This window comes from Alligator mississippiensis, chromosome 1, assembly GCF_030867095.1.
Source record: "Alligator mississippiensis isolate rAllMis1 chromosome 1, rAllMis1, whole genome shotgun sequence".
In the NCBI taxonomy this organism is placed as follows: Eukaryota; Metazoa; Chordata; order Crocodylia; family Alligatoridae; genus Alligator; species Alligator mississippiensis.
In genome coordinates, this window is record NC_081824.1 from 22697136 (window position 1) to 22985493 (window position 288358).

At 43.8% G+C, this 288358-nt stretch overlaps 2 protein-coding genes across 3 annotated transcripts; one reads left to right on the top strand and one right to left on the bottom strand.

Annotated features, from left to right (window-relative positions):
- Positions 1-7436: 7436 nt before the first annotated feature.
- On the bottom strand, positions 7437-152656 carry VSNL1 (visinin like 1). Of its 2 annotated transcripts, none has more exons than XM_006268205.4 (4): positions 152401-152656; positions 90482-90644; positions 10597-10812; positions 7437-8133 (listed from the first exon to the last, which is right to left on the bottom strand). In XM_006268205.4, exons 2-4 carry the CDS (start codon positions 90641-90643, stop codon positions 7936-7938), a joined length of 576 nt encoding a protein of 191 aa, XP_006268267.1. In that variant the 5' UTR covers position 90644; positions 152401-152656; the 3' UTR covers positions 7437-7935. The 2 variants fall into 2 exon arrangements, with proteins under 2 accessions (XP_006268267.1, XP_006268266.1); XM_006268204.4 differs by having other exon boundaries at positions 90482-90648; positions 152401-152655.
- A 47135-nt stretch (positions 152657-199791) lies between these two features.
- Positions 199792-216220, top strand: RAD51AP2 (RAD51 associated protein 2). The gene is made up of 4 exons (XM_014601606.3): positions 199792-199954; positions 201517-205534; positions 211097-211180; positions 215782-216220. The coding sequence occupies exons 2-4, from the start codon at positions 201550-201552 to the stop codon at positions 215898-215900; spliced, it is 4188 nt and encodes a 1395-aa protein (XP_014457092.3). The 5' UTR covers positions 199792-199954; positions 201517-201549; the 3' UTR covers positions 215901-216220.
- The last annotated feature ends 72138 nt before the right edge of the window (positions 216221-288358 follow it).

Genomic DNA, 288358 nt, shown 5'->3' on the forward strand with positions numbered 1-288358 from the left:
AATGTGCTTCTCCAGAATGCACTCCAGAGTGCATCACACTGGATTTGAGCATTTCTGTATGTGTTATTGACCTTGGCTCAGTGGCTGCGTGTGAAGAGAGCTATAGATACTTTATTTCCCATTCCTCTGCATTCCCCATCCATGGTCATAGGAATCACCTGCCAGTCTGTATTCTCATTTGTGATGTGTTCCCACTTCTCTCTTTCAGAGTGGGAGGCTCTGAACAGCAGGGACCTACCGAATTTCGAATTGCACGAGACCAAGTGCTTAACTATATACAATTTATTATTATAATAAATATTTAAGATAAAACATAAAATATTTACAATAAAGCTTAACATATATCACTACACATAATATCCCACAATTCACATAAACCATATAAACTTCCTTTAAAGAATACCCATAGCTATATAGACCTTGACACAACAACAATCACCCAAAATAGGGAGTGCACTCAGTACCTCCCCGAGGGGTTTCCTGGAAGCCCCTCCCCTTTAGGGCCCTGGGTTGTGGGCATGCCCCTCCCGCAATGGAGGGTGGAGGCGGCAGACCCTCGTGTCCTGTGCCTGCCTCCCCTGTGGGGCCTACTTCCCCAGCAACTCATGCTTCCTCCCTGAAGCAGCCAAGGCTCATCCTTTAGAGGCTGACCCTGCAAGAGCCTCTCTCCAGCGGTGCCTTCAGCTCTCCTTGATGGCCTGGTGCTCCGCACTGGGCAGACTCGGGCGCTCTCTCTCTCACGGGAGCCGAACCGTTACAGGCTCTGGTTCCCCGGTCTCACACGGGGGGGGGGTCCTCCCCTTTCCCGGGCTCTGCTCTGGGCACCGGGGCTCTTTTAGTTAAAGGTGGAGCCACACTGTGGGGCTCCGGTCACTTGGCCTAGGGCCGGAGCTAACTTGAGCAGCCTCAAGCTGCTCCCAGGCAGGTCCTCCGTGCACTGACCCGCACACTGGGTGAGACCCTCCCAGGGCGGATTCTCTATGTGCCGATCCACATACCGTGTGGGGCCCAACCAACCTCGAGCTGCTCCCAGGGCCAGCTCTCCGTGTGCCAGTCTGCACACCGACTGCCCAGCCGCTTGCCAGGTTCGCAGGCTCAAGCCTCCTTGAGCGGCTCCTAGAGCCCGATCCCCCTGTGCCGATTCGCGCACCGCTAAAGCTCAAGTAGGGTCCCGAGAATGGCCGCCTCTGGAGCTCCTCGCTCCTCGCCCTCCCTCGATGTCTCTCCCCACCCTGCCCAGCACGCTCCCCTTTTATACTCTTCAGGGGCTCCACCCCCGAAGTTCTCCAGACCTGGCTGGCGCAGTTCTGATTTAGGTCCAGCTGCTTCTTACCCCCTTCGTTCGGAAAAGGGTGGGACATTGCTTCCCTTGTGCTGCCTCCGGATTGATGGGTGGGATCAACCAATCAAACAGCAGACCGTTCATCCTGGGATTCAACCCAAGCTCCGAAAAGGTAAGCCTACTACAAACATGTGCCTATCCCAACCCTATGATATTCCCATATTGTAAATCAGGGCTGTCCAACATCTCCAGGGCCAGGAGCCACAGGTTGATGCCATGTAGGCAGCCAGATTTTCCCATCACTTAGACAGCATGCGGTTGGTGCTATACCTAGACTCCTGGCGGCCTCAGGTGAACTTTTAGTATCAGGCCCCCACCTTCGCTGGAGATAATGATTTTTTTTTGTTGCAAAAGTCTTTATTGCATCTGTGGTATCAGTGTCTTTAAATAGTTTGTTCTCAATTGATAACATTGCCAGTCCCATATATGCGCAATATTAAAAATTTGTTTTGCAGTTGTAATCCCTGCCCCTCAATTTTTTGGCCCTTTTCCTGTCGGGGCCCCGGGCAGCCACCTGGTTCACCTATGTCTGTGTCTAGGTCTGCATGCAACTCAGCTCTTTGCTGTGTGTCCAGTGTGCATAGTCCAGCTCTTTCCCCTGCTGTATGCTTTGCAGCTACCCCAACTCCCCTGTGGTACGTGGCAGCGCAGGCAGCCCAGCTCCCTCCCCTGCTCTGTGTGCAACACAAGCACCCTCATCCCATCCCGTTACTCTGCCCTGCGCCCAGGAGTGGGGGCAGGAAATGCAAGCCAGGGAGGGCAGAGCCCTGCTGCTGTTGCATCAGAAACCATGTGGTTGGGCAGGAGTCTCTGGGTTACACTAACCCCTTGTGTGTCACCAGTCAAACAGTCCTGTTGTTGATTAAGTGCTTCTTGCTTGGTATGATTTTGGGATGGAAATAACCAAGGCCAGGGTCAAGGACTTGGTCATCAAGTCACCTTTGCAGACTGGGACAAGAAGTGTGTGTCCTTTTGCTTCAACGAGGGTGATGAAGGAATTGCATCTGCCCGCCTGTCAGATTCATTTCTGCCTTCTTGGTTGGAAAGTTTCCTGTGTGCTCCGTGCCCAGGCCTCCAGTCCCTGCCTCAAGGTGATGCAGAACTTAGCCAAGTGACTCAGGCTCCTGGTACCAGGGCTTCCTGTTGGTGCCTGTGAGGGACCCCAGGACTCTGCTTCTGGTCCTGAACCTGCCTCCCAAGACAAAGGAAGGATGCTTCAGCCAAGCCTGCACTCCTTTTACCTTTGCAGCATGGCAGCTTGATGACTCTCGTGGCTAGAGCAGACTGTCCTTCGTTAGAGACATGTCTGCCTGGCAGAGAGGACCAGATTTTCTAATTGACATTGGGTAAGGGACATTAGACCCAATCAGCCTTCTATCTCAGTCATCCTGCACCATCTCCTGGAGTTCAAGTGCATGGATTTGTTTATCAGTGCAGGTAAGGTGCACTTGGCAGCTATCTTTAATTACTTATTTGTGGATTGATGGGCTAAAAAGTATTTTCTTACCTAGCAGCCCTCAGATTCCTTAAGTGTTTGGCTGAAAGTATATTCCCACATGAGGGATCCTCTCCCCACCGTGGGACCTTGCCTCTCATGGGGCCACTGAACCTATGACAGCATACTCTTGCTCTACCTGTCTATGGAAACAGTATTTCTGGTGACAAGTACATTGGGGAGGGAGAGGAGAGACAGATCCACCCCTTGGTGGTGATCTTCTATATACGAACTTCTATCCAGATAGGGCCCAACCTAGGGTTTTTTCTAGTCACTGAAATCCACTTGAGTCAACACATTTACTTGCTCTAGTGCTCTTCCTAAGCCTGCTCTCTGTACAGTACAAAGCTGTTCAGACTTTTGGAGAGGCTATATTTTTTTTGTCTCCTGCTGGGAAATCTAAAGATACAGAGAGATCTGCTCAGCCTCAAGCTGGACATTAGGCTGCATTACACTGGTATGGGATGGCAGAGGGAGACTACAGCACTTATCTGAGCTCTGTTACAATGAGTCCGTATCACAGAGGTGGCCCTAATTTGGCACTGCTCTGTACGGTGTGCCTCCATGGGGGACTTGACAAATAGAAAGCAGGGTGGATCTGCAACTTGGACTAGCCAAAGTAGGGTGGGTTGGTGTGTGTGTGTTTGTACCACAAGCTTTTGTGAACTGTAGCTCACTCAGCATCTGGAAGCAAGCAACTGCTCACTAAAGCTTGTACTTTCTCTCTCTCATATATAAGCTTATAATAGGTATATGTATCATGTGTGTACACACACACACACACACACACACACACACACACACACACACACACTTTGGTTTGTCTATTAAGGTGCAAATCTACCCTTTCTTCTTCTATTTAAGACTAACATGGCTAACTATGTCTCTCTACTCCTGGACTTGACAAATGCATCTGTGATTTTCTAAGGCAGTTTCTGTGTCATGTCCATATGTACATTAGCATTCTGTCCTTTTTCTACTTTTCCTTTACATCAGATACAATATGTAACTAGTTGAGAGGAAACTGAGGAACAAAGTGTGGGTACTTCCTTTTACCACTGACAGGGTAGCAATAGGTGTGGTGTTGCTACATAGAAGTTGTTGGTACTCACGGTGTGTGCATATATACTGAGAATGCAAATATGGAAGGACATCTGTAATACTTCCAAGTACTAGTAAGTAACTTCTTTTTCAATTAAAAAAACCAAACAATAAAGGATTGTTTAACAGTCACATTTTCCTTAACTACTCCCTAGCTGACTGACTTTCCTGACCTTAAATTCTTCATGCTTCTGCAAACACAAACCTTAGATCCTCATAGTGGATAGTGGTTTAGCAATTCTCTAGCTAGCTTCAATGTTTCTAGTTTGCAGTAAGGTGAGAAGCTGGGGAAGATAACTGTATATTTAGGGTTTTAACAGGGACTGGTGACCAACCTGCAGCACATGCATCACACTCTTCTGTGGCTCAGCACAGAGAGCACAGCAGTAGACAGGGCAGAGAGCAGAGCACCAGATGAGGCAGGGGAAGGGGACCGAGTGGTACTTGGGATGGATGCAGAGTTTAACTTGTGGCACACCTGCCAGAAAGGTTGGCCCCCACGGGCTTAGGGAATTGCACTGAATGGCACTCTGAAGATTTTCAGATTGTGGCAGCTGATTAACTGGCATGGAGCCAGTCCACAGGCCAGATCCTGCCCATAGGCTGGCCCTGCATGCTGAATTCAGCATGTGTCCTGAAGCGGATGCCCAGTGCCATGCATGTCCTGGAATGGCCAGTGTAAGACCATGTTGCACAGGGTGTCTGCTCCAGCCACCCCAGGACCACGCTGCATGCGGCACCTCCCTCAGCACGGGTCTGCTCCATGCTGGATCCAGCGCACATCCCAGAATGGCCAGAGCGGGGACTGCACGCAACACTGCTCCAGGACTGTGCTGCCCGCTCCACGTGTGCACTCAGTCTGGCGTGGAGCAGACGTCACGTGTGGCAGGCGCTGCAGGCTGCCTGTGGGTCAGCTCCAAGACCCACAGGCAGCACCGGGAGCCAAATGAGGGGGTTCTGTGACCCAGGTCTGTGACACCCCTGCTTTAGCATTTAACTGTATGTGTAGATGCTTGCAAAGCAGGAAAGAAACCAAACGGGTTCTTGGTGGGGCTTTTTGCTGGAATGAGAAGGCCCAACTGCCTAATATGCCTCATGCTGATTTGTCTTTGTATGAGTTAGGGTTTTTTGTGACTCCCACATTAGAGCTGAGCTGCTTTTTTGGTGTGAGGATGTTGTGGATCCCTGGGCATACTGCAGAATTTGAACTATATGGTAAGTTTATTAAGACTGACGTCTGTTCCCATGAGGAAAAAATTCTCAGGCCTTTCCTGGCAGGATATAAACTGCAGTAATCAAGAGGGAGAGGAACATAAAATCAATAAGGCATCCAGTATGCAATCCAGAATTAAATCAGATTCATGCCCAAAAGAGATTCGGATGCCTAATTCCCACTGGTTGTAGCTTAAAAATAAAGTAGTTCAGCACAATAAAACATATGTGTGGGTGTGAAATGGAGTGAGTATTAACCCTGGTGTCTCTGTGGAAATTTTGGTGCAAAGCTGCACTTGTAATTTCCACTTCTGGCTATTTGTTCTAAAAGGAAGTGGAAACTCACTGTAAGTTCGTGTCTGTAGATGTGATGAGATGGTTCATCTTGGTTGAATTTTCTTCTTTCAGGAAGGATCTCTTTTCCTCATGTTCCAGACATATGAAACCCATACCTGTCACTTCAGTGTTGACTTTGGGGATGTTTTTGTGACACCAACATTTTAGCTTAGCTGCTTTTTTGAAATCTAAAAACAGTATTTTTAAGGCATGATTTACCCATTAATGTAACTGTCTAGTTTCTTTCAAATATAACCAGTTAGATAGCTCGAGTGTCACCCTCTTCCTCCTAATTGGTAAACACCTGGCTAAAATTTGTGTTTATTTTCCTATGTTTTGTCACCGTTTACATCACTTCAAAGGAAGCCCACGGCTTGGTAACTTAATGGTTGTAGTGATGGTATTTTTGACCTGTAATTCTTCATAACTCTATCAATGCAATGGTAGTGGTGATGTAGCATAGCCATAATGGTCTAGGGATTATATGAGAAGCAAGGATGTCTTACGGGGGTATGTTTTATTGGGCCAGCTGCATAGTTTAAGCTTTCGAATGCAAGGCATTCATCTCAGGTGACATAACTCCAGGCACCTATGCAGTTGGTCCAATAAAAGACATCACTCTAAGAAATCCTTGTTTCTCACATCAATATACTGGGAATATTTTATGACTGAGCTGCTAATCTACCATCTCATAGGTTTTTTACAACAGGTTTGTGTGTAAAAGTGATGTTGTGTCATGCAGTAAGAGAGAAGCTGAGCATGGGTACAGAAAACAAGATCAAGGGAGGGAAAGAGAGGCTGGGTTTAACCAGACAAATGAGTTGTTTGGGACTGACAGGCTGGCTTGGAGAGCATGGCTTTCTGACTGGCCTAAAATTCAGTTTGAGGCTTTCAACATTTCTCTCAATTGTGACCTAACTTAAGGAGCTTTGGAAAAGATGGCTGTATGCGCCTTAGGAGGAGTTAGTCCAGAACGAGAACCATCCCGCTCCATCAGCAGGTCACCTCTGTTTTCTTCTGCTCAATCAGGGCTTCGGAGAAAAATAGTTTTACATTACATAGGCAACAGCTTGATCTGAACATTTTGAGTATCCGATGTGGTGCAATGGGACTCTATTAGATGCTTAGATCTACTATTGCATTAGAGCTACTGGTGCTAACATGCTTGGGACCAAGGTCCCCTTTTGGCACACCTGATCTTTAGTGTGGAGTGGTTTTAAAAGCAGGCATAAGGAGAGAGCCGGTGAGGTTAGCATTGCGAGAGGGATTCTGCAGCATGCGTCTGTTCAGCATTAATGCTGTGCTGTCCTTAGGTCTCTTTCTCTGAAATAAAATGTAGACATTTTTTTGGAAGAAGTTTGCTGCCACTAAATCATTTTTAGAGACCAGATGTTAAAATGCCACTGGCTGCAGAAGAATTAAGGCAGCTCTTTTCTTTTGGCTGTTTCTCTGATGTACGGGCTCAAGACTTCAGAAGTATGCAGATCGTAGCACCGGCTTTCCTGCTACACAACATGTCAAAAACAGCCGCCACGTTCCACTTACTTTTTTGTAATGAATTATGTGTATTTTTCAAGTATTATAGCAGCCGATTCTAGGAGTTAACAGAGCCTTTCTTTTTATTCCCGTTAGTTACTCCCACTGCGCTAAAGATGTAAAGTAAGAATTAGTGGGGGGGAAAACATCAAATATTATAAATTTATTTTGGGACATATATTTCAACCTTTTTGGAAGCTTTTGAAAATTCAGGCAGAAATCAATACACTTCCAATAAAACTTTAACTTCCCATAAACAATATTTTAAACATATATATATATATATATTTATACTTTTTAATTAAGGGAGCATTTTAGCAGGATTTGCTTGTTTGTTTATACTGCATTCCTCTGACATAGCTCTTTCCAGATCGAAGGGATGCAAATGAGGTAAGAATTAAGGCAAACCTAAAAGGCATGCAAATGAAGTACATTTATATTCACTGACAATACAAGCACGTGTGGATCAGACTCAAGAACTGAGGAACTTTCTCCTCTGTCTGTCCAGTACTACTTTACAGCAGAATGGTGACATGGTTTATAATAAACAGTTACATTACCATGGGAATTCAGTGTCACTAACATTACTCAGTCTAGGAGACACAGAGCGAGCAGCAGTAAAACATGAACAATAAAGAATATAATTCACGGCAGCACAGTACTGCTGCACAGGCTTCAGAGGAATAGGGTTGTTATGAAATGACATTGCACACGTCACATTGTGGCAGTTTATTTTATAATATATACTTTTAAAATTCTTTAGCAAATGACATTCTCATGCACACAAGTGTTTCAAACACAAGAAGCAAGTCCATTTACAGGTAGTCCAAGCAATTTTTTGTGTGTGGAAATAGCTGCAAACTGAATGGAACATTTAAACTTCTGTGCAGTCTTTAATGCATTTTACACAAGCTCATTTTTGAATGTCACACTGCAGGAGTAATACAATGGAAGGATCACTCTTTGCAGCTTCTTTGAATTCATCCAGTGTGATCTGGTCATCTTTGTTCTTATCCATCTTGCTGAAAATCTTGTCTACTCGTTGCTCTGGCGTGAGACCATCTTCATTCATTTTCATCATTATCACAGTGCCCACCATTTTGTAAATGGCCTTTGGAAAGAAACCAAAAGGGAAATTAAAAAAAAAAAGTTTGGATTAAATCAAACAGTAGTTAATGCATGACTGGCTGATGTGATCATATGCAGAGATAATTTTCTAATTTGTGATGATGATTAATAATTTGCCCCTGATCTTTTTGAAAGAATCCTAAGCACTACAAATGTAACATTTAAATATTGAACTTAATTCTTTAATAAATGTATAGACTATGAATATTTTGCATTCTGCACAGCAGGACAGAGTCTTTCTTTAAAAAATAACTTGAAATCTTTGTTTTACTATAAAAAATATTGTCTTTATAAGTAAACTTTCAAATGCAAATGGATTAATAATTCTGCTTAATTCTGGTAAGTGTAGCTCTAGTGATTTCTATTCTGAATAAACTATGTGCATGCTTCTTAACTGAAGTTTCTAGCAGTTCAGATAATGAATCAGGTTTTGTGTAAAATATTTCATTAAGATTTTAAGGTCATGTTTCTCCATGCATAAGGTTTTTCTGATACAAGATCATCTTGGCCTGGGAAGAAGCAATATATTTAATAAATACACAGATGATCCAAAGGTGTTCCATTCTGGTAAATATGTAAGCTCATTTTAAATGTACTTACTTTTTTAAAGGAGCCAAATTAGTATGTTGGAGGTATTTATACTTGTAACTTTATGCAGTAGTTTGAAAGCCTATAGGCAGCTGAGTCAATTTAAACAACTAACCACTCAGTTTCCCGAGCGGTATGTGATGGGTTCTAAAAATGCTCAGCTGTATTGTTTTCATACTTGCATTACTTTTCAGAACAAAATAGTATATCTCTGTTAAAGTCCTGTTATAGTCACATGGATTGAGTTGTCCTCAGAGACCATGTATACAGTTTATAAACAGTTCTTTCAATCGGCTGGTCTCACTCTGAGACATGTGACACAAAATGATGGACTGTTACTACATCAATAGGGGTAACAGAAACTTCTCCTATTTAAATGACACTGGAATATGAGTCAGTTTTAGACAATGGGATGTTTTAGTATAACTTGTTTAGAGAATCCAAGCTAATTCTGGGAATATCTACACGTGCACTAACGTGCTATAGTTAATGTGCATTAAGTTTAGTACCTGTCGGCATTTTTACACATGCAAATGCCGTAGCGCCGGTCACTTTAACAAGCACCCAGCACTGCATCGTTTGCAGTTGTATAAGTGGCAAAATGTGCATCAGCATGTAGAAAATGGTGGCGGTCTACTTCGGAACTAAAACACATAGAAGGTGTTTTAGTTCAAAAGCACAACATCACCATTTTCTATGCACTGCCGTGCATTTCACTGCTTATACAACTTGAAGCAATGCAACGCCATGAGCGTCAGCTTGTGTGCATAGCAGACTTGATTAATTGAGTCTGCACCAGTGCACTGGATTTCCGGTGTGTCCAGGCACGAAAATGCATGTGTATAAATGCCCTGTAATATGAGGTACAGTAACCAGCACTAGTGCACAGCTGGTGCAGGCCTTTGAAGTGATGCTTATGTGCAGTATCTGTGCAGACTAGCTGTACTGAGTGCTACTGCAATAGCATGGCTTTTGCCATGATGCATGAATGTTCAGTAGAATTAGTCTACTGCGCATTTAGCATCTCACGTAGATGCACCCTCTGTGTACCAAAAATTATCAGCTTTTATCTTCCACCTCAGTAATCATTAATTTGACAGAATTTCCACAACTTATTTCTACTGCAAATTTCTGTAATGGAAGATCCTGATTCAGGACAGACAAGGTACATCTACATATGCGTTATATTGTGGAGTTGACTAATTAGCTCTGCAATAAAGCATCATAGTCTACACGTGTGCTGGTATTAAGGCACAGTAAACTAATTAACTCTGTCACAGGATAGTACTGTCTGGGACAAATACTATCCTACAGCACAGTAATTACGTATGCTCAAATGCATGTGTAGACAGTGATTGGGTCTGGCTGGGACATGAGGGTGCTACAATGCAGGTCCACCTAGTCCTGCACTGTAGCACCCTCATATCCTAGTCAGCTGCTCCACCGCCCAATGCTTCCACCTGGATCCTGGGACTGATTCTCTGGGCCCCCTGCCAGCCTGGGGCTGCTCCGCCTTGGCTCAAACTGCTGTGTTCCTGGCACCAACTGCACTGAAGTTGATTGCTACATGCTAATTGCAAATGTAGATGCACCCACAGATTCTAACTTTATCATGACATGTTGTAAGGTACTGACTCTTGGGTGTGATTAACGCTTATTCACCAACTAGAGACTTGGTTTGATTTCTAAATAGCTGCACTACTTGGAGAGAATGCTAGGCATTTGCATCTGTTGTACATTGTGTACACCTTTTTTTTTCAATGCCCACCTGGATGTCCCTCTTATTTGTTTCCATTATAAAGTACTAAGTGCCTTTCAAAGTCTTATTTTTTGTAACTGTGCATTACATTTATCTTACCTCTATGATCTCCAGCATCTCCACTCTTGTAATTTTACCATCCCCATCTAAATCATACATGTTGAAGGCCCAGTTTAGTTTCTGTTCAAAACTTCCTCTTGAGGTGATGGACAGGGCACAAATGAACTCTCTGAAGTCAATGGTTCCATCACCATTCTTATCAAAGGTTCTGAAAGCGTGTTGGGCAAACTTTGAAGCATCACCATATGGAAAAAACTGCAAAATAAAATATAAATACAGTCATGGGAGGTTCAAAGAAAAAAGCTACAGATCTGCATGCAGAAATGTCAAAGTAAAGACTTTGAGATGTGCTTAGTTACATGGTTCACAGTACAGTTTATCGGCAATAGTTAGATAATGCCGCCCCTCCTAAAGGTACGTTGGATACTGTATACATTAAACTTTTACAGAAATACTTCCATAAAGCTTTCAACAAGAAACCTTTACTGCTTTTAATTTATACCAAGCCATTTCACTCTGTTCAAAACCATTTTACTAGCATTTAACTACATCATCTTTAAAGTACAGCTCTACACTAAAAAGGCTACTATACACATGCTGGGGAGTGGAGGAAGGGGGTGTTTTAATTAATTACAGCTGCTCTAATTAAAACAGCTCACTGCAACATATATTAAACCCCTGCACATTTCAGAATGGCTGCCAGATGCTTTCTCTAAAGCTCATTCAATGAGGTTTAGATAAAGCCCCACCCCGGTGACATTTTGAAACATGTAGGGGGCTTATGATACATGATGGTAAGGCCATGCTGGCCTGTTCTAATTAGAATACGGAGCAGACTTGATTAATTGATGTGTTCTGCTCTGATGTGTTCTAATTAAAATGTGAACGAGCATGTCTATAGGCACCCTAAGAAACTAAACAAGAGATTTAGCATTCCATGGTTCTTTGTAGCGACTCCCAAAAATATTTGCTTATTTTGTATGCAGAGAGTTATTTTCTATCTTCCAGTCTCACAGATACAACCTGCCAGCTGAAAGGCAAGCTGTGATCTCTCCAGCTCGAGTATCATCCTCAATATTATTCTACAATTGAATATATGGCTTATGAGCTGTTTGGTATCCAGCTGCGCTGATGGTGTGAAGTCTTGATTGAAGCCTTTGAATGCCTACACAGTGCAAGTATTTGCTATTACTATAAGGAGAGTTGAATTAAAAAAAAAAAGAACTAATATTAAGAGTTGAATTCTTGGGAATAGTTCTGGGGAAGACACCCTTTCCAACATGCACCCCCTGGGCCCCTACAGGGCATGTCACCCTCCATCCAGGGGCAGGGGGCAAAAGAAACCAGGGAAAGGAGAAGAAGCCTGAAAACCCCAGCAGCCTCAAAAGGAGTGGTGGGGAGAAGCCAAGGCTAGGCTGGCTACAAGTGAAACCCTTGACATCCCTGATCCAGGGGGATCTGTGACTGCACATCCTTCAGCAATTTTCCCTTGTAGGACTTACTAAGATCCTAAGGCAGAGCTGGCCAAACTCCATTTCCCAGCAGCCCCTGCCTGCATTGCTGTGGCCAGTTTTCACGGAGACCCCAGCAGCGGCAGTGCCATGACAGCATGGGGCCAGGGGTTCCACGGAGACCGGCCCCAGCAGCACCGGCAGTGCGTGCGGCAGGGCGGGGAACTGCTTTGCGGCCAGGGCTGGGATCTGGAGGCGGTGACAGCGTGGTGCGGATCTGGGGCAGAGCCGTGATTCGTTGCCTGCATGCCCCTGCCTGGGGCTTGTGGGCAGGGGATTCCAGCTCTACACTGGCTCCGGACCACGCCATCACCGCTGGAAGAGCCCAGCCCTAGCTGCGGAGCAGCTCTCTGCCCAGTCTTGCACCTTGTCAGTGCTACTGGGGCCAGTCTCCATAGAAACCCTGGCCCCACTGCTGCTGAGGTCGCCATGGAAACTAGCCGTAGCAATGCAGGCAGGGGCTGCTGGGAAATGGAGTCTGCTGCAGGCCCGATCCGGCCCATAGGTCAGTTTGCCCACCCCTGTGCTAAGGCTTGTGCAGCAGGGAGCAGCGACAGATGTTGTGGCTAGAGCACTGAGGCAATGGTGGAGGCTAGTGGTGCATCTGCCCCTGGCACCCACTTCAAGGGGGCACCATAGTTTCATAGTTGGTTGGGTCGGAAGGGACCTGAGCAGATCATCAAGTCTGACCCCCTGCTATGGCAGGAAAGAGTACTGGGGTCAAATGACCCCAGCAAGGTGTTCATCTAGCCTCTTCTTAAAGACCCCAAGGGTAGGAGCCAGCACAACTTCTCTTGGAAGTTGGTTCCAGGTCCTAGCTGCCCTGACTGTAAAGTAGCGCCTCCTGATATCTAGCCTGAATCTACCCTCTGCCAGCTTGTGACCATTATTTCTAGTCACTCCTGGTAGTACTTGGGGGAACAGGGACTCCCCCAACACCTGCTGGTCCCCTCTGACTAGTTTGTAAATGGCCACTAGATCCCCCTCAGTCTTCTCTTGTGGAGGCTGAACAGGTTCAGGTCCCGTAGCCTCTCCTTGTAGGGCCTGCCCTGCTGGCCCCTGATCATGCGGGTGGCCCTCCTCTGGACCCTGTCTATGCTGTCCATGTCCCTCCTGAAGTGTGGCGCCCACAATGCATCTCCCCATGCCCTACACCAGGAGTCCTTCCTACAGCAGGGAAGCCGTACCCCTAGTTGTGTATGGGGGAGGGGTTGAGCAGAATGGTACACCCCCCACCTTGGATTTTTCCCATGGGAAGTGCAGCTCCTCAGCCAGTACTACACTGTGCGGGAGAAGGAGAGAATTGAGGAGCAAACAAGGCGCCGAGGCAAGCCATGGTCTCTAGCAACTGGTAGAGTGGTTGTATTTTACAGTCACCTGTGCATGACTACGCAGGGCACCAGCAGAGAACTGGGCAGGAAGACTGCAGACCTGAATGCACCTCAGCCTAATAATGCAAGCCTCTACATTTTTGATCCAGAATCTGCACAAATTCTCCATTCGGTCTGTTTTCATTATCTTCGATTACTTTCTCACCTGTTTTTGGCATTACTGAAGGAGGTAGTAAATTACATTGTTTTTCTCTTCTTGCCCAAGGGATATCTGTGTATCACAGTGACTATTTTTCACTTTGCTGAAGAGTCACAGTCTGTGACATTATGCTTCCCCACCAATAAGGAGAGCAGGAAAGTTATATAGGTAGAAAGTGAATTCACAAACCAAATTCTCCTTAACAGGGATTGTGATAGGATTCAGGGTTATGAATTGTGGAAGTTCCTGGGAAAACTGGTGAATTACAGCGTTACAAGATGTTTGTCTCATTAAAATTATATTGCACAGGTTTGTTTGTCTGTTTACATCCAAATTAGCATATTAATGCATCAGACAGAGATCCATGTTTCTTATTTGAAGTGGTTGTAACATAGAGCTCGGCTGTAGATGATGGATTTGGTGGTGTGCTTAGGAAGGGAGCTGCTGGCATGAAGGTAGCTATAATGTTCAGTTGTTTTCTGAGAAATGGTCATTCATGGGATACATCTACGCGCACGGAGTATCACTGATCTGTGAAACCCTCCACAAAAGCAGTTAAGAGCTAATGATGCGCACGTGGCCTCTTTTGGGACAACAAAGACTCATGGCACAGATTTTCGAGGTGTGGTCCTACAGCCACTCATTCCTTTCCTTATCATGGCTAACATGCCAGAGAGCTCTTACGCATCTGAGCAAGTTTTCTGCTAGCTACTCGCTTGCTAGAGTTCAGTCACTTCAGATATACAATCTCAGGTAGCATTTCCATAAACTACATTTTTGCTGAGTTTGGCCATCTCTGTTCCAACTGCAGGGAACAACGTCTGTTCCAGGATCCCCTCAGTCCCACAGGAGCAGAACAAGGTTTAAAACTGTTTTTGATCACCTGTTTTCTCCGTCAGATCCATGTACCCAATGCTTCAGAGCAAGACCACTCCTTATATACTATGGCATATTCAATTCACAGTGTTTATGCCCAGAATACACTATGTGACCATATAATGCAACCTCATATATTATAAGCCATTAAATTTCACTCAATTAACTACTTATTGAAGTCACTTATTTGCATGCATTTAAACATATCTTCCAGATTTATCAAGAGATGAAGAATCCACTGCTTTCCGCAGCAGACTGTTCAAACTGCCCTCGCTGTTCAAGCTGTGCTGATTTCTAAATTGAACACCTGTGGCTCCAGCTTCTAGCCATTGATTAGCGTTACACATTTCTCTGCTAGATTACAGTCCTTTAGTACCCAGTACCTTATCCATGTTGAAATGCTTATACTCTATTATAAAGTCACCTTCTATCTTCTTTCTGATAAGCTAAACAGATTGAGCTTAAAGTATATTGCTATAAGACATTTTCTCTAGCACTTGTATAATTTCTGTGGGTATTTTCTGCCCACTCTTCAAGTTTTCTAACTCAGTTCTAAGAATGTGGGTCCCAGACCTGGATGCAGTATTTCAGTACCGTTCTCACCAACACCATAGACCAGTGGTGTTCAACCTTTTTGGCCAGCAGGACTGATGGACAGTGCCCAGGCTGTCCTTGGACTGGATCTAGCTGGTAGTCCTGATCCAGTGCACGCACACATGTGTGCACACCCCCCCCCACCCAGCAAGAAAGTGTGTTGGGGGAGGGAGCATGGGGGAGGGGAGGGGTGGGCAGATCAAGGCCCCCACAGTGAGGGAGGGAGTGGGGCACAGGCAGGGAGAGGGGCAGGGGTGAATGGGGCCCTGGGGCTGGGGTGGGTTCTGGGATGGAGCTGCAGCTTATCCAGGGGCACGATGAGGGGGGCACTCCCACTGCTGCACCCCCCCCCCCGGAGGTCATGGGGGGCACGTGCCCCCCAGATTTGTGCACGGGGCGGAGGTGGGCTGCCGCTGTGGGCTCAGGGCTCTGCTCCCCACTGCCAGCAGATCAGGGCCTGGGCATGGGCTCCAAAACCACATGTGTAATCAATGAGTTAAAAAAATTAACACTAACAATGATTAACACATTAATCATGATTAATTGCCAGCCCTGGTATTTATTTATCACCTGCAAATTTAATTAGCAGTAATTTTATGTCTGAAGATGGATGGGGATTGAGGGACAGTTCAAGGCCAAGGACAATGCACTATGGAATAACACTAGAAACATCCCGAGTTGGTTATGAGTCCCTATTGACAAGTACGTAGTGAGACTGTCAATCAGCTCTTAAATCATATAACAAGTGCTTTTTGATACTGTGTAATGTTAAGGTGTAATCAGCAAAATGCGAGTGGCGATAACATTTATCAACTGCATCTGTTGTATTAAAAAACGAAATTGGATCCTGTCAAACAGACCTTTTCCAAAAGAGCATGTTAACTCGCATTCATTTTAACTGTATTTGGCAATTTGCTCCCATTGGTCTTAGGTCTAAAACAACACAATAGAGCAGAGGTGGGCAATTATTTTGGGCAGAGGGCTGTTTAAAGAGTTTTGGCAAGCCATCAAGGGCTGCATGACAGGCAGCCCAGGGCAGATTAATATTATTTTCCAAATTTTTTAGGGACCCCGTGGGCTGGACAGAATGGCCTGGTGGGCCGCATCTGGCCCCCTGCAATAGAGCCTCAATCCCAGGCAGACACAGTGTCAGCTTCAGAGCTGTAGTGAGTTTGAAGCCTTCTATGACAGTGAAACATGCCTTTGGGAGAAGGCTTATCCCCTTCATCGAGCTCAACGAAATAGAATTCTGGCTTCATTTCAAGACTCCTCCAGGGCTCCTATCTCAGTAACAGCCAGAAGGGTTCATCCTTCAAGAGTGGATATCCAAAAATTGTAAGATACCCTTTAGAAGGCAGGGTAGCTTTGCACTTTATAGGCCAATTAAATCAGATAAACTTTCATAAGCAGTAACCTGCTTCATCAGATGCTACATAGAGACTGCAAGAAGCAGAACTATTGAATAAAGAGCAGTGACTAGAATACAAAGGGTAGGGAAGAGGGAGGGAAAAAAACAGGGCCCTACTGGGAGAGGCAAGATGAGTAGCAGAGAGAAAACCTAAGCATTTAACCTAATGAGGGACATGAGGTTATAAGTGCTAAATTTGGTAATGGGATAAGAATCCACAGTTTTGGAGATGGGCTAGGTGCTGCACCACTTTCTTGGGTGAGGGGGGGAAGGAGGTAGCTGTGAATGTCAGAGCAAGAGGTAGGGGAGAGGGAGAGAGGACAAGAGTTTACCTCCATGAAGTAGGGCCTGTCTAGACAGGAGAGGAGGGACAGAAAAGGGGTGGAGGGAGTAAGTAACACCTGCAATAAGGGCAAGATGAGGGAGGGTGTGGAGGGGATCCATCGTATGGCACAGGGCAGAGGGACTACATGCAGACCAAGCTGCTTTTGTCTGAACCCTCAGGTGGTGCAGATCCAGTCACTTTGGGGACCAGATCCAGCCTGTGGGCCACAGGTTGAGCACTACTGATTTAGACCAGTGGTTCTCAACCTTTTTTGTATTGGGACCTGTTTGTAAACATCATGGCCAATCTTGAGCCAGTAAACAGTTTAAGCAGAAAACAGCCCACTGGCCCTGCCAGTGCCCCTCACTCCCAACCCACAACCCCTGACCCCTCTAGCCTTGCTGGTGCCCCTCACTCCCAACCTGCTGCCCCCAGGCCTCCATTGTGATGTGTTGGGGGGTGAGGCATGGGGGGACATGTGCCCCCCCAGATTTGTGTACCCACAGAGGGTACAGGGCTGCATCCTGGCAGGACCGGCACAGGCAGGAGCTACCTTTGTGGCCCAGCAGACAGGACTCGGTGCAGGAGGGCAGAGCCGGGCAGCGAGACTCATTGCTGCCATCACCACCAGAACCCCCATGCCAGCCGTGCCACCAGCAACACGAGGAGTAAAGATGTAATGAATGGGGATGGGAGCCACACTGCTCTTACCTTTTCTTGCTGCCTGCTGTTCATGAGCAGGGCCACAATAGCCCAGCCACTGTTGCCACTCCCCTCAGGCCACAGCTCTTCCCCAGAGAGGAGGTGGAGTAGTGGGCAGTGTCACCTGTGCCCTCCTGCCACCCAACACATTGTCTATGTCCCCTTCCCCCTCCCACCCCATAGACTTACCTGTGGGGAGCTGCGGGACCTGGTCTCCACACTGCCTGGCTGCCACACGCATGCGTGCACACACACATGCCCATGGCAACCCCTGCCTGATCCCCATTCTCCTGCTCCCCCCAGCCCCAAGCAGCCCCTTGCAGGCTGGAACATTATTTTCACATAATTCTGTCATTGCAGGAACTACTTCATTTAAAAAACAACCAAACATCTCTGATAACATGATCAAATTGTCAGGGTTGGCAATACCCTGCTAAAGATGGCAGTCTGGGATGAGAAAAATTCAGAACTAATTCTTGTAGCAGCTCCACACAGCTCTGTGAACACTATTAGTTTACACAGTCCACAGCTGAATATATTATCGGACTGCTCTGCTAGACAGTCTTGTTTCCACCAAGGACATGTTGGTAGTTCAAACCCAACAGCAAGCAGGATGAGCATTCACATTTTAAATGTGCAGAGATGCTTGTCCCAAAGTTATAGCTGACTGGTCAAAATGCAACAAACAATGTTCTTACTGAGACGGTATGAAAGGAAGAGGCAAAGTTAAGCTGTGGACGCATGCAAGGAGAGGGGAAGCATAAACGTCAGCCATGGACAAAGGAGCAGGCTCGGCATTGAAAGGCAGGCAGACAAAAGTGTTACCAAATCACTTTGATTCATCTGGGGGGAGGTGGGAAATATGATTTAACCATTCATGTGCCCATAGCCTTCGGCAAGCAGTGACTGCCTTGGAAAATCCCAAGCATCCTTCTATTGTAGCAAGATGACTGCATATTGCATGGCGGTTTGTGCAGCTTCTGTGGTCACTACAGAACATAGTTCTACCTTCTGTGTAATGTGGTACATGCGTATCAGAGACATGTTAGCAGTTACTGAAAAAAATATTTTAAAAACCCAGTATTGCCACTACCTATCATTTTGCTCTGGTAAGATTTACCTGTAAGAAATTAAGCCAAGAACTAATTTAAAAAAGGCTGAGAGCCACTGCTCTATACTCTAAAGGAGTTACGGTCTCAACTCCCAAAGACATTCTAGACTCCCTTAGGCTCCTTTGGAAACCCCAGTCTAAGCCTGCTTTGCAGCTGATCAAATTCATGGTGTGTTATATCAAATGAGAGGTATCCAGGTTGTAGCCGTATTGGTCTAGAGGCAAAAGGAATCAGACCTTGTGGTAGAGGTGATATCTTTTATTAGGCCAACTAGACTTTTTGCAAAAAAAAAATCTTTAATTGCAAACTTTGTGCCCAAAAGCTTGCAATTGAAGATTTTTTTTTGCAAAAATCTAGTTGCTCTAATAAAAAAAATATCACCTCTACCACGAGTTCTGATATCAAATGAAACACGTTTCCTCTTGCTGCAATCAGCTTACACCATGGAACATGGTACTGATGTACTTACCAATATTCTAATATGCCTATGCTACACATGCAACACTGCTCATAAAATCAAGGCAAAATACCTTGTGGGACCATCTGCGTCATTGAATTCCATGGATGACCAGACACTAGCTATCCAAAAGGCAAGTGAAAAGTTAAATTTAACATGTCTTTAAACTTCTGCCTGTCTAGTTTCATCTCCGTCTCTACCGAGGGATGACTCTTGACTGTTTGCAGTAAGCAACTGCTAAGCACCCAAATGTCTTTCCTGCCGTGTTAGGGACATGCTGATTAGGAATGAAATTGGGCACTTAAACACTGAAGGAAAAAAAATCCTTTCTGTGTGTATTGCTGGTGCCCAATCCAGTAAAAGGAGACATTTTAGAGGGTTCTTGGCTCCTCGAAAATGTCTGGCAGGTCTTTTTGTCTCTCTCTGAACAAAGCTTAAAGGTTTTAGCATAATAATAATTGGGAAATGGCTTCAACAAACCTATGGTATCTATGTAATGTATTAGGAAACCTGACAAATAACTAGAAGACTTCCAGCACAAGCACAACAGGATTACTATGGCCATTTACCTGCATTTTACTGCATGTCATCTGTGTAAAGCTGTGTGGTGTGTCACTGCTCTGCTTTTACTGCAGAAAACAGTCAATTTACTGTGCAAGAAATGTGCATCCACACCGTTCACTGCAATAGCATAGTGCAGGATATAGATCTCTGCCAGAAACACACATGCAAACAGGCACTGTCACCTGAGGCTCCCAAAAGGCAGATGCTACCACTCTGATCATCCTCATAGTTGTTATTAGCACAATTTTACTAGTGGGAAAAACTGAGGTGCACCATATTAACTATTTGCCTAATATCACACAGTGAGGTTAGTGGTGTAGTTGAGAAGAGTACCAACAACTTGAGTCCCAGATACCTCCTTCACTTGCCACCCATACTCAGCTTTTACCTATGAATGTAAGAATGTGTTAATTATAAATTGTTCATCGCCTTGTTATAGCAATCTTTTGAAAGGTGAACCTGACCCAGCCCACACAGGAAAAAGCAGTTTGCCCCCTTCTTCAGCTCTATCATATGTTGTTATGGATCAGCCATGTGTTAGAATTTTAATTAAATGAAATTCATTACTGCCCATTCATATTTATTTCACAAAAAAAAATGGCACTTTTTGTGTTTGGTCAAACTAGATTTTAGTGCAAAAACTGGTCTGAAACCACCCATCTATCACTCTTCTACAGGCGGAAAACCAGCTGTCGTGTCTCAGTCAACCAAATGCAGGGGCGGATTCAGCCAGTTGAAGAGATTATCTACATGAAAATGGGAAATTTACTGGCAGAATAATATACTACTATGGTTATATTGCTCAAACACCCTGTGTGAACACTTTTGTATAAAGTCCTCCTCTGGTTTAGGCGGCAGTTCCTTCAAGCAATATAATCGAAACTGAAAAACTATCCCCTTATGCAGTAACTCCACAGAGGGAGTTACACTTGTATAACTAGAGCAGTATAATTATACTGTAGCACCCAGCTTTTTCATATAAAAGTTTCTTGCAGTGGGTTGCCAAATTATGAATGAGCTGCTCAGCTGTTTGCTGTGGCTTTTATATCAAAGGGGGCCACTTCCTTATCCAGCTGGAGTACTGCTACAGTCCCCAACTAGTTCACAAACCGTCATCTTTGCTAACCTAATGCTGCAAGGAATCTGGGTTGTACTGCCCCGGTTCTGTGAGTGAATGTCCACACACAGGCAAGTTCACAGGCCTTGTCTAGACTCAGACTTAACAGTGAGAGGTTAGAATACATTAGACCTCTGAAAATTGTAGTGCAGGTCAGGTAGAGTATAAGTGGGACACAGAAATAGGTGCCAAAGTTAAAGTTTAGTTCTTCCTTCCCCACCCCAGCCCAAACTTTAACCTTATCAGCTTAACATGTGTCAAAAACAATCAGAAAAATGTTCAGAAGTGACTGAAGGCAAAAGAAAAAAAAAATTAGGTAGCTAGACTTGCATATGTGATCTTAAACATATCTAGACGCTGGATGCTAAAGCGCTAATGTACAGTAGAATTAACCTACTATGCATTAGCATCAACTAAAAACATGTGCCGGCACTATTACAGTGCTTTAAGTTAGTACCTGTTCTTACCGGGTGCCTATACACGAGCAGGGAGGCTGCTTCAAGGCGCTGTAATTACAGCATGTTGGAGCAGACTTGATTAATCGAGTCTGCTGGAGCATGGTAATTACTGTGCTCCAGCAGACTCCAGCGTCTTGTGTAACAGCATCCCCACACTTCAAAATAGCAGTGGGGGTGTTTTATGTAAAGCTTGTTCGACAAGCTTTAGATAAAGGGCCCCCACCACCATTTTCGAGCATCAGGACGTTAATGGCCCATGCAGCAGCCAGGAGACAGGCAAGACCCACAGCAATGGCACAGCGTGTATGTGTGTTGGGGGGTGGGAGCAGTGAGTGCAGCAGTGGCAGCATGAGCCAGGTTGAAAGTAGCCCACACTTAGAGCTAAGCTCCGATAAAGCAGGCCGCTCCTCCCTACTCCATAATGTTGCTGGTTCCTCACCTACTGGTTAGGACACATAGCCGGGTGGGTCTCAGGATCATTTCTCTTTATCTATTGACTGATATAAAATGTAAAAACAGCTCAGGAAGCAGGGACCGGGTTTCCCCATCCCTAGCTGAGGGTAGTAACCACTAAGCTACAGCCTTGAGTCTTTTTCGAGTGCTATTTTCAATGTGCTTAAGCACTTAGATGCCCAAGTGCTAGATTTGCCTATGTGCTAGGCACCTACAATTTTTAGATGCCTAAATCTTTTCTGAGAAGCATGCAAAGAGCTATCTAAACTCTTGGCAGAACTGAGCAACTGCACACCTACCTTACCTCTAAGCTCCATTCAGTGTCACCACCTAGACAGTCACTTAACCCAGGGAGAGCCCTGGGCTCTAGGGCTGTTATGACTGACACAATGAATATTGAGTTATTTCATGTGATGTGGATCTCACCATGGTTGCCTAACTTGTAGCTACAGATTCGGCTAGGTAGCAGGATGCCTAGAAACTGGATGCAGAAATTCTGAGCGCTTGCATGCCCAGTATTGCTAAAACTCTCGAAAGATAGGTATTTTTTATGTCCTTTGCCCAAAATAATTTGTGTCACAATAAGGACAATTTTATCCTTAATTTGCAGAAACTGACCCTCTCTTAATGGGTAAGTTTTGCTTATTTGTATTCACCCTGTAATAAATCCCATCCTGTAATAAATTCCTTTTTAAAATGCTGGAGGGAAACAGGTTTAACTGCCTGATTCCTCCCTAACAAAGTCAAGCTTAGTTGGACATGGCATCAAAAGCATAATACCGATTCCTGTTTATGAAGTGGCTAGACTTAGGGGAAACTATTGGCTCAGCAGTTTTGACCTTAAAATGCTCAGAGCCTTATAAAGTGGAGGCCTTTTGGACTGCTGTTGCTCAAATGCTATATGGCGGGTGTACAAAATACTGTCTAGGGAGGGACATCATTTCAGATTCTTTTCCCAGCTTCAGCTATTAAAACGATCAGACAGCACTGACTTAGATACAAACAGGGCATGTCTACACATGCACCCGACTTAGTATTTAGTAGGATATAGTATTTGCTTTAGCAGTCCTGGAGGTGCATGGGTCATTTCTGACCCTACTGCACAGTAGCATCGGTGTCACAGTTCATGCCCGCTGATGCCACATCATCATAGCAATGAGCTACAGCGTCATAGCATCTCGTGTAGATGCACCCGTCTCACTTCTAAACTACATACAGTAACTATTCAAATCTGCTTGAGCCTACCGTCCATTACTACTTAAGGATAGTTTTTATCATCACATAAAACTGAAACAGCAGCTCAATCAGTAAATTAAGTGCTCCTGGTGAGGCAGGTCCCATCTCTGTTCAGTCTTTCAGTTCTTGCTGAAATATAAATGTTTGCTTTTTCTTCTGTCAAGAAAATCATTGGAACAAGCAGGTCCGTACTCTTGCATTTTAGCTATTGATGCAAGAGAACTGGTAGTTGAGAAGGAAGCTAAATTAATTTAGACCCTGTGGGGAAGTCATAAGTGACATGACACAAGAGTGAACTAGTATGTCACAGCATCCAACTTTTAACTGCCAGCACCTTTATGAGTGAAACCAGAGACAACAGCACAACTGCAACAGTGCAGAGGGGCATAGGAAGACAATGCTGGCTCTTTTATGTCCTCTATAAATTAGTACACTCTATTTCTTCAGAAGCGGAGTTATAGGAAAACTGCATTCCTGGAGAAAACACAGCTCATGTGATGGCACCAGAACAGATCATATTTTCAAATAATAAGTAAAATTAGGAAAAATTTCACTAGGGAACATCAGCCACAATGTGCCTGCCTTTCTTTCTGAGCGTGTTGCATTGCTCTCCTTGAGCAGCATCAGTGAAATAATAAGGATTTCTTAAGAAGTAAGACTGGATCCCCAAAATAACTTAGATGCTTAAGAACAACATTGAGACCTTCAAATCCTCTCTTCACCTGGAGGCATCTAAGTGTTTTTTTCCCCAGTGGTGCTCCCTAAGCACCTGCAGATCTGATTCTGGGAATGCTCACACCTCCCCAAGCCTTCAAAGTCTTGAGCAACTGGCACTTATGCCATGTCAGGGTCCATAAACTAGGCAGGACCCCTCCTACCTTATCTGTAAGGTCAATTCAGTAGGCATTCCTAGAGGACACTGCCCTCATGAAACACAGTAGTACGATGAACATCTAGCACTTCAGAAGGGAGAGGGAGAGGATTCACCGCCTGGGCTCAGTTCCCTTCTCTGCCTGCAGGTAAGCTGAAATCTCTCACCTCCCACATTATTTTGGTATGGGACCATCTCAATCCTGATGTTTACCAGATTAGCATGGAATAAATAACTATGAATTGGGCCACAGAGGGAATGAGCAGGTCTTTATAATACAGTAATGTTAAGGCACTCATCCGAGAAAAGCGAGTGGGGGCCACATCCATAAAAAGGAGTTAAGCACCTCAATATGACAAAAGTGGACTTTGGGTCATAAATTTGCTCAGCAGCCACTTAAATTTACTAGGAGCCTCCCTTTCTGTCCTGGAAGCTCCCTGAACGTCTGTAGCTCTGCTTTGTGCACGTAACAACTGCCCAGGTCCAAGCAGCTCAATATCTAGCAGCTTTCTAAACCTCACTAGGGTCCACAGCTAAGTCCCTGAGGAGCCTAATCCAGCACGCATGTTCTGGGCATACCTCGTGTACTCTGACAGCACTGAGCACAGTGCAAAGCAACCGTTTTCCTTCAAAAATGATGATGGTAGTAGCATCTTCCTATCTTTTATATAATATAATAACAGGTAGAGCCCTTACCTAGGAAGTGAGAAACCTTGGGCACCTATACACGTGTAGCGAGGCTACTTTGACATGCTGTAATTACAGCGCATTGGAGCAGACTCGATGAACTGAATCTGCTGGAGCGTGGTAATTACCGTGTTCCAGCAGACTCCAGTGTGACATGTATCAGCATCCCTGCACTGGAAAAAATGGTGGTGGGGTGCTTTAACTAAAGCTTGTTAGACCATGGAGCTGGTGCTGGGAGAGAAGGATCCCCCAGCCTGCGATCATGGAGCGGGGCTGGGAGCTGCCTGCGGCCAGGGCAGGAGGACATTGTCTCCGCCCCAGCAGCAGACAGCTGCTAGGGGCAGGGAGCAAGTCCCAGCCCTCAACAGGAGACAGCTGTCTCCTGGCCCCTGGGCTAGCACCCAGGGGGAGCCTAGAGCACCCCCTGGCGGCTGCAGGGGCTCAGTGCAGGGCCACAGGGAACAGGAGCAGTCTGCTGCTAGGAGCAGCAAATCTTTTCCCTCATCCCTGCATGTGTAAACACATGCCTGGGAGAGTTTACTCTTGAGTAGTTTACTCAGGAGTAAACTGCTCCTGGATTATTTGCACATGTAGACATGCCCTGTATGTAATAAAGTATAGTTCCACATTAAGAGCCTTCAATATTACACTTCACAGTAATAAGGACCCTTTTGCCTTTTGAATGCTCTTCCACATAATTAGGTCCTTTCTTCTGCTGCACTTTTCTTGTTCTGCAGCTACTCCTGGTAACTTCTTTTTTGCTCCTACTTTACATCCCTCCCCCCCTCCCTTAAGTGACTGTTTTTCATTTACATGTGGAGCTATACACAAGCCATTGTTCTTTCTGTTACATCTGCTTCTTTCCCAGACCAGAGGAAGAGTACTCTGTGCCTGAAAGCCTGTCTAATGTTTCTCCCAACTACGCAGTTGATCCAATAAAAGATACCATGAGAAAAATCCTTGCCGCTAATATAATTCCTGGACCACTATGACTACAATAGCACTCCAACCCTGCTGCAGGAATTAGCATTCAATTGATAAACTGCAGTCACTATTATTTGACAGCATTCTCCCCGTTCACAAAACATAAAAAAACAGTACCATGACTTTACTCTTAGGCACTTGTATCTTGCTACAAGATCTGCACAGCTGTAAGCAGAGGATCAGAAATATCAGAGCAGCTGATGATATTTATTTTGGTTCATATGCAGACTGGAGTTGACTGAATGCTACAATGTTTCTGAGGGTATAATTTCCTTTTACATGAATACAGTTAATGCTATTACCAGTAAGATGCAATTCAGAATTAGGGACTTCCTCCTGTTCTCATTGCCTTTGGTGAAAGCAAAACCTGGACCTGGATCCTTCTTTTTATGACAATCATTCAATCTTTGCAAAAAATGGCTTTATAGTCCACCCATCTGCCAGGGCATTCTTCAATAGTGGGCGCAACAAGCCAGACCAGACTTTGTTTCATAACCAGGAGAAAGGCAGACAGATTGACAGATTCTGGCTCAAGTTGTTCTGGATGTGTGACAGCTGTCCTCAGAAGACACCTGCATCCAGATCACTGTAGTACTAACCTTTAGCCAACCCAAGAGTCACCTGCAAGCTAGAACAGCCCTGGAGGCCTGTAGCCACCTTCTCCCTTCCCCCTCCAGCGCTGTCTGCATCTTGCACCAAGCATGCATCACCAGGAACAGATCCAGAATTTCCCAAAGCAGGGTGCGAGAGCAGCAACCCACACTACAGGGCTGGCTGTACCCCCTGCCGACAGCCTTCTTCAGCCCCCACCACTGACAGCAGACTGAGCCTCTGAGAGCTTTTTTAACTACCTAAAGCAGGTAAAATTTCTCCCTCCCTTCCCCTTCCTGCTCAAAGGCAGGTCCCCTCCCCTCCCATTTCCATGCTCCTCCCTGCCACTCCTGTGCCTGTGCTGCTGCTTTCTCCACTGTTTGGGGGCGGGGAAGTTCCCAAGCCAGCCAGGAGAAGCAGTGGATGGGCTCAGCTGACAGCAGCAACGTGGTGGCTGACTGGAGAGTAGTTCCCCCCACCCTGCCCAGTCATAGCACAGGGAAGAGGACCCCCATCCATCCCTGCTGCTGCTCTCCTTATCCCAAGCTGAGCCCAAGCTGCACTCAGCCTGGCTGGTGCTTCCCCACCCTTGAGGAAAGGCAGGCTGGTGGAGGAAGGGGCAGAGAGGGGCCACGCTTTTGAGCAGAAAGGGGAAGAGAAGGAAGATTTTCACCTGCTTCAGGGACTTTAAAAAGTCCCTGGAGGCTCCCAGGGTGAGCTCTGGTCCACACTACTGCACTCACTCTGGATCTGCCCCTACGCATCACGCACACGCATCAAGTCAAGCCAGTCCTGAAGCTGCTGAGACTGTTGGGACACCTTATACGCAGTAACAACCCTCCTCCACTCCACGAGGTTAGATGAGTTGCTTTGTATCACTGGTGATTCTTTGGGAAAAGTGACCTGGTGGCGCTCATCTCCTTTCCAGGTATAAATGGCCGTTGGCTTGCAAGGGCTCATCCGCCCTTTGACAGGTCTTATTTTTAGTTCTGCTAGGTGTCCACACACCCTCCTCATGCAAGCTAGCCCAGGTGGGGGTACTGGTTTAGCTGATGACAACCAGACCATGGAGTAGACTATACTGGTTTACATGGTACCAGACAGCAGACCAAGAGAGGCCTGGCCTGACAATAAGGCCATATGTTTTAGTGGACAGTGCCATATGTTTCAGTGACTATCATGTGGGAGAGTCTGAAGACCTGAAATTGTTATTACTTTCAGCATTACCAAAGCCTATTGTTGCTGCTGTCCCACCGCAGGGCTCAAACTGGGAAAGTGTTTTCTGAAAGAAAGCAAATGTAAACAGATGTTAGGAATAAAGGCGTCTGTTGTAATATAGCAAAGATTGATACCGGTGAGAGGTGGACCTCAAACAGAAACCTCGAAAAGAGGTTAAACACCAAGAAAGGTGTTTAAGGAAGCCTGGAAAGAGTTCTTAGTATGCCTGTGTTTTGCACCTTTGAGCTGCAGAAGTGTAACTAAATGGTTTCCCAGAACTGCGAGTTATTTCAGTGTGTAGCTGTGTGCTTTGACTCATCTCTGTGCATGGACTTGTACCAAAATGACTGCCTTGGTTTGAATTCATCTCTTCCTTGCAAGACTGCTTGTGTTCTGAGAAAATCAGGAGGCATCCTAGCTTCACTGAAGTCAGCGAGAGTTTTTGTCATTGATTTCAGTGGAGGCATTTCATTCCTCCAATCTTGTTCTTTCTGTTTCTGCTAGAGGTCTCCTTGGAAGATGTGTGAATAGAAGAGCAATTTCCTTCGTGCTTGAGAGAAGGATTTTTGGATAGTTAAAGGTGTTTTTCTCTTCCAGCTTCTGTCATGTGTTTGACTCAGGGAGGTTGAGCTCTGCAACGTTCCCTATGTGGCGAGCCAGTAGGGGGCGCTCCTGCGTTGAGCCGCCCACCTCCCACGCGCCCGACCACCTTCCAGGCTCCGAGTGCCTCCCTTAGGGTGCCTCCCGTCCGGCCGACCCCTTCCCTGGAGCACACCCGCTAGCCTGGGGTCTCGCTGCCACCATCCAAGGCTCTGGACTCACTTCTGGCTCTGCGCGCCTTGGAGAACGCAGGCCTGATCGTCCAATGGGTACTAGATCCAATACAAGCACTTGGGGCACTTCCCCAAGTCAGGGGCTTATTAGGAAAGTCTCCCTTAGTCCACAGACCTAAGGGGCCTCCTTGGCATAATTTAGACCCACCCCTCAATAAGTCTCCCACACCGGTCACAAAGGAGAACTTTATTGATTACAGGGGGTAGGGTGAAAACAGGGTAAAAGGTAGAGCAGTATCATAGAAATCTTACAGGAATATCAAAGGAATCCCATTGAGCAAACCAGGGTGGCTGAGGTAGCCGTTTAAACGCATCTGAGTTACTGAAACTAAATATCTAATCGGATCTTTAGTAGCTTACTCACTCTCATCGTCCAGAGGTGGTTGTTGTATCCTCTGGAGGCAGGGCACTCTTGGAGCATGCGGTGATGAGGAGAGAGCCAGGTTCAGATTCACCTGGATGACCGCATGGCTAATGGCTGACTCCCCTTCTTCTTGGACCGAGCCCTTAAATAACCTCTCTGACCTCAGCAGCCCGGTCCAATCGAAGCTGCCAATACTGGCCACAAGCCGACCAATCTCCCCAGCATCCCTGGCTACCTGGGCCCGCGCAGGGCCGGGTCTTTCCCCCCTGCCCAGGTGACTAGAGCATCGCCTCCCAGGCGCCAGGCTTTTGTCATGTAGACCAGGTGGGAGATCCCCACCCTGAGGAGTGAAACAGCAGCCTCCCAGGCTGACTGAGACAGGTCTCTGGAGAGGGGCACCCACGGTGGCATTTCTGCCACACTCTAGATGTAGGGCAGTATCAGCACGTAGGCAGCTTTGTACACAGTCGTGCATCTACACGTGAGCTTTTATGCACAGTAGCCTGTTTTTCTGTGCACTAAAGCGTCATGTAAAAAACCATGCAATTATGCTAATGCGCTGTAAAATAGGCTACTGCACATTGTCACTTATAAAACATGCACTTTCGATACTGCACATTGGTGCAGCTTAATACTCATTTATTTAGTACCTCACATTAAAGGTACTAAATTTAATGCACATTAGGAAAAGCACATTCATGCACTTGTAAATGCATCCAGTTACCGGCAAAAAGCTATGGTGCCAATGGGACTTGGGAACCTATAGGACTAAGGAAGCAGCTGAGCAGCTCTTTGAAGAATCCGTCCTCCCTGCAGCTGTCCACCGTTGTATGTCTGAAGAGGCCACTTAACTATTTTGCAAGGATCTGGGCTTCAGCTCTCCATTTGTAAATTAGTGGCACTGGCACTTTTTTATCCCACAAGCTTGCCATGAGGAATAAATACATTAAGACTGTTATATGCTCAGGCAGTAAAGCAATGGGGTCCATTTAACCACCTGAGCTGGGCAGATGTGACTGATCTCTCTGATACTTACTGATAACAACTGTCTGTGACTGAACAGAGGCAGATACATCTGCATGCACAGATATGCATCCACTCAACTGCCTAATGTCTCTACATCTACAAAGCCTTTTAAAGAATATTTAAGACATTTCAAAGAACTGCTGGCAAAAGTCATTTTACTTTTCCCTTTGCACTGGTATAAGCTCTCTGACTTGCAGTGAGGATGTTCCCAACTTGCTGCAGCAGAAGGGATATTAGAAGAGAATCGCTGGCTTTCACAAACAAATTCACTAGTGGTACAGTGGGCTAAGCACAGGTCTTTTTAAAGATCTATTGGAACAACTGCAGGTATGGTTGCTGGGCTTGGTAAATCCCTATGTGGATCATCTAGAGAAGACATTTACACAGTGTAGCAGATAAACAGAGTATGCTCTGTTCTCAAATATGTACTTGACAGACATCCTGGGCAGGGTGTGCCTCTGAAAGAACTTCCAACCTGCAGAATTAATCTATTTATCTACTTTGGTGAAGAATTAGTTGTTAACTAGCAGGATATGAACTGATTTTCAATTACAGATTTTCTCTAATTAGATTTGAACAATGAGAAACTTAATCAAGCTATGGTAGTGTTACAGGTCAATACACTACGAGATCTGTTATTACCTACTGCTAACAAACAATCTCAGAACAAAATACTGCCAAAATTAGTATTACCAGTGCATTACACCAAGGCTGGGGGTGATTAAATGTTATTCCTCTTTGTTTTTCCCCAGCTGAGTGACAGCTTGGGAGCAGTGCATTGATTTATTCTGGTTCTGGAACAGCCGTGGCTACCCGAGGTCAGGCAAAGCACAGGGCTTCGACAGTGTGAATCCCGCCACGCTGCAGCTCTGCCCCAGCTTAATTACAACATCCCCTTGCTTGACATCATGTTATCTGTTTAGGAATCTGGGGACATACCAGATTAAGGGACAGTTGTTCTGGAGTGGTATATTCCTCAAGGAGTTTCTGCCTCTTTTCACTTCTGGCAAGGGCTTTATTTTTCCCAGTAAGCCTTAGCTCTGAAGGATAGGAGTGTTAGCTCAAAAATATCATGACAAATGTCATGAGACTTTTCTTATTGCTAATGTGTAGCTCCCTCTTTCCCCAAAAAGGGAACTGAAAGCATCATCTTGTGTCACTTCCCAAACAACAGAAGATTTTGAAATGGGCTATTGAAGGGATAACTGTGCTTCAAATCAACAGAGCTGCAAAAGCACGAGACACAGCTCTAGGCAACTGTTTATCTGGTTCTCATGCCCAGAGCATGCAAGTGCTTCATGGGCTTTCATAAATATAAGCTCACAACAAACCTGGAAGAAATGGAAGTACTATTGGTCTATGGAAGTGGGCCATCACCCCTGCTGGCTTCTGCAGGCAGATTTTGCACCCTGAGGTGCTCCTCAGCCAGTCTTCCCAAGGGAACACAACAGCCCCAAGCCCTTCTGCCCTGTCCTGGGCACTAGGAGGGGAGCCCTTGGGCTCTGGCCCCTGCACGACAGCCTGACCGCTCTGTGCAGCAACCTGCTTAGCTCACAGCCTGCTTCCTTTCAGCTCTCCTCTGGGGTTCGGACCTCCCGGTGGGACACTCCATCATTACCAGAAGGCCTACAGATGAATGTCCTTGACAGGGCTGGTTGGTCCTTCTCAAGAGGAAAGACCACCATGGTATCCTAGTTTTACAGAGGAGGAACTAGGACGCACATCAATAAAGTGCCAAGATCATACACCTCTCCCTGCCCCTCAGAGCCCAGGCTTCACCCCAGTGCCCCCTGCCAGCATGGGGCTAGCACCCAAGGGAGTCTGGAGCTACTCCTGGATGCCATGTGATAGCAGAACAGGGCAGAAGCATCCCTGCCCTGAACTGCCCCATGTCAGGGGTAAATTTGCTCCTGACGGGCACACGTGTAGATGTGCACTCAGGGAAAGCTTACTGCACAGTAAGCTTTCCAGGCATTTATGGCACACCCAATGACAATACAGCTGACCACCTGGAGGGTTGTGGGTTCAAATCCCAAATATACTCCAGTTCTATGGTCAGTCAGCAGAAGAGGGAAATCTGAGATACTCCCTCCAGGGGAAAGAAATCTGAGATAAGAGAGGACCAAAGAACTGAAGAGCACCAAAAACTGCCTAAAATGGCAGCGGGGGGGGGACATCACTGGAGGCAGCAGCAGGGGCTGGCTATGCTGTAAGCCCAGGCCGCTGGCAGTCTGGAGATAAGGTGGGGAGGCTGAGCACCAACTAGAGACCTACTTCGGTGCCAGCAATAGCCAGGATGAACTGTTTCAGGGCCAGGCCTGCAAGCACGCAGGCCTCAACAAAACCATGGGTGACAGACAAAATGACCAGACTCTGAGCAGGAGCTATGTAAAAGAGTGGATAGCAATAAGTCCCGCAGAGTGGCGGAGAAGACTAAGCATTCCTGTCACTTAGGCTAGAGATCCCCACTTTCATTTCCCTGTCCTAGCTAGGCTGTAGGGACTAAGCCACAAATAGGTGGCTTAATCTTTATGATGTAAACATGCAAAGCACACGGCCTTTCATTTTTAGCAGCTCTTAAGAGAAATCTTCAGCTGCTTCAAACATCTGGGAAGTTACAGACAGCTAGAGTCTGAAAGGCTTCATGCTTGATGAAAGTACGCCGTATGTCCTTGAGCCATGTTGCCCCCAACATCAGAAGGGACTGATGTACACAGAGGCCAATCCAGGGGCAGTGCAGGGGTGCAGTTGCGCCCTGTATTTGATCCCAGCTCCACCCAAACTTTAAAACCAACTTCTTGGGTGGGCCAGCAGCATTTCTGTCTGAATAGGCAGTGCTGAAAGAGTAAACTGAATCCATGGCTCATTGTCATCTCCCTGATTCCTGCTGTTCTCTACTCCATAGGTGCCAACAACCTTAGTTCCTTCTTAATGGCCTTGATGCTTCATTATTCAAACTATCCTTTGTTCTGCAATTTAGCTGTCTGTTAGCCATTCCTGGTAATGTCTGTCTTTTATTTTGCAGCCTTGAAGACTGTTTTTAGCTCTAGCTACAAGCCTTAACTCAGAGGTGGTAATGTTAACTCAGGTGTAGAAATGACTGACAGTGAAGTGCTGGAGGCACTGTCAGGATGCTCAAGAAGGCAGGATTTGTTTTGCAACTCTGAACAAGAGATATGCCTTTAACTTTAATGACTATGGGACTAATATCTTTTGGCTATTTTGACTTTTTTTCCCCAGGTTGTTGTATCTTGTTAATGTAATATATAATCTAGCATAGTGCATATTCTAATAGTCATATTTGTTCTTGCTTTGACCTTAAACTAAATAATATAATGCTAGTTCCCTGAGCATATTAGTAAAGCCTCTAGTTTCTCTTTAACTGGAGAAAAATGGGTTGTGTTATATGTGATGAGATGGATTGCAACACCTGCGCATCCCCCTTTTCAAATTCCTAGATCACCCATGGACAACCAGGGTATCAGAATGAGCCAAAGCTTGGTCCAGAATGCAGGGCAGCAGGGGATGTGGTCCCTTAGCTTGGGACTTTCCCTCCAGTGGCCTTTGCTTGCAGTATTTAATCCGAGCCAATCAAAATCAATAGGAAATTCTGCTAAAATAGGCTTTTTCAATAGTTTCACAGTGGAAATGGGCTCATGCTCACTGCCACTTTCCTGAACACTTGCAAAGCTGTTTGTCCTGTTACTAAAAGTGCAAACAGGCAAGTTTTCAGGTTTCTCTCTGAATATTTTGGACAGATTTCTTAAAGAAGCTCGTTCCCCTGTAATGCTCATATTGCCATTTTTAAAGTAAAACAGAAAGATTGAGATGGATTGCTGAAGTACTGAAAGTTCATTCACAACTAGACCATCTCTTAAACACCTCACAGTATTAAATGGATATTATTTGGAGTGACAGCTCAAAATTACATGGACCTTTGAAACTGTAGCTCTCTGGTGCAAAGGACTAACTCTTTATGTACTTTAAAGGAGCAAAATAGCGGAACAAATTGGCTCTTGCTCCAGAAAACAACTCGCACTGAACTCACAAATTTTAACCTTGCTGGAGCAGAAGCCATAGTTTAATCTGTTCTGTAAAGTACTCTGGACACTTAGGGATCTGTATGAAAAATAACAGTATCTGGGAATTTTGCCCAAGCAGAAGTTAAATAAAAACTGAACATAATCATCAAGCTTTGGCCTGTCTAGTCCTTTGTGGTGATTGAGGTGGTGGTGTTATTTCATATTTAGATTGCAGTTGTGCCTAAAAGGCCCCTACTACGTCAGGGCCTCAGGCACGGTACACTTTTATTTATCTTGCTTTCATGTCATTTACAACTGTATATGTATCAAACCCAGAAGCAACTTGACCTAGCAGTTGGGAGGTTTGGACTTAACTTTGATGTTTACTTGCTGTGTCACATTAGGGCTAGGGACAGATATCACTGCCCCTACGCTCCCCAGTGCATTTCTACCCCAAGGAGGGCAGGATAACAGTTCAGGGGTCATCTTTTTGAAAGGTGTTGTTTGCATCCCTCTCTGTGCTGCCAGCTGCAACTCTGATAGAAAAGCTGATTTTATGACCCAGGACCTACTGGTTAAAGTATTCTGTTCAAATACCTGGCATCTCTCTTGAAAGGGGAGGCATAAAAGTTGGGCCTCCTTCTCCCTAGGCAAGTGTCCTAACTACTGAAACCACTCCAACTTCTGCCCAGTCAGTTCCAGGACTTATGCCTAGATGTGCATGTAGAAAGCCATGCAAATGCCCAGTTGGAGTGTAGCCTACTGCCCATGCTCACCAGCACCCATGCTGCCCACAAAACAGAATTATAAAGTGTGCATAAATGACAGAAAGAGCAGTTACATTAGCTAAGCAACCAGCATTTGGGCACATGAAGTGAAACCAGATTCTGTACTTCACTTCCACTCTGGGGCTCATTTTCCCCATCTGTAAAATGCAGGTGTTTACCAACACTCATGAAAGCACTTGGAGTTTTGCAGCTGAACATGTGGCCTTTCTTATTAAGAGGCACAGCAGGACTACAGATAATTATGTGTAATGAAAGACCAAATTGCACTACATATGAGCTGAATTTCCAAAATAAACACACTGTGGATTAGAGAAGGGTTCCTTGAGACAATGAAGTAAAACTCCAGGCCAGAAACCTATCTCCAGGATGCAGGCACAGATCTCTGTTTTCATGGGTACATCTGCCTCTGGCTGCCGCTCCCTGGATACTGTCTCCTTGACCCCAGCCCTGCATGGAGTTTTGTGGATTCAGGGACCTGAGCTTGGTGGAGAGGCCAGGAGCAAAGGGAAATGAGAGTTGGGATGTGAAGTCACTCACTTCTACCAGCCACAAGGCACCTACTAACCCCACTTAAGTTAGCTTGGGTGCAGAGCCCCCCCCATGCCTGCATTAAAGGAAAGGCCATGTGCCTGGCAGCCCTTGGCAGCAGGGCTGAAGTCGGAGAGGAGATCCAAGGGCACGGCCCAGTGTGGAGACACAAAACCTTGGCATGGCCCTTTCTGTACATCTCAGAGCCCTGGGAGCTGAGGAAGGAAAACAGAGCCCTGAAGACTGGTTTGAAGGGAAGGTTACAGACTTGTTTCCTACCTGGATCCCAGGGAGTTCCCCAGAGAGGGGAATGGATCCTGGCCATTGTATCGGCTTCTTCTCAGGACAGCAACTAGGCTGGGGGTGAGAGAGCAAGAGACAACTGCGGCTCCTTAGGACAGCGAGGGCCCCTGAACTACGGCTCCATGATTCCTTTCTGATAAAGTCAGCTTTTCTATCAGAGCTGCAGCTGGCAGCACAGAGAGGGACACAAACAGCACTTTTCAAAAAGACGACCCGTGACTTATGTTATCCTGCCCTCCTTGGGGTAGAAATGCACTGGGGAGCACAGGCGCAGTGGAGAGCAATCCATATACAAGCTTTTATTGTGGACAGAGCAGGCAGCAGGGAAAACAGTGCAGACCCCATGACTTGGCCCTAATGCAAAGATGCCCCCTCCTGAGCCATCTTCGCTGCAGCATTGTCACTCAGCTACTCCAGTGCTCCCTGTACTCCAAAGGAGCTGCCCACAACAGATGTTCATGCTGCTCTGACTACTATTCATTTCCATATTTTTCCCCCTGAAAGTAAGCTGGTGCACTGCATAGCTCTTTCCCCAGATTGTGTGGGTCTGAGATCATCATGGACTAGAAGCATGGAAGGGAAAGACCCCATTCCCTCAGTGCTGCTTGTTCACCATGTTCCCAGGGGTTTCTATGATTGTGTCCCCCTGTCACATTTCAGAAGGAAAAAAGGGCCTGCATTAGAAGAGCCTTTAAACCCTATCAAAATAGACTGAATCCTGGTGTATCTTCGTTGATCAAGAGCAATGCAAGTGAAGTGCTGGGGCTGCCCTTTGCTACACCTATCTTTGGGGTGAATAAGTGCAGCTATGAGAACCAATAATGAAATGAAATTCATAAGCATCCCAAGGCCTTCAGTGCAAGTCATCCCTGAATTTCAGTTTATTTTTTCCCATCATATGTATATGAGCAAGCTCTGCACTGAGGCAGGAAGATACAAGGGGGAACAGCCAATCACGTTACAAAGGGACAGCTTGCTTCACAGAGATCAACCAGGTACAAGTCAGCATGTACCAACCTTCAGAGCAACCCTTCGCAGATTCACAGAAGTTCAGGGCTGGAAGGGACCTTGTGAATTCATCATTGCCCAAGTATTTAATCAGTGAAGAGCTTCTTATCTATGCCTGGAATTCAACACAATCTGATTTAATAAAACCAGCCACATAAGACGGATGGAATAAAAAGTGTTGGTAAAGAAGAAATGATTTTTGCCTAAAGGCTGAGCTAAATTATACCAATCCCTTGAAGATACGTTAATGTAGACATGTTGCGATTACAGCCTATATATACTTGTTCATCAGTGAATTACCTTAGTGCTGCTATTATTTTATGTTCTTAAAACAACGAATTAAAGATTCAACACATATATAAGCAGCAGTCAACAGAACAGGAAACAAAATAAAAGACAATGAGAAACCATGTCTCAGTTGGTCACTGCTATCTTCTTTATTGTACTGGCTTAACAAAGTGCAACTCCACATCCTCTCAGAATAAAATAAACCCCCTGTGTACAGGATCAGTGGTCTATGTACCACTGCCATACAACAATCCTTAGACAAGGTCTTAATCCCCTCCATGCATGGGCAAAGGCTGAAAATTTTAACATCCAAATCACAGCTGTTAATTTCTCCCCTTTCCCATAACAATTTAAATGCTTGAAGCTTGAACTGGGCATCTAAGGTCTATTTGTCAGGAGGCAGCTAAAATCTATTTATAGGCCTGATAAGGCATAAACAGAGAGAGGTTTCAAGATCATTGTTTTTCTTTAATAAGCACTACCTCAGAAGTGCACTGGAAAATCAGTCTGACGCAATTCAAGCTGCCCAACAGTATAATTAAGTAGCTTTCACTGGGGAAACTATTGATGCTTTTCCACGCTGAATAATGAATAGGAGCAATTGGTTTGACTTTGTTCCCCAAATATTCTGGCAAACATGTTAACTATATCAGCGTGCATCTAGACATGAATAAACTGCAGCAGCTACCCAGGATTGAATGTATGTAGACTGGAAAAAGGGTGAGCTCTGGATTTGTTGGTATGAACTTGAGACTTGGGTTTGGACAAGGTAACCCTGCACACAAAAATACCTCATGGAGCACTTCATATAAAATCCTCAGGAGATTGAAAGGAACACAGGAAATTAAGGAAGTAAGCAGTAATGTGTCGAAGCTGATTTTGGACTAGGATATACATAATTTTATCAGATTTTTCTTTCTTACACAGCTGGCAGTTTTCCAGCCATATAAGGGGCCTTTCTGGCACTGATACAAGTTTGTGATTCAATTACTCTTACAATGTGGATGCTAAGCATGCAGCCACATATTGAGCATACCCAGTAGGCACTGGTTGGGCAACTACCTGGCTATGCATGCATGGTACTTCACCATAAACCCTGGAAAAAACTAGAAGGGCCCACCCATGTTTTAGCTCAGTAGCTGAATGAATCATTGAATCATAAGGAAGGAGGGCTGGAAGGGATCTCCAGAGGTCCAGTTCAACCCCCTGTCTGAGGCAGGATCATCTCTATTCAAACCAGCCTCTACAAATCCATAATCTAAACTTGTTGTTAAACTGCCATCAACCCTGACACAACACCCTAACCTGTGTTAGGGTTAGGGACCTCGCCCAAGAAGTGGGAAATCTGGGTTCTAGGCTTTACTCACCCAAAGGGGTTTAAATCTGCATCACTCTATTTTTGCACCAAGATACTCTAATCACTATGCCATGACAGTACCCAGGCCTCCTGTTGAATCTGTACCCTGGGATAGCCAGAGAAGCCAATATAAGGGACCCAGGGAAAAGAAAGAAGCTAACAGATCTGTGGCTCAGTAAAATGGCTATTCCCTTTGAAAGGGAGGGGGCTCTTGGTTGCAGCCTAGACCCTGGGCATGTCTACATGTGTGCTTTACTGACGAGTTGCCTAATTAGCTCCACAGTAAAGCATCACCATCTGCATGTGTGGTGCTATTAGGCCACAGTAAATTAAATCTGCCATAATTAAATCTGACTAATTAAATCTGCCATAGGATAGTACTGCCCTACACAAGTACTATCCTACAGTGGAGTTATTTAGTGCATTGCCATGTGCATGTAGATGCTGACGGAGCAGGCTGGGGTACAAGGTGCCCTTCTTCAGGTCAACCAGGGAGCCAGTTTCTTAGGAGGGCAGCCTGCCAGCTGGCCCCACACTGTAGCACCTCAGCGGCACAGCCAACCCCTCTGCAACACACTGAGCGGGGCGGAGCAGCTCCAGGGTGGCAGGCTGAACTCCCAGGCCCCCTGACAGCTGGGGCTGCACCGCCTCAGCTCAACATGGCGAGGTTCTGGGCGCACATGTAAACACTGGGCCCTGGAGCAATACATTCCAGAACAAACTGCATTGGCGTTTATTGCTTTGCATTAACAGCATGTGTAGATGCATCCCCTTGCCCTCAACAGGCACACACATCCCCACTGTGCTGTTCTCAATTAATGTCTATCCAAGGACTATTACAGGAAAACCTCATTAGTTTGATATCAAACAGTTCAAAGCACTAGATCCCTCGAAGCTATTGTCACTCCCCAGCCAAAAGGGCAGGTTTTGGTATGTATTATGATATAGATAATTCAAAATATGTCTACTTTGAAATTTGAAACTGTTTTCTGGTCCCTTGGATAAGGAAAACCTCATTAATTCAAATTGCAGGGAACAGCTCTGCACTTCAGCTGATCTAAGCAGAAGAAAAAGGGATCCTAGATCATTGTTGTTGGTCTACATTAGGAACTCCTTGTGATACATGCCATGACATCTGCTTAATTAGTCACTGGAAGAACTCCTCACTTTGGCTAGGGACAGACATTCAAAAAGCTTGAGCCTGAATTGATTCAATCTTTGCAGGTTACTCTAACCTGCAAAGCTTGAACTGATTTGGAGGTGGATAGACATTCCTTTTTCATTCCAGAAATGCAGGCACATGCCTGCAGTGGCTCAGGCTAGAAGTTGGGGGGGTGCTAGAGCAGCCCTCCTTTTAATTCCTTGGGGTGAGCTGAGAGGGGCATGGGCAGGCAGGTTATCAGCATTTAGCACCTCATCAGAAAACAAAGCCTCGCTCGTGAGTTGAAGCTCTTCTTAAGCAGCTTTTTCCAAAGGAAGGAATGCAGGGACATTACCAACTGAGCTGTTGATTAGCTCCAAAAAGCCCTAAGCACACACTGTCCTGTCTGTCTTACACAGCATTAGCTAGCATACCACCTGCTGGCTGCGGCCTGTGCTGTGGGAGAGAGGAGGAAGGAATCTCTACTTAAGTAGCGAGTGGTGAGGGAGGGGAAGCGGGGGGGGGAGGGGCGGAGGGAAGCTTAAATCAGCAACAGGTCTGGGACAGACACTGCATAAACTGGTCTGAGCCATATCAGTTAAGTCTGATACTACATTCAACCAGGTTTATCTCAAACCAGTTTTGGCCATTTTGAAACTGGTTTATGTGCAGTGAATGTCTGTTCTGTTACAGGTTTAAACCAGTTTCTGATCACTTAAACTGGTTTATGTGTAATTTCTGTCCCTAGACCTTTGTTCTTATCGGTTAGGAAGGTCTGCATGTGGGTTAATTAAGCCTGTATGTATCCAGAGTAATTTGCATATACAAAAATTACTACCAGTATGTTTATTTCAAACCCATTTATTACGAAGTCTGTATTTAAAGGTCCCCTGCATTTTGAACTAATGAGGTTTTACTATAAATGCATGGTGCAGTGAGTCAACTTCAAAAAGAGCACTGGAGAAGTGCTTGGGTAATGCCTGATTTGTAGGCTGGTGGCTTCAGCACTCTTCTGGGAAGTTACAGAGATCCATGTTACAACCCGCATATTACAGAGATCCATGTTACAGCCCTCTCTGGGTGATGATGCTTAAACTCAGATCTACCAAGTGAGTGCCCTAACTCAGCTATTAGGTTAATACATAGGAAGGTGGTCCTCATCCCACAGCATCTAATACAAGCTAATCATAGGTTTTTCTTTGCCTAGAATTTTGTGACTTATATGTGTACACTGGGTGTGCAAATGTAGCTGTGTACCTGATTAGCCTAGTGATATGTTCAGATTATGGGTATATGCTCACTCATTGACCCTGCATAGATAAGAGTAGGAAATGGAATTGCAAATTGTACCTAAGTGCCAGAAAGGCCATTTATGCGTCTAGATAAATGCCACTGAGATGTCAAACAGTGACAGAATTTCATCCTGAATGACTGGAACAAATTCTCAACATAATATATAAAAGCCGGTTGTGTAACTACTCCAAAAAACCTTGATTTGCTTCTGAAGAGATGACATAGGGTTCAATGGTTTTATATGTCCCAACACAGAATGACAAAATGTAGTTCCAGATAGTCCCTATCACAGTGTATCGTCTTTAACGTTCCTGTCTTCCAAAGTCAAGAAAGACGAATAAAACACAATATGGGCAGTAATGCCGAGACTTTAAAATGCAGTAAGAAGGGCAGGCCTATTATACTCAAGCAGGCAAGTAGGCAAAGCAAAGATAAGCTTCCTATATCTTTACAGGTCTTATGAAGAAATAGATGTCTCTTCTTAATTAAGGTTCCTATGACATTGCTCTGTAAAGGATCAGGTACGTGTACTTTCTCGGCTGTAGCCATAATTCCAAAGGTAACACCACCTTGTCCTTGTTCTCCATTACCTGCTCCAAACCTCTTCCTCAGGCCAGCCAGGGAGCCAGTCTCTTAGCGGGCAGTTAACAGCCACTGTGGCCATGTCTACAGAAGATGCTGACTGCGCAGTAGCTTGTTACTACTGCGCAGTAGTATTGCACAGCACAAAGTGTGACGTGACGTTACTGCACAATAGTAATGAGCTACTGCACAGTCAGAATTATTTAAAAGCCCTTCAGAAATGCTACTGCACAGTAACTCCAGTTACTGTGCAGTCATTTAGTACTTGTGTATGCAAGTACTAAATGAATGTACTGCACAGTCAGTGTCTTGTGTAGACGCGGCCTGTGTGTATGATTCAGAAGAGAGAGAGAGAGAGAAATTTCCTGTTAAACAATAGGGCTAGGGATAGACATTACACATAAACTGGTTTAAGTGATCAGAAACTGATTTAAACCTGTAACAGAACAAACATTCAGTGCACATAAACCAGTTTCAAAATGGCCCAAACTGGTTTGAGATAAAACTGGTTGAATGTAGTATGAGACTTAAGTGATTTGACTCAAACCAGCTTATGCAATGTCTGTCCCAGACCAAGAAGAGAAATCTGCAATACTCTTCAGTGAGGATATAGATAAAGAAAGGAAACTCCTCGTTCACCAGCCAACTCCAGTTATCATTACAGCCTGACGAAACTGGTACAAAGCTTGACAAAATATAGCAAAACTTATACTCCATGGCATGTGATACGGGGGCAAAACACTACACTGGTATTTGCTGAGATATGGACCCCATTTCAGCCTATACATGAGTCAGGGCCCACATGGTCTGGAGACCCCTGTAGTGGCAGAAATGGCCCTGGGAGCAGTCCAAAATCATGGGGTAGTTGGTGAGAAAGCAGCTAGGTTTTCAAGATTAATTTTATAAACACTAATGTGAAGATTTGTTTATTATTACTGTTGTCATCATCAACAACACCACAACAAAAATAATAATAATAATAATTTGCCTGGCATGTACCAGCAAGAAAGTCGAAAGCAGCAAAAGCTGTAAGGAAATATAAGACACCACGTTCTCGCCCAGGAATGGCTATAACAGATTGTCTCTCTCTGCTGATTCTTAGCCTTTGTGCAGCTGTAATTTAAGTAGACTGCCAACAGACCTCAAGGAGCTGCTAGGGCACTTTCATAGAGGTGGCCTTGCCAGGTAGGGGTTCCCCCATGTCAGGGGATTCCTTAGCTACCTCAACCCCCTGGATAGATTTGTCTGAAGAGGTGATGCAGAGTGGCTGTGGCCCACAACATAAGAGTGAAGAGTAGATTTGGATATACTTAATGCAGCAATGTTATTTAGGAAGGAAAAAATAAATTTATATCCAATTCAGTTAAACCAGGGCTGAAAAAAAATGGTCTTAAAAGTTAATCAGTCCATCTCCTCTTACGTCTCAGAAAAAAGGACCCCTGCAAAGAATGGGTAGGCCCCACTTCTATTCGCTATGTAAATCTATTTAGTAGGCCTGTGCGAAGTGGCTAGTATTCGCTTCAGATTTGGATGCAGCTGATTCAGGGGACAGTGATTGGATTCGGTGATTTGAATCACTGTCCCGAATCTGATTTGGAGATTTGGCCGCTGCCAAACTCACAGGTTGCTGCCAGGCGGGCGGGGGTGGGGGGGGTCAGTGATCCCTGCTGCCCCGCACTGCCCTGCCCTGCGCTGCATGGGGGGGCTGTCACAAGCCCCCATCCCCTGCCCATCCTGGCCCCAGCTCCTGGCTCTTTAAAAAAAAAAAAAAGGCTGAACTCAGTGGCTGCTGCCAGGTGGTGGGGCGATCCCCACTGCCACCCACTGCCCCACCATGTGGGGGCTCTGCCATGAGCCTCCCAACCCTCACCTGCTCTCCCAGCACCCCCCACAATGGCTGCCCCACCTGGCCCCAGCTCTTAAAAAACAAAAAAGTCCCAGACTCACTAGCTTTCGCCAGGTGGTGGGGGGTCCCCACTGCCCCCCACTGCCCTGCGCTGCATCTGCATGGGAGGGCTCTGCCATGAGCCCCCAGAAGCCCCGAGGCTGCTGTAGCAGCCGGTGAGTGTGGGGCTTTTTTTCTATTATTTAAAGAACCAGAAGCTGGTGCTTCAGATTTGGGCAGGAGTCGGTGGGTCCTCAGGGGTACTGGGGAAGCAGGTGGGGATGGGGCCTGGCAGAGGTCCCCCATGGTCCCTTCCCCACCTTCCAGCTCCCCCTCCTCCGCCCTCTCTTTACTAGCATGGAGTCTGGATCCAGCTCCCTGCGGCAGTGAGCGGGGACTGCTTGAATTTCCAAAGCTATCCGAATCTTTTCCAAATTGATTTGGAGAGCTTCCAACTGATTCAGACCTTTTAATTGGTCTCCTGATTTGATTTGGATCCGGAGATTCAGCCGCCGAAACAGGTCGTATCTCCTTCAAATCGAATCAGCACTTGAAGCTTCGCACCGCCATACTATTTACACAGCAGAGCACAGTGAAAACCACTAGGATTTCTGTGGGATGTAGTTATTCAATAGCTAATCTAGTTTAGTCAGTGGTCGCTTCAGAACATCAATACAGACCACATCATCACGACCAAATAGCATGGTGTACAACATCCAAGGTTCATTCACCTGTAGCTCTACCAATGTCATATATATCCCATCACTTGTTTTGAATGCCTGTCTGCTGTCTGCATCAACCAGGATGATGTCTATGTGTAAGAATGAATGAACACCAATCTGGTATCAGCTACAAAAAGACACAAAAAAGCCTGTGTCAAAACACTTCAACATGCGTGGAAACTCCAGCGCTGACCTCAGGATTGCTGTTCTCGGGCAGAACACCTTAAAAAAGCAGATTAAACAGGAAACTGTGGAACAAGAAATCATACACAAACTGGATGTGTTAAATACGGTTTAAACAGGGACTATGGATTCTTATCCCATTACCTGAACTAAATTTTCTAACCTTTTTGCTGTTATGAGTTCTTTGCTTGTTTGCCTCTTACACACCCCCTCCCCATCTCCCACCTACTGTAGTCTAACCACTCCACTTGACAGGCTCTATGCTGTCCTGCCACAGCATTTGATGAACTGAAGTTGGGGTCACAAAACCTTATGTTCTTTATACAGCTAATTTTTAGTTAGTCAATAAAGATGCATATCTACCCTGCCTTCTGACTCACTTCGGTAAAACAAATGTCTTCTTTTTCCATACAAGAGTCTTTTGAATCACAGCCATTAATTATGTATAGGACAGAGGGATTTGTCCTAGGCTCAGCTTCACTGAGTGGGCTCTGTATCCTATCACAGCTGAATGAAATGGATTGCAGTTTTTAACAAGTTAGTCTACACGTATAAAGTGCCACATTGCCCTGCCTTCTGCCAATTCAGTATATTAGGATTCTTTTGCCTAAAACACAAAAGAATAATAGGTATTAAACCTCTAAACAAACTTGTATCCTTCAAAAGCAAGTTTGCTACTTACTACTAGAAGCAATGATGTTTGCAGGCTGAAGTACTTATAAAGGGACCAGAAACTCCTAGATAAAGCACATTTTCACTAGTGGATGTAACATCTATTTGAGGGCTTCAGTCATGCAAAGGTTTTGTATTTGTCTCTGGCATAGGCATGAATTTCAGTCACAGTAAATAACGTGTCAACATTTCTACCAAGAAGGAGAAAATAACTGAAAGTGTAATAGTTCACATTCAGCAAGTTATACGAAAGCATCAGTCACTGCTTTCATAGTCTGCGTGTGACATACTCTCTCCACTTAAATCACACATACTAAGCGATCCTTTTGATTATCACATTTATTATGGAGGACACAATAGCAAAATGCATAGATAAATGAACACACACTGTTCCTAGAAAAAGACTATGATACTACTCAGGCAAAATCTGAACTGCTGTTTTCCCTTCAAACCTTCTTTCATGCTATCTTTTACTGCTGACATTTCCATAATCTTTCCAGGAAGTGTATTAATGAAATGGAAAGCACTGCTAAATTTCCAGTAAAATCCATAAATATCCACAATGTTGGACACACAAGTCTAACCTCTAATGTTTGATGGCAATGGTAGGAGGCTGATGGTACATGACTGAGATTTGAATGTGATACAAGTCTGAGGTCACGGTATCATGTGTATGAGGCTTGTCAAGACCACCGTGATACCATGACAGTACCGTTTAAATATGCCAGCAAAGTGACTACGATCCAGAATGACTGCAGTGCTAGGGCAGAGAAGCTTAGCTTTTTCCTATCAAGACCGAGTAGGAAAGGGTCAGGTAGTGTTGTCCTATAACCACACGCTCGCTGAGATGTCAATCTACAGCAATAATAGACCCATGTTTCATTTGTACAGAGATGGATTTTGAGTGGCAGAACGTGTTGACTTTTGGACCGCAAAATATCCCCAGACATTTCCAAAGCCGCCCTGGAGTTGATTAAATTTTCATAGGAGGAGTGCTTGTTCCATAGTCGCAGTGCCGCCGTGTTGCTTTCCCTAGCCACACGGTAAAATTACATTGCCTCAGAACAAGCGACTGTGTTTAGCCAATCGACAGCCTGTATGTTTGGCTATCCTGTATATTTTAGGCACCCTAATTTATAGAAGGTATGGTTAACAGCAGGTTAGTGATAATCATTTTCCACATACACACAGATCCCGCAGTGATTTACCAGCAGTTATCCCAATCCCGTTCATGCAGCTGGACTCCAGCACCAATTCACAACCTCCAAGGCGTCAGTGGGGTATTCTGGTGGCAGCCCTCCTGAGGTCAGTGAGGCCCCGAGCAAGCCCAGGGAGGCGGGGAGGTGGACTAGCGTGCCAAACCAGGGCTGAGTACAAACATACACACCCACTAAAACCAGCTACTTTGGCAGTGGCACCCAAAAACCATCTAGAGCAGCGTGCTACAGCACAAGGGAAAAGGGGAAATTCAAGGCAAACAGCAATAGGAGAGATCCCTGCTCTTACCAAAACTGCCCAATGCTTCTAGGTCCCATTTGGAGCAGGTGGAGCCTCAGTTTTAAAGCGGCCAGGCAGGCTCTGAATCTAGAATCCCATCTTCCCGGAGATGTTGTGTGGTAAGAGTATCTCCCATTTCCAAGCATTAACAAAGAACCTCATCAACTCACTTACAAGGCTCACAGGAAGTTCACCGTCAACTCTGCTTCCATGTGACTTCCCACCGATTCTTTCCAGTGGCATTTACCATCTTTAATGCTGCAAATCCAGTGCCTGTGGACTAGTGTAGATTAAGCAATGCCGCTCTGCATAGCAGCATTTCAGCTGTGACCCCTTTGCACAGAGGTGAAGCTGGACTCCCTCTGCACTGTATTGCATGGCTCGCCATGCTCCCTGCGCCAGGACAGGCTGTGCTGAAGATGCCATCTCCAGAACATCCCTTCTGTCATCTGGGGTCAGACCAGATGACCCTCTATATAATGTAATGGGGTTTTTTTTTGTTAAAGAAATAAGAGCAGTGTAGGCCTTTTGCCCTTTTAGTTGCTTAAGTATTTTGGTCTAAATATATTTTAGCGGAGTAAATAAAGCTGAAGTTTCAATAGAACTGATAACTGGGCCACAAACTGAATTATGCATTTCCATTCCAGGAGAGGATTTTACTCTTAATAGCATCACTTTTCTTCAAACAGCATGCATGACAGAATCCAAAGCATTGCTCTGTCCTTTCATGGTACTTTATATCTAGCAATACACTGTCAGAGCGCCAAGCAAAGTAATCTTTACCTCTTACATATATCTGTTCAATACATGTTGACTAGAAGCGATGGGTATAACTCTTGGATTGCTGGACCAGTGTATTTGGGAAGTTTGTACGCTAATAAATTAGAATACAGAGTGAACACTGATAGTGCCCAAGGTTTGGCTTTCTGCCTAGAACCCGTATTTCTTCATGTACCGTCTTCTCCGAAATCACCTGCCAGCTCCAGGCCTTCTGTGGTACCCCACCTCCAACCACCATCCTCAGAAAGCAACATGATAATACCACGTGAAGCAACATGCCTACATTTGTCAGTATTTTATTTCTCCAATATTGTACCTTAACTTGCTTCTGCTACCAAAGAAAAGCTGGCAATGTCAGACTGAAAAATCACCAGTAGGGGGAATGATGAACTTATTACACAATGGTTAAATCCTGAGCCCTTTTTTACCTTGATTCTTACACAGGCTCTCACCGACGACAACAAATGTGTCAGTTGTGGCACTGTGCTTTATTTTGTTGGCAACTCACTGCAAGGGACTGGACTGAGACCACAGATTTATTTTACCTTAGCAACTACTCAAAGTTAACAACCGTTTTGCTCCAATGACCTAGACTGGATTATATGTGGTGACCTAGATGCAAAAGGCTTTGTATCTTATTACTCCTGGGTTATCCAGTTCCTGAATCCTTTAAAGTCAATCTCAGTGTCTGAATCTTGGAGGGCTGGGTGAGAACAGTGCAATAAGATTTATGACCTAAGGATTTTGACTCCTGTTTTTTTCATTGAATGATGAAAGCATGTAACAGCAAACATGAAATTAAGGAGAAAAGGCTGGAAATTGGCATTACATTTTCAAAGAGATCTAGAGACTGGAAAGCTCAGAAGTAATGAGATACAAAGCCTTTCACATCTAGGTCACTAGCTGCAATCAAGTTGTGGCCATGGTGAAGACCAATTAAATACTTGATAGCTGTGATGGTAGCTGACGCACAGTGAGCTGGCAGTCTCAGTCTAGTTCCTAGTTGGTAAGTACCCATAAAATAAGGATGTCTTTGTAGCTGGTACTTCTGATAAAAGCCTAAGCAGAAAGGTCAAGGATTGAATGGACCTTCAGAGAAGATCCCTACCCCCGCTAATGCAAGAAGCTTCATTTTCTATTAGTGTCACCCTGACGCACTTCAAAGGCAATAAATCTTCTTTAAAGGAGAGAGAAAAAAAGAACTGAAAAAAGTTCAAGGAGAGCTTCAGAAATCCCGCTGCCTTGACAGATGAGTTTGAGTCAGATCCTCTGCCAGCATAAACTGCTGTAGCTCTAGAGCCAATGGACATCCAACTAGGCTCTGTCCTTAAGATTTGTGACAGCAAAAACATAGAACAGGGCAGACAGCTCAGAATAGATGTAGATATGGCCGCAGAGCTGGAGAGAAAGGAGCCAGAGTATGTATCAAAGGAATGAAAGGGAGACTTGAGAGGGAATTTCTTGAGAGAGAAACAGAAGGCTTCCTAAGCTGAATAATGGCATGTAAGATGTTCAGATGACAGCGCCGGAGCAGGCTTTTAGTTGAGACCTTTCCCTACATGGGGCTCCATTTTTCATGCCCTAGACTAGACATGTAGTAGACTAGACACTTCCATTTAAATGAACCAGTGTAACCAGCTACTGAGTGAGCAGCTTTCCCTTCTAGAAGCGATTAGCAGCAGTGTTTGGTTCCCAAAATCTGACAGATTGCGCACCACCAATTTAAAATGATGCAACCTTAAGTACCGCCAAAAGTTTTTGTCATATAAAGTAAGTATAATAAATCTGTTAATGCGTACCACTGACAGGTTGTCCGCGTACCACTGGTGGTACCCATAGCACAGATTGGGAACCGCTACCATAGACTGTCCCACGTTACTGACTCAGCACGCAGCATTGGAGTCCTCTGCAGCATTTCAGACATTTGCCACTTGGGACAACCATGACAGCACATGAGCATGGATGTCCGATGGAGGGAAAGGAGGATTCTGAGCACCATGGAGAAGAAACAGCATCCCAAAATGCCATCCTTGGAGGTAGTTTTCTGTTCTTCAAAATAGCCACACTTCATGAGTTGATTTTTCTAACTGCCTGTGTGAAATAACATTTAATGTTGCAAAAGGAACTGAGATGATAAGGTAGCCCTACAACAGGCCTTCACCGATGCACAGGGCTCCACGGAGGTAAAGCAGAACAGAGCGCTGCAGGCTGCAGCTAAGAACTTGCTCTGGTTCTTGTGCGTGACTTGCTTATAAAGCAAAAGTTTTTGATTTGGTTTTGTGTTTTTTTTTTAATACATTGCAACCTCAGCCTAGGCTATTAAAAGCAGCTTGTTTTCTTTCTGTTTTGTATATCTTCTCCAGTAATTACAGTTTTGAAGTGGAAACTTAGGGTTGAGATGTGGGAGATCCTGAACAAGGCTCCATCCAACTTGCATTGAAGCACTGAGAATGTTTCCATTTCTTAGTTTGCAAATTCTTTGGAGGAACCACAGCTCCCTTTTGTGTTTGTACAGCACCCAGTATGACAGGGCAAGTTAAAAGGGTTATTTGGTTACTATCGTCTAATGAGAATTAGACTCCCTCCACGGTAGAAAATGAGGATGCTAAGCACTATGAAGGAGATACTCATCACCTTTGAAGATCAATCTCTTTTTGGTCACCCATGAGACGGAAGGAAATCTGGTGCAATACTCTGCTGATTTTAACAAGAGCAGCACTAATTTTGTACTTTGCTAGTGCAGCAAACACCTTAAGTCCAAAAGACACAGCGAGAGGTGACATGCTGCACAGGAAGGTACAATTTCTGTCTAATCACTTTGCAACAATATCTGCACTTCAGCTGCTGTGTAGAAATTCTGCGTGGAGTTCACTGCATGATGTCTGGGCCACATATTTTTTTTTAGGAGGACCTGAAATTGTTTTTGAATGTTTGTACCGAACAGCTGAATTAGTTGAAAAATAATTCCTCAACAATGAAACACAGTATGTCGGTCTGGGCAAAACAGTTTATTAGGGTTGAAATTAAAGCTTTTTGTTGAATTACCACTGTCATTCTTCTTCACAAGGCATTTCTGTTTATTTCATTTGCTCAAAAACAATGACATGCAAACATAACGAAAAACAAGCAAAAATAAGTCCTTTCCTTTCCAAAATATTTTCTTCCTAAAACTTCTTGGTTTATACAGGGCGCAGTTAATGCCCTAATTTGCGGTACAACCAGAGTGGTTGGAAACTTCCTCTTACACAACTCTTAATGCCCTGGAGTAGAGGAGCCCCATGGGGAGATTTTTTAAGCTTCCCAGCCATGATTTAAACAACAGCATTGGTCTTGACCTGTCCGTTTGAGGCTACAGTTTTACCTCTAGGTGGTGATATTGCTTATTAAAATGTTAATATGCTCCACATTTTGCCTGCCTTTGTCAGAAACAAGTTCTCCATCAAAATAGGAGAAAAAATTGGCCCAGTATACAGGCCTCTGGTGTGCTATAAATCAAACAACATTCTTGTCCTTTCCAGACACAGCAGCAGCCAAGAGCCTTAACCCACCGCACACCATTACATGGGTCACAAGAGCTTCATACCAGAAAGTCTTCATACACTGGAAAAATGATATGCGCACTATGATATTATTGGGCTCTGTGAGACACTTACAAAAATAAATACAAAAAATAAAAAAATCCCCGCTGAGCTCAAAGCTTTCGCTTGATTTCATTTAAAATAATCATACTGTGCTGAATCATACTGCAGTATCCCTCATTGAATTTAGTGCCATAATTGGCTATGGCAATTTCTGCTTTCTCCCTCATAGAAACTACATTTTATGCTGCTTTTCTTTCAGATATAGGATCTGAAAAATATGTTTAGCATAATTAATGTGTAAGTAGGCTGGGCAGAACACCCTGGGAGAGAACCTGTAGCCCAAAGATGCAAAACGTCTTCAAATACACTGTATCTTAATCTACTTAAATGCTAAGTCTTTCCCCTTGCCTTCTCTTTGGAATTTCTGTCATTAGAATTTTTAAATGAAAGATTTTGAGAGGCAGCATAATTATCACTGCAATTCTGGGCTCCTTTGTGGATACAGATATAGATTACATGGCACATCATGCTTGCTAAGTGCCAGTGGCACCAAGCATTCAGTAGGAGGGACAGCCATTTGTTCCAATCTCCACCGCATTTTACATAGGTAGGGACTTTTTTGTGGCCTCACTGACATTGCTCTGTGTGGCACCATCAGCATAACACTCAGTGGACCTTGCTTTTCCATGTGCTCTAAAATGAAAAAGTTTCGGTAATGCTGACTCATTTCATCCATACAAGGCACTGAGTGTGGAATCACCATTCTTAGACATTTTTAAGAGAAGGATGACAGACACTTGGGCTGGGATGGTTTAGCCAGGGATGGTCCTGTCTTGAGCAGAGAGCTGGACTAGATGATCTTGTAAGGCCCCTTCCAGCCCTACTTTCCTAGGATCCTATGCTCCTCAAACTAAGTACAACCAATTAGAAACAGCTTAAAGGCTGGTAAAAAACTAGGCCTTAAAGGGAAGTCCTGCATAGGCAGACAAGGAACAAGGAATCCTTTATGTCCTCTAAAACCTGTGCAAGGGGTACCATTGGCTTCAGTTCTTGTGTTCCTACCCAAAAATGACTGAGTTTGCCTCCCAATGAAAGTAACACCAAGAACTCAAAAGGGGCAAGACTTTGCACCCAGTCTCCTCAAATTTTTTGCAGCTCATCAGAGCAGAGATGATACAAGGGGATCACACGCTGGAGCCACTGCTCCTGGTCTGGCATCTGCTCCTCCACTTGGCATTAGTGCTGAGTCACACTTAACACCTCCAGGGACTGCGCGGATACTGAGCACCTTTGCAAAAAGTTGAGGAAATCTCTGCTTTGCCTCCACCTTTTCTGCTGTTTATTTTGCCAGCAACATAGATTTACAAAAAGACAAAAAATCTGAAGCAAAATTAACTTGTGAACAGGCTGGGAAAAATATCACTGGAAAGAGACCTAAAAACCCAGAGTCTCTTTGGACATCAAGCAAAACTTCCATTGTACCCACTTTACAGGCCTCCAAGATAGACTTGACTTGTAAAAGTCTGAACACAGCCCTAAATGTTCTCCGCATCCCCCTTAGACCTAGCCACTGACCCATTCCAGACCTGTGACACACCATCCTCTTTCGTACTAAGAGTGTGTTCCTTTAGATCCGTGACACAGAAGTTCAACATTTCTGCAGTTCCTTTGCATGGCAAATTCATTTGCAGAAAAGGATAAATCATTCACTTACGGTGCTAGCAGATTAATTTCTGAAATGTGTCACTTCAGTCCAGTTGCCAGTGGCTGACAACAAGTGAAATGCTATCCAGAAATGCTGCTTGTAGCTGATCGTCCAAGATTAGAAACAAAAGGGTTTTTATAATGATCTAACATGAAAAAAGAGCATTTGTGTATGTTTATCACACGACCCTGTTGGGTAACTGTTGCATAAAGAACCGCAGATTTTTCAACGGCAAATAACTCAGTCACCTTAACTGAAGTAGGGACTAACAGACTTGGTGTTCAGCAGTGAAATTGTTAGGATCTTTCTCTAATAAAAGCCTTGCTATATTCTACCTAGATGCACATTTCCCCCAGCCATGATTTTAACAGGGGCCATTTAACAATGTCATGGTTATAATGACTATAATATATTACCTGGCTTCATGGCAATTATAATCTAATACAAGCTGTACAGCTCACCAGGTACTGAACTGTGATGCTGTTCACAATGCTGCCAATGGGGAAGATTATAGGGTGAGGTCATTGGATTTCATCTGTTGATTCATGATTGGAAGAAATGAACATATTAAATGATGCCATCTGAGAAATTGCACCACTCATTCTTTCAGAATGAGGACTCAACTACAAGTGAAGATATATAACTGCCCTTTAAAAATGTTCCTAACGTTAGGGGACATTACAGAAAATCTTGACAGCTGAGATGGCCATTACTTTTATTTATGATGCCTTCCGCCTCCTTTTCCACGTTCCCAAGGCGCTTCACAAATAAAAGGGCTTGAAAAAATTCAGCAGCATCTCCTCACCAGGGGACAAAAAAACCTACCACCCAGGAAAGAGTCAGCAAGGCTTATCTGGGTCTGTGTCACTGCAGCTGGAAGTCTGGATTTTAATGCTAAACCCATTATGTGCTGCACAGCAATAACAACTAATACAACTCTAATTATAATCTTTCAGTGACAGGATGAGCCCAGGACTGGAAGCCAGGAACTTGTCACACTAGATGGCTTCTCTAGACTTTGCACAACAGTAATAAAAGTGTTATTAAATCTGTCAATAGAGAGGAAAAACACTGGACTAGAGAGAAAGAAAAAGTCCAAGAATATCTCCAGAGATCACCAGTCTTGGCACTTGATTACAATTCCAGTCCGGGGTCTAATAAACATATAACTGTATAAGTAAGGTGGAACAGCTTTACCTAGCAAGATGAAGAAAGTCCTATCCCCAATAACACAGTAATTAGGACACTGTTATGGGAGGTGGAAAAGTTGAACTGAAATACAATTGGGCAGAGGAAGGATCTGAACCTGGTGCTCCCAAATCTCAGGCACGTGCTTTAATCACTGCACTCTAAGGTATCACTGCAGTAGTACTGCCACTCGTGTGAAAGGACAGGTATAGTTTAGGTTCCTAACTCCGGAGGAGAGCTCATAGCTAGGAATCCTGGGGAGTGATTTCCTTAGTATCTCCTCTTAGTGGCTAAGAAGCTCTCCTCTCAGTGTGCTGGCTTTTGTGAATCTCACTGAGCCACCTAATTTTTCCCATGTACTGTATATAGAGCCTGAACACCTCACCTGACATATGAATTCTACCAGGCAGCGTGGTTCCTAGGCACTGAGCTTGAATTTCCTTTTTTGCATTTTCCCTAATTTTTTCAAAGCTGGATGCCTAGACCTGGACTTCCCAGTCCCCTTTTAAATCACGTAAATAAGAAGTCTAATTTTCAGCAGTGCTAACCACCCACAGATTGCACTGACATCAATGGCAGATGGACATGCTCACCACGTTAACGATAAGGTTAATGAAAATCCTCTCTTACTGAAGAGCCGTTGGTTGTAGCCGTGTTGGTCTAAGGTTTTGGGGGTAGATGCGATATCTCTTATTAGACCAACTAAAATAGTTGGAGAAAAGTTCTTTGCAAGCTGTCCAGGACAAACACCCTTCTTCAGGCACTAGGAGACTCTGCTGCTGTTATCAGTTCTTCAAGGGAGAAAAGACGCTAAAGTGTAAGAAGAAGTCTGTGAAAATGTAACAGAGTGGAAGTTTGGAAGACAATGGGTTGAGATAGGAAGGGGGGGGGGAAGGAAGGAGATGTGTGAAGGAATGTAAGTAGTTAGCTTCAGGCAGGTTACCTAGACAGACACAAATCAAAGACTTGTTCCTTATTCACTAAACATTTATGCACATGGGTCCCAGTGGCCTGTGTAAAGCCTTTGTGCAGAGGGACAGACCAGCTCCTGAACAGCTTGCTGTGTCTTGTAAACTGTTCATGTTGGTTTTTAACCCAGTCTGCTGGAGCTGAACTAACACAGCTACCAGATCACATGGATATGTTGCTAGGAAGGCAATTTATTTGTGTAGGTCACATAGGCTAGGGAAAAAATTACACATAAACCAGTTTAAGTAATCAGAAACTTGTTTGATCCCGTAACAGAACAGAAGTTCAGAGCACATAACCCAGTTTCAAAATGGCTTTAAGATAAACCTGGTTGAATGTAGTATCAGACTTAACTGTTTTGTGTCAAACCGGTTTATGAAACTTCTGTTCCAGGCCCCTTCCTGGTTCAAGTTAAATCACAGGCCCCCAGCATCCCAGCATGCTTTCCAGCCCTGGGCTGGGTTGTGCTGTCTGCTCCAGCAGAGAAGGGTTGGGGGTGGGGAAGAGACAGGGACTCTCCTCCAACCAAGCAAACCCTAGCTGGGGTCTGGGGGCAAGGGGTTAAACCCTACTTCCCCCAAGTACAGAGCTGCCCTGCCCTGCTAAACTTACTGATGGCTGCAACTCTGGTCTACAAATCCCAGAGGCACCTGGAAGCAGGAAAAGGAAGTGATAAGCAATCCTCAAGTGTCCTGCTACTGTGATTCTGGACTGTAAATCCCAGGTACCTTGGGGGCAACAGGAAGAGGAAAGGAAAACACAGCCCATGCTGGGTACATACCCCCTGGCTTCTGGCCTGAGTCACTGCAGGTAAATGGCTGTAAAAAGGAAATGTGTGTTCACTTGTTAGTCAGTTTAATCTCTGTAGCTTCTTAGACTAACCTGCAAAGACTGAATCGATTCAGCCTAAAGCTTTTTGACTGTCTGTACTTAACCATAAGCCCAGGGTTCATGTGTAAAATAGTCCAGACATATTTAAGACAAAAAACATTGTCTTGATTCATTCTTCCCATATCTTTCTTTTCACCAAAGCAGACAAAATGATTTTGTTTTTTTTCTCACAGTAACTTTACATTTGAAATGGGGAAAACAGAAGGATTAAAAAAAACAAGTGAACACTATAATAAGATGGATGCTAACTTGTGGAAACATGGCTTGCCTTGCAGAAGAGCCACATCCCACACAATCTATTGGTTACGCATAAGCATATAGTGGGCCTTCAGCTAGTGACAGGATGCAAAATAAAGCCACATGTTCTTGGATGTGCAGCATTGCAGAGGAACAGATATTGGATACTGAATGAACATACCAGTATATCTTTTTTACTGGAAAAAAATTTGTTTTTAATCTAAAGTGTGATGGCAAAAGGAAGTTCCCCCACAAAATCAAGACAAGCCAGTAATAAAAAAGGAAGATGATGTTCCTAGTGAATTGGAACACTGTGTAAACATCATTAAAATAATCCAGATCTGTATATAATTTATTCCTTCTTAATTAGCAATGGATGATTCTCAAGAAATTTGGAAGGTTTCTTTGAATTCACCCAAATCTCCAATCATTGCTTGATCCCTTCTACTTATGCTCCTTCAACACTCTCAGTTTCTCTTACAAACCCAGAGCCATCCATCTGCCTAAGAATTTCCTAACGTTGAGGTAGCCTGTTCCCACTGCATCCATAAGCATAAGGGAATTGGGTGGAGGGGGCACTGATGTGGCGCCATGACTGTTCTATCTCAATGTATCCTCTTTCTTCCAACAAGGAGAAGCAGCCTATGGTGTGGAAACCCTCAGGCTGCTTGCTTTTTTGGACCTCCTGCTAAAGTCAATAGAAGCCTTTCCCTAGAGTTGACTGGACCTTATATCATGATCTCCATGACCCTAAAAGAATTCCTAATCAGAGAAACCTCCATGGCTAGAGTCATGCTGCTGTCGAGGGCGGCGGGGACACAAGCATGGAGGCTGCATCCTTGGCCACTTGTGAAGGGCACAAGAACCAAGACCTCCAATTCATCCATTCCCTCACAAGGACTACTGTGGCAAAGAAACATGCTGACCTTACTGCCATCTTTCTTTTTTTTTCTTCATGTAAGAACCTTTTGGTTGTGGTATATAATGTTATTCAAATGCTTACTCTTATCTCGTATATAAAGTTCTCCCAGGATATGTTAGCCCACATTCATCTGTTAGATTGTAAACACTAGACCAAGTAAGGATTTTAATAGATGGGCTGGCATTATCTTAACAGTAGCAGTACAAATGATAAGATCCTTTGGAGGCTTAGTTTTTTTCCATGGCTTCTCTCCCTGGGTGTTAATGACAGAATCTCTTTATTCCAAGCATTTCCTATTGGCTTCTTCAACTACTGCGATTCAAGCAGCAATAATATCTTCTCTTCCAAATCAATACACATAGGTGAAAAGAAAAAAAGTCGCCAGCCTCCTTGAGATATCAATTACTTTTCAGAGAATGTCAGTGAAATATTCATATAAGTTACACTTCTTATCATATCTTGTCCATGAAATGAATTCCCCGTCATAAAACTTTTTTTAAAGAAAGAGCGGAGGCTGAGAATACACTGTTTTAGAAAGCAGCATAAGATATTATATTTAACAACATGAAAAAAGCGGCACAAACTGTAGAAATTCAGAAAGTCCACATATAAGGTTTGATGCTGACATTAAGGCACAGTCTCTGTTCCATCTAGTAGATGACTAAGGCTATAGCCTCCGCTCACCCCCAGAGTATGTCTGCTGTAGAAGAGTGATCCTATTCTATCCAGAGAGGTAAACATCTCTCATATCCTCTCAATGAGCAGCCTACTGCATCTCTAGGGGAAGATCTAACTTGTGTTTGAGAATCACAAAGCGCTCTCATTCTGCCCTGTAGGGAGAGGCCCCTGCTCCCCATTCCCAATGCTGTTTATGTATTTTTTTTTAAATAGCCATTGGATAAAAGTGCATAAACAGCACTAGAAGCAAGGGCCAAAAAACAGTTGTTCTGCAGGGACACACTCCTACTGTTGTGCTTCTTCTGGTCACAGGACTCTTTTACTGTTGGCTTCAATAGGACTGGTTGGAAGATGCACTCAGACCTGCTGAGACTATAGTCTAGTCAATGACTAAATTTATCAGAAGAGGATGACAGAAAAGGGAATTCTGGTTCTCCACTTATGGAGTATATGTGGAGTTGTTTGCTCTACCCAGGTTGCGAAGCAGAGTGGAGACTGTTACGTTCTCAGGCTTCTGGGCTTTGCTGGTTGCTATATGGGGTCAGATGAGATGTCTGCTCAAGATCCCAAAAATAAAGTGGGAAGACAAAATACCAAACACAGAGGTGCTGAAGTGCACTAGACTGACACACTGAGAAATGACACCAAGAAGAGGAGCGTGCATTGGATTGGCTATATCAAGAGAATGGGAAGAAACTGTATCCCCAAGGCTATTTTCTATAGCAAGATTCAAAATGGCTCTAGAAACCTGAGTCACCCTCTATGACACTATCAAGATGTGTGCAAAAATTATATGAAGTCATTCAACATCAACGCAGAAAGCAGGCAGGAGCGTGCAGAATCCTGTCCGATCTGGAGGGAACATCTGGCACTGGGTGCAACTCAACAAGAAGCAGTTTTGCTCCAGAGAATGAAAGCAAAGTGAGAAAGAAGAAAGCAGTGTGCTGTGAACTTGGACTCCACTTTGACAACAAACTGTAGTCAAACTTTTGTGCTGTGAAACTTGTAACAAGCTATGTCACTCGTGAATTGGGCGTGTCAGCCTCAAACAGATTCATCAGGCATCTTACTAGACCTCTTTAAATGTATACCATAATCTAGAGGATTGACAGTTGCCAATAGTAATATCTTCCTATTTCCTGATGTCTTTAAAATACTGGATGATGGTTAGGCTGCTGGTATACTCTATCAAGGCTGCCGCTTATTCCATGTTTAGAGATATCTCACTGTTTAGTTTTGTTCCCCCAGTCCATTTTCATACCATCTATTGTCTCTTGTCTTAAAATGAGATTGTAAACTCTTTGGCTAGGGACAGACATTCAAAAAGCCTGAGCCTGAATTGATTCAATCTTTCCAGGTTAGTCTAACCTGGCTAGGCTGAACCGGTTTGTAACTGCACAGACATTCTCTCTGGACTGAGAAAATTCTGGCACATGCCTGCAGTGGCTCAGGCTAGAAGCCTGAGGGCAGGGCAGGGGCGGGGGTGCCTAGAACAGCCCTCCCTTCCATCCATAGTGCTGAGCTGAAAGGGGTGTGGCCAGGCCCCTGCAGGACTCTCTGATTCGGGAGGTCTGCCTGCAGGGTCTTAGGCTTTTCCCCGCTGGCTGCTCAAGGGGCAGGAGTGTTGCCAGACCCCAGCCCCCTGCTAGCACTCTGAGGCAAGGGGGATGTGCAATACATGCATCTGTTGATTACACAGAGCTTTTCAATCTCCCTCTCCCTGTGTCTTTATATTGTCTGCAACAAACTGACAGGAGAGCAAGCCAGCAGGGGACTGATAACAGTGATTATCACCTCAGCAGCAAAACAAAAGGCTCTCTCCATTACTCCATACTCTTCTTAAGCAGCTTATGGCAGACCTGTTGATTAGCTCCAAATCACCCTAAGCAGTCACTGTGCTGTCTGCTTGTCCCAGTGAAATTGGAAAGAAACACAGAGAGAGACACCTCTCAGCATCAGCTGGCACACCACATGCCTAGGGCCCATGGGGCTGGGATCTATGCTGTGGGAGATGGGAGGAAGGGAGTGTGGGGATCCCTGCTTGAGTAGCGAGCAGTGGGGGAGAGGGGGAGGGCATGGGAAAGCCAGGCAGACCCTGATGTGTCTGCAGTCTCTACTGGAGCTCCAGCCAGTGAGCAGAGGGGAGAGGCCAGCTCTGCTGTGGAGTAGAGAGCTCCGCCCAGCCCAGAGAGCATGCTGGGATGCTGGGGGTGTCTGGTTTATCTTAAACCAGCAAGGGGTCTGTTGTTTTTATTTCCAACTAATTACCCAGTTTTGTACCACCAAAAACCAGTTTGAGCCAAATCAGTTAAGTCTAATACTACATTCATCCAGGTTTATGTCAAACTGGTTTCAGCTATTTTCAAACTGGTTTATGTGCACTGGACATCTGTTCTCTTACACATTTAAACCAGTTTCTGATCACTTACATTGGTTTATGTGTAATATCTGTCCCTAGCCCTTGGTGCAGGAATGGTCCTTTGTGTTATGAGTGTACAGGGCCTAGCACAATGCAGCTCTGGTCAGTAGGTGCTACTGTAGGACAAGCAGTTACTATATTATTGCGTGAGATACCATATAAACATATAAGAGGGTCCCTGGCAAAAACATACAATCTGATGATGATGATGCAAGATGCCCAGCGAATGCAACAGTAGTTAAAAGAATCCCAAAGCAAACATTAGTCCTGTCTTTGGAGAGAACAATTTTAGTGCTGTATAAAAAAGTCTTTGAACACGTTTGCTTATTTTCAGTCCATTTGCAAACAAGCTGAACAAGTTGGTACAATTTATAACAATTATTGAGCAACCCTCGCTCAAGATGGAGTGCAAATGGTGGGAAGATAAAGAACACAAGTCTTGTTAGACAAACCACTTAGAAATGATGCCCTGAATCTTTTTTCCATATCATTGATGAAAAGAGTCCAATCCACAGGTGAATTAACCTTGTGTGACCACTTCTAACAATAAAGAAACTATATTTTTAACAGTCTAGAATGCATTCCCAAATCATGTGTTACCTAAAGTCTCTCTGTTCTAAATCATGTTAGAGAAGAAACATCCAAAGATGAAAACTCAAAGTACCAAGCCCTTAAATAAAGGCAAAGAAAAGTTACTGTCCCTGATCTGATCCCATGAAATTTAATTACATCCTTGTAAGATACCTGGACACTGACAAACTCACTAATTTCTCACTAAAATGTGAACAATCCCTTGTCTGGAAAAATAAAACTCTCTGGAAAATCATCTGAATCACACACATTTGGAAATTCTTTTGTCATTCTTTAAAAATAATATCTAAGTACATCCCTCCCTGGTTCCTCTCTGGGAAGACTGTCACCTAACATTGGACATGAACATCCTTTCATAGCAAACTCTGCAGTAGGATTTGACAAATCCAATAACCATCCAAAAACAATTTTTATTTCCCTTTTCAGCTCAAGTAGCCTAAATATAATGAACTTCCTTGGTTATCTTCCCTTGGACTACATGTCTATAGATTACACTTGTAATCTCTCTCATTCCTCTGCAGTTCTATACACTGCTTCAGGAGCACATTCTTCATTGTTATTTTAAGCACATTACACATCTATCTATCCATCCCTCCTTTTTTTAAACAGAACTGGGATTTAAATCCCAGCTTTGGCAGGTACCTCAGTCTTGTTGCTAAGCAGCTAGCTGGGGCACATGTAAATGCAATAATGGAAATTCTCACAGTTGCAAAAGTGGAAAGCTCTTGTCTGTAAAAAGCGGATGTTTATAAATCAACTGGAAACAGAGTTAAGTGGCAACATTACACTAAAAAAATATTTCCAATAAAATACAATCTTGACTCCATGTTCATTTCAGCTTACACACTGTTACCTACTCATTATAGGTATCTTGGTGAAGGAGACCACGGTCAACATTTAATTATGATGATAATATTGTACCTATCTTGGTAGTGGCATGTCCTCCCCCTCATTTACCAGTGAAATTGTTCATCTTCTTTATTTCATGGATGAAATCCTGACTTCATGGAAGTCTACAATAAAATTTCCAAAGGCTTCAGCAGAGCTGGTACTTCACACAATGGCCGTTTTTATCTTTCATGATAGCCTACAATAAAGCATCAAGGCATGTATGTGTTGGAACCCAAAGCCAGTGGTTTTATCCCTATAATTCTCTTTTCAGCCTGAGATCTCCATTTTAATTTAGCCCATGATAGTTCTAGCTGCGCTGCAGAGAATGACACCAGAGCATCGTTTTAGAGGCAGGGCTGTCTAACTGGCAGCCCACAAGGGGTTAATGGGCAGCCCACAGGCTCCTGCCTGGCTACCAATCTGCCCACTGCTCTTGTAGCTGTGATGGCTGAGATATTTGGGCTCCCCCTGCCTCCTTCAGCTTCTGGGTCCTGTGAGCAGAGGGGTGCAGCAGGAAGGGGCCTGTGTACAAGCCAGGGGAGGAAGCCAGGGTGCAGACAGTGTAGACTTAGGAGCCAGGCTGCCCACACTGCAGATGGCAGCTCATGTGAAATGCATGGCGGGCAAGGGAGTGGAGAGGAGACCTGGGCTCCACACATGGTGGCTGGGGGGGGGGTGGCACCTGTAGCAGGGCAGCTCCTGCAGCATGTGGCCCTTAGGTCTGTGGCCCACTTTGCATGTAGCTACTAGGTGCCCAGAAGTTGAACAGCCCTGCTGTAAAGGAAACAGATAGGTTCAGGAACAGTCCAGGACACTGAGTAAAAATGTGACCTCAAGGGGACGACTCATACTTAGAAGTTAAGCATATGCTTCAGTGCCTAGCTCTTGGAGGAACATGCCCTAGCTGAGCATCACAGACCTTTGGCACAGTCCTGTTTTGACAGACTACATTTTTTACTGTGGTATTTCTGTGTTAACTGTGTTCATGGTACAATACAATATGACTCAGTTTACCTCATTATGAGAATGAAAAGTTAACTGTCCAGGCTGACTACATGAAGGAGGAGACCAGATGGACCTTTAGAATCAGCAGAGTCTTGAACAGCTTTGCTGACGTACCAACGAAGATGGGAAAGGTGGGATGCCAGCCACCCAAGAGCTGACAATGGGAGGGGCAGGATTAAAATAAGCAGCTCAGCAGCCCCTGGCCAGACGTGTTGGGTGAGTGAAACAAGTGGAGGATCTGTGGGGGTGCTTGGGGCTGTGCAGGCTGGATTGGGGATGGAGGGACTGTTCATCCCTTTGGAAGGGACAGGGAACCTCTGGCTGGGCAGTCTTTGCCCCAGTAAATGTCTTTACTGAAGAGACTGCTGTGCTGCTTGCAACGGTAGGTTGCAGTGGGTTGTTCCAAGAGGAAGCAAAGCCCCTCTCTCTGGGATGGAACTGAAAGCTCATCCTGGAGTCAGCAACATGGAGAATGAGGGAAGGTGAGACACCACAAGGCTGGGGACTCAGTGGGAAAGAGCTCAGACTCTTGCTATAGAAACCCTGGCTTGACTTCAAGGGACCAGACAAGGCCTCAGTGTCTCCAAGCAAGAACTCCCTAGAGAGCACTCCCTGGAGAGCACACCTGCATTCTCAGCACACCTACAAGTCACTGGAAGTTGAAGAGTTTAAAATTGCAAACCCAGGCGCTATGAGATTAAATCACTGTACAGCTGTTTAAAATGGCTTAAAACTGTGGTTCTCAACCTACGGCTCATAGGCCGCATGTAGCCCAATCAGCACACTACAGCAGCCCATGTGACATCCTGTTAAAACATACTTGGTATACATCTGACAGTGTAGAATTAGAGGCATTACAGAATATCGATTTGTATTGTATTATTGTCAGATAACAGATAAAAAACATTTTTTAAATGAAGACATGGGAAGTTGTGTGGGTGCAGCCCACATAACACACCGAGAGCTGCAAGTGAAGAGATTGATGTCATATATCTTGACTTCAAAAAAGCCTTCGATCTGGTGTCCCATGATCACCTCTTGGAGAAACTGGCCAATTGTCGCCTTGGGTCCTCCACGATGAACTGGCTGGAAAATTGGCTCCGTGGCCGGACCCAGAGGGTAGTAATTGATGGAAGTCACTCATCATGGTGTCCTGTGACCAGTGGGGTCCCCCAAGGCTCTGTCCTTGGACCCATACTGTTGAACATCTTCATTAATGATGTGGACACTGGAGTCAGAAGTGGACTGGCCAAGCTCGCCGATGACACCAAACTTTGGGGCAAAGCATCCACACCAGAGGACAGGCGGGTGATCCAGGCTGACCTGGACAGGCTCAGCAGTGGGCGGACGAGAATCTGATGGTGTTCAATGCTGATAAATGCAAGGTTCTCCACCTTGGGAAGAAAAACCCGCAGCATCCTTATAGGCTCGGCAGTGCTATGTTGGCTAGCACTATGGAAGAAAGAGTCTTGGGGGTCATCATTGACCACAAGATGAACATGAGCCTGCAGTGCGATGCTGCGGCTAGTAAAGCGACCAAAATGCTGGCTTGCATCCATAGATGCTTCTCAAGCAAATCCCGGGATGTCATTCTCCCCTTGTACTCGGCCTTAGTGAGTCTGCAGCTGGAGTACTGCATCCAGTTTTGGGCTCCACAATTCAAAAAAGATGTGGAGAAGCTTGAGAGAATCCAGAGAAGAGCCACGCGCATGATCAGAGGTCAGGGAAGCAGACCCTACGATGACAGGCTGAGAGCCCTGGGGATCTTTAGCCTGGAAAAGCGCAGGCTCAGAGGTGATCTGATGGCCACCTACAAGTTTATCAGGGGTGACCACCAGTATCTGGGGGAACGTTTGTTCACCAGAGCGCCCCTAGGGATGACGACTAGGTCGAATGGTCATAAACTACTACAAGACTGTTTCAGGCTGGACATAAGGAAGAATTTCTTTACTGTCCGAGCCCCCAAGGTCTGGAACAGCCTGCCACCAGAGGTGGTTCAAGCGCCTTCACTGAACACCTTCAAGAGGAAACTGGATGCTTATCTTGCTGGGATCCTATGACCCCAGCTGACTTCCTGCCCTGTGGGCAGGGGGCTGGACTCAATGATCTTCTGAGGTCCCTTCCAGCCCTAATGTCTATGAAATCTATGAAATCTATGAAAGTGTGGCCCTCTATGGCAAACACGTTAAGAACCACTGGTTTAAACATGCAAGTTGATCAGTTACAGGGAAGCATCTAACAACGAAAATATACAGTGCTAGCACTTACATGGTGTTTTAGTTTTTAAACTGCTGTACAAACATTAACTAAATAAGCCTCACAATACCCAAGTGAGGAAAGCAAGGAGGCATTATTATGGCTATGTATTGTAATTATATTGTCTTATGCAGAATTTCCTGGTTTGTGACTTGCAAAGTAATTATTGTAATTATCATAAAAGCTAATAAACTGTCACAAACAACTTTTTTTTGCACAAATCAACTTATGGAATTATACATGTTTCATAGTTTCATAGATGTTAGGGTCAGAAGGGACCTATTAGATCATCGAGTCCAACCTCCTGCCCTGGGCAGAAATGAGTGCTGGGGTCAGATGACCCCAGCCAGGTGTCTATCCAATCTCCTTTTAAATACCTCCAAGGAAGGGGACAGCACCACCTCCTTTGGAAGTGTATTCCATATTTTGGCAACCCTCACTGTAAAGAATTTTCTCCTGATGTCCAATCTGAATTGGCTCTCTTCCAGTTTGTGGCCATTATTTCTAGTTACCCCAATGGGCGCCCTGGTAAACATTGTATTTCCTATTTCTTGCTGCACCCCTCCTCCCCCCAGATGAGTTTGTAGGTGGCCACAAGATCAGCTCTCAGCCTCCTCTTGCGGAGGCTGAATAGGTTCAGGTCTCCCAATCGGTCCGCATAGGGTTTTTTCTGTAGGCCTTTAAAAAGATGAGTGGCCCTCCTCTGAACCCTCTCCAGGTCATCCACATCCCTCCTGAAGTGCGGTGCCCAAAACTGATCACAGTACTCCACATGTGGTCTGATCAATGCCACATAGAGGGGAAGTATTATTTTACAGTTTCCTTAGGGCATATGTTTTCTCCATGTATCTCAACTTCTATCTTTGTCTGTTGTTTACTTAAGTAACAGTCATTTCATCATCTGGGGTTTCATCTTACTTTCATTGAAGCCAAAGGGAATTTTGCCACCCACCTTACTGGCAACAATATCATGTCCTTTAATTTTAGCAAACAGATGAAGAATAAATGTTAAGGTGTATGTTACTTCCACAGTCCTATTCAGAACATTTGCAAAACCATAATGATATCCTGCTAAGAAATGCCATATATATGTTCAAAACAACACTGTAAGGTTGTTATTGCTAGTGTGTCTTTTCACAGAGTTAGTAAATCATTCTTTTCACAAATACTTCCAGTAACCAGAAGACCTGATGGTCAGACACTATGGCAAGTAGGCACAGACAGGTAAATGTAAAAGTGACACACAATGTCTGAATTTTCAGATGTCTAGATCATCACAAATGTAGCCAGAAAGGCTTAGTCACTGCAAATGCTTGAAGAAAACACAAGGGAAGTGGCATGACCCTTTGGGAGAAGCTTCCTTATAAGGCTTTGACCAACTGAAGAAGAACTGGATAGAATTTCATTTAGTTTTCCTTAGCAATAAGCATGGCAAGGTCAACATGAATCCAAAAAAACAACCCCCCCCAAAACAAAATGAATGTTGAAAGGAGTAGGACTATAAGGAGCCCTAGGACCCTAACGAACCCGCAGTCGACATCAGAGGAGGAAGGGGCAGGGGACAGATAGAAAAATCCTATTGGACTGTCTCTCCACTTGGGCAGGAGTAGCACTCAAGTCGCAACTACAACCTGAGAGATTCTTATAAGACCCTATATTTGGATATATCTGAATTACATGTACACTTTAAAAATGTACAGAAGTAATGTACATGTACAGAAGTAATCTGCCTGTCTGTCACCTAGAATGCACACAAGCAGATTTTTCCAGGCTCCAGAAATGATACTATATTTTCTCTTATTATTCTTGACCCATGCCATCAGCATAACCTTGCAGCAGCTAACTAGCAAGTATATACATGATTGTAGCATTATGACTGTCAACAACGGTTGAACAAGCAGCTTCATCTACTTCCATAAGGTCTAATGCTCTGCCTTTTTTCTTGAATGAGACCCATCATCAGTCTCCCTCTCTTCTGTGCAAATTTTTAGTACATTTTTAACCTCCTCCACAACAACAAACTGCAGGGTATTATGGGCTAGAATCAGTGAGGTAAACCCATTATTACTAGGGCTGTGCAAAATTTTGGCAGCTGTTTCATCTGAAACACCGAATCTGAAATGAAATGTAAGGCTCCAAAACATCTCTGAAACAAAATGAAATGAAATGAAACCACTGAAAACATTTTGGATGTTTCAGAGCCAGATTTGCAGGGAAAAAGAAACTAAGAAAAGGAAGGGGGAAGAGTGGGGGGGGAAGGACTGCTCATTTATTGATATCTGTAGCTGGCCAGTGTCTGTGATCTGTCCCTGAGGTCCCTTCCAATCCCAGTGCTCTGGTGGAGGGACAGCAGCCTGCTGTCATCCCACGTGCAGATCGGGGGGCCCGTGCCCCCTCAGGAGGAGTCTGGCACAGCTCTGTATCCCTCCCGGGGGGGTGTGGGCCCCCAGATCTATCTGTGCATGAGATGACAGCATGCTGCCGCCGTCAGCTGAGGCCAGTGCCAGCACCAGAGTCTGCGTGGCACAGCCTGCACTAAGCACAGCCGGGAGAGCTGTGAAAGAAGCCCCCATGGCTGCCCTGCCCGGCCCCATCCTCCACCCAGCCCAGATACTTAACATTTTTTTTTTTAAGTTAAAAAAAAAAAAGCCCTGCACTCACCAGCTGTAGCAGGAGCTCTGGGGCCATGTGGCAGAGCCCCCTTGCACAGTCTCTGTTCCCCCCACTGCCCAGCCCCACCACCCCAGCGCTTAAAAAAAATGAAAAAAGCCCCGCGCTCACCAGCTCTGGCAGTGGCGATCAGGGCCTCTGAGGGCTCATGGCAGAGCCCCCCCCACACCGCACAGGGCAGTGGGGGGCAACGGGGATCACCCCCCTGCCTAGCACCCATGTGAAAGCTGCCCCATGGTGCAGATTATGCCACATATTATAAAGCAGACTCCTAGTAAAAAAAAAAAAGAATTATATATAAGCCAAATGTTGGTCCCATTGAAATGAGCTGGAAGTGTCCCATGGACTGACTCCCAAGAGGAACACTGGATAGTCAACTCAGTGTTTTTAAAGCAGGGAGATTTTTATCAGAGGTTTGTCACACCTGAAGATAAAAGAGATTCACTAAGTTTTCCATCTCTCAGACAACGCAGCATTATTTTCTTTAGTATATTTTCCAAAGTTTGGTTTTGTCCAGTCTTACATCATTGTCAGCAATTCATCAATTCAAGGTTGATCTCTACTGTGGCTCACTCATGGGTCTTGAGGTGACTTAAGAGTCCAATCCTTGAGTCACAGACCTGTCCACAGAAATTGCAGATCTTTCTGCAGGGGATGGTAGGCTATAGGCCAGGATTGTTCTCTTTCCTTCCTCTACTCTCTTTGAGCACAAGAAGCTTTACCTTGAAATAGGCAGTCACTTGGTTGTGGTGTCACTGGAGTCAGCAGCCAGCTCCTCCCAAGTCTTGACATGAGCATCTGTTTTCTTGAGTATGCCTTTAATGTGTCTTTGTAGCGTATCTTCTGGCCACCGTAAGATCTCAGGCCATTACTAAGCTGGGAGTAGAGAGTTTGTTTTGGGAGTCAAGAGCCAGGCACTCACACAGTCTTACATGTAAGTCACTCTGTTAGTCTGCATTTATGTATTTGGCCTGAACTTTTCTTTATTTGCAACTAATTACCCAGTTTTGCACCACCATCGCCCCTTGTATCACACGTATCATTGCCAACTGGAAAAAACACCAAAAAGGGAGAAAAGAACCAACTGCCCCAAAATTCAAAACATCACAAATTCATTTTTAAAACCAGAGCAGAAATGTTCTATTTTGTTGGGGGTTGGGTTTTTTTCCTGTTAAAAATCCATTTCACTTTTGATCCTTTTCAAGCGGAAAAATTCTGGCCACCTCTTATTATTAATCACCTGCTTCTTAGCCAAATCAGCTCACAAAGAAGTCTTGAGTATTAGAACTCCTTCCCACTTTGCTGTGCTGCGGTAAACTTTGCAGGAGCCAAGATTTCTGTTTCAAGAACATTTTCAGCTGTAACTGAACGTTCCTCCTGCATGAGGCACGTGTTTGGCTTTTTGACCCTGAGCTACCCTTCCTCCAAGGGAATAATCTGCCTTCTTCTGAGAGGCAAAGAGAGCAGCAAATTAAATTAAAATGAAGTGGCAAGGGCTCCAGGACAGAGGGGAAGGCAACCAACAGCACACTCCTCATTACCTTCCAAACCACAGTAACTCCTCTGCCCACGCACAGCAGAGATGCAGGATGTCAGGAGCTTCAATGAGAGCAGGGAGAGGCTTCACCCATCCAGAAAGCCACATAAGACAGCTCCAAGCAAAATAATTTTTCCCTTCTTCACCAGCCAACACTTAACCAAAAGGGAGAACAGAAAATAGGTGTCAACATTTCCGCAGGGAGAGATGGAGAAGCTGTGCGGGTGGCTACTCAAATCAGGAGGAAAATTGCACTAAAGCTACAGGATGGGTTTCATTTTGGTGAAGATAAAGATTATCAATATTCTTCACCAGGTGCTATGAACCCTTCTAAATATTTGATTACCTGGAAACTAAATGGCGCCCCACAACTTATAAGGAACCTCTGCATATGATCACTGTGCATAACTTGCCATAGGACAAATATTTCCAAACAACTCAGACTCATACAATGAAGGCTGGATTAGGACTTCTCTAGAATGAAACCTAAAATGCTACAAAAGACAAAGATTTCAACCAAACCAATATAATCCACAATGAATAATCCGAATTCATTGTGGATAATCAAAAATTAATACTGAAAACTACGGGCTTGATTATCTGCTGAACACCACCTGCTTGAAAGTCCATTAGCTTTAAAGGAGGTTTTCCTGATTTCTGTCAATGCAAGATTATCAGAATCAGCTTCTAGTTTGCTTTCCATGCAAGTGCTCTCCTCTAGCAAATCTGTTCCAATGAAAGCTTTGTCTTCACCCCTTAAAGAGACACCCACAGGTAGGGCTCTAACTTGCTTTCAAAATCTCCCTCCAGCTGTACAGTCTGATGCTACCCAGACTGGTTGAAGAGCTTTAGAAATTCACAACTCCATTAAAGAGCGCCTGCAAAACAATTGGAATTTTTTCTTATGAATGTTTCTGCATTTTCAGTCATCTCAACTGGGCATGCTTCGCTTTTGAAGCTAGATGAAATCATAGCGAAAAGGAAAAACAGAGGTTGTGCTTTGGTTTCCAGTCAGGAACACAAGTGGAAGTGTCCAAGGAACAAAAAGGAGTTCCAGCTCCATTTTGCAACCTTGAGATGTACATTTAATCTGCATGTTTGGATGATTATTCTTACATTCAAACCCAAACTTTAAAATGTTTGCAGCTTAACTGTGACTACTAAAAAAATCTAAAATTGTAGCTCCTTATGTGTATAAAACAGCCCAGTTCTCTTCTCATTGACACCAAAGTACACAAGAAGTAACTCCTCAGGTACTCTTTTCCTATAAACAGGCAGGTGTGGATCCAGGATTTGGCAAAGGGTGGTACAGGGACAGCCACCCCTGCTGCAAGGGCAATTGCATGCCTGCTCCCAGACTTTTCCCCCCCAGCCTACTGGTGGGGGAAAACCATACTGCAGATGCCTTTCTTATGAATGTTTCTGCATTTTCAGTCATCTCGACTGAAGGAGAACTTTTTCGAGTTCCCAGAGCAGGTAAGCACCCCCCACTTCTCCTCCAGGCTCAGATAGACATCCTCTCCCCATCTCTCCTCTCCCTTCCTTAGATGGTTGCTGCTGCTTTCCCTGTTGTGCCAGGGGCAGGGGCAGGGAGAGGTTTAGAGCTGCTCCTGCGTGCTCCATCCTGGCTGCATGGGCTAAACTGGGAATAGCAGAAGCAGCAATGAGGTGCAAGTGGATTTCCCCACTGTTGCTGTGCCTGTCCTAGGTGAGCCCAGTTTCGACACAACTCAGACGGAGTGGGCAGGAACAGCTATGAAGATTCCCTCTCCCCTGGGACAGTGGGGAAAGCAGCCACAGCACCTGGGGGACAGATGAAGGGAGAGGCAGAGGACATGCCTCTGAGCATGCTTGCATGCTTTGAACTGGGAATTGTCTTCTACTCTGGAGACCTTTTTAAACTCCCCAGAGGATCCAGCAGCATGGTCCAGCCCAAAACGCGAGGGCAGCCCCACCAGAGCACCCCCACTGGATCTGCCCCTGCAAACAGATAACACCACCTGCAAGACATGCTTCAGCTCATTAAATGGAGCATGTGAAGGTATAAAATATACTGGTTTAATTTTTGAAGGACGTTTGCATTAAGTGCAGCCCTAAGAAAAAGTAAATTAAAACTGAAAAATGAAAGGAGGAGACTTATGTTTACTGTGACCGGCATTATCCGCATAATTTTACCGAGGAATACACATTTGGTTCAAATCGGGTCTATGTTTTTTGCAATCTATCACAACAAAGATGATAGTTTCTAATTTATCCTGAAGCTGACTAGCATTCTAGCCAGGCTGGACATCAGGCCCTGATTCTGCACTGATAACTCTCAGCATTTGAATAGTCCCACTGACTTCCAAGTTAAGCTCATGTAGGATCAGGATACAACTTGTAGGATCAGGATATAACTCCTTAAAGACTAGGGGTTAGATCAATAATTCTCAGCCAGTGTGCTGGAGCACCCTGAGGTCCCTTGAGATCCTCTCAAGGGTACTGTGAGATGCCTCCATGCCTCTCAGTGCAGAGGAGAAGGGAGGGATTATATTCTGCTTTGGGGACTTTTTTAAGTCCCCAGAGACTCCAGGAGCATTGTTGCACTGAGGTGTGCAAACATGATTCACAAATAAACCCAGAGTTTTCAAATAGGAACACACAGTGCTGAAAATATTTTGCCCTGCTGTGGTCTTCCTGAGTCCTTTGTAGCAGCAGAAATACTCTATTATTTTTCTGTAGTGAAAAAAAAGGAGTGAAAATTAAGCTCTATCATTTTCCGAGGAGTGCCTCGAGTCTAACAAGACTGAGAATCACTGGCTTCGATTCTTTGCTGTACCTCTAAGACATCAACCTCCCCACTCCCCAAGGCATTCGACAGGACTGAAAAAAACCAAGCAGCAGGAATTATTCCATTAAAGCACAGAACAATGGTTCACATCACTTGCCAAAGTGAAAGCCACCTGCAGGCAAACAACATCCCTGGCAGTAACGCCCAGGTAATATTTCCACAGGGATGAACTGTTCTTGAGTAATTTTTCCTTTGTATAAAGCACAAACACACTTTTATTCCAACAGTCCTATTTGGCAGCCTATTTACTTCTGGAATAAATATATCCATTGTGTATAGGCAAGAAAAATCCCACTCTCCATAAAAGCCAGAAAACAGCTCTTTTGTATCTCCCTTTTGTGTCCCCATTTGTAGCCTCATAGAGTTTAGTTTCCCATTTCCCACTGATGCCCTCTCTTCTAAGAGCCATGTAAGAAGGCTGTGCTAAGCTAATCATTCTCACAGGATTTTGACAATTTGGACAATTTCACTTTTATCAGCAATGACATTTTCTGGAAATGCACTGAATTTTTCCAGTAAAACTGGAAAACTTCACCCAAAAATATCTTAGGGGAAATTTCATCATCTTTACCTTAAAAACCCAGCAATTTTTACAGCAAAACCAGCTTCTTTCAAAGGGAACTTCATATTTTTCATTTGTGAAAATCATATTTTGTTCATATAAAAGTGGAGGGGGAAAAAAGGAACTGTGAAACATTTTACTCAGAAAATTATTAAATAAATGGACAGCCTTTCTTCTCCTCCTACTTCATTTTTTACTAAGAGTGCAAATTTCTTCCCCCATTTCTACTGTTCGGACGTGACTGGTAGTATTTAGAGATCTTGTGTATGGCTTAGTGTTTGAAGCATAAAAATAGACTTTTCTTATCTGAACATTCAAAGCCTGTGATGCTGTTTCATGGTCCAGGAGCACCAAGCTGAAAGATAACCTGGAAAGAGGACAATGGTCCTGATTTTCCTTTGAGTTATATCAATTTTACATTGGAACAACTCCAGATTTAAACTAATGATACAGTAAAACCAGGCCTATTAAATATACTAGTTGCTGACAGCCACTACCCTCCAATCTTCTGTTGACAGAAAACCCTCTAAAGAAGATTTAAATAAACACAAAACCAATGTAGACTACAGCGTTTACTGACATGAGCAGTCCTGTAGATAACTGTACTCTGCTGAACCTGAAGTCACCAATTTCTCAAGTTTTCTTTTTTTTTACATATTATATTTTAACTCTACTAGGAAATGATAAACAGGTTGATTGCTATAGCATACAGCTCTAGCAAAGCATCCATTTTTATAGTTAGAATCTGTACCATTTCCATTATAAATTCACATTTTAAGGTGTTTAAGCTTCAGCTGCAAACATTTGCTCCACACTCAAAAATGTAAGAGCCATTCTGGATGCTAGCCAGAGGACTCCTGCTGGCTTTTATATGAAAACCACCCACATCCTATAACTTTGAAAATTTGCCCATGTAAGGCTATGTATTCATTTTCACTTTTAAAACAGTTTCTTTAACTGGATGTTAGTGCTTCTTTTTTCAGGCAGGAATATGATTTTTTTAAACCTGTCACTTGAGGTGTCACAGACCCTCCTATACCCTGAGGGAGACAACAAGATTGTTCGGGGGCAGTGCTTCAGTTTGCCAACTTCACTGTGTCTTTTTGTGACATTGGCTCTGGAGGATGCAGTCTTATCTATGATCAGGACTTGGAGAAGTACTAGCATTGCTGAGGCTGACCCTGGATTTGGGAAGCAACAAAAAGACACGACAAGGATAATACCGCCCCCTTTAATTAAGAGGGGGTCTCCTTGTTTTTCTTAGCAGAGTTTTCATCCTGGTGATCCTATTGCATTTCTGTCAGCTGCTGGATGTCCAGACTGCTTCTATAGCAAGAGTGTGTTTTTTACTTCCACCTTTGCATGCTGCAAATTTTAATTGTGGATGCAAATCTCATAACAGTAATTCACTCCTTTCTCATTTCCATATTCAATATCACTGGTTCCTCATCGCATTTGCTGTAATCAGTTGTAGCATCTACTCTTCCACCTCAAAGACATAATAGGAGTTAGCATGATCGCACAAGGATCCATCACATCCCTATCCTATTTAAACACTTTTATGTAAAGACAATGGAGAAGACTGAAACATCACAAACTAAAATGGTACCAAGAATCAGATAGTACCCAGCATAGCATCGTGTGGACACCAGGTGTGAACAACACTATCTCCAACCTACGCAAAGGATTTACTGAGCTCAGCAATCAAATGAAAAGCAGCTGGCAGAGTTAATTCCAGAAAAGACAGGTAATGCTGGTGGATAGCAGGAAGTATTCTGAGGTCTTATGCAGGTGTACTCCTTATGCCTGATTTCAGGATGTTTTGCATGGTTTTGGCTACATAATTTCCTGTCCTAATTGTTGTGTATTTAGATATTTCCATCACTGTAGTTACGTGGCCTAATTACATAATTATTTGTGCCAACACATAAAATGAGACCATGCAATTACTGCATTACTCAATATCAACGTATTTAAGTAAAGGTGCACAAAAAAAACCCATTCTTGAACAGGGAAACTGTAAAAGAAAAGGAAAAAGAAGGCAGAATAAAGGACAATAAAAGAGAACCATAAAGAAAGGCAAAAGTAGCTGCTTGGGGTCCACTGGATGTGATAGCACTCAGGCAAACACAGGGGGCCAGCACAGGGCACACACTGCACATAGTGCCCCGCAGGACTGGCCCCGTGCACTGGCTCTGTCATGATCCAGTGCAGACCAGTCCCATAGCCAGCACTCGGGGTTGGTCTGGCAGGTTGCAGCTGTGCTGCCTGCCTCCACACACTTAGTACCTGCGTGCCGGTTCTAGCCCATGTGCCAAACTAGCTCTGCACACCACATGTGGGTGCCAGGCTTGGTGTGAAACCCATGGGCCAGACTGTATGGCTCCATGGGCCAGATCTGGCCCGCAGGCTTCATGTTTCATACCCCCGATCTAGAAAATGATGAAAAGGGACAACATGCTCTCCAGGTTAGGGACAGACATTCAGAAAACCTGAGCTTGAATTGATTCAGTCTTTGCAGGTTAGTCTAACCTGCAGAGAGTGAATCGGTTTGCAAGTGAATAAATGCTTGGCATATGCCTGCGGTGGCTCAAGTCAGAAGCCCGGGAGCACTAGAGGCTCCCCCACAGGGAGGGCTCAGGGAGCAGAGCCACAGGAATAAGGCAGGCTCTGCTCCCTCCCCCCACACAGCACTGGTCGGATCTGCGCCTGCTCCGAGCACCAGCACCCTGACCTCCCTGCCTGCTGCTGCTGCTGCCAGGTAGTGGGGGCTGCATACCATGGGGGGAGTCTGTAGGGGGGTCCTTACACCCCGTTCTCTCCCTCACACCTACCCAGGTGGGCTCCGTGCTCTTGCTGCCCCTCTGTGGGGAGGAAGAGGAGGAGGAACAGTTCCCCCCAGCAGGGAATAAAGCCTCTGCCTGCCCCCCCACCCCCAGGACTGGGCAGCATTGCATGGAGCCCACCCCCCCCCACCCCAACCCCACAGCGGCAGCTGGGGAAGGGGGGGAAGAGTCCCCTTCCTCACCCTGCAGGACAACCAACCCAGCTTGGCCCTGTTAAGGTGAAGGGAGCAGGGAGAAGAGTTATTTCCTCCCTCCATCCCTTCCCTGCAACCGGGGTCTGCCAGGTCCAGGGGCCACCGCTGCAGCCCCTCCCCTCTGTTCCCTGGAAGACAGGCAGACCCCAGCTGCTGTGGGGTAAGAGGGGAAGGAGGGAAGAATTAACCCCCTTCCTGCCCATTTTGCCTTAACAGGCCATGCCGGCTGGTGTCTCTGCTAGGGCTGGTCCCTGCTCCAGCTACAGAACAGAGGGGAGGGGTCAGCCCTGCAGCTGGAGCAGAGACCCGCCCAGCCCAGAGAGCATGCTGGGATGCTGGGGGAGTCTGATTTATCTTAAACTCGCAAGGGGTCTGGGTCAGACATTGCATAAACTGGTTTGAGCCAAATCAGTTAAGTCTGATACTACATTCAACCGGGTTTAGCTCAAATCGGTTTGGGCCATTTTGAAACTGGTTTACGTGCATTGAATGTCTGTTCTGCTACAGGTTTAAAACAGTTTCTGATCACTTAAACTGGTTTATGTGTAATGCCTGTCCCTAGCCCAGAAGGCACAGGGAGGGAGAGATCCCTGAGTTTGCCTGAGTGCTCTCATGTCCAGTTGCTTTAGGTACTCAGATAAAAGGATCTTGGGTGTGATACCGTCACACAGAGTTAGTGGCAGAACTCAAAATCCTACAAAATCCCTTTCCTTAATTATGACACACAACATTAGATCTTCAGCTAGTGTAAATAAGCATAGTGAATTTCTGGCTCACTCCCTCTTATTATAAAATGCTGCAGGGAAAATGTTAACACAACTATCAAAGCTGTTTTGTCCTAAACTGAGGAAACTTGACAGAGCCATCACCAGACCCTTCAATTTTACAAGTGCGGACACTGCAAAGGTATCTATTGAGTCTCCAAAGGTAGGATGCCAGCTATTTCCTTACAGCCAGTTTTCACTGTACTGTTTCTTATGAAAAAGAAACACAGGAGGCAGAACACTTTAATTGGACGGGTGGGGGACGGGGAGAGAGCAGAAAAGAAGGGAAAGGGGAGAGAGGATACAATATACCGCATGCTATATAGATTGGAAAATAAGAGGTGAACTGACATACTTGAAGGAAACAGGAACCAATCCTTTTATAACCTAGTTAGATTGACAGCAGTATTTTTAAGGGACGGATGTTTGAAAAAAGTGAAAAAGCGAGATGTGAGGGGACTTCAGTAGAAAGACAGGGAAGTATCTTCCTAATGATGAGCAACAGTGAGTCGGTGAGAGATTCTCCACCTCCACTAGCACCTCCGAAAAAACTCTGTACACACAGTGCATTTACACATGGTAGCAAAGAATCCAGGCTGAAAGGTTTAAGAGCTGCCAGACACACCTCATAAATGAATGGACTTTCTGCGGGAAACGGGCTGCAAGATCCACCCAGCATGTCGCAGAAACAAAGAAGTTAAAAATGCCTGACTCCGTTTCTCCAAGTAGCTTATTTAACAGTGTTGGCTTGAAAATAATCCCAACTAGACTTTGATGCTAACACCTCCTATGGTGAATAGAGAATATGAGTTTACACCTCTGCTTATGCTGCTGCTTCTCTGAACCAGGGAGAGGTTTTATTTAAGGCTGTATAACCACTATAGGAAGAAAGGCCACTGTGCCAACTAACAAGACCTGAGACTCCTTAGGTAGTGTGAAAGCATCTTCCACTGGTCCTAGAAATAAATACAGCACATTTTCCTTTAAACAGAATTTTCTTGCCTTCGCTACTTTTGTCTCCCAACCTGTGTGTTTTTTCAATGCTTTTGTAGTGTTTGAATATACAATTAAGAGAGCAAATTCTCACGCCAAATAACTCATCTCAACTAAACAATCAATAGGTTTGTTTGTGAAAATAGGCAATTCATATGAGCTTTAATTAAACATGAAAAGAGGGAAATTTACTCTCATTGAGAAAAAAAATAAGACTGATATCCCAAGGTGCTGGAAATGTGCAAGCTATGATTAGTAGAAACCTGTTCTGAATCTCAACTACAGACTACAGAGTAATAAAAGGCATCTGAACTGATGCCGAACCAAGCTTTCAAAGGCTGTTCTGTACTACAGAACTTCCTGAATGGACACAAATGAGCTATCCGCACCAGGTCCCATCGCAGTGACCGCTCCCATACCACACAAAACAAAACAAAGCCACTGTATACCTTCTTGCCCATTTCCCGGCTCCCCCCACATAAAGATACTCCCCTTCTCCTTCCCCCTGCCATATGCTTTTTTATTTGGGAAAAAAATTAACTATAAGAACTGAATTTTGCATTTCACACTTGTTGACATTTGTCCTATCTTCTTGGCAATCGTCAATCCTCTGGATCATGGTGTACGTGCAAAAGATCTATGTGGCCATCACACCAAGACCTTCAGTGTGTATGCCTAGGCAAGAGTATAGAGGAGTGGAGGCTGCCCTACACCTACCATCCCCATTTTAGACCAGAGACAGACGCCAAAGGCCAAACCGAGTCCAGACACTCAGTGCCTCACTGGTTGTAGCTTCTGCCAGAGAGCAACAGATTAGAGCTGCTGTTGACTGCCTAATGCCTCAGCAAGGGCATGTTTCTGGCAGGGTGATCTCTTAGCCTTTCTCCAACCTAGGAGTACCCACAAGGCAGTGGGGGCTAGGGTTTTGAGGTGCCCTATACACACCTTACTCTGGAGCTTGCAACATTGTGGTATTTTATAGGAGCTACCTCGCCACAAGTAGCCCCACCACATTGCCATCAAGCCCTCCAGATGGATGCAGTTGCTACATTTGTCCTATAGCATTTTTATGAATAAAAGGGAGTGGGCCAGAACCTCACTGTGCTGATTTACACTAGCTAAGGATCTAACCTAAGTGTGTTATGACTAAGACAAAGGATTTTGTCAGATTCTTAGCTCTGGAAGCTGTAAGATCAGTGGTCACCCTTACCTTCAAGTGAATCCCACAACCCAGGACTTGTTGAGAAAGCAATGCCTCGTCGTCGTAGCCAGAGCCTTTAGATTCTCCCTTCCTTCTCCAGCTTTTGTGCCCTGTCATGCCCCATGGAGCCGGTATCCCAGGGAACTGGGGAGGAGGCTGGTGGCATATGCATGCCTCTGTACAGGGGGGGATGCCTGCATATGGCACAGTGCAGTGGATCAGAGGGAGCCTCTGTGCATGGCCTATTATAGCAACAGTGAAGGGAGGAGAGAGTATCTGCATGCACGTGGCACCACGGAGCACAGCAGTGGGAGATGGGGAGAAGAATGAACACAGTGGAGAAGAGGCAACATGTCTGCGTGCATGGCCCAGGGGCCCACAGTGCAGTAGGAGGGTGCTCCTGGACAGTGTGCAGCCCAGGGGCACATGGTCTGCATGGATGCAGCCCCAGCTGCTTAGAAGTTGGATATGCTATGGAGCACTGAGTTCACGTGGACTTGGTGCCTGCCTGGTGCTGCTGAAGCAGGTAACTGCATTCTGGATAAACTGCATCTTTTTATCGTCAGTTTGCTCATACACAGTCCTAGTGGATTACAAGAGTCCATCCTGGAGGCTGTGAAGCTTGGAAACACTATACTGATTTGATTTTTTAAATACAGCTGAGTCCAGAATACTGTCTGGAGGCACTAGTATGGTACTGGCTTATGTAAGGGCTCAGTTTGGAACAGGGAGATCCCATTTACATCTTCTGAAACAGGAAGAGTGTTTGCTCGCCCTGAGCTCTGTGTACAAAACACTGGAAACAGACTCCTGACACCGCAGAAAACATTCCTGTATTTTGAAACAAAATACTTTGCATTTCACAATAGAAGTTTACTCTAATACTGAGATTAAATGTCTCCGCATTGCCTAATTTCAAAGGCTCCTGAAATAACTTTGTAGCACTGGACAGCTTGCTCATATTTTAAAATGCACGCAAATGCTGGCAGTAAAAAAAAGGAGTGTCACATTGAAGTCAGTCAAAGATGTCAGCTCATCTATTTCATGGTGTTTAAAGCTATGAATATAGCAAATGTGTTCTTTGCCTTATGAGTAAATCTAACAATTTTGAGGACAAAACACGTTTATACATGACCTAAAATATGGGCATCAAATAAAAGATGGTCACAACCTTCACTATTTAGTGGATGCCCACTCTATATTGATAGATCCATCTGATTACACTCTAGTCATCCCTACTATAAAGTTATATATATATAAATGGCCGTACACTAATGTACTTCTGCAATGTCAAGAAACTCTCATTGAATCACTCGGGGGGAGAAAACATTTATATTACAGTACATGAGGAAGGATGCTCCTGTATTGGACTGGACAGTTCTCATCTATACCGCAGACTTCCAGAGCAGACCTTGGGCAAATTATTCAATTTCTTTTTACCGCAGGTTCCCACATCTTAAATCAAGATGTTGACACCTGCTTTTTCCTCCACCCTTGCTCTGTCTTATTTATGTAAGCTGTAATCTCTACTGGACAGGATTTGCTTCTTACTAGGAATGTGTCCATCACCAGGGTTGATAAATCCCACTGCCGCACATGTTCTCATTATGGGGGGTGTTTCTCCTTAAGGAGTCATGAACATTTTTTTTTATGACAAGATGGACACAGCAAGGATTGGAGAGAAGACGACGGGTGGGGTGGGGGGCAGGATTGGGTACTATAAGTTAAAAAAAATGAGGTTCTGAAACTTTCTTCTGATGTAACGTGGATGGTTGGGAAAAGATTGTGACCATGGATCTACTACGATGATGGGGTGCCATCTCAGTTGAATCTCTGAACACTGGCATATCACAAATAATAATTTCCAAAAGAAACCCAAAGCCTGATAGTGGCAGCAGGGAAGGGCCTCTCCTTGGCCTGTGCTTTTCTGAATTCTCTGTATTGTATTTTAATAATGGCTTTCTCCCTTGCAGCTGCACTACTCCTTCCATCTTATCCTCTGGGGAAATCATAACCTATACTTATGAATTCACAGTGTTTTGCTATGGAAATAATTTCAATGCTCAGAATTCATCATGATGAATTCTCTGAGGGATCCAACAGGAAGCAAAGGAGTGCAGCCTTTTTACAATTAATACGCAACAGCTAGCCAACCTGGCTATGTTCAGATTTGTTTTTTAAAGAAATAAAATGTAAATTAATTCCCATTTTATTTTTGATGTGTTTGAAAAAGTTTCCTAGCATGGCTTTCCCCAGATTAAATTATTTTAGCCCTTCACAAAAGTGGAAGTTCAAATAAGTGCCCAGAAAACTGGGGGCAGGGGCTGATCCAAAGCCCAAATAACTATGAAAATTGAGCCAAGGCAGAAGGTTGGGTATGGCAGCATCTGACAAAGTAGGTTGTTGCCTGCAAAAGATCATGCTTTTGAACCAGTTAGTCTCTAAGAGATCACCCTGCCCTGCCATTTATTTGATTTTAGACTAACATAGATTACCACCCCCTTTTCTATTGACTCCAGTGATATTTGACCCAGGAATTTAAATGAATGATCCAAACTCCTTACACTGGAAAAAATGGACTGGAAACTTCATGAGACGTGCTCTTTTCATACAATTTCTGCCAATTCTGCTTCCAATCCTATCAAGTAATTTTTTCAGAACTATTTCTGTTCATGAAAAATCCCATAACTCAAACATATCCAAACATTAAAAATGGCTCAGGTTAATCTGAGTTCTAAAAATGGACAAAACTTTACAGAGGATCATTTATTATCCAGATCAGGCCACCCCTTTCCAGAAAGCTGTGGCTTTAAGATATCATTTCTATTTTATGATGTAAACCATTAAGATCTTCACCATTACTCTACAGATACAATCGCTATAAAAATAATAAGCAGCAAGAAAGAATTATCTAGGTACTCTTGCCAAAATCAGAACCCCACTGACTAAACACTGTATAAATACATCAAAAAAAGACAGCCCTTGATCCAAAGAACCAGCACTATAAACACACTGTGGACAAAGGGTGGGAAAAAGAGTCATTATCAGCCCCAACATACAGATAAGGAACTGAGACACCAAAATATTAAGGGCTGCATCTAGATTGGTTCTGTATTTAAATGTAGGTGCCCAAGCTCCAAAACGCAGTGTAGACTGACCCTATTCTAGCAGCCACAAAATGCATTACCATGGCTAAGTTCATTCAGCACCTCTATTTTAGATTGTAAATTCGCTGGGAACCAGCACTTGGGTTTCTGAGTATGTTCAAAAGCAACCCAGTTTGATCAGACCAGCTCCTAAACTCCAGTGAGAACCAGGTGGGTGCTGGTCAGGCACCTAACCTGTTTAATTTCCCAAAAGGACTCTATCGTGCAGCTCATTCAACCAACAGCACTGAGTTCAGCACAGAAAAAGATAAACACCTGCCTTTTAAAATACTAGCACGGAAGCTAGAGCCTGTGTATAGAAAACAAGCCTAGAACGAGAACAAGGCAGAGGGAGCTCAATTCTGTAGCCCAATGAAGACATACCCCTGGGAACTGGGAGTTATGGGTTATTGGCCCATATGCCCAGGACTACTTATGCAATTTACAGAGCCATTGGTTAAATAAAAATAACCCTGGGAGCAGAAACCAGGCCTCCTCACAAGCTAAGTGCTGTAGCTATGGGGCTAAAAAATCAGACTTGCTTGCTTGTGTGCATAGGCTCGCTTGTATGCGCACACTCTGTCTGGGCCCACAACTCCTCCATTCCTGATGCACAGTGGCTCAGCATCTTCAGTAGAAACAGTAGAGGGTGCCCTGGTCACCCCATACATACTTGTGTTAGGATGCTTTTCTACGAGGTGGGAAATGGGGGTTCAAAACCCCCCAGGCTGAGAAGGGCTAGTATATACGGCCTCCCATTTCCTGGGCTAGCGTTCTAACCATTAGGCTATTATGAAAAATCAGCCAGGCACCTGGATTCTCAGAAGCAGAAGCATCCTAAGTGAGCAGAGGTGCTTAATATGCAGGTTGGCTTGGCATTTCAGGAGGGGTAGGAGTCCACACATCTCTGTGCTTTGTCCTTCGTCGTTCCTTAGTTCTGGAACTGCTCCCCCCAGCTCTTGAGGACCACCAGAGCCTGAGCCTAGACATCTTTCAGAAGCGATGTAAGACCTTACTTGGACAGGCTTTTGGCAGACAGATTAAGTTCTGGACTATTCTGCTTGGAGAGTTTTCGTTATTTACTATTTCACCGTACTATTTTATTCTGTTTCTTTTCCTAATTATATTGTAAGCCACACTGAGCCTTTTCTGGGGAGAGGGTGGCATAGAAAACAAATAAATATATAATATGGAGCACTCTTCGGAAGCTCCTAAGCTTCCCTATTGCTTTTATAAGGAGGATCTGTGTGCTTCGCCCTGTCAGTTTGGATGGACTTCCTGGGGACAGGCACCTAATTTTCAGGTACTGCAATGCTTAAGTGGAAGCATCTAAAGGACCAATGTGAGTATGGCCCAAAGAGACCTACCAAAGATTATGTGAGAAGCCTCTGGCACAGTCAAAAATTGATCCCAGATGTTCCGAGTCCCAGACTTATGCTTTCAACCACAAAAAATACTCCTCACTACCAAATTATTCTGTTTCCAGAGCATGCAACTATCCTCAACTGTAGCAAAACAGAGTAGAAACCATTCCACCATATCTGTTATACAGATATATAGATATACTTACATATATATACATACTATATATACGTGTGTGTGTAAATATATATTTAACAATGTTATTCACTGAGATCCTACCACTATATCAATGAATGCACAAATATATTGACAGATCAGCTATGTGAAGCTATGTGCACATCAGGAGAGCTCTCTCAGTACAGGAATATTGGTAAAAAGCATTCATGTGGACACAACTGTTCTTTCTACAAATAAAATACAAATCAACAGCTCCCACATCACTAACTCCAAATGAAACATGTTATTCCAGTAAAAGTGCAATATTGCCAGCATTACAACATCCACAGAAGAGGCTTCAGCAGGCACAGCTATGTCCATCAGAGACTTCTTCACGTTCATCCTTAATCCTTAGTATAAACAGCTTAAAATTTGAGGAGCTTTGTACTTCCTACATAAGAATTTTCACAGGGACTGAAATTTCGGGTGTAGGCAGAGGATGGGAATGGAAATCACCCATTGAAATGTCAGCAATTATTTGAGCAGAGGTTCTTTGCTCCATACTGAGGGAGCAGAGCTCAGGTATACCTAAGGCAGAGAACATGAGGAATCAGACAAAAAACAAGACAAATTACTTGATGCTTATTAACCAAATGATGTTTCTTTATTTTTTGTTTTAGTTCAACTCAATTTAAACTTAACAATGTGGCTTAATAATAGATATATGCTACATTCATTCAAAAGTCTTCATTCATCATTTAATTGTAGCCTAAAGAGCAGTATACTATGGTGACTTCCAATATTGCCCATCATTTAAAAGACTGTTGGCATTTGTTTCCATTATTAACCTAGAGGGTTTCTCATATTCAGTGACCCAGTTCCAAGAAATATCACATTATAGGAGCCTATTATCCACTTAACACACACACATAATTCCTGTGAAGATTAATGACAATTATGCACACTTTTCCATTGTGGGGTACAATTCCTTGTGTAAGCCTACTGAAGTAAAAGAATATTAAGCAGAATGTATTTTACCTTCTCTATTAAAATGAGCCCTAATGAAGAACAGTGTGAATCCAGAACTACTGTGGTTGTGTTGATTTATTTTATCTTAATGTCATTTTGGTAAATTAACTTCTTAAACTCCCAGAGCTTCCTGTTGAAGCTGTTTCACTTTGCATAAAAGATTTTATCGGATCATCAGAAAGAGCAAGATTAAAAGACAGCAGGATTAGATCAGTAATTAGGACACTTACCTTGAAGAGGGGAGTCCTAAATTTAAATCCCTGCATAAATGGTCATTGAAGCAATGATTATTTGATATAATAGTAAAGGTTACCAACATCCCATCCTAGGATTTGGCCTAAGGGTTATGGCATTTGCCTGGAAGGTGAGAGATGTCAATTTGAAACCTCTCAAGCAAAGGCAAAACTGAAACCTCTCTCCTCCACAATGCAGATGAGTGCGCTACTACTGTATGAAAGAAGGGAAATTGTGCTCTCATCATATCATCAACAGGGATCCGAGTTTTCCATCTCCCATGGGAAAATGGAGAAAAACATGGATTTCCCTCTTTACCAGAAGAAAGTGTGGATTTCTCATTTTAGCAGAGAAACCTGCAGATTTTGCAGTTTTGCAAAGAGCTCTCTGCAGGCCGGCAGAGTTCCAGCCTGCAGGGGCCTGGCAGGAGGGCAGGGGGTGCCATGTGCATGTACAGGAAACCCTTGCTATTCGCGGGTTTGGCATTCACGGTTTCAAATATTCACGGTGTCAAGCCAACCCATGCTCTCTCCCTGCTAGCAGCGTGATGACACTGTTACAGTGCCGGTGGCATCTGTAGGAGCTCTGAGCTTGCCGCCGCCAGGCTCTCGCCACCGCACTCCCACCGCCACCAGCATAGCCGTGCCTCCTAGTCACTGAGGGCACATGCCGTTCATGATGCAGTACAGTACGTATTCGCGGATTTTGCCATGTGCGGGGATGTCTAGAATGTATCCCCGTGAACGGCGAGGGTCTCCTGTATATCCACATGGCCGCCAGGCAGCCTGGAGAACAGCTCCCACAGATAAGTGGAGCTGCAGTCTGCTTACAAACCACAACCCCTGTGTGGAGTAGGAGCTGGTAGGCGCTGACCCCTGTTCCCTAGGGCTGCCCGAGCCCGGGCCACACTGCCACAGCAGGAAACAGTGGTGACTCGGTCTCTGCTCCTCTGAAGGACCCGGCCCAGGCGCTGCAGTGCAGGCCCTGCCTGAAGGGATCTTCAGCGTGGGACGTAGCCAGTGCTGTGTCAGTGCTTGCGCTGCTGCTGCCTGCAATGGGGGGATTAAGCATCCCTCCCTTCCCCTCACGCTACTGACATGTGGCTGCTGCAGCCCTGAGTGCACGAGTGGAGTCTATTGGTGCTTGCGCTGTGCCTCTCCCTGCAATGGGGGGATTAAATGCCCCCTTCCCTTCAGGCTATTGGGGTCAGGCCAACCCCCACCCTGCTCCTGTGGCTGGAGCAGTGAGCGAGTGAGTGGGGATGGGGGGGGGAGCTGGAGACCCCTGTCAGTGGCTGCTTCCCTCTTCCCCCTCCAGTCACACTCCAGCTGGGGTCCCTGCAGGCTAGGGTGGAGGTTTAATCCCCACCCCCCATCACACTCAGGACTGCCTGGGCCTGGCCATGCTCCCCACACCAGCTCAGGACTCACTCTAGCGCCCCCCAGCTTCTGGCCTGCAGGCATGTGAGGCCACTGCAGGCATGTGCCTGCATTTCTGGAATCAAAAGTGAATGTCTGTTCACTTGCAAATTGGTTCAATCTATGCAGGTTAGACTAACCTGCAAAGATTGAATCAATTCAGGGCTTTCTGAATGTCTGTACCTAGCCAAAGCACTTTCAAAATGGCTGAAACTGGTTTAAGATAAACCTGGGTGGATATAGTATCAGACTTAAGTGATTTAGGTTAAATTGTTTATTGAACTTCTGTCTCAGATCCCCTCCAGATTCAAGTTAACTTATAGTCTCCCAGCATCCCAGGATACTTTGCACCTCACCTACAAACCCCCTGTCACAGGGTGGGTGGACTAGCCTGGGCCAAGCTGTCTGCTCCAGCCAAGCAGGGAGATGTGCCTCCTGGCTTCTGGCCTGGGCCACTGCAGGCATGTGGCTGCATTTCCAGAATCAAAAGTGAATGTTTGTTCACTTGCTTATCAGTTCAATCTATGCAGTTTAGACTGACCTGTGAAGATTGAACTGAATCAGCCTTAGGCTTTTTGACTGTTTGTACTTAGCCATAAACTGTGGAAGTGTATAGAAACAATTTAATCAGACCTATTCAATTATACCCAGTTCTTAATGTTCTTTATGACAGCAGATGGTGCTTTTTCTCCATACACAGACCACACACACATCTGATTATTACTACAGCTACTATCACCTTAGTTCACAGTCACTCAAGTCATGAATCAGGAACTCTGTAACAAGCACTTAAAACAAATACATTTTTCATATAGCTACGTGCATAAGAGCAGGTTCAGAGAAGGAACTTCAGTAGCACAGCTTCTGAGTTGAAGTTGGAGAGTTTCATCTACTGATCAATGTGCAAGAAAACCACCACTAACAAACTGGTACCCCCTCAAGCAAATCAGGAAATGCTACCTATCCCACTGCCCTCACAAAGAAATGAAAATGTAAGTCATTTGTGGTTCCTTTGCAACTAGAGAAACTTCCTAGAAAAGATAATTACTTTATCAAATATTTTTTTAAAAATGGAATGCAGTCATTTCACCAGACCTTAAAACTGCGCATAACTGGCAGTCAGTCTGTACTGACAGCACCAGAATTCATTTGTTGTACCATTTAAAAAGTTGTGAAAGTTTTCTTCTGGCTGTGAGTGAGAGGCTCTTTCCTCATACCAGTCTTTTACCACTATTTTTATACTAAACTGCCAGACCTGTCCAAGAGTAACATCATAATCTCATGAAAAGAGAAGTATTATCATCTAAGAGAAAATATAATCATGTTGTGAATGTATGTCTTGTAATCATTTTCCCAATAAAGTTATTTATGGAAACAGGCTTGGAAAAAAATCAAACAATGATAACTGGTGAATTACATCCCTCCTAGTTTTTGGCTCCCATTCAACATAGAGAAATCAATTAAAATAGTAGCATAGATTTTGTATATTCCTACCCTGAATATGTATTTAAGAGAACTGGATGGATTTAGTTCCAAAAACCATGACTTGTGACTTCTTTCGGTGACTTCTACTGCAAAGATCAAATTTCATATCTGAATTTTTTCAATAGTCTGCAGCTAACAGTAAATAAATATCCTAAGTATCAAGATTCAACATCTAGGAAGGCATGGAAAGCAATAATATCTCCAGGAGTCAGGGAATGTTACGTTACAAGCATCTATATAAGAAAAATATGAAGATGCATCTGAATGCAGGGTGAAATCCTAATTCTCTTGAAGTCAGTGGAAAATTCTCACCAACTTCAGTGGATGTAGGACTTCACCTTTAGACTTTTCCTCTCAGATGTACATTCATACACACAAAGAGCCTTAAAACAAACCTGGGGAAATACACGAGTAACATTAAAGACATATCTTAAAATGCAGGATTATACAAACATTGGGACATCTGTCTTAGTCTGCATTTCCAAAAATATACGAGGACTACAAAACTAGAGTCCAGTTTTTCTTTCTTTTTGAGTTATCAGCAAGGACACAGGTTTTCCATTTCCCAAGGAAAAAAAACCCTGTGGATTTTTGCTTTTACCTGAGAAAAATGTGGATTTTTCATTTTTACAGATGAACATGTGGATTTTCCACTTTTGCAAAGACCTCTCTGCAGGTTGGCAGAGTTTCAGCCTGCAGGGGGCTGGGGGGAGCAGGAGGAGGGGGGTCAGGAAGGGAAGGCCATGTGCACACATACACATGGCTGCCAGCCTGGAGAGCAGCTCCAGCTGGTAAGCCAGGGGGCATGGGGGGTGGATTTAGGTTCCCATAGGGAGGGAGGCAAAGATTTGGGCTGGGGCTGGTGCTCAGCTGGGTGGTGCATGGGGCTTGGGGCCCAGGACCATGTGCAGCCACAGGGCCCTGGCAGGGAGTGGGATGGGGCTGCAGGCAGCTCATCTGGAGGGTGGGGGGAGGGGAGCTGGCTCCCTACCACTGTGCTTACTCCTAGGAGGGCATGGGGGCATGTGCCCCACAGATTTGTGTGTGAGGTGCAGGCGGGTGTGAGCTGCCCATTGCAGGCTCAGGGCTCCCCACCCTGCTGCCCTCCGCTTGGGGCCTCTGCAGCCCAGCAAGCAGGATCTGGAGCAGCAGGGCAGAGTGGGGCAGGGCGGGAAAGCTCATTGCCACCGCTGCAAGCCCTGTGCTGCCATGGCGAGGCACCCCCTTCCTGCCTGGCAGCAGTAGGTGCAGCGGTGCAGAGTTGTGTCCCTCACTGCTGCCGGGTGGGCAGGGGGCTCCTCACCAGGGTGGCGCAGGGCTTGCAGCAGTAGCAATAAGCTTCCCCACCCAGGCCCTTCTCTACCCTGCTACCCGCCCCGTCCCCCGCAGGCCCCGGTGGAGTGCAGCAGGGCACGGATCCTGAGGTTTTAGCAGGCAGCCCGCACCTACCCCCACCAACAGGCTCCGCTCTGGCCAAGCTGTCTGTAGGGGAGGGGAGATGGCCTTTGTAGTCTGCTCCACTGCAGCAGCAGCCACCTCTCGCGTGGTTCAGGCACTGCTGCAGGGGGGCTGCGGACCCAGGTCCCTGGTCCCATAGCCCTGGCAGCTGGGGGTGCCCTTGCCAGGGCTGGGAGAGCAGGGGGCTGCAGGTGGGGAGTGAGGGGCACCAGCAGGGCTGGGGGGCTATGGGGGGGAGAGTGAGAGGCCTGGACTTGTGTTCTGGTGAGCAAAGCAGGCAGGGGGAGCATGATTTTCCATGATAAAAACCCCCAAACAAAATATCAACATTTATAGGTATTTAGAACTTATTTTATTATAGTGATTGAGGCACCAGTAGGCCTCCAAATTGCTTTAAAATTGTAAATATATCAATAAAACATTGTGTTTAATTTATACATATATATATATATATATATATATATATAGCAGCATTTCATTTTAATCACAGATTTCACACTTTTAGTCAGAGAATGTGTGTGTGTGGGGGGGGGGGGGTGTTTTAAAACAGAGAATGTGCAATTTTTAAACAGAGACAACCAGGATCCTGGGTTATCAGATAATTTTCAACTTTCCAAATGTTGGGAAACTGCCCTGCCTGCTCTTTGGTTTACATGTTGCACTATCATTACTTAACCATAAGACTTAATTTCATCTGGGTGTACCGAACCTTATCGAAGTCTACAACAATTCCTATGAACTGTTTAGATGCACTTTTGAACGGAAGAAATGTTTATGGCTCCAAGAAGATTTCAGAAGACATAACTTTTCCAAACATTGACTAAAATATTTTAAATAAGTATTTTATTCTCCCTTTTTAATTCCAGTTTATCAAACAGGAAACAATGATTCCCGAAGAGTCAAACACCCTGTATGTTTTGCTACACAACTATAATTTGAAAAAGCTTGCTCACTTTCTCTGTAAACAAACAAGAAAAATGATTAGATGCAAGTCAATACAAGGTATGTGCCAAGTATCATCTAAAATGGAGGCCATCAATAACTAGTCAGCAGAAAGCACAACACTACAGTAGTAAAAAGTCTTCCACAGAAGATTCATCACAGAAGAACAGTTATTGCCATTCAATCTTTGTGAAAATAGGACAATTTGAGGTAACAGGAAGTGCACAAATGGGAGCTTAATTCATATCCTCTGCAGATAGGAGTTATTGTACAATGTCATTTGCAAGCAGGAGGAAAGAGACTACTTAAGGTTTTTATGGGGTAATGTTCTGAGACAGGGGAAATTCAGGAAAGATGGGCTAAAGCATTCATTTCATATAAAAGACAGAGGGAATTTATTAAGCATTAACCCAACAAACCATTGTTAAAACTAACTGATGGTATTAAAAAAAAAATATTGCTACCCAGAATAACCGTGAACTAAATTTTGTGAACTTACCATCCATATCCAATCCTTTCCATAACTAAAATTATTTTGGAGCCTCTGACCTTTAGGCAGTAATTCCATTTTGAATTAAAAGAGAATTCTGAATTTAAATGCAACTGTTTTGTAATATGAATATGTTATGCACTTTATTGTGAACATGATGATTTTTGTAACACAAAAACTTCTTCTATTGTCTTCAGTGTTTCTCCCATTGGGTGCATCTACATGTACGATTAAACTCCAGAGCTCTTTGAGCCACAGTACATTGTGCCCTAGGGCAGCGTCTACACGTGCACCTGGGACAGCAGCACTTTCAGCTGAGGTGGAGTAGGCTGGGGCTGGTAGCAGGCATGTGGGTCAGCTCCAGACTCCAGGTGGGAACACTGGGCGCTGGAGGGTCTGGCTGGGGCACAAGAGTGCGGAATATGCAGTCGTGTGGCTAGGCAACAGGCAAGGGTCTAGCCCCCTGCTGCCTGGGCTGACCAGGAGCAATTTACGCCAGTGGTCAGTGTTTACACGCGTATTCTAGTGCACTAAATGACTCCACTGTAAGACAGTACTGTCCCCAGCACTGCTATCTTATGGCAGAGTTAATTAGCTTACTGCACCCTAATACCGGCACATGTGTAGACCGTGATGCGTTACTGTGGAGCTAATTAATCTACTCCACATTAAAGTGCATCTGTAGATGCACCCATTATGAATAAATGTGCACAAAACACAAGAGGTGGCAGATATGACCCATAAGAAAATAACAAAAGTAGGACTAAGGCAAGTCAGGACAAGGGGACATTGAAGAAAAAGGAAAGGCAACTTCAAATACATAGTTTGTACATGGTACATTACTAATCTGCAGAACCTAGTGTCCCAAGATACAGCCAGGGCCAAAATCTTAGAGGGAACCAAAAAGCATCCACTGAACACACTGAAACTAATGGCACTGCAAGACCAGGTGTAAGGACCTCCCAACATAGTTTACCATCCAGGACTGGGCCAATAACCCCTTCCCTTCAGAGCATAAAACCATCCTTAGTTAACAAGGTTTAGAAAATAAATGCCTGTTGGGCAAATTCCATCCTTGCTCTGAAACATTTGGTACTGGTCACTGTCCGAGAGATAATACTGAACTGTCTTGACCACTTGTCTGACTGGTATAGGAATTCCTACGTATCTGCTTACGTGACTGTGTATAATTACATGTCAATGTATAATTTAATCTAAATAGTACTCATTAAGAATATTTGGGCATTGCACATGTTAACTGAGGAATCCCCCAGTACCCTGGTAGTAGGAAATTAATAAGCAACATACCTTTACGTAGAGCTGCTGAAATTCCTCAAGGTTCAGTCTACCACTTGGACAGTCCTTTAGAAATCCTTTGTACCATTGTTTGAGTTCGTGTTCATTAAACTCCGTGCTCTTCACCAGATCCTCCATCACTTCAGGGGCCAGTTTGCTGTTCTGTTTCCCCATTCTGCCTTAAGAAAATAAATTAATACAATTAGTCAAGCTGCTGTAGTAATTTGAAACTTGATTAACAACCAAGCTGGAGTACGGTACTGGAAAACTGGCTTAGTGCTCAGTGTGGCTCTCAGTTAAGCCTGGCCTTGTGGCCTCCCTGGTGGTTTGGAAACTAAGCTAAATTTAAATACAAGTGTTAGGCAGCACTGGAGGAAAACTTAGAAATTCATCTTTCATTTAGAGTTCTTACATGCTGCTCATTTGCCTTCAAAATAAAATATGTTATTTTGCTTAATCCTTGTATCATTAGTAATCCTCTCACGCAAATGAAAGACAACCTTCTTTTTTTCCTTGTCCAAAAATAAAAAATTGACTAGCAGGCTCCTATTAACATATTTACCATCTGATTGCTGCCATATTAAAAAGTGACTTTTTTTTAATTTATTTATTTTTTTTACTTATCTTGGTGACTCCTAACCTTTCTCCATGTACTTAATTTTAAGAGAATATTACACTGACAGTTCATTGATACAATGGTAGGGGTTTATTAATTTGCCTTGCATTTTCTTTCCTAAATTACACACAATTATTTTGTTATTATTCATAAGTTTCTGCAGTTTCCTTTTATCCTTACTTTGAATACCTCAGTTTTTCTTTTTTTCCTTTAAAATGCATTCCCTCACCTTCCCCAACCATTTCTGACTTTTTCTCTCCCTCTCTATTCCTTATAGATAAGTATACGTGAGCTAAGACATAGGATAAGCTTCAGCATTTTATTTTGGTAGCAAGTTGAATTCGTTTTGTTTTTTCTCCTTTATATTGTATAATTATTATGTTTATATTGATTCTTAATGATCTAGATTACTGTTTTACTGGTACTATATGATTTAGGCCTACATATGTAAGTTAGCCTATATCATGTCAAGCTTCCATTTTGTTTGTCAAGTCTCCATCCTGTCCCCAGGCCCAGTTGCGTAGCCCATGACTCTCACCTACCCCTTCTATGTAACTTGGTTCCTGAATGAATACGGATGAATGAGGGTGCTTGAGAGACAATGGCAGTAGGTCTAAAAATAGCTCCCTCTGAATGACCGAACTATCAACACCAATACCTGGACCAACCGACCCAGCCCTTGGAATCACCATCAGCATTCAAGAAACAAAAGCTGAAGCAACCCACCATTATGCCAGGCTGCACATGCTCAATAAGAACACCTGGAGCCCTCTGGGACAGGACTGACCTTGCCTGGACAGGCCCTCCCCATAGGAGATCAGAGATAGTCTGCCCCATAAAAAGGGGTAGTGAAGACTGACTTTGGGATGCTCTCTTCATCTGGACCAGCACCATGCCACACCACCTATCCCCCCAGAGGCCTTGCCAGCGACCCCCCTCTGGACAACACCTACTGGACAAGGACCCCTTTCTAGCCTGGATAGGTAGCCATCACCCCACCCCCTCTTCAACCAAGGACTTGGACTCTGCTTCTCTTCCCTACCTGGACTCCAACCCTTCCACTGAGTCTCTTTCTCCTGCTGCCATTTTGTGTTTGTGTGTGTGTGTGTGTGTGTGTGTGTGTGTGTGTGAACCAATAACTTCATGGGGCTGTGTAGTGTTGTCTGTTTAATAAAACTGTTATTTGGACCCCTGAGTTGGGTTTGCTTTAACAGTTCTGGCCCTGCTCCAATCTCTCCTTCTCTAACTTCTGTTTTATCCCCACTGCCTTTTTCCCTGATCTCTGCCACTGTTTTTGTCTCATCCCCACTGCCTTTTGCCTCTGTCTCCTGGCTGTTTCCTCCTTGCCACCAGGCTTCTTTTTCCCTTGCTTCCACCCTGACACCAAGTGACCCCAAGTAACCCTGGGGCAACTTGATCTTCAGTAAACTCAAGGCTCAGTTCCTCAGCCAGCTCCTCTCTAGTCCATTGGTTCTAATTCTGGTTCTGGTAACTTTCACTCCCTACACTTTAACTCTCTCTCTCTCACCTTAACCTTTCCCCAAGTATCCCAGGTACCCCAAGCATACACATACATACTGTACCATCCAACTTAGGAACTTACTTGTGTGTACGTGTAGGTGGGTAGTATGTGTGTAAACTAGTGAGTGTGTGTGTGTATATATATATGTCATTGTGTGCATGATATACAAATCATTGATCTCTGGATGTGTACTGAGTGTGCGAGTATGGACAATTGATTTTTGTCTAACTTTTGGGGTGTATAGTGTATGTACTTGAATTGCTGATAGGTATGCATGTGCCTAGGCTGGTTTGGATGTGTATGTGCCTGAGTTGGTAGTGTGTGTGTGTTTGTATGCACCTAATTGATGTGTGTGTTTGTATATATGCAATTGTGTTACACCCTCCTGTCTAACAGCACAATATTGAGATCCTGAGAGTTGGCCTGACCCCATAGGGCAACAATAGCATTTATAACAATTTGTGCCCCAAATCTTTCACAGACTTCTTTTATGCCTGTAGGCACAACAATGATGTAAATGGAACTTTAACATGGCTGATACATGTCCCTGGGGAACGCCCATGCCACACACGCTTTGGCGCGTGGCAAGTTACCCCAGAGGGCAGTAGGGGAGGCTGGGGTCAGCACTGGGCTGGCCCCAGCAGTCTTACCTGGGGTCTTGGGAGCCTCCCAGGGCTAAACTGTTGGATGGAGCCTGGACAGCAGCCATAGTGTGGCTCTGGGCACCCTGGCTCCACTTTTCAGCAATGCATGCTGCCCAAGCATGCGCTGCTCCATTTTTTTTCCCCATGGTTTTTTTTTTTTTTTGGACCCCTGGATTTCCAAAAGTAAAAAAAAAAAAACCCATGGGAAAAAAAAAAACCAGAGCAGCACACACTCGGGCAGCATGCCCTTGCAGCGTGGAGAATGCTTGACTGTGTGGCATGTGATGCTGCATGTTTGTAGCACCACATACCGCACGACTGTGCTTATCTGGACATGTCCCTTGTGTCCCAGGCTGGATCCAGACCACAGGGCTGCTTGCAGGCCAGATCTAGTTTGGGGCATGAGGGAGTGGTGCCAGTAGCAGCTCCAGCTGTGAGCCAGCAGCCATAGCTCCATCCTCTGCCACATGCCCTATACTGGAGCTGCCATTGCCATGTGCCCTGTACTGCAGTAGAAGCTCCAGCTCTGCCTCCAGGCCATGGGACTGGCAGGGGCTGGTGGCTGAGGAGGTAGGGCCACAGCAGGGCAACTGGCACTATGTTATCCCTCACTCACCTTCCTACTGCTACCTGCCATGTCCCCTGGGGCCTGAGGGCCCCAAATTCTGTAGCAGGCTACTCTCCCCAGCCACACCCCTTAACAGATGGTGGTCCATTTGGGTTAGGGACAGACATTCAAAAGGCCTGAGCCTCAATTGATTCACCCTTTGCAGGTTAATCTAAACTGTGCAGCTTAAACTGATTAATAACTGGACAGACATTCTCTGGAAATGCAGGCACATGCCTGCAGTGGCTCAAGCCAGAAGCTAGGGGATGCTAGAGCATGCCTGTCAGTCAGTGCCAAAGGGATGGGAAGAGAGGCTCTCATCCCTCCCTGCTGGAGTGGAGCAGGCATGGCCAGGCACCAGCTGGGGCTGGCAGGAGACACAGGATGCCAGCCTGGGGGGTGGGGAAGCTGCTGCCAGACTGAAGAGTGGGGATGGGAAAAAAATTACTCTCTCTGAAGCAAGCATGTATTGAACACAGCAATTTGCAAAACATACAACAGGGAATTACCAAAAATCTTTGCCTAAGCTAAGATACAGCCAGGTAAAACACAGCATACACTACTTAGTCTAACTTAAAATGTAAATCAGGAAAACAAGAGAAAACCTTGCTTACTAATCCTGAGGGCAGAGTGTCTCCTTACAGCCAGGCATTCAGAAATATTTTGTTTAGGTTTTACAGGTTCTGTTTTATAACGTAAGTGTAGCTCTCTGCATACTTTGGTCTGCAACTTCCAGCCAGAAGCTGTCTGCAACTTCCCTTAACTCCATCTCCAGCATGTATGTGTGATGATTGTTAGGTCTCTGTCTCTCAGTCTGGTCCTGCAGGTCTTAGCTCTCTCCTGCTCCAGGACCTCTGTGGAATTAGTCCCCTTCTTGGCTGCAGGCAAGCTGGACAGAGGGAGGAATTAACTATCTCTGCCCGGTTGCAGGAAAGCTGTGGAGATGCAGCTGGGGCTGGCAAACTCCAGCTGTGATCTGCAGGGTTTGCCGCAGGGGGAAGAAGGGACAGAGGGAGGATTTTGCCTCAGGGGCCATGCCCCACGCTTGCTCCAGCTAGAGAGCAGAGGGGAGGGGCCAGCCCAGCTCTCTGGAGCAGAGACCAGCCCAGAGAGCATGCCGGGATGCTGGGGGTCTTTGATTTAACTTAAACCAGCAAGGGGGCTGGGACAGACATTGTATAAACTGGTTTGAGCCAAATCAGTTAAGTCTGATACTACATTCAACCAGGTTTATCTCAAATTGGTTTTGGCCATTTTGAAACTGGTTTATGTGCACTAACTTTCTGTTTGCTTACAGGTTTAAATCAGTTTCTGATCACTGAAAGTGGTTTATGTATAATGTTTGTCCCGAGCCTTGTAGTCTGGCAAACTGGACAGAGTTCTTCCATGGGCCATATGTTTGACAGCCCTAGTTTAGAAGTTAACATCTAAAAATTAACATAATATTGTCATAAAAACATACAACTCTACATTTAAGTAATTTGTAGTAGGTCTTTACGCTAACAATTTATCTCCTTTATTGTATGTTTGTGTAGAGTGTTTTCCTCTTCAATATGGGGAAAAAAGCCCCTCATCTTGGAGTTGAGCATAAGGCAGCAGAGGTTGGAGAAAGGCAGCTGCTGTAGCTCCAGTTCCAGCTCCGACCCAGGTTTGGAGACACCTTTAAGCCACTGCCACTTACCCTGAGTTGCAGCTCTGGCTCTGGTTCCAGGCACAGACCATATGCTGACTCTGGTCCCTGCCCAGCCATGTAACAGTGGTGGTGGTGCCAGGAGGAGCCCTGGCCCCAGCTCCACCTTCAGCCTTGGCCCTAGGGCCACAGTTGGGGCCAGAGCTACCACCATCAAAACTGCTCCCATGTAACCATATAGGGGTCAGACTCAGCATGTGCTCCATGTCCCAGCCCAGGGTGCAGCTGGAGCCTGAGCCATGACTCAGGGTAAGCAGCAGTGGGGAATGTGAAGGGGCAGGGATCTCAAGCAAGGTGGCAAGTAGGGAGGACAGATGACCCCCCACCATATGACTTGCCCCCTTCCACTGCTTTCTCCCCTGCCACAGCAGGGGAGGATAGCACACATTTAAGATGCCCCTCTAATAATTAGATTCTATACATGGAAAATAAGAACAAATGTATACATTTTCCATGTATAGAATCTAATTATTGGGGGTTGTCTTGGATTTGGGTAAATACGGTATATAGTGACCACCCTAGACAGTTTGTATTCAGCTATTGTCACTAGTGGAGATACCTGCTATATTTATAAACTAACATAATTTTTTCAGTATTTTTCATGCTTGCCACTGTTATCTTTGCCTAAGATATACAATAACCTTTCTCTTAACCAGATGCCCCAAGCTGAAGTGCTTGTTTTACCAGCCAAGATTTTCTCCAGTCTTTTTCACGGGTGCTCTCACAGCTCTTAGCTTTGTTCTGTACATCATTGCACAAAAAGGAGTAACTGCTCCCCTGCAGCTACACCTACCTAGCACTTCTGTTTCTACATGCCAGGCTAGCATCTGTGTGTGTTGGCAGCACTGCACCGTGTCCTCAACTTCAGCTTACAATCACCTGCTGCCAAGTTTCACTGCTTATTTTTTCCTATGCTTTAAAAAAAAAGTATCTTTTTCCTTTTTATACTTACTATCTACTCCTCAAATGATGCTCTCTTTATTCGAATTCATTCCCACTGTTATTGATCCATTTATTTAAATTCCCTAGAGTCTGCTTTCTGGATAGCCTCCTACAGGCTTAGTTACTCTTCTTAGTGTGATCAATGTACCGTTTTCCACAAGTGATACTGTACACAGGGCTGACCCTTCTAGAGCCCTGCTCAACAGCTCTTTCCAAATTGGTATGATCATCTTGTCTTCTGCCTTTCCTATTCCTTTGTATCCATCTCCCTATCCAAATCACCCTCTCCAAGAGAACAAATCATTGTTGGCAAGTCATTTTGCCAAGATAAGATCAGTGCAACCACACAAGCACTTTGTAGAGCCAGTAAAAGGGGTACAATGTCAAAATATTCACTGGCTGCATCTACATGAGATGGTGACTGCACAATAGCCCATGACTACTACAAAGTAGCACTGTGTGGCAGGAAGTGTGATGTGATGCTACTGCACAGTAGTCATGAGCTACTGTGTAGTCAATGTTACAAAAAGTAATTCCTCAGCGTGACATTTTTGGGTGGCTGCAGCCTCCTGTAGCCCCACTCCCAGCACCACCACCACACGGCCCCAGCCTCCACTGGAAACAGCTTGGTCCCAGCCAGCAATGGCAGCCCACACCACCCCCTCCCCGGATAAGCCTCTCATAGCTCTGTCCCACCCCACCCTGGCTGTGCAGGGCCTGCCCCTGCTCCAGCCCCGCTCCCTCCCTCATCACTGCTGCAGCTGCCCGCACTGCCCCACATTGGGGGTGGGGGGCACATGCTCCCCCGATCTGTGCATGGCGGAGGTGGCTCCCACTGCAGGCTGGGCTTTGTGCCCTGCTACAGCTGACCCAGGATTGGCTAGATGCTCATTGTGATGGGCTGTTCCCAGGTCAGCTGCAGCAGGGTTCAGGGCACAAAGCTCAGCCCACAGTGGGAGCCACCTCTGTTGGACACAGAAAAGGGGAGCATGTGCCTCCTGGGGCCTCCACAGGGTGCACACAGTGGCGGGAGCCCTCCTTCCCCTGCCCCTGGATGATCTGCCTGGGCTTGATCCTCCCACCACCTGCCTGGCTGGGGCCCCACTTACTGGGCTGCTCCTGCTGCATTCTGTCCCCCACCACAGGGGACTTGATCTGGCCCCTGTCCCTTCCCTTCCTCTACCAACTAACCTGCTGGACTGGGAGGGGGGGGGAGGGGGGGGTCATGCAAATGCATATGCATGCTCAGTCTCTCCAGGGAAGGGTCGACTGCAAGAGGCTCTGGGATCACTGGGTCGATCCTGGTCGACCGGTTGGCATTTTACTAACCGGAATACTCTATTAATTGAATTTTCCAATATCCCCCAATACAATTCCTCACTTTACCAACCAGAATCTTTGCTGAGTCTATCCAGCATGTGCATCAAGTATTTGCACTACAAGTATGGCACTGTCTTCCATATAACTCTCAGATAACCAGAATTTTTAGATAACTGGCACCCACTTACCCCACTCATGCCAAATAACAAGGCTTTTACTGCTTAAAACAGTTGCAATTTTAACTGCTGAGTCAATTATTACAGGTGTAAATCCATGTGACAGTGTCTAGAAATTAACCTTTGTAACCAATTGCTGGATTTGCCAGACCTTAAATGCGTATCCTACTGTTTATTCTTTCTGCTAATCATGCTTACTAATTAGAAGTAAAATACTAGTCAATGATTTAACTAGCCTATTGTTTCCCCAGATTTCATGTTTTCATTGTCTTCTTAAAAAGCAGTGCCAAGTTTTCCAAGTCCCAATGCACCTCGCTCTTTTTTTTCTCCAGATCTCTCATAGATGATTACCTATAGTTACTTTATGTGCTAGTCTCTTAGGGAGCCTAAAATGAATGTCACCTGGCTGTGTTAATTTATCTCAGTCTGCTTTTACTAGAGGTGCACTGATATATCAGTTGCCTATTGGATCAGCACTGATAAAAGGGAAATTTACATTATCAGCTATAAGCTTTTTTTGGCCGTTGTAGCCAATAATGCTTACCAATAATTACGCCTTCTGGCCAGGACCCTGGGTTCTCTCTCCCTCACAGGCCTGGGGCCCCCAGATGCTTGAGTTCCCTTGGAAAATTGCAGGTTTCCCCTTGCAGACACGCAGCATTGTAGCCTGCAAGGGTTCCTGCTTGGTGCTGCTGAGAGTGAGATGCAGGGGGCGCCGCGTGCATGTGCGTGGCTGCATTCATGCATGTGGCCAGAAATACAGCTGGGCAGCATGGAAAGCAGCTTTCTGCAGGTAAGTCTTTGGAGGGGATGGGGCATGAGGGAGAGAAGGGGCATGGGGGGAGCAGATCAAGGCCCCCATGTTGAGGGAGGGAGTGGGGCAGGGGCTGGGGGTGCTGCCCAGTCAGGGCAGGTCATGGGAACTGGGGCGCAGAGTGGGACAAAGCTACAGGCAGCTCATCCATTGGGGGGGGGGGTCCCTGCCACTGCATGCACACCCCAGGATAGGCACCTGTACCCCTCCAGATTTGTGCATGGGGTGGATGTGGGCTGCCCAGTGTGGACTCAGGGCTCTCCACTCTGCTACCTTTCCCTTGGGAGCCCTGTGCCAGCTGCGTGCCCCCTTACTGTCTGGCAGCAGTGGGGGCAGCAAGTTGTGCCCCCCATTGCTGGGCAGGCAGGGGGTGCGCAGCTGGCATGAGGCTCCTAGGGCAAAGGCAGCAGAACAGAAAGCCCCGAGCCCACAGCATCCAGACTGCATCTGCCCTCACCCTGCCCAGCTCTAGCTCTGCTCTGCTTAAAAGCATCCCTGCACTTAAACATGGTGGCAGTGGCACTTGAACTAAAGCTCATTAGATGTTTTCACTGCCATTTTTAAGCACCGGGGCACTGATGCATGTGATGCAGGAGGCTGCTGGAGCACACCAAAAAAAAAAAAAAATTATTTATGTTAGTACTTTAAAATGCCTGGCATTACTACTAAATATTGGTTACTGATTTTGCATCAGCCAATATCGTGGGTTAATAATCGGCTATAGGTATCGGCCAAGAAAATCTTTATTGGTGAACTCTTTGCTTTTTTCTTGACTCCTTTTCATTTCCTTCTTAATATTTATCTCACTGAAAACTGTCAGTAAGAAAAACAGTGAACTCCAGTGTGCAAATGGTCAGTTATTTCTTTCTTACTTTTTAAAATTATTAGTATAATTATAGTATTTCTATTACTACATGTATCCAGTTACTTATATAGACCCATGAACGCACATAGCACTTCACAGATATATGAGCAGACAACATCCCCTCCAGAAATTATTTTTTCTGTAAGCCTCAATTCCATTTAATAACTAAAGGTATATATATGTGTGTGTGTGTGTATATATATATATATATATATATATATATATATATTCAGTCATACCTTTTGGCCTCATGGGCCAGATGAGTAGTGCAAGGTGGGTCCATGGGCTGAATCTAATTTGTGTACTGGATTCCGCACACATGGGGCTGGGACCCAATACAGCATGAGCCAGATAGTGCCCCAGTCCTGTATATCATATTGTAGCTGCAACTCAGGCCCTGCTACCTTAGAGCCTGCCCCCACCCCCACCCTTGTCACACAGGCACTACTGCCTCCACCCCAATCCTGATCCCAGCCCTACCCCATACATTAACCCTGGTCCACCTGCTGCTTTGGCCGCCTGCATGCCAGATTGGGCCTGCTGCCCCAGCTCCAGTTCCCTGAGTCCTCGTGGGATCCTGTGCGCAGGGCAATGTCATCTGGATTGCAGGGCTCAGAAATTAGGCAGTGGGGGAGCAGTGGCAGCAATAATTGCCACTGTTCAATCCCACCAAATTTCTGAACCACAGAGACCCCCACAAGTTGAATCACACAGTTCCATGGACCAAGGGTCCGTGCACATGCTTACTATGCAGTAAACCTCCCTAATCCTGAGTAAATTAGCTACCTGCAAATGGAAGTAGCAAATTTACTTGAGATTAGTAATGGTGCAGTAGTGCTTTTGTAGACACCTGACTGGGAGCAAAATCTGCCACCAGAGGGTGGGAGATAGCTCCCTGCCCCCAGGTGCTGCCTGCTGCTTGGGGGCAGGCTCCACCATAGAAATCTGGGTGGGGGCTATGTCCCCCTGGCCCAGCAGCAGGGAGCTCCAAGCCCCCTGCTACGAAATTGTGATCGGAGAGTGGGGTGCTGGAGGACCCGTATTTCCCACTGCTGGCTCCATGACTGTGGGGCCAGTGCTGGGAGATCCTGCTCTGCAGTCACGGAGCTAGTCCTGGGAGTTCCCTGTTGGTAGGGGCAGGGGAGCCTTTCCCCCACCAAGCTCCACAAGTGCGGAGCTGGGGGGCGGGGACAGGACACACATGCCGGGGAGCTTGTTCCCCACGCAGCTCCACACTCATGGAGCTGGGAAGGGAAGAAATCCCCTAGCCTGTTCCCCTTCCAGCTTTCGGCTTGCAGAGCTGAGTGGGAAACAAGCTGCCCAGCCTCTGCCCAGCGTGGAGGGCGGGGGCTGCGGACTGTTCTGGTCAGGGACATCTCAGCTCCATGCCCTGACCAGGTGACCAAGGCATGGGGACTGAAAACAGATGTAGGGGTGGGATAGGTCCCAGCCTCCTGCCCTGATCTGCTGGTGGGGCAGCTAGCAGTGAGCATTGGCAGATTGGGGCAGGGGGCTGGGACCTGCCCCTCTCCTGCAGCTCTTTCCAAGTCCCCTGCCCCTGAGCCAGAGACCTCTGCTACCAGGGCAGGGGGACATTGTCCCCAACCTAACAGCTGTCTCCTGCCCCGGTGCTCCCTGCCAGCCTCTGAGCTAGCATCCTGGGGGAGCCTAGAGCTCCCCTGGGTGGCAGGAGGGACCCACTGCAGGGCTGCAGGAACCTTGGTGCAAAGAGCAGCAAATCTGCTCCCTAATAGCTGCATGTGTAGACATCTGCCCAAAAGCGCTTACTCCAGAGTAGTTTGCACCAGAGTACTTAGGCCAGATCAAATGCATGTGTAGACATGCAGCTCTGACATGTTATGTATCTCCCATTATATACTGCATCACTGCTAACTGCATTTAGCATAGACCTTTTGTAAAAGTTGCCCAATCTATTAGGAACGGATCATTTGAAAGTGAAGGTTTTTGTGGTCTTATTTACTTGTTTCAGCAAATCATGGTACATAATCTGCCTTGCTTTTCTTGATCTTGGGAACTGAACTAGTTGATCAACCCTGTCAGCTATAATCCCCTGCTGTAATTATATCCATTCATTCCCTCAACTCTTTTTAAAGCTCCCATTCTGTTATTGGGAGAAATAAATTTAGTTTTTAATCTGCAAAATGGCTCAAGAGTCTTATAGATTACCAAGTGTGAATTCAGCCTCTGGGTGCTGGAGATCCAATTAATTTGTGTAAGAAAACCATAATTCACAAGATTACGTAGTTAACCATGAGATTTATTCCAAAATCTTCTAGCATTTCTTTGCATCTTTTATTGTTATTGAAGCGGTATAATCCTTCATTAGCAGGGAACGCAGTAGCTGCCAACACGTACACATTTAATTTTCTAAAATTAAAACATTTTTTTAATTAAGTCATAATCATGGTTTACCAAACATGTTTTTTTTCCCTGTGAAAACAATTAATATGCATTAGGCAAAAAGAGGAGATCACAGCTGCACAATCACAAAGTTCCTCAAGTAGGAAGATTACCTACTAACTATGAGAATCTCTTTGTCAAGTTTTTTTTAGAATTAATTTGCTTCCAACTCATCTTAATGTAACGTGACCAACCAAGCGCCACTTTTCATACTGTGAATATACTGCATATTCTCAGCCTAAAAAAGGTATATTGTATTATGTCCCCAAGCAGCAGGTCTTGAATAAATGTTTTTTAAATATGTGAACCATCCACTAGGGCAATATCAAGACAATAACACAGATATTGGCTTTAAGTATCAGCTGCTATGGGGTAAAATCTAAAATATTTAGTTTTGCAAATAAGTGGCCAGACTGTGCAGTGCTTTTACATGAGGCAGAATTACCTAGTCCAATACCCTTGCACACTGAACCCTTAGAATAGCACCTAACTCCTTCAGTAGTTGCATTGAACAGACTGGGGTCTCCTCATTCACATCACCAGCAGTTATGATCACTCTCATTTTTTGCATTGGTAAGGGAACTTGGGCATGTACTACTTGCCAGTGCATGGCAGAGTCACAATATGGCACAAACAGACCAGTCAAGGAGTGAGATACTGCTGCTCACCATGAGTCAAGGCATCAGAATGTTGCCCAGCAGGATTACTCGTATAAGAAAGTGCTCCCTTCTGCGAGTGAGGGTTGCAAAGTCTTACTTGTGAAACCTTACTTCACATCTGTACTATAAAGAAAATGGAAAACCAAGAATATACAAGCCTCTAGTCAGACTGTTCAGAGCTCACACTCACAACTGGGGTGAGATTCTTGTCTTTGGCATGTTGTGCCCCAGGCATCACATTCCTAGGGACAGTTTAATAGGACTCCTATTAATAAACTAGGTTTCCCCAAAAACTTTGTACAAACAAGGGAATTTCAGGGTCCTATCTGTGTGCCTCTTGTTCCTTTGGGGACTGAAGATCTGCTCTGGAGATCCAACAGGACAGACCTCTAGGCCACATCCACATAAGCATGGATGTTTTGTTCCCTGGGGACAGCTAGCGGTGGCACGCCTTGTATCACTAGGTGTGCCACTGCTAGATGCCCCTGAGGAATGCCTGAGATACATGCCCTCTGGTACATGGCAGATTACCCTGAGTGGCATAGCAGAGGCAGGGGCCAGCACTGGGCTGACCCCAGCAGCCTTACCTGGGGCCCTGGGGGCCTCCTGGGACTGCAGCAGTGGCGATTCTGCTGTTCAGAGCTTGGCCAACATCCAAAGTGTGTCTCCAGCTAGCCAGGCTCTGGTTTTGAGCGGTGCACACTGTGTCTGTGTCTACCACTTCCCTTTTTTTTTTTTTTGCAAATTTTTTTTTAACCCCTGGATCCAAGGGTCAACCCCCCTGCCCCCACATTGCTCCCTTGCAGCATGGAGAACAGCTGAATATGCAATATGTGGCGCTACACATGAGTTTGCGGCACCACATATCACATGGCCGTGCTCATCTGGACACAGCCCTAGAGTTTGTTGTGCTTTAAAAACAGTACACATTGGGGTGAATTTGTGTTTGGGGTTTGGCTTTTGGAGACTTAGTTTAATACAAACTCTAGTTTCTAAAAGCACACTAGTCTTACACTATGCAAGTGACTTATTCTGTATTAGGATTTTCTGTATGGGTTTGAGGGAGGGGTGTACAGAAGAAAACCCTCCACAAATTGCACACTGCTGGTTATGACATATCACCTCTCCCTCAAACCTGTACGGAAAATCCTCAAACAATTGCAACCCATACTAGAAAGAGACCCTATTCTTAAAGAGATCTTCCCAGAGCCAACCATCCTAGCCTTCAGACAAGCACCGAACCTCGCTAACCTCATCACCAGAAGCAAACTTCCTCAGGCCCAGAACACGCTAGATGGATCCAGACCATGCCAGGACAAGAAATGCAAAATCTGCCAACACATCTCCACCACCCCCACTGTTACTACACCCCACAACAGAGCCATCAGCATCCCTGGATCTCACAGCTGCACCTCCAGAAATGTAATATATCTCATCCAATGCACCAAATGCCCTGATGAAAAATACGTAGGAGAGACCAGACAACAACTGCGCACCAGAATGAACGCACACCAGAAATCTATCAAAAACAGGAATACCCAATTACCGGTGGGGGCACATTTCTCACAAGAAAACCACTCTCTCTGCAATCTCTCAGTCCTGATCCTCAAAGGAGACTTACACAACAGTTCCCAGAGACGAGCCTATGAACTCCACTTCATCAACCTCTTGGATACTAAAAATCATGGACTAAATATAGACATTGGATTTATGACACATTATAACCTGCCTGACATCTGACTCCCCAGGTATCTCTCCAGTATTCATCCCCCTTCTCTCCCCCTCCCACCCCTGCCCACCCTGTCTCTCACCCATTGACTCCTCAATCTACATTTTCACTGACTACCTGTCTCACATGCACACCAGCCCAGCCCCTGGCTTCTTTACTTCTCATTCCATCCAGGAAGAGCACACACCAACTGCAGAAACTTCCTTAGCCTGATGAAGGGTTTTTGAACCCGAAAGCTTGCTTAATAATTGTTTTCCAACTATTTAAGTTGGTCTAATAAAAGATATCAGATTCACCCAAGGAACCTTGTCGGCCTATGTCCTTAGACCAACACGGCTACAACACACACCCTTGTTCTGTATTAGATTTTATTCCCTGCAATGTTAGTGCACCATGTCTCAGAAATGTCTGAGTCAGTCTTCCCTAGATGAGGACGAGGATGTACTCTCATCCTTTAGCTGGTACAAAAGTCCTCCGAACTGGAGATGAAGGTCCTCTAACTTTCTCCTAGTTAGAGTGCTTGCAAACAAGTCAATCTTCCCTGGCAGCTTTTCCTAGAACAGCCTACAGCAGCTTCCAGGCTGATTCATCTCCAGGAGAGGTCAGATCATTGAAATTCAGTCTCTCCTTCCTGGCTTGTGAAATGTTACACTCCAAGAGTAAAGGCAGATTAATAAGACTCCAGGGATAAAACAAAGTCTCCAAAAAGAAGAGAATGAAAAGCTCAGACAAGCCCCATTGCTGCCAAGTCATTTCAGCACACACCAACCTTGTGGTTATAACCACCTCCTTTCTCCCCAGCTCCATCCCCTTTGGCCTACTAGAGGATTTTCAGCTGTTATAGGGGCAGGGTGCAGGTAAATTTAACCTTGGCAGTCCCTTCTGAATGGCACACTGAATGCTTTTCAAGATCTGGCTCTTATTTTGGTACTTCAGTGGGAACTGAACTCTTCTGAAAATCTGACTCTTGAACATCTGCTCTTGCTGCACTTCTCCTCTCAGACACTGGCTTTGATCACATTCACTTCATTATAAATTCCTTCCTCTCCCCCTGTTCATGTTGTGTGCTCCGCATGGCATTTGAACCCACTCTTCACATCCATAGTCAAGCTGAATAATACCTTAATTTTCAAATAGTCCTGAACAGGGGGTGAAATGTAAGCTGCACCACCGTAGGAGCAGCTTTGTGTTTAAAGCAGCGAGTTTGAACCAGGGCATCACAGCACCCCGGAGTGCCTTGAGATCCTTTCAGGGGTGCTGCAGGGAGCCACTCAGTATTAGCATCATTAGGCATGCAAACATGATTCACAAGATAAACCTGGGGATTAAAAGCAGGAATTGATAGTGCCAAACACATTCTGAGCTATTGTGCTCTTCCTGAGCTCTTTGCAACAGAAGAATTGCGCTAGTACTTTTTTTCGTTTTTTTTCAAAAAAACGAAAGAAAATTAAGAGCTGGCATTATCCAGTCTTGAGTTTAATGAGGGGTGCCTCAAATCCAAAAAGGCTGAGAACCACTATTTCTGAGACATGCTGCTGTGAGCCTCAATTTCTTCCCTGTTTCTCCCTTGCTTGGAGGGATGGTGATTAGCTGCTGGGCTTCACCAGAAGCAAATTACAACACTCACTGTGCCAGTCCAGCTGTGCTGTGCACAGCTGGGGATGAAGTCAAGGCTCTGCCCACTGCCCCACCCTCCTGCCCACAAACCCTACCAGAGGGCACGAGCCAGCACTTTGTGCCTGTTTGCCCCTTTGTGCTGGAGGTGAAGTGCAGGGCTTCTGGGGGAAAATGGGTCTGTATTCTCCCTAACTCCAGCATAAGCAAAGGCACAGCCTAGCTTGGTAAGCACTACACAAAACCATTGAGCACTTGGTAGAGTTTACTCATCTGAAAAAAATGGAAAAATACAGAAAACAAAAATGCTGGGCAAGTACAAAATGATGTGTGTAATCTGCAATAACAAAGCAATTTTCTTGTTATTTTCTACTAGGATGTTTAACAAATTCCCTGCTGTGCCTTGGTAATAACTACAAGTCCTGATAACCCCTCCACATTGTTCCTTTCTCCTCAGGCAACTTCTGACACTGCCTTTCCTCTCACTGATGTCAGCATGAAGGATGGGTAGAAGCAGGCTGTCAAACCATCCAGATGCTTCATTTTTTCAAATGTTCTTCCTATGCAACAGAAAGAAATTTCAAGCTACCACCGCCTCCCCTTCACACACACAGGACAAAAACCTCCTCCCAAGACTCTAGCCAGAATGATGAATTAATAGACTGGCACGTGAGGCATCCGCCCATCTAAACAGTGAGGAGGATCGTACGACCGGAGGGGCTTGCTGGTCTCCCTCTTCAAACCTGTAACCACCCTTGCATGGTAGGGTGAGTCACAGCAAAAGAGGTTATACAAAAGGGGTACACACCTCAGCATCATCCCCCATGCTGCAATCCTGTCCTACATCTTGCACAGATGAACAGCACTGGTTGTTACCAAAGGGAAGAGCAGAGGATGGGCTCCAGAATGGTGCAGAAGGGAAAGGGGTCCAACTAACAAGAGAAGGCGGATGTCTAGACGCAAGAAACCCACTTATTTTCTTCCCTTACAGAGGTGGGCAGCAAAGTGAACCCCAAAGCTTTCCCTTCACACAGTGCCTTGGCCTCCATTGCCAAATTTTAACCATACTTTTGCTGCCTTTTCTGCCACAGTAAGGGTATGGCCCTTAATGAAAAATAAACCCACAGGGATTTTCAGTATAGGAAACCTTCCCACACTGAAAATTAGAGGGTATCTTTTACTGTGAAACGGCACCGCATACATAAAATGGCTGTAACGTGGCAGATTCTGATCTCTATCAAGGTACGATAAATTCAGTGCAACTTCACTGACTTCATATCATTTTTCTAGATCAATGCTTGTTTTACAAGAGACTGTATTAAGTACCAGTATCCCCAACTAGAATGTAAATGGTCTCTGCTTAGGGAAAAATGGAGAAATTCCATCCACAAATCCTCAACAATGTTAAATAATACAATTGCTGATTTACATACTGAACCTAAACAGATGGAGAGAAGTAGTAGTTTAGGCAAGAGGGAAAAAATGTGTTTTCAGAAGCTATTCGAAATTAGGACAATCGATTAGGAGCGTAGAAAAACAGTGGAGCATGCCAAATGGCAGAAGCTGCAGGGGACAGAGCTGAAACAGCAGCAAAGCTCTGCGTGGCTGTGTGAACTGACATCTCTTTGGTAGGGCTGGCTGGAAAACAGGAATTTTATTTCACAAAAAATGTTGAAGTTTTGAAATCTGTCCGTACTCCAAAATTAAATGAGATAAGCTTTCAAAATTTTACACAGAAGATTCATGAGAGGGAGATGACAGCCCAGATGTTAGGACATTCCCCTGGGCTGTGGGAAGCCCACGTTCATTTCTTTATTCTGAGTTAGAGCAGGGGCTTGGACCCATCCAGGGGTTTTACCACTTATTCCTGGATGACAGCCCTTGGTAAGTCTCCCTTCCCATTTGGCTGGGCTAGGCGATATCTCCCTAGGATTGATTTGCCAGTGACTGAGATTGCTAACTGTTTGGGATTTCAGTTAACATTTAATAGTTAAGGGTTATTTTTGAAGGTTGTGTGTTTGCTCCATTTCCCCCCTATAATAAACCCTGTTTTAGTTTAATATTGCTTCTGAGTGGGGAAATGTATACACTTTAAAGGTTTCTGGATGGAGGTTCAAGCCAGATTTGAAAAGGTGGATATAAAGCAGGACTGTTTTAAAGCAGGATTTATTCATACCTATATTAAATATAATTCAGTTGATCTTAGGCTGATGACAACTATTACACCGTTTCTCATTCATTTGATTAGTGTGACAAAGTTGTTACCTGCTTCATGGCAAAGATACCAGTACCTGGCTGATTTCTGAAGTTTTTTATTGCAAGAGCTGTAGCCTACCCACATTCCAATAAGTTACTAATTTTTGGACTATCATTTACATTGAGCTTGACCACTGAAACCTAGTACAGTGGTTATAGTGACAGTACAGAGAGGTATTACAGGTCTTGCTTTCCAAGGAAATGGCCTGCACTGTTTGCAAATGTTGCTAAAGAGATCTATCCCAATTTTTGGTTAAAAATGGTAACCCTGAATCCACATTTTTCTGTGATTAAAATGAAATACCACTAACATAGATGTATATCTATCTATAGATATCTAGATATATAGATCTCTACATATTTATATTAGTGGTATTTCATTTTAATGATGGAAAAATGTGGATTTGGGGTTACTTTTTTTAAACTGAAAATTGGGGATTTTTTAAATCAGAGAAAACCAGGATCCCTGATGATGTGGCACAACTTGCCCTGGGAACTTAGTCCTAATCAGTGTTTGGGCACATCATGTTCTTTCTCAGCCCAGAATTCCTATCGCCAGGTAGAGGTAATTGTTATGAAGATGCCTGTTTCTTCATGACCTACATACTAAGGTAGTCAGCCATGTTAGTCTGAAGCTAGGCAGAAGGCAGGACAGGATAGCACCTTGTAACAAGTCAGTCTATAATGTGCCACTCTGCCCTGCCTTCTACATACTCAGGAAGCATGCTTGGAGATGGGGAGGCAGATTTCAGATCCTGCTATTGCTTCTGACCACACCTTTCTGAGCAAATGTATGTGTCAGAAAGATTTTTTCCTAGTTGTGCAATTCACCCTGGGTGCTGCCTTAATCGCTCTGTGGCAGCTTCACAAAAACAACACACACCCTCATGGCCTGACTGCTGCAATTCCAGCTTAACTAGCAGTGCGTTTGAACTGTTGCAACTTGTTGAGTATGCTTCTTTGCTCACTAGCATTTACTCGCTGGTGTGAACAGCCACGGTCCTTCCTGTATCCCTCACATTCTATACATGCAAAGTGAATTTCTGTACATACAAGATGTTGATTTTTAAGATTGTTAACAGTACAGATCATAGGATGATAGGCATGTAGGGCTGGGAGGGACCTCACAAGGTTACCTACTCCAGCACCCTGCTCAAGACTGGATCATCCTTGATTAAACCATCCCAGCCAAGTGTTTGTCTAACCTGCTTTTGAAAGTTTCCAAGAACTCATTGCAGAACTCATCCTTTGAACTCATCCTGACAGACATCTCTGCTCATAAATCACATGATTTTTTAGGATTACACCTTTAAGTCTTAATTTTTTAACCTTACCCAGCAAATCTATGACTTGGGTTTCACTACTTTATATCCACCGCATGGCTTTTGAGCAATACCCATCCTCCTTTCCTTGTAAGTATTTTCAGTCATGACCTTTGCTGTCTTTCGTATTTATTACCTCCCTCTTCATTTTTTGTTCCATTTACGTCATAGAAAATTAATCATTTTAACAGGAAGGAGAAAAGTGCCACAGTAATAAAAGTCACTTCTACGATTACTGTTACGCACATAAATCTTTATACTTTTTCCTCCGATATCACTACCCTGCCTATATTTATGAAGCATGAATATCCTTCAAGGCAGTCATGGAGCCCAAGATGTTTATTGCTAATATGACTTTCCAGCCTGCCGTGTATTAGCATATAGAGATTTGGCACTGTGCTTCTGACACTGGCAGTTAATTTTGCAATCAAACTGTTTTTGTAAATGTTTCCTTGCCAGGTTATAATCTTGCCTGACCTGTTCATCACTTTTCCTCAGCACTAACATTTTCATTCAGATTGAACGAATGTTGCTGAAGTGGTACAAAATGCAGATTTACGCTGCACAGTCTCCCCACTTTGTGATAGTTAATTATTTCCACCAGGGCAGGAGATTCCTTATGAAGCAAATACCTCCCCTTTTTGGTGTACGTGAAGGCTAACCCTACAGAGGAGTCGATATCATCACACAGGTGTAGGTGCAGAGAGTAGAGGAGCTTGCACTCCCTATATGGTCTAAATCAGGGGTGTCAAACTTGCCTCATGCCCCAGACCAGATCCAGACTAGCAGGCTCCTTGAGGCAGAGCCCAGAGCATGTGGCAGCAGCAGCGGTGGCAGCCCCGACTCTGGTATTGGGCATGTGGCAGCCACAGCAGCTGCAGCTCCTGCTGCATGCCCCACACCAGAGCCAGGAGGTGCTGCCATCGTGTCAGAGCTGAAGCTGCCACCACCACTGTGTACTCTGTGCCACAGTGACAGCTCCAGCTCTGGCAAGGGGCAGCGACAGCTTTGTCTCCAGCAGGGGAGTGGTAGAGCCACACTAGCGATGAGCAGCTGGAGGGTGACTGAAGCTGCATCAGCCTTCCTCCTACAGATCTACCCATCTGCCACCCAGGTCTACAGGAGTCTGAATTCTGCAGCAGACCACTCCTCCCCAGCCCCACTTCCAATTTCCAGCTGCCCGTCAATAGCCCAGGGGGCCAGACAGAGCAGCTCCATGAGCCAGATGTGGCCTGTAAACCAGATGCTTGAAACCTCAGGTCTAAAGCTCTGCTCTAGTTGAGCTCCCGTGTGGTAGCACAGAGGAGGCAGAAGGAGCCAGGTCCTAGGACTGGGGAACAGCAGGGCAAGAAAGCTCACAGAGCAGTCGATCCTTCATTTCTCACCCTCTAGACGAGTGGGGCCCTTTGGAGGCTGCTCCAGCTTTGGAACTAGTGTTCCCTCAGTAGAGCAGAACTTGTAGTATGAAATCGAAAACGCCTCCTATTACCTAGGGGCTGAGCTCAGGAAACCTAAATTATGTAGGAACAAAATCTAGGGCATCATTTTAAAAACTGAACAAAGAAAGAAGACCCGTGCTAATATCTGTCATGAAATGTTTGTAGTAGGAATGGAATATTTTTGTGACTGTGATGGTCCAGAAAAGGTACAAGAGGCAAGGGTTTTTTTGTGATGTCTTTTATTGAACCAACTGTATGGTTGTTAGAGATGTTGGATGAGCTTCTAGGCATAAAACACTCTTCTTCAGTTTGCCAAGTTATAATTAGATAGTATATACTGATGCTTTGAAAAAGCACGTTACAATACAAACACTACCTCCATGTGGAATTTTTCTCCAAATACACTCTTGTGCTTAAGGGACTATCAAGGCATTGTGATGATGTGCCTGCATAATGACCCTACAGAATTATTTTTTTTACACGGGTACTCTTGCCAAGAGCACAGATGATTTGCACTTGGAAATCATTGCATCTCAAAGGGCTGCAACCAGGTCCATAAGCAGAATTTATTCATGCAGTGATACTTCAGCAGAAATTTGCCTAAATATGGATGTTGGTAAAACTCTGTAGAGACTTTTAAGATTTGTTTCAAAAACAAAGAAGTGGAAGAAACCTCTGGTTTCATCCCCTTTGGCATTTCTTCACTGGCTCCATCATTTTCACCTCTTTAGACTACCTGAATTAACCTTTAAAACCCTTCACATTCCTTTCTGACCTAGCATCCCCTACATGGGACACTGAGACATTGATTCTTGTGTTCTTTGCCCAAACAAGGCCAGCTTTGACTGTCCACTTTTACAATGTTCCTGCAAGCAATTTCCTTGCCCCTTCAGCTGCTTCCCTCTTGTGCATGAGAGGAGATCCCCAAAATCAGGCCACCTCATTGTCCACCTTAAAACTCTTTTCTGCCTTGATGCTCACAAAACCATTTGCCAAAGGCAAGCAGCTGGTTCGCTGAGACCATTGTTTCTAATGTTCACAAATACAGTCTCCTTGTTGCCTACGTTCTCCTTTTTTGTTCACCCATTGTCTATATTTTTACATTTATGCTGTAAACTCTTTGGGTCAAGAACTGTCTCCTTCTCAATTTTTGCACCCTTCTTACCACAATGGAGCTATGGCCACTTGAGACAACAGCAATATGTGATGGTGCTGTTTCAAAGAATCCACACTAAAAGCAGTGTTATTATGATAAAGAGACTTCACAGGTGCGTCCAGATGAGCGCACGTGTGCAGTTTATGGAGCCACAAGCTACACATGCCGCACATGCATGTGATCACCATGCTGCTAATTTGAGCACGGCAGGCAGTTTTTTGACACTGGGAGATCCCAGTATCAAAAAAACTCATGCCAGAAAAAAGCAGCATGGCACATATGGTGGTGGCGTGCACCACCTGAAACTAGAGCCTGGCCGGCCAGAGCCACACTCTGGCTGCTGGCCAGGCTCTGCATGCCCGGATCACCACTGCTGGAGCCCCAGGAGGCCTCCAGGACCCCAGGTAAGGCTGCTGGGGCCAGCTCAGGTGCTAGCCCCAGCCTCCTCTACCCCACCCAAGGCAACTTGCTGTGCACCAGAGTGCACATGCAGGGACATACCCTGGGGACAAGTAGTAGTGGCACACATAGCCAAAGGTCTTTTCTTCTTAATGCCATGCAAAGGGTCAGAGTCTCTTCATTTACTGTAGTTGCAGTCACTAGTAACTGCTGTGTTTATTGGTGCAGAATGGTCCCTGGTAGGTGTCACAACCCAAAGTTGTGATTTTTTGTTTGTGTGTGTGCTTTGGCACCGCTAAATTATTTCCCGCCAATTTGTTGCTTTCTTTGCACGGTAGAGCTCTCTGCTGCTAGAGAGAACTCTGGTGCAACGGGGGATTTCCCACTGAATTGTAGCTTCTTTGCAGTGTGCATCTCTTTCTTGCATCGTAGTGATACACGCTGTAAAGAAGTTCCCGCCATTTGTATTAGGATCCACGCCACGTTATTGGCCCATTCCTAATGTAGGCACACGTGGCAGCTAGCGATTGGCTTGCTAGCCGTACAAAAGGCTTGGGTAGTTTCCGCCCAAGTCGGAGGAGGGAGGACAAGAGAGATTCTGTGTGAAGATCTCCAAGCGCTGCGGACCCTCGCGGACCCGACGCGCCTCCCCTAAGCAGGCAATAGAGGCACTAGAACCGAGCCTACGGAGCTTTCGCTTCTCGCCTCTCCCCGTTGCCCAGCGCAATCCTAGACGTATCCCTTTCCTGTAATTTCGGACCCTGCGGAGCCTAGCAAACTCCGGGGAAAACTTATCAGACCCGCAGAGCCTAAATAGCTCCGGGGAAACTTTTTGAATATAACTTAACCGGACCCGCGGAGCCTAGCAAACTCCGTGGGCACAATCGATTTGTCAGAGTCCTCCAACAAGGGTTCAAGCAGGAACTGTGCCTGGAAACCTGTCCAGCCTACACCAATGCCATCTTCGGTGTAAGTAAACAATCTTTTCAATCAACCATTACGCCTCCGTAACTAATTCTAACTCGTGTGCGCTAAACCGCTCTGCGGTTCTCTCCCGCCCCACGTGCCCGGGCTGCTGGCCACAGCCCGTGTGCACCGAAGACGGGTCCGGTTCGACCCCGGTTCGCCCCCCGCTAGCTCATGGCGGCCAGAGTGGGATCAGAATCACCGCCGCCCACGGCAACGAGGGCAAGATTGGGGCCCGGCCCGCACAGTAGGCAATATCTGAACTCATGGGGAAGCGGGTATAGTAAGAACCCAGCTCCTCTCTACTCTCTGCTAGGAGTTCCTACAGCAAGATTAGCAGCAGGGATTCTTCTTGTCCTTAGCTGCTCCCAACCAGTGATGAGAGTTTTGCTCAATCAAATACTAAGTAAATACCTGAGTAAGCATTTCAGGATTTGGCACTACAGTATGTCATTCCAACCCAAACACCTGCAAGGTTCTGCTATATTTAATCTCTATTTACACCCAATTATTATAAGAAGGACAAAGAAAACTAACTTCACAGAGTGGGCAACTGGGGGGGACAAATGTATAACTGATAAAACAGCCAATTTCAACTGATGAATTTGACCTGTTGTGTTAAACAACTACATTAATGAAAAGCACATTACTGCATATGCAGGAAATATTAATAGAAGTGGCTGGTATGAAAGCAGATCAAGGCTTCTTTTCATTTTTTACTAAAATCCTTTTAAAAGCTAACATAGCTTCTGCTTTATTGTGGTACTTGCTTTGCTCCATCAGTATACAACTCATCCCACATTCATTATAAACTAGTCGTCAGAACTTTCCCCAATGACTGCTTTTAATGGTACACAATTAAATGCAGAGGAAATGCATTATTGAGAAGATTAATCATAATTCTGAAGACTGAAATGAGTGGCTGTACGCTTTTAAGTCAGACACAGAGGGGCAGTCAAAAATAGTACTCAGCTAAGCAAGCGAACAAGTGAATCATCTAAACAGTCAGTTAGAACCTGAACAGAAAGAAAATACTTAATCATATTTAATACAGAAGAAAAGCCATAAAAACTTGGCTTTTACAAGCTGGAAGAAGGTAAAAATAAATAAATAAATAAATAAAATGCTTCCAGCAGAGTGGATGGCTCGTGGACCTGGTGAAGGCTTTCAGCTCGATGTTGTTGCTTTACAGTCCATCCAAGCCAGTAGTGACTGAATATGATGATGTCACAGCTGTTTGTGGCCTATCAGAGATGAGTCGTTAGTGCTTCAGTCGATGAGGTCTTATTTCTAAGTGGGTAGGTAGGTACTCCTCCCATAACAGAGGGAAAGAATGAGTGTCGTGCTTTAGGAAATCTGTCAGACCAGAGGACTAAATTCAGAGACTTGCTGTGATTTTAGGCATATGTAAAACTGATATGGTGATAATAATGTCTCTACATCTTTTCTATTGACAACACAGTAGCATAACTAGGGGGCAGTGAGTGGGGCACTAGCTCCAGGCACCAAAATGGGGGGGCTAGAAGACACTAAAATGGCAGCTATGAGCTACCACCCATACAAAATCCTTTCCAATTCAGCCTCTGTTAAAGCACTAGGTGTGTGTACGGTGCCCAGCACAAGGGAGTCCCGCATCTCTCAAGGCCATGATCTCTCGGCTTTCCTGCCAAGTCAAAGAGCACAACCGAGAGCATACCCTATTCTCGGTTGTGCATGGCAAAGCCCAGAAATCACGCATTGTAACTCAAAGCAGTCCTGAGCACAAACCCTACTGGCGTTCCTGTGTTTTGTCTCAGGTGTACTTCTTGATACGAGTTCAGGGTCACTGTAAGTTGGGTCCTCTGCCTAACTTCCACCTTTTGACAAGAGCTGAGTTGGAGCAAGTGGACAAGACCTGCTTCTTGGCAGTGGTCCCAGGCTTAGCATGAACCTACCATGGCCTACTTGATAAATAATAACCTTCAATTTACAGACACTAACTGGTGTTCTTGCTGGACATCTAACCAAAGGTCAAATTCCCATGCAAAGTGAACAGGTTTCTCTAGTACAAAATGTAGGCACACATGGGGAGAAAGCTTTGAACTTCCTGGGTTTGTGCTACACCTCTATATGATTCCAAGAAGGAGCTACTTTCCAGGAGCTATCAATCCTAATTTTTTCTACAACAAAATTAAAGGAATTGAAATTTGGTTCTATACAGACAGAAAAAACAATGGGTTTTTTAAATGATCCTTTTAATTAATCTGTCGTTTACTGCTATAGTCTAGCAGGAAAAATAATAAAATACATCATAATTACCTTTCTCTTGTATTTTCACTTCCTTTTCTACAAGTTAACAATAGCTATATTTAAATTCTGATTGAAAGATAATAAGGATGATTTTCACAATCCTTTTTTCTTGGCTTAGTATAAAAAGTTTTAGAGATAAGAAAGCAAAGTAATAAAAAGGTGGGGGTGGGGGCAGTAGGTTTCCTATCGAGGATACTTATTAGATTAAGAGTAGAATGCAGTCAGAGATTAATATTGATAAAGACTGAAAAAATGGCAGAAAGGGCAAAGCAAAAGGAAAGCTATCTCTCTGTGAGGAGACACTGTGTTCCCAATAAAGGAACTTCATTATTATTTCATGCCCTCCATGGCAGGCCCTTAAGTCCTAGTCATATCCTTCATAGCCAAAGACTTGATGCCAATACCAAACTGAGATGCTGTGGTAGGCAAAAATAGAAAAAGAGTATTTATTTCCCCTTGTATAAATATCAAAATATATAATAGCTACTCTATATATTAAAGAGGATGAGGTATATAATGCAACTCTTCTTAGGTCCAAAATAAGAATTATTATAGACAGTCCTTTGGCCAAAACACATCTCAAACAGACCAAAGATCAAAGACAAGGTTGCCAACTGGCCATTCATTTATGAACAGTCCATAAAAAATGCTAAAAGTGCTTGTCTGTTAATTCTGTACAAGTATTTAGATGTCCAAAAAATTTAGAAATATTTGGCATCCTTGCTTCCCCTGCTCTGCCTGCTGGGATTTTTGGGTGCTTCTGGAAATGTTTTGGGTCTTGTGTGTGCAGGAGGGGGAGGTTCCTCCTCACTTGCTCTCGGTGCAGAGGGAGAGGGGCCAGGGAAGGGTGGCCTGAGTGGCTGGGAGTATATCCTGAGCACAGGGGACGGGCCTAGGAGCATCTGTGGCCTCTCTCCCACCTGCCCACTTTATGGATTGCATGCACGCTCTGCACATTTCACCACCTCCATCTAGCCTCCTGCTGGGGAGAGGTTCAGCAGCAGTGGATCAGGTGCTTTGCTGCTGCTTTAGGTCTGTATTTAATGATATTGGGATTTTTGTTTAAAGTCCCTGGGGCTTCTGGAGGCATAGAGGAAGCAATTAAAGTGTTCCTGTATCTGTGAACTACACCAATAACTTTTGTACTTTTCATTCCATCTATGTAAAAAAAAATGTCAGTGAAAAGTTAGGTTGTCAGTGAAAAATCTGCAGATTGGGAATAAAAAAATTTCTTGGGTTGACAATCCTGCTGAAAAAGTGCATTTTACTCATTCTAGTACATTCAATGAAATTAGCACAATTCTCCTTTGCCTTTACTGAGACTTGAACTAGTATTTCTTTTTCTCAAAGTTAGCTGCTGTAGGTCTGCTAATAAAACACCACTCTAGTTGTACAACTGCATCCATGCATGGGAGATGGAAAAAGAGAGAGGCAGAAAAGAGAGAATCTAAATTTTATTAGATTTCACTACTGCCAAGAAAGGTGCACCTTATGCTAAGAAAAAAGGGGGAAAAACACAAAGCTATTCCAGTACGTCAAAACATAGCAAACCCACAGTCACAACCACATCAGAGAGAACTATGTGCCTTAACCTGCAAGGATGAAAAGTAAGGAAACTCTTTTCTTACCTTTGTAAAAATCAGGTGACTTGCTTACTAAAGGCTGTGTTTCTAAAAGTAGAAGTGTAGCAGCCATCTTTGGGGGGGAGATACAGGAAATGTTCAGCAGCCCTGTTTATTTTAAGCATCAGTGCACTTAAAGATTCTGGCAATAAAAACCAGTAGAAGCAGATAAAGAGAAATGTCTCATAAAATGCAACAGCAAAGTGAGCAGGAAAACAGAAAGCAAGTATCAATAAGGTACATAAAAGAAAGAAAAGGCACAGCAACTATAAAAATTATAGGACTACAAAATTAGCTCAACACTGAATGTACCATGCCTGAATTTCCAGCATTTCATTATCCATGAAAATCAGACAGTTGATCAGGAATGTAGAAATCTGTTCAAAGTTCTCAAAATTCAATATCTAAAATATTAAGTTGCATCTCTGCTTCACTGAATGGGGTAGGGAGTGAAATACTTTCTGATTCACTACCTAATCCTTTCTTTGCAACAGCTATCTTGGAGGAGCCAGCAAGTAAGGCAGTAGTATAAGCTATGCATCATGGAAAGTCTGATTTACAGTAAGTAACTGTAACTCTCAAGGGGTGTAACGTTTCTTCCTAACTTAGAACAGATCACCGCTGAATTGTCCATAGAGACAGAAGAGGCATATATTCTCAGAGGCTTAGGCCTAGTGATCCTTAAAGGTCTTGAACACCTAGCCAGAAGCTCAACCCACAAAGGTATTTCTGTCTTATTAAAAAAGTATGGAGATATAAACAGATGGTCTTATTGAAGCAACTGTAAAGTTGTGAACCCTTCGACCCAAAGGTCTTTTCAAACTAAAAGTAAACCATTAGTGAGTAAAGATTATTCAGAGAACCATAGATAGCAGTCAGTATTAATAGTGCTTTTCAAAATATTTGCTGATCCTGGGTAACAATTTTTATTACCACATTGCTGTGGTTCTTGTGTCTTCAGTGACAGCACTGTAAGCCCCTATATACCTAAAGAATTAATGACTCCAGTAAATGCTGATTCCAATAATGGGTATTCTTTATTGGACAATATATGCAAGGAACTTCTTGAGTACAGAAGTTGTCAACTAGAGGTCATCCCAGGCTTGGCCCAAAAGGTGATTAGTGCTATCTTTTATGATTTCAAAGGATACAGAAGATGTGTGAGTTCCTATTGACCCAGTAAATCCAGGTTGTTTGCCCTCTTGCTGAGGAGGAGGTATGCAAAATATAACCGCAGCTAAGGGTACATCAGCTAAACCAAAGGAAGAGTTCTTTAACCCGCAGTCGATGCATCTAGACATGCAATTAAGGCAGAGCAATAAACTCTGGTGCAAGCAACTGCTCCTAGGTGCATCTACATATGTGCCTAGGACCGCAGAACTTTGAGCCGGGGAGAAGCAGCAACCCTTGTGCCCCAGCCAGTCTCTGCCACGGTCAACACATGCGTTTCACTGCACATAAGTACTCCACCTTGAGATAGTACTGTCCCCAGTCTTACGGAGGAGTTAATTTAATTTACTGTGCCCTAATAACGGTGCACATATAGAAGGTGATGCTTTACTGCCGAGCTAATTAATCTACTCTGCAGTAAAGCACGCACGTAGATGCACCCAGTGAACATCATCTTTAGGATCTGGAATCCATCTCTCCTTTCCAACAGCAAGCAGCTCCACAGAGTCACTAAAAGATCTCTGTAAATGAGGACTTGATCATGTTGCCTGGCTATTATTTTCACATTTGCTGCCAGTTGTTTAGTTGGGTAGGGAATCACAAATATTTTGCTCCCTCATCCATGCAGTGAAGCATGTTTAACATAGTATTTTTAGATGATGCATAATTAACTTGAAGAACTCACTGCACATAGTATAACTGGGTTCAACTTATGTAAGATGCACTATTAAACCCAACAGCCGGAGGTGTGAGTGTAGGCTTTCAACACCTCTAAATCTATGACATTGGGAACTGGAAAGTATAAACAATAAAAAAGTAAGAGTTACAACTCGATGGAGGATTGACAGATTATGAAGAAGGCTATTACTGTTGTTTTTGTTAGGAACTTCAGAGAAGGAATCATAGATTCACGCACATTAAAATGAGAACGCTGTTGTGATCATTTTGTCTGGCCTCTTGTCTAACACAAACCACAGAATATCACCCAGTTAAATTTAGTCCACAATTTGTCATTGAACTAGAGTATATATTTTTAGACAGACATCCAGTCTTAATTTAAAGATTTTAAGTAAATGGAGAATCCAACACTTCCTTAGTGTCCTCAGGGCTCTTTTCTTCTAGGTGTCTCACAGATAACACTGAGGACCCCACTGGCTATCACAGAATGGGAAGAAAGTTAGAGGAATTCAAGGAGACAACAAAGAGAAAAGGTAAATAGCAGAATATAAAAATGGCAACAGAACAGGGTAATCATAAGAGCTATTATGGGGTTGGCCAGGGGACTGGAACTGCTATCCAACTTGATGGAAGATAAATCAAGGGATTCAATACAAGAAACCTCAGGGTGCCAGCTGGCAACTGTCTGACCTGGTTCTATTTGTAGTACTGTTTTTGATAAAATTCCTGAAAAAAGGACTGGGCTGAAGAGAAATTTTACAGAATCCACCCCACCCCCCCATCTGAACAAGGAAAGTTAGCAAATGACGGGTCTTTTGAAAGTCTCTAAATGACTGCCATACTTTTCTGTCTCAGAGACAAACTCTCTTTTCTCCTACTCCCATGGCCACTTATTAGTAGGGTGACCATAATAATTTTAGGGAAATCTGGGACAGGGTAAGGAAATCTGGGTGGAAAGGTAGGGCATGTGAACACATGCACACCATGCCTCTGCACCTCCCCTTTTCTGCACAGATGAACATATGAGCACACAACTCCCAGGATCCCTGATGGCAGAGCGGGGTGGGGCAGGACGGTGCAGAGGCCTGTGGCCAAGCTCTCTCCCGTGCACAGAAGCTGGATCTGGATGGGCTTGGCACCCCCAGGTTCCACACTGCGCGGCCACATGGCGCCTCCCTCCTGCCACTGGCAGCTGCCCAGAGTTGCCACACTCAGCCTGGGACTCATCACCTTGCCGTAGCCACAGCGGCAGGGCACAAGGCTGCTGGTGGAAGAGCAAGGTGTCACATGGCTGCACAGCATGGGCTGGTGGACCCCAGGGGGGCTGCACTGGGACCACTCCCAGCTAGGTCTAACTTCTGCGTGCAGCAGATGAAGCCCAGCCGTAGGACTCCATGCTGTCCCACCCCATTCTGCCCTACCCTGCCATCCCAGCTTGCGCCACTCAGATGCCCAAGCCCTGGCCCCATCCCTGCCTCTGGTGGGAGGAACAGTGCTCAGTCCAGCACACTCCCTGCCTGCTCAGGAGAAGCCAGGCCAGGCATGTGCAGGTGGGATGGGCCCAATCTGGGACTTTGCTTCAGTTTTCACCAACTGGCTAGGACACCAGGACAGCCTAAAAACTCTGTGACTTTTTCAGGACAAGATGCCAATTTGCCTGTGCAGCTTGAGTCCATCTCTGACAAACTGCCTCATATCAACGTTTCAAATGTTCTCTTTTGAAGCGCAAGTTTTTTGAGGAAACTGAACTGAAAAAAAACCTCAAGAATATTTGGACACCTACGATTTCCTTGAGCCTTGTCATTATGATTCTACAAGACATCCAGTTGATGAGCCTCTTTTGGATGACTGAAGTGCACAGGGCTGATATAATTATACCCGTCTGTTGCCTTTGATGATTCTGACATGTTATTGATTTGCCTGTGGTCCCACGTGACAGTGGAAGAGGAGCTATGTTTGTTTGTTCCTGTGAAATTCTAAAGGGGAGTGGAGTGGAGTGGGCAGGGTTGGGAAAAGAAAAACCCAGCTTGCACCCTTCCCCTTATCAGCATGGAGGCGGCGGGTCCTCCCAACGGCTGCCAAGCCCAAGGGAGCAGCAAACACTGCAGCGCCAGGTTTACAGTTCCGGCTGACCAGACAGTCTGCTGGATCAAACAGCGGAGTACAAGGCCAGGAAAGACTGGCCTCCAGCTGGAAACTGGGTCCACAGGAATCTCTGGTCCCAGGTGGGAAAAACCCTTTTTATGATGACCAGCAGCATGTTGGTTCATCGGTAGGGATGCCATCCTGCAACTGGATGGTGAGCACCATCCCCGATTGGTTGGTGGACTCAGCAGGCACTCTCAAAAGGATCCCGGAACTGAGGGAATGGGCCAATGGACGGTGAGTAGGGAGACGAGCACCAGAGATGGGAGAGAAGCAGTAAAGCTGTCCATACTTCTTGATTTTTGTACAGGATGGACTGTCAGGGCTTCCTGGCATGAGACCCGGGGTCCTTGACTAGATACTGGGTGGGTGAGGTAACTCTTAGCGACCTGAAACCCAGCTGATGGTATGAACCCAATAGGATTTTGGACACAGATACAGCGGTTTAAGGCAGGAGCATATGGGGAAGAGGAGCTCCCAATACAGGAGTGCAGGAACAAACTATCCCAAACCGCAGGAAGACTAGCGAGTATGGCAGAAGACCAGGTTGGCTTATCAGGGAACTCTACAGTAAACGAAATCACAAAAAGGAAGCTTATAAGTGGAAACTTGGACAAACAACTAGGAAGGAGCATTGCTCAGGCATGCAGGGATGAAGTTAGCAAGGCCAAAGTGTAACTGGAATTGCATCTAGGAAGGGAGGTGAAGGGTAACAAGAAGGGTTTCTACAAGTACGTCACTAGCAAGAGGAGGATCAGGGTAAGTATGGATTCCTTACTCAATGGGGGAGGCAACGTGGTGACAGAGAATGCAGAAAAGGCTGAAGTGGTCAATCCCTTTTTTGCCTCCGTCTCCACAGGCAAGGTCAGCTCCCAGACTACTGCCACAGGCAGCACAGTTTGGGGAGGATATGAGCAGCCAACAGTGGTGAAAAAACAGGTTAGGGACTATTTATAAAAACTGGACATACACAGGTCCATGGGGCCAGATGGGATGCACCGGAGGGTGCTGAGGGAGTTGGCTGATGCGACTGCAGAGGCTCTGGCCATCACCTTTGAAAACTCATGGAGATTGGAAGAGGTCCCGGATTATCGGAAAAGGGCGAACACAGTGCCTATATTTAAGAAAAAGAAAAGGGAGGATTCAGGGAACTACAGACCAGTCAGCCTTACCTCAGTCCCTGGAAAAGTCATAGAAATGGATTCCTTGAGGATCTGCTCTAAGCACCTGGAGGAGAAGAAGTCGACTAGGAACAGTAAGCATGGATTCACCCGGGGCAAGTCATGCCTGACCAACCTGATCTCACTTTCTATGATGAGATGACTGGCTCTGTGGACATGGGAAGACCAATGGATGTTGTATACCTTGATTTTAGCACGGCTTATGATACAGTCTCCACCAACATTGTTGCAGGCAAGCTAAGGAAGTATAGGGTGGATGAATGGACTGTAAGGTAAATAGAAAACTGCTGGAGCATTGGGCTCAGAGGGTAGTAATCAATGGCTCACTGTCTAGTTGACAGCTGGTATCAAGTAGAGTGCCCCAGGGGTCGGTCCTAGGGCTGGTTTTGTTCAGTATCTTCATCAGTGACCTGGAAGATGGCATAGAGTACACCCTCAGCAAGTCTGCAGATGGCATCAAGCTGGAGGGAGTAGTAGATACGCTGGAGGGTAGGGCTAGGATTCAGAGTGACCTAGACAAATTGGAGGATTGGGTCAAAAGGAATCTCATGAGGTTCAACAAGGACAAGTCCAAAGTCCTGCACTTTGGATGGAACAATCCAATGCATCAGTACAAGCTGGGGGCTGACTGTCTGGGCAGCAGCTCTGCAAATAAGGACCTAGGGGTTATAGTAGACAATAAGCTGAATGTGTGCCCTTGTTGCAAAGATGGCTAACAGCATACTGGGCTGCATTGGTAGGTGTGTTGCCAACAGGGCAAGGGAAGTGATTCTTCCCCTTTATTCAGCACTGGTGAGGCCACATCTGGAGTACTGTGTTCAGTTTTGGGCCCTCCACTACAGGAAGTATGTGGACAAATTGGAGAGAGTCCAGCAGAGGACAACAAAAATGGTTTGGGGTCTGGGGCAGATGACTTATGAGAAGAGACTGAAGGAACTGAACTTACTTAGTCTGCAGAAGAGAAGACTGAGAAGGGATTTAGTAGCAGCCTTTAGCCAGCTGAAGGGGGGTTCAAAAGAGGATGGAGCTGGACTGTTCTCATTGGTGGCAGATGACAGAACAAGCAGCAATGGTCCCAGGTTGTAGAAAGGGAAGTTTAAGTTAGAAATTAGGAAGAATGTTCTCACTAGGAGGGTAGTAAAACACTGGAACAGGTTATCCAGAGGGGTGGTGGACGCTCCATCCTTGGAGACTTTTAAGACCTGGCTAGAAAAAACTTTGGCTAAGATGATCTAGTTGGGGCTGGTCCTGCTTTTAGCAGAGGGTTGGAGTAGATGACCTCCTGAGGTCCCTTTCAACCCCAATTTTCTATGATTCTGTGAATAAAGACCCCTAAGGGTCTGGCCAACAAGCCCTTTCTTTGGACAGCCAGCAAAAACTAGCTGAACTGCTGTCTTCTCTAAATTAAGGGCTGCCATCTAACTACACCAATCTGCCTATTTTACCTCAAAAATGTGGTGGGTGAGAAAGCAAGAGTAGGCCAGGACCTGACTTCCCTTGGAGAAAATCATAAAGCAGTGCCCACACCCTGTACGGGGCAGCGCTGAGACAAATCTACCAAAGTGCCTGCACCCTTCACAGGGCAATGCTGGGACAGGCAGCTTGAACCAGTTGATCCTTGCATTCTTAAAATTCTCTCCCAAATTCTCTGATATAAATCTCCATTTTTGGTTAGTGAGGAAACGACAGTTACTGTGACTTTATTATGGTATACCTCTATTTCACCTTACCATTACTGTATAGCTGAAAACCTTGCCCATCTACTCTTGACCACAAGTTTGTGGCTGTTCTTTCAGATGTACATTCACTCATTGCAACCAACAAGCCACATAGCCATGTTCTCTCTTGTTTGTGCTCCTTCTGACCCAAGGGCTCTTGGCTGTCCAGTGATAGGGCAATCTCCTGCCAACTGGAAGATGTTGGTTTGAATTCTTACACTGAGAAGGAGGGCCTAAATCCCAGGTCTCCAATTCCCAGTCACTACGCTGCTGAGCAGAACGCTCAAGAGTTAACACTGGGTGCTGTGCTTCTCACTTACGTCCACGCTATTGGACTCAGGCAGGCATTAATAGAGCTCTGCATACTCCTGACAGATCAGAGACTCTGGCAGATCTTGGCATCTTCCAGCACTGATTTGGATCACAATGGAGTTTAGACAGGTGTTAGGTACTTAGTTTTTTGCTCTAGATCACTTCTGCGCTGGCACCCTAGCCTAAAATGAGACACCAAGGAATGCTTTCAGGTCAAAATGCAAGTGCCATTTTGTGGCCATTAAATGCAGCTGAGTTGGATCTGGCTTTCACCCTTAGAGGTGTGTGCCTCTATTTCTCATCTATAAAATGAGGACATTTTCCAATAGCATAGGGGTAAATGTTTTAAAGACTGTGAGAAGGTCATATAGTATGGTAATTTATACTATAGCATGGCATTTACCATATGACTACCTGAAGACAGGCATGGGTTTCCTGAGGAGTATGGCTTATTCACCAGTTCTATTGACTTGTTTGCTATGAGGTCTGGGATAATGTTTAGATATTCTGCTATATTTATTTTGCATGCATGCGTGTTTTAAAATTTGCTTGAGCATAGACAAGGCATTCTTTTTGCATACACTGAAGTAACTAGGTATTAGCAGCAAAGGATGCTGCTACTGCATTGAGGGGACAGGGATTTAGGACTCCTGGGTCATGTTCTTTGCTTCATACTGTGACCAGGAGTAATTTGCCCTTCTGTGCCCCAATTTAACCACTTGTAAAATATAAATTAACTCAAAGAAAAGGCCACCAAATTGCTTTTTAATCCAATGCAAATTACTGAATTATAAAGAAATACAGAGAAAAAAATACAATACGACAAAGAAGTTTGAAGCAGTATCAGTCATTCAATTGTTTTTCACTCAGATATACTGGATGATTTGCTTCCTGCAGAGCCCTGCTGGTACCACTTAGGGAGGAAACTCAGCTTACAGTTTGAGCTGTTAATTGCCTTCTCAAATGATGGTGTACTTTAAGCTTTTCAGAGACTGCCTTGATGCCAACCCACCAAAAATGTAATGACCATTAACCATGGAAGATGGAAGTAACTTTACATAATGATCCTATAGAAACATGCAGTGTTTCAAATAAATAACAGTGCAACAAAACTAAAGGAAAGGGTGTTTGGAGGAACATAAGATCGATGCATTATAAAAAAGACTCACTCCTATAATACGTATTTTGGAAGACAAGGCAAAAAAAGCACAGATACTGACATAAATAGCAAGGTAAGAAGATTAATTCACCACATGTTTAATTCAATTTTATGTGAATATAAACCCAGCCTTATTCCATCAAAAAACTGAAGTAACAAAGTAAGGAATGAGTTCAATAATTTTTTTAAATTTTAGCAGTAACATTGTTGCTCTTCTATGATTTCTTAGTGTCAACACTTTTGTCAGCAGAAGTTCGGCAAATGAAATATTGAAATGCATAGCACATACAGAAAAGAACAGAATACTCAGTTATTTTGAATTTTTTAGCAAAGCATTTGTGACAATGCCTTGCAGTGTCAAAATATCCTGGCATAATTCTGTATATTTTCTCTTTCTCTGCTTTCTGCATTTAGTATTCATAAATCATGCACAAAAGGCAGATAAAAATGCCCTTAGAGAGTGTTACGTAAAGAATTAGTTATGCAACTCTCAACATGTTACTTAAGATTTGTGCGTGTAATTTCCTAAATACCAAACTATAAATTAATCCCAAACTGTGGGCACTGCTTTGAGCACAGTTACATCAAAGTTAAACCAGAAAAACGTGACTGATTTCAGTGGATTTTATCTGGATCTACACCACAGTAATCAAGATCTGACTCTGACTGAAGGTCCCCAGGTTCCGATATACTGAGTAAATTGTTTCTTTCATTTAATGTCTCAGGATACATTTCTTTAGAGTCTTGCTTTTCTTAGCCAATATTCGTATTGCAATAGAAGTGACATGCAAGTGCTTTTAACACCAGACTTGTTTAAACTCCTTTCTTTGATTTGCCTTCAACCATGACATGTTCATTTTCTGTCCTTGCTTTTGCTCTCTACAGCTGTTTATAATGCTTGAAAAAGGGAGTGCTTTTTTATTTTATGAAAGATAACTATGTTGGAAGAGACAATACCAAGACTGGAAGGTCTAAAAAAGAGAGACATGTGAGCTGTGCTTTCACTGGCAACATACATGTGTGTGCACGTGCATGTGCACACCTACCAGCCCTATGCTACGCCTCTGCTATTTTTGTGAAATAAACATTTTTTTTCCTTCAAAATTAGCAAATGTCTCTGACATGCTTTTGCTGGCCTTGGCAAAAATGTATTTATTTTTATCAAGCTATATTTTAATAGTGCACAAGACAGCTGGTCCAGTTTCATGAGCAACAGAAGTGCAGAAACTGCATGTGAAATATCCAGCTTGCGTTCATTACAGATCAAAGCTTGTTCTGTAGCAGTGCCTAAAGTCTTTCTTCCATTTCTTTTTCTGTCTTGAAAAAAAGCTAGTGAGAATAAATGCACCATGAAAAAGGATAAACATGGATGCAACTGGGAAGTAACAAGGATAATTTAGTGACAGTAGCCAATGTTCTGCTCTCATCTGTGTGACTCTTACTACGACCAAAGGATAGGGATTCACACTGGTATAACTGAGAGCTGAGGTGGTCTAGAAAGTCAAATATGCTTTTTTCCATGTAGAATGACACACATCAACACACTGAAGCAGAGTTTCCATTCAATCTCCTCCTCAGAGGCAGAAGCAACCTGCATAAGAAACAGAATAACGACAGCAAGCACTTCCAAACTAACATTTGTTGAGGACACCCCTGGACTCCAAGCCCCTCCAAAAATGTACATGACTTGCAAAGTGTGAACATAGGTTATGAGAACGCCCCAGCCAGGATGCAAAAATCTGTTCTCAATTTGGCAGCCTCTTCTGCACGTGCACACGAACGGAAGTGGTGCCTGAATTAGCCCACAACATGCGATTACTGCCGTGCAAACGATTATCTTTTTAAAAGGAGTGTGGAAGGGTTTTTTTAGCTACCTTGTCTGAACCAAAAAGCAAACAGCTCGAAGGCAAATACGAAACATGATTTTATGGCTGAAACCTTGCTTTTCTGTTAGCAAGAAGGCCTTGGTAATATACAGCATGGCTGCCTGAAATGAAAAGAAAAATTTAATATTTTTAAATAGTGTCTTCTCCTCTAGAACCTGATGGATGAGCCACCGCAGATGTTTTCCTCGGTCTTGTTATTTTAATTTTTCTTTTTTCTGCTGGAGCGATACTACCATGCTGTGTACAACCTATTGTTCAAAGGGCTTAAGTGACTAATACTAGCTACTGCCTTCACAATAACTTAAGCTGTTGCTTGGGGTGCTGTTCATTTCAAGTATTTCCTATTGGCATTTTAGGAGATGCCATAAGACTAGCTGCAGAGTAAGTAGTCAGAGCAATTCAATTTCAACAAATGTTCAAGCTGAACTCTTGGGAGTTACTTCACAGGTTTATGGATAGGTAAAGACTCTACCTATAGCTCAATTAATTAATTAATGTTTGTATAGCACGCTGATATAATGCTAAGTGCTGTAGCTGGTATCTAGATATCATGGTAATCAAGTACTCTTTAAATACCTAGCTAGATAAAATTAGATTAGCAATACATATTAAGTACAATTGTATTATACCTTGGCCAGGATACCAGATAAGTGATGCAGCAGTTATTTATCCATCCTAAAATGTCAGAGTCTATCTCCAGTACATTATTGGCACTGCAGCTACAACGGCCTTGGGCACCGAATCAGATAGTGGTTTTCTATCACAGCACTGTGGCAAAGTCTGATCCAACTGGTATTAGACTGAACAAAGAAGTGAGGAGCTGCTAGTGGCTACAATGAAGGCCTAGGATTGAAAGCTGAGAAAGCTGGTCCCATAATTCAATAAAGCGTTTAACACTTAAGAGCCTGTAGTCACTTCCCTTTGTTTTTAGTCCAACAACTAGAAGCAGTGTGAACACCAAAACTTTTCTGTTTTTTCTACTTTTCGCTCCCAAGGCTGACAATGGTAAAATGTACACATGCATAACCCAGAATTTCAATTTTCAAGCAGCAAGGTCTACAGTTTATAAGATGGTCTTCAGACTACTTGTAGTTTTGGAAAATATGAACTCAGGTCTGTTAGGCCAAGGGTCCGGGATCTACAGCCTGTGATTGTTGAGCCTGTGCTAGGCCATGTATTTATGTAATTAGGTACCCCAGAGAAATCCCAACTGCTTTGAGAAAAAACAGTTGTGACAACATAATGCAACCCATTGAACCATAGCAAATCTGTCCTAGCTCAGACAGCTTCACACAAGTACCAATACAGAATAACTCCCCCCTGGGGGCAAAGTAGCTATTTCCATAACACCTGTCCATTTGCATGCTGTTGTCCCAAAGGCAGCTACCTCTAGGCTTTTGCCTTGAGCTCCCTGTCTTAGGGCAACCCTACTGCCAGTGTTAGTTCTCCTTTTTAAACAATTACTGGCTACCATGAAATTCATGAAGAGGACATGAAGCAAGCAAGGGGGATGGTGTCTCTGTAGACCAAGAAAACAGCCACTACACTAAGTGGGGAGTTTTGGATCTGACCCCGCTCCCTATGTTAGTGGAACTAGTCACCTAGTTTATCCAGTGATTATTTCATGCAAAATGTATTGGCTCATTGACTTAGCAGCAGAAGCCAGAGACCTGGACTCATCTTTCCTTGCTTTGTGTGTTAACCATTAGTCTACAGAGTGACTCTCCCTCCTGCCTGGGCACATCCAGATAAGTGTGCATGTGCATTTTGCAGCACCTCAGAGCTGTCTGAGGCACCTCAAACTGCATGCACTGCACATGCACCTGTCCACTGCACTATTAATTTGCAGGGCGATGCCAAAATTTGACACCAGGAGATCCCGTTGAAAGAAAAAAAACAAACAAAAAAAAACCCACCGCTGAGAAAAAAAAAAAAGGTGGCACACGCAGCAAAAGCATGTGCAGCCAGAAGCAGAGCCTGGCCAGCCAGTCATGCTGACTGCAGGCCTGACCCCGTGCGGCTGGATCAGCGACAGCAGCCCCAGGAGCCCCCAGAACCCTAAGTAAGGCTGCCTGGGCCAGCACAGGTGTATGCAGGGGCATACCCTTGGGCAAGAAGCAGCAGCACAAATATGTGCCACTATTTGTGCCAAGGGAAACATGCACCCCTGCACGTGCATGCTCATCTGGATGCACCCCCTGGCCATGGCCCCATGAGTGGGAATGTGTGCTTTGCAGTGCCTCAAAGGCTTATGAGGCACTTCAAAACACACAGTGCATGTTCGTTTGTCTGCCACACTGCGTATTTGCAATGCAGCGGCAAAATTAGATATGAGAAATCCTAGTATCTAAAAAGAGCATGGAGAAAAAAGTGGGGTGGTGCACATGGCTGCAGCATGCTTTGCCTGAAATTGGAGCCTGGCTTGCCAGGCCATGCTCCAGCTGCTGGCCAGGCTCCACATGCCTGGATCACCACTGCTGCAGCCCCAAGAGGTCCTCAGGACCCCAAGTGATGCTGCGAGGGCCAGTGATCTGCTAGATCTTTGCCCTCTGTCAAGGCTTTCCACTGGGAGACGCAAAAGACCCCCTGTTTAGAGTCATGGGTCACTGACAGAGGTTGAGCTGCTTGGTAACAGTGGCTATTTTACTTGGACAGACTTTTTCATTGACTCAATGAAGGAAGATGCTGCTGGAGCTTCTGCCTTTCCAGTGTAGCTTGGCCCGACCACTTTCCCGAGGCAGTGCAGTACAGGGAGCTGTCTTGGCTACCAACAACCAGCAGAGCTCATTATCCATGTATGGTGACCAGGAGGAGATGCAGAAAGAGAAGGTTTCCCTTCAGGCTTTTCTGCTCATTTGTCAGCTCTGCTGGGATCAAACAGGGCATGCCAGGGCACGTGTGGCCGAAGTAAGTGCCTCCAGAAGAAAAGGAAGCCAAGAATCAAGTGATTTAGCTCTACCATTCCAGCTCCATAAATAAAGCCCAGCTACAGTCCAGCTTTCAATCCAGAACTGATATACAATCAAAGATCCTAAAACTATGCAACCCGGAAGCCTACAGCTGTAGAGGATGAACAAATCTGACAGACTCTATATTAGAAAGGCCTTAACTACAGTCGTGATTGACAGTTCTGAGTTCTGCTCCAGGAAAATGCAAGTAATTATCTCTGCACCTAACTGTGCTGAAGAAACTAAGTTACGAATTTTTTTGATTGCAAACTTGTTAGGACAGAGACTTTTCTGCCCTGCGTTTTCCACGGTGGCAAATTGCCAGCATTTAATAATAACAACTTCATGGAATATGGCAGAGCTGAGCTGAGCTTGCATCAGGTTTCAGCTGAACATCTCTCTTTATTTTTAAATATTAACGTAAAAAAGGAAATAATGACCAAAAATGAAATATTCCATTAAACAGGGTATGTGTCATGATGATTTTCATAAAAAGGTTCTTTTTTTTTAATCAGCTTTTAGTTTTAAAATATGACTTACCTAGTTCCATACTTCTTCCAGTATTCTTGCCCTTTGAGATGATCAAGAACAGATAATAGCTCCTATTGCCAACTCTTATTATGGGCGTGGCATGGTGTCTACATAAGATGCATTGATGCGCATTAGCCTAATGTAATGCGCATTACAGGTGCACATCTTCAAGTGTGCCCCCTTAATGGGCATTAAAAATGGAAAAATTAAGCTAATCATGCCTAAATTTGATAAATGAAAATGTAGGTATCAAATTTAGGCACAATTAGTTAAAAGACATTAACACATGTATAGATGTGACCAGGCACTAACTTTAGTGCTGGGTCTGCCCAGCCACTAGCGGCACATGGCAGGGTTGGGACTTGGCACAAATTTTAGCGCACTGACTTCAAGTGCCAGGTGCACTAACTTCAGTGCCAAGTCCCTGCACATGTAGACACCTGCCCAAAATCATTTAGTGTGCATTAAATTTAGTTGCACGTGTAGATGTACCCCATGATGACAAATCTCAGACACCCCTGGTAGATTAGCCAGAATGCGACTTGCAATGCCTTTTTATTTCAGTCTGCTCTGAAATCTATCTTTCTCAACTTACTCATGATCAAACAGATCTCTAAATAAATCCATTTTACTGCCCAACAGCAAAATTATTTGTGAAGAATATAGTCCCAAAAAGTCTAGCTGGGATGCACTCTAGGCATAAACTGCATGAGAGACGTGTAAGAAATATATTCTAATCACAAAGCATACAAATGAGAGTTTACTAGTTGCTGGCTTTACCATAGAAGTCCATTATGTTCAAAATCAAATGAGAAAATAACCAAGAACCTCATTATTCCTTTCCTGAACTCTAGAAATTATGTGTGTAGACAGTTTTCCTACAGGCATTTGTCAGTACTAGGGGTGCACCGATAGAGATTTTGGGGACTGATACCAATAGCCAATATTTAAGGAGGCATATCGGCCAAAACCAATCTAATATCCGATACAGCTGGGGGGCCACGGGACAGAGGTGCAGCTCATGGGTTGGGGGTGGCTCCCACTGCTGCTTGTACCTTGGAGGGTGGGGGGGGGGGGGGGGTCCGGATCTGTGCAGCACGGGGCAGGCTGCAGCTGTGGTGTGAAGCCAGAGCCAGTGCTGTGTGGCTCTTCTCATCAGGAGCTGGGCCCAAAGCAGGCTCCAGTGGCGCTGGAAGGAGGCCGCAGCTACCCCAAATTTTGCTGCAGCTCCACTCCCAGTCTCACACTGCCACCTGGCACAGCCCTGGCTTTTCCCGGCGCTTGGGTGGAGGTGAGGCGTTCAGCCAGGGCTGCACAGGGTGGCAGCACCGGGCTGGGAACAGAGCTAGATTTAGGGTGGCTGCAGCCTCCTCCCAGTACCGCCAGAGCCTGCTCCAAGCCCAGCCACCAGAGAGAAGAGCCGTGCCGCGCCAGCACCAACCCACAGCTGCAGCCGACCCCACGCTGCACAGATCTATGAGAATGCGCCCCTCCTTGCTCCCCTGCGGTGCAAGCAGAGGTGACAGCTGCCCCCCCCACAAGCTACGCCTCTGTCCCATGACCACTCCCCTCCCCCCCCGGCTGGGCAGCACCTGCTCCTGAGCCCTCCCTCACCACAGGGGTGTTGATCTGTCCCCACCATGCCCGTTCCCTCCCCGCTCCCCTTCCAACTGACTAGCTGGAGGCAGCTCTCCCAGTGCTGCATGGGCATTTATCAGCCAAATTATTGGCCCCATGGCCGATATAGACAATTTTCTTCGTATCGGTACCAATCCGATATCGGACCAAAGTATCTGTGTACCTCTATTGAGTACTGAACTCTGCATTCTTATTGTTATAAAGAATCTAACAAAAAAGAACGCACTCCAAAACCAGTAGCTATAAAGATAAAAAGGTCTGGGCTGACCAGTGTTTGAGCTGAAATGGAACAGATGGCATTAAAACTCAGTGATAATAAGGATGTATACCTCCTTACTACTGTTGTGACGAGCCCAATTTCACCCACGATCACATTTCAATGTGAATTTTATATGTGTAGACCACTATTATCAGCAAGGCCTATTGTGCGAAAAGACAGTCTTCTATCAGATGTGAAATTACTGCTGATTTTCATTTTTTAGAAGGCAATAATTTTTGCATTTGGGCACGATTCTATCATTCTAAATTTCTTTGTGAAGAACAAATTGTGGAATGATGATTTTAACTACAATTTTTTTAAATAGTTTTTTGGACATTAGGTATTGGTTGCATTTTGCTTTTAGAAGAAGTGTAAGGATAATATGACCCACAAAACCTTGATTTTAAAAAAATTCAGAGGTGAATTCAAAACTTCATCATCTACTTGGTTGCTAGAGGCTTCCCTAAGGACTGTGATTTAAAATAGCTTAGCTCAAAAAGCATACAATACTTGTACACTGGAGTACGTTGGACAAGTGCTTTTACAGATACAAGGGAAAAGCTTTCCTAAATGTACATAACAGGAAAGAGCAACAGAATGAACAGCAGACAAATTTGGTAGCTGCCTTTCAGAACTCTAGCTTTTATTTCTTAAACCAGTTCCATACACAATCTAAATAATAAGGATACTTCCAAAGTTATTACACGCAGTATCCAAAAAGGTTTCTTAAACATCTAAAATGGGATGCTGTTGGAATTTAAGCACCTAAGTATCAGGATTACAACATTTAATCTCTGGTTTGTTTATATATTTTACTTGAAATCACTGGGGGGAAAACTGGGAAGCCTGGAAGTATGAACCAGAACCCAGTTCTTCTTCCTTCCTGAACCACTTTACTACAGCTTCCTCTTGCTTGCTTTTCTCTGCCTACTGGCTTTGTATATTCCTTTCTGCGCAGCAGCCCAGTGGAAGGTGCCTCCACTGAGACTAACTCAATGGGGCATTATCTTGGGAGGCGGAAGATACGGTTTTGAATCCCCTTCACCTGATTAAGACCTCTCTCTTGCTGAGAGAATGTACTAGCCACTAGAATATAATGTGGACTCTGCTCTTCCTTTTTGATACATACCTCCATTTAAAAAGTCTAAGTGCTGCTCAGTTAGGCACATGTCATGTGCCATGTTTAGCCTTCTTGTAGTTAACAAATGAACATGTTGCAAAGTCCAAACACTTTTTACTTTGATTTTAAATTAAGAGGTGTGTAAAATTTGGCCCTCACTGATTCACATATGCAAACCACTTTGAGCTCCTCCCATGAAAGTAGCTAGACAAAGGTATCATGATCCACTGGAGGGACACAGAACTGGATAAAGAATAGGGAGGCTTGAATTCTATTCCTGGCTCCACCACTACCCTCCTGTAAAACCTTAGGCAAGCCACGTCTTTTTTGTGCAATTTCACCATCTCTAAAATGAGAGTATTATTTACTCTCCTCTGGAAAACACTTTGAGATCTATGGATGAAAGCTACATAATAGATCAAACACAAAAAAGCACGAAGCACTAACACTAAGCCCAACATAAAATCCATAATCAGATTTCCATATTAGTTCTAAAACAGGGCTAATTAGGGTTAAAGTAGTGTAGGAGTGATGTTGTAGCCATAATGGTCCAGAAATTATGTAAGAGATATAGATTTCTTAGGGTGATATATTTTATTAGTTTCACTGTGTAATCGGGATAGAAATATTCTTCATCAGGTTTTGCATTCGAAAGCTTATCTTAACTCTATCCTATCTACACAGTAGAACTAATAAAAAATATCACCCTAAGAAATCCTTACCTCTTGCACAATGAAGGCTAACACACTTAGTGTTTTGGGGGGTGGGGGGGGGGAAAAAAATCACTAAAATATTTAAATATGGCTTTTATGGTGTATGCATTTCTAAAAGGAACTTCTTTTCCTTGTCACCACGCCTCACTAGCTATTCTCTGTAGTTAAGTGTGCTACACACTTTTATAATGGAATATCATGATAGTCGCAGCCTCCAATCTGGCCAATCACAACGCAGTATGTTAACTGGCAAAATTATTTTCTGTTGGTATTTCATTCTTTATTGCGGCCAGTAAAAGACTGCTACTCATGGGAAATGGCTCCATGACCTCATATCCAGACACTAAAGCTTTACTCATAAAAGATGGAGAGAAGCTCAGAAAAGAAAGTTTATGAGCTTTATGGGTGAATCTCTTTCACCTTCTAATATGGAAGGAAGTTTCTTCACATTTGTGATGTATCAGTTATACATACCAGAGGTTTACCAGTCACCTTCACCTTCTGATTCTGCCTGAATTTTTGTTTCTAGCTAAGTTTCCAATATTCAGAAGTTAACTTTGAAACACAATGCCAAGCTAAGAAGTGAAGCTGAGTGTGATGTTATCTGCTTATTCACAACACTGTCATCTTGGAACTTACGTCAAATGGAGATGATGTGAATAAGATAATGTCAGGTTCCAGAGATTTGCCAACCATATTACAGGTATATTATCCCACTCACAACTGATGCCAGAAATGAAATGTAAACTACAAAGAAAGTACATACAAATGCCAGACGTTGCAATCAGAACTCTGTTTCATTTTGTGTGCCAAAATTGCAGGTTTCTACCTGCATAAATGGAGTTCTCAGCAGTGCAGATCTAGGGACATGAAGCAGCTCAGAGCAGCACGTGTCTGGGGGCATGCAACAGCGCAGAGCTGCACCTGGGCAGCAATATGCATCTGGGGGCTGTCGCCAATGGCCATGTCCATTTGGGCCCAGGGACCCCAAATTCTTTGGCAAGCCTTACCCCCCAATGTCTGGTATCTCATCAGTGTACCACTGGGCTGGATGGAATTGTTCTATGGGCCAGATTTGGCCCCTGGGGCATATGTTTGACATCCTTGTAATACAGTACTGTTTTCACAGCATATCCATCTATTCATTTCCAAGTCTAGTTTCACACAGCTTCCACAGCTGTGCTCATAAACCTGTGAGGAGCGCAGCAAGGCCCAAATCCACTGCACCCACACAGAGCACACTGCAGGACTAGAGCCACTGTTTGGAAATGTGACATATCATTCAGGGCAAATATTTCTCAGCTCAGTTTGATACCACATTTGTAGTCTATCTGTACTATCCTAATTCTTCTTCCTCCTCCAATGTCTACATCCTTCCTACTGTTACAGGTGCTCATCTTATTTATATACACACACATAAATAAAACACTATTTCAAAATGTAGCTAAGCAGGCATTTTCACATTTATATGTAAATACTTACCTTAGCCCGTAAGTCCATTCATTGTTCTTCTCTGATATAGCCTGATGAACCTAATATTTAAAAATCCTTAAAGAAGCTGCTCAGGTAGAAGCGGAAGAATCAGCCACATCTCTACACAAGTTTCATTTCCCAACATTTATCCTGAAGTTCCTTATATTTTCCTTTCCCTACAACCTAACAATTTTTTCTCAAAACATTTACAAAAATTCATCATTTTAGCTTTTTCACTCCAGGACAAAACTTATTTTTATATGCTAATAACATCTCTTCATAAAGTATTCTAACTTTTCTCCTTTTCAGTCTCCCAACTCCTTTCCTTCTCCTTTATTCTGGTCAAAATGCTGTCCTACAAAATAATTGTCAACCGTGACATTTTCTCCTTTCCTAAAACTAGCACCTTTTCTTCTTCTTCTTGCAGAATCACTGTAAACTTCTAATGTTAAAGATCTCACTAATCTGACCATACCTACATCTTTGACTTCTGTCTCATACCTTCTTTTGACTTCATGATTACTGATAATACCCTCTCCTACTCCCTAAGTATAGATGCACTGAAGCCCCACTTCCTCCCTCACCGTGGGGGCCCCAATCTGCCCCCCCCCACACCTTGCCTCCCCCATGCCCCTTGCTCCCCATAGACTTACCATTCAGGCACTGCTCTCCAAGCTGCCAGGATGCATATCTGCTATTAGACTGGGATCAGCTGATATGGCTGATTAATGATCGGCCATTGGTATCAGCCCAAAAAATTGTTCAGTGCACCCCTATCCCTAAGTTTCAGTTTCTCTAGGCTTAGACTGGACCTAACAGACTACTTAAATATAGGCTTTGTCTTAAACACATTAAATTAAATCAACAGACCCACTCATGTGCTTGAACTCAATCCCAATTAAATTATTTGGTTGCTTAAGTCCCCATGCTGAACACTTCAAATCAATGATCTTCCTCCAACTGTTTCATTGGCAAGTGGATTCACATCCAAACCAAACCCAAGAGACAGTACATATTTAGGTCTTGACTTCAGAACTGATCTAACTCAATAACTAGCCAGCCTAAAAGCTCAAATATCAACATCACCACATTTGAGAAAATCTCATATAAGAGTCTGAAATCTGCAAATTTAGCCCATGTCTACTAGGAATAATCAATTACCAAGTATCTCCATACTCTCCTTCCATCTGCTCCTAGAACTCAGTTCCCAATGCAATGTCACTGCCCTTTGTGGGTGTGTAATTTATACTATTTTACTATTTTTTTGCCTTTAATAAGTATTAAAGAAAGCGACATTGTATTTTGCTTTTAGTATCTGTATCCTTACTAATGTAATAAAACATGTTGCACGGATAAAGTACTATATAAATTATACATATTTTTGCTTGAATTGTTTCATATCCTGTCTTATTTTGGTAGATTTTGAAAACAGAGAAGGCAGCAAGATATTTTAAAATAGAGACCTAGTTTTCTAGATACCAAGGAGACAGCGTCACTCTTGTCCAAGAGGAAAGAAAACTTGCTTATTGCTTGAAGTGCCATATTAAAAGAAGATATTCTGAACGTTTTCATGAAAAAAATACCACCTAAAAAGTGTAAACTGACTGAAATTGTCACTTACTGCTCCTTTGGACTTAGTTGCAGTAAATAACCTTATAAAAATAAACTGAGTGGCTAACAGAAATGGATTATTGGAAAAGATGTAATAATACATTTGATAAGGTATGTTTTCTCATGAAGTGTTAGACATCAAGAAAACAAACTCAGGTGAAGCCCTGGTGAATCATTTCTATGCGTGCAATAACAGATTACTAGGATTTACTGGGTAAGACCCTGTGAGTATTTCAATCTCAAGCTGTTGCTATGACCTATCATTGTAAAATAAGTATTCTGAACTGTCTCTTATATCAGTAGAAGTGTTGACTTTAACACACTGTTACTGTTAATTATTTATATATTTTGACAGTCAGATGGAGCTGCATGACAGGTGAAATGTGTCACAAGATCTTCACTATGTTCTAAGCAACTCAGCGGTCTAATGGTGTGAAGTGCAATTTTCAGAAGCACATTTTTAACTTCAAGGCAAGTCTCACTGAAAGTTACCACGATGACCTTTGATTCCAGAATTGCAAAAGCACACGCTGCATTTATCCGAATCCACGACAATTCCAAATTTAAGAAGACCCCCCCAATAATTAGATTCTATACATGGAAAGTTATACATTTATCATTATAAATTAAATTATAAATCAAAATTATAACATATTTACAAATTTTCCATGTGTAGAATCTAATTTTTGGAGGGTCATCTTAAATTTGTCCTCCCCATCTACTGTGGCAGGAAAATAGAGGCAGGGGGACAAGCAATAGGGTGGGAAAAGCAAGGGAGGGGAAAGAAAGTGGCAGGCAAGCAGCAGAGGGGCAATGGGTGGAGAGGCAAGCGGTGTGGCGAACATGTGCCCTGCTGCTGACCAGTGGGGGAGATGGGATGTGGAGAGAAGAATCAGGCAAGGAAGGAGGAACAATAAGCTGTCACCGCTTCTTCCTGCTGCGAAGCGCAGGAGTGGGTCCGGAGTGGCTCTGGGGCTCGACCTGACCTGTGCCTGTGTCGGCTGGGAGTCGGACCACTCCTTCCGCCGGAGGGGAGGGGAAGCAGACGCTGGAAGAAGGAACCTGCGTGCCACTGCTGCTGCCCCAGAGCTGGGCTCCCTGTACCACCACTTCCCACAGCTCCCAGATGGACCAGTCTGATATCTGACTCTAAGATGAGGCTTTGATTTCCCCACACGATGAAGGAAAACCTTGTGGTGGAATAGAGTAAACATGGTATTTATGTGTTCACACAATTGGAGTCAATGAGGATACAACTGTTCCTATGGTGCATTTTAATTTTACTCCATATAGTTTTCCCCTTTACTCGCAAAACTAAAAGAACAACAATAAAATAAAACGTTTGAAAGTCAAATATTCACTAGTTTTTTTTATTTGTATTTACTATAAAATTTCTAGTACAGTGCAGTAATTCAGTGCTAAGTAAGAATACTTTCCATTTACTTGTAGTCACATAAAATACTGTAAATTTATGCAAAAAACATTTCAAGGAACTATTAATCTAAGTTAATGCATCTCATAAGTAATAGCAATTAACATAGAAACAGCACTATGGTTGATTTGTATCTAGAAAAAGCAGATCATGCTTTGTGACTGAACTACATGCATTAATACATTTTGTTAAGCAAATTAGTAATAAAACCAGTATGGCACTAAGAGGCATACAAAGCTGGTAGGGATATACCAATATACAGAAACCAGAAAGACAGAACGTATGTAATTCTATATCACCGTAACATTTTTAATTTCTTACTTCTCTCTTTATACCATGCCCCTGCCCCAACAATGGGCACTGCGGGAGTCAAGGGTATACAGGCTCTGGATCCTGCAATAAGATTGACACAGATGTATACTGAACTACCTACTACACATCACTGGATCAGCTCTACAGAAAACTGATTAAAAATGACCAGTGGTGCTTATCTCATGTGGCCCCACGGGCCATAATGGCATGGCTCACATCCATGGGCCCAATATAGCATGTAGGGCCAGTCTGTGGGTCTAATTTGGCACGTGGGGCCAGTCCATGAGTCCTATATGGTATGCTGAACAACATCATTTGACCCATGGTGCTCCCCATGGGTCTGGAAATTTGGTGGTAGGATGAGCACTAACAGCATTAATTGGACAGTTGGTCCAATAAAACGATATTACAAAAAGACCTCCCCATCAGATTTTTTCCTCCAATTTATTGCTACCATATATTTTTATAATTTTATCTAAAAATACTTATGTAGCACTCTGAGGCTGGATCCAGACATGCAGGCACATGAATTTCCCTGGGAATAAACAGCAGCGGCACAACATCTGCCACTGCCACTTGTCTCCAGGGAACGCTCATGCACACATACTCTGATGCACAGCAAGTTGCCCCGGGTGAGGTAGGGGAGGTTGCAGCCTTAGCTGGGGTCCTGGGGGCCTCCTGAGGCTCCAGCAGCAGTGATCCAGCAGCCAGCAATCCAGCAACAATCCAGCAGTTAGCCAGGCTCCAGGTTCAGGCGGTGCACACTGCTCCCTTGTGTACCACCCTGTTTTTTTTCCTTGAGGCTTTTTTTTTTTTGCCATCGGGATCTCCAACTGTCAAAAAAAACCCTGCACTACAAGTTAGTAGCACAGGGAATACCTGCATGTGCAGTGCCACGGACAGGTCCGTGATGCCACATACTGCACGTGCGTGCCTATCTGGACACACCCTAAATGTCCACACAATAGCACTTTATAGAATATATATATACAGGCATGATCCCTGCTCTGTAAATCTTATCGTAGAAAAGCAAAATACACTGAAAGTGCTAAGAAGAGCTAAAGTATGGTAGAGGCATCACCAGTAGAGAAACAAGCACAGCTACAGTTTAAGGAATAATTTTAAGAAACGAGAAGAAATGTAGGAAATGGGAAGCTATTGAAGCAGCGTTACAGAAAGCATGCAGCTGGGACAGCAAGGAAAGAAAACGAATGGTTAGGAAAGAAAATACAAAAGACTGCATGGATCAAGAGGGGCTGAAGGATGTGACACAAGAAAAGGCAGAGCTAGTCCTTGCTGACACTTCAGGTTTAGAGCTTAATATAACAGTATGGGAAACCTGGATAAGTAATGCTAACATATTAATCATGTACAAAGTAATATTAATTATTTATCTTAAACCCTGACAGCAAACACAAAAAGAAGATATTTGTCTTTGCTCCCAAATGCCAGATTACGAAGCTGATGATTCCTAAACTAATTACTCATTCCTTGCCTCATGTACACACAAGACATCCTCATACACTGGTATATAGATAGTCCTCTTCTAAGCCTTTAAAAAATGAATATAGGTTACTGGTGACCCACTTACAATATTTGAGAGAAATGCAACCATAGCACATAATTCTACTGGAGACTTTGACATCACAATGATGTGTGGCACAAGAAATACCATACATAAAAAAAGACCATGATTTTTAACTTTTGGCATACCAGGGTCATCTTCCCACTTAGCTGGGACCCAGTGAGGTTGCTCTCTCCATTTAGAACTAAGGGAAAGACAGAGTTGTTGTGACCCTTTGACACCTAATTCTCCTTTCGAGAATCAATTAGATATAAAAAGGATCAAAGATGCTGAGCCAAAAGTGTTCATTAAATTGCATACACACTTTTGCACCTCTCAAGCTGCGTGTATGCTAGAGGCCCAAGCCCACTCAAACCAGGGGCAGACTAACTTTGACTACAAGAAAACTGGATTAGGCCCAGGGTCACTAACACGTGCAAGATGAATTGGAAGGACATATCAACAGGGTTTCCTAAGGGTCTATCCCAGGGGTGGGCAAAATATGATCCACAGGCTGAATATGGTCTGCTAAACACTTTCATCCACTGTGGTGCCTCCCAACAAATTGCACCCCATCCAGTCTTTCCACCCATGAGGGTGGGAGCGAGGTGCCCATGTGTACACACAGCCTCAAACATACCCTATTGCGCCTTGTTCCTACACCTGTGGGCAGAAGAGCGCAGCCCAGCCAGCATGGGCGACAGCTGCTGCAGCCCGTGGGGACCTGCTCCAATCCACCGATCTTCTGCTGGCTCCAGGCAGCAAGTAGAGAAGTGGCGAGGGCAGGGCTGCAGCTGGGTGGAAGCATGGAGTTTGGAGCTGGGGGCAGCACGGAGCCCGCACCCAGGGGGGCAATGGCAGCTCAGAGCTTGGGTGGGCAGTGTGTGGGTGTGAGGGAGGATGGAGGTGTGGGGACCCCCCTTACACTACCCCCATGGCATGCAGCCCCAGCAGGCACTGGCAGCAGCAGGCAGGGCAATCAGGGTGCAGATGCCGGGTGGGGCACGGCTCCAGCCATCGCTGCACATTGCAGTGTTAAGCACAGCCTCCACTGGGCCATCTGTGTCACCAGTGCTCCGTGCCACCACAAGCAGCCCCTGCACTGCTGGGGCTGAGCAGCGGGGAGGGAAGCCCCAGGTGCCTTCCCTGGTGGGTGAGGAAGGCAGCTGGCTCCAGCACACGGGGCTTCCCTCCTGTGCCAGGCAATGCGAGAGCTGTGTGCGAGTGGCAGGGACTGCCGGCGATAGAGATGGCCCAGCAGAGGCCGTGCCCTTTGTTGTGATGTGCAGCACTAGCCAGAGCCTTGTCCAACCGGGCACCTGCGCCTTAAGTGCCCCACCTGCTGCTGCACAATGGGAGGAGAGCAGGGGTCCCCACACCCTCCCTCACACCCTGCCCCCACAACCCCCCACCATATCTTATGCCCCCCCACACTGCCACACCCCCTCACAAACTACACACCCCCACACCCTACCATACAAACACACTCGCTGCCCGCCACACCCCCCACACCCTACCATACACACACCTGTACCCACACCCCACTACACACACACCCTACAATATACAAGAATTTATTTTTGAGTTATTGTGCAATCACCTCTATAGACGCAAAGCAAACACAAAACATGACAAAAAGATTTTCCGTAATAAAACTAAAATACATTATAGTAGGTGTTTGACTTTTAGCGTATGATTTTTTTTTCTCGTTCTAAGATGGTAGCCCCCCCCGAGTATTTCTGGGAGGTATGGGGAGGGACTGCTGGTGGCAAAGGTCAGGGGGTAGGAGTGGGACTTCCGGTCCCAAAATGACAACAAGGGGGCAGGGCAACTGTTAAGGAGGGGGGGAGGGATGGGGGGAGGTCCTACCTGTGCAGCCCTCAACAGCTCACCAGTATTTGTTAAGCAGCCCTCTACCTGAAATAGTTGCCCACCCCTGGTCTATCCTATGTCTGGTGCTATTCACGATCTTCATTAATGATTTGGAGGATAGGACTGAGTACAGAGTTACCAAATTTGGAGCTGAAACCTAGCTCAGTGGAGTCACAGGCACTTTGGAAAATAGGACTGAGATTCAAAATGACCTTGACAAACTGAAAAAATTGTCCAAAATTAAATCAAATGAAATTCAATAAGGATAAATGCAAAGCCCTGCACTTCAGAGAGAACAAATACAGACTGGCTAGGCTGCAGTACTACAGAAAAGGACCTAATGTATCATATGAATATGAATACAATGAATATGGGTCAACAGTGTGCTCCTGTTCCAGAAAAAAAGTCAATAGTCAACCGAGTTATATATACAAGACTGTTGCTTCCAAGTCAAGGGTTGTGATCTCCTACATTGCCCAACAATGGTATTCTGTCTATTCACCTGGAGCACTGTGTCTAGTTTTGGGTATTGACTTCAAGAAAAATGTGGACAAAATAGAAAGAATCTACCAAAGAGCAACAAAAATGGAGTATAAGAAAGTTGGCTCCATGAAAAAAAGCTTGGAAGAATGAGGTTTATTCAAATTTGAGAAGGGAAGACTGAGAGGGGATTTGGTAACATAACAGTCTTCAAATATAGGATGTTTATAAAAAAAAAACAAAACATTTCTATCTGCATAAGGGACAGGACAAGAAATCACAGTCTTTTATTAAAAAATAATAAATTCAGGTTGGATATAAAGCAGAATTTTCTCATTATGAGAGTGTTTAAGCATTGGACCAGATTATTTAGGTTGTATAATCTCCATTCTTGGAAGCTTTTAAGAACAGGTTAGATACTTTCCCAGGATGGCTTAGACAGGAACGATCCCTCCTTGAGCAGAGGACTGTCCTACAGCAGGGCTGTCCAACTGGCAGCCTGCAAGATGCACCCAGCCGATGAGGAATTAATGTGAAGCCCATGGGCTGCTCAGCCACCACTTCCCCCTGTATCTCCTACAGCAACTGCCAGGATTTTTCGGCTCGCCCAGTAAACCCCATTACATTTTAGAATCCATGTCCAGGCTGCCGTGATTTTGTATGTGTCCTAGTTTTGTTGAGAACATTTCACACAGATGTAAAAAGGCTTTTCCTAAGAAAACTCTCCTTTGCCAGACAGTTCCTAAATGTCTCTGCTCATTTACTGAAGATTGTACATTTAAAATTAATTTTAGATACTACTTACCAAAAATACAACATATGTTCTGCTGTAAAGAAAAAAACATTAATCACAGTGATACAAATGAAATATGTGCTGGATCCCTAGTAGTCCACATAAAAATTAATTTTATCCAGTGTGTTTCACAACAGAAATAACTACTAATTCTAGTAACTAGTCATGGAGATTTGAGGCACTCTAACTTTTATTTTTATTAATTTCACCAACTACATTATGGACAAATTACTATCCTTTTGCCTGCTTGTCACTTTATATTAAAAACCACTTGGAATCATCCCTTAAAAGTTTTTTTCATTCAAAATGTTGAACAATATCTCCTATTTCACATTTTATGAACTATTCTTTAACTTATATTTCAGATGAAAAAGTAAAAAGACAGTACTTAAATTTTGAACTGAGATTTTCTGAACAAGATTCTAATTTTAATCATTTGTTCTAGATTAAATCTTCCTTTAAAAAACCCACAAATCTTCTCAACGTGAACAAAAGAGATATTTTTTTGGCTGTATTCAGTACTATTTAATATAGAATGACTTATTTTTTCTTTTGGAGTAAAAACTGTTTTCTACTAAGTGGAACACTATTAAAAGATTTATTTTTAGAACACACTGTATCATACAGGAATTACTGTTTAAGATGTTGAAATCAAGTTATGGATGCTTAATAGAAGCTGTTTTTACTAAGTGGCTTGTTTAAGATTAATTTTAAAAAATTACTTTGGGGACTGGCTGGCTTAGGAATTGGTAATGTAATACAGAACCTGGAAACAAGAAGTCAAATTTTAACAGTGAATGTAATTAATCATTGAAACAGATTGCCAAGGGATGTGTAAATCCTCCACCACTTGTAGTCTATTTCAAGCTTGGATATTTTTTTCTAAAATATGTGCTGTAATCGAACCATAAGTTACTAGATACAGGAACAGATGCAGGAGTCACCAAGTGAAATTCTATGGCCTGTAGTAAGTACAAGGTGAAAACAATTCATCATGCAGATCCCTTAAAAATGTGCGAATCCAAAACATTTTCTCTCTAGGTCATTATTTAAAATCCAGGCATGCATCAGAAGTGACTAAAGAACATTTTCATCAAAAGGATTAAGGCTCTATATAAATTAGCCAAAAATTAACAAATATTATCATTACAGCTGATCTCCTTTCTGCATAACAACTTATACCAAAGTGGCATTTACAGCATAGGTATACTTCCTCAGAGTTGGAGTAATCAAGTTAATTCTCACAACTGGCATCATACTAATTGATTTATTTAATCCGGGTCTATTTTGTATGCCCAGCAGTGGTCCCTGTAGGTCCCTGCTGGTGGTGGTTAGTGCAAGATTTGCAATGCCATTCAAAATGACTTTCCCCATTACTTCAGTTTCAGGGTCTGTCGATAAAGTATACTGGAACTCTACAAGTTAATGGAAAAGAAACATAGAACTGCAATTCTTGTTAATTTGTTTTCGAGTGTGGGAGAGGAGGAAAACCATTTCTAATTACAACTGCCTAATAAATAAGGTGTCAGTTGTAATTAGGTAATTCAAGGTGTCAAATGAGATTTTGGTTCTCCTAAAACAATATTAGGCAGTCTGCGGTGGTCCATTCTTCTCTTCATAAGAAAATGTGCATGATGCACAACTCTATTCTGTTAAAACAAATGGGAAAATTCCCACTTACTTGGGGGGGGGGGAGAGGAGTATGAAGAGGAGATTATGAAGAGGAGATTACCAGTGAACCTTTCATGTGATCCCAAGATATTTATTGAACAATGTAATGGCTCTCTATGAAAAACACCTAATACTCTTTTGTATTCATCACCCATTTAAAGTTACATTAATATTAATCACAAAAAAGCTTTCGTGACAGCTACAGTGTCTTAAATGCATTTTTTTTTCTTGGCAGAAAATTATTCAGTTATCATTACTGCCATAGTTCATATCAGATAAAAAGGCTTGCTCTTGCAATGCACTGAAGTTGGCAAAGTTAGCAAAAAATCTTCTTCTATAAAAGCTGCACTCAGTAGGTTCCAAAAAGTGATCTAGGTAGAGGCTATTTATTGGTACTCAAATATATTCCAGCCCCAAGATATGACTGCCTGCTGTGTTTCTGCTACAGGAGTTTGAAATGACTTATTTCTAGTCAGCATATCAAATGTGTTTAAAAAAATTCACAATCAGCCTTAAGTATTTTAGGTAGACTCCTCAGACAACTAACTGCTAGAAAAATAGCCAGAACCCTATATACATTTATTCATATACAAACATCACTAATAAATCATACATGTTCATTTAAAAGCTTTTACAAAAAACAAATTATCTCTACAGATTTTCAATTCTCAGTGAGAAAAGCACCTTTTCTCTCCTCCTTCAACCCTCCAATCCCCCTTACTGGCATTAAGTTTGCTAAGGCTTGCAACTCAAAGGCCACCACTGACAATTTGCTTCCGTCCTGCATTTATGCTATTACTACACAGCTAATACTGATATGTAAAACAGTGGAAGTTTCTTGGGGAAAAGACCGTTCTTATGCAGTCTTTGTACAGTCCTAAAATACAAAATAAAATAATATTCATATGCATCAATTAAAAAAAAAACAAAAAACAAACCAGAGCACAGCACTATTAACCATGTGGATTTGGAGCACTGCCTGGAGAATTTGGATCGTTTAAACAACAACTGTGTCGGCTGCTCGTAAAATTTTTGCTCTCGCTTTTCATTTTTTTTTAGAAGGTGTTATGCCCATGGCTCTCAGACCAGGTCTGTCACCTTTCGTAATATCAGAAGTACCTGTCCACATGAATAAACTACGCTTTTTGAACTAACATTGGGAATAGGATTGTTTTTCCCAGGCCTTGTTTATGAAGAAGTCCATCTGGAGCCTCGTATCTTGCTGCTACTTCTGTACACAGCGCTCCATAAGAACTGCCATTTACTGGGTCAGACTGTAAACCCAGCCTGCCCAGTATCCTGTGTCACACAATGGCAGAGTGTGAATGCTAACAGGGAGTGAACTGGGTCTGAGCAGGGGTTTTTTCCACTGTTCCTCTCTCACTTGCAGCCTCCAGCATTTAAGGTGTCAGAACTACTGATTCGGAGGCTATATTCCTAACTCCCAAGCTCAAGAATTACTGATACCCCTTTCCTCCAGGAATTTATCCAAACCCTTTTGGAAACTAGTTAAATGCTCAGCTTCTACATCTGGTGGTAGAGCTTCACAATTTAATTGCACGCTAGTTGCACCTACATGTGTGCTTTACTGCAGAGCTAACTAATTAACTCCGTAGTACAGCGTCACTGTCTACATGTGTGCTGGTATTATGGTACAGTAAATTAATTAACTCTGCTGTCAGATAGTACTGGCCTAGACAGTACTACCTTACAGTGAAGTAATTAAGTGTGACAAAACACGTGTAGACAGTGACGGGGCTGGCTAGGGCACTAGGATGCCAAAGTGCAGGGCCTGCCTGCTGCACGGCTTCACACTTTAGCACTCTCATGCCCCAGCCAGCCCCACCTCTGCTCAATGCTGCCACCCAGAGCCTGGGGCTGAAACCCTGCACCTACTGGCAACCCAGGGCTGCTCTGCACCAGCACAAAAGGCTGCTGTCCCAGGTACACATGTAGATGATGTGCCTGGGAGCAGCCAACTCCAGCTCCAACTGTCCGGAGTTTATTGCATCACATTAATTTCACGCATTAATTAAATGTGCCCAGCGTAAAAAAATAACTTCTTTTGTTAGTTTTAAACTTACTACCTACTGGTTTCATTTTGTGACCACTAGTTCTTGTGATCATTTAAAACTATGCAGAAGCTCCAGCCAGTACTCCTAGGTTAAAGTTATGTTCAGAAGTCACAACATAAAGTAAAGTCCTAGCTTTTCAGAAGAATGAGGGAAATAAATAGTTATGAAGATAGGAAACAAGTAGAAAAGAAATGGAAGCAAACAAAACTGGAAGAACAGATACAAATGAGGCAAGGAAAATTTGGCGGAGAAAGAAAAAAAAAATACACTGGAAATGGAAAAAGGCACAGCAACTGAAACAGTGAGCCACACCTCTGAAACATTAAGAACATGTGTAAGCCTGTGTCGTTACGGGTAGGGAGCACTGCACAGAGGTCACACTGCTTGTTCTCTTATCAGTCTTGAATAGCACTGAAAGAACAGTGCGACTCACCATCAACCAGGCCTCTGGATTAGGCATCTTTAAAACTGCCTAAGAAGGAAGAGACCTTAGACCCAGTTCACACTGACAAAACCACCAAAGATAATAAAGTAAGTTTAGTACTCAGACTCTTTTATAGCAAGTAAAGTGTGAGGCACAACTTTTCATTGTGTGTGACTGGTACTTACAGTTCTAATCATGCCTGCAAGGGCCATCCCAGGTCATCAAATCCAATCACCCACTCATGTCAGCACATAATATGATCCTTCGCAGAATCTTATCAATATCCATCTTACGAAAGCAAATTTACCTATTAAATCTAATTTCAAATGACCTACCTCCATTAATTATATCAAGTGTAGGGTATGTTGCTATTTAAATCATTACTGTGCATGATCCAAGAAAAAATCTGTTAAAATAATCTGAAATTTATTGCTGAAGTTTACCATCTCAAAATATTGCTGAAGCTTTGCAGAATTGGGTCCATTATTATGGTGTCTGTAAGAAACGGATACAATATGCCGTAGAGAAATAAACAATTGATACTCTGATAAATGGATTTAGAGAATTGGAAATAATTTCAATACAAAAGTGAGTAAGGAGAAAATTCCAAGACAATGTTTACTTTAAAAAATGTAAATAAATGGACAGGGATTTTCCCCAGGAAAGTTCTCTATTTTAATGCAATTAGGTTTATTGACTAAAAAGGATGAGAAAGTAAAAATTTTACACCTAAGAGACTCTTGTCAGCTTCCACAACATCTGGAAGCCGGAACTGGCTTTAGAACTGGATCCTGACATTTTTTGCTGGGAAGAAAAATGTAGACAACAAGCAGGAGGGCAGTATCACCCCAAACCATTAATGAGATGGGAGGTCGTGTTAGCTACTGTAGCAGCCTGCACACCATGCCCTCCAGAGAGCGTGGTCTGCTAGCTAAAAGGCATTTTTAGCCCCCAGCCGACAAGCACATTACTAGAGTCAGCACAACGTTGCATCTAAGGATCTGTGCAGCGCTTCCCAAGCAATAGCAAAATGAGTCCCATGGAACAATCTCCAACCCTGGCCAGAACTGTTGCCACAAAAGTTACCTGCTACCCTTTATTTTATTCAGATGGTATCTAAACCCCCAAGTATAGGCTCTGGCCAAGGCAGAACTTGTTTTCTTGTCTTTACTATGCAAATAGAAAAATGTTAAATTAAGAGAGTTTTGCTAGCTTTACATCAGCAGATTAGAGAGGAAATAAAAGCATATCTGACATGTGCTTTCTTGTTACCGATGTTATTTCATGCTCCAGCAAACTAAGCATCAGCTAAATAAGGATCACAACAAATACTAAATGCTCTGATTTGAGTCTGTTTATCAGACTAGAGGACTACTTAGTAGATTCAAAGGTGCAGGTAAAGTGTCCCTTTGATGCGTCTTCTATGATTTGCTATTCCATTCCCCAGAACATGTTTTTTGAAGTGTGTAGGAATCACGTATGTTGACGTACTTCTGCCAAAATGAAATCCAAGCAAGATGGCCCTATTTGATTGACATCAGAGGCACATATAAATTACTCGTATTTCTAATAAGAGGGAAAAATAAGTGGGGAAGTCCTATCTCCTGGGATATAGCTATTTGTGTTTAGAGGCTATGACAAAAAAGAACTGTATTTTAGGCTTTGGTACCATTGAAGTAATCAGCAAAATTCTCATCAAGGTCAATGGGAGAAGAATCTGCAACATTCCCATTGAAATCAATGAGAAAAGAATCAGACCTTTAATTAAACAGCACCATAAACGCTAAGGGTATTTTTTTTTCTTGCCAGTGACATTAATTCAAGTCCACTTGAGTGTGTCTAGTTGGTGGAAGGCTTAGGAACAGCAGGGAGAGATGTAATCACGTTTTAATTAAAACTGATCCTGATCCACAACCCAAAAAATGGCCAGAAGGTCTAACGCAGCAGTGGAAGGCGTTTTAACTGAATCGTCCTAAATATACTGCTTTCTTTAGAAACGCAGGCCACTGAATAAACCGCAGCATGAAACACCAGCACATCTGAGAGCCTGCCACAGGCACGATGAGCTGCTTGGAAAACAATGCGGGGACAGCGAGAATGAATGTTCTGAAGATGACAGTGGCTTTCCTCGTCCGCAGCGGGTCCGGTCTGGGAACAAATGCTTGATACACCACGTTCTGCCTCATGCCTGGATGGCTGTTAGGACTTAGTCTCCTTCACAACATCCTGGGAGACCAGCCTTTTATCAGCCACCAGAGATCCAATCTCTGCAAAAATCTTGGCTGCAAAAGGCTCCAGCTAAGGCCATCCTGAGGCCAAGCGGCTCTCTCTTCCTTACTGGAACATCTCCCTGGCAAGGACATGGCATCCCTGTCCCTTTCTCCTGCCCTGAAAGGGCTGACTCCCATGCTTGCAAATCCCCCAGGCTCAGCCTGGATGAAAAAGGGGGGGTTGGGGGGATTGTTGTTTTTCAATCCAGTCTCCAACACCAAGGTGACCTGCAAGGCTCCCTGTGCAGCCTCAAAGCCTCTGACTCCCTGCACCAGGGCTGCTACAGTCTGTAGCCTCCGATGGATCCTGGAGGGGGGAGCGGGCTCTGTCAGGGGAGAAGGCGACGCAACCCCCTGCAGCAGCCACGCTGAGGGGAGCTCCGGGCACAGGAGCTGCCAGGAGTCCCTCGGACAGGGGCAATCGGGGAGGGGGTTTGGCTCCTGGTTGGGGAGGGGAGGGAGGAAGACCTGCTGCGTGTGCCGAACCCCCCAGGGCACTGCAGCGTGTGCAGCCACAGGGCTGCGAGAGCTGGGCATTGAAAGCAGCTGCAGGGGCTGGTGCCTGCAACGGGGTGCAGGGGCTTACAGAGGGATAGAGGGGGGCTGGTGCCTGGAGACAACTTGGGGGGGGGCTGATGAGTGCGGGGGGGGGGCTGGTGCTTGCAATGAAGGTGCACGGGGGCTTGGTGGGTGCAGGGGAGCTTGGTACTTGCAGTAGGATGCGGGGGGGGGGTGTGCACAGGGGGATAAGTGCCTGCAGATGGGTGCAGGGGGGTTGGTGCTTGCAGTGAAGGGGGAGGGGGGGGTTGATGCTTGCAGTGAAGGGACGGGGCGGGGGGGGGGGGGGGGGTTGGTGCCTGCGGATGGGTGCAGCTGGTGGGTGCAGGGGGCCGGTGCAGTGCGGGGCTTGCAGGGAGGCGCTGGGCGCTGCGAGCGGCTGCAGGGCGGGACGCCCGATGCACAGGGGCTCTGCGATGCTCACGGGGGGCTGCAGGGGCGGCGCGGGGCTGCCCCGGACGGACAGCGCTCCCTGCCCGCGGAGCCCGGCGTCGCCCGCCCGCCCCGCCCCGCCCGGGGCTCATCCCCGAGCCGCCCGGTCCTGCTGCTCCGCCGCCCCGGGCACGGCTCCGCTGCCGGCCGCCCGCGAGCGCCGCCTGCCCGCTGTCTCCCCGCCGCCCGGAGCAGGGACGGGGCCGCTGCGGTCCCCCAGCCCCAGCCCCAGCCCTGCCGCCGCCGCCGGCATCAGTCCCTCCGCGCGGAGCCGGGCAGCGCCCCGCCGTCCCGGGAGCGGCTCCGGGACTCCCGCCGCTCCCCGCCCCCCTGGGGGTCCCCGAGGTGGCCGCTGCCCCCCGCACGCAGGGGCGAGGAGCCGCCGGTCCTGTGCCCGCGGCGGGCGGGCGGGCGGTCCCGGGGCGCGGGCACACTTACAGCTGGCGCCGGGCGGTGTCACCTTAGGGCACAGGAGGCGAGTGGGAGCGAGGAAGGACCGGGCACCGCAGCTTCCCTCTGCAGCTTAAATCCCGCTCGGATCGCGCCCGCGAGCCCGGCGGCTGCTGCCCCGCGTCCCCCCGCTCTTCTCTGCGCCGCGGCTCGGGAGTCCCACGGACATGCACGGCTCCCCGGCTGGCTGGAGCCGCCTGCGCACGCGCTGCCGGCTCCCCGGCTCGGTGCAGTGCCGGATTTTGCTCCCCATCTGATTTGGCTCCCGAGAGGCGAGAGCATGCGCAGATCCCCGCGCCCAGCCCGCTGCCCTCGCTGCTGCCCTCCACTGCCGCCAGACAGCGGCTCCCTGCCCGGGTGGGGGAGGCCAGGGGCAAGGTTGGGGCTCGCAGGGGGGGGGAAGGAGCAAAGAGCAGGAGGAGGAGGAGGGAGAGAAAAGAGGCAAAGAAGGGAGCAAACTTCCAGCTGCGAGGGACAAAGATGAGTCCAGGGAGAGCATGAGCCAGGGCAGGTGGAGAAATGCATGGGGCGGAGGAGAGCAGCCCATGGAGCAGAGGCAGAGCATCCCAGATGTGACTGCTTTTAAAAGGGCAGGTGAGATTCTTTTTGAGTAGAAGGGATGTCTTTTATTAAACCAAGTTGATCTAATACAAGACTTCCCATCTACTCAAAGAACCTGCCTATGTCCTTAGACCAACAGGGCTACAATCAAAAACCCAACTGCATTTAAAAAAATAACACAAGAAAAGTGTGGAGTGAACTTGAGGTGGTTGTTTTCACACCAGCACCTTATCTGGCCTTTGTGATGGCCGGGTTTTCCTTCATCTTCAAGTCACCTTTAAGATACCATCCTTTCTGCCACGTGTTTGCCATCACGAAATATAAAGAGGATTCCCCCATCCCTTTGGTCGCCATAGGAATTCAACAACAAAGCAGACTGCAGGCCCCTATACAGCCAGCCTTGTCCTTATTCCTTCCCGTGGTCAAAAAAAGAAACGCTGGGGCAATACCTTGGTTGTGCACGCTGTGCCCTCAGAGATTAGTGCTGTCTATCGGCTTTACACGTACAGTGGAGTGATTCATTGCTTCTAGACAGCGCGCTGCTGTACGGGTTCAGTAGAAATCATGTAGTATGCAAAGGAAAAGGGTTATGTAATGGGCGATGGTATGGTTGACTATAATGTACAAGCATTAGTTTAATAATAGTTTTAGCAGAGATAGAGAAAGGGAGAGAGACAGTCAAAATGCTAATGTCAGGGTAGAAAGTGCTAAGCCTTAGACAAAAGAAAGGATAGATATGCTAAACAGGAGCAAAGGTGGTAGACAATAGCAAAAAGATTGGTATGCCAGCTACTTAGCTCCAGTGCATTTAAGAACAGGCTAAAGCAAAACAAGTAAGGTAGAAGGAGGTTTTGTGTTGGGGAATACAAACCAGGCACGTGTGGAAATTTGAGGCTATATGTGATCAGTTTCTGACATGCAAAAACAAATTATATAATGAGAAATGCAGGGGGTTTAAACAGAGCACAAGAGAGCAGTTGTTTGCCAGTGTGAACTGCTCTGCTGGAGCCAACCAGCATGGGACAGCTCGATTCTCCCTCACTAGCCCAGTTGTAGGTCTTCTGATTAAATGCTTGTAACTACCGCGTGGGTGTTGTCAATTCAATTTGGAATGTAAAATAACTGTATAACTGCTACCAGCCTTCAGATTTAATAAAGGAGTTTTAGATGAATTAGTGACATAGTCAGTCCAATTCCAACAACACTTTGAAGCCTACTACAAAAATATAGATGCTAGCTTCCAGCTATTATTAATATGGCTAGTCCTGCTCATTTTTTAAATAAACAAATGGCTCTCTTCTTTTTTCTTGTTTTAATAATGATTTGTAGTTTAGTAGCCCCAAGAGGTCAGAGCTCCAGTGGTCAGTGCAAGAGGTCAGTGCTGATATTTTGTGAACATTCAATCAAGAAGACAGTCCCGCTACTGAAGACTTCCTAATCTTTGCACAGGTTTGCAAAGGTTTACACACATGTTTAACTTTATGTGAATAATCCCACTGGCTGTTCACAACACAGCACATAAAGTCCTGATTATGCAACTATTAATTGGGTTTTGAAGAAGGATTTGAAGAAGGATATTATCTTTTTGATGTATATTATTTAATTGTATGGGATAATTCTATTTTTATTAGAGAGCCTCAATCAATAGCAAAGCTGGACTGGCAAAATATTGTACAAATACACATAAAGACTCAGTACTTTTCCTATTATTTTGTGATCAGTCTCAATCAGCATTTTAAAAACTGCATCTTTGCCTACTTAACAATTACAAAAATAAAAGCTATGGAGGGGGGGGAACCCTCTTGGAAATTCCAAAATGCATTAATCTTAGTTTCAAAACCATTTAAGGTTACATTGTGATTTACAACGCACACCTGTAAAATATTCAGAGCTGTCCGTTGAGTGGGGCAAAATGGGGCAGCCACCCTAGGCCTCGCGCTTTGGGGGGCCTGGTGGAGCTGAGTGGAGTCACCACAGCCCCCCCCCCCCGGGGGCCTGCCTGAAGCTGGCGGCTCAGCCTTGCGCTGCGCGAAAGAAGTGTCCAGCCGCTTGCCACCCCTCCTGCCATGTGCCGCTGGCTTTGTGGCCACTGAAGAGCAACTCATCCAGGGCTCACGGGATCTGGTTGGCCCTGGACACCAAGGCACTGCCATGCCCTGCCTTTGCGGGGGCCCATGGCCCTGCGCAATGTTAAAGGGGCCCTGCACAGGCTGATTTGCCTTGGGCCTCGTACCCCACCTAGGTTTGGCTCTGAAAATAATGATAACGCAATAAGTAGAAGTGGATGCAGTACTAGGTTCTTTGTTTACATTCCTGGGTTAAGTCTATTAAATTCCTGACAGTTTTCTTCTGTCTTGACTAATTTAAGTGATGTCGTGTCATCTGCATAGTTTGCCACCTTGTGGTTTTCTTTTCTTTTCAAACAATGTATAAACCTATTAACAGTGCCTAGCATGAAGTGTTATGGCAACAATTAACTTTCAGCTATGAAGAAAACTGACTTTCCTCCCTCCTGGTTTTCTGCCCAGTTTTTGATTCATGACAGTAGTCACTCTCACCAATATGTTCACGTCAATATTTCTGAGTGTCCATCTTAGGTCTGTACTGCAATCACTGCAGTGTCTGTAGCTCAGACAGACACTTTGAGTTAGCTTTAAACTAGGCTTGCTCAGGTACTGATAGCAGTTTTGGCAGGGGCTGCATGGAGCTCTGTGGCTTAATCACCTGGATATTTACTCAGCTTCTCTGGTGGCTTTTGCAGCCTAGGTTGGGTTTTGTGCCACCCTGGTCACACCTGAGCTAGCTTGTTGAAAGCTGGGTTAGGAGTGTCTGCATGAACTACAGCCACTGCAGCAACTGCAGGAGACAAAAACTAAACTTAAAGGGGCCCGTTTTCAAAATCCGCTGGGCACTCACTTGTCAAAAAACAGGCCATTTTTAGCTATTTCTATCCTAGGAAAACTGGTTAAGTTTAAAGCAAGTCTGCTAGCACAGATTTAAGCAAGACATGTGGTAACATCCTGCCCTCATTGAATTGAACGGCAGAACTCTCAATAGCTTCCAGGAAGCATAAATAGGCAGGACAAATTGTGTAATATGTTGTAAACAGGGCAAGTAATGTTTAAATTAGGGTCCTGACCCTGCGTAAAATCATGTTAGTTAAAGCCTCCTTGTGATGAATGTATTTGACAATACAATCTATTTTACTAGTCTTGGGGTGCCATTTTTGACAAACCATTTCTGATCCATTTGTCCATAGTAGTAGTCCTTTCTGTGAAATAAATGTATACGTGCAGGGGTATCTGCTAGTAACTTGTGAGTCATCCTAACATGTGAGTCTTTGCACAAACTTAATTTTGCCACAAATCGAACATTTCCTAATAAACGAAATACAAAAATTATATTAAGAAAAAGTAATATGAGCATTATCTAAAATTCTGCAGTCAATCCTTCAATCTGTTACCTATTTCATATGTAGTTATGGTTTTAAAAAGAAATATTTGTATGTCAAAGTAAGATGACAAATAGAATCATACAATCATAGAAATGTAAATGAAAAAATCAAGACAAAACAGGGCATGGTCTGAATAATGGCCCTGATTTTCTATGACCTTCCACCTGTGTATCACAAATGGGAGTGAGATGCTACCCATTCAGAATACAGGCATTTTATGCCCTACTGTGCATTCATCTTAATGAATATATATGATCACACAGTATCTTAGGACTATGAAGAAACAAACCCATTGTGCTCGTTTATTATGTCAATAGGTATAAGGCTTTGCATTTTCTTGTTATTCAGGGTTTGGGATATTATAAATTATATTAACTTCTCAGTTAGTAACTTTAAAAGGTTTTTTAAATAAAGGGTTGGATCAACTACAATGAAGTTACAGAAGGCCAGCAATCCAATTCAAAGTTTTTGTTTAGTATAAATCAGAGTATCTTTTAGGAGGGGAGAGAGAAGCATGGATGGAAGTCTAAGTATGCGTTACTTTTTTTAATCTCAGGTACTTATCTACTCCTTCACAGTATCTGGTCATAGTATCCACAACATATTTATTGTCCTCCAAATACCCTTACAAAGTAAGAAAGTACTATGAGTGTTGTTATATAGATGGAAAGCTGAGGCGAAGAGATTAAGGGCTAAATCCTCTTTCACCCTTGCACACCTAAGTGACACACATATAGTTGCATTTTTGTTGAACATGACGTTGCTTAATTAAACTTTTTATAAATGTCATTTAGAAAAAACTACTCCAATAGGAAATATATGTAGAAACACTTAGCTGTTCTAAGAAAAATAAATTATTCACTAATCAAAAGCTACATCATTACAGCTTTTAGAATAAATAGGCAAAATTATGTCTTGATTTGGGAGAAGGCAGCATTTTCCCTTTGGTAAGAGAAGCTGTCAAAAACTGCTTAGTGCTTGACAAAAATGGAGGACAGGTTACAGAGTCCATTGCTGAGAGATGATACAGAAAACACATCCCTTTTTTATCCTCTTTTCAGATCCTGGCCATGGAGTTTATAATGGCTAATAGAGAAATTCCTCAGAAATTAAATTCCCTCACCCCTTTTCTGTACTGCACCACATACAGCATCTGACATGGTTCTTTATTTCAGTAACAAACTGCATTCCCTTGATCAGTGCTGGAGGCATATGCGGAGATCAAATTTCTTCACCACTACTACTACCACCACCACCACTACTTGTTATTATTATTATTCGCCTAAGGAAAGTCCCTGTCTTGAAGAGTTTACATTTTATCACCTATTAGAAATCTTGAACCCTTGAATCTTGCAACTTTTTTGCAGAAGGAGCAAAACACCCTGCTGCTTCCCCCATCTACAGCCCTTCCCTCCCCAAAAAGGAATACTATATACCAGTAGGTGTGTAATATCAGAATTTGCAGAGAGGCAAATTAGCAGGGATGCATGCCCTCCCCTCCTCCATCTTCCTCTTCACCCAAACACACAGTGCACCCCTAAGGAGACAGAGAATTCAACCATTAATAGCTTCATGCATGAATCTTCCAAAAGGATCCAGGGAGTCATTCTCTCAGCAGGTGGCTTATGGCTAATGAGGTGGTTTTGTTTTGTTTTTACTATAACCTCCTATTTTAACTGACACCGATATAATTGCAGATTACTATTTAAGCGGTTGATTTTTTCTTCCAAATTGTATATTGAACATTTTCCGAGACTATCTACACATATGGATTGTACTGGAAACAAGAACAGATGAAATATAAATGGAACTTAGTTATGTGTATAGGAGATATATTTATATCTATATATATACAAATATATATTTGTGTGTGTGATTGTGCATGCATATATATAGAAGCAAAAAGCTTATATATGTGTGTGTATGCATGCATACATAGGCATATGCACATATATATGTATATGTATATACACAAGTATGGGTATGGACATATATACATGGAGATATTTAAGCTTCTGCTTTGTATATATGAAGACACACCGGCACCCACTTCCTCTGTACATATGCATATACATCGTAATGTTTTCAAATGTCTATTAAGGAACTGATTTCCCTCTTTCCTCACCCTTCTTAGCTACAATTTCTTAAGGTTGAGACTCACTTGCCTGTTATACAGGGAACTGAAAGCAGCAATGCGGCTGTGAGGATTGGCAGGAAGGGTCTGCTTCAAGGCTTTGTGACTAATCAAAGCTGCTGGCAGCACACTGCAGTTATGAGGGGGTGAAACCCTTCATGCTCTGGAGAAAACAGTGTGTGTGACCAGAGTTATCAATTTCTAAACGACTAAAGATTGTCCTGATTCTTGCCTGCATTATATATCAATTATATGCGAATTACATTTTACATACTTATGTAAATATATATCTGTATTATACATCAGCATTCATGAATATTCATTATTAAATACATGCAATTACATAATCTTCTGATTCAGCTCTCTTGTAAGGATTCCCTTTTTCATAGTGTTTATAACAATGGAGACAAAACAATTAATACTTTATTAATAATCCCTTATTCCCACCTCTGGCTCTAGTTTAACTAGCCCTGCTTCTTCTGCCTTGCTGTGTGACTTTGGCCAGGTCATCTAACCTGTCTACATCCAAGGTTTTTCTATCTGTAAGCCAGGCATAGTAACACTTGCCTCCTAGAGCTTTTCCCTGTGTATGAGATTTATTTACTTAAAATACATATTAAAAAAGTACATATTATTTCATATCCTCCAAGTCAGAGCTTTTGGAGTTGTTCTCTAATAATATTGATTATCTTAATTCTCTCAGGACAAAAGGATCAGGCTTGCAAAGAATTCCATTATATAAAAATTATCCCTGCTGTTGTGTTTTGCAGTCACTAAGGGCCAGATTGTGAGCCTTCTAGTTGCAGGGATGACTGGTTACTTATACAAGTAGGTACTACTGCTGTTACATGTGTGAGGTATTAACTCATCAATGAGTAAAATGTTCACAATCTGGCTATGAAAAAAACAGTTACTTTCCTATAGTTAGCAGCAGCTGGCTGGTTGCACAGAGATGACAGAACTTCCAAGCCTTATACTTTTTACAGTAAATTCGAACCTTACAGTATTGTGTGTGGCTGTACCTGTGTGGTTGGGGTCTGGACAGTTAAATATACGTGTTAGCTCCTCCGAAGTCTATAGAGGTGCTCAATCCTGAGCCTGTACAGCAGGACATTGTTTATTTCAATGACTTATTGTTGTGAGTCATTAACTGTAGTGTCTTTCTAATAAACCACAATGAATTAGGGCAAAATCCTATTTCATTTTATAATTGCAGTTGTCCAGACCTGAAACTTACTTTTTTGCTTCTTGTGTAGTTTTCCATCCCACACCATGCACAGTACAGAGGCATAAGTGGCTGTGTTCAGGCCAGACAAATCTGTGGCTCTGTACGTGTGTATCTGGGCATAAATTCTGAAATTCTGGCCTGGTAAAGACCAGCAGGAAGCAGAGGAGCATTGGTCTATGATCTAGGATCTAATACAGGAAGCAGCAACTGAGGTTCTATGCTCCCTCACCCAGCACACTGTCCCACTTCCCCACTGCTCTTCATTCAATGTCTATTAAATTCAAAGGTGCAGTTGGCTTAGCTTCAAAAGGGAGGCACTAGGGCTAGGGACAGAAGTTATATATAAACCAATTTAAGTGATCAGAACCTGGTTTAAACCTGTAACAGACCAGAAGTTCAGTGCACCTAAGCCACTTTCAAATGGCTGAAACTCATTTAAGATAATCCTGTTTGAATGTAGTATCAAATTTAACTGATTTAGTCAAACTGGTTTATGCAACTTCTGTCCCAGCCCCCTTCCTGGTTAAATTAAACCAGAGTCCTCCAGAATCCCAGCATGCTTTGCAACCCTGGGCTGGGCTGTGCTCTCTGTTCCAGAGAGCAGGGCTGGCCCTGTCTCTTTGCTCTCTAGCCCAAGCAGGGCTGGAGGCGTGGCCAGGTGCCGGCTGGCATGGCCCCATTAAGGCAAAGGGGGCAGGGAGGGGATTAATTCTTCCTTCTGTCCCCTTTCCCCCCAGAGACCACAGCCAGGGTTTGCCAGACCCAGCCACCACCTCTGCTGCTCACCCACAGTCAGGCAGGGAAGGGGTTAATTCCTCCCTCTGTCTCCTTTCTCCCTGGGAACCCCAGCTGGGGTCTGCCAGCCCTGGCCACTGCCTCTGCCAATCGCTCCCTGCACGGGGTGAGTGGCAGAATAAGTCCCTTCCTTGCCCCCTTTGCCAAACGCTGGAGGGAGGGGGGAAATAAACCCCCTTCCTTCCTAAGTGGTGTCCCGGGGAGGGCAGGCCTTTTTCTGGCAGTGGGAGTGGGTGGGGGTTGTTGTGCTGCAGGCTGGAGCGGGGTGAGCAGAGCTGCCAGACTGCACGGGATGAGTGGTGCCACTGAGTCTCGGAGGGGTGGGCATAGCCCCCCAAACCCTCCCTAGTACACCGCTGTTGTTCACCCTGTGCAGTCTGCAGCAGCTCTGCCCACCCTGCTCCCACCTGCAGTGCAGCCCCCCCACCAGGAAGAGGCTTGTGCTCCAAGGGAAACCATGACAGGGGCTGCTGCCCCATGAGGGTCGCTCCCCTCATCTGCTGCAGCAGCAGGGACAGGGGCATGGCCAGAGTCCAGCCAGCATGGCCCCCTAAGGTGAGAAGGGGATTATTTCCCCCCTCCCTCTGGCTTCTGGCGAAGGGGGCAGGGAGGGGGCTTATTCCAGTGCTTGCCCTGTGGAGGAAGCAATCGCCAGTGGAGCCGATGGTTGGGGCTGGCATATTCTAGCTGTGGTCTCCTGGGGGCAGAGGGGGGAATATACCCCCTCCCTGCCCCCTTTGCCTCTGGGGGCCGTGCTGGCCAGTGTCTGGCCGTGCCCCTGCCACTGCAGCAGAGACAGGGAAGTGCCAGGCAGACCCTGGCTCAGGTCCATGTCAGTGGGACAGGGAGGGGGTTTAATTCACTTGAGGCTATTGCCAGAGCTTGGCCATGCCTCCCCAGCACAGCTTCCCTGCAGCTGAGGTCACGCTCTAGCACCCTCGCATCTTCTGGCCTGAGCCACTGCAGCCATGTGCCTGCATTTCCTGAGTCAAAAGTGAATGTTTATTAACTTGCAAATTGGTTCAATCTAGGCAGGTTAGATTAACTTGCAAAGATTGAATCAATTCAGGCTCTGGCTTTTTGAATGTTTGTCCCTAGCCTAAGAGGTAACTGAAGAATGCATCACCTGTTACCTGTTAGCTAGAGAGCTGTTCTGCGAGGTTAGAGAGGCTCAAATCCTCTGCTTCTTGGGAGAGTGCCACTAGATTACTGAACTAAAATATGGCTGGACCCTCTCTGGCATCTCACACCTACTAGGGCAGCGTTTCTCAGCTCATGGGTCATGACCCAAAAGTGGGTCCCAAAAGTATACGAAAGGGTCACAAATAAACTTTAAAAATGGATTCTCTTTTAAAGGAGAAACACAAGGTTTTTCCCTTGCGGGCTGGCAGACGTCCAGCTGCAAGGGGCTGCTTGGAGCTCCCCATGCCCTCCCCCCCTCCACCCTTCCCCTGCCCCACACTGGAGGGCTGGGGCCTGGGAGTGGGGGGTAGTGTGTTGGGAGTGAGAAGCACTGGGTAGGGATTGGCTATTGATGTTTACAAATGGGTCCCGATAAAAGAAAGGTTGAGAACCACTTTGCTAGGAGGTTTTGTAGGTACAATGTTGTGACTTACAGGCAGGTATATACATGTGAATTGGCTAGAGTTCAATTTTGAACAAAAGTGTATATTTGCATGCTGATAATGAGCAAATCTAAATATTCTTGTGTCAAGCTGCTCTTCAAATACAGTTATACACTGTGGTAAAGCAACACTGTCTCCTTCATATGGACAGGCCTAGAGTATTAAATAAATTGAAGAGACCACCGTGACATAAAGGTGTAGCAGGGAGATACGTAGCCTATGAAGGTTTTCTCCTTAGGGGACTGGCTGATTCCTTGGATACTTTAGAGCTGGACATGTAAACAGACCAAGGGGCAACACAAGAAAATGGTAGAAGTGTTTTCCTAATTGGAAGCAGAAGGGATAAAAGAAATGGAGGCCTTTTCAACAGTGAAAGCACTGACCGGGGTAAAAAATTATTTGCTTTCACACATATCCCCTTCTCTGATAATACATCTATAGCTCTGCAGATTGCATGTTCATGATGGCCATTCACTGGAGTGGAGCGTCTCACCACTTTCCTTCTCCAACTCTAGTCCTTACCTAATCACAAGTCTTGCTTTTCCCCTATGTACTATCTCATGTCTCTAGTCACCCCTCATGGTTTCTCAGAATGGTTGCCCATCCCTCTTGGCTTCCCTGGTTCTGCTGCACAGGGCACCCTTAAAACAAAAGTGAATTGAGTGAATTGAGTGATTTTATGAAGTGAAGGAGACTGAGAAAGATAAAGCTTACCTATTGCATGGGTTGGGGCTTGCAGAGTGTTGTTGGCCTGGTGTGGGAAGCTTTAGTTCTGTGCCCAGGTACAAGCTTTAGAAGAGCTTTTGCAGTAGTATTGCCACAGATCCACCAAGGCAACAGTGAAATAGGGTGTCCTCAAAGTCTTCTGCCTCAGCTCAGAGATATTGTACTCTCACCACTAGAGCTGGTTGACATTTTTTCTTGAAGTCTTTTCCTACAGAAAATTGTTTGGGGTTTTTTAAATAAGTTTTTTTTTTTTTTGCCACATATTCATTTTGCAAGATGTTTTGGTAATGAAAACCACTTCCTGGTTTTATTTCAGGGTTTCAGCAATAAAGCAAAAGACAAAACAAAAAAGAAAAACAAAACCCCCCAAATCCCATTTTTCAGAATTAATAAAAAGGCTTCTATGTACCACCATTACCCCAGGCTCTTTCTACAGTTCTTATTCTAGAACCAAACAGTGCACACAGTCTTTATCCCTCTCCCTAGCTGATGTCCAACCTGACTAACTTCTACACTTTTCAAAAGTCCCACTCAACCCTTCATGACTCATTAAAGCCACATTCACTCTGATTCTTCCTTTCCCCCATCTCCATTTCTCACTGCATCTCTCCCACTGAGTCTGTTTACTGAACATGGTGGTAAGCCGGCTTGTCTAAAAAATAAAGAAAAATAACTATTCATGCATTTTATTGTAAAAGTTCAATTGTAGACTGTGATCAAGATGTTGGTTGTGCGTATGTTTGTGTGTGTGTGTGACAGAAGGAATTTACACATTTTCTATCACTTTCTATGCTTTGTTTATAATTAAAGGAGGAGTAAACCAGGCAACAGAAGCAAGTAGCCTAATATGACAGCTACTAGTAAATACTGTTGTAACAAAGTAGATGAATCATAGGCAGCCTTAAGGCCTGAGTGCTTTGTACAGAGGAAATGGCAGTGTCAAATACTAAATTTTCTTTCTGTGAGTAAACCACCAAATCCCCAAGCTATGTTTAATATTCTGAGGCTCCTTGTAACAACCAAGAAAGTATCAAAAATAAAGCTTTACTTCGCTAAAAATACTGATAATATAATATATACTTATGTAAGTACTGTATGTTGTCATGTGTAATATAATATGCTGTAGTAATTTATATTATCAAATATTATATTATAAGGAACATTATATGATCCTTTTACTAGTCAACCCACATGCTTCAACTATACACTTAATCTAATAGAGAATCTATGAAGCAGTGTCTTTTCCTACAAAATTATGAAAATTCTTTCTTGATCACCAGGAATCTGAGTTTTCCATTTCCCATAGAAAAACACAGAAAAGTGTGGATTTTCTCCTTTAAAGGAGAAAGACCTGGGAAAATGTGGGTTTCCCCTTGCAGCCCCATGCCCTGCTGTTATGGGCACTAAAATCTGTGGCACTAAAATCCTCTATACCTTCCCAACACATCATCTATGGCATTGCTTATGCCCACACACCACTTGCCTCACACCCACCCCCCCTTTCCCCACACACCCACCCCTGCCTCACACACTGGGGAGCTGGGACCTGGGGGTAGGGGGCAGTGGGTTTGGGAATGAAGGGTACCGCAGAGCTGGGGTGGTGGATCAGGAGTGATGGGCACTGGCAGGGCCATGGGGAGCAGGTCGAGAGCTGGGCCAGATTAACACATAGGCAAACTAGGCACATGCCTAGGGCCTTAAGCGAAGAAGGGGCCCAGTTGCGCTTATTTTCATCGATGCATAGATTGTAAGGCTGGAAGGGACCTCAGAAGATCATCGGGTTCAGTCCCCTGTACAAAGTGGGAAAGACAACTGGGGTCAGGTGCTCCCAGCAAAGTGGCCATCCAGTCTCCTCTTGAAGATTTCCAGGGTAGGCGACTGCACCACCTCTGGAGGGAGCTTATTCCACAGTCTGGACATATTATAATTATTGAGTGAAAAAAATAATATAAATATCCAGTATTAAGTAGGGGCCCATGAGTTTGTTGCCTAGGGACCACTAAAAGGTTAATCTGACTCTGGTCGAGAGTGAAGGGCACTGGCAAAGCAAGGGGGCAGTGGATCAGGAGTGAGGGGCCCCAGCAGGGCTTGGGGGGGGGGGAGGGAGGCTGTGGGTTTGGAGTGAGGGGCATCAGCAGGCCCAGAGGGCAGTGGGTCAGGAGCAAGGAGCACCGGCAGAGCCAGGGGACTATGGGTCAGGAATGAGGGGCAGCAGCAGGGCTGGGGGGTGGGGGACTAAGGGTCAGAAGTGAGGGGCGATGGCATGGACAAACACAGGGCACCAGCCTATCAGGACTGCTCAGTGCCCCAAAGTAGCAGGGGGGACAGCTTCAGGTCCACCCATGTCCTGGTGAACAAAGGGAGCAGGGGGAGCTCTGATTTTCCATGATAAAAAAAATTTAAATCAAATGTAGGCTTCCAGATTGCTTTAAAATTGTAAATATATCAATAAAACATTGGTTTCAACTGATACCTACATATATAGTGGTGTTTCATTTTAATTGCAGAAAAACATGGAGTTTGGGGTTTTTCATCAGAGAATTTTGGATTTTTAACAAAGAAAACCAGGATCCCTGCTGATCAGTATATATCTGCAAATTTAATGTACATGATAGCTAAATTTATAAAAGTGGTCAGCATGTTTCAAGACATTACCAGTTGCTGTTTTATCGCTAATGAAGCTATCAGTTTATATAATCTGGCAGGTAAACCAAAAATCATGGGCTTAAGTTGAAATTTAATTGAAAATCAACTCATTGGACAAGAACCATGCCTCCAGCTCATTAAAATATGACTGCAGGCAGCTGCTAACCTGGGTTAAGATTTGTGTGCTATAATATACCACTGCATCCTCAACATACCTAAGCAAAAAATTGGAAGTAAATTATGTTGGAAGATTTTAATAAAAAATAGAAGCTAACAGAAACTTAAAGCTATATATTTAATGCCCATTTGCCAAAACTAACACTGCCAATGGAAATATTGACTATATTATTCCTCAAGTAACTTTACAAATTCTTTGCTAAACCAAATAGTTTTAAGCAGTAATTTGTGCCTTTCTAAATCAGAAAAGTTAGATACGAATCTAGCAAATGTCACTGTAAAATTACCATCAGCCATTGCCTTAGATATTTCACAGATAAACACTTATTTTTAAAATGACTAGATCTGAAGTTTTACTGTACTGAAATCAGAAGAGCTAGTCACAGCATATTTAGAAATATCTGTGATTATATTTGAATTTTAAGCAGTTTTGCAAATGCTGAAGCAGGTGAATACAATAAGCCCATTTAGTATTGTTTGCTTTACTCTGCTATGGAGGCATGCAGCATGAACACGAGCCAGTTACTATGATATAAAAGGGCATGGGATAACACTTACAGCAACTGCCTGTGTGCGTGTTCTGACCTGTGGTATATATGAAGCTAACCTGAAGTATCTTGGCTCTGTCTCATAGTCACTAGAGATTAGTCCTCATTGACCATGAGTTATGATTATATGGTAAACCAAAAATCATGGGCTTAAGTTGAAATTTAATTGAAAATCCACTCATTGGACAAGAACCATGCCTCCAGCTCATTAAAATATGACTGCAGGTGGCTGCTAACTTGGGTTAAGATGAAGCCATGAAGCAGATGACATCAGGAAAACCCTTCTCCTGTATTACTTCATGGTAAATTATTTTTGTGGCTATACCCATATGTTACCAAAAAAGAAACTTAGATTCTGGCTATCCCTGAACAGGTGCAGAAGGATAAGTTAAGGGAGCAGTTTTTTTTCTCCTATATTCTGTACTTGCAAGTATTGACAGACTGATCAACAATATCACTAATTCCAGTAAGAGCAATCCCACTAAAAAATGGTGCTTAAATGTGTGATAACTATACCAGCAGCTAAGCTGACATAACTGCTACATCTGCACTGATCTGGATCATTATAGTTTCTGATACCTGATCATGATTTCTCTTGTGGAGACATGCACAAGAAGCCTTCATTTGATTTTAATAATCTTATCCACTAAAACTCTGCCTCCAATTTCACTTTTAAGGTAAATTTAGTGAGATGTTGATGGGTCAGTTTTGGTCTTATTTCCTACAACATGTTGAGTTCTGTATTGTACTTAGCATAGAGTCTAGAATGAAAGGAGCCATAGTTTAAGGTTGGCTTATCTGTCTTGGATCACTCAGGTGGTTCCTTCTAGTCCTCTGTTCCCAAGGCACCTATATTTGCAGGTTTGTAGAGATGCGGGGTGCTGCAGAATCCTTGTCCTTACTGACCATCTAGGGTTCTACCCCTCAATTTTGGCCCATTACTCTTCTATTGCTACCCTATTTCCTATGGCATAGTGATAATTGTTTTGTCCTATTTACTTTTGTTTAACTCCAAAGCTGGGACTCTGCCACTTCTTTTGAGAAACAGTACTGTAATCTAGCTTGTGGCTGGACTAAGAAAAGGCTTTACATATTTACAGAAACAGTTTATAGGACTTTTACTGCACATGGATCTCTCATTTATATTCTAAAAAGGAGAAAATTAAAATTCTTCATTAATATGTGTATCCAGTAGACTTTACTCAATTTTCTTGTATTCACCCCAAATTTACTATCTTTTTTTGAGACTGTATGCAAGGCTTTTGAAAGGAAAATTTGGGGGAGAAACAGGCCTAATGTCTATTTAATGTGTACCACAACTTTTGTTGAGAGCCCATATATCTCTGTCAAGCTACCAACTTCTGCATATACAGAAATAGATTCTGAAGAATAATCACTGACTTTAATAGCAAACAATTTAATAAGTCAACAAGGTCTATCAAAGTTTCAGCACATCTTTAACAGAAAAGCACTTGTCATACAATGGCTAATATGACTCACCTACAGAGCTAAGCCATCAGCTATACAAGAGTTTTACAAGGTGCAGACAAAGGAAGGGGAGTAACTAGAAAGTGTTTTGCTGGGGCTTGCTAGGGACTTATTCTACTCCCACTTGTAATTTGCAGCAGCCTCCCTGAAGCCAGGAATTGCAGAAATATTGTATTCTCTGCTCAAAGCCTGCCCTGCACAACAGTGTAGAGTGGGCAGATCTGGCCCATTGGAGCTGTGTCATCCAGCCCTTGGGGCTCCCCACAGCTCTGGAAATGTGTCAGCATAGTGAGCGATGGCAGCGTTAATTGTTGAAGCTCTGGGAGCTGTGGCAATTAATGCTGCTGCTGCTTATCCTGCTACCAAGTTTCCCAAGCCATGGGGAGCCCCCTGGGCTGAATCTGGAGTGTAGAGCTGCATCATCTGACCCACAGGGCCTTGAGCCAGAAATCTGGTGGCAGAAGAAGCAGTGGCTGCTGTGGCTACAGGAGCCAGAGTAATTAATCATGCCACCGCCGAATTCTAGCTCTGCAAGCCAGATGATATGGCTTTGCACTCTGAATCCATCCCACATGGCCAGATGAGTTGGGAACCACTGGGTATGCCAACTATGTGGCAACCAGGAATATTCTCATTCCAGGCATTTCATCAGCTGCCCCTTTAACAGTTTTATTGTCACTGGAGCAACACAAAGGAGTCCTGGTATATGCCAGAAGCTGGCTTTGAGCTGAATGTAATAGGTTGCAGTGTAACTCTATTGTCTAGTACTCAGGTCAGTTATCTCAGGCAGGGAACTCCTGGTTCTGGTTCCTGCTGGCAGGCTGTTGTGCATTTTTTAAATTAAACAGTCATTGGATAAAATGGATAACTAGTTTTGGGAGCAGGGGACAGAACCTAGAACTTAGTGTCCACCTCCCTGGTCTACAGAGACACATGCTCCTGTTTGGTTGATTGCTCTTGGGACTGTGGAGGTTTTTTACCAGTCATCAGTTAAAAAATCCACTCATTGGCCATGTTTACATGTGCGCTTAACTGTGGAGTAAAGCATCACCATTGTGTTATACTTAGGCCACAATAAATTCATTTGCACCATTCAAACAGCTCCACAGTTTTTTGTTTTGAATTAATTGCACATGTAGATGCACCCATTAGGGACCAGAACTGTGGACTCTTCCCTCTCAGCTGAGTGTCCTAACCACTAGACAACAGTCACACTCCCTCTTGCTTGCTTGCTTTCTGGCCCCATGACTCTCACATTCCTTTCCATGCAGTGGGTCAGCTTCAACGGAAAGACTGGAGGAGGATCTCAGCCGGTGTTTAGAGAACAATCCTGGGAAATAGGAAATGTGAGTTTCAAGTGTTTTCAGAATGGGATGGGGACTAACATGCAGGCCCCCCCCCCCCCCCCCCCGCTTTCTGTGCAGGTGTCTTTACCTCTAGGCTACTGGGCAAAGGCTAGTTTACAGCAATATACTGATTTACAGTGATGCCAATGCTATTTTCTGGCAGGTAGTCTTGTAGATCTATCCCCTGACTAAGCTGGATCACAGCAGGGCACTTAGGAAGTCAGATCAAGTTGGATCCCAACATGAGAGATGTATTAGGCTTTCTGTAAATCTCTCCATTGAGAGAAATGGAATGGAAAGGTATATTTGTGCTTCCTGGGTGGAATAGGAGGCATCAAGGCTAGTGACTGTCTATTGACAGAATGGGAGAGCTATGTATCACTACAGGGTGGAATAGATTGATTCTGCGAATACACTAGGCTGCCCATTGAGAGTACGGGAGACTTAGGTGCCCTAAGCCATGTCTACATTAGACACTGACTGTACATTAGGCTGAGACTACTGTGCTGTAGTGTTGTGTGGCAGAAACTGTGAGATGACACTACTAAGCAGTAGTCTGGGGCAGTGTTACAAGAAAGCCATTCATTGGTGCTAGTATAAAGTTTATTAGCGTTCATTGGCATTTTTATAAAGTACTAAATGACTGCACAGTCAGTGTTTCTTATAGATGCAGCCCTAGAGGTGGAATGGGACAATCTCTTCTGAGGGAAATTTATAAGTTTGAAGTAAATAACATCTAAGCCTTTGCTTTGTAGAAGCAAAATAGGATTTGGGTCCTCCTGCCTAAAAGATACTTTTTCTAGCCTGCTAGCTTTTCTCTGTAAAAAAATTACCCACAAAGACCAATAGGGTTGTTCATGTAAACAGAGGGTCAGTGGCCACCTGTATTTTTCTTATCATGATACACTGGGCTTTTTTTGTTATTTTTTTGCTATTATTTGCACTGTTTTACAGAACCAAAGTAGTGGATGCTATTTGAACTATAGTATTCTTATATGCCATTCCGGGTGCAAAATGGATGCAAAAAGCTTCTAAGTGTGACAATGCAGTATAATACTTTCAAAATTAACTTTATTCCTTTGATTTCATTTTAGGAAAACTGCATAGCATGCATTGAGTGTTGTCCTTTGTCCTACTAAAAACAGTGTGTAATTGTGAATTGTGCTTCCACTGGGGGAAAATATTTGGAGCTTTGGCAATAATCCATTAAAACACCTCATCAGTACAATTTACTGTTTCCTCAAGTGCTGGCAAAGGTGCAGTTGGTTTTGTGATACTTCAAGTAAGTTTCAGCTTTGCCAACAGTGTTTGCATCATTCATCTTAGTCATCATTTCAAATGTAGGAGACAATTTATTCACATTAAGCCAAGAATCAGCTCCAGTTTTCTCCACATTAACTACTTTAAAAACAGTTTTTATAATATCCAATTATATAAAGAAAGAGCAGGCTGCAACACCCTGAATCAGCACACCCCTAACTGCCCTTTGCTGGATGTTTTCTCAGCAAGATGCTCAAAAGAAAACTGTGTAATTCAGTCTCTGAATATTTACAGCCTAGAATGGCTGGATCACACAACTCTGATTTCTTTATTGTAAAACGTTTTCAATCCGTCTATGATGCCTATAGACTATAATTATTTTACTAAAGTTGAGACAGAAAAGATCATTTTTCTTTTTCATGCGGATCTCTCTTTTCCAGTTTGTTGTGAACCAGGCATTAACAATGCTCAGCACTAACAGCCATGGCAGTTCCAAGTTTTACAGAATTAACAGTGAATACATAATTTGCCTACATGCTCAGTGACACACTTCAGCTATATCTTAATATCTGCTTGTGTCTGCCAAGAGTGATCCCCTCACCATTGCCATTTGATTCCTGACTAAACAAGTGGGCCTTACACCCACATTGACAAAGTTCATGAGTAAATCATATTTTATCAATTCCAGAGGAGAAAATAAAATAAAAACCAAAAACTTAGAAATGCATTCTATATAAATTCATACAGGAAGAGCACACACCAACTGCTGAAACTTCCTTAGCTTGATGAAGGGTTTTTGAACTCGAAAGCTTGCTAAAAGATATCAAAGTCACCCAAGGAACCTTGTCTCCCTATGTCCTTAGACCAACATGGCTACAACCTACACCCCTACGGTGTAATGATGCTTTTACCATGGGCAAATCATGCTACAAGTGGTTTGAGAATTCCCAATTATCAAAAGTCTGATGGGTGGCAGATGTATCAGTCCTGATAGAATAGTGCTGTCAGGAAAATTAACTTTTTTATGATGGTAGTCATATAAGAATATAAGATTGGCAGGGACCACTTGGGTCATCAACTCCAGTCCCCTGCTACTGCAGGAATGAGCTACTGGAAGGTAAATTTTTTTTGTCAACTGACAATCCAAACCTTGTAAGTATTTACTAGTATGTCAAGCAGTTCCTTGTGTTGAAATCAGACACACAATGTGGCTCTATAAAAGCTCAGCAAGTATTTGTCTTTGTGAAGGACTTCTTGTTTTTAACTATTTAATGTGTTTGATCAGTGAGGTCTTCAGCCTCCAGACAACCATGCAAAATACCACCTAGAAATCAAAATTCTTCCTTTTTTGGAAGAATAGAATATCTTCTTTTTCTTATTGCAAGGATAAAATCTTAGGAAGATTTTTTGAAGTAGGAATCAACAAAAGAGATAAGAATAGCAGTTTGAAAAGGGCTTTGATAGATTTGTCAAGAAAGCACAGATCTAACAAAGGTCAATCCACCTGAGGAAGTTTTCTTACGTTATTTCGTTATCATTAATATTTTAGTTGACTTATTAACCTTTTGCTGTAATGAAATATGCTGCAAAGAACCATGTCCTGAGATTCAAAAATGCTTAGCATGTTTTGGATATATTAATAACAACAATTTGGAATGCAGGAAAAACAGATAAAGTGTTCTTGAAATCCACCAGTTTAGTTTCATGTGGGGTTTGGAAAACCTAGTTGTTCATTCTTCAAGAGAAGAGAGAAAAGAAATGGGAAAGAAACAGGGAGGGAGAAAAGGAGACAAAAAGGGAAAAGGAGAAAAGAGAGAGAAGAAAGAGAAAGGAAAGGGGTGGAGGCCAGGTCGCGTGGGTATGTCCGTGACTTATAAGCCGGATCTTTGCCTTGAACAATCTGCTGCAGCAGGGGCAGGAAAGCTTAAGGCTCAGGCTAAATGCACAATTCTCAAAAGCTCCCTTCATTTCAAGGTTTCCATTTTGCCAGGCACCTTTGTACTGAGCCCACCAAAGGCACTCTCAGTTGCCATCTGCTCCTGTCAGTAATATAACTTACCTAAAGATTAATACGTTCAGGGAGTGAAGTTTCAGAACCATGATGGGGATAGGGACATTTTCCATGCTGAAGGTGGTCATCATTCTTACAGGGATGTAGGTTGTAGCTGTGTTGGTCTAAAGACACAGGTAGACAAGGTTCTTTGAGTGAATTTGATATCTTTTATTAGACCAACTTAAATAGCTGGAAACAAATTTTAGCAAGCTTTCGGATTTAAATACCTGTCGTCAGACTGAGGAAGTCTCTGCAGTTGGTGTGTGCTCTTCAGCCTGACAAAGGGTTTTTAAACCCAAAAGCTTGCTAAAAAATGGTTCCAACTATTTAAGTTGGTCTAATAAAACATATCAGATTCACTCAAAGAACCTTGTCTGTTCGTCATTCTTGTAACTTTAAAGCAACTAAAACTTCTTAAAAAAAATCATGCATTGCATACTCTGTCAAGTTAGCTTACAGGAACCTGCCTCTGTCTTCCAGTAGGATTTATATGACTCTGGCCAGCACAGTAAACTTTCTGGCTGATCCATGTTGTTGCTTCATTGGGAGGAACAGAATGGGTACACTCGCAATTTGGGAAGTCTCTCAGTGACCCCTGGGATCTTTTGCACTTTGATTATATGCTACTCTAAGTTTAGCAGCTACACTTTGGACTTCCCAGAATCAACTGTACTTTTCCAAGCCTCACAATACTTTGTCACGTTGCCCATATTTGCCATTCTGTGGAGATGCTAGAGGAACTGTGTTTCAGGTGTCATAAAAAGTTCTGATCTGACAACAGTTGAATGTGGCACAGTGGCCAGATGTGCTGCACTAGATACAAAAAACAAACTTGTTACTGAAGACACGGAGAACTTTGCAGCAACAAACAGTTCTGGGTAATGCTACTGTCCTATTAGGCTCTGAAACAGTGAACTACTAAAATGTAAACAGAACTCAATTCCAGGATGCAAGGAGTCAACAAGAAGTCTATTATTTGTATCCTGTGATTGTATGTTTAACATTGACTTGGAGGGGAACCACTTAACTAAATAACACAGAATAAGGGATGAAGACTTATCTAGTTCTTTATCAGCCACAGAAACTGCCGTCAGATAAAGTAGATTACATGCTGTAGGAGACGTGAACCTGTACCTGATAAACATAAGGAAGAAAAATGAAGACAATCACAGTAAAAGGAAAAATGGATCTATTCAAGCCCATCACTATTACTAGTCCTACACAGCAGTCTTTTAGGAAACTGGAAATGGCAGGACGTTGCTCCTAAATATATCTAACAGCCCAAAGAGCTGAGGAAATCTTCCAGAAAATATATATATGCAGTGTTCCCTCTAAGGAGCAGCGGTCCGTGAGTGCGCTGCCTCGGTCCGGCATGGGACGCTTACTGAAGGGGGCTGAGGGCTGGGGGTCAGGAGCTGGGGCCAGGGGCCAGAGGCTGGAGCTGAGGCTGGATGCTGGGGCCTGGAGGCTGGGGCCGGAGGCTGGAGCCAGAAGCCAGGAGCCAGGGCCGGGGCCAGGGCCAGGGCCAGGGCCAGGGAGCCAGGAGCTGGGGGCCAGGGGCCAGAGTTGGGAGCCAGGGGCCAGGGGCTGGAGCCAGGGGCCAGTGGCTGGAGGCTGGGGGCTGAAGCCGGGGGCTGAAGCCGGGGGCTGGTGGCTGGAGGCTGGGGCCGGGGGCTGGGGCCAGGGGCCAGTGGCTGGAGTAGGGGGCCCGGGGCCTGGAGCCGGGGGCTGGAGCTGGGGGCCAGAGATCAGGGGCTGGAGCTGGGGGCCAGGGGCTGGAGCCAGGAGCCAGGGGCTGGGGCCAGGGGCCAGGGGATGGAGCCGGGGACCAGGGGCTGGAGCCAAAGCCTGCTGCAGGCTCCCCAGCTCCGGGGAAGTGCTCCGTTCCCCCACATCAGGGCCGGGGAGTGGAGCACTTCCCTGGAGCCAGTGGAGCCCATGCCAGCCTCCATCCCTGCCTTGCCTCACCTTGGGGAGGAGCCACTGCCTGCCCAAGTGAGGCTCTGCCAGCTCTGGGACACTGCTCTGCTCCCTGGCCCTGATGCCACGTACCTCCTCGCTCCCCGAGGTGATGTGGGGGAGCGGAGCAGTGTCCCAGAGCTGGCGGAGCCTCACTCAGGGAAGGCAGCGGCTCCTTCCTGAGGTGAGTTAAGGCAGGGATGGAGGCTGGGGCGGGGGGTTGGTGCGGGCTCCGCTGGCTCTGGGGAAGTGCTCCACTCCTTGGCCCTGATGCGGGGGAGTGGAGCACTTCCCCGGAACTGGCGAAGCCCACGCCAGGCTCCCGCCCCAGCCTCTCCTGGCGCACGGCCTTAAAAAGGCCGTGCACAGCCACACTTTTCATAGATTCATAGATGTTAGGGTCGGAAGGGACCTCAATAGATCATCGAGTCTGACCCCCTGCATAAGCAGGAAAGAGTGCTGGGTCTAGATGACCCCAGCTAGATACTCATCTAACCTCCTCTTGAAGACCCCCAGGGTAGGGGAGAGCACCACCTCCCTTGGGAGCCCGTTCCAGACCCTGGCCACTCTAACTGTGAAGAAGTTCTTCCTAATGTCCAATCTAAATCTGCTCTCTGCTAGCTTGTGGCCATTATTTCTTGTAACCCCCGGGGGCGCCTTGGTGAATAAATACTCACCAATTCCCTTCTGTTCCCCCATGATGAACTTATAGGCAGCCACAAGGTCGCCTCTCAACCTTCTCTTGTGGAGGCTGAAAAGATCCAGTTTCTCTAGTCTCTCCTCGTAGGGCTTGGTCTGCAAGCCCTTAACCATACAAGTGGCCCTTCTCTGGACTCTCTCCAGGTTATCCACATCCCTCTTGAACTGCGGTGCCCAGAATTGCATGCAGTACTCCAACTGCGGTCTGACCAGTGCCCGATAGAGGGGAAGTATCACCTCCTTGGACCTATTCGTCATGCATCTGCTGATGCACGATAAAGTGCCATTGGCTTTTTTGATGGCTTCGTAACACTGCCGACTCATGTTCATCTTGGAGTCCACTAGGACTCCAAGATCCCTTTCCACCTCTGTGCCACCCAGCAGGTCATTCCCTAGGCTGTAGGTGTGCTGGACATTCTTCCTCCCTAGGTTCAGCACTTTGCATTTCTCCTTGTTGAACTGCATTCTGTTGTTTTCTGCCCACTTGTCCAACTTGTCTAGGTCTGCTTGCAGCTGTTCCCTGCCCTCCAGCGTGTCCACATCTCCCCATAGCTTTATGTCATCTGCAAACTTGGACAGAGTACATTTCACTCCCTCGTCCAAGTCACTGATGAAGACATTAAAGAGTATTGGTCCAAGGACCGAGCCCTGCGGGACCCCACTGCCCACACCCTTCCAGGTCGAAACCGACCCATCCACCATGACTCTCTGGGTGCGACCCTCCAGCCAATTTGCTACCCACTGGACTGTGTAGTCATCCAAGTCACAGCCTCTTAACTTGTTTGCCAGTATGGGGTGGGATACCGTATCGAAGGCCTTCCTGAAGTCTAAGTATACGACTTCCACCCCTCCTCCTGTGTCCAGGCATTTCGTAACCTGGTCATAAAAAGAAACTAGATTGGTCAGGCATGATCTGCCTGCCACGAACCCGTGCTGATTTCCCCTCAGCATAATTTGTCCTGCCGGGCTCTCACAAATGTGAGCCTTGATCATTTTTTCAAAGACTTTGCCAAGGATGGAGGTGAGACTGACAGGTCTATAGTTGCCCGGGTCCTCCTTCCTCCCCTTTTTGAAAATAGGGACCACGTTGGCCCTTTTCCAGTCCTCCGGGACTTGGCCTGTGCGCCACGAGCTTTCAAATATTCCCGCCAGTGGCTCTGCAATGATGTCGGCCAGTGCCTTCAGCACCCTTGGATGGAGCTCATCCGGGCCTGCCAACTTAAAGGCATCCAGTTCTTCCAAATGACTCTGCACCATTTCAGGGTCTACACATGGCAGTCTGTCGCCTTGCTGCTGCCTCTCTACAACCCCAGTGAGAGACTTGTCGTGCCCCTCACTTAGGAACACTGAGGCAAAGAACTCATTGAGGAGTTCAGCCTTGTCCCCCCTGTCCGTCACCAATTGTTTCTGCCCATTTAGCAGGGGTCCTATTCCTCCCTGGGCCTTCCTTTTACTCCCAATATATCTAAAAAACAATTTTTTGTTATCCTTCAGTTGGGATGCCATCCTCAGCTCCATGGTAGTTTTGGCCCGTCTAACTGCCTCCCTACAAGCACGAGCAGAGGAGGTATACTCCTCTTTAGTAATCTCTCCCCGTTTCCACTTTTTATATGCCCCCCTTTTAGTTCATAGACTGCTCTGGATTTCTCTGGTCAGCCAGGGAAGCCTCCTGGCCCCTTTCCCTCTTTTGCCTCGCTCGGGGATCGTCCTGCTTTGTGCCCGAAGGATCGTTTCCTTAAGGCACAGCCACCCTTCTTGGGCTTCCATCTCTTCAAATCTCCTACTCTGCAGTGCATCCTTGACTAATCGCCTAAGTTCATTGAAATCAGCTTTCCTAAAGTCTAGCACTTTCACCCTACTAGTTACCTTACCCACTCGCTGTCTTATGGCGAATTCTATTATTAGGTGATCACTGTCCCCCAGATGGCTACCGATCTGGAGGTCGGCTACCATGTCACTTTTAGTTGTGAGCACCTTAGAGGGAACTTTGTATATATGGCAATGCTATTGCACACTAGCTGGGCAGATGTACTTGAGGTGGCAAGGACTTTTAGGATAAAGATAAGGTGATTGTAAAATTTAGATGAAGTATGGTGTTTGGAAACAAAAAGCTTCAGGACTCTAAACAACAAGTCCTGTGTTAAGGTAGCAAAGACAACAAATGAGTCTAAAAAACTGTCAGTTTCTTGAGGCCCAAAGCTATCTGTTATTAGACATATCCTGATAGGGAGTCCTGAGAAGCTCACTCCAGTCTGTTGGGAAAATTTTGGAAATAGTGTCCTTGTAAGTGTATTTAACCCTATGGAATAGTTTGGAACAAAGTTGTCTTGGAAGCAGGGATAATATGCCATATGACTCAAATAGTATACAATAACCCCATGAGAAACTGATGGGGGGTGGGGAGCAGGCTGTAGCTCAGTAGTTTTCAACCTTTTTTCATTTCAGGTTCCCTAAAAAGTTTGAATGGAGGTATAGATCCATTTGGAAGGTACCCATTGATGAAGGTATGGACCCCTTTGAATTGTAAGTGTAGATATTCACATACTTTTGATTGATCATAGTAATTTTTCACAGACCCCTTCGACACCATTTGTGGACCCCCAGGGGTCCATGGACCACAGGTTGAAAACCACTGCTGTGGCTGAATATGAAAATATTGTACAAAATATGGGCAGAAATAAATTGATTAAGATTAAAGAAAAAGAAAAAACTCACAACCCTGAAAAGCAAACTTGGCATAGGTAAATTGGATCAGAAACATGAGAATGTGCAGTCTCACATCATTTATCAATCAGTTAGACTATAGCATACAAATCACAAAAGTGCTGATATAAATTATTGCTCTAGAGTTTGCTGAGACAACCAGGAGTCTCACCAGTGTTGAGACAGAAAAGGATCTTGGAGTCATCGTTGATGCCACAATGAACATGGGCTGACAGTGTGGGGACACGGTCAGGAAGGCCAACCATAACTTGTCATACATCCACAGATGCATTTCAAGCAGGTCCAAGGAGGTGATCCTCCCCCTCTATGCAGCACTGGTCAGGCCACAGCTGGAGTACTGCGTCCAGTTCTGGGTGCTGCACTTCAGGAGGGATGTAGCCAATATGGAGAGGGTCCAAAGAAGGGCCACCTGCGTGATCAGGGGTCAGCAGGACAGGCCCTACGAGGAGAGACTGAGGGACCTGAAACTGTTCAGCCTCCAAAAGAGAAGGCTGAGAGGGTATCTGGTGGCAGTCTACAAACTAGTCAAGGGGGACCAGCAGGCATTGGGAGAGTCCCTGTTCCCCCAAGCAATCCCGGGAGTTACAAGAAACAATGGACACAAGCTAGTGGAAGGTAGTTTCAGGCAAGACATTAGGAAGCGCTATTTCACTGTCAGGGCGGCTAGGACCTGGAACCAACTTCCAAAAGAAGTGGTGCTGGCTCCTACCCTGGGGGTCTTTAAAAGGAGGCTGGATGAACATCTGGCAGGGGTCGTTTGACCCCAGTACTCTTTCCTGCCACAGCAAGGGGTCGGACTAGATGATCTCCTCAGGTCCCTTCTGACCCTACCAACTATGAAACTATGAAACTATATGAAACAAGAGCAAGAATAATTTCCTGAAGATGAGCTCAGAGTTTACAACCTGTTCATATAAGGTAGATGGGCTACGGCTAATTTAGTAAATGAAACCTTTCTCAGAGTGATAGTAACAGACTTTCATGTGGAGTGTATAATGGACCAAAAGGAAGCAGCTAATGTTCTCTTAATGAACAAGTCACAAACACATTGCAAAGTCTGGATTAACTTTCACAATTTATGGAGAGTCACTGTCACTGTTCCAGGGAGTGTGCTATGTCTCCAAACTTTCTGCAGTCTTTTCATGATTATATTTGTTTAGTGCTAAGCTCTAGGTTTACCTTTTTACAACAGTCCATTTTGTACCTCCAGTCTTGATACTTGTCACTGGCTTCAGCATCCGTGTTTTGATTGTGGCTCCTCTAACTGGGTTCAGAAAAGCACACATTTCTTGTTAGAGAGGAGCAGCAGACACTGTAGTGACACAGGGAAACCTTTTCAAAACAAATCAGCATTTATTACTCAACTGGAACAGTATGTAGGGTCCTGAGGTTAGATTGAAAATACATGAATATCCATGGTAGTAGTGTTACTTTCCTCTCTGCCTAACAATGTTCAGTATTATCTTTCTTCCACTGAACTGGGCAGTCAGTTCTTATCAGTGTCTTGACATCTCAGTTCTGTTTTACAAATTGCACTCAAACTGTTTTCACATATTCTGCCCTGCTTGACTGGCAAGCACTACATATTAATGAGAGGTCATTGCTCCTCCATTTCCTCTCCACGGTAACTCTCACACCAACCAATATGTCTACTACCTAGATGACTCTTACTTGGTTCACAGTCCCAAGAAATAAATTAATCCCTTGAATCCCAACAGGTTAAAAAGTTTGTTTTTTTTCCCTTCTCAATATGCAACCAAAATAAATGAGTAGGGAAACTAGATCATACACATTTTTTGTTATAAAAATTATACAAAATAATCCAGCTGCTTCAAAGCCATGTATATGGATAGAAGTAATCCATAGGAAAGTTACTATTTTACCTTTATGTGTAATTTGCATGCCATCAGTAGAACTACTTCAAGAAGCAACTTGAAAGGTGTTGAATTTAATTGGCTAGATTGAATCAATAGGCATAGATAGCTAAGTCTGGCACAGGGAAAGCTTAACTGCCAGGTACCAGAATGTAGTTAGGATCTTGGAGGTTTTGAACAACACAATCATTTCCATGCAGCTGAAACCAGGCAGTATTAGTATTCATGGATAATAGGTCTTCTCTTAAACTTTTGGTGTACTACCGGATCAAGGACAGTATGCAAGAGCTTAAAAAGAGGAAGCCAGAGGTTAAAAAAACCCCATGGACTGAGTTAATTGCCTTATTATCATGGAATGAAGAATGCTGCATTCTGGTTATCATTGGATACATATGACCTGAATAAGAAGTACTGCCTACACATGACAAAGAAGTTTTGAGCTGTCCAGGAGGCTATACTGTTTTTGCCATTTTTTATGAAAAAGATGGATAGTGACCAGTAAAAATGGAGGAAAAACCCTTGTATACCCCAGTATTTAACATTCTATACAAAATACCATTTCTTTTGCTTCTGGTTTTGGATCAAATCTGCAATAAAGTATTTCAGTAGAAAAATTAGGAGATTTTTGAGTGTACATATAGGTAGTTAATATAACAGTGCAATTATATGATCATAGCAGCGAAGACAGCAGAACAGCCTGATCAAACTCTGCATCAGATGATGGAAACAGAACGTGCCAAAAATGTCAAGTCCAATAAAAGACATATTTGATTCAAAGTGACAGCTGTCATATATATAAGCTACGTGGCAACGGTGCAACTAGTTCACCCTGGTGGAGAAAAGAAAAAGCTCATAGAAGAGCACAATTCACCCAGAGATTAAATAGAGCTTGCTCAGATTCTTAAGGGTAGTGTAGTACTTATCCTACTACATGTCTACAGTAGCAAAACAAACAGTACCTTTGAAAAACACTGAAAAATTATTTGTATAAATTGATGCCATAGTACTAGACAACCTTCAAAGAAATCAAGCCATTCTTGTGATTGTCAGCAGTTATTGATTAGGGCAAGGGATAGTTTAGGGTGGGATACACACTGAATCTTTTAAAAGACTTTAGCAGTGACTCTTTCTCAGAACTCTTAACGTTGAGGTATGTGCAGGCATAATACCTGCTGGATTTCACATGAGTTGTGTAACCTCACACCTTTTTCCTTTTCATAGTTGCCCAGTATTTTTCTTTTGGATTTAAGGGGGGTGGTAAAAATTAAACGTAATTCTTTTTGGAACATCAAGGGTCGATTCAACAGCTGTTCACTCCTGATTTCTTACTCTAGATCAAGAAAGATGCTAAGTAGTTTGACAACAGAAGAGGAAACACCTATTTAAAAGCCTAAGAAATACATTGTTAGTAAAGATGTTGATTCTCCCCCAAATTGTCTGATGTTTTCAGAAGAAAGGAATATGGAAGAACTTCTTCAGATGGTTGTAAATTTGGAAAAACAAAGCAAGCCAACACTGCAAACAAGGAATAAATTTAGCTTATTTATTAATAATTTCTTGCATGTTTTTTTTTGCAATATGTGCTACAACTTTTGAATTGCTCTGCCAAAAACTGTAACCTGAACATGGACGTGTCAGGAACATATTATATGTCCTGGTCCACCTGTCCCTGGCACCCTGAAAATTGCTACGGGGCTGCACCATTGTCTGTCAGCCTGCTTCAGGGAGAAGCCTGTCAGCTGATGGGCTTCCGGCTCTGCACCTAGAGCCAGGAGGTGCAGCCCAATGCTGGGGCATTTTATGGAATATTTTTGTAGTTGGTTTCTCATTTTGCAGTGCCATTACTTTCCTGAAAGTGTGGCAGGGCTACTAGTTTTGGCCCAATTGACAAGTTACCAGGTTAATTGCATCATAACGTAGCATCTACCAGGACCCTTAGAAACCTTACAGAAAGGACAGAGTATCTGGAGGTATGGTTTATGTCATAACAGAAGGAAAGGACTGAATCTTTAATTTAAACACAAATTAATTTAATTCGGAATGACATAGGGAGATGGTAGCTCTTTTAACTTTTCTCTACACAAAGCTAATTTCCTTAAATAAATCTCCTTAGAAGTACCTAGATGCTTTTTGTGGATATATGTGCTTGAGGAAAGAACATCTGTCATCCTCTTTCACAATCTACTATGGCTGGGGGAAAAAGTCCAGTATTTTTTAAAAATATTTTCTAATTCAGTGGACAAGGGAAGTGGGTTTTTCCTAGTCATGAAATCGTGCACATTGGCTTTCAATTCAGACAGGTTTTTCACTTGCTTATAGCCAGATTTTCTAAGCAGCCTCTAATCTCTGGTGCCACTAATGTTGGTATCCAGTGTCTGAAACTGTATATTTGCTTTTGGAAAAGTGTTTACATTGCCCTTATACTAATACTGGTACAGTAGAAACAATGAATACCCAACTCTGCTTCTCCAAAGCTATACACTGCTTTCCAGTTTAAAAAGTACACAGCACATTTTTACTAAAACATATTGCAGTTGCACATTTGCTTTATAAATATGATTGTTTCTCAAATAACTCTAACAATTAATTTCTTCACCACCTGTGATCTCTCTAAGGCTTGAAACTATAAGATGCATCAGGTTTTAAGACACTAAAAATATATATCGCACTGGGTGTGCCTGCATGTGCAATTAATGAGCAGTAAGGTTACTGTGCAGTAGAATAAGGCTCAGTAAACTGCACCTGGGAGCATGTCTACATGTGCTTGGTCCATGGCTGCTCCTGCCCTGCTCTGCCCTGTTGCACCAGTTGGAAAGAACTCCCCGGATGTGCACAGCACAGAGAACAGTGCCAACTGCAGGGCTGCCACATGTTTTTGGCTGGGGACAGATCCCCACATGCACAGGGTCAGGAGACAGCTGTCCTTCAAGCTGGCACAGCTTCCTCTGGATGGGGGCTTAGTCAGGCAGTGGTGGCCTCCTGCTTCCTGGGCTGACTGGAAGCAATTTTTGCTCCCAGTCAGCATCTACATGTGCATCACTATGCAGTAGCTAGTGCACAGTTAATCTACTACCTGTATCTACAGGTACTAGCAAATTGCCCAGTAGATTAATTTACTGCACAGTAAATGCCGCACACATGTAGACAGTGACACTTTACTATGCATTAGATTAGTCTAATGTGTAGTAAATCATCTTGTATAGATGTGCCCATTGATGATCAAGCTGTTGAGCTCATTTAATTTGTTCTTGCAACTTCTTCTCTTCTTTCTTTCACTGTGCAGAAGTTTTTCCCTTTAACATTTGACTTTTTCTTGGTTTTCCCATTGATCTTCAGCCCAATTCTGTGTCAAGTGTATATAAAGTTCATGTAAAAAAACCTTGAAATCTTCAGTAAAGTGGAACCTATATCTAAAAATTTGATCTAAAAATTTGGTCCAGTTGGTAGCAGCTTTTTAACTCTTTTGAACCTGATTATACAGCTGATCAAGAGATTTGAAGTTGCTTGCTTCAAAATATTTCTACCGAATCTTAGAACAAAACTAGTGTTAAAAATATGACAAAATAGTCCACCTACCTTTTGAAATCACTTGTTGAACTCAGAGTAGCATCAGGCCTATTTGGTGACCATGGGCCTACAGAGTAGTATCAGGGGGGTGTTCAAATGCATCATTTAAACAAACATAAGCTGATTCAATCATTTTGCAAATCATGAAGTTGAGATAAACAGCATGTGATCTTGAGGGGTTCATATAATTATGAACCTCATTGGAGGAATTAGATGAATACTATGTTTTTTCATGCAACTACCTTCTTCCATGCTTGGCAAAATTCCTTGATTATTTACTCATATAATGTACATTTTCAGATTTCACTTGAGATATTGCAATATATAGTTAGCCAGGTCTAAACACAGGGTGTGGTAGCTAAATGCCTACTCTATCAACTGTTTGACCTTGGTTTTTGTTGATAGTCATTGCAAAAGCTACTTTAATAGGAAATTGCTTCCTGTATATCTTAACAGTTAGCTGCATCTGATGGGCATAAAGTGACTTTTGGCAAAAGAACATGTAGCCTTTCCTGACATATAAGTCAATATTGCTGTCATAAAGTTTTTGGGTTTTTTTTACGATATGTCTCATGCTGTTGATTAAGCCAATTTTTGGATTCATATTTTGCAATAGAATTATATTTGTTCCCACCTGAAGCATAAACCTGTAGGGAGGCAAATTGCTACGACAAACTTTTAAGAATCTGGTCAGATATCAGGTATCCTCATTACTATGCTTATTATCTCTACTTTCGCTGCTTAAGAATACTGTTTCTTCTCAGATAATTCTGGTAATTATGGCCATATTTATAACAACATAGCGTTCATTTTTGGGGCAAAGAACTGAAGAATTTGAAATGTGGAAAATGGCATGCTCTGAAAAGTCAGTACCATTGACCATCTCAATTAAGTTGCTTTCTTTTATAATGCAGTGTTCTGATGCTCTGATAAGATCAGAGCCATCTCCATATGTAGGTATCATCCTTTGATGTGGTCACCAATTTTCTCCCAAATAAAGTGTCTTGCACTGCAGTACTGGACATGCCAAATACAGTGACATTAAATGAAGGCTGAAGTGCGGCTCTCAGAAAAAAAACTGTTTGATTTCTGAACAGTTTTGTTTTGAATTTGTTATATCTTCTAAATGTATGCAAACAGCATCCTCAAATCTTACCTGCTCTTCTTCTATTCGTCTTCTCCTCTTTGCATCCTGTGATTCATTATGCATAAAATGATTTCCTTTGTTTTCACATTATTCAACAACAGCTTGCCTGTTTTGCTGACTTTCGTATTGACCTGTTAGCGTTTGCCATCTGTGTGATGGTGGACATGGTGTTGGAATATTTTCTATTTTTGATATTCTTTTTCAATATTTTATGGGTATACAGCAGGAATGAAGATAGTATGTATTAAAAAATGTTAATATGCAATAACCGAAACAGTTACCCGTGGCTTAGAATAAAAATGTAGTAACTTGAGCAGTTATTTACAGCTTAAATTATTAAAAAGGAAAAAAAACACAAAGAAAAGAAATTGCAATTAGATACATTCAAAAGGAGTGCGCACAAAGTTTTTTCTAAGTAGGGAGCATTAGTGTGTCAGGTGAAAATCAGGCTGAGTTCTGCCTCACATGAACCCTCACAGTGCACTGAAGCCCAACACGGCTTGCCAACTTGCTTCTCAGTTCATAGGTCACATGTGTACATGCACCGCATTTTGTAATGTTTTTTATGTGACCACTTTTAAAATTAAATTCTTGTGTTTTTCCAAGCTTTTTCATGATTTTAAATTTTGTGCAAATCTACACTCGCTAAGCTTTACAATTATCTATAATATGTGGGTCTACAGTAAGCACAAATACTTTAAAATGTTCTTAGACCATTGACTTCTTAGCATATTAGTATATAGATATTAATATTATGTAGTATAAATTACTAGCATAAGTTTTGAAGGGGAGTTTCCACTGCCTCTGGATTTTCTGATGAGAGAATTAAGAAAACATGTTTTTCTCATACTTGTTTTCATAAGTATAAAAATTCATCACCATGCTATCTGAGAGGCACATTCATGGGTTATGCTCTTGCTTCAGTAATCCGTGGAAAATAATAGGCTGCTAGAACCAATTGTTTCCTACTCCTCCAGTTCAAGATTCAGTTGCCCACAGAAAAGGGGTAAGTCATTAAAGTCTTGGATTAAGACAATTTTAAGGCAAAGATCCTGTTTGACAATTTCCTTTGCATCAGCTTATCTCTGGAGGACAGTATGGATCAGTAGATTGGGCCTATATTTTGGAGATCTGGGTTTTAGCCCTGTCTGGGTGGCAGAGCAAGGTCTGTTACCTTCAGAAAGTCTTTTATTTCTGTGTTTCAGTTTACCTCTCTGTAAAATGGGGTTTTATAGATGAAAATATATACACATATACATCTGAGAGATGACTGGAACAATTGTACAATGCAGTTCTTGGCTGTTCCCTACCATGTGTTTACCTGTTCATAGCACAGATACTGCTCTCATGGCCAAGAACTGATATAACCCAATCGCAATACCACCCACTGTGGAGTTTCCTGATTGTACCTCTTCTGTAATCTGCCCTTCTTCCTTGACTGCAACTAGTGAAAAGTTAAAATGGAAGAGTATGGAAAAGAGTGCACACACATTGTATTTCTTCAGATTGAATTTGGAAGAGTACAGAAATAATTTTGCCAATGTTGACGATGTCTTCTATAAAAATAGTAATAAAATCTTGTGAAAAATATGCCATATTAAAAAAAAAAATTAGCGTTAGAAATAAAAGAAATAATGCACTACTAAAATAATAACATAAATATAGAATGGTGTTATTGCAGAAGCTGCAGGTAAGAATATCACTTTTGTAATGGAAAGTGTTATGTGGCCTTTTTCTATACACACTGTGGCATTACTATCTCTCAGTAGTTGAATGTTTATAATGTGCATGAAAGGAGCACTTTCAAAAAGGGTAATTTTAATTTGATGAGGAAAAGGTTATGAGGAAATGGTAGGGAACAGCCAAGAACCGCATTGTACAATTGCTCCTGTCATCTCTCAGATGTATATGTGTATATATTTTAATCAAAAATGGTAATTTTTATTTGATGAGGAAAAGGTTGTAACTGAATATCTGTGGTGAGTTTATTGTGGGAGGGGTTCCGAGAAAAACAGGTTAAAGTGACTTTCTCCTGGGAAAGAGATTTTCTAATAAAGAAGTTAATTTTCTAAATCACTTCTAGAGTCTTAATTATTACTCTAGAGAGACAAGTCTGACAAGGTGAATTATTTCTTTGAAGAAAGCTGTAGCCTAGGTGTCAGAATGGCAAAGGTAACTTGCTATAGCTTTGGGGGGTGCTCCACCCCGACTAACCAGGGGTCATGCACATGGAGCACCGTGTTCCCCAGCACCGCCAGGGTGGCCTCCTTGGTGGTGGCCTTGCTCACTCCAAATAGGTGGCCAATGTACTGCAGGCCAGTGGGCGTGGCCAGCTGCTGTTGTATTACATCCCTGCCTTTAACACTGGTTGCCTCACAGGTAGGCAGATAGTAGTCTTCCGCTGAGGGACATGTGGGCAGGGCTGGTGGATGTAAGGGTGGAGGATGGGCTGGTGAGGCAGCATGGTGTGGAGTATGGTCAAAGGTATCAGGGTATGGTGGTCAAACACCCCTGGGGTGAAACATCATGGTGTAAAAGAACTGCTGCAGTCAAGCAGGATTGCCAACTCAGGAACATATTTTTACTGATAATCTGCAAACTTTTTACTGATGATGAAACTTTTTTGCTATGGTTGGTTTTGAACCCTACATTTGAGAACGACAGAAAGGCTACACTTACATTACATAAAACATATGTAAAAAAATTAAAAAAACATTAAAAAAATGTTGGTCATCAATAAAAAGTTGCAGATTGTTAGTAACAAAATTGTCTTGGGTTTGCAACCCTCCCACCCTCCTGGGAAGGCAATTAATTGGAAGTTGATTGCCCCTGGTTTCCATATTGGATCTAACCCTGTAGGTGTTACAACTCATAGACTCATAGAATCATAGAAGTAGGGTCGGAAGGGACCTTGTAGATCTTCAGGTCTGACCCCCTGCCTGGGCAGGAGGAAAACTGAGCTCAAGTGACCCCAACCAGGTAGGCATGGAGCTGCTTCTTAAAGACCCCCAGGGTAGGAACCAGCACCACTTCCCTTGGAAGTTGGTTCCAGATCCTAGCCGCCCTAACTGTGAAGTAGTTCTTACGGATGTGTAATCTAAACCTACTCTCCAACAACTTGTGGCCATTATTCCTTGTTATCCCGGGGGGCGCTAGGGGAAACAAGGTCTCCCCAACCCCTTCTGGTCCCTCCTAGTGAGTTTATAGATGGTCACCAGGTCCCCCCTCAGCCTTCTCTTGTGAAGGCTGAACAGGTTCAGGTCCCATAGCCTCTCATTGTAGGGTCTGTCCTGCTGTCCCTGGATCATGCGGGTGGCCCTCCTCTGGACTCTCTCAATGTTGTCCACATCCCTCTTGAAGTGGGGTGCCCAGAACTGGACACAGTACTCCAGCTGTGGCCTGACCAGTGTCGCGTAGAGGGGGAGGATCACCTCCTTGGCCCTACTTGAGATGCACCTGTGGATGCACATTAGGGTCCGGTTAGGTCTGCTGACCGTGACCTCGCATTGTCGGCCCATGTTCATCTTGGAGTCAATGACGACTCCAAGATCCCTTTCTGCCTCCGTGCTCTCAAGAAGGGAGTTTCCCATCTTATAAGTGTGCTGCCAGTTACTACTGCCCAAGTGCACTTGTCAGTTTTGAAACGCATTTTTGTTAGCCCACCCCTGCAACCTATCCAGGTCTTTCTGCAGTCTTTCCTTCCCTACTAGCGTGCCCACCTCACCCCAAATTTTGTTATCATCAGCAAATTTGAACAGGTTGCTTTTCACCCCGTCGTCCAAATCACTGATAAAGAAATTGAACAGTGCGGGCCCAAGGACCGAGCCCTGGGGGACTCCGCTGCCCACTTCCCCCCAGGTCGAATATGACCCGTCCACCACCACCTTCTGAGTACGACCCTTCAGCCAATTAGCAATCCATCTGACTGTGTAGGAATCGATGCCACAGTCACCTAGTTTTTTAATGAGGATGGGGTGGGAGACAGTGTCAAAGGCCTTGCTGAAGTCCAGAAAGACTACATCCACGGCAACACCTGCATCCAATGCTTTTGTGACCTGATCATAAAAGGCAATCAGGTTGGTCTGACATGACCTGCCCCTAATGAATCCGTGCTGGTTGCCCTCGAGCATCATCCCCGATGCCGGTCCATCACAGATGTGCTCCTTGATGATCTTCTTAAAGAGTTTCCCCAGGATTGAGGTAAGACTGACGGGCCTATAGTTGCCCGGGTCCTCCCTCCTCCCTTTCTTAAAGATGGAGACCACATTGGCTATCTTCCAATCATCTGGCACCTGGCCTGAGCACCACGAGCACTCGTAAAGCTGTGCCAAGGGCCCAGCAATAACCCCTGCTAGCTCCCTGAACACCCTGAGGTGGAGAGCATCTGGGCCTGCTGACTTGAACACGTCCAGCCCTTCCAGAAGCTCTCTAACCTAGTCCTCCTCAACCTTAGGTCTTGAGGTGTTCCCCTTGAGTCCTTCTTGAAACATGGTGGGGGAGTCCCGGTCCTTGCACAAGAAAACAGAGGTGAAGAATTTGTTAAAGAGGTCTGCCTTCTCTCTGGCGCAATCACCAGATTGCCCAGCGCATCTTGCAGGGGGCCTTTGATAGAAAAGAGAGAGGTCTTTCTAGTCTAAGAAAAATAGGAACAGTTACGAGTATTGTATCTTCACTCAGTCAGAAATTATTAAATATAAAGTACTTTGCCTTCTAGAAGCACCTATTCAGCTGTACAGAAAAGTAGCAAATATAAGTAGCAAATGAATCTGCAATTCTGAGTCATTCAGGTCATCTTCATGATGTGTGGTTATGATTCAGTGAAGTATGCATGTACCAAACTTTAAGATCAAGACTATTCTCATTGGGTACAGTGGGATTACTCACAAGCTTAATGTTGAAGCAGGTGCTGAGTTGCCTTTCTGAATAACAATTAATATTCAATTAACATGGTTCTTTAGGTACTGAAAAGGAGATTCTAGCTGAATTGATGAACCAAAATTTGAGGTGTTCATTAATTTAGGAAGCAACGCTGCAAGACTTACTGTTAAGTATAGCGTTTACTACTATGAATAGTAGTGATGTAAGGCTTTCATCTACTCAAGATAGCAAGCACTACAGTCATCAGGAAGTGTTTCCATGACACTTGAAAGAGATACTTCTTGTCGTTGTTCTTTAAAGATCTTAGTTGATTAAGAGCAAATCTTTAAAAATTCAACATTATAGTTAATCTGCAAAAGAAATTTCAGTGGAGTTAAAGAAATCACCTACTTTTAAGGTTTCTGTCTTTATGCACCAAATACATGTTATTTTTGGAATAAAGTCCTTGGTGAATAAATATTGATTTTGGAACTGAATCATCTTGCCGCTGTGAAAAAGACAAGGGAAGTGGCGTCTTGTGGATTAATCAAGAGAAGAAATATGAAAATGAACCAAGAGCATGAAAATTTATCCATATAAATTCTCACACTATTTTTTTGGGATTATTTAATTTACGAAAATTCATTAGGGAGGAGATTGAGAGTTAATTTCAGTTAGTAACATTGTGCTACTTATTTATGGATCTTTGTGTTATTTACGGCTCTCACCTGTGGAGAGCCCCACAGGCCCACTGCAATGGCTCCCCGGACCTTTGGCCCAAGGGCAGGAGGTTGAATACCCCAGCTCTAAGTCAGTGTCCACTCACCCTGCCCTCGTTGCCCTACTAAATGTTAAAAATAGGGAAGATTGGATGTTGATAAAGCATTAAAAGAGAAGAATATTTGGAATAGGTAGGGGAGAGACTTTTAATGGTGGTCTCTTTTTAAAATGAATTAAGAAAATAATAAATCCTTTTCTTTTTTCTAAGGTTTTTATTTTGCTGACTTTGTATTTTTAGATGGAAACTATTTTACAGATATAAAATGTATTTTCCATTAGGAAAGCCTATTCATTATTTCATATTCTTTATTTAATATTATTCTATGTATGTGGATACATTTGTGGTCATACTCTCTGACAATCTTGTACAGTTATTTATTTCTGTGGAGAATGAGCATAAAGGGAACATAAAACTACAATTCCTATATGGTGGAACAAATATAAGTTTTATTTAGGCTAGAAAAAGTGGCTGAACTCTGATCTAACCCTGACCTAATTATTACCTAATTAGGGGTGTCAAACTCGTCTAGCTCTGACTCCGGGGCTGGTCTGGATTGGATCCCAGGCTGTCTGTGTGTGCCACAGCCAGCAAGCAGGGCTGATCTGGCAGGCTGCAGCATGCAGCACATGCCCTGTGCTGGCTCTCTGTACCACAGGCAGCATATGCAGCGCTGGGACCAGCCCATTAGCTGCAGGTAGTGCAAGCCCCAGAGTGGGGCTGGGTTACGCTGCAAGTGGCATGGGGAGATGACACGGGGCACATGCTGCATGTGATGTCTGTGCTGGACCAACCCTGTTCACTGGTTCTGACACAGCCTGATCCAGATAAGCCCCAGAGTCAGCGTGCAGAATCAGTCTGGTGTGGATGCCATATGCAGTACACTCCCCAGACAGATCTCCCATGCTGTGAACAGTGCCTATGGTGCCAGGTCTAGCTCCTGCTAGACTGGCTTGGCATGTGGGGTCAGTCTGCTACCCATAGGCTATATATTTGACACTGCTGACCTACTCTAATCAATATTTTTTTCTTAATCTAAATAAGCACAGCCATGTTACAAGATTAGAATGATAGAATTTTAAACCTACTTTTAAATGATGTCGATGATTACATAAGGAGATACCTGCAGAGAATCAGGGTGATTGTGTTGAATTCAGTTCTCAGAAACAATATGACCATTTGAGCAGAAAATTTCCAAAAAAAATTAAGCCAAAACAGATTTTCAGCTTGGGAAATTTCATCACAAATAGTTTATTACGGAGATTTATAATGAGGACTATCAGACAACTCTAGTAATAGCCAGTGCTGCCAACTGTACCTACAGTGTTGGCAACTATTTTAAGATGGCATAAATAGCCAGTTAGATGTCACTACATTGCTTGAAAAATACTTAATAAAAGTGTTTCAGAGGAATAAGTAATCTAGAATTGAACAGGTCTGATGAAATGTGAGACAATGATAAATAACTAGAATTTTTTATAGATATATCAAAATAAGCAAAGACATTTCAGTTGTATGAGATGATAGAAGCAGTGGAAAATAAATATGCTGGTACTGAACATTATTAGATACAAGTGTTTTTCTATTATGATTTGGATGAATAAATAAAAAGAAATATAATCAGAAGATCAAAGAATAACTTATAATGACATAGCTCCACAAAAACTTAGCTAAATTTCAGTTAGAGTTCCTAGTGTGTCATTGCCTCTCAGAAAACCATAAAATTTAAGGTAAAGGATTGAACACCACTTACATATGTCATTCATGAGATCTTTTCCAACTATACAGGTGGTGCAATATAGATATCACTCCCCCGCCAACTGCTCCACCCCAAAAAAACAACCCTCCCCACAAACTTCCTTCTCTGTGCTTGGAAACATGTTGCACAAGTACTCAACTACTTGTCAATCTCACCTAACAAGAACACATCATGATTTTACCCATCCTAGCAGGAGAATCAATGTTAAGTATCAAATTCATGCTTTTCTTTTATTTAGGGAATTGAAAGAGAAAGATAACCGGGGAAAAATCAGTATATTGTTATGAAGAGCACTCTACTATGGAACGTATTATAAAGGTTGAACAGGTGCAGTGAAACAGTGAAACTGTCAAGATCATTTTTCATGTCAGGCTTATTGACGTATTTGCTATTCTAACTGTTTAGCTTTTGTCTTACTCAACAAAAATTAAAACATGTTTATCTCCAGTTATTTTAATTATCATGCCTGATTTAATATGCATTTTCCAGAGCAGGATATTTCACGGTGGTTAACTTTCTAACTTTTATGTCTGAAGTTTAAATTGAGCACTTGTTGAAATTATGTTCTGTGATTATGTGTAAGTACTTTTATAAAGAACAAAAAAGATGGGATAGAAATAATATTAGGGTGTAATTTAACATATATGTATCTAAATTACAGTGTTATTGGTTAAAACTTACGGAGATAATAAAAAAAATAGAAAAAAAGCTATGCTCTTGTAATATAAAGGTATACCTATACTGTTTGAGTAGCTTACAGTCAGGTATTTTTCAAAGTTGCTTAGTACATATAACAGCTACTTAAAAATATAGAAGTATATTACATAGGGAAGATGGCTATCCTCCAATATTATTACTGTAGCATTCAGGAAATAATATCCCAGCTATGTAACCCAAGGGCAATATTAAGGCAATGCATAGTATAGACTCTTTTGCAGCACAATATTAAATTTCATAGGCTCTATTAAGAATTTACCCCATTGTTAAATTCAATATCCATAGGCTTCATAGGCATTAGGGCTGGAAGGGACCTCGGAAGATCATCGAGTCCAGCCCCCCGCCCAAAGGGCAGGACGTCAGCTGGGGTCATAGGATCCCAGCAAGATAAGCATCCAGTTTCATCTTGAAGGTGTTCAATGAAGGCGCTTGAACGACCTCCGGTGGCAGGCTGTTCCAGACCTTGGGGGCTCGGACAGTAAAGAAATTCTTCCTTATGTCCAGCCTGAAACGATCTTGTAGTAGTTTGTGACCATTTGACCTCGTCATCCCTTGGGGTGCTCTGGTGAACAAACGTTCCCCTAGATACTGGTGGTCACCCCTGATAAACTTGTAGGTGGCCATCAGATCACCCCTGAGCCTGCGCTTTTCCAGGCTAAAGAGCCCCAGGGCTCTCAGCCTGTCATCGTAGGGTCTGCTTCCCTGACCTCTGATCATGCGCGTGGCTCTTCTTTGGACTCTCTCAAGCTTCTCCACATCCTTTTTGAATTGTGGAGCCCAAAACTGGACGCAGTACTCCAGCTGCGGCCTCACTAAGGCTGAGTACAAGGGGAGAATGACATCCCGGGATTTGCTTGAGAAGCATCTATGGATGCAAGCCAGCGTTTTGGTTGCTTTACTAGCCGCAGCATCGCATTGCAGGCTCATGTTCATCTTGTGGTCAATGATGACCCCCAAGTCTCTTTCTTCCATAGTGCTAACCAACATAGCACTGCCGAGCCTATAAGGATGCTGCGGGTTTTTCTTCCCAAGGTGGAGAACCTTGCATTTATCGGTGTTGAACACCATCAGATTCTCATCCGCCCACTTGCTGAGCCTGTCCAGGTCAGCCTGGATCATCCGCCTGTCTTCTGGTGTGGATGCTTTGCCCCAAAGTTTGGTGTCATCGGCAAACTTGGCCAGTCCGCTTCTGACTCCAGTGTCCACATCATTAATGAAGATGTTGAACAGTATGGGTCCAAGGACAGAGAACTGGGGGACCCCACTGGTCACAGGACACCACGATGAGTGACTTCCATCAATTACTACCCTCTGGGTCCAACCCCGGAGCCAATTTTCCAGCCAGTGGATCGTGGGGGACCCAAGGCGACAATTGGCCAGTTTCTCCAAGAGACGATCATGGGACACCAGATCGAAGGCTTTTTTGAAGTTAAGATATATGACATCAATCTCATCTCCCTTGTCCAGGTGATAGGTCACCTGGTCGTAGAAGGAAATGAGATTGGTCAAGCAAGACCTACCCACAACAAACCCGTGCTGGCTATCCCTTAAGATGTTGGCGTCGGCCAGTCCATTAAGGATGGCCTCCTTAATAAACTTTTCTAAGATCTTCCCCGGGATAGAAGTCAGGCTGATGGGCCTATAGTTAGCCGGATCCACTTTCCTCCCTTTCTTGAAGATAGGCACCACATTGTCCTTCTTCCAGTCTTCGGGCACTACACCAGAGAGCCAAGAGTTTTCAAAGATCCGCGCTAGAGGCTGGGCTATGATGCTTGCCAGCTCCTTGAGTACCCTGGGGTGAAGATTGTCAGGGCCGGCTGACTTGAAGGTATCCAGCTTCTCAAGATGTTCCTTCATGAAGTCAGCATTAATGGAGGGCAGGGGATCACCCTCACCCGGACTTCCCGGCCCTGTAGCGGGCATGGGCGTCCCATGGGGCTGATGAAAGACCGAGGCAAAGTACCTATTTAATAGGTTGGCTTTTTCCTGGGCATCAGTTGTCAGTTGCCCCATCTGGTTCAGCAGGGGTCCAACGTTGCCCCTGCTCTTCCTCCGGCTCCCCACATATCTGAAAAAGGACTTTTTATTGTCCTTGATGCTCAAAGCTAGCTGGAGTTCAGTTGCAGCCTTGGCTTTCCTGGTCTGCTCCCTACAGGACCGGGCCAGTGCAGAATAATCCTCCTTGGAGGTGACTCCCATCCTCCATCCTTTGTAGGCCTTTCTTTTTAGCCTCAGGAGGTCTGCTAGGTCCCTGGAGAGCCAGGGGGGCTGCTGTGCCCTCTTGCTGCCTTTCCTCCGAGATGGAATAGACTTAGTTTGTGCAATGAGGATCGCTTCCTTGAGGAGCAACCACTCTTCTTGAACTCCCCTCTCCCCGTGGTCACAGTCCCTTAGGGCCTCACTGACAAGCCTCCTGAGCTTGTCAAAGTCGGCTTTCCTGAAGTCGAGGACTTCCGTGTTGCTGACTGACTTACCAGCTTTTCGGCGGATGGTGAAGGTGATCAGCTCGTGGTCGCTGTCACCCAGCTTCCCATCGATCACTAGGTCGCCGACTAGGTCCTCCCCAGTAGCCAGCACCAGGTCGAGCAGCGCTTTGCCTCTCGTTGGCCCATAGACTTCTTGAGTCAGGTAGAGGTCATCCATGCATGAGAGGAAGCTCTGCGACCGCTCAGATTTTGCTGAGCAATCCTCCCACGAGATGTCTGGGTAATTGAAGTCACCCATGACAACCATGGTCCTGGAGCAAGCTGCCTCAGCCAGTTCCCGGGCAAATTCCTGGTCTAGCTCAGGACTTTGGGTGGGAGGTCTGTAATAGACTCCCACCATTGTGTCCCCTGTGCCATGTTCCCCACAGATTTTAACCCAGAGGGTCTCCAGCCGTCCACCCTGGTCGCCAATATCGGCTTGCAGGGATGCGTAGCTTTCCTTAACATAGAAAGCTACACCCCCGCCCCTTTTCTCTACACGATCCCTCCTGTACAGGGTATAGCCATCTATCCCCATGGTCCAGTCATGGGTGGAGTCCCACCAGGTCTCCATGATCCCTATGACATCGTAATTGTTTGCACTGAGCAGGAGGATGAGCTCCTCCTGCTTATTCCCCAAGCTCCTGGCATTAGTGTACAGGCAGGCAAGTGCCCCCTGGGGGGCTCCTTCCTTGCCCACAGATTTTACCAGGGCTGGGGCTGGGGTGGGCTCCCTTGAGTGCCGTGATCCGCTGGCTTTGCAAGGATTGTTCAGCGGGCCAGCAGTGGCGGTAGTCCCCCCGTCCCCCAGCGGGGTTAGTTTAAAGCCCGGTGGAGCACGTCAGCCAGTCTGGCTGAGAAGAGCCTCCTCCCTAGGGGAGAGAGGTGGAGACCATCTCTTCCCAGCAGCTCACTGCCTTTCTCGCCAAAGAGCGGGCTGTGGTCATGAAAGCCAAAGCCTTCCTGACGACACCAGTGCCGCAGTCTTTGGTTGACCACATAGATCCTCTTGTCCCTTCTCAGCCCATAGCCTGAGACTGGGAGGATCGACGAGAACACCACCTGTGCCCCCAGACCCTTAAGCCCCGCTCCCAAATCCCTGTAGCGCCTCATGACCTGGCTGGGAGTGCTCCAAGCCGTGTCATTGGTGCCCACATGAATAAGGAGCATGGGATAGTGGTCTGTGGGTTTGAGGAGCTTGGGGATCCTCTCCGCAATGTCCCAGATGCAGGCCCCTGGGAAGCAGCAGACTTGCCGGGCTAAAGGGTCAGGGTGGCAGATTGGCCCCTCAGTCCCCCTCAGGAGGGAGTCTCCCACAACAAACACCTTACGTTTTGTCTTGGGGAGAGCAGGGGCGGGAGTTGCAGTTGGGCCCATGTTGCCTGTTGGGGCCGGCAACTCAGCAGGCTCTGCTGGGGCAGCAAGAGGTGCGTACCTCTTGCTCAGTTCTGGCGGGGGAGGGGCCTTGGTGCGGCAGGCCTTAGGGCCCTTGACCACCTTGGTCCATGCCCCTGGCTGAACACAGCAGGAGGTCCCAGAGTCCTCCTTTGTCATGGAGGGAGACTGTGATCTACCCTCTGCCTCCCGGGGGAGAAGGGCCTGGCAGTAGGAGTCTATCTCCTGCTCGCAGTCCCTGATGGCACGCAGTCTCTGGACTGTGGCCTGGAGCTCCTCCAGCTGGCACGCCAGAGACCCCAAAATGGAGCAGACCCCGCAAGGGGAGGTCACCATGCTCCCAGGCCCCAGAGCCTGAAAAAGGGACAGGCAGCCCCCGCAGCCGAGAGCCAGGGGCTCCGTCTGCGTGGAGCCCGGAACCAGGGGCTCCGTCTGGGTGGCCGTCTCTGAGGTGCCGGGGGGGGGGGCCACGGAGCCCGAGGGGACCCTTATGGGGATGAAAAAAATTACTATTTTAGATAATCAACATTCAAGGAATAAAATAATTAGTTAAAAGGTAAAATTAAAATAAAACTTTTTTAAAATTTAATTTAAAACTATGACGCTTTTCACTAGTTGGACTACCTATCCATCTCCTAATAATGGTCCAAATTTAGTAAAACATGTTCAAGAACAGCACTTAGGGTAGGTACAGCCATTCAAAAAGCCTGAGGTGGAATTGATTTAAATGTTACATGGCTTTCTGTAAGTGGTGCAGTTTAGATTGGTAGTGAACAGAACACGCATTCACCCTTTGGTGGGGGAGGGAGGAGGGGGTAAACCTTAGACTGGGTTTCACAATTTTTAAACGAGTCTATGTGAGCTGAACTTCTATTTTGTTATGGGTATAGACTGGTTTCTGATCACTTATACTGGTAAAAGTGTAATGTCTGTACCTGACCTTAGGCACATACTTAAAGAAAGACTACACTGGATGGAAAACCCCCCACTAATCATGTGAATATAAGAACATAAGAACAAAAGCTGCCTTGGCAGGACGACAGAGTGGGGATAAAGCAAAACTTTCCAAAGATTGAGCTACATGAGACCTTGCTGATAGGGGTCTCAGCCACAGGGACTCCTGGCTGCATGTTCAACAGCATGATTGGAAGCAGCTACAAAGTTATTCTGCAAAATATTCCATATTTTTAATATTTCATAGTTTTCCATATTTCATGGAATAACTTTGTAGCGTATTCCTCCTTTTATCATGGCATTAATTGATTGAATGTGTGGCTGGATGACCACATAACTGCTTAATCATACCTTAAGTGTACTATATAGATGGGGCCTGACAAATAATACTTTGGGTCTTCTATAGCACATTTCATCAATACGTTTGACAGTAGTTTACAAAGACGGTTGGTATCATTATCCTACTTTTACAGATGGGAGAGCTGAGCAGAGGGGCCAAATGACTTTATTAGGTCCGTAGTTTAACAGAACAATTGTACATAAAATAATGCTTTAAAATGATAGGGTTCCAGGTCAAGGGATTTTACTTCCTGGGAGTGCTGATCAGCCTCAAACCTCCGATTTTTTATGTTACTTTATTAAGATAAATACATTTTCCAGGACCTGACATTTCTGATCTGCGAATGGTTTTCTCTCAAGCGCCAGTCTTGCTCACATAGTTTGTTTGATCTTCAAAGAGAAGAAAACATTTTCTCGTTCAGCTTTCCGTTAGTTATACAATCTTGTAAATGTATAATTATAAAGAAAGCTTAGCTAACGTATGTACATTAAAACAAATACTATGTAAAATTGCTGTTTCCCTAATATAGGAGCTTTGTTCATTTAAGTGTTCGTGGTAACTTTGAATTCAGAGAGGAATGTATGGTTTAATTTTGTTCATTATTGTATGTTAGAAGGTGTCACAATATAGCATTTAAGATGACTAACCATATGAAGATAAATGCTGTGGTTAGACTTTGAAGTAGCACATCAATGCTGGAGCAGCACCCTGAGGGCCTACACAAATAAGCATAACTCCCAGAAGGGTTACACTTATTTATAAACTGAAATTTTCAAATGTGGCCAAGGGAGCTCAGCTCATACTCTTCAGTCGCTTTGAACCGCCCCATAGGACGAGGGGAATATTTTTATATTCCAGCCAGTTTTAAAATGGGTTCAGTAGAACTAAACTGATTGAAACCTGTTTAAACCATAATGCAGTAAAGGCAAACTGCATCTGTTTTTACTGGGCCCATTTTAAAACGCTCAGAAAACATTTCTGCTGTGGATGTGTGTTATAAGCCTTAGCAGTGAGGCAATTCAGACACGATTACTCGGCGCAGAACAGGTGTTGTCTGCAGGAGAGTTTCCAGCGCAGATAGTCCCTTCGCGTGCAATATGGGCACTCGCTGCTGCGCTGTTTCCAGTGCCGATAGCCCTTTACGGTGTGAAAAAGGTATTGTTTCAAATACAGGTCCTGTTTGAGAGGAACTGCTCTGTGACGAACACCTTCTGAAGGCATCTAGACAGATCGCTGTCAGATCCAGGCTTTCCTTTCCTGCCATTTATGGGCCTGGACCTGCAGCTCCTTTGTGCACAATCCCAACCTGCTCTGTCCCCTCATGTCTGGGAGCTGCATAAGTCCTTTGATGTATCCCTCGCTTGCCAAGAAATGAGAGGGGCTGGGCTCCTTTCTTCAGGCTTGGTGACCGCAGGGAGGGATACACGTATACGATCGATCCATTTCTCTCTGGGAGAAGAGGATCTGAGCAGGCAGAAGGTTTTTCCCTCTGATTGACGGGCCGCTTTCAGGCCAGCAGGGAAGCAGTATAGCGAACGAGTCCCTATCTAGAGCCCGAGTGTACAGCACATGCTCAGGTTTCCTGCCCAACCTCTCATATTTGCTGGACTCATGCTGCATCCAGGGTGTAGGAAAAGTAGGCGCAACTTCAGAGAGGGGCAGGACGCCTCAGTGAAGGCCGAAAGCTGCCTCAATAAAGGGAGCCCAGAGTGGGCAGCCTCGCTGAGGGCGAAGGGGGACAGCAGCTTCATACAGGGAGAAGCCACCTCAGAGAGAGGGAAGAGTCAGGCAGCTTTACTGAGGAGGAAGTCACTAGAGAGGGGCAGGGGCTTGACTGGGACGGTGGGGGAAAATTACCTCAGGGAGGGGACAGCGGGGCAGGCAGCTTCACTGGGGGGGAAACACCTCAGAGAGTGGCAGGCAGCCTTACGGAGAGGGTAGACATCTACCTCAGAGAGGGGCAGGCAGCCTTACGGAGAGGGTAGACATCTACTTCAGAGAGGGGAGAGAGGGGCAGGCAGCTTTACTGAGGGGGAAACACCTCAGAGAGGGGCAGGCAGCCTTACGGAGAGGGTAGACATCTACCTCAGAGAGGGGAGAGGGGGCAGGCAGCCTTACTGAGGGGGAAACACCTCAGAGAGGGGTGATCAGAGTGGGCAGCTTTACTGTGAAAGAAGACGTGTTAGAGTGGGGAAAGCAACCTCACTGAACAGACAAAAAGGCAGGAAAAGTTCACTGGGGGCCACCGCTGCCTCAGAGATAGGAGGTGATTGTCTCCTGTAACCCATAATATAAATATACCACCTTCTCAGAGCATTTTTCCCACCTAGTCAGGTTTCCCTATAGCCATTAAAGTAGCAGAACTGCCACTTTGCAGTCCTTAAATCACGGTGCTTGGCACACTGCCTGACGCGTGCTTTCAGATGTATTTCCATTGGCAAACCAAGATCAAACCCTATGTGCACACAGCCTGAGATGCCCCAGATACTGGAGACCCAGTCTGACGTACCCTGCTTTACCTTACTGAAATTAAATTGTGTATAGCATTTAAAGCAATAGCACTTTATCTGCAATAAATGACGACTTCTCCCCCTGTTAAATAAAAAAAAAGGAAAAGTTCATTTTGCCCAAACGTGCTCCATGTACTGGGAATATTTAGTTTAAAACAAAGATGCTTTGTGGTCTTTACAGAAAGATGCATCCAGTTAAACTGATTCTGTACATTAATGTATCTGTCATGCAGATATTGTGGAAGATGTAAATAGGTCTTCCTCATCATCAGATTGTAATGTTTCTGTCACTCACAGTCTTTAGGGTGGTTTTGGAAATGTTTCTCTGAGTTTCCCAATGAATCGTGAATTTGGCATGAATTTTGAACAAATCACCAGGTAATAAAGAGAGCATTGCCTGGGTTTTGTCGACTAGCTTAAAAGGGCCTCCACTCTTGATCCTGACTAACTCAGGATTGTATTATTTGTTTGAAATTCATCGTGATTAGTTTGTGGCGAAATTCAGTGGATAAATACATTACTAATATGGTAATATTATTAATTATTATGGCTAATTAAGAATTAATTATTATTACTAACATGGTAATATAATAATTAAGTAATAATTAATTATGATTATTCTTACTGATATGGTAATATTACTGATATGGTTATATTTTTAAAGCTGCCATTCTCTTGACTCACTGGAAGCCAAATGCTTCCATTTTGGCTAGGTACAGACATTCAAAAAGCCTGAATGTGAATTGACCTAAGTTACACGGTTTTTGGTAAGCGGTATAGTTTAGATTGGTAGCAAACAGAACGCACATTTGCCCTTTGGTGGCGGGAAGGAGGCAAATCTTAGTCTGGGTTCCACCATTTTTCAACCAGTTTGTGTGTGCCAAACAGCTGTTGTGTTATGAGTATAGACTGGTTGTGTGTGCTGAACTTCTGTTCTGTCATGGGCAAGAACTGGTTTCCTGTCACTTATACCAGTAAAAGTGTAATGTCTGTACCTGGCCTTTATGGTCTCAAGTGTGTCTGATTTGTAAGGAGTTGATTGCTTCTGTCTAAAAAGTCATATGGCTCTGGATCTTTATTTTGCCGGTAAATGCCCATTATGCTATCTTTCATCAGCTTTATTTCATATGAGTGATGGATACAGAGTCAATATAAATACAGAAGTGTTTGTTTATCTCCCTTATGGTAGCCTGGTAGTAAAATGATCAGGAGCTTTGTAGAAAATATTTCTTAGTCACTTCATTTTGTATGTTTTTTTGTATTCAATATTTTAAAAATTGCTTTTCTTTTAATGTTGGCTTATTTCTTTAAATTTCAGAACTGTCTTATCAAGCTATTTTCTTTTGTGAACATGGAAACCACATGCTGCCAGACATTTCTATCCATGTCATCAGATGAAACCGAAGGCTACCCTCATCCAAAGCGAATTAAGATAGAAAATAGTAGGGAAAGGATAGAGAAATGGGAGCAACATCAGTTAGAGCAAAGAACATTATGTGTGGGTGAACATACATACTCATCAAATGAACCTATATATGTATCAGAAGGATCATATAATTTAAGTCAACATGCTTGGAGATTAGAAAAGGAAAGCAGTGATACCGAAAAGAAAAGTAGGACAAGTCAGTTTACATATTTTAAACCTTGGATTAATGACAAATTGAAATGCAGACTCTTAGAAAATAAACTGTTCACTAAGTCATGGAATCCTGAGAATGCAGACCAGAATATTTTAAAAGATGACACTTTTTTGAATGAATGTGGACAACTTTCCAGCGCAAGCTTATACAACATATGGAATGTTAACAAAAAATGGAAAAGTCTATATGAAATAAAGTCATTCCAGGGAGAGCTGAGCACAAATATAGACAAAAATAATAACAAGAACAGTGATAATGAACTCAAAGGGAATGCTTCAGTTTCATCTTTAAACACAACCTTGTTTCAGGTATCAAGTCAGAAAATTGACACTGATGAAAAGTTGAAAGAACACCAGTTTTTAGATGTTCCATTTTTATGTAGCATTAATTCTGTATACCAAGAAACAGAGAATAAGGACAGAAACAATTGTCTGAAAAAACTGCCCACAGAGGAAAATAATGAGCAACTAGATAAAAGAAAAAGAAAATCATTTATACTTCCTATCTTAAACTGTTTTCAGAGTAGACAAACTTTGGAAATCCTTCATTCTAAATTTTTTGTGAATGAGAACATACATAAATTTCCTAGTGTGTCAAATACATTAAATAAAAAAATTCTATCCAGTAATTTGAAAATGCAAGAGAAAAACATTAAAAATCAAACATATGTAATGCAACATGAAAAGGTTTGCTGTTCCCAAAACATCTCTGAGAAAGAAAAGTTGCAAAATGATAACAGTGCTGTGAATGCTTCTTCTGTTCGTTCAAAATGTAATGAATGTAATCATCAATCTATCAATAACCAAGTTCCTGGGTCTTTAGCAGCGGATGTGAAAAAAATGCATGTGGCTAATTTCAGGTACAACTGTGATAATATTGAGTGTGATTTAATGTTTGCTGAAAACAATTTTGAGGGGAAACAACTTAAGAATTCAGATAGTGGTGAAGAGCAAGAACCAGACAACCTAAGAATTCATACGTACATTGGCTCTGGAAAATCTCAAAACAACAGATGTTACAAGTCTATCAATATTTTGAAATGCACATTGGGAAAAGTCAGTTGTGAGAATGTGGAGATATTTAATATAAAAAATACAACTATTCCATTGATAACAGAAATATTAAGGAAAGACATTTTAAACATAAATTATGATATGGACTATTCTAATTATAATATGCATGTAGAATCAATACTTTCTTCAACAAAAATAATTGACATTAAGCCACACTCAACTACACATGTTGCAACTGAAGGTAATTGCCCTTATAATCCTGGGCAGGATTTCCTGTATTCAAGAGACACTTGCAATGTATTGACTGGAAAAAAATTGTCAGAACAAAAAATCTGTTTTCATGACATGTTATTTAGAGGTTTCAAAGCATGGCCTTCATATAAAGATGTGCACAAATATCAAGAGGTTGACATTATCATAAGCTGGAATCTTTTGTATGAAATTTTAAAGTCAAAAGTACAATACATCATTTTAGAGGTAATACCAAGTATTTGTAATAACAGTAACAATAGTGATACACAGATTAATTTGCAAGCTAAGCTGGAATATAAAAATATGACAACAATAACAAATTGTGCTTCTTTTTTTGGTATTATAAGTGGTTTACATCCAATTGAAGAAAAATGTACACAAGTGGAGAAATATGCTTTATATTGCAGAAAACAAATACAATTTAACATGTCCTTGAATAATAGTTGGACCAAAAACACACAATCTCAACCAATTTACAAAACTTATCCAAGCATACGCAAAGAAAATATAAACTGTAAATTAATGAAAAACATAATTTATGAATTGCATCACAACACGCATTTCTCTAGAACTATAGCTAAAAAGGAGGATTCCTATGTTCTAACTACAGAAACTTTGTTTCATAAACAGCAAAGAAAATCACCTAAAGGAAAATGTGTTACACAATACTGTCTTTTAACCAATGAGGGTATAGAAATACACAATCCTGTTTCAATGTTTAATAGTGAAGGGAAAGATATGAGCCTGATATTGCCAGATGACAATTTTGATAGCTTTTGCCTGTGGAAAACATTTTGGTGTAATACCAAAAAAATACAGGATCTGACGAAAATAAAATTTAGACTGAATTATTTACCTTCTGTTTCACAAATGAAAATTGAGAAGTTAAGTAGGAAATGTTCAAATCTGCATAAGCCAGTGGTTACATTAAAACAGAAGAAGAAACAGAAACAAATCCAAATATACAAGAGTAGCCATTTTATTAGAGAAAAATTGAAAACTTTGCATTTTGTTTTGAGTGCAAATAAAAAATTCAAAACCAGGGTACTCAGAATAAGCTTTACAAATGAAGCTAGATATTTTTTCCCCAAATTTCTGAGAACAGCTACAAAAGTAAGCATTGACAAAAAAGACTATTGCAATTGTAGAGAATTGCCAAGAAATTCCTGTAATCTTGCTACTCAAAAATGTATTTCTTTGATTTTTGACACATATGAAAAAATCCCTCTTAGTACTGATTCTGAGGAATTAGATCAGATTCAATTTACAAAACATGTTAATTCTAACAATGAAATTTGTATTGAAGACAGAAAAGTCTCCAGTTTAACAAATATGTATCGTGTCCCTGATAAATCAAATGATGCTCTTCTTCTCCCTGGATTGCCACCAACAATGGTAGCAACATGTAGCTCTCTGTTACAACAAGGCAGTGAAAGAAACAAAACGGAATATCCAAAAGATATAGATCCCCATATCTACTATTTAGAAAATGAATATAAATATGTAAATTTCCCTGCTAGTGGTATCAATTTTGGAAACATAGGTTTTTCAGGTGATAGACAGTGTGACACCTCTGCATTCCACAGTGGTTCTCTTCTGGGTGAGGATAAAATGAAAAAATCTGGAGAGAGTAAATGCAGGATTTCCCTGAGTCATCATACAAAAATTCAATATGAAGAAATTAACAGTATTGTACAATACCCAGCTGTAACAAATTCTGCTGTATCTGATAACAGCTTATACTCTAAAACTCAGGGGGAGGAAATGACAACTTTTTCTCTATATGAAGACATTCAGACAGACAGTAATTTTGGCACATTCAATTCAGAGCCAATGACTATGACACAAAATCTTGAATATTTAAATGAGGAGGGAGAAATAAGTGCAAAGCAAAATTACATAACTCAGAAAAATCAAAAACAGACTGAAATGAATGGAAATACAGCAATTGGCTTAATTTTGTCACATTCAGAGGATGAATCTGAAATATGCCATGCTTCAGGAGAAAAATTAAAAACACATTTTTCTATAAAGAACAATGGATGCTTGGAAGATGTAGAAGATTCAAAAAGAAAAAATATAACTGAATTTGAACTGAAGAGCAAATTTGATTTAGTCTTAGAAGAGCTTTGTGTATTTCATGAAATTAGTAAAGAAAATGAAAATAATATATCCAAAGTAGAAACAAACATACAAGAACATTCTTTTGAATTAAATAATTCTGTGGAGATGGAAGAAAATTTTCAAAGCATTTCTCAAAAGAAAGTATGCATTTCCTCTCCAATCTGTGGTATTATAGCAGAGGAAAATATAAATAAGCAAAACCAAAGTTCACTGAAGGAAAAACCAACTAGAAATGGAGGGCAGGAAGAACATGAATCTTGTTCTTCAGATATGCCAGATGAAGAATTGCTTTACACACCTGACAAAGGTAAGCATATGGAATTATTATAAACATATTATCTATTACATTAATAAATACCTGACGGCACCACACTTGTACTCTTCATCGGGGTGCTACTAGGGACAAAAGGTTTAGGAAGCTTTTTTCCCTATCATATAGCATCAAATTAACCTAGCTTAGGAAGATTTTTTTTTTTGTCCATTCTGGAAAGCCCATGTACCATAAATTGTCTTTGCCCTACTGGACCTGTGCAAGTATCTGTGGGATACTGAGAAGGGATAAGGATCCCAGGTAGGGAGTCTGGTACTGGGAGCCAGCATGGTGGGTAAGGAGAGAGGGATTATACTGGGAGCCAGCAGTGAAATACTGAAATGACCCAGGAGAGGGTAAGGGGCTAGGTAGGAAGAATGGGTCTAAGTGTAGATAGGGGAGAGGTGGGAAGTTGCAAGAGAAATTAGGATTTGGGCACTGAGCCTGAAGAAGCAGACTAGGCGTGCCTAGCCAAGAAGACTGAGTCTGTGGTAAAAAGCCAAAGGAGTGAAGTGTTAGACTGGCAAGCAAGTGGGATGAGACTGGAACAAGGAGCTGTTGTGTTAGTAAGGCTGGGACAAGCACAGGCCGGAGAGAACACAGAAGAATGGATAACACTTGAGGGCAAAGGGCAGAACAATGTACTTTGTCCGGTAGAGGGAGGACGAGCCCCCCTGGAGCCTGGAATGGTAGCAAGGATTCTGGAGGCTCTTCATTCCTGTTTCAGCAAATACTTATCAAACCCACTGGCAAAGTTTGCCCCCTACTCAAGTCCACACAGATGATGAGAGTTGAGTACAGTTATCATCCAGTTAGTTTCAATGCTTAAGTCTCTGTAGTGGATCTCTGCAGTGGACTCTCCTGATGAAGTAGGTGGATAGCAGTATAATGCCGTATAATGGAAGCTGTTTGTTTTTGCTTTAGTTGGCTTTTGTAAAAATGAAGAAACCAGCACCCATACACAAGACAAAAAAATAAGACCAAAGAATGTTATTAAAGCTTCAAAGTCAAGTGCTCAAAAGTTAGGAAGTGTGAGAATTAAAGTTTCCTGTGGAACTTTAATTTGGACATCTGATTTGCATGAATTATGGCACTGAGCTTGATCCAACAAAGGAAGGGCACCTAAAGCAGGAATTAGGTGGAATTGAACTGGGCCCCACTTGGCTGCTGCCTGAAATAACTATCTTTCTCTTTAAAACTAAAACTTTCTAGCAAAAAGTCTTTTGCTTCCACTACGTGTAGTTTGGGGCCTGTGCAGGAGTGGATTGGGGGACATGCGGGGGGGGGGGGGGGGGGGGGGGAGAGGCTTGGGCGTGAAGCTATATCCCTCTTTGATTCCTGCTCCACTGAAAGTTTAGAGTAAACTGCCTGCTATGGGCAGTTATATTTCTATTCTGGTGGACCTGAGGGAATCAAATGATTTCATGGCTTCTTATCTATTTGATTTCTGCTAATTTCTTTATTCCATAGGTGTTAATGACCTTTCACCTTCCTCTAATCAAGGTAGCCTTTCTTCTACAGTTATTCTGTCTGGTATCCACTCCCAGTAATGTTCCTCTGCTCATCTCCCAGCATAGCCAATACAATTGTGCTAATAACCTGCACTGGATGGCTTTGTTCATAGGGGGTTTGAAGTCACAACAGATCAGAGACAGGGAGAGGCAGGGCTAAAAGCAGAATGAGGTGTGCAGCAAAGGCAGGAGGGAGTTGTAAATGTGCGGTGAAGAGGTAAGTTATTGCAGTGACTCCTTCCTTGGTTATTCAGTGCATCTGATGACAGGCAGCGGGAGGCTGAAAGAGTGGTATAACTAGGGATCTACTTAGAGTGTGCCAAAGCAAAGGAAAAATTGTGAGCATTCGTGGTGCCTGGAGCGAATTTCACGTCCCCCTTGTCACTGAAGCGGCCCTGCCCTTCACTGCTGCTGGCCGAGCGAAGTCTTCTGTGTGGCCCGACCCCTCGCTGCTGATCAGTAAAAAAGGCTGCCCTTCATGCAGCCTCACCCCTCACTGCTGACTGGCAAAGAGGGGTGGGTCTGCATGAAAGGCAGCCCTCTCTGCCTATTAGTGGTGGAGGGAGGAGGGGGTGATTGCCATCTTGGCTGCTCCTGTTCATGCCAACAGCTTTCTCCCCCACCCAGTGGGCTGCGGGCTGCAGGCTGCGAGGCTGGGCTGCAGCAGCTGCTGGCTTCCACTGGGGAGCAAGCATTTTATTTTTAGTAAGTTTTTTCCCAGTGATTCTGCACAAAATCATGGAAACTGTTGTTTTCCATGGTGTTCGCAGAAACCACCGTTTTTCACAGTTTCCACAAACATTGTGAAACTGTGGTTTGAGTAGGTCCTTAGGCATAACCAGGGCAGCATAACTTTGAGTATAAATAGATGAGAGAGGTTTGTCTCTCCAGGCAGGGGTGTTGAGAGTGGGTGAAGCAAATCCTTTCCTGACCTCAACTGTTTGTTTCTGTATGTTGAGGGTGGGGGGCAGCGGAGGCCAGCTACAGACATGCTGTTCGGAGTGGGGAAGCAGTGCAGAGGGCAGTTATACCCCTTCCCTGACCTGCCCCATGGTCGGATGCTCTGAGGGATGAGGGAACTGTTTGTGATGAGTTTTGAGACAACAGGGTTCCCAGGGGCCATGAGGGGTCATGGGCTCTAATGGGCATTGGGGGCGAGTGGGGCCTATGGGGTAGAGGGGTTTGGAGTGAGAGGCTGGGCATTATGGAAGCAGAAGGTGTGAGGAGCAGATCAGGTTTGGGGCTGAGCAGCGTGGTGTGGCCTGTAGGGGTGAAACAGGGCATGAAAGGAGAGTCAGGAGCCAGAGGAATCGTGCGTGTGTGGGGCCCAGGTTATGTGAGGGGCTTCAGTGAGCGTTAAATGCTCAGAGGGTGAGGGGCTAGGGCAGGGGTGGGCAATTATTCTGGGCAGAGGGCTACTTACTGAGTTTTGGAAAGCCATCGAGGGCCATGTGACAGGCAGCCAGGGGCAGATAAAGACTAATTTTCTAAATTTTTTAGGGGCCCCGTGGGCCAGATAGAATGGCCTGGCAGGCCGCATTTTGCCCTCTCCTGGGCTAGGGGGTGCAATGTGAATGAGTCTGTGCAGGGTGCAGTGGATTCATGGGGACAGTGAGGGGACAGGTAAGACTCACTGGGCCTTGAGAGGGATAGTGGGAGAAGATAGGGCTTGAGGCACTGGGGTGGGGCTGAGCATTGAGGATATGTAGGATGGTGGAGCCAGGTGCATTGCGGTGGTGGGGGCAATGCATAGGACAGGGGAAGGGTATGCTCAGGCCATGGTGAAGTGTCTAAGGTATGCCTGTGTGTAAGTGCAGGGAGCAGGTCTGTCTGTGGCCAGGCTGGAGCATAACAGCTGTACTCTCAGGTACCTGGTGCCCGCCCTACCCTAGAGCTGGTAGTTAGCCCCATAATGACTCAGTTATATTTGTTTTTGCTTGGACTGAATAGACCCCAACATATTAGTAAAGCTTCTAGTTTCTTTTTAATTGGAGAAAAATATGCATTGTGTTATAGGATGGTTCTTCACACCACCTGCCCTCCCTTTTTCAAAATCCTCCATCTGCCCATGGGCCTGTCTCACCTGAACCCAATCAGAACACAGAGACTAATGCTCTTCTGCCTAAGTCTCCTGAGGATCTTAATTCAGTAGGCATTCTGAATATATGTATAAAATATACCAATAATATCAGGTTTCTTACCTGAAAGAAGCAGGTGGAGCTTCTTTCTTTTAAAACACAGCTAGTGGTGGTGTCTTTCAATTAGTAACCCTGTGACTAGTGCACTTGCTCAGAAAGGGTGAGTCCTATGTTCAGATCCATCCTTGGCTTGCATGGGTTAAAGTTCACATATCCCACCTCCCAAGAAATCCCCTAATTACTAAGCTGTAGGTTGGGCAGGAATGTTCTCTATCTTTGCTGTTGAACTTGTAACACTGCAGAAAAGAAAGGGAGGGGAACTGAAGGGGACTGGAGAGGCGAAAAGAAAGGATCTGCAGCCTGGTGATTAGAGCAGTCAGCTGAGAGGGAGGTGGGATTCTTGCATTTTGGTCTCTGCCATAAGGACTCTTTCTGTATTTTATGTGAAATGGTCACTGGATAAAATGTTCCTTGAATAGGGACTAGAAACAAAGACTTCCCCTGTCAGCTGAGTATACTAATCTGTAGCCTACGGGGCACTCTTCTGAGAGATATAGGCTTGAGCCTCCGTAGGCTGAGGGAATAGAGCCAAAGTCTCCCATTTCTGAGTGATTCCTCTATTATATCAATGGTAGATACCAGCTCTACTAGCTGTCTTTCAGTTATATTTTCAAAGAAAAATCTGAGCCATTTCAGAGGTCCCCCTGTGCTTAGTGTTTCCTATTGGCTACCTCTTTGCTAGCTACTGATTTGGATTTCATTCTGAGGCACTATGTAAGAACGACATAACTAAGGGTCAGCGATGTAACTAGGGGAGATGCCAGGGGTGGACACCTGGCCATGTCCCTACAGTGCTGCTCATTGTTCTGGATTTCCCTCCATAGGTCAGACACCCACAATAGTCACTGTGACACTTAGTTCTGGACTGGCTCGAATACACAATGTTTTATTATATGATTATCTACTCATTTTTCTACAGGACACAGCAAGGAGGACCTACTCTGTTAAGAGCCTCCCTCATTTCCTGTAGAAATTGATACATTTACAGTGAATATGTCAAAGGAGCAGTCTCAAGGAGAAGGATATGAATAATGGCTGACCAGTGGCATTGTATTCAGAGTGTGATGCTAGGAATTTTCGGGAGTCTAAGTCTGCTGTGCATCCATAAGAGGCTCTATGGCCACTATTGTGCATGCTCAGTCTGAGCAACTACAAAATTGCTCGGTCATTCACAAACACACAGCTACATGACCAGGAAAAAAATTCCCTTAAACACATAAATCCTAAAAATTCTCTGTAGCTGACCAAAAAACACCCACTTAGATGACTGGTAAAGAAGTGAACACTACCTTTGGGTACTTATGTGAAACCCTATTGCCATGCATCACACTTCAAAATAAAACAAAATATTGAATAGCTTCTCATTAATTAAGCTCAGTCCATCAGATGCAATGAATAAAACAGAGTCCGAGTAGCGACAATAGCATGCAATGACATAACTAAAGATTGTATCATAATTCATATATACAAATATGCTAAAAAAATGCTGCACAGGCAGGCTTACTTCAAGCATTTCCTAACTTTTGAATGTTTGCTTTTACAGCCTTAATAGCATTCCTTTAGTATAGTTTTCTGTGTATAATAAGGAGTGAAAAGTAGGAAACAGAAGTAAAATATTTTTATCTATATGTCTTTCTGGAAAAGGCTGAGTAAAAGAGTAACAAGCAGTGAATAGTGTATAAGCAGAACTGCTTATGCTAGAGAAGCAGAATTTGTGTAATTTAAATGTATTTTTACTTCTCACACTAGTTTACAAACACCACCAACTGCTACTTTTAATTATCTATATATCTATACATAGCAACCCAATGCTTTGTTTACATTTCTGTTTTAAAATTATTTTGATTCAGCTTGTAAAAAGGTGCACCCATGGAATCCTGCTTTTTCATCTCATTCGTTCAAGGAAGAAAATTTCAATTTCCAGAAACAAAGAGGTAAGAACAAAATTGTTCTGCTAGTTATATAACATATCAATATTAGTATTTTTTAATGTTTATTTTAATTTGTTTTCATTTTATCCACCTTAGCAATTGTTTTCAATTTCTCTACCTTATTGTTCTTGTCCAGTATTATTTTTCACTTGCAAATGCTTAATTCAAGCCTGGGTAAGTTTGGGCTGCATTCTAATAATTAAAATAGAAAGGTTTTTAGTTCTGGCATCCTTCAACCTCACAACCTTTATGGTGAAGATTATATTCCTATTCCTATTCCTATTTCAGTGATTGGTGTGGAGTATCTTTTGCTTCATTTAAGTTTATTATAATTGTACTTCATTAGCATCAGAGCCCCCACTGAATTCAGAGCATCTTTGGAAACACACATACAGGAAAGAGAGGGAAAGAGAGATTGCAGTCTAAACATAAAAGAATGACAAGAAGTAGGAGTATATTTTTCATCATAGAAAATGGGAACTGATGCATACAGAGATTAAGTGAATTTGAATCATACAGGAAGTCTGTGTTAGAGCCAGGAGCTGAAGGCGGATCTTCCAACTTCCAAACCAGTCTTAAAGATGCAGCCATCCCTTGTTATCCCATGTGGAGTCCTTTTTGTTCTATAATTCTTTTAGAAGTGCTACTTTGTTTTCTGCTTCTTGCCCTTTCCTATTGCCCAATATGCTGCTTTGTTTTCTGTGTTCAGAAAATCTCAGCACCAATGAGCTCTAACTGGTTAGCATTGTGTAATACAGACCTCTGTACAATATAATAAATAATCTGCTCTAACTGACTTTTTATTAAAGGTAGTGCTTCTCATATCTTCTCCAGCCAGACATAAACATAATTAATAATCAACCTAATACAGAATTTCAAATATATATAAAAACCTGAAAATCAACAATTAGACTCTGAATTGCCTGATACTATTACATGGGTCTCATCTGTTCTTCTAGTGTCCTCATCCTTTCAATGAAACCGATGAGATGACAAACTTTTAACTCAGTAATAGGTACTTTTTTCTACAAATTACATTTCCAATTTTTGTATATACATTTAATTTACTTATAAGCTCTGCTATGTTTTCACATTCTTTTTATACTCTTGGTATATTCATATGTTTCATATTATATGTGGAATATACTCTTTCCCTCAGAGTATTGTCTTATTGAATGTTATTCCTGGTATCATATGTTCAAACTCCCCCTCCCCCCAGCAATAAGGGACCATATGCTATCTATTGGCTGCGGAATTGGACTTAGGTACCCCGATGTGTGATCCTATTTCATCCTCAAGTCCCTAAAAAAATATTAATGTATCTCCTTATGTAACACACATTCATCTGACGCTTAACAAGGGTCACAAAACAGCAGATAGGAAGTGGAGAACACAACTATCTTTTGTATTACCAGTTTTTTTGGACTTATATGCCTAACAAATGGAATAGCATCTGTCCCAAGGGGAGTTTATACACATGCTCTGGGAGCGGTGGTGGGGAGGCGCTTTAATTAGAGTGGCTTCAAGAGCTGCTCTAATTAAAATATTTGGATTGTCATATGTATCAGTGTTCCCATGCTGAAACATGTTGGCAGGGGCATTTTAACTAAAGCTCATTGAACGAGCTTTAGTTAAAGTTCCCTGCCATTTTTCAGCACGGGATGCTGATACATGTGATGCTGGAGTCTGCTGGACCATGGTAATTACCTCTCTCCAGCAGACTTGATTAATGTGCTCCAACGTGCTGTAATTACAGCGCGTCGGAGCTGCCTCGCTGCACGTGTATAGGTGACCAAGATGTCTGACCTGAATCAGTGTCAAATTTCTAAGTGATCGGCATTAAATAATGTGAGCCTCTGCAGAAGGCAACACTCTGTTCCACCTGGCTCTTGTGAGAGCCTCTTAAAGGTACAGCTCCTGACATCTATGGCTTAGTTCTTGGGGCACTCACATGAGAGAAGACTTGGTGCAGAATTCTGTTTCAACTGGGACCACCCTCTAGGAAGCACAGCCACCTTCCTAGTCCTATAATGGGGCACTTATATGCCAAGAAGGGGTAATTGCATCCCTTCTACAGATTAGTTGGTTAACTCAGAGTTACTTTTAAGCTGCACTTTGTTTTTCCAATAGATAAAACAGAATTCTGCTCAGCCCCTACTCCAGCATTTAATGAAATATTATTTGGAAGCCAGGTTTACACCTTTCAGGTGAATACTCTACCTACTAGTCTATAGGTTTGTGCTCACTCTCCTCCTCTTTCCCTGCCAAATTGAATATTTCATAACTTAATAGAAAGTGAAACAGTTAGACTGAGAAAACCCCATCCAGATACTATATAGCCCATGTGTAAAGTATTCACTTGGAAAGTAGGAAATATGGGTTCATCTCCCTTCAGGCAGTTGCCTTATAGCCTTTGCGAGTACTATTGTATACCTACGGGACTGTTGTCCTGCAGAGATCATGCAGGGAAGAACAAGGCAACCATGCTTATTAACAACAACTAACTACCCTTAACACTAATCTAAACAGCAAACAGCAACACAAGATAATGCAGTTTGGGCAGTGCCCTCTGCTGATGGAGTACAGAACATATACATAAAGATACCCAATACACAATATCCATCTTCCCTAAGTAACATAGTCCTAGAAGTATTTGGGTCAGACAGTGACCTATCTTATGCGGCCCACTTCAGGGGTAACAGATGTTTCAGTGGTAACTGCTATAGGCTCCTTTAGCTGTTCTAGAGTAGCTCCAGCCACTGGAATCTTGATGGGTCTAAAATAGTAGCTGATAGACTCATCAGAACAGGTTCCAGTAGCAGTGCAACACTTTCTGGTACTACACAGGTCACATCATCTGGGACTTGATGCTACATCTGATCAATGCGCCTGCAAAGTGTCTTTCAGTTTGGAGTCTGGATCTTACATGACTGGGCTACAGTGGATGTCTGCATTTACCCTTGGAGTTGCAGAGCCAGTGTCATATAATTTCTGATATACACAAGTTCATCTGGTTCACAGGTGCTTAGAGGCGAAACATCCTGTTTCTTGGAGAACTGGATTTCTTGCCATGGCTGGTATTCAGCACCATATCTGGATGGAGCTGATCCAAACAAGTTTTTAGCTGGTGGTTCATTAGTAGTTTTGCAGAACTACAACATGTAACAGTGTACAGAGTTACTTGCTTGTACATTTCTCCCTTGAATGCACTTGGTATATCTCAGCTGACATCAGGTTTGCTGATGATGTTCAGATTTCCCTTGAATGGAGTGAGGCAGCTTCATATGCAAGGGCTTTTTCTTGAGCCATGGTAATTGTTAAGTTATGCCTTGCAAGAAGTTTGTGTTGTAGGGGTAGACTCCAGACCACAATTAAAGTTCTCAGACAGTCAACCCAAATCTGTTACGTACGCAGCAATTCTGTTACCTGGCAGCAGATTTCATTGGTTGAAATGGAATTGGTGAATGGTTTTGGACAAGGTTGGTGCAAAGTGATTTTTTAAAAAGCAATTGAAGGATCTCATGGTAGGACTTGTTATGGGGGTAGATGGGGGAAACAAGCGAGCAAATAATCTGAAAAGTCTTCAAGAGATGCTCAGTAACACTGCATTTTTCTGATTATCATCAATAATCTTACTGGCTTCCAGATAGAAATATAGCTGGTCAGCATAAGAGTCCCAGATGGATGGACTGGAAATATAAAATTCTTCAGTGTAGCCTAATGTAGCCATGCTGAGGAGCAACTGCACAGGCCACCTCAAGGGAGGAAAAGAGCCCCAGGCCTGGTTTATTTGCAGCATGGATCACTGAAAGTTTTTCCCTTTGTTCTCTTGATAGAAGCATCCTACTCACCCGGATCCTGTCCTCTTTGCCAGTATTGTGTATCTGTGGGATTCTTGCCCCAGAGAGATCATGCAGGGAAGAACAAGGGAACCATTTTTATTACTAACAACTAACTACCATTAACACTAATTAGAACAGCAAACAGTAACAGAAGATAATGCAGGTCAGGTAGCACCCTCTGCTGATGGAGTACAGAACATATACACAGACACCCAATACATACAGTGAGTACTCTAACCACTAGACTGGACAAAAAGAGGGTGCTATCCTGAATCCCCATATATTTTTGGGAAAGGATTTAGTATTTTGACTTCAAGAGAGGGATTATGGCTATTAATCCCAAGTGGAGTCAGGCATCTCTGCATAATCTAAAGTTAGGTACCTAAATCCTTGACAAGAGTGGAGTTTAAAACAATCCCCTCTCTCTGGCGTATCCTGCTTGCCAGTTTAGGTGGTCCCCCTCTCTGCATTCTGGCTCATTATTCTTAAGTGTCTGAATTTCCTCTGGCATAGCATAGGGACTTTATGCACCTGCCTTAGGTCTGTAAACTCTGGTAGGTAGAATCTCTTAGCTCTCAGTACTGTGACTTCTAAGTCCTTTTGTGGATCTAGTTCCATTTCTAAAATATCTAACTGTTAAATATCCAGTAAAATATCCATGGTTGATTTCTGTGTCTTGGAGGAATGTGATTTAGATATGCATTTTTTGCTTGTGTTGTTTATATACTTCTCTCTCTCTCTCTCTCTTAAATATATATTCAGGATATTATTTGCCACATGAAATTGTACGAGTTCACCCTCTTAAAACATGCAACGGACCTATCAGGATTGGGCTTTCAAGAAAAGCTAAGACCAGACAGCTTCATCCATATCTGAAATAAATTTGCAGATTATTTTACCAACGTTGTACTAGAATACAGAAAATTGTACTAGAACACTACGGATTACTTTGCCTGAGAATTGTTGAAATATTTTTAGGTTGTTAAAATGGATAGTTAACTGTTTCTTTAATTTTAACATATTAATGCTCCTGTACCATTTGGTGGTTTATTTAGATATGCTTTTGTGAATATTCAGCAATGGAGAGATTTTTGATGAATATTTATAAGGAAAAATGGTAATGGGAAAATAAGAAACTATTAAAGTTTATGTAACATTTTAAAATCTGATGCATGTATTTTTCATGATGTATTAAGACCATATCTACTATTTTGTCTATTTTATACAACAAAAAATAAAGTAGTAAAATAGTCTGTATGTTTTATATTCTTTTTAGAATCCAATTAGTATTTTTATAAAACCAGTAGCTACCAATATTCTAGGAAATGAAGGAGAAGTATTCTAGAAGCTAAATTTACATTACTAGGTAGAAGAAATAGTTTTAGGGCTGCAGTAGTAGCTTTCTCTAAAATGTAATCAATACTGTGCTGGACAGGAGATATTTCAGGGTTTACAATGCATGATTGAAAGATGATGAAAAGGAGAGGGGTTTATAACTATAAACTATTTATAACTATTAGAGATTGGAGAACCTGTTGAGGAGCTGATATTGAGGGATTTGGCTTCACCTGAACAAAATAGAACAATGGTGCTGACACATAAAGCAAATAAGCTGTACATGGAGGGAAAATTTTAAATTACTCTTACACTCTACGGATTCCGAATTAAGGGGAACCTGGATGTCATTGTAGACAGCTCTGAGTATGCAGCTGTGCTCAGAAGGCAAAGAAAATATTAGAATCCATAAGGAATGATAAAACGCATTACAATATGCAATTATACAATACTAATCATTTTAATAATATTAATAAATAGCACGGCCTCATCTGGAATATTATGTACAATTCTTGTCACCTTATCTTTAAAAGGCTATTGAAGAACTGTAGAGGATTCAGGGAAGGGTAATGAAAATGACTAAAGGCCTTGAGAAACTTTCATATAGAGAGATTGGAAATATTGGGATTATTTACTTTACAATACAGACATGCAGGGAAGTATGCTGATTCTTATGCCTACTCTCACCAAACTTGCCCTCTTCTGCTCCTTTCCCTCCAGATGATCCTTATCCTGTTCCTGTCCTTGCTACTTATCCTAGTCCCATTCTCTTTATCCAATCAGTCACAGAATCTACTTCTCAGATTTCTCATCACATTTATAGTCTCACTGCTTAGCCTACTGCTGCAGTCCTACTTCTGCAATGTGGGATCCCAGCCAGTCTTAATCTTCCTTCCCAGAATTCTCATCTGATCTCCATCTCCTTGCCCCCCAGAGGCCTGGCTTGCAGCACCACCCAGAAGCTGGCCAAATGCCAGCTCTAGCCCAGCCTGGGCCCTCTCATAGGTTCCCAATGTGGAATGAAGTTATCTGGAGAAACTCTCCCACTTCCCTGGTCCCAGCAACAGCATTTTCAAGCCTTGTTCCTGCCTTGGACCTCCTGGCTCAGCTAACAGCCTGCCTCAACCACAAAACCTATTTCAATTTCTGGCATGAACCTTAGGCTCTGACTAATACCCAGTATTGTGACCCTTAGCTCTTATACTCCCCTTGGCTCTGGTCTCCCATGTCTAGGTCACGCTGTGACACTTATTGAGACTCAAAAACCAGTTAACAAATTTTCCTTAACCATTTCAAACAAAATTCCTTCTTCTAATATTATGTACCAAAACTTATGGGGAAGATAGAATATATTTCCCATAGAGCAATATGATTTAATTCTTAACTTCAACTACTGTACATAATGTAACCTAAAATATAGTTTACATTGACATTTGCCATTATACTACATGTGCACATCTACACAAGATGCTTTACTGAGAAGTAGCATAGTTTATTGTGTAGTAAGCACGTGCATCTATACATGCATATGCTTACTGCACAGTAAACCTTGCTAATCATAAGTAAATTTGCGACCTGCAAATGTAAGTAGCAAATTTGCTCACAAGTAGCAAATTTACTTTAAAGTAGTTACTGGGCAGTAGCATGTGCATGCTGTAGATACCTTGTAGATGCCTGATAGGGAGCAAATCTGCTCCAGGTCAGTTGGCCACCAAGAGGTAGGAGATTATTCCCTGCCCCAAGGAGCTGCCTGCTGCTTGGGTGGGCTCTGCCACTGGAGCCTGGGCTGGGACTATGTCCCCCTGCCCTGGCAGCAGGAAGCTCCAAGTCCCTGCTCTGAAATCCCTACCCAGCTGGGGGCTCTAGCTGCCCCATCGGTGAATCAGAGCAGGGGGCTGGGACCTGCCCCTCCTCTGCAGCTCTTTCCAAGTCCTCTGCCACAATCAGGGAGCTGGGGCTGGGAGCTCCCTACTGCCAGGGCAGGGGTACATTTCTCTACCCAGGCAGCAGGCAGGCCCCTAGGGGCAGAAAGCAATTTCCTAGCTCTGGATAGGAGACAGCTGTCTCCTGGACTGGTGTTCCCTGCCAGCCTCTGGGCTAGCATCCAGGGGGAACCTTGACCTTCCTCAGGTGATGACAGGGGCCCATTGTAGGGCTACAGAAAGTGGGAGCAGTTTGTTGCTAGGAGCAGCAAATCTGTTCTCATGTCCATGTATGTATAGATGCCTGCCCGGAAGCATTTACTTGCAAGTAAACTTAGATCAAATGCATTTGTAGACATGCCTCTCTATATCTCATTTTAGCCTTATTTTTTCTTTCTGATAAGTGAGCTTCTTTAATTTTTCACTAATTTTGTTTTACTTTTGAGCTGCTTGTTATATTGTAATGTTAACAGAAACAAACAGTTGCTTGACAGAATTGTAAAGTGTTGAAAGAATCAAGTAAAATGGTGGCATCTGAACAAACAAAAACTTTTAAATATTAAAAGATTTATTTTTAGGTAATGCCTAGATTTAAACTCCTACAATCAACCTTAATGTGCTTTTTAGATATATTCTGCTTGTCTGACAGAAAAAGTATGATGTATATTTTGTTTAGGAATTATAAACTAGAAGTCTGTCTTTAATTACATGTGGGCATGTCTATACCAAATCTCTGAAATTACTGTGCAGCACAAGCATGCATCTACATGTGCACACCTGTACTACACGGTAAATATGGCGACATGCTGACTTGAGTGTAAATTTGATACCTACATTATGCATCGATTCTGATATGTGCATCAAACTTACACCCAATTAGTTACTGTGCAGTAACATGTGTACACACATTGCTGTGCAGTAAGCCAGGGGCCTCTCTGCTGGGTCTGCCTAGTCACTTGGGGGCCAGCTGGAGCCCCACCAAGGTCTGGCCCCCTTTCCTGCTGCTGGCTTAGGCAGCTCTCTGGCAGCCCCTCACTGCAGGCTGTAAAAGCCTGCAGCCATTTTGTGCCTGGGGGCACACACTCCAGGGAGCTGGCAGGAGTTGCTTGTGACTACAGTACCCCAGCAGGCCCCATGTGCCCCCCAGACAACCCATTGGCTGGGTCTGCCTGGGCTGTCCTGAGCTGATCTCCGGCCACAGGTGAGTGCTGCCAAGGACTGCAGCTAGCTGTATCCTTTGCCCAGCCCTGTGATCCCCCTAGGGCTGCTGGCCCTGCTGGCTGTGCCACCAGGGCCAGCACCTGCTCCCCACTGGTGCTCCCCCCCACCTCTCTTTCTTTGCAGGATTGTGGTGAAGTGCCTCAACCATGTGGTTGAGACTCCCTGGCCATACCACTGTTGGGGCTGCTGCTCCCAGCCCTCTGGGGCCGGCATAACAGGGCCAACTGAGCAGGGGGCCCAGTCAGTTGGCACAGGGCATGATGTCCTCCTCCTACCCCATGTTCAGCTTGAGCCCCATCCATATGTGCTCATCCATCTGGAGCCCCAGGGGCCTAAACTGGACCTGGGAGGAGGTGTATGAACTTGTGGCACTGTCAGGCAGGGAGGAAGTCCTAAAGCAGGTCATGTAGGGAAGGCACTCGAACTGCCACATTTATAAGGTCCTAGCAGTTGGGATGTATGCACAGGGCCACTCCTGGTCAGTGTGGCTGTGCTTCATGAAGGTCAAGGACCTGCGGGCACGGTGGGTGGCTGTGACCGACCACAATCATTGGTTTGGTGGGGCCCCCAGGATCATGCCCTTCATGTAGGAGCTGACCCACATTTTGGTGCCCAGGGAGCCTGTGCCCATGCCCCACCCTGACACCTCTGGTGACACATCACTGGAGGAGGGGACTTCGGTCCCTCAATGCCCTGCCCTGCACTCCTCCCTGGCTGCTGCACCCACTGGGTGCAAGCAGCTGCCTTGGCCTTAGCCCTGCCCCACAGCCACCCATGAGGAGCGGCTTGCCACACCACCGCCGGCCAGCAGCAGGACCAGTTCCTCCCCAGGGGGCCCCTGGCTAAGCAGCAGCCCACCACACACCAGGGGTCATGGAGACCAGGTGGATCTGGATGCCATCCACAACAGGGAGACCCATGCTGAGCATACAGCCTCACCAGCCCCGGCCCTGTGGTAAGTCCTGCACTGGGGGTGGAGGGTGGGCCCTCCCAGCCCAGTCCCCACCCCTGGCCCTGGCCCTGCCCCAGCCCTGGCACCAGCCCCCGCTCCTTGCCCGGTCTGCCCACACTCCCCTGGCCCCAGCTTCCACCCTACAGCATGCAGAGAGGTGGGATACATGTCAGACCTTTATTAAGCATGAGCAGCCTGTGTTCCCATGGCTGGGCAGGCACGGGCCTCTCAAGCACTGAGGAAGGCATCGATCCTGGAGGCGATCTCCTCCTCAGCAGCCTGGGGGGGAAGGGATGTGTAGCACTGCAACAGGTAGCCCTCCAGGTGGTGGTGGAGGTTATGGGGCAGGCTGGGCTTGCCCCCCGCACCATTGTAGCTCAGGGTCCTGAACCAGGAATGTAGGTGTGCCTGGGGCACCAGCAGGATCATTATCAGCAGGGCGTGGCTGCTGGGGCACTCCTTCACCTGCACAAAGAGCTCATCATGCATTGCCCGTGGCATGCACAGCAGGGGCACACTTGGGGTACAGTGGTGGTGTGGTGGGGGGCTGGCCCTAGGGTGCCTTCTCAGAAAGGCCCCCAGCTTGACTCCAGGGTGAAGTTCAAGAGCTGACTGACTGTTGGGTTCAGTTTGGGACTGGGGTTTTTACTGTGGGTGGGTGGGGAGGGTGGGGGACAGGCACTATTGGGAAGCAGGGACAGGGGAGGCAGCTGTGTTTGTTGAGGGGGAGGGAGGAGGGATGGGCATGGGTTTTGTACAGAAACTAAAGTTTTTATAGTTTCACCCATAGAGTGATGCTGGGGGTGGGCTGGAGTGGAGAGTGCGGGGGGTGGGGTGCAGCCAGAGGCTCCCACAGCTGGTGCACTGGGCTTGGCTGGTGGGTGCATAGCTGTTCTGGGGCCTGGATAGGGGGGGCCTGGAGGGCCAGCGCCATTGCCAGCAGGAGTGTGGGGCACTGGTCATGGCTGGCAAGGGCTAGGCTGGAGCAGCAGGGCACTGAGCATGGCTGGCAGGGGGCAGGGGCAGAGGCAGGGTCTGGACCAGCTGTGGCTCAGGGAGGCAGGGTGGGCAGGGCAGGAGCTGCTGCATGCTGCCCTGCACTGGAGACTCAGCTCCTGGGCAGGGGAGAGACTGGCCACGGATCAGAGGGCAGGGGAGTGCTTTTAAGATGGCTGCCAAGTGCTGGCAGCTGACTCTGGCCTCAGCATGGCTGACAAGGCCTGGAGCCATGTGACTGAAGTCTGGAGCTCCCCCAGTGGCCATAGGGACCCATGGCAGGCTGGTCTAACATGGAACTAAAATTAACCCTGGGTCATCTGCACGTGTAGATGCCTGCCTAGTCCCGCTTACTGCTCAGTAATTTATTTAGCAGGAAATTTAAGCATGTATAGACACATCCGTGGTGTACTAGATAATATTTGATAAAGGGAAATTAGGTTAGAGAAAATGATAACTTCTGTATGCCCAAATTATATGACAATAGGTTTACTTGGAATCAACCATGGCAATATTGACCATCTGTTGTTTGGACTTGAAAAACTTTACTGTTATGATCATTTGTTCTGAAACAAAAGGATACAGTGTTCCTTTGAAAAATCTTGTCCCTGGCTGGTTTTGTTCTGTCTTTCGCTAATCAGAGTAATGACAGGAAACAAATTAAACCTGAAATAATTACTCCAAATGATCTAAAACAATTCTATTATATTTCTTTATTCTTGTTCAATATAATACATTGGTATCATGATACTTATAAAGTACTTGGAGCTTTATTCATGAAAAACACTAGAGAAAAGCTAGGTATTGTTATTGTTGTTCTTCTTATTAAATTAAAAAATATCCATGAACTAGGTGTAGCTATCTATGCTTTGAAGGAATTAAAAAGTCAGAATAATAAACTCATAAAAATGTTAGAAGAATACCGATGTGGTGAAATTAAGCATTCCAAAGTTACAACTTTTCAACTTTAACATTGAATATTGATGGGAAATAGTCACTTTAAGTTCAGGTGAATGCACTGAGATGTCATTGGATGAGGCTTCTACTGGGGCTGTCCATAATTATTTTATTCTGTGAACAAAGAACTGGGTTCTCTAGAAATTGCAGTCTCATAAACAGCAGGAAATAAGTGCTTTGTGTTGTTCTTTGCTTGATGTTCTGATATGACAAGTTTACTTTAGCTTACTGATAAAAACGCAGATACAGGCCAGAAGGGATGAAACCCTGGTCCCCCTGAGTGGCAAACCTCCCATTGGTTTCAGTGTGAATAGGATTTCATCCAAGGTTTCTAAGGAGAAAATATACTGACACAGTTAAATTATGTTCAGAATAAATAAATTCAGACTGTGCATACATGAGGTAGAAAGTCCAGTTTGGCTGAGATGCTATGGAGTATTTGTACTCCAGGGCTTGAGGTAAGAGCTCTTTGGTCACACACAGGTCTCATGGGGAGATAGGAGATGGACTGGCACTACAAACACTACAGAAGTCCTATGCCACCATGGGATTCCCTGTCTACTTTTAATCCTAATAGGAGGTTATACTGATGAAAAACAACACTGAGAATGTGACCCTACGTTTCAGATTTTCAGTTGGTGTAAAACAGCATTGTTCCATTGACTTCAGTGCAGCAATGTTCATATATGCCAGCTGAACATCTAGGCTTATATCTTTACACATTTTAACAAAAGAACAAGTATGGTACACAAGCCTTTTATTCTAAAAGTAGTCACTGATGTAGAATCAGGTACAGTTTTTAATTAAAATTGGGAATAATGCTGACCTGGATAGAATTTCATAATGTTGGAAATATGCTGGTAATTGGATTGTAATATTTATATACAACAGGTATATAATACAACAGGTATATTCAGATGTGTAACTTGTGTTTGAGCATCTTGGGCAACAGCTGTGCATGGGGCAGGGTCAGTGCCTGCGCTGCTGCTAGTGTGGTGGTGGCAATGCCAGCAGAAAACCCGCTGCTCTTCTTGAGCCCTCGCATGGTTGGTTACTGGGGCTGGTGGTTCAGATGTACCCCTTCATTATGCTACTGGTTTTTTATATATATATATATATATATATAACCAGTATAAATCTATATTTCATAAATTGCTATGGCAATAGGTATGACTTTGGCCTTTTGAACATAAAAGGATAATATGTATAGTATAACTGAAGTCCTTGAATTATGTATGCCTTCCATATGATTTTTCACAAATAGCAATTCAATGTTTCTCTTTTCCAGCTTTATGAATTATTGAAGTATACAATTTCAATGCTAACAGTACTTTTATGAATTCATTTTGGATAAATGTGGGAGATTAATACTTGGGTGAATGCAACATAGGTAAAATACAACTTATCTTTTAACAGGATTATAGCAATTCAGAAGCCCAACTATTGTTTCCTGCAGAGAATAGGACTGGGACAGGTAGTAAACCCTTGTTGCTGCTTCTGCTCTCGGCACTCTGCCCCTAAAAGGAGTATGGAACATACTGGGCGTGTCTACACATGATGCTATGTTGCCATAGTAATGCACTCCATTGGCATAGGGCATCACTACAGTGACATAGTGGCTAAAAATAATCATGTGCCACCGGCACAGTGCAGTAACAGCTGTTTCTGCACTGTCATTTAGTACTTCCTAAATAACCTAAGTACTAAATGACAGTATAGTAACGGTGCCATAGGAGCATGTGTAGACGTGCCCAATGTTGGGTAGGGGTCAGAGAGGGGAAGTGATGCTACTAAAGCAGAGAAAGAGCTCTTTTTCCAGTGAGGAAATTAGTGAGGGCGCTCTGTGAATATACATAATCAACTGCCTCCTGGGTTAGGGGCATCCTTCTTTTTTTTTCTTAAGCTCATTTATACTCAATCATGTCCAGTTTTGAATTCCTTCCCCAAAATCAATTAATAAACAGATTTTGATTTCCTTCTGCCTTCCCTACATGGACCCTATTGGAAAGAGACAAGATGACCTTCACCTAGTACACCATTGTAGTCAGATAGCTGGGATATCTCTGTTTGTTTTGCTTCTCCTGAATCCTCAGGAGCTTCCAAACTCAGCTTTCAGTGAGGAAATATGGATAGGAGCTGAATAAAATCAATTTTTAATTTAATAAATACCTATGAAAAGCATAAGTTATTTCTGTCAGGTATGAATGGATGTGAAAATAGGTAGGAAATAAAACAATCTATAGCTCCAATTATAGCTCCTGGCATGCCTGAGAGCTGGACGTGGGGACAGGACACCTCTGTACCCAGTGGGACTGGCCACATGCACCATGGCCTATTGTACCTGGGACAGATGGGGCAGAGGGACCCACTGTGGGCCAGATAGACTCATGCCATGCATTAATTATTTGTCAACTATGTAAGAGTGATGTGATTCTTTTACTTCGTTATTACCAGGGATCCTGGTTTTCTCTGATAAAAAAAATTCCCAATTTTCAGATTTAAAAAAAAAATCCAAAATCCACATTTTTCCACAATTAAAATGAAGCACCCCTATACATATATCTATAAATTAGTGGTATTTCATTTTAATCATGGAAAAAAATTGGATTTTGGGTTACTTTTTTATATCTGAAAATTGGGGATTTTTTTTTATCAGAGAAAACCAGAATCCCTGTTTATTACCATGCTTTCTGTTACAGTTTAAATATAATCTGCTTTATCAAAGTATTCAGTATGGATATAAATTACACAGCATTTTTAAAAATGTAGCTAAAAAAGCACAGCTATTAGCATTTGCAGGTTGAAGCTTCTAGCCTAACATATCAATAATGGCATATCTATTTCAGCATCTGATGAAGTGAGATTCAGCCCACAAGAACTTGTGCTATATAACATGTTTATCTACTTTAATTAGGCTATAGGGTGAAAACCTAACTTGCCTTTTATATGTATTTCAGTAAATTTGGATGTGGTTTATAGCTATATCTAAGTTAAATATGTATGCAGTATATTGTAATGTTTGCATTATCATTCCATTTTTACAGAGGATTCATTAAGCTGCACATGTGCATTTGAAATGTATATGATAGACATTAGCAATGCCTTTTCATCATCATTTCTGTTTAGCAGAAACTTTAGTATAGTTGTCAAGTGAGTTTTTCTAAATGATGTGTCAGACATTTTGTGACCACTCAGTTATCACATTGTGAATTTAAAAAATGCTGACAGGGATGTATAAGATTGATGATGAGCTTTCTGCTGGAGGTCAGCCTAAACCAATATTATAGATATAGTTCAAAATTCTTATACAGATCTATACTATTCTTCTTATATCCTGCTCTTATTTTTCTGTTATATTTAGCTTAGTATCTGGTTAACATAGATGCAAGTTAAATTCGTGGTGTGGCCAATATCCATTTATTGGAGTATATAATTTAGCCATGAATTACATTTTTAAAAGCACTTAAGTGGCTTCAGAGCCTAACTCCCACTGGAAATTCTCATCAGGATAACTTGAAAATATTCTGCAGAAAGCTTTCCTGAAGAGGAGTAGGACTTAGATTCCTAAGTCATGTATTCTCACTCCTCAAAAATATTTAGGCACCTAACTCAGTCATTGGGCACCTTTTACAATTTGGACATTACTGCATTTGAAAACTGGTCTCTAAGAGCTATCTCCTTAGGTACTCATTCTCTCTTATATAGTTGACATTCAAAATCCATAGGGATCCTCAAAAACATTATTTTTTAAAAGACAAAATGCAATAAGATTGTAGAATTTTGTTTTATTAATTACACCAAGCTGTGGTTTGGGATGAACAGTATTTTGTCTTAGGCTAATGACACACTTTAGTTTCAATATGTCACATTTCTTTAAACATAGAAACAGGAAACAGGAAAGTCTAAACTTCCAAATGGGAGACAGCATGTATTTCTGACTTTGGAAGGTCCTAATCATTTGATATACACAACCTTTGAGAAAATTGTTGGAAACCATGTATGGAAAATCTATTTCAAAGATGTTAAAAATTTATTTATTTTTCTTCACTGTTCTTTTTTGCCCTGTGCATTTTGACTCAATGCTGTAAAGACAGTATCATGATGAAATATATAATTCATTGTTGTGCATTTGTAAATATTTATTTGTGAATCCATATTCAGTCTTACACATATTGTTACAAAAGCGCCTTTGTAAAGGCCCCTGTCTGTAGGTGAATGAATATAAAATGACACCAGGTTTTTTTTTAATTATGTGTGGTACCTGTAGACTGCATCGTGGCATTTATTTGGGAGAGTTGATTCATGCCAAACTCATGCTGTTAAAAACATTTTCCTCACCACACCATTATGTATTTTCTAATATCTCTCCAGTGCTCATTTCAATGTCAAAGTTAATCATGTTCCACACAAAAATTATTTTTATTGATGAAAGTTGCTTCACAAATAGGAATTATGAAATGGAGGTTACAGAAGGAACTGACTGAATGATTTCTACACCGAAAGTCTTTGACACATTATGTCCCACATTTGTACCATGGTATATTGAGGAAGCATTTGTTCTTTGAACTACATTAACATTTAAGAACCCTAGTCATGATCCAGGAACACTGTAAGCCAGGACCATCAGTATACTGCAAAAACATAGAGCAATACGGGAAAGTATTCGGGAATTTACAGTATATATCCCCATCACTTTTGCAAGGTAAAGTATTCTCTAATTTATCTTTACAGCTATTTATAATCTCTTATTACCATGCCAGCTAGTGTAGGCCAAGTTGAAGAAAGCAAGAAGTTATTTTGAAATAGAACATTCTTCTCCCCCCTTGTTCCCAATTGTGGACACAAAAACATCCTATCTGTAAGAACAATTCCTTACATTATTTGGGATGGAGAGCAAACTGTGTGTGTGTGTGTGTGTGTGTGTGTGTGCACATGTGTGTTACAAGTGTGTGTGTGTGTGTGTGTGTGTGTGTGTGCATGTAGGGAGGGGCTGTTAATACAGCACCTTCAGGAAAATTATTTTTGGAAAATTCATATTAATAGATTGGTCTTACAAATGGAACTCGGATTTGTCTTGTATAGTGATGAGCATTAGTTATTCAAATGTCCTGCTGGAAAAAAGTTCTATAGTTATGGACAATTGCTGAGATAGCTCAATATGCTGCATTTACCAGTTTGCTTTCAGTTTATGTCAACATCAGGACTTCTGAGCTGCACAGCTACATTGGTTGTGTGTGCTCATGAGGGAAAAAATAAATTCTGAAATAATCAGTTTCCAGCTTAACAGGCTTGAAAGATGTAGAAAAATCTTGAAATACATGTGGTATTGAACCCTGACTCAGTGCTGTAAAGATAGTACCATGATGACACACACAGAACTTATTTCTGTGCAGTTGTAAATATTTGTGAATGCATTCACCTTTATTCAGTTTTACTCATATTTTGAATAAGTCCTGAATTTACTCTTATATTTTACTAATTGTTTAAAAATCTCTCCTCGCACTATAGCTGTGAAAAACCTTTTGGGTAGGAGGTAAACAGTGGCTTGGTTATAAGTGTATGGGGTTATTTTTCCTATATTCTATGAGTTCTTAACATAACTTTGTTCTTAGTGGAGATCACATAACTCTTCACATTGACCATAATTATGTGGTAGAAAGAGTAAGGGTTGGAAAAATAAGCATACCTAATATTTAAAGAATTTATAACTCTGCTCAAGAAACAGAAGATGCATAAGATGTATTCATCCTTGTGAAAGTGTTACTCTTATAGTGCTGCCAAGGTCAGTGTCAGTTTGAATTTTCTGCTGGATGGTCTAAGTGCTAGCTGTGCAGATTAGTCATGCCTTGGGCTATTGGATTTGTTCATCCACAACTTTTAAGCAAATATTTCTCCATTTTTCTATTTAACAAAAAAATCAGCAGTCCAGGTTTGTGCCAGGCCTTTTATTATACAACTACCCTCATTCTCTACCTACTTTCAGTTTGCCCCATGAATATATGCCAACAAATCTTTAGTTGCTTACTAATTAATTTCTTTTTGTATGTAATATTTGGGTAAAATAAAGACATAAGAGACTTCCTGTGTTTTGCATAGAAACGACACACACTGAAGCTTACATAGAGTAGAAATAATTCATTATTAGGGTTTATTGTATAGCTCTTGGTATATAGTGAAATATTCATGAAAATCAAAGTGGAATTGTTTTTGTAGTTGTTTCTATTTCTGAAACACATCTCTCCTGCACTTAATCATCTGTAGTACAACTGAATGTCTTGTAATCTGCACACTATCTCATTAAGAGGTCTGTGTATTTTTTAGTATACAAAGAAAGGGAGTGAGACTAATCAGACCCATCATTTATTTCTACCTTTTTTATGCTAACTCAGAGCCTGCTGGACTAGCACCACACTTCCCAGGAAAAATCTTAGTTCTGGAAATATCAGAAACAGCCCTAACTCAGCTGCGCTGACTCACTTAGGTGTCTTTGATCAGGTCCTCTAGGAGTCCTTGGGGAAGTAGTCCAAATAGCAACTAGAAAGCCAAGAACTCCATGTGGGCCTTTGGACCTTCTGGCTGCATCCACACATGCAAGCACATGCGCTTGCAGCAGCTCAAATAGAAGCGGTGCAAATTTGAGCTGGGGCTTTTTGCTTCAGCACATGTGCTCGGACATGGTGTGGAGGAAATTGTGCCACTTTGGGCAAAATAACCCTGCCTGGCTCCTCCTGCATCTTTAGTCAGGGGGAGCTAGAGCTCAGGGCCAGCACCTGTGGTGTCCCCAGCAGTATAAAAAGCCGCCCTGGCAAGTAGCTCAGAGCTACTATCTCTCCAGAGCTTCTGGGACCCAGCCAATTGGTACCTGGGGATACTACCCCCTGTGCCAGCTGGACTTCTGAAGCAGCCCTGAGAGTTCCCTTCACCCTCTACCCACTGCAGCAGTCTGGCAGTGGGGGCTGCTGCCTGGCTGTGATCTGCTGTGTACCTGCCAGACCTGGATGGGAACTGCACAGCCAGTAGAGGCATCTGCCCCTCTGGGCCAGCTGCCAGTGGACAATGTTTGCAGGGTTGGCTTCTGTGTGGCACTACTGCCACGTGTGTCCCCTGCCCGGCCATCTGGGCAGCTATCACCCAAAAGATGTTCTAGGTGTGGTGGCCTGTTTGGAACTGTCAAAACATGTCCTCCTGGCCCCATTTGTCCAGGAGGTCAGCCACAGCCAGCTGGGTCCAAAGTGCTAGCTCTGAGCAGGCAGGTTCCTGCCACTGGCCTCCCTAGCAGGAATTCTGGTGTCCCTATTGGAAAACCGAAAAATCCCTGATAAAAAAAATCCCAAAGTTACTCTGTAAAATACTCCCTAATCCATGTTACTCCACAAGTAAAACAAAAGACCACTATAACGAGAGAGAGAGAGCAAGACAGAGACAGCGATCAGCAAGGGCCAACCATAGAGATGCTCTGGCAGCCAGGGCATCTCTATGGAGGACCCAGCCTCCGGTTGCTTCATGGGCACGGTCTGAGACCGTGCCCTGCTCGGCTTTTTTAAACTTCATTTTTTTTAGACCCCTGGATATCAAGGAGTCTAATTTTCTCCCTGTGCTGCAAGTTTGCAGCGCAGGGAATATTTTTTCATTCTCGCATGTGCCTGTTGCCCCATCTCAAAGCGGTTTGAGGCGGGGCAAGAGGCACGTGCACGCTCATCTGGACACACCCTGTGAGTGCCAAGATTAAGAAGGGTAGGAATCTTTCCCAGTGTTTGACCCAGTATCTACCAGTTTCTTTGTAACACTGTTCTTTGCAACCTTCTCTAATGTTGCCAGGAATGTCTTTAGACCAAAATTTCAGCTGAGGCCACTCTTTCTCATCTTAGAACATCTTCCTGGGATAGTTCAGAGATGAGCTGCAGGAGACTTTCCTGAAACCACTCCTAATACTAGCTTCCAGCTTTGCCTCCTGTTGCTGTTGCAATGCTTCAAACTGGTGATGCTTGACTTTGACTCCAGCTGGTGTTATTGTGCTTCCTGTTGTGGGTGTCAAGCAGCCAAGTACATTCTTAGGGTAGTGATGATGTGCTTTGAAACATGTCTTAGCTGCTGCTGATGCGTTTCCTGATGCTCATGTGAGGCTGCAACTGCTCCTCCTACTGGGTCTGCTGGTCTTTAAATTGGCAATTTTCACTGCTTACCCATCTGGAACTGCTATGCTTCCTGCTGCTGATGCTGGGCTGTCAATTACTTTTCAAGCAAACCCCATCCTGCATCTTCTTGACATTACTGTGCGATCTATTATCACTTCTGATTTTGCATCTGAGGCAGGAGAGTTCGGATCTGTTGCTGCAGTTCCTGGGCCACAGCATGCCTGCTGCAGTCTTAAGACACTGTGAACAGTTTTTTCACAAGGGGAGCGATCTGTATTAGAGCTATATAAATAAATGATCTTTTTTATTTGGTAGCTGACCCCCTCAAACATAAAAAAAGGCTAAACCTGAGCAATGGATAGAGATCAGCAGGTAAATTTCTGCTTTCGTTGAGGAAATATATTAGTTAGAACTCAGGGCCCTCCTCCTTCCAGAGATGCATCAGTCTCACAGACCCACGTATATTCTTAGTTCTTGCTGCCTCCTGAGTCCATCTCTCTTTCTCAGCTGCCCAGGGGATCAGTTTCCTGAAGAAAGCTGACAAGAAGCCTAATCTATATCTGGGTAGTTAGCACACTGCCTGCAAGTAGGACATGAAGGTTCAAACTTCCTTTGGATGATTCTGTGGGACATAGAACCTGCTCTAATCACGTCTTTGGCAAGTGTACTAACCTCTATTGGGCTACAGGAATACATAACCATGTGTTAGTGACAAAACTTGCACTTATGTGACTGTGCATCTGCCAGTTAGCTGGCCCAAGACTTTACACCACTGATTTCTCTTCCAGTGGGAAAATCAACCTTCAAAGCCCTGCTCAGCAGCTGGGTGATGCTGGTGTCAGAGTGGCCCCTTGGTATTAGAATAAAGAGCAGCACTATCTTCCTGATAAAGAATCCAAATTTCCTCCCAGTTTCAGACTTTCAGTGCAAAAACAAAGTGTTTCATTGTACTTACCAGAGGAGCAAACAGCTGCTCCCTTAACCATCCCCTAACTCCCTCCTCTCCCTGTCCCTTTTGCAACCTCTTCCACCCTCCCCTGGGCTGCTAGGCTTTTGCTGCTGGCTGGGGAATGCTTCCCCAGCCTGCAGCTTGCAATGATATGCCACGATATGGCCACTTGCTGGGGAGTTCCACTGAATGTTATGATTTTCATGCAAAATGCGAAATCACGATTTAAACCAGGCCCTACTCATGGTTAGCAAGAGTGTAGGCTCAGACTGTGTTTGGGTTTGCTCCTTCTAACTGGAGCAATGAGCATTCAGGCCAAACAGCTTTATCCTTGTGGGAGCCGTTTGGCTCAGGATTGATGAGGAGACCAGTAACCAATTCCCATTCCTTACTGGGTTGATCTGTGGTACCATATGGGAGTAGTATTCCTTTGCTCTAGTGAAGGACAGACAGGTAGAAAGAAGTCAGGGGTGGGATGTCTTCCCTGACTTATAGTCAACCAAAGCTCTGGACAGGAGGGTGTAAAGGATAGTCTCTCTCTTTGGCTGTGTATAATCAATCAATCTCACAGGGCAAGGTTGGCCTGTGAATGTGTCCTCTTGGCTCCATAGTCAGTACAACAAAATCAGGTGATAAACTACAGTCTTCAGAATGTCATCCCCTTTCAAAAGCCACACAAAGTTTATTTTCTTAGACATATTGGATAATAATGCTTTTAGCCCAATTCAAAACCTCTCATTAATTTAAAAGAAAACTAACTTAAAAAAAATCTTTAACTTCTCTCTTGTGTCCTTGTATTTTTTCGCATATTTTTTGCTTGACATTTATCGTTACCCAGACAGAGATGATAATTTCTACTTCAAAATGATATAAAATAGAATTTCTTGACTGCCATCTTTTCTTTCTGAAATAGATAAACTGAAGTTTTTTACCCATAGAGCTAACAGTTTCCACTGTGTATTGGGTTCTTAGCCAAATTTGGTGACCTGTATGTAGCCTGCTATAATAAAACATCCTTGTGTCAGACATGAATGCAATTTCTTTCTCTGAAATTTGGTATATATTTTTGGCTGTCCTATATTAAATTCTCTTGCAACACTAAAGGCTTTCTCCAAAATTTCAAGATAATAGTTCATAGATATCAAATCTGCTACTGCCTCTCCTTGAAGCTGTTTACATTGCTATAATAGCTGCATTCAGCATTCAGGGTCTAAGCAAATTCTCTCTACAGCTTGAAACCTGAGCACATATACTTTAAAACCCTGCTTTTAAAACTGCTTTTCATTGATATCTTTTAATTTACAATCCCAGGAAGATGTGCCAAAATGCACTTTCACAAATATTCTAAGAGGGGGTTCCTCAGGCTGTTCCTCTGCCTGCTCATCATCTGATTCACCCTGCCAGCAGAATGATTACTGCTATGAATAATGAAACTATAAACATTATACAAGAGTAGAATTTCATCTAGGGATGACACAGACAAGTTGAAAAAAGATTGGACACTTTTTAAGTAAAAAAGATATTTTAGTACATATTAATCTTTGCCAGAGTATCCAATTCAATATTATTGGCCAGACTTCAGAAAAAAAATGCATTTATATAAAAAAGTACTGCCCAAGGAACTGAAATATGAAAACTTATTATCTGGGCTATCACTATTTGGCTGTGGAAAAAGGATGTAAAATTCAGTTTCTGTGCCTGCTTCCTTTCTCATATGGCATTCAAAACAGAGATACAGCAATATTTTGCATTTCAGTTTACGAATCTGTAATTTAAAAGAAATCATCCACATGATAATAATAGCAAAATAATGGCATTTGGATCATCAGCAATATTTAGCAAATGAAATTAATGTGTAGCTTCCAGAAACTTATCACAGTGGAGTGCAGTTTCATCTGACAAATCACGCTAGCCTGCTATAATAAAACATCCTTGTGTCAGAGATGAATGCAATTTCTTTTTCTGAAATTTGGTATATATTTTTGGCTGTCCTATATTAAATTCTCTTGCAACACTGAAGGCCCAATTCTCCTCTCAGTTATACTAGATACCTTCAGTTTACCAGTGATATGAGCAACATATCCAGCCCTATGTTAGAAAAGGTAAAGGAAATAGTTTTTTTTTTTCTCTATGGAAAGTTTTGTCAAAAGCTGGGATCATTTCAGAGAACCATAGAGAAGTAGGGTAGGAAGGGACCTCAAGATCATCACTATCTAAACCATTTTGTACAAATCCATTGTTCAATCTCTTAGCAAAACTACACCATCAAACCTGACAGAAACACAATGCATAACATGCTAATTTGCCATGGGTTAAACTGCGGGGCTGTAATGGCCAACGTTTTGCTGCTACAAAGGTTGTTGTTGTTAATATACACTGAAGAAATCCCAAAAAGAGATCTGTTTCCTACATGACAGAGGAAGGCAAAGACCCTCACAGTCCATACCAGTCTGACCACGAAGTAAAATTCCTTCTTGACCTCAAACATGGTGATTGGTCTGGCCCTGAACAGAGGGGCAAGATCCTCTAGCCAGAAGGATTCTGTGTTTATGTCCCAGTAGGATCACTAACACACTCCAGTCTCCATGCTTTCTATTTAACTAATTTAATAGTTTTTTTTTCCTGATAGATATACCAGTAAATAAGGCAGAAGTAAACCTTTTATAAATATTTGAAATGAAAAAAAATGTAAACATAAATATTTAGGAGTATACTTAAATAGTACACTATTATATGTTTTAAAATAGGCTAATTTAAAAAAAAAAGGCAACTTGGATCCCTTGATCTTTTTCATGAGACAATGGCTGGATATCCAGCAGTTAGTATAAGAGACAGACAGGGTGTGTACAGAAGTGCTTTGTGCAAGTTTTACAGCACTCTAATCTAAAAGACTTTTTATAGCACTATAACGTTACAGCACTCTTAAACATGACATAAGTGCACTTTTTGGTGGTGGTGGTGGCGGGGAGTGGGTAGGGAGGGGCTTCTGAGCCTCCTTGCACTTTCCAGGCTAGAAGGCAGGGGGTGCTCCGCAGCCTTATGGGGCTTCTCCACTCGTCAGAAATTTGACCAGCATACAGAAGTTATTTAAAGTGATGTAGGTTGTTCTTTTTTGGCAATCCCTCTCAGTCAAGGATGACTGTCTTACATATATGTCTGAAGATGGCTGATGAGGCCAGTCCAGGATCAATAGATTCTACTGCAGCTTGGACATGTGTTTCAACGTGAGGTGGGTGGCACTGGATTCTTGATTTGGTCTGCAACGTGCTAATTCTGTTGCTTCTGCTTTTCCATCTCCTATTGTTGTCGTGAGGTTTCAAAGTACTGAGATCACTGCTTTAGGATGCTAAAGTGCTATAAAATACAGCACTTCAAATTTAATACCTCATTTAACAAGGGTTCATTTAAAGCACTGTACCCATTTTTCAAGTGCTGTAAAGCCATGTGTGTCTGTTAAATCATGCCAATAAAGCACTTTAAGTGGCAAAAAAGCACACACCCATAGTGAAACAGTTAAAAACAAAAAAAGGTCCTGAAAAAGTGTATTGTCTTATAAGTGGTATTCACAAATACCAATACAAATAAGGTAGATCACTATCTTCCTAGTAGCCTGATAATGTTTAAATCTAATGCTATCAGCATTTTTATACAGAAGGCAGTTTCAAATAATTTACAGAACAAGTATTTCCATATTATACTGTTTTATATGTGGCAGGAGAGAAAATCATCCTCATTTACCGCTTCTGCTAAATTTGACAATGTAAAACAATCAGAACTGGTTTGTCAACACAGGAACGTGATTTCTCAAAATGTTCATTTACCAAATCCTTTAACATTGGTGAAATCTCCATAATCTTCTAGATAATTCTTTATTTGTTGTTTCTTGATTAAACTGCTTAAACAACTGATTTGACTTTTCATCCACAAATGTTTCTGACACTAATTTCTCACTAAGGGAAGTTTCTCACTAGCTTCTAATCCAAAGCCCATTGAAGTCAATGGATAGGCTTTCATGACTTCTGTGAATTTTGGATCAGGGATAACTGTAATCAAAGAAACTCATATTTGCCTAAGCTTTCATCATGTTTTCCTTTTTTTTCTTAAGGGCAGTCATTTGCCGTCACTAATTTTGTGACAGGATATCTGTAGTATTATGCAAGGATGCTAGTAAAGAAAATCTACAGTTTTAATGCAAAACTTTAAATAAAGAATAAAATTTTGATAATAATATGTTATAGAGTTAGAAGACTTAGTGACTTAGACATATTGGAGGATTGGGCGAAAAGAAAGCTCATGAGGTTCAACAAGGACAAGTGCAAAGTCCTGCACTTAAGACAGGTCAATCCCATGCACCAGTACAGGTTGGGGGTGACTGGCTGGGCAGCAGCTCTGCAGAAAGGACCTGGTGGTTACAGTGGACAATAAGCTGAATATGAGCCAGCAGTGTGCCCTTGTTGCCAAGAAGGCTAACGGCATGCTGGGCTGTATTGGTAAGTGTGTTGTCAGTAGGTCAAGGGAAGTGATTATTCTCCTCTATTCAGCACTGGTGAGGCCACATCAGGAGTACTGTGTTCAGTTTTGGGCCTCCCACTACAGACAGGATATGGAGAAATTGGAGAGTCCACTGGAGGGCAACAAAAATGGTGAGGGGGTAGGGCACATGACTTATGAGGAAAGACTGAGGGAACTGGACTTATTTAGTCTAGAGACGAGAAGACTGAGGGGGGATTTAATAGCAGCCTTCAACTACGTGAAGGGGGGTTTGAAAGAGGATGGGGCTGGACTGTTCTCAGTGGCAGCAGATGACAGAACAAGGAACAATGGTCTCAAGTTGCAGCAAGGGAAGTTTGGGTTAGATATTAGGAAACATTTTCTTACTAGGAGGGTAGTAAAATACTGGAATAGGTTACCCAAAGAGGTGGTGGAAGCTCCATCCTTGGAGGTTTTTAAGACCCAGCAGACAAAGCTGTGGCTGGGATGATCTAGTTGGGGCTGGTCCTGCTTTGAGTAAGGGGTTGGACTAGATGACCTCCTGAGGTCCCTTCCAATCCAAATGCTCAATGATTCTATGATTATATGACTTCATCTATGCCTCATAATAACTGTGTGAGGTAAAATAAGTACTATAATTCTATTTTTAAACATAAGAAAATGAATACATAAATAAATAAAGCTGTCCAATATTTAGAACAAATTATTTGAAGTCAGGCACTTCTGAGTTGTACTTGCAACCCCTGCCACTGTGATCATTCAGGACCTCTGAAAGTCAGAGAGTTAAATATTGAATTGGTGCTAATTTAGCATCTCCCTTATAAAACATAGCCTAAATGGCTTGCTCATAGAGCTATAAAGTAACAGCAGTTTTGGCTGGCTGACTGTTTCAAGAAAATACAAAGAACAACTTCGGGTCAATTCAGAAGATACTGTTTTTGATAACTTTAGGAAACCAACAATTCTAAAATAAGCAAATAAAGGGATTAGAACTAAACATTCCAATGGACTCAACTTGAAATATTGCATTTAAATTTTGAGATGTTTGAAAACTTAAAAAAAAACAAAATTCAAGGAAATTTCAAAATAAAAAGTAATTCTGAATAAAACAATACAATGTTGAAATGAAATGTTTCTACAATTTCAAAATTTCTTTTTCACAAATAATTTGGGGAAAGTGAAATCAATTTTAAGAGTGCTTTGATGTCATTAAAGCTCTATGTTTTGTTGAAAACTTTACCCATATCTACTTTCCCAAGACTCAGAGAATCAACAGTATAGCTGTGATGATCACAGTTTTGACTAATCTAGCCTGCAGCCAGGTGCTCTAGATACTAGACACTTTTATCCTCTGTTAAAAATAGGTGTGTGTCAATTTGAAGGTCCAATTTCAGTTTTATCTTCAACATTTATTCTAGTATATGCAATACATTTATCATCATATTGCATTTACATTCATGTTTCCATTCCAAAACTTAGTAAGTAGTTTTATTTGGGAGTCAGGAAGCAGCCTGTCAGCCAAAAAAATCATTGGGTGAGATTGATTGGACATAGTACTTTGGGAATCTCTACAAGTTAAGGTTAATATTTTTTGCAAATTAAATTAAAAATTGTCTTAAGAAAAGCCTGACTGGTTATTTCTGTTAGAGCTACTCAGATTAGAAAATTATAGAAAAATATGGCTGGAGAAGACTTCAGAAAGTCAGTCATTTAGAGGTAGATTCTATTTCACTTTATGCGCTCCAATGGCACTAAGCAACCATGAAAGTGCCATTTTTGGCATGTGTACACAGTTTGTAATTTTTTTCTGTTGGGACATGTACTATAGCCAGGCTGTACACTTGTATGCTTGTCCAAGTATGTACATCAGTCCTAGGCAAAAGCACAGGGCTGTGGTGTTAGACAGAGGAGGGTGTTAGTCCTGGGTTTGTCTCATGCAGAGGAAATTTGAACCTACATCTTTTGTTCCCTAGTACACTGCTCCTGCCAACAGGCCCCAGGTTCGGCATTAACCAGTCCTCTCCTCTTGAAGCTGAACCACTGCATCTTGTGTTTACTGATGTGATGGGCTAGCTGGTAGTGATTTGGCCCAGGGGGTTTGAAATGGCAAAAAATGATTGGAGGGCTTGGAATTCCCTTTCCTCACCAATCAGGCCCCAGAGACTCACCCTTCATGTCCCCTGATTGGCCCCTCAGGTCACCTGGAGGTGGATAAAAGGGGCAGTGCAGCTGACTTGGAGAAGACCTGTGAGGGACGATGAGGAAGGAGTTTCAAAGAGCTGGCAAGAGCTGGGCCAGTGGGGCAGGAGCAGTTGCCCTAGAAGAGCCTAAAGGAGCAGGACCCACAGGCAGCAGTTGAACTCTCAGTAGCATGGCCGGCAGGAGAGGCTCCCTCTCGGACTCCAGGATCCCCAGCAAGAGGCTACAGTCAGCAGGAGAGGTTCCCTGCCTGGCTGCAGCAGAAAGCTGTGCAGTGACCCAAGAAGGTCCCAGCTCTGCTTCTAGTTTCTCTAGCAAAAGGCAAGGAAGCTCAACTTGAGGCAGGAGCTTCAAGAAGGTAAAAAGCCCTAGCAGCCTTCACTAGGCCTAGCAGGGGTGGTTGTGTGGTAACATTTCTGCCTACCATGTGGGAGATATGAGTTGAAGTCCTAGCTAAGTCAAGTAGGGGTGAGTGAAGTGACAAAAGAGGTAATCTTGTTGAAGTGGCAGGGGTCATTGTGTTTTGCCCCAGGTCCAGATCCCATTTATAAGCTGCAAGTGTTGTCTGTTCCTTCTTAGCACATGTCCTTCCGGTGTGATTGCTTTATAGGCTCTGGGAGTTACTTGATGGAAAGCTAGTGCTTTTTCTTTCCATGTTCATCCATCTGAAATAAGCACCATATCTTTGTTGTGTGGTTGTGGTAACTCCCTGGAATGCCTGTCCTAGTGCCATTTTTGTTTGAGTTTGTCAAATGTTTTTAATGTTTTCTTGCCTTGCTTTTCATTCTGATGAGCATCATCCACAAGATTTGGCAGCCTGGCTTTAAATTTCCTGTTAAGCAACGTTTCTGCTGGGGACAATCTATGTTTTATGGGCGTTACCCTGTAATTTAAAAGTGACAGGTAAAGATTCACATGTTGCTCTGTGAATCTAGCTTTTTTCAACATATTCTTCACTATTTGTACTCCATTTTCTACCAGACCATTGGATTGTGGATATTTAGGAGTTCAAATGTTGTGCCAGAACCTGTATTTGTTTGCAAACTCTTTTAAATCACAAAAGTAGAATTGAGGTCTGTTGTCTGTTCTCACAATTTGTGGAATCCCATGTCTAGCAACAATCGATTTGATGTGAGTTATGACATGGTTTGCTATTGTGGCTTTGAACAATCCAATTTCAGGGTAGTGAGAATAATAATCCAGCACTAATATATATTTTTTTCCTGCTTGCATGAATAAGTCAATGCCCACTTGATACCATGGAGCTACAGTCTCTTCTCTGCCCATCATGGGCTCTTTTCTTTGTACTGAGCTGTACTTTAGACACATTGGACAAGCCTTTACATCATCTTCTATGTCATTATTTATGTTAGGCCAATATAGAGCGCCACTTGCTCTTCTTTCATATTTTTCAATGCCTAGATGCCCCATATGTATTCTGTTTAACATGTCTTTCTTTAGCACTGCTAGAACAACAAGGCATGAGCCTTTGAAACAAATGCCGTCCAGTACTGACAGCTCTTCCTTGAACTGAAGGTAGGGGCTAGATATATACTTTCCAAGCCAACCAGCACAAATAGCTGTTACCACTTTTTGCAATGTGGTGTCCTGAGCTATAGCTTCTGCAATTAGTGCCTACATTTTATCTGTGACAGGAATCATCCTTTTAATGAGATTAACATGTACTATGTCTGAGTCTGGAATTCTGTAATTTTCCATGGTGTCATATGTTCTGGACAGCATATCTGCAATAAGTAGATGCTTTCCTGGTGTGTACTGTATGTCTAGAGTATACATTTGCAGTTGAAAGAAAAGTCTTTGTAATCTGGGTGGCATGTCTGACAACTCTTTCTTTGCTATCATTACCAAATGTTTATGATCAGTGTCAGCTATCACAGGCTTCCCATAGATGAATATATAAAATTTCTTCAGTCACATACCAGAGCTAAACTTTCTTTCTCAATTTGTGCATATAGACAGTCTGACTTAGAGATGCATATGCTACTGGTCTCTAGCTATCCCCATGTTTTGAAGCAAAGCTGCTCCACCACCTTCTTTAGAAGCATCTTTTGATAATTGAATGGGTCATAGTATTTTAGTACCTGAGAGCTTTCATTATTTTTCCTTCAAGTTTTTAAATTCAGCTTCATGTCCACGTTCCTGTACCCACTGAGCATTCTTTTGTAGGAGTGATCTAAAATGTTTGGTCTGCTCTACTAAGTTAGTTTTGGCAACAAAATTGATCATTTGATATTTGCCTATAAAATTGATCATTCCCAGTAATCTTTGCATTCCTTCCTTATCTGCAGGGGATGGCATGTTTGTAATGGCTTTAACCCTTGCAGGATAGATTTGTACCCCTTTCTCAGAGAACCTTTCTGCCAGCTATGTTATTTCTTTGACCCTGAATTTGCATTTTTGTTTGTTCAGCTTCAAACCTGCTCTGTGAGCTCTTTCTAGTGCCTTTCTTAGCCTCAGGTCATGTTCTTCCATAGTATTTCCTCAAACTAATACATCATAAATATAAACCATAGTTCTATCAAGACCTTTGAAAATGTGTTGCACCTTTCTGTGAAATACTTGAGATGCAGAACACAGTCCAAAAGGACTGTGAAAGCAAAATATCTTCTGAAGGGCATATTGAAGGTACATAATCCAGTGTTATTCTTTTCTAGGGATGTGCCAAAACCCAGAAGAGGCATCCAAAGTGGAGAAATATTTAGCTGCTGCCACATTGCCAAAAACCTTTTCCCTGGTGGGAATGAGAAAATGCTCTTTTTTGATGTACCTGTTCCTTTGCTTAGGATCCAGACCCGTTCTCAAGGATCCATCTTTTTTTTTCTATTATGACCAGTGAATGAACCCAAGCAGCTGGTTGCTCTACTTTTTCTATTATGTCCATGTTGACTAATCTATTTAATTCCTTTTTCAGTTTCTCCCTGTGGCAGAGTACAGGTTGTGTCTGCCACTTTAAGAGGTTCCAGACAGACTTTAAGAAGCTGGCAGGTGCAGTTTGGCCCATGGTCAAATGTCCAAAAGGGGGCCGCCGGATTGAAGAAGGGCTGGGCAGCCTCAGTATAAGCCCAAGTCCTAGGAGCTGAGGTGGCAGTTACATCTAGGGAGCCAGAGGAACAACATCACTCAGTCCGCAGATGGAAACTCCCAGAACACCTGAAGATCAGGGTAGGAACTATGGGAATGGAGGAGGTGCCTGGTCCTGGGTAAGACCTAACTGCACCCTGCTGGGGTTGGATGGTTTGGTGGGATAGCCTGTGGTGGGGCAGTCTCCAGGAAATGCTACACCTGTGCCTCCCCAGTAAAAGGCAAGGAATGGGGCTCCATATATCCTCAGTCCCTACTGCCCTGTGGGTACCCTGCAGAGGGGGAATGCTAAGGGAGCACACCCTGGCAGAAAAGCAACAGCCTTGGGCAATAGCACAGTGGTCAGGAGGCCCTGAGGCCCAATGTCTGAGACAGCGAGGCCTAGTGGGAGGCCAAGTCAGTAGTCCAGGTATGCTAACAGACACTTGAGGCCTGAGTGGGCCATAGACTGAGTGTGAGATGGCTGAGGCCAGAGCGGGGTGGTAGGCCTGATGACTGTTGTAGAGTAGGGCCTGACTTAGGTGGCCTGAAGGTCTGCAATGGGTCAGAAACATGTGGGGCAGAGTAGAGGCGCCAGTGAGGGGGCATGTAGCCAAGACATGTCGGAGGACACTTAAGGCCAAGTTTGGGCCAGAGGCCAGGCCAAGATAGGTCTGAGGATGCCTGAGGCCATGCTTGGGCCAGTGGCTAAGCACAGCCCAGCAATGGGGCTAGCGGAGTTGGAAGTGACTTTTGGATGCTGTCTGCAAGGCATAGGACATGGTGTAGAGATGGTTTGGATCTGTGTATTATGCCATTGGCATCAGGGCAATTAATGACCAGCCTCCCACCTATAAACTATTTAATTCCATCAAAGGCGTGGCAGTACAGTAAGGTGGGCATACTGCCATAGGTGGGCCAATGATGGGACTGCCTCAAGACAGCCCTCTGTCACACTCCTTTAGTACAAGGGGAACATTTATTGGAGCATGTATGGTGGGAGTATTTGATTCTCTTAATCTTGTACTCAGTTGACAGTTTCCCTATGCCTTGAAACACATAACTCTTTGTCTATGTTCTTGCTTTCTAGTCCCTCAAAGGCATCCATTCTCTTAATCAAACCTAGAGTTTTACATATTTGCAAAAACTCAATAATTGTTACTAGCTTTCCTGGGACTGTTACAAACTGATTTTATTTATTTATTTTTTTTACTATATTACCTTTGTGTATAACATGCAGTACTCAAACACCCTTGGTTGCAAACATGTTCCAATTATATGCTTCAAGTCTCACTTTCTTATTCTTATGGTATACAGATTTAGTTTTCAGTTTCTGAATAATGTATTCTGGTATTACATTGTCCTGTGCCCCTATATTTAATTTAAAAATTGCCATTAGTCCACTGATGTCCACGGTGATTGTCCAATCCTCAAAAGAATAAACGTCTTCTTGCACTGTGCCAATGAGGAATTCTTCCTTTTCCTTATTACACAGAGCATACACCTGCTGTTCCTTGTGTAGTGCATCCTGCTTCTTTCTGTAAACTCTTGCAAAGAGTTTGAATCTTTTGCATTTGTTGCAGTGCTTACCAAATGCAAGACATTGCATGGGTTTATGGCAGGGGTGGACAAAATGCGGTCCGTGGGCCAGATGTGGCCCACTAGGCCATTCTATCTGGTCCTCAGGGCCCCTAATAAATTTAGAAAATTAATATTTATCTGCCCTGGGCTGCCTGTCATGTGGCCCTTGATGGCTTGCCAAAACTCAGTAAGCGGCCCAAAATAATTGCCTGCCCCTGGTTTATGGTAACCCCCACAACATCTTCAGCTGACTGTTTCTTCAGACAATCATAGTGAGGTCCTCCTTTCTCTATTGTTTGTGTGTTGCCTTAAGTTTTTGTAGTGTAATCCTGTCTTGTTCAGCTTGTACTGTTTTTTTTCCCTCCAGCTTCTGCAGCCTGACATTTGTTATTTCAGCCACACATTCTAACTGCCTTTTCCAAATTAAGCTCAGGATCGTCTAGTAGTCTTTTCCTGAGGCTTGTATCCCTTATACCCTATTTGGTTTCTGATCATGGACTCTTTTAGGTCTCCAAAGTTGTATGTCTGGCTCAGCAGTCTGAGGTCTTTGACAAATTCCTCTATTATCTCACATTCTTTCTGCTGTCTCATGTGAAAATTATACCATTCCAAGGTTTCATTTTGTTTGGATATACAATATCCCTCAAAATTTTTTATTACTATGCCATAGCTTTTCTATTCTGCTTCTGGCAGTTGTAAATTCTGCTTCTGACAGTTGTAAAGAGACAGAGCTTCTGGGCTTTCTATATTAAAAAATAGCTACCTTGAGTGAATCTTCCTTCTCTGTAGTACTGCCCATCATGTGTATGGTGAAGCTCTGCTTAAATTTCTTCCAGTTTTCTGTTGCATTGCTGAACAGCTTTAACTCCTCTGGAATTCTGAGATGCTCCATTTTTTTCTATCTTTGCACCTCACTCCTGGTACCATGTGTTGTTCTCAAAAGACCAAGGAGTTAAGATGATAGAATGATCAAGCTTGTTTATTCAGAAAACCATACTCTGCTTCTTGTTTTGCTGTTCCCTCCTGCAATCCCTAGGAAATTGTAACAACTTATACATGATAGTCTTAAAGGTATCCACACATAGGCAACTGAGCTAAAACATTGGAAACCTTTCTTTCCCATTTTGTATAGGGACAGATGTCCAGGGTGACTTTGTTTCACTAATGACTGAAATAGAATCACAAACTGTGAGTAAGTGCCAACAACGGCAGTTAAGCAGCTGGTTAACTGCTGTTTAGGTCTATAAAGTGACAGAGTCTACTCCTTAGTCCAACTCCCTGCTCAAAGGAGGATTATCTCTGTCTAAATCAACCCAGACAATGTAGCTGAAGAAGGGACAGTGGGGAGAGCGTGGTGGTGGGAGAGATCAATGAGGAGCTGCTGGGCAGCTACAGGGCCTGGTGGGGGCTGGATCTGGGTGCATAGGAGTGATATAGGCTTCAGGGATCCTGGAGCAGGTTGGGAAGGGGAATACTTCCCTGCTGCCACAAGTGGTCTCAGGCTGATCAGGGTGGCAGAGAGGGTTACTGGAAAGGATCAGGGGCAGGCAGTTAGTTGGCAGGGGGCAACTGGGGAAAGAGGGTGATCTAAGCACTGCAGGGTTGGGGGAGCACCTATGATGTAGCTAGAGAGCAGGCAAACAGGGCATGCACAGAGCAGATTTGCAGCTTCTAACTATGCCCCTACTCACTAATCCTCTAGTAGTAGGACGGAACAGTAGGGTTGTGCAAAATTTTGACTGCTGTTTCATTTCGGTGGTGTTTTGATTCTCGAAACTCTGAATCCAAAATGAAATGGGAGACATGTCAAAACGTTCGAAGCAAAACAAGTCAAAATGTTTCGAAGATGTTTTGGTATTTCAAAGCTGAGCTTGCAGGGAAAGAGAAAGTAAGGAAAGGGAGGGGGAAGAGGTGAGGAACAGACTGACATCTGTAGCTGGCCGGTGTCTGCCAACTGTCCCTGAGGTCCCTTGCAATCCTAGAGCTCTGGGGGAGGGACCTAAAAATTTACAGACAGCATATTAGCCTGTGAGTGCCTAAGCTGTCAGCCTTTGTTAGCCTGTCTCTCACCAGAGAGCAGCATCTGAAAGGCACTGACTCTGACTGCTTCCTGACTGCTACTGTCTAGCTAGGGAGTGTGTCTTCTGCTTGCAAAGGATTGGATAGGATACAGTTTATGCAGATAGCTTAGCTATAGTAGCCTAACTTCAATACTAGTATTGTTATCCCTATATAATTTTTTCCTATATCCATTCCTTTTAAACTATTCAATTACAAAAAATATTTTTTATTTTTATTTTTTTACCTGAAGAAAAAGAAATCTGTGTTTTGCCTGACAGTGTTCTCTGGGCAGTGTTTAGGAAAGTACAGCATAGATTAGATAGATTGCACACACCGACACCTACACACACTACACATAGTCAGACATCTTTTCCAGCACAGGAGAACATGAAATATGCTGGAATGGCCGGTGCTGCCAAGTCTGTGAGGGGAGTGAGAGCGGGCAGAGGGAGAGGTGTTAGTTCCCCGCCACCCAAGCTGAGATGCAGCCTCTTTTCAACCAGTCATGAGGGTTCTGCTGGTATTAGGAGCAAGGAGGTCACAGTACCTGCAGCTGCACCCCCTCTGACACCAGCTGTGACCATAAACCCCAGCACCAGCAGCATGACAACAAGCAGCACCAACAGCACAGTCTCCTCCACCCCAATTGCAGGTCCCAGTACGAGCTTCCCACTCCCAGTCTTAGAGGAGCTCAATCTTGAAGTAGGGGACCTCAGCTTGATAGCTCAAAACATTCTGGGGCAGGAAGGGAAAGCAGAGTTTGTGCTCCACACCCCTCAAAGTTCCCCTAGATCCAGGTCCCTTTCCCTGGAAGGGACGGTGGAGGAGGCTGTGGGGGCAGCTGGATCAGCTTCTCCTGTTGTTGTGCCTCTGCCTGCTGAGGAGGGGGATAAGGCAGGAGCCCTATCTGCACCTCAGAAGTGAGTGGGTAGTGTGGTCTGGGATCATTCTGAGGTGGCAGATGATCCCACATATGCTACCTGCTTGCACTGCACAGCCAAAACCAGCTGGGGCAAGAGAGTGAAACACATCAGCACCACAGGGATGCTGATGCATCTCCACAGGCACCACCCCCTTGCCCTTGCTCCTCCTCAGTCTGGCACCAGTAGGACCATGTCAAAAAGAAGTCCCCCTCTCACTCAAAAGTCCCCATCCCCCTGAAGCAGAGGGAGGCCACCCTAGAACAGTGGGGGAAAGGCGAGCGCACAAGGGGATGCATTCCCAAGGTGAGAAAAGTCACCCAGAGAATTTGGAAGTTGGACAGTGCTTCTCCTTTGTTGAGCAGTCAGGGTTCAGGAGACTCATAGCCCCATCATACGAAGTGCCCACACATACAACCTTCAGCAGGATGGTGGTGCCTGTCACAACCCAAGGGTGTGATTTTTGTTTGTGTGTGCTTTGGCACTGCTAAATTATTTCCCGCCATTTGTAGCTTTCTTTGCAGGGTGCATTTCTTCTTTGCAACACAGAAATGCACGTTGCAAGGAGTTCCCACCAATTATATTCAGATTCGTGCCCCACTATTGGTCAGTTCTAAATTATTCCTACGTGGCGGCTAGCGATTGGTTTGCTAGCCGTATAAGAGGCTTGAGCAGTTTCCGCCCAAGTTGGAAGACTCCACGAACATCAGGAGGAGGAGACTTCACGTCTCGTGAAGATCTCTAAGCGCTGCAGAGCCTATTGGACCCAGCGTGAATATCAAGAAGGCAACAGGGGTCTGATCAGCCTCTCGCTTCTCCCCGTCGCCGAACGATCCCTCGACGTAGCCTTCCCTGCGCGCAAAGTTCCACGGAGCCTAGCAAACTTCGTGTGAGTGAATTGTGAGTGAATCCAGAGCTCTGTCCGAGTCCTTAAACTGGGACTTAAGCGAAGTTTTCCTGGAAGTTTTCCAGCCTGCACCGTGACCATCTACGGTGTAAGTAAACAATCTTAAACAACCATTAAGCATCTGTGCCTAATTCTAGCGTGCCGCCTGCCTTCCCCGACCCGGCGTGTCCGGGCTGCTGGCCACAGCCCGCCGCACGAAAAAAGGGCCTCGGACTGCCCCCGGCCCTCACAGTGCCCTCCCTGTATGAGGCACGCAGGGAGTACTTGAGGGAGGAGCTGTGCAAGGCAGGTCTGCAGGTTGTCTTACACTTCCCCTCAGACATCTGGAGCAGCCAGGGTGGAGATCATGCCTACCTCCCCCTCACAGGGCACTGGTGTGAACAGTCAGGCCATTGGTGGGCTCTCCTTCAAGCCAAGTCCTACACGGCAACAGAGATCATGGGGGCCATGAGCTGCTTGGTGCAGGGGTGGCTCATTGGGCAGAGCAAACTCACTCGTGGGCTCATGGTCACTGACAATGGGCCCAATATAGTCAAGGTGATCTGTGATGCCAACTTTATTGGAATCCACTGGGTGGCATATAAGTTCCACCTCATTGTCAGGCATGCCTTGGAGGGGGACAGGGCTGCCGGTGATGGAGCCCTCACTACCACCCAGTTGATTTCAAAATGTAGGAAGGTGGTGGTTTACTTTCACTGTAGCATCAAGGGGGGGCAAGATGCTGCAGGAGAAACAGGCAAAGCTGAACATCCTGCAGCACAAAATCATGCAGGATGTGAAGACTCGATGGAACTCCACATACCTGATGCTCAAGAGTCTGGTGGAACAACAGAAGGCCATCCATTAGATGGCCTTGCTCAGGGAGTTTGGGATCAGTGGCTCATTTAACAGAGCTGAGTGGGATACCATCTTTCAGATCTTGGTGTTCCTCAAGCCCTTTCTTGAGGCCACCGAGACCCTCAGCCCTGGCGATGCCCTCCTTAGTCAGGTGATCCCTATAGTTAGGGAACTTCAGAGCCAAATGGAGAGCTTCCAGGGGATCAGTGTTCCTGGCTGAGGCAAGCTGCTGTCACCAGACATGCAGGCACTGGTGAGGTGGCTGAAGGAGGGCATCAGGAAATGGCTCGATCCCTTGTGGTCCAGTATGAGCCACGTGCTGGCTGCCATGTGTGACCTGAGGGTGAAGGGGAGCATATGTGGCAGCAAAACCCTGGATCACTGGATGGAGGTGCTGGTGAACAGAGTCAGGGAGGCAGGGGGACATGGAAGAGGGGGATCCACTGTCCCATGTCAGCACACCATCCACCAGTCAGTTTCCTCCTCTACCACAGGCGCTGCCAATGTGGGCCAAGGGCATTGCTTCCATGGTGGGGTCCAGAGGCACTGGACTCCACCATGAGGCAGGTAGCACTCAAGTCTTGGTGGCTGCTTATATCTCTGAGGATGTGGAGCCTCTTCTGTGCAACCCCTTAGCCTACTGGGCAAGCCGCAGCCAGATGTGGCAGGATCTGGCCACGGTTGCCCAAAAACACCTGTCCTATCCACTGTCCAGTGTTTCAAGTGAGAGGGTGTTCAGAATTGCTGGTGATGTTGTGACACCCCACCTCGCCTTTTTGGATCCTGGTTTGGTAGAGCAGCTGGTATTCCTCAAGGTGAACCTCCCGCTCCTGCTCTCCAAGCTCCAGGTGTAGATGGAGTGAGTGCCACCCTCCTCACTCTATCTGCATCTATTTCCTTTTGGTTTCTGGTTTCTGACCCATTTAATGCCCCACTCTCAGAGCTGGAGGCAGCACTCGCTGCATCACCAGCAGGGGAAGAACATGTCCCTGCTGAGCTCCCGTGCCAAAACGAACTTGAGGTATAGGCTAGGCCTATGGAGAAGGAGAAGACCCCAGGTCCTGGGCATGACCTAAAACTACACCATGCCAGGGTTGTGGGCCTAGTGGGTCTGGCAGCAGTGTGGCATCCCCCAGAAAATGCCAGGACTGAGGACCTCCCTGGCAAAAGGTGCCTTATAACCTCCACTCACCACAAGCATGCAAAGTCCTGTCTAGGGAAATGCCCAGACACCTGAGATCTTTGAGAGGCCTTAGGCTTGCTGGTTGCAGTGGAGTTGTGAAGTTCCAGGTGAGCTCAGCTTAGCTGCCTGGGATGCCATCTGTGAGGTATGGACCGCAGTGTAGGGAAGGTACGGAGCTGTGGAATTGCACACCAGGAAGATAATCCGATATCTTTTAGTAGACCAACTGAATAGTTAGAGAAATATATCTTAGAAAGCTTTCAGGTAGAAAAACTCTTCATCAGGCTGAGGAAGCACCTGCAGTTGGCACGTGTGCTCTTCCTGGATGGAAGGAATAGTAAAGAAGCCAGAGGCTGGCATGCAATGCAGGCAAGAAAGGTAGTCAGTGAAAATGGAAATGGAGGTGTCAGGGGGTGAGGGACAGGCTGAGGTGTGGGGGGAAGGGGGATATAGCAGGTAAAAGTGGAGAGGTACCTGGGCAGTCAGATGTCCGGCAGGTTGTAGTGTGTCAGAATTCCAATGTCTATATTGAGTCCATGAGTTTCTGTGTCCAGGAGGTTGCTTAAATGCAGTTCATAGGCTTGTCTCTGAAAAGTGGTTTATACCTACTATGTATTTAAAAAAGGACTTCTTGTTGCCTTTGATCCAAGTAGCTAGTCCCAGTTCCATCTGTGCAACCCGTTAGCCTACTGGGCAGGTGTATCAGTGGACGTAGTCTTTCTGGACTTTAGGAAGGTCTTTGACACTGTCTCTCACCCCCTATGTATTTAAAAAAAAGTGGTTCATAGGCTCGTCTGTGAAAAGAGGCAGAAAAGGATCTTGGAGTCATTACTGATGCCAAAATGAACATGGGCCAACAGTGTGGGGACGCAGTCAGGAAGGCCAACCGTACCTTGTCATGCATCCACAGATGCATCTCAAGCAGGTGATCCTCCCCCTCTATGCAACACTGATCAGGCCACAGCTGGAGTACTGTGTCCAGTTCTGGGTGCCGCACTTCAGGAGGGATGTGGACAACATGGAGAGAGTCCAGAGGAGGGCCACTCGCATGATCAGGGGGCAGCAGGGCAGACCCTACGAGGAGAGGCTAAGGGACCTGAACCTGTTCTCCACAAAGAGAAGGCTGAGGGGGGATCTAGTGGCTGTTTACAAATTAGTCAGGGGGGACTAGCAGGCATTGGGGGAGTCCCTGTTCCCCCAAGCACTCCCAGGAGTGACAAGAAATAATGGTCACAAGCTGGCAGAGGGTAGATTCATGCTAGATATCAGGAGGCGCTACTTCACAGTTCGGGCGGCTAGGATCTGTAACCAACTTCCAAGAGAAGTGGTGCTGGCTCCTACCCTGGGGGTCTTTAAGAGGAGGCTGGATGAACACCTTGCCGGCATCATTTGACCCCAGTACTCTTTCCTGCCATGGCAGGGGGTTGGATTTGATGATCTGCTCAGGTCCCTTCCGACCCTACCAACTATGAAACTATGTCCTACCTTTAACCTAGTCTAACATTTCTTAAAGTTAGTATGTGTTAATTGTACTGTGAAATCTCACCCCAAGAGAACAGACTGAAACCATGCTCTTTATGACAACTGCTCATGTATTCGAAGACTGTTACCAAATTCCCCTTGTCACAACCCAAAGTTGTGAGTTTTTGTTTGTGTGTGCTTCGGCAACGCTAAATTATGTTCCCGCTAAAATTACAGCTTCCTTGCACGGTGGAGTTCCCTGCTGCGGGAGAGAACTCCGGTGCAACGGGGAATTTCCCGCCAGATTTGCAGCTTCTTTGCATGGTGCATTTCTTTTGCATCTCAGAGATGCACGGTGCAAAGGAGTTCCCGCCATTTGTATTCAGATTTGTGCCACATTATTGGCCAATTCTGAGTAAAGGCACACATGGCGGCTAGCTATTGGCTTGCTAGCCGTACAAAAGGCTTGGGTAGTTTCCGCCCAAGTCGGAGAGAGAGGAAAACTGGAGAGAGACAGAACTCGCCAGGAGGAGGAGACTTGGCACTGTGTGAAGATCTCTAAGCGATGTGGACCCTTACGGACCCAACGCGCCTCTTAAGCAGGCAACAGAGGTCTAAACAGCCTCTGGCCTCTCCCCGTTGCCAAGTGCAATCCTAGACGTATCCCTTTCCTATATGCCCAATTTTCAAACCCATGGAGTCTTGACAGCTCCGGGGCCTGGGAACCGAACAGAGCCGACGGAGCTTCGACAACTCCGTGAGGAAAGAATTGCTGAACCCGTGGAGCCTAAACAACTCCGGGGCCAAAGAACCGAATTTGTCGTAGTCCTCCAACGAGGATTTAAGCGGAGTTGCACCTGGAAACTGTCCAGCCTACACCGCAACCATCTTGGGTGTAAGTAAATAATCTTTCAATCAACCATTACGCCTCTATGACTAATTCTAGCCCACGCATGCCTTGCCGCCGCGTGGTTTTCTCCGACCCCATGTGCCCGGGCTGCTGGCCACAGCCCGCGTGTGCAAAGACAGGCCTGGCTCACTCCCGGCCCGCACACCCCTCAGTCTCTCCTTCTCTATATTAAATGACCCAAGTTTTCCCAATATTTCTTCTTATGCCATGTTTTCCATGCTTCTAATAAGTTTTGTTGATCTCCTCTGGACTCTTCAATATATCCACATCTTTCTTGAAGTTTGTAGCCCAAGGCTGAACACAATACTTCAGATGAGGCTTCATTAGAGCTGAATATAATGCAAGTTACTCCTATGACCAGGGTACAACACTCCACTTTGCAGTTACTTTATTTTTTTTTTTGCAAGTATTACAGTGTTGACTCGTATTCAACCTGGAGTCCACTACAACCCCCGCTTTACTATAGCATCATCAAAAGGCATCCACCTATGAAAAGGAGTAGAGGAATGCTGCACAAGAATTTTAAAATGTCTAGTGATTAATATTATATTAGACTTAAATTCATGTAGTTTAGTTAGGCAGAAATAGTAAAACACTTAGCAAAGCATCATTTGAATGTAGATGTAAACTTGGCTAAATAGTAGCCGGGATTGAATCTGAGCTGCTAAAACCACTTGCCATGTTTTCACTACTATTTTTACCCAAGGTATTGGATAGGTTAGCTAGTCAGACTTAAGAATACATGTTTATTTGCTGTGTAGACCAGTGGTTTTCAATCTGTGGTCCACGGAGCCCTGAGGGTCCATAGATTCATCTGAGGAGTCCACAAAAGATTACTATGATCTATGAAAAGTATGTGAATACCCACATTTTTTAATTCAAAGTGGTCCACACCTCCAGTCAAAATTTCCCAAGGGATCTGCACTTCCATTCAATTTTTTAGGGGTTTGCAAATGAAAAAAGGTTGAAAAACCACTGGTGTAGACATATGCCTCAAATTTCCTAGTTCAAAAGGCCCCCAACCAAGAATTAGCCTGGCCCAATCCTATTTAATTTCTGAAATCTTCCAGAGAAATATTGCATTGTTGCAATATCTAACTATTTAGCAACCAGTCCCCAGAATGGAACCAAAAACCTAGGTTCTGCAGAGGATATGAAGAGATGTAGATGCTTCAAATGGGATCTAAAACATCCAATTAATTGAGCAAGGAGACACCTAGAGCAGAGGTTCCCAATCACTGGGCTGCAGCCTAGTACCGGGCCATAAAGGGTTGGCTGCTGGGTCGTGGCACAAGCCCCTGCTCGGACCCCATCTGTCTGCCCAGATGGTAGCACAGCCCTGGGTGGGAGATGGCCAGCTCTGTGAGCCCTGTCCCACTCCTGTGCTGGTCCACAGTACAAAAAAGGTTGGGAACCACTGACTTAGAGCTTGAAAACATTGAATATGCATGTAGTTCAAAACCTGCCCATTGCTCAGGGTTGCAGGAAAGCACCTCTGTTCAGTTGGCATTCATTGCTCATAATTATCCATTAAAGGTAGAAGTCTATAACTGCTTTTGGTGCTGTTTATTTAATATAATAGCTTAGTGCTTAGAGTACTCACTCAGGATATAGGACACCTTCATTCAATGTCCTTTTCTGATTAGGGAGATTCAAACCCACCTTTCTCACCTCCTTTTAAGAGTATTCCAGCCAACAAAGTGTAGGCTATTCCTAGCTGCCAGTCACTTTTCAGAAGACCTGGGTTTGAACCTCCATAGGCTAAAGAGGGAATTAAACTTAGTTTTCCAGTTTTTTGGGTGTGTGCTCTAACCCTTAAATTGCATATTAAGGGTAGGCAGAACTATCAGCGCTGCTGCCATTTCTAAAAGAAATTGGACATTATATTTCCATTCTGTGCCATTTTGTATCACGGTTTTGCACTTAGGTCTTTTTATTAGATCTAGTATCTTATAATTACTATAGATGTAAAATACAACTTAATTGGAGTCTGGCAGATATATAGTCCATCTCTGCAGACTAACTGGTTTAGAAAGAATGCATTTTATGTGGATTGCTAGAAAACAAAATGAACATGCACAAAATATATTATACATTTAAATTTATTTTTATGAAGTTTTTCTGATCTATCCAGCCTCATTATATGTTTTTTTCTCTTTATAATTTTATCACCTTCTATTATCACTATTTAGAGATAAATAGTCTCTAAAGCAAAGGACAAAAAACAAATGAAATTTCATATCCTTTCCTTACTTTCCCTGAACGAAATAAGTAACTAAAACCTTCCAGTTTTTACATCCATCATTTTCTACCTTTGTAGAGGAATATGCCATTTTCTGTTACTTTGATGTAAACTAAATCATTATTAAATAAATACCCTGAAAATTAAATATCTCCACCATTTAAAAGAACTTCCTCATTTAAAAAAAAAATCTTTGTGCATCATTACCTTCTGAACCTGATTCCTAGTTGCATTTGTTGCTGCTACAAAGAGTTTACTTGCTTGATTGTATGAATAATATCAGAAAATTCATTATGTAAATCATTAAAGCTAATCAAATTGATCTGGAATATTGATGGTATTAAAATTCAGAACAGGAACATTAAAAATTCAGGCTTTCATTGGAACTGACACAGCCTATTATTGAATTAAATTTTCCTAATAATATATTAAGAGAGAGATGAATGTGAAACTGGATGAGAAGGGTGTTGAAAACTACTACAAATTTATTAAAGTAAACTAGGAAAAATAAATTATCTAATATTAGCACTCATATCAAATGTATGCTCCTTGATTTTCATCTATTCAGAGGAGTGGTATGCCAAATACTATAGAGCAGTGATTTTTCTACTATATATATTAAAAGGTAAGAAAAATGCCATTTTCTGTTAAAAACAATATATTGCATTGTGGTGGTCTGCAATGCGGAGAAACTGGAGCACAAATTTAAATCCAGGTAGAGAAATAGAAGATTGTGAACAAACTGGCAGAAAAGATCAATTTACATGACAGCTTTAAGAAAGTAATCACACAAGCTAAGCTATCCCCAGAGCCAAAGCAACGATTAACTAAAACAACAAATAGTCATAAGCTATCGCTAACCTAAGCAGCATTACTGAAGCAGTTGTGACACAGAAACAAACTGTTCTTTAACAAAGATGAGGCACCCATAACCCATTCTACTGCTTAAAAGTAAGCAATTTACTATTATTTCTTGTGGAATAACTTTTTAGTGTGACCATACAAGTCAAACCCCACTCTGAGGATGTTGGGAGTTTTTTGCTGTCTGTTCTATTTTATTAATCATAGAAAAATGAAAGAGAAAAGTATTTTTGCTATAAGCCCATATATGGTTTTTGGATCTGTCTTTAAGCATTTCAAGTGCCAAGGAACACTCTGCAAGAACTTGGTGACATTTAGTAAGAATCTTTTGAATTCCATCATTTTTATGTCATGATGATTTAGACATACTCAATTGCCTACAAGGTGCTCCTGTGATACGTTTTTTGTAGTAAAAATTGTGACTAATTACTAGTGCACAGATCAATTAGTGCACAGGATGGGGCAGGGTGGGGAGGCGGGGGTGGTATGCTGACCACTGTAGACTGGCAGGTGGTTGGAGGAGAGAGGAGGGGAAGGGAAATATTACTTGCCCTGGTGAAGCGTTATTCTGCTTACATCACTTGTCCCCTGCCCCTAGATACCCTGCTGGGTGTAGGTCTGCACCTGCCCAGCCCCTATCACTGGGCAGTGCAGGGCTACGCCTCCTGTGACAAAGAATCCTGGGCCAGGGTGTGGGTGGAGCATTCTGGTACCCGCCATAGTTGGTGGCTGGGGCTAAAGCCTGGTTTACCTCATCAGATGCTGTGACATGAGATAGAGTTTAGGTCCAGACTTTTCCTAGTAGGATGGACAGGGATGAACTGATATAGGACAGATTGGGATGAGTAGCCTGACATTAATAAGAGATTTATCACTGCAGTTCAAAAAAACAGTTTTGCCAAACTGAAAACTGTCTTTATGTAACAAGTACAATCCAGAAGAGAAATAGGCCATATTTTTTAAATAGCTAACCAAATACCCTCAGTAACCTATTACAGTACAAGAAGAAAATGCCCACTGACTGCACACCTTAGTTACCACCTACCATCCAAAACATTAACCAATAGGAAGGATCATCAAACAAAGATCATTAGTCTATACTAAAAATGTTCCCAGCCCCCCTGCTCCTGACCTTCAAACACCTCCCTAACCTTGCAGAGCTCATCATCAGAAGCAAATTCTTAACTGATCATTAGAAGCCTAATGGGACCCAGCCCTGCCTTTACAGTGGGCGCGTCTACACATATGCCGGACTGCATAGCTGAATCTTCTGGCATTACTGTGCAGTCCTGACACTGCATAGGTTTTTTCCCACACTACTGCACAGTAGTGTCAGCATCATGGTTCATGCCCATCAACACTACGTCACCATAACAATGACCTGTGGTGACATAGCTCATTGCTACAGTGATGTAGCATCTTGTGTAGAAGTGCCCACTAAATGCAAAACCTGTCAATTTATCTCTACTGTCACAGCAGTGAATGGGCCCCACAACACAATCATGAGAAACCATAGATCATGCACACATCTATCCCAGTATGTGGCACACCTCATCCAGTGAACCAAATGTAGTCATAACAATGTGGGTGAAACCAGACAAAATTATGAACCAGAATGAAGGGGGGGACTAGAACATGGGTAGGAAAACATTTTTTACAGAATAATTGATCTCCATCTGACCTAATAGCTCTTTTTCTCAAAGGAAATTTACAAAATACCTTCAAAAGAAGAGCCTGAGAACAAAAATTCATTAGCCTATTGAACACAAAGACCCACGGATTTAAGATTGAACATGACTTCATGGTCCATTATAATCTACCTGATACTTGATAATTTCTGCACTTCAAATGTGATAATGACTGTTGGCACTGGATTTATGACCCAGATACCTTATTTTGGGTGGACCCAAACTCTTAGCCTGACCTCTCCATTTAATAATAGGCAAATTTTATTGATACACAGTGATAGCAGATAAAAATAATGTAAACAATTCTATATCTACCAGTCCTAGAGCTGTCGCAGAGTCAAGGTACATCTTGCCAGTATGCAAGTTTCACTCTGAGGTTCTCTCTTGAATGTCAGATGTCACCAGCCTGGAGGTTGGAGGCCAAGGCCCACTCCTGTTGGGATGGGTAAGACAGGCTGGTGATATGCCCCCTCTGTCCATAGTGGCCTCAGGTTCCCCTCTCAGGGACCCTTTGATACTCTGAAATCCCTCCTTTTGTATTCTCTCTTTCTCTCCTCTGATGACTCTTCATCTCTGGGAATCATTGATTGGTTTCCCCATGGTTGTCACACAGTCATTCTGTCCTGTCAGCATATGCCTTTGTTTAAAAAAACTATCATATGCATACATTCTAATTTGGTTACTTACTAGTTTCTCCTAATTTTGTCCATCTACCAAAACCATAAATCTCAAGGGCTGTGCAGTTGGGCACTGTGACCTAGCATGAATACTGCAGAGTCCCTCATCTCTGTTATGGAATAGTGTTCAAGTATTCAATTTCCCAGCCTGTGTGTCTGCTTGCTGCTTGCCTGTGTGACATGCAATGAGCCTTAAAGGAAACTTTGTCACAAACAAGCTTTTTTAAATCAAGTAACCCTTGCCATTCCCCCTGGACCATTGTTCTAATACAACATCTACTTTACCTACAAGCCAGTTCTCAAAAGCAAACCCCTAAATATAATTTTCTAGCCATCAATGACCATCCTGAATAGTCTGTCTCTTCATGTTTTTACTATGTCTCTCATCTGTTGGCTACCTGATCATTTTTTTATATTGTGTTTTCATTTACATATGAAGTTTACATAAGCCCTTGTTCTAGCTTTTATTTAGCTGTGATGTATATGTTTCCCTCCCAGTGACCCGAGGAAGGGTATTGTGCTACCCAGAAGCTTATCAATGTCCTTCCCAACTATACACTTGGTTTAGTAAAAGATATCCCCCACAAATATCCTTGCCTCTTGCATTTTTCCTGGACAATTATAGCTACATTACCCCAGTACTACCTTTAAAAAGAAAGAGGTTATGTACCAGCCTGTTGCTGATTGGTCATACAGACCACCAGATATCACTACTGATGGGCATATGCTTCAAGCTGCAGGTTAATAATTTTACCTGGGAAGCAGTCTTTCATTTGAAGTTTGCAAGCTCCAGTAGACTTGCTAAAATAAGTGCAACCTTTGGGGTAGAAGAGGTAAAACTTTGCAGAATAAAATTGAAAATGTGCAACATGTTCTTACTTCTTTACTCTATGCCTGTGAATCATAAACAACCTACAGCTGTTCTGCTAAGAAGTTGAACTGCTTTCATCTAAATTGTCTGAGTAAGCTAGTGAAGACAGATTACTGAGATACTGAAGTAAGCAAATAGGTGCTTTGTTTATGAAGGTATTTCAAGTATGATTTGGCCATACAATTAAAACATTTGATGACCTCAAGAAAATATTTGATGTCCTCAATAAAATCCTTTATGCTAGTGGTGCCCAAGCTTTTTGACCCACAGGCTGGATGGCAATGCCAAGGGATGGGGAGCAGCCTGACCCCAATCTGGATGGATGGGGGTGGGGGCAGGGATGGGGCAGAGCAACCCCAATCTGAATGTGTGGGGATGGGGGCAGGGGACAGGGACAATAAGTAGCCCAGCTCAATCTGGACACACAAGTGGTTGGGCACAGCCCTGATCTTGCTGTGTGTCAGTGGCCCCAAAGGAGTGGATCTGGCTGCACAGAGATTCCACTGCTCCCCTGCTACCAAAAATACCAAAAAAACCCCAACCTGTGGGGATCTCCATGGACTGGATGTCATGTCTCTGCAGGACAGATTTGGCTCATAAGCAGGAGGTTTGGCACCCGGCTTTATGCAAATCTGTGCTCTGTTAGGCACCCAGGTAGCTGGTTTTGAAAAAGATACAAAAACTGTTGACCTTGACTCAATTCAGTCCCAATGTTCAACTGCAGGAACAAAAAGCTAATGAAAGCAAGACACAGGGCAAACTGATTTATAATGACATAATATCTTTTAGAATCAGTGCAAAGATAAAAAACACAAGCATTACAACTAAAAATTCAGCATCAGGATCATCCCTCCTAATCCACATCATTTACCATCATCTGCCCAATTTATAACCATATGTTCTAGGCAAAAATCGGACTTAGCAGCCGTATAATCTGATCTCAAATAGTGTAAATCAGGAGCAAGGATACTGAAATAAATGGAATGGCATCCATGTAAGTGTGAGGAGAACCATCAATTCCTTTGACAGAGTAAAAAAATATTCCTTTGCCCATATGTTAAAAAGGGAATTAAAAAAAACAAACCCTCATCTTGCTCAGTGTTGGTTTCTGTGAGTTCACAAGTTGAAAAGCATTTCTCACCATATAAAATCTGCAAATTGATTTTGTAATTAAAATTTTGATTAATGTGAGCATTTTGGAGACTCCAGTTGCTAGCAGCTACATTTCTGAAAGGTGATACCATGTGTGAAACCAGCAGTTTTGTACTAATGTTGAAAGTTAGAAACCATCCTGCATCCTGCTTAAATGTTGTTTGAAAATCATACATATTATTTTCTATAAATATTATGGTAAAATTATTTATTGATGAATTTATAACATCTGGAAATAATTCCACAATCTGGCATCTATAATATGATATTTCAAGAATAAAAGTTTAAGCAACTATCAAACTAATTTTTATTTGTGATTGTCTGGCTCCTAGGAACACAACCAGATGAATTGCTCTTTACCTGCCTCTACCTGCCTCTATCAGACTACCTCTGATCTCCTATGCGGAGGGCCTGTCCAGGCAAGGTCAGTCCTTGCTCAGAGGGCTCCAGGTGTTCTTACTGAGCATGTGCAGCCTGGCACAATGGTGGGTTGCCTCATCTTTGTTTTTTGAATGCTGATGGGTGGTTCCAATGGCTGGATCATTGGTCCAGGTATTGGTGTTGATGCTTCGGTCATTCAGAGGGAGCTATTTTTATACCTACTGCCATTGTCTCTCAAGCACCCTCATTCATCCGCATTCATTCAGGAACCAAGTTACATAGGAGGGGTAAGTGTGAGTCATGGGTTACACAACTGGGCCTGGGGACAGGATGGAGACTTGACAAACAAAATGGAAACTTGACATGACTTATGCTAACTTATATATGTAGGCCTAAATCATATAGTACCAGTAAAGCAGTAATGTAGAACAGTAAAAATCAATATAAACATAATAATTATACAATATAAAGAAGGAGAAAAAACAAAACAAATACAACTTACTACCAAAATAAAATGATGAAGCTTATGTTATGTCTTAGCTCACGTATACTTATTTATAGGGAATAGAGAGGGGAAGAAAAAGTCAGAAATGGTTGGGGAAGGGAAGGGAATGCATTTTAAAAGAAAAAAAAGAAAAACTGGGGGTTTTGCTACACTGGTATTTGGCTCTTCCAACCCTTGCTATCTCTGCTTTCCCCAGATCCCTGCCTGGCCTGAGTCATGGGGTTACACTGTCTGTAGATCCCTCTGACCAAGCCTCTGCCCAGATCATCTGTGCTGCTTCAATACCTTTATATGGGGCTCCACTTTCATTTGCCTGTAGCCAAAGACAATAACAGCTCCATAAACAGATAGCATTGGGCCCCACCTACCAGCTCCTGCTCCATCTGAGCTCCCTTCCTAATCCATAATGATCAGCATGCCCAATGGGCTGCCCAGCTGGTGCTCAGCTATCTCTCCATCCTGGAGACATCCCTGATCAGCTTTCCTGCCATGGTGATCAGGTCTTCACATGATTCCTAGAGGTGGGGAGTTACTGCTTGGGACTGCTTCCCTGGACTAAGGGTGCTCATGTGTTTAGAACTGACTTGGACCTGTTATAGCCCAAAAGGAGATCTGACAACTGAAAAGCCAATTGCCTTGGGAAGGGGGAAAGAAAGCATCAGCATCAGTAGAATGATGCATTGTTTATTTCTCACTTTTGCAGCTCCCTCCCTTTCCTTCATGGAGAGTTCTCACCCTTCACCAGAAGAATTACACCTACTACCTTCAGCATAGGATTAAAAAAACCCATCAGATGGGAAATAGTGTTAGCAGAAGCAGCTAGGGGTGTGAGGTGCAACAGAACAGGAGGATGGGAGGGGACACTGCATCGTGGGATACTGGAGGACTTCAACTTGAGTGGCACAGCTGTGGGGAATGGCCACACCTAAATGGAATAGGAACACAGTTATGCAGATCAGAGATAATCCTGCCCTGGAGTGGCATAACTTTGAGTTGCAAAATGAGTGCTTTAAATTTAAGCCATTTAAAGCTGTTAATATTTGACCAATCTAGGGGGTAAGAGCTCTAGGAGCTGCCTAAAAGTGCTGTGTAACAAGGCCCTAAGGTGTTACTGTATGGACAGGCCAGGGCTTAAGAGCTCCAGAAATCACGTAAAATGACTGTGTAACAAGTCCCTTACAGGCCAGCTAAGCCAAGAAAGAGCTGTTAGGCCTACGCTATCAATGGTTTATCTGTCATACATTTTATCCAGCAATTTAGAGTTGTAATGCTTCATTATTCAAGAATCAACACCCTTGTCATGATGTCTAGAGGAAACAGTAACTGGAAATAAATGGGCTTTTGGAAAGTAAAGAATGGAGCTGGCAGTTGTTCTCCCACATGCTCTGATAGCAGGTCAAGGGCTTAATGTTTTACTTAGTTTATAGAAATCTTATAGAAACAAAGAGAATCTACAGTAAAATGTATTGCAGGTAGAATGCTTTTCAATTGAATCAGATATCTTTTGACTATTTTGAGTAGTCAAATTTAATTTCCTAATGACTGGAAATGTTATCTTGCCACTTGGGATGTTTTAAATGTGTGGTATGGCAAATATCAAAGAACATATTCATTCTGAGATTAAATTAGAGTAGACGGTGAAAAATTAACAGTTCTCAAGTATGCTTCTTTCTTCTAGCATAGTGTAACTACTTTTCTACCCTGGTATGTTCATAAAGTTCAATATTTTGATCTCCCCTTGTGAGTTTATAGTGCAAGGTTTCAAAATCCAGTAACTGATTTAGGTGTCTAACTTCTAGCCCCACCTAGAATCCAGAACCCTGTCATGTACTGTACAAGGAAAGTGGCAATTAAGGCTGTGCGAAACAGGCTCTATTAGTTTTGGATTCAGTCCGAATCAGAGATAATAATTCAATCCGTTGATTCAGATCACTGTCCCTGATTTGAATCGGCTGAATCTGAATCTGAAGATTTGATGCTGATTCAGCAAATCAGTGATTCAGACACAGGCACAACTTTAAAAGTTTTTTTCTACATACTTTGAGGTAGCAGCATGGCTCGTGATCACTGCGGTGCTGGGGCGCATGCAGCATCCCACAGGAGTGCGGAGGGCTCCCCAGCGAGCTCATCAGTGAACCCAGAAGTGGACCAGAACTACTTCTGGTCTGTCGGGGAGCGTACTGGGCACCCCCCGCCCCATGCCCCTCTGGCTCAGTGATCTACATCCAAATGGCTGAATCTGTCTGAATCTCTGAATCAATTTGGAGGGTTCTGAATCAATTCAGAGAGATTAAAGGGTCCTCTGATTCAATTTGGATTCAGAGATTCAGCCACTGAATTGGGCTGAATCGAATTAGGGACTGAAGCTTCGCACAGCCCTAGTGGCAATGTGAGTCAGAAACTGCCTAAAGCTAGCTGCCTAAACCTAGCATGGTACTCAGGAGTCTAGTTAGAGAGGTCCTCTGTGACCAGTGACTGGACAATTTGCGAGTTCAGGAATGGTGGTGCTTCCTTAAGGGGGCGATTTTCACTGCTCAAAAAGAGGCCACCCCCACACAGTCAAAAAGCAGGAAAGGGGCCAAGAGACCTGCTTGGCTTAACACGGATATTAGGGAACTATTGAAAAAAAGAAAAGAAGCATATAAGCAATGGAAAAATGGTTCAGCAACCAGAGATGAGTCCACTTATATGGCCAGGGTCTGCAGATATGAGACACGGAAAGCCAAGGCAGGCATGGAGATCAAGCTGGCAACTGAAATAAGGGACAACAAAATGTCATTCTATAGGTACATAGGGAGCAAGAAAAAAGATCAAGCTTCACTGTGGGATCCGTACTGAATACGGATGAGCAGCCCACAGTTGATCCCCACAAAAAGGCAGAGCTCCTAAATACCTACTTCACATCACTATTCCTGAAATCAGATGGGAATTGTTCACTTGTCCAGAGGCCCAGGGGAAGACATGAGACCACATGAAATCAACCCTGAACAGATGAGGGTACTCTTAGAACATTTGGACATTTTCAAGTCTTCTGGGCCAGATGACCTGCATCCGAGAGTCCTGAAAGAACTGGATGAGCTTATAGCAGGGCCTCTAGTGAAGCTGTTCAAAGAGTTGTAGAACTTGGGAGTGGTTATGAATAACTGGAAGAGGGCTAGTGTGGTATCTATCTTTAAGGAAGAGAAGAGAGATGACCCTGTAAACTGTAGACCAGTCAGTCTGACTTTGGTCCTGAAAAAAATCTTTGAAAAAGTTGTTAAGGAGGCCATCAATGACAAGCTCATAACTGGTGGGGTATTAAGAAGCAACCAGCATGGCTTTGTCAAGGGTAGGTCATGCCTAACAAACCTGGTGTCCTTTTATGACCAGGTAACTAACCAGCTGGACAAGGGACATGCGGTTGACATCATTGATCTAGGCTTCAGGAAGGCCTCTGATACTGTTTGATCATATAACTATACGATGGGTGGTGGTCCACTGGCTAGCACTGTATCTGAAAAGGACCCGGGGGTGACAATCGACCAGAAGATAAACATGAGCCAACAGTGCGAGGAAGTCGCTGGCATGGCAAATAGAACTCTGATGTGTATCAGCCAATGTGTTGCCAATAGATCCAGAGAGGTCCTCCTCCCCCTCTGTTCGGCATTGGTGAGGCCACAGCTGGAGTACCGTGTCCAGTTCTGGGCACCACACTTCAGGAAGGATGTGGATAAGCTCAAGGGATAGAGGGAAGGGCCACCCATATGATTAGGGGCCTGTATGATAGTCACTATGAGGAGACACTCCTGGAACTGGGTCTGTTCAGTCTGAATAAGAGAAGATGTATTCTGCAATGGTCCGGACCTACAGGGAGCAAACAACGAAAGCCAAAGCTGTGACTGAACTCCAACTAGCTACAAGTATCAAGGACAATAAAAAGTCCTTTTTAGATATGTGGTGAGCCAGAGGAAAAGCAAGGGCAACATTGGACCCCTGCTAAACCAAAAGGGACAACTGACAACCAATGCCCAGGAAAAGGCCAACCTACTATTTGGTTACTTTCAGTTTTTCATCAGTCCCATGGGTTGCTCCTGCCCATTATGGGACAGCGAGGCCCGGGTGAGGGAGATCGCTTGCCTTCCATCAATGCTGACTTCGTGAAGGAACACCTTGAGAGGCTGGACACCTTCAAGTCAGCCGGCCGTGATGGTTTACACCCCAGGGTGCTCAAGGAGCTGGCTAGCATCATAGTTCAGCCCCTGGCATGGATCTTCAAGAGTTTCTGGCACTCTGGTGAAGTGACCAAAGACTGGAAGAAGGCCAATGTGGTGCCTATCTTCAAGAAAGGGAGGAAAGTGGATCCAGCAAACTACAGGGCCATCAGCCTGACCTCTATCCCGGGGAAGGTCTTAGAAAAAATCATCAAAGAGGCCATCTTTAATGGACTGGCCCATGGCAACATCCTGAGGGATAGCCAGCATGGGTTTGTTGTGGGTAGGTCTTGTTTGACCAATCTCATTTCCTTTTATGACCAGGTAACCTATCACCTGGACAAGGGAGAGGAGACTGATGTCATATATCTTGACTTCAAAAAAGCCTTTGATCTGGTATCCCATGATCACCTCTTGGCAAAACTGGCCTACCATGGCCTCAGGTCCACCACGATCTGCTGGGTGGGGAATTGGCTCCGTGGTCAGACCCAGAGGGTGGTGGTTGATGGAAATCAATTGTTGCGGTGCTCTGTGACCAGTGAGGTCCCTCAAGGCTCTGTCCTTGGACCTATATTGTTCAACATCTTCATTAATGATGTGGACATTGGAATCAGAAGTGGACTGGCCAATTTCATCAATAATACCAAACTCTGGGATAAAGCAACCACATCTGAGGACAGGAGGGCGATCCAGGCTGACCTGGACAGGCTCAGGAAATGGGTGGATGAGAACCTGATGGTGTTCAACACCAAAAAATGCAAGGTTCTCCACCTTGGGAGGAAAAACCTGCAGCATCCTTATAGGCTCAGCAGTGCTATGTTGGCTAGCACTATGGATGAAAGGGACTTGGGGGTCATGATTGACCACAAGATGAACATGAGCCTTCAATGTGACACTGCAGCTAGTAAAGCCAGCAAAACGCTGGCTTGCATCCATAGATGCTTCTCAAGCAAAACCCAGGACGTCATTCTCCTGTTGTACTTGGCCTTGGTGAGGCTGCAGCTGGAGTACTGCGTCCAGTTTTGGGCTCCACGATTCAAAAAGGATGTGGAGAAGCTTGAGAGAGTCCAGAGAAGAGCCACATGCATGATCAGAGGTCAGGAAAACAAACCTTATGACGACAGGCTGAGAGGTATGGGACTCTTCAGCCTGGAAAAGCACAGGCTCAGGGGTGATCTGATGGCTACCTATATGTTTATCAGGGGTGTACACCAGGATCTGGGGGAACAATTGTTCACCAGAGCCTCCCAAGGGATGACAAGGTCAAATGGTTATAAACTCTTACAAGACTGTTTTAGGTTAGACAGAAGGAAGAATTTCTTTACTGTCCAAGCCCCCAAGGTCTGGAATAGCCTGCTATTGGAGGTGGTTCAAGCACCTACTCTGAATGCCTTCAAGAAAAAATTGGATGTTTATCTTGCTGGGATCCTGTGATCCCAGCTGACTTATTGCCCCTGGGGCAGGGGGCTAGATGCGATGATCTTCTGAGGTCCCTTCCAGTCTCAATGTCTGTGGAAAAAAAAAAGGGCTGAGAGGTGACTTGATTGCTGGCTACAACTATATTGGGGGTGAACACCAAGATCTAGGGGATCAACTCTTCAGGAAGGCACCTCTTAGGAGGGTGAGGACCAATGGGCACAAGCTAATTGAGGAAAAAATTAGGCTGGACATAAGGAATAACTCCTTTTCCATAACGGTAACTAGAATCTGGAACACGCTTCCAGCAGAGGTGGTGCAGTTGCCATCCCTGAGGTGTTCAAGAGGAGGCTGAACAAGCGCCTCATTGAGCTTGTTTAAGCCTAGTAACCTCCTGCCCATGGCAGGGGACCAGACTTGCTGATCTTACAGGTCCCTGTAAGAGTCTAGCTACCACTTGCTGTATGTTTTGGTCAAGAATCTATTCTGCCTATGAGGTGATTAAGTGGATTTAGGCACCTGAATGGTACTTAAATGGCAATGCTTGCAGCATTGAAATCAGGTGGATTTTTGTAGTATTGCAGTGACTATAATTGCTTTGATTGTTGCTTTGACTGTTTATTTTGTTATTTTTCCTTTTATATAAGGAAAAGATTTAATCATTAAGATAAAGTTAATCTTGTTATGATTTACTTTTTATAATTTAATCAGTCATTATTAGTGCTTGGAATTAACCATCCATTCTAAATTTCTTATTGTTTAGCGTAAGTGTATTTGATGTATTGGCCTCATGATTTTAAACATGTTTGACTCATAACTTTAGAACTTAAATTTAGTATAAGGAGAACGCATGTGTAAGGGTCTGTCTGGTGTGTGTATATGTCTGGTTTGTGTGGAAAGAAGTAACGAACGAATGAATGATGAACATACGTGCCAGCGATAGAGAAAGACAGGCCTGTTGCAGCAGGTGAAAATAGCCTTCTGTGGTTTAACAGTTAAGGGCTGCAACCATGCCGAGTCAGCAGTAAAGGATTATGAAACACTAAATCATGCTCCATCCTAATGGCTAAAGATTTCAAGTGTTGGCCCCTGAAGATTACAGACCACAAAGCCAGAAGGTCACGATTTACCAATCCCAGTCTGCCAACAGGACAAGAAGGATGGCCTTCACTTCTGACTCAGCTGAATCCATAGGCTGGTATGGACAGGTATTACTGTAAAGAATGAACACAAAGACAAGGCTTTGGGTCTCGTCCACCTGCAAGAAGGACTTTTGGGCACGTTCAACAAGACCTGACTCCAACTCTCTTGGTCAGCCTGGCTGGCCTCCAGACTGACCTTGAGCAACTTTAAGAACTTGGTAACACCTTAACCTTTGCAGGACTGTCTAACTTCTGTGTGTGTGTGCTTGTTTCTTTGTATGAATGAATGAATGAATGAATGAGTATGCATGGGATTGAGTGAAGCAAATAACCGTATTCTTCTTTATTCTTTTCATGTTGCATGCTTTATGTTTTATATTCCAGTAAATGCGGCGTTGTGCCTTATCCCCTGATAAGATTTCAGCTTGTTTTTAATTCACACTGTACAACCTGTGAGCGCAACACTTTTCGTGGGAAAATTATATTCTCATCACACAAATACATTAACATCCTATATAGTTTGTATGAAAACCAGAGATATGGCAAAGCCATTGAAAGTCAAATTCTAGTTAGAAATAAGTCATTATTGTTCATACTATTATGACTGAACTCTTTGTATGTGATTAGATATTTGAAAGAAATGACAAACATGACAAGGAACTGGGAAATGTCATTCATATTAATCTTTCAGATATGCTTTTGTAAAAGGTATTGGTATAGCATACTTTAATGTCAGGACTGTTGCAAGGCTGGTGATTGATACGGATCATGAGTGGGTTAAATGAGCTAACCAGAGAAGGGATGCGTATTCTGGAAACACTGATATGTGGACTAACTTCTGCTCTCTTTTATACCTGTATAAATCAGAAATCATTCTGGAAAGCAGAATTTGGTCCTATTTTCTCTGTGGAAGAAATAAAGGACATAATAATGATGAAAAGTGGGACTGACATAAATTAGGAATTGACTGTCTTGCTTTTCCCCTTTTCCTAAAATTGTTCAAGCTTCCAGTGTCAACTGTTGCCCTCACACGTTAATGCAGCCTATGAACTGCATTAATGGCTGCCTATACATGGCTCCTTTGTGTTTTAATTAGAACACTCCAGCGTTGCTGCAGCGTCACGTGTATTAAGCCCCTGCATGTTTGAAAATGGCCGTGGGGTGCTTTATCTAAACCTTGTCAATCCAAATTTACATAAAGCATCCTGCAGCCATTTTTAAAAGCATGGGGCTTAATACATGTGACACTGTGGTGTTTTATTTAGAGTGGCTGTCCAAGAACTGCTCTAATTAACACAACAAGCACATGTATAGGCAGCCTTATGATGCTAACTGAGGACAGAGAGCCTTTGTTGTCTATATTCCAATCATGTATTGAATGAGGTAATTTTATGTTATTGCGTTGTTCAATAGAAATTCCCAATGAAAATCATGCAGTTGATACAACATTTAATTAAGTACAATATAGCTTATTTTGAGAATAAATGTTGATAGAAATATACAACCACTAACTAGTCTAGGAAATCAAAATTGTTTATGTCTGGAGAATCAGTAATCTTCCATATTGGTCTCATGACTCATTTAACATAATCTTATAGAGATATATGACAGCATTATCTTTTATAGAAATAGGTTAGTAGTCATTAATTTACCCTGCCAGAAAACTCGCTTTATTTGTTTTTAAACTCTGCCTCCCTTATACAGTTAGGATAGTAATCAGCAGGGGTGCCTATACATATGCTCTGATGCATTCTAGTTAGAATGTGTTGGAGCAGACTCAATTAATCGAGTCTGCTTTGAGTTCTAATTAGAATTCTCTAGCATTGTTGCAGCACCATGTTAAAAATGACTGCTGGGGCATTTTGACTAAAGTTTGTTAAATGAGCTTTAGTTAAAGCATCGTGTGGACATTTTTAAACACCAGGAGGCAGGAAAGTGGCGCTTAATACAAGTGTCACTGCGGCATTTTAACTAGAGTGGTTCTCTAGGAACTGCTCTAATTAAAACATCCCTCCCCAGTCTTGAGCACATGCATAGGCAGCCAAGAGTTTCTACTGATGTTTTGTAACTTACTCAGAGATGTTAATCTTCTAGTCTAGTAAGAATAAGTCAAGAACTAAAATAAGTGTGTTCGAATTTCTTATCTCTCAGATTTAACCACTATGAGAATGCCAACAAACCAGCAAGCCACAGTGACAGTCAGTTCTGTGGTACACACCTATTAACTGTTTGCATTTGTTAAGCAGTGATTCTGTGTTTGATCCCTATCAAAGAGCAGACAAAGCTCAGTAATCATAAGATGGAAGAAAGGCAGGGCTAGAAGGGACCTTCAGCGGTCATCTAGTCCAACCCCCTGCCTGAGACAGGATCATTCTCATCAAATCATTCCATAAAAATGCTTGTTTAACCTATTACTAAAACTACACAGTCAATTCTGTTGCACAACTACAAGGTAAAACAGAGGGACGATGGCAGCCAGTGTCCTGCTGCTGCAAGAATTGTTAAAATACAACTGAGAGATTCACAGTCCATACCGAACTGACCATGGGGTAAAATTCCTTCCTGACCCCAAATGTGATTACTGGTCTGACCCTAAGTGGAAAGGCAAGACCCTCTAGCCAGGAACTTTTGGTTTGAGTCCCCCAGGAGCATTGGCATGCCCAAGTCAAAATCCCTAGCCTTGGCTACAACCAACAGCCAATGATTCTAAGGAAAGTAAAAAACACACCTAATGCCTATAGCAAAAGGAGAGAAAAAAAATTATTTCCCAGGCCCATGGGGCAGCCAGCAAAGCCCAGGAAAAACTAAATGTTCTGCTCTGCAACCTGGAGACAACAAGCATAATTCTCACCTCTCAGCCTCTTATTGGCCAGCCAGAACTCCCTTTTCTGTATCCCCACCATAATCTTATCCCAGCTCCTTTAACCTCTTTTGTAGGGCAGATGTGGAGCTCTGATCTTTTCTCTAGCTGCTGACTATGGTTATTCAATATCCAACTGCTTTAGGCTACAAAACTCTTCTCATGATCTCTCAGCAATATGCCCGTGGGGCCTCCTGGGCTTTTAACTGTTGCTTTTTACAGAGCACTCTGGGCATAGCTACACCTAAATCATCCCTCACCAATGCTTATCCAACCTCTTCTTGAAAACCTGCAGTGACAGAGTCCATAACATTCTTTAGACAGTCTATTCCATTTCCTCACTGCTCTAACAGTGAAGTTTTTCCTCATATCCAGTCTAAAACTGTTTTGCTGCAATTTCAAACCATTGGTCTGTTTCCTCTTTTTGCAGCATCAGAAAAAAAGGTTCATAGATTAATAGATGTTAGGGTCGGAAGGGACCTCAATAGATCATCAAGTCTGACCCCCTGCATAGGCAGGAAAGAGTGCTGGGTTCAGATGACCCCAGCCAGATGCCTATCTAACCTCCTCTTGAAGACCCCCAGGGTAGGGGAGGGCACCACCTCCCTTGGAAGCCCATTCCAGACTTTAGCCACTCTAACTGTGAAGAAGTTCTTCCTAACGTCCAGTCTAAATCTGCTAGCTTATGGCCATTATTTCTTGTGAACCCCAGGGGTGCCTTGGTGAGTAGAGTCTCACCAATTCCCTTCTGCACCCCCATGATGAATTTATAGGCAGCCACAAGGTCACCTCTCAACCTTCTCTTGTGGAGGCTGAAGAGGTCCAGGTGCCCTAATCTCTCCTTGTAGGGCTTGGCCTGCAAGCCCTTAACCATATGAGTGGCCCTTCTCTGGACCCTCTCCAGGTTATCCACATCCCTCTTAAAGTGTGGTGCCCAAAACTGGACGTAGTATTCCAACTGCGGTCTGATCAGTGCCTGATAGAGGGGAAGTATCACCTCCTTGGTTCTCCCTCTTCTTTTTGGCAGCTTTTTTGATATTTAAAACATAAATATTCAGATATATGCTATCATCTCCCCTCTTAATTGCCTTTTCTGCAAACTGAACGTGCCAATTCCTCATATAGCTTGTATTCCAAGCCACTTATCATTTTTGGTGCCTGTTTCTGGACCCTCTCTAACTATTCCATTTCCTTTCTAAAATGTGGAGCCCAAAACTGCACATATATGAGGCCTAGTTAATGCTATCACCTTCTGGGCATGTCTACCTGTTCATTAATAAGCTGTGATTATGGTGCATTAATTTTAGTACTTGTAATAGCAGTTACTAACTTAATGTGACATAACTGGTGCTACTGCAAATTAGTGTGGATGAACACTTTTTAAGTGATGCTTAATGCCCATTGGACTAAAGATACTGCACATTAGCACAGATTCATGCTTTTGTGTGACACTGAATGTCCATTGGACTAATCTACTGCACATTAGCATGGTTTTTGCCAGCTACACTAATGTGCAGTAGAATTAGTCCAATGGCCATTAAGTGTCTTGTGTAGATATGCCCCGTGTCTTGCATTTAATGCTTCTTTTGATCTTCTCCCAAAACTGTCTGTGCATTTTGCATAGCTGTGTCACTCTGCAAATCATATGGAGTCTGTGATCCATCAAGATTTCTAGATCCCTCTCCACCGTGCTGCCGACACCTAGTTGTCACCCATCTTGGATTTATATTTTTGATTATTCTTCCCAACGTGTAGCACCTTGCATTTGTCTGCATTGAAGTTCATCCTGTTAGCTCTAGGCTAGCTTTCCAATTTGTCAGATCCTTCTGTACTCCTGTCCTCTAGCATGTTTGCAATCCTTCCCAATTTTATGGCGTCTGAAAATTTGCTAAAAAAGCTCTCTATTCCAGCATCTAAATAATTAATAAACATGTTGAACAGCATCAGGCCCAGGACAAACCCCTGGGGGACTCCACTCAAAGCCTTCTGCCATTCTGATGTGTATCCATTTATAATTGCCCTTTGCTTATAGCTGTTGAGCTACTTGTCTATCCACTTTATAATCATTTTAACTAACCCACATATCTCCAATTTATTTGAGACAGTCATGTGGGACTTTGTCAAAGCCTTCCTGAAGTCCACTGCATTCCCTTCATCCATTCAGTCAGTCAAAAAAGGAGATCAAATTTGTTTTGTACAATTTATTCTTGGTAAATCCTTGCTGGCTGCTTGCGATTAGGCATTCCTCCTCCAGATGCTTGCAAATGGACTTCCTTATATAACTTCCTGAGTATCAAGGTGAGACTAGCCAGTCTGTCACTCCATGGATCCTCCTTTTTGCCTTTTTTAAAGAGGCACTATGTTGGCCCTTTTCCAGTTCTCTGTGCCCATTGCCTGCCTTCATAAATATTGCCAAGGGCTTTGAGATCTCCCCTGCCAGTTCCTTCAGTACCCTGGGATGAAGTTCATCTGGCTCTGCTGACTTGAAATCATTTAGACTAGTCAAAACCTCTGATTGTCTCTTTCCTTATCTCAACCCCCAGTTGTCCCCTTCCTTATTCAAATAATTCTTATTAGGTGTCTGATTGCAGCTTAATTTTTTGGGAGGACTGAGGCAAAGTAGTTGTTGAGCAGCTCTGCCTCCTTTGCATTTTCTGTTAATATCAGAGATTTCCAACTTAAAAGAGCTCATTTAAGTTAGAAACCTCTGATATTTTCATGAAAGATAATAAGAAATAAAATATGAAAATGATAAAATCGTATTTTTTTTGATAAACAGGCAAAGCAATGGGGCTCTATGGACATGAAGTTGCATTTGTGATCTTTGCAAAAAAGAGCTTTCAAACAAGTTTTGAATGAAGAGAGGTGGCAACTTGGCATTCTGTCATCAGACTTAATTTCAGGATCAAGGAGCAATATAGAAAGGCATAGAAACAAAAGGGGAACAAGGAAAAAAGGAAAAAAATCATCATCTCAGAACAGAAAAGGTGTGATAAAAGAAGGAGCAGAGATGCTGTGCAATGCCTTGAAGGGAGGAAGAGAGTCTTAACAGTGATTTGGATGGCAAAAAGAAGCTACCTGGAGAGACTTGATTAAGCTAGTGATGTGGCCTGAATATTAGGAAGGGACATGACTATGCTGTAAGGAAAGAAGTGGAGAACAGTCCTGAAAAATATTGCAGATATAAAGGGGTAGGGGAAAACCACTCAAGTGGAAATGGAAAGAGCAGTTGAAGAATTAGGAGGACAGTATTCAGAACTCAGGGTAATGGAAACTAAGAGGGAAGGACCCCAGGAGAAGGAAATGGAGGCTGATACTAAAGGTAGAGAAGGACCCTTAGACTTAGCCAGGTGGATATTACAGGAGACTTTTGGAAAGTGGGGACCAGCAGTAGTGGCCCTGGGCCAGCTGTCCTGAGCACGGACGTTTGGGGTAGGGGATGGAAAAACTGCATGTGTTTATTGCAGCCGCATAATTGCAACAGTGGCACAGCAGCAGCTAGAAGTAACTGCTATTCCCATCCATTCCCTGCTGTCCTAGGTACCTAGCTGTTTTGCTATGCCTCTGGGTATCAGGAAAGTATCTAGAAATAATGAGCAGGAATTTAAGTCACTGGTGTGGATGCAAATGGGATGCTAAAAGAGCTTGAAAGTGTCAGGGAAGAGGCTTGTGGCAACAGGGTCAAAGGATTATTTTTTAAGATGGGGAATAGTAGAGAAAGTTTTCTAGTCATGAAACTTGTTTCTTTACACTAAGCTGCAGCAATTAAGCTCTATGGTTTTGCACTACCCCTTTAATAAGAGACAGAATATTTTATCTTGAGTTTGGTAACATAACATCTCACAGACGCAAAAGGATTTTCTTCAAAAGCAGGTTCATTAATCATTCCAGTTTGGGAAAGCTTTGCAATTTGCTTAGTCCTGAATGCTGAGATTTCATTGCATATGCTGCACAGTCCCACAGTTCTTGTTATTCCCCTGAAATAGCTTTCCATTATTATAGTATAACAGTGGGTAGGAAAACACCAAAGGCAGTACACCACAGGGAACAATCCTACTATGGAAGGGGCAGTGTGACAAATAGTGCCTCAGATGTCAAGGGAGGACATGGGATTAGGGATTTCAGAGAATCTCTGCTGGCCAGCTAGGATTTAAAGCTGTATTCCCTCAGTGGGACTCCAGGACTAGGATGCAGTAGCATTACCTGAGCCATTGCAGAGGTAAATTGCACAAGAGGGTGCAATTCTGATCTTCCTGGTCTCATGTGGTGAATAAATCACAAACACTTTAAATACCAAGAGAGATGATATATATAATTTTTCGTGAGAGCAAGAAGATCAGAGTTCCACCCTCTTGTGCAGTATATATATGCACAACAGCCTCTTTTTAGTGATTCATGCATCTGTCCTTCATTTTCTTGTATTATCTTGATTTGGTGCAATGCATTTCACTGTGAAAAAATTACAAGGGACAAACAAACATCATTGTACAGGATCCTTGACTAGGATGCCTACCAGAGAAGTGGAAGGCATACAGCATTCCATGTTTTCTGTTAGGTAACTTGTAGAAATAGAACTAGGATTGTAAACACCATGTAATGATACCGAGGGTTTTTTCTTTTGAGTTTCCGTGGAGAAATATATATGTTTTTCTTATTAAATAAAAGAACAGTTGGAAGAGCTAGTTGGAATAATGCTGCATATCACACTAAAATTCAGAGCAATATACTTATAGGTGAGCTTTGAATTAGGTCCTGAGACATGGACACAGATAAAACAAGATATATTAGGAGGCCCAGAAATTAGTTCTGTTGGCAGAAATTACATAGTAGGGTCAGGACCATACAGGATTTTCCTTTTGTTTTGTTTTTCTGGTCTTACTCTGTGCTCCTGTTAAGCCACTTCTGAAATGGAAACGGCATTTGATAAGGACCACTATCAGTAGTCATTTCAATGGGAAGCCCCAGTTTACTCTTTTAAACCTACTTCAGTTTATAGAAAGTTGACAAATTACATTTCCTATGTCTCCCAGAATGCAATTTTTAAGAGATGAAAGACGAATGTAGCTGGCAGATTTTGCTAACAGATTGTAATATCCATTCATAACAATTTATTGCTGTGTTTCCATTTATCCCAAGAATGTTAAGAGCACTGGTGGGCAGGATCTCTTGTGAGTCAAGTCTAATATGGGTCCAGGAGAGATGCCTGTACTTTAAGGAGGCCCTTTTATGGGCATAGGAAAAAGCTATTCAGATTTCATAGATTTCATATACATTAGGGCTGGAAGGGACCTCGGAAGATCATCGTGTCCAGCCCCCTGCCCAAAGGGCAGGAAGTCAGCTGGGGTCATAGGATCCCAGCAAGATGAGCATCCAGTTTGCTTTTGAAGGTGTTCAGTGAAGGCACTTGAACCACCTCCGGTGGCAGGCTGTTCCAGACCTTGGGGGCTCGGACAGTAAAGAAATTCTTCCTTATGTCCAGCCTGAAACGGTTTTGTAGTAGTTTATGACCGTTCGACCTAGTCATCATCCCTTGGGGCGCTCTGGTGAACAAACATTCCCCCAGATACTGGTGGTCACCCCTGATAAACTTATAGGTAGCCATCAGATCACCCCTGAGCCTGCACTTTTCCAGGCTAAAGAGCCCCAGGGCTCTCAGCCTGTCATCGTAGGGTCTGCTTCCCTGACCCCTGATCATGCGCGTGGCTCTTCTCTGGACTCTCTCAAGCTTCTCCACATCCTTTTTGAATTGTGGAGCTCAAAACTGGACGCAGTACTCCAGCTGCGGCCTCACCAAGGCCGAGTACAAGGGGAGAATGATGTCCTGGGATTTGCTTGAGAAGCATCTATGGATGCAAGTCAGCATTTTGGTCGCTTTACTAGCCGCAGAATCACACTGCAGGCTCATGTTCATCTTGTGGTCAATGATGACCCCCAAGTCTCTTTCTTCCATAGTGCTAGCCAACATAGCACTGCCGAGCCTATAAGGATGCTGCGGGTTTTTCTTCCCAAGTTGGAGAACCTTGCATTTATCGGTGTTGAACACCATCAGATTCTTGTCTGCCCACTTGCTGAGCCTGTCCAGGTCAGCCTGGATCACCCACCTGTCTTCTGGTGTGGATGCTTTGCCCCAAAGTTTGGTGTCATCGGCGAACTTGGCCAGTCCGCTTCTGACTCCAGTGTCCACACCATTAATGAAGATGTTGAACAGTATGGATGCAACAGAAGAATGGGAAATGGAGCAGGAGACCAGCCTGACATAAATGACAATCTCTTCATGGAGCTAGAACTCAAAAGAAATCCCATATAAAGTTTAAACTTGGCCATAGTACCTGGAAAAGTATAAGAGTATTGCATGCACTTTCAGGGAGAAACTTAGGAAGGCCAAGGCATGTTTTGAGATGCAGCTGACCAGACACATAAAAGGCAATAAAAAGGGATTCTACAAGGGTGTCAAAAGTAAGAGGAAGACCAAAGAAAACTTAGATCCATTAGAAAATGCAGAAAGCAGTCTGGTTATGGATGATGCATAGAAGGTTGAAGTATGCCTTTTTTACTTCATACTTACAAATATGGACAGCTTCCAGATGGTGAACACAGTTGTCAGTAAAGAGAGGGAATGAGACAAAAAGCCCAGAATAGTAGAAAAACAGGGATTACTTAGAGAAGCTAGATGCTTTCTAGTCAGCAGGGACAGATGCTGGGCCTGATGGGGTACTGAAGGATATCCTAGGGTACTGAAAGAATTGGCTGAGGTATAAGCTATCCTGTTTGAGAACTCATGGGGGTTGGGTGAAGTTCCCAGATGATTGGAAAAGGCAAATATAATGACCATCTTTAAGAAGGGGAAGGAGGAAGATCCAGGGAACTACAGACTGGTCACCCTGACCTCAATACCTGGAAAGATCATGGTGAAGGTTCTCAAGGGAAGCACCTAGAGAAGAAAAGGGTGATCAGGAACAGCCAGCATGGCTGACCACCCTGATTTACTTCCATGAAATGGTGAGCAGCTCTGTGGATGCGGAGAGAGCAGTGGATGTGATATACCTTGACTTTATCAAGGCTTTTGACACTGTCATCCACAACAGTGTTATTAACAAGCTAAGGAAATATGAACTAGATGAAAGTACTATAAGATGGATGCATAAGTATGGAAACCAAAGCCCTTATGTAAGTGGGGAAGTGGGTGACCTAGACGAAGCACAAGCAAAAGAGGGCAACAGGGAAAGCCTTCTCATTCTTTCCAACAAAGTAGGGCAATCAACTAGTTACTTCAGGTGTCTATACACAAATGCACAGAGCCCTGAAAACCAGCAGGAGGAATTGGAAGTTCTTGCATAGTCCCAGAACTATGATGTGATTGAAATAACAGAGATTTAGTAGGAGCTCACATGACAGGAGCACTGTCATGGATGGGTACAAACTATTCAGAAAGGATGGGCAGGGGAGAAAAGGAGAGAGTTGCACTTTATGTAAAAGAGCCATATGGTTTCTCAGAGCTCCAGTATGAAACTGGAGACAGGCCTGTTGGGAGTCTCTGGATTAGGGTCAGAGAGTAGAGCAACAAGGGTGATGTCCTGGTGGATGTCTGTTACAGACCACCAAACCAAGAGGATGAGGTGAATGAGGTTTTCTTCAAACAGCTAGTGGAAGTTTTGTGATCATGGGCCCTGGTTCTCATGGGGGACTTCAATCACTCTGACATCTCCTGGGAGGTCAATACAGCAGTGCACAGGCAATCCGGGAAGCTTTTGGACAGTGTTGTAGACAATTTTCTGGTGCATGTGTTGTAGAGGCCAACAAGGGACCATGCCCAAATAGGGGCCGTGACCTGCTGCTCACAAACAGGGAAGAATTGCTGTGGAAGGTAATAGTGGATGGCAACTTGGGCAGCAGCAAGCATGAGATGACTGAGTTCAGGATCCTGAGGAAAGGGAGGAAGGAAGGAGAGCAGTTGAGTAAGTACCCTGAACTTCAGAAAATCAGACTTTGACTCACTCAGGGAACTGATGGGCAGGACTCCAGGGAGGCCAGTCTGAAGGGCACAGGAGTCCAGGAGAGCTGGCTGTATTTTACAGAAATCTTACTGAGGGCACAGGAACAAACCATCATGATGCTCAGAAAGACTAGCAAGTATGGCAGAAGACCAGCTTGGCTTAGAAGGGAACTATTTAGTGAGCTAAAACACAAAAAGGAAGCTTACTGGAAGTGGAAACTTGGACATATGACAAGGGAGGAGTATAAGAGTACTGCTAGGACATGCCAGGATGAAATCAGGAAGGCCAAAGTGCAACTAGAGTTGCAGCTAGCAAGGGGTGTGAAGGGTAACAAGAAGGGCTCTATAAGTATTTAGCAGCAAAAGGAAGATCAGGGGAGGGTGGGTCCCTTACTGAATGGGGGAGGCAACCTAGTGACAGATGATGTGGAAAGGCTGAAGTAGTCTGGGAGCAGGCAAAATCAACTCCCAGACTACTGCACCTGGAAGCAGTTTGGAGAGCAGCCAGAAGTGGAGAAGACAGTTTAGGGACTATTTAGAAAAGCTGGATGTGTACTATTCCATGGGGCTGGACATGATGTGCTCAAGGGTGCCGAGGGAGTTGGCTGATGTGGTTGCAGAGCTGCTGGCTATTATATTTGAAAAGGGCAAATGTAGTGCCCATCTTTAAGAAAGGGAAGAAGGAGGATCCAGGGAACTACAGGCAGGTCAGCTTCAGCTTAGTCCCTGGAGAAATCACAGAACAGGTCCTTAAGGAACCCATTTCTAAGCACTTGAAGGAGAAGAAGGTGGTTAGCAGGGATCCTGGTTTTCTCTGACAAAAAATTGCAAATTCTCTGATAAAAGCTGCCAAATCCATGATTAAAATGAAAGGCCCTTCACTCCCTCCCCCCCCCCCCCCCCCCGGCAGTCCCTCAGCCTTGCTTGTGCCACTCACTCCTCCCTCAAACCTCCACCCAGCCCTGTTGGTGCTCCTTGTCTCCCACCCACAGCCCCTACCCTCTCCAGTCCTGCTGGAGGGGCCCCTAGCTGCCTCAGCTATGGGGCCAGAGATCTGGGTCCATAGCCCCCTGCCCCCAGCAGGAGGCGGCGGCTGCTGCAGCAGAGCAGAGCCCAGCTCCCCTCACCTGCTGTCTGCTGCAGCCTTGGGCAGGGAGGCTGGCTCCCTGCCACTACATGCACTCTCAGGGGTGGTTAGAGCCCCACGAAGAATCCAGGGTGTGGGACCCAGACAGTCACCTGTGGGGAACTATCTTCCAGTAAAATAAGATCAAGTCATGGCAGGCAAGAAGGAACAGCTACCAGAACACTTGGGTGACAGTCGCGAGGACCCATCTTGTTGTTGCTGGCGACTAGGGTGCTGGCCAAGAGGGGACCCAAGCCCTACAACATGTACCAGCAACAGTAGACAATATTGTGGTCTTTCATTTATGAAATAGGAATTTTCCCCTTCCGTCCCAATGCCTTTTGGAATCCATAATGGAGAATGTTCACTCATATTACAAAATATAATACTTCTTCTTTTTGCACCTTTCCTTGATTTTCTTAAACAGTAGTGGAGTAAAGGATTCCAGTGTAAGATAAAAGGAACATAGGAGAATAATGCTGGAGGGTAGCTCACACTTCCTAATTCAAAGCAGGATCATCCATGACTAAACCATCCCAGCCAAGTGTCTGCCTAACCCGCTACTGAAAACTTCATGGATGGAGATTTTACAGTTTTATAGGAAGGTTGTTCCAATGCTTGATGACCCTCATAGTCAGAAAGTTCTTCCTAATCTCCAACATAAATTTCCTCTACAGCAGTTTGAGGCCATTGCTCCTAGCTCTGTCCCCTAAAAAGCCACAGAAAAAAGCTCACCTCCATCCTCTGTATACCTTTCAGGTATTTCATAGATTTCATAGACATTAGGGCTGGAAGGGACCTCGGAAGATCATCGAGTCCAGCCCCCTGCCCAAAGGGCAGGAAGTCAGCTGGGGTCATAGGATCCCAGCAAGATAAGCATCCAGTTTCATCTTGAAGGTGTTCAATGAAGGCGCTTGAACAACCTCCGGTGGCAGGCTGTTCCGTATTTGAAGACTGTTATCAAATCCCCATCTCACTCTCTCTTCTTCAGACTAAATAACTAGTTCTTTTGGTCTTTCCTCATAAATTTTGTTTCTTAGTCCTTTAATCATTTTTATTATTCCACACTGTACTCTTTGCAAACTGTCCACATCCTTCTTGTAGGGTGGAGCCCAAAAGTGGACACAGTACTCCAGGCAAGGCCTCACCATTGCTAAATAGAACTGATGACTCACTTTCTTTGATTTGCAAGTGACACCCCTGATAATACAACCCAGTGTGTTGTTGCAACATGGGTATATTGTCACCTCATATTCAGCTTATGGTCTACTGCAAGCCCCAGGTCCTCATCTTCACTATTGCAGTGTAGCTAGTCGTGTTCCAGTCTGTATTGATGCACGCATGTATTCTGTCCCTAGTGCGGAACTTTACACTTGTCCTTGTTAAATCTTATCAGACTGATTGTGGACCATTTCTGCAGTCTATCCAAGTCATTCCAGAGTGTCTGCAGCTACATTCAACTTGGTCTTCCACAAATTTGCTAAGTGTGCACTCAGTCAATTAATCCAAATCATTAATGAAGATGTTTAACAATAACAGACTTAGGACAGACATCTGAGGAACCCCACTTGATACCTTCGCCCAACTAGACTTTGACTAGACAATGGCTACTCATTGAGAAGGATGGGTCAACCCATTATCATAGAATCATAGAAAATTAGGGTTAGGAGGGATCTCAGGAGGTCATCTAGTCCAATCCCCTGCTCAAAGCAGGATCATCCCCACCTATATCATCCCAGCCAAGGTTTTGTCTGGCCGGGTCTTACAAACCTTCAAGGATGGAGAGTCCACAACTCTCCTTGATCATCTTCAGGTGTAGCACTCCTACCTCTGCTGCTCTGCACTGCTGTGTCAGTGGCCATGTCCCAGCTCCCTGCTGGTGTTTGCTTCAGAGTCTCTCCACAGCCCATCTCTCTGGCTGGACTCTGCCCCACTTCCAGAGTCCTGAACTGGATGCCTCTCTGTCCCTTCACCATGCTGACCCACAGGGCCACGCTGCTCCAGAAATGACATGCCAGTGATGTGCTGGAGCCAGGTCACCACCTGTGCTTGCTGCCTGTACTAAGGTAAGTGACAGGGGTGACCATAGAGGGCTATCTTCTGGGCTTTCTCATCCCCTTTCTCTTCCCTCTTCACATGTACTCTACAATATATAGACTGGAAGCTCCCTGTATAGACCTTTTGTAGTGTTGGAGTGATAGTGAAGCTGTGATAGTCCAAGAAAAATGCAAGAGGGAAGGATTTTGGTGGGTGATATCTTTTATTGGACCAACTGAATGGCTGGGATGGATTTCAAAATTTCAAATGCATTGCATTTGAAGCCTTGCCTAAGTTTATCCCAACCATGCAATTGGTACGATAAAAGATATCCCTCACCCACAAAAATCCTTGCTTCTGCCCTGTACAGAGATTTTCTGGAATTCTGTCTTAGGGGGCTGAACTTGCATCCTTTACTGTTTACCCCCTCAACCTGCCACCCCCTGAAAACTAGATGGCTACCAATACTTGTTATTTTACAGGCTCACAGCCATTGCATCTAAACACCTCTTCAGAAGTTCAGTGAAGGCCAGGAGCATTTAGGTCTTTCCCTCTGAATTGCTTTTCTTTCTATTTTATCCATTTTTCAAGGGTAAAATGGAATTGTGTGATGTGGCAGAGAAAAACTGCCAACAACATTAAGAAAAAAGTGCATGGTTGATGGGGTTAGAGAGGGGATATACATATAGCTCCCTTCCTATATACTCCCATCTTGTGTATGCAAGTCCGTACAGAACTAAATTGAGATTCTGCTGAAAGCTCAGAAGAGGGAAAGGGGAAAAAGCAATTTTCACTCAGACTCTTATTTTCTGCAAGGTTTTTGTTCCTTTTACCAAGGTAGATGATCTGTATCATGTGACTGCTATAATACACAGAGATGTGACTACATGAAGAACAGTTTCTGTTATGAGGTGTTTTCTGTCTGAGAGCTGATCTTAAGAGTTTTCTTCTAATTTCAATTTAATTAAAAAAACTGAGAGAGGTCTGTGAAGTGACTTGTAGTTAAGACTTTTTCTTTTCCTGGTTAGCAAGTCAGCCCTCTTGCTTAGATAATTTGCTTTATTTCATTTTATCTTTAAAAAAGGGCTTTGGAGAAGCAATAATATTTGCCATCCTTTCATCATAGCTATTCTTAGTTGGTTGCAGAGCACACAGACAATTTATCATTGTGCGGTCATTTATCAAATTGTAACCTCATTAATGTGATGTTGACCTCTGATATTAAAAAGAAAAAATGACATAGGGAACTGCCAATTACTTAGAAGTTTAATTAAATACCAGTATCCCCAGCAGTGGATCTACTGTTGCTACTGTAGGCTTAATGAGATAACTAATACATGGTAACTCTCTCCCAATTCAGCAACTGCATCTAAAATTCTGGTCAGGTGCATGTTGCATTGACAGTATGAAAACTATTATAAAAATAGCTAGGGTTGACATAATATTATTCCATTGCATTGCCTGTATTTTCTCTGTGCCATAAAACAGAATAATAAAAGGTCTATCCAATAATTAATGTGTTAACCTACTAAAGTTAAGGACTTTTTATGAATGTGTCTATACAATGGAAGTGACTATGACTGATTTTGCAGTTCTAATACCAACAAAATGCTCTCTTCCATGAGAAATCCACCTGCTAAAGGAGTGTAGGAATCGGATATTATGTTTTTGTCTCTCTCATGTTGAAAACAGATACATTTTCCATTGAATTGCAATTACAAATACAGGATAGATTCCAATAACCCTGTTTACAAGTCTGTTGTACCCAGTCAAATTTCAAGTATCCCAACCACACACCGAAAAAAAAAAAAGAAGTGAGGCCATCAACAAAGATATGTTTTTATTGACTTTTTCAATCTATTCTTCATGTGAAAAAATCGTTTTATGAAGAGCTGCATTATGAAGTAGGAATTTATCTGACACTAGGACTTTTTTGTTCAGACTGCCACTTCACATCCTTTTTCAGACTATTTTTTGCAAGCTTTTATTAGGACTTGGTGGGAAATATTCTTACAAAACACTTAGAGATTTAAAAAAAATTTTCCTCAATGTACTGGGATGAAGGAAAGATCATTCTATTTTTTTTCTAGGAAAATCAGAGACAGAGACCACCATTAGGCTCCCAGGGCTCCATGACTGAGTTATTAACTGAATCTATCCCAAGAAAAAGGTTGCCACAACTGTTATATTCTTGCAAAAAGTTTCAATGTTAACAAAACAGTGTTTTCTGATGATAAATTATTTGGTTGAAAAGTTCCCCACCAGCTGTATTCTTTATTGCATTAAAAAAAAACAGTCTCATTTTACATACCATGGGTGTGTCTACAATTAATGTCACAATTAATGTGACTGAATAAACTTAGGCACAGATTGTGCCAGAGTAAACTTATCCAGGTGCAGCCACATATGCCCATTGACAGGAACAAATTGAATCTGGGTGGAGCAGTTTAGGTCAGAGATGCTTCTGGCCTGCTCTGGCCTGTTGCTGCAACCAAGGGGAGCACAAGGAACCGGCCACAGCTGCCTGGGTGCCAGCCTTGGACATGGGGGTCAGTTCTAGGCTCTGGCTGGTGGCAGCGGTGTGACCTGCGCTTCAGGGGGCAGCTCCAGGCTGGCAGGGGGTAGGGGTCAGGCCTGGGCAGTGGATGGCTGTGTTGAGCAGTGAAGAAGTTGCCCTGCAGCTACTGAGTCATGTGGCTTGGCAGCAGGCAGGAATCTGTCCCCCTGCTGGCTTGGTTGACTGGGCATAATTTGCAGCTGCATCACCATCTATGCATGTGTTTAATTGCACTAATTTACTCTGCCATTGGATAGTACTTGTGTCTGATGGAAGCAAACTACGGCTGAATAGACATTAGTCTATTCCGGCTTAATAGCAGTGCACATATAGACTGTGATGATTTACATTTGCGAAGCAAATTAATCTTCTCTGCAGTAAAGCACACGTGTAGACACACCCTGTGTTTATATACCTTGAGCTGGATCTTTCACTGGTGCAAGCTGGTATAACTCCAGATACTATGCCAACTTGTGCAGCTGAATTTCTGGCCCCTTAGACTACATTCATCTTTGGTGTAAATCAATTGAAATCAATAAAGTTAGATCAGGGGGATTTTTTTGTTTCAGTTTTTAATTTCTAAACAAATATACTCTATACCATATAGAGTTGTGTTAATATTCATTTGCATAGAACTAGATGTTGCAGCATACAAGACATGATTCATTCTGCTATGTTATAGAAAGAAAGGGTCTGAATGTCCTTGATCTCCAGTGTAAATCAGAAGTATTTTTATGGAAGTCAGTAGACTTGTATCAATATAAAAATCAATAAGTGAGTCAAGTCTAATGGTTCTTCATATGTCAAAACAAGATGATCTTGATGTACTGTTAGGAGGAGAAAGAATAAAGTGGAAACAGATGTGAAAATGGTTATATAACCATCTTCATAGTGGGAAGATTTGCAACCTGCTTAATTTGCAGCAGGTGGCCAAATTAAGGACAAGCCGCTTGGACTATTGCTACAGCATTTCCTTCAAAGGGCTCTGCTTCTTCAGTCAGGTGAGGCACAGCAGTTCTGAAGTGCTTATTGGAGAAATGGTGCTCTTTGAAATACAGAAAACAGCTGGAGCACCTCAGCTGTACTGTCTGTACCTTGACCACTTTGCAAACCCTTGTTTGTGCAACTGGCTAAAGAACCTAATATTTTATTGGGGTAGTTGCTGTTATTATTCTTGTAATAGAATCTTAAGACCCCAAATAATAAGTGCTGTGCAAACACAGAATATTAAGACAGTTCCTGCCTGGAAGAGTTTATGATCTTGTATAAAGTTAGAGATGACATGCGATTAAGGACAACCTGATGGAGCTAAAAGCTATTGAATGCTTTTTTGCAAAATCCCATCCCATATCTTCAGTATTTTCACATAGCAATAGTGAATCAGAGCTAACCTTTCAGCTGCACTTCTAGTGCACTGCTGTTTGGAAATTAGCTTGTATTTCCTGTGTTAGTGGTGCATATACTCATTGCCAATTTTTCTTATGAAATTTTATCCATTGGCATTAGGAAATATTGTAAAAAGAGGTACTGTGGCATCTCAATTTTTCTGTCTTAAAACTGCTAATTTATTTATCAATAGTGTTTGAATATATTCAGCCTAAATTCAAAGGTGTTCAGTTCTAGTGTCCTCAATTTCAGAGCTCAAAGCCATGTACAAGTGGCCATGTACAGAGATTGAGGACACTTTCTCAGTACAAAGTGCAAGTGCACAGGCATTCATTCACTTTCTCCCAGAGGAAATATACCCCCTTCCAGAGAAAGATCTTTTGGGTTGAGACCTTTAAGATCTCCCCTGAGACAGAGTTTCTCTTGCAAGAATGAATTACTTTATGCTTCTTCTTGACTCCTCTGTGACTTGGACCAGCAGCTTACCCTGTGCTTTTCCCAGACTGGGGGACTCCTGTCTGCTGAAGATGGTGGGGCATGTCTCTGCAGCTTGACAACTCCTTGAGACTGGGGACATCCTGGTCTGGAGGAGCTGCAGGGCATTACCTTGCTGTTTCTCTGCTCCCAGAGACCAGAAGCAGCATGTAGGGGCAGCCTCCATTACTCCCTGCCCTTTTCCCAAACCAAGATCCCCCACTCAGGAGAAGGCACTGGGAATGTTTCCCTGCAACTCCTCGCCCCCTGTGGACTGAATGGAGTGAAGCAGCTGCTGCTCCCTACACTCTACCAAACTGGGATCCTCCAGGTCTGGGGAAATCATGGGGAGCAGGGTAGAGGAAACAGCTGCAGGCTGGAACACCTCTACTACTCCTTCTCCTGGAGAAATTTTCTAATCATTCCCTAAATCACATGGAAAATTAGGACCAACTCCATGTTCTTTTTCCAAAAGTTCTTGCTTTCTTGGAACCTAAGGTTCAGACCATGTCTCTTAAGAGCATAACAGCAACATCATCATCCATTCTTTAGGGGTTTCTGTAGTCTACTGTCTCGGTTTTTTGAGACTATTAGCATAAAAGTCTGCAAGAAAGTTTCCTGCAGCTATTGTGCTTATAGTTCTTTCACAACATACTTGAAAAATCCTTAACTAATAAAAGTTAATTAACAGAGAATCAAGAGAGACAATATTACTGATGCAATGCAGGTGCACGTATCTGCTGAGAACATAATATATTAAAATTACTTTTTATATTAGTAAGAAATTAATATATAGTCACTTTTTCTAAATGAACCAATTTAAGTGTTTTTATTTTAATGTTAGTGAAAGGCACATGACTGATAGCACTTGGTGCATCTACATGTGCAATTAATTAAAAGTAATAATTCAGGTGCATATCATGCTGGAGTTTACTGGTCCTGGGTGCTGCATTAGAACATATGCCTGGGACCACAGCACGCTAAGCCTGGTCAGAGCAGCCTGGGCTGGCAGGGGACCCTGGGGATCAGCTTGCCAGCCCGGACCTGCACCCCCAAGCTCAAAGTGTTGCGGAAGTGCTGGTTGAAGCACAAGGTGCGTCAGTGTGGGGGCTAGCCAGCAGGCAGTCCCTGGACTGAAGCACCCTCATGCTCCAGTCAACCCCATCAGTCTACATGTGTGTTGCTGTAGAGTAAAAAACTCCACAGTAGGATAGTACTTGTATTTACAAGTATTAACCTGTGGCAGAGTTTATTAGTTTACTTCAGCCTAGACACTCTGCACATGGAGACCCTGAGATGTTTACTGTGGAGTTAATTAGGCAACTCAGCAGTAAACATCTAACGTATACATATCCACTGGATATGTCTACACATGAATTTAAGTGGGCTTAAATATAATGCGCATTAAACTACAGTTGATTAAGAGGGTTTTGGCAGGTATCTACATGTGGCGAGACTTGAGATTAACTTTAGACCCAGGTTGCTTCAGCCCTGTCATGTGTCCCTGTGGCCACTGGTTGGAGGTCCAGCCTCTGGACACATGGCAACCATGCTGAAGCCAGAGCCAGTTGCCAGCATTTGGCAGCCATTTTGGAAACACATCCTCAGCCTCTGATTGCCATTTTAAAGCCACATTAAGAGTGCGCATGTGTAGACACGTGCCCCTAATGCGGCTTAATTTGAGCTAATCTGCATTAAATGGCCATGTGTGGACACGCCCACTGAGAATGAAATCCAATGGGTATAGAATATGCCCATTGCCAGCTCAGACCTATTCATCATGCACTGCCTGCCAAAGTGCACAGGTTTGGCCCTGGAAGAACAGCCATATTTTTTAAAGCTTGGGCCTTTTTGCTCAGACTGCTGATGAAAGTACTAAATAATGACCGTTGTGATGTTCTTAGTTACATGGTGACTAAGCAAAGTTTACCCTGGAAAATGTCCTGGTATCATTATCAATTGCCTGATCTATACAGCATCCCAGGATAGAGATATCTGAAAAAGTACAAAACTAAGTCACTAATGCAGCATATTATTGTAGCACAGCCACCAAACAATTCATTTTGGGCCAGGTTAACTGCTTCTCTGCCCTCTGCCATTGTTGTATTGCTCCAGCAGTTCAAGGCTGTCGTAAACCCAGCTTTATGTTGTTCTTCCATTTTTTATGTTAGGAGCAGAAGGAGATGCTTCCAAGCAGAGACACAGAGAGTATGGTATTTGGTCTGGGTAGTGGGCTAAGGTATTTGCTTGTATATACAGGGGAAGCTTCTCTCTCATTATCACAAGGGCTAAGTCCTACCATGGGCAGTATGTACAAGGCTTTCCTGAACTGAATTAGGAATCCTGTGCACTAGCTTTTGGGCTCACATTTTAGAGAGCAGATATTTAATTTTGTGTTGCTAAGTAGAAATATGCCATATTTTAAATGTAATATGTCAAGGGTACACACAAGAAATTGCCCCACTGTTTTTTGTAAATGCTTGATCCTAATAAAGTATTACCCAGTTGTAGTCCTGTTGTCTCTGTTTTTGTCTCAGAAATATATAATTTGTTTTTGTAGATGGCAGACCTTGATCAGAAATATATGAATACAATAAAGAAAAACAAGTTTTGCATATAGAAGAGGGATTCAAACATTCATTTATCATTTTCAGCTGTTAATCAGTTCAAGCCACCAAAGCATTCAGTTTTGGAAAACTGACATTCACATTTATTTTGGAGAAAACATTATTTTCAGTTCTGCTGCCTCTTTGCATTGTGGAGAAACATCAAAGATGTCATTTTTCTAGACCATAGTTCCCTAAACTTTCCATCCCTAGCCACAGAAAATATTCTCTGTATGTTATAATCCCAGCATTTTAAATAGGATCTGGGGTGTAAGAATGAAAAATAGGCACATCACAGGGCCTTTTTTTGCTGAATTTGTATACTTAACATAATGTAGGGTAAGAAGGGATTTTCAAAAGCACTCAGCTCTGGCTTGATCTGCTTCAGTTGAACTCCCTCAGAGGTTTTTTTTTTTCATTGATTTCAGAGCAGACTTACATCAATAATGAGTTCTTTTGAAAATCATATACATAAAAGAGGCATGAGAAGCCTGGTAATGTTTTATTTTCTCGGTATCTTTTACTATCTGTTCAGCAAAATGGGATTAATCAAAATATTGATTGTGAATAGCTGTTGCTAAGTTTTTTGTTCTGTTAAGCCCTAATGCTATACCTCTGTGACATTTGTCATCTTGGGGGTGAGCCTCCAGGACTAGAAGAATGCATCTTGCTTAATAGAAGACTGACATCCTCTGTGATGTAGGCCAGAGTTGGCCAGAGCCTCCTGTGAAGTGTGTTGCCAGAGGTGCCTATGGACAGGCCAACAAATTATACCAAATTAAAGGAGCAGGGGGAATGGAGACTTCTCATAAGTCAGGTGACAGTGTCATGTGTCTTCTCTATCCTGCAGTAAGTGAAAGATAAAATGAGGCAGTTTCTCACTGAATAAAAGTATCTGCTAGATCACCACAGTTCAGCTGTCTGATACTGCAAGATAGAGTGGCCGGAATACAATTCTTATAGTTCACCTAATGCATGTAAATCCTATCCCCACTTTTAAGATGGTGTAATTTGTTCATCTGTCCATACCCAAAGAAATTCAGTGGCAAAGCTAGGAATAAAACTACTCCTGCCCCT

Coding starts and splice junctions, on each gene's coding strand:
- VSNL1 (XM_006268205.4), bottom strand. CDS start 90,643: ATGGGGAAACAGAACAGCAAACTGGCCCCTGAAGTGATGGAGGATCTG. Junction 10,813..90,481: donor TTCAGCAGCTCTACGTAAAG/GTATGTTGCTTA, acceptor TTTATTTTGCAG/TTTTTTCCATATGGTGATGC. Junction 8,134..10,596: donor AGATGCTGGAGATCATAGAG/GTAAGATAAATG, acceptor TTCTTTCCAAAG/GCCATTTACAAAATGGTGGG.
- RAD51AP2 (XM_014601606.3), top strand. CDS start 201,550: ATGGAAACCACATGCTGCCAGACATTTCTATCCATGTCATCAGATGAA. Junction 205,535..211,096: donor GCTTTACACACCTGACAAAG/GTAAGCATATGG, acceptor ATTTTGATTCAG/CTTGTAAAAAGGTGCACCCA. Junction 211,181..215,781: donor CAATTTCCAGAAACAAAGAG/GTAAGAACAAAA, acceptor ATATATATTCAG/GATATTATTTGCCACATGAA.